This window comes from Pristiophorus japonicus, chromosome 2 (assembly GCF_044704955.1).
Source record: "Pristiophorus japonicus isolate sPriJap1 chromosome 2, sPriJap1.hap1, whole genome shotgun sequence".
In the NCBI taxonomy this organism is placed as follows: domain Eukaryota; kingdom Metazoa; phylum Chordata; class Chondrichthyes; family Pristiophoridae; genus Pristiophorus; species Pristiophorus japonicus.
Window position 1 is genome coordinate 337,941,730 of NC_091978.1, and position 288,358 is coordinate 338,230,087.

The window sequence follows — 288,358 nt, forward strand, 5'->3', positions numbered from 1 at the left end:
AACAATTGGCGACGAGTAACAGATCACGAACTTTCATGCGGTTATGGCTGCCGTTGGTATTCTTGAGCGATTTGTAGTGGGTGATGATTGGGAAACATTCGTTGAATGTCCTGACCAGTACTTCGTGGCCAACGAGCTGGATGCGGACGATAAAGCGATCAAGCGCAGGGCGATTCTCCTCACCGTTTGTGGGTCTACAACATACGGCCTCATCAAGCATCTACTAGCATCGACAAAACCAACGGAAAAGACATATGCAGAGTTGTGTATGTTGGTTCAGGAACACCTCAAGCCGAAGGAGAGCATCTTAATGGCCAGGTATCGCTTCCAGACGCACCATCACTACAAGGGCCAGGACGTGGCGAGTTATGTCGCTGACCTAAGATGCCATGCGGGACTTTGCGATTTTGTTGGATATTTGGGGGAAATGCTGCGGGACTTTTTCGTGCTTGGAATCGGCCACGAGGTCATTCTTCGCAAGCTGCTGTCTGCCGAATCCCCAGACCTGAACAAGGCCATCACGATAGCCCAGGCTTTCATGTCCATGACCGAAAATACTAAACTGATATATTCTCAGCATTGAGGCTCACTGTGCATAAAATAACACCGTTAGCAGACAGAACTGTACATGGCAGCGCTTACACGTCTGCAGCTGCAAGAACTAGGATGACTCAGAGTCCGCCGTGGGGTGTGAATGCGAATCCATTAACACCATGTTGGCGCTGCGGCAGCAATCATAGAGCCCATCAATGTCGATTCAAGCACTACCTGTGCAAAGGCTGCGAAACAATGGGGCACCTCCAGTGAATGTGCAGACGTGCTGTGACTCACCATGTGGCAGAGTTGGCAGAAGATGGTCGATCCGAAGCGGATCATGCAGAACGAGGAAGAGAGGCAACTCAACCCAAGGCCAAGGAAGAAGTGTATGGGATACACACCTTCACCACCAAGAGCCCTCCTATAATTCTGAAAGTCAAATTAAATGGCATTCCAGTTTCCATGGAGTTGGACACAGGGGCGAGTCAGTCAATTATGAGCCAGAAGGCTTTTGAGAAACTGTGGGGCAACAAGGCACAAAGGCCCAAACTTAACCTAATTTATACAAAGCTGCACACTTACACCAAAGAGCTCATACCAGTCATTGGCAGTGCAGCAGTGAAGGTATCATACGATGGAGCTATGCATAACTTATCACTGTGGATTATATCAGGCGATGGCCCAATGCTGTTCGGCAGAAGCTGGCTAGAAAAGATTCGATGGAACTATCTTTGGTGGATGACGTCTCGTGCGTTCAAGTGCTGAGCAAATATTCGTCGCTATTTGAACCAGGCATCGGCAACTTCAAAGGTGCCAAGGTGCAGATCCATCTAGTCCCTGAAGCATGGCCTGTCTATCACAAGGCTCAAGCGGTTCCATATATGATGAGGGAGAAAGTCGAGATCGAACTGGACAGACTTCAACGAGAGGGAATCATATCGCTAGTTGAGTTCAACGAGTGGGCCAGTCCGATTGTTCTGGTGTTGAAAAGCGATTGCACGGTCATTTTCGGCTGTACAGCTGTTTTTGTGAGAGAAACCGCCCGGCGAAAGTTTCCTCCTTACTTTTTGAATGGTATTGCCCAAATCTCGAACCGACCGCCAGGAGCAAACCGCCGACATGCACCACCGAGAAAATCACCAGGGTGAAACTTTTGGTCCCAATGGAATCCCATCCAGATTGCTGACTGAACCGTCGTGTGAAAGCTGTTTAAACAGGGCAGTAAGTGAGTATACTCTGCAAAGAAAGATAAATTAAAGGTTCTTTATTTATTTTTAATTGTAAAATGGCGATTAACTGTAAAACTATCTTGGGAGTTTTTAAACATTTTTTTTAAGTGAAATTTTTTTAAAAGTTTTCCCCGCTTCCTTGACCCGACTATCGCCTCGGACTAAATTTTTAACAAAATTTTAAGAACCGCCCGTTTCACATACTTTCGCCTTTAACTGCCAAGAAGCCACCGAGAATACTGGTGCAAGATCCATTTTCTCGCCGCCGCTATTTTTTACCTTAATTATGGAAATTCTCACCGTCGTTAGTTGCAAAACATTAGCGGCTTTTCTAGGCAGCAATCAGGCATTGATGGGCTCTAGGATTCCCTCAGTGATCTGGACGGGCTTCCGTTGAGGACAAACTTACGCCCTGGTGATTTTCTCGCCGGTGCACGTCGGCGGTTCGCTCCTGGCAGTCGTTGCAAGATGTGGCCGGTACTATTCAAAAAGTAAGGGGGAAACTTTCCCCAGGCGGTTTCTCCCACAAAAACAGCTATACCACCGAAAATGAAGGCTAAAGTCTCCCCCAGAGACTCAGCTTTTCTAACATGAAGATTGCATAGTAATTTGGAAAAGCCCTGATTCCATTGGTGCCCACTAACCATCCCCCTCCTCCCTCGCCTTCATGGTGACAACACTGGAAGAAGCAGGACCAGTGAGATGACATCAGGGTTTCTAAATCCAGACAAGAAGGTGTACTTGCTGCACAGAAGCATAAGTGGGGCTCACAATGTAATTTCCTGGTGGCAATCAATCTCAGCATTCTTGACTGTCGCGACAAAAAACAGCGTCAGATCACTCAACTAAATACAAAAGTACTTCCTCTTTTGGCTCGGCCAACCAATGAAGTGGCAAGGTGAAATAGGAATTGGGCCTGCTATTAAATTCAGATATGTTTTAGAATGTCAATTTGTGAGCAAGTTTTGCACACAAGCTGAACAAAAACAATTATAAGAAAGTACCAATTAGCTACAAGATGTAGCCCAACTGCTAGAAACCATAAACTAGGCGACCTGAGTATTGTTAGACTAGTAGACAGTGATGGCAACTGCAGGTCAAGATGAATATACATCTTTATAGATAAGTGTGTCTACCTTGGTCAAGAAATACAGACTACAGAGCTAAGAAAGGTAACACAACTTGTAGCCTGCAAGGTAGGCACAACTGGGAAATGTCAATTACGTGCTGTGGAAACATTTTCAAACGTCAAATTATGGTGTAAGCCAGATATGGTATATCCTGACCATAAAGGTCATGTAGATGGACAATGAATGTACACGCCTACTTGCTTTTTGTATAACTGTCACAGATCAAGAGCGATCCTTTGAGATCGAGTCGGGATGGCTTAGTGAGGGGCTAACTAGTGACACTTGATCTCCCTTGCAAGTAAATAAACGACTCTTTGACTTTCAACGTACTTTGTGTGTTGGTACACTACATCAAATGGTGTCACAAACAGGATTCCTTGGACGGCAAACAGATGACCATCGTCCAATCATCACTGAGTGAGTATTTTAAATTACCACTCTAAAAATCCGATGTAATTGTAATGGGATGTGTCGGTCGACCAGAGAATCCGAACTTGGAGAGGTCTGTGAAGGAATAAATATTCATAGTAGAAGTAAGATGTCATAAATTTTTAGTTAAAGTAATTGGACAGAAAATTGTCGTTGCAATATTGTCAGCAAGTTGGAAGATAGATAAGAATATATATATATATACCCGGTAGAGTATATATGTGACCGAGACGCTGCTGAAGCCTAATAGAGCAGCGTCCATGGGTCAGTCTATTCAGGGCGCCTGAGTCGGGAACGAAAGAACGCTGTGAGAGGCTAAGTATACAGACGTTGAATCGACATCAGAATACTCATTATACAAAATGACTATGCGGGAAGATTTGAATTGGGGATTCAAAGGGTCTCTAACTTAATTTTACACTGATGACCACCAGGGACTAATAGACAAAATGATAAAAGACGGATGGGATCCGTCACAACCGCCCCCTATTCAAAGGCTGTGGGGCTAGATTTTCCATTATTTTTGCATGCATAACGGCCACTTAACGTCCATTTTAATGTTGAAATGACGTGTAACACCCAGATATCGCCCATTTAGCCACAAAATGGAAACTGATGCCCATTTCTCGGTCACTTATCACCGAGCGTTACTTTCCGCAAGAGCGTAACGCCGAGAAAAAATAATGCCGCCCGCCCACTTATTTTGGGTGGAATCGTCAGAATGGGCAATCTCAATGCCCATAATATCACCCAGCGTTACTTTCGGCACGTAATTAATGCTGAGATTTAATAATATCACCCAGCCACTGTTTTTTGGCTAAAGATCACATTTGCAAAAACTAACGCCTAGTATATCACCCATCCGTACTTTCAGCACCTCGCACACATCTCACCCACAATATCGCTCGCTGAAAATACTGCTGGGAAAAAGTGGAACGAACCAGAAATACTCACAGCGGTATGGACGCATGTTCTAAATCACATGTCGCAACATTATAAAGGCTGCTCTGCTTCAACCTCGGGGGAGTTTGGATGTACTCTGGAGGTCTGTGGAGGTGATGTAAACATCTGAACAAACATCTTATCATACTGTGGATGATTGGAATTTACTAGGTGTCTTAGTGGGGACATTAATTCTTTGTGAACAATCGGTGGAAAAAAGATAGCTATTGGAATGGGGCCTGTCCTTTCTCACCCTCTCTTGATAACCAGTTACATGCTGCAGGCTCGAGATGGCAGAAGGTACACTCGACAGCATCATGTGCCCAATGTAAGACGTGACAGATTGATGAGGAGGACCAGGCATTACACCCCCGGCAAGTACAGGGAGAAGCAGTCTTACCTCAACTTGTCCGATATCACCTGCCTTCGGAGACTGCGCTTTCACAAAGTGGTTATCAATGAGATATGCCAGCTCATCAGGAGAGATTTGAAGCCTGCCAGTACCATCAGGACTGCACTGTCCGTCGATGTCAAAGTCACTGCAGCACTGTCGTTCTATGTGTTGGGCTCTTTTCAGGCCTCAGCTGGCGACATTTGCAGTATGTCTCAGCATGCCACACATTGCTGCATTAGACAGGTCACTGAAGCCCTGTACGCACGCAGAATGGACTTTATCAGCTTCCCTATGGCCAGGGAGGCTCAGATTGAGAGGGCTCTAGGATTCCACCTAATTGCTAACTTCCCCAAGGTGCAGAGAGCAATAGACTGTACGCACATCATGATGCGGGCACCTTTTCAGGATGCAGAGGATTTCAGGAACCACAAGGGATTCCACTCCTTGAATGTTCAAGTCATTGTTGACCACCAGCAAATTATTATGGCAGTGAATGCTAAATTTCTGGGCAGCATCCATGATGCTCACATCCTGCGTGAGAGCACTGTATCTGGCTTGTTTAACAATCAACAATTGCCACAAGGTCAATGCTGGATACTTGGTGACAAAGGATATGGCCTTGCCATCTGGCTGATGACCCCGCTGCGTGACACCCATACAGAAGCCGAGAGGCAACACGACAAGAGCCGCAGAGCCACTCGCAATATCGTCGAGAAAAGCATTGGAGTGTTTAAGCAGCGCTTTAGATGCCTGGACCACTCAGGAGGCAAGCTCCAATACCACTCTGAGCAGGTAGATCAATTCGTGGTGATGTGCTCCATGCTGCACAACTTGGCTATCAGGCGGAGACAAGAATTGCCAGAAGGATGTGACGGTCCACCTCAGGAGAGAGAGGAAGAGGAGGACGAGGAGGTGGATGCTGACCTTGGGCCAGACAATCAGGCTGATGATGAAGCCATGCCCCCACCCCCCTGTAGACCACAGGAAATGGCCCGTGGTGGCATGATAGCTGCAAGAGCCTTACATCAGGTGCTCATCAATGATCGCTTTGACTGAAAGAACATTGGTGTTATTTACAAGGCTGACACACTGCTACGTGTGCAGGTCATACATCAATGGTGTGCATCACCTTGGCGACAATTAAATTTTAAGTTGATTGAATTTAAGTGTAATTATGCCCTTTGATGTTAAGGAATCACCAGTGTGTAAAGGTGCAGATATCTGAGCCAATGTGCAACAAGGTTATGTGAAATAAAAAACATTTAAACTGACCATTTGTTTAAAATCATAAGCAAATTTGTAAAAATCAACCTTTCCCCCCCACCCCCACTTCTCATTCCCACCTCTACCCTTTCTACTTCCACTCCTGACTCCAAGCCGCCTGGATGAGGAGTTCCTCAGGTGCTACTTCATTGCGGGGGGGTGACGGCAGAACTGCTGCTTGGATGGATACGGGAGAGGATGATGACGAGTGGGAACGTGCGCTGAGTCAGAAGCAAGATGTTGCTACTGGCTCTCATGTGTCTTTGGCAATGGGGGTGCAGCACCTTGGGATGCAGTGCCGTGCTCCGGGACCACTGGGAGCCCCCTGGCAGCAGTGTTCCTGGCTAACAGCTGCAGGGCCTCCTCCGTCCCTTCCATGTTATATATTATTTGTTGGACAAAAACTTAGTGTCAACTATGTTCTTGGTGCTTAATAGGCTTTTTGCTGCTGGTGAACCTCCCTCGTGCCTCCCACAACAGCCAAACAAGCACACACCACACCCACATACGCTTTCAGTCCCTCTCTGCTCCCTCTCTCTATTTCCTCTTCTGCGCATGTAATGATGACCCCTGATCTCCTGAATCGCGGGAAACAAGTGTTGCCATGCCGTTGCTAAGGACGGCGACACTTTATGGCAGAAGGTCAGAGAGATTTAAACCTAACGCCCATTTCATATCGCTCGTGGTAATGCCCAATTTTTAAAATGGAGACTAGGGACTTTGAAAATGGGCGATAAGCTGGCGATCTGAAAATCCATTTTTACCACCCACGCCGGAAATAACGCCCATTTTTGGGCGATCTGCACAAAAGTGTAAAATCTAGCCCAAGGTGGGGTAAGGAAGAACATAAAAGGGCAACTAAAGCTGGCATAATCATAACAAGACAATTTCTGAAATACATAGAATTGAACAAGCCAAAATTAGAAGAACTAAAAGAATTGAAGTGGGACATTGCGTCCTTCAGGAATTAAGGGGTTAACAATGCAACCTGCAAACTAGCTGCAATGGCTGAGATGGCACTTACACATAAACCGCAGACAGGCTTAAGCTAAAAAGTATTCCCCCTATGTAGTCGACAGGATCTCAAGCAGGCGGCGGACACCGGCAAATCAAAGCCATGTCAAAGGCGTGAGTCCATTTTAATTACCATGCACAGTTAGGACAAGGGCAGAAATCTGTCTGGTGTCAGTTGCCTGAAAGATCTGAATCTGCAGGTCTGGCCGAGACTTCAAGTAGTCAGCGGACGACCCCAGGTAAAACAATTGCGATCGGTTATATAGAAGTGTGCCTGTGTAACGTTGCAATTGATAATTGGTATATGTTGCAAGTATCGGTCTCACTCAGGACGAGTAATTAAAGGATGTACCGCTGACAACATATAGCCATGGGAAGTGAAAAACTTGAGTTGGGACCAGAGGTGTCTCTGACACGGTACTTAGCAGATAAAAAATCAAAAACTAATTGAAATAATGATTAAACAAAATTGGAAACCAGGCGATCCACCCGCGGCACAAAGGAAGTGGTGGGAGTCGGAAAAGAAACAAAAAGAGGAGAAAGGTCTCATTTTAATGATTCGCGCATATTGTGAATTAAGTAGATGGACTAGACTATTGACTGAGAAAGCGACGAAATAAACCGGCAGTAGGTGTGATGGTGACAGCACCCATCAGGATGACAATATAGAAGCGGGGGAGGTTTAGAGATGATCTCTTCACCCAGTGGGTGGTGGGCGTCTGGAACGCACTGCCTGAAAGGGTAGTAGAGGCAGCAACCCCCACCACATTTAAAAAGTAATTGGAGGTGCAATTGGGATGTATGGGGATCAGAAATTAAAACTGGTTTAAGGAATAATGGATAGTTATGACTCAATGAAAAGGAGAAGAGGGAAGATTATGTTTTTCTTTAAGTGTAAAAGCACAGAGAGGTTAACCTGAAAAGGCTGCAAGCTGTGGGACGAAAGTTGACATTGATTGATGGCATCAGTGTTTGTCGGCTTTCGAAACAAAGGAAGTTAACTCTTTCACAGGCAGCTGTGAACTCTGTTTTAATTTAGTGGGCAATACCTTTTGAATATTGGAGATTTTCTGAATTTGAAGAGAATATTTGTTCCTGGGGTAGAAAGAATTTTAGGATCATATTACAAATTAACCCCTCGAGCTCTTAAGCAGAATCACCAGAGATTCTCTGTTTCTTTTGTTTTAAGTAGGTGACCATCGGGAAGAAACGATGTTGTTTAAAGGAGTTAGTGGATTGTGCCTGAGGGATCAGGAGGGCACACTCCTGACTACACATGGCCTCAAGTAAATCTCAGGAGTGGGAGGTGAGGGGCCAGGTAATAGAACAAAACTATGTCAGGACGTGAGCGCGGTTGTACAAGCAGTAGAGTTAATTAAAAACCTCATCCAAAGGCTCCTTCTCCAATGAATAAACAGATTTGTGGGAAAAGTGAATTGGTTGTCATAAACACATCCCAGGGCCAACAAATGGGCTAATGGTAATCCCCACTCAGATGATATTGTACCATGATGTGCATCACAAAGTGTTACCTGTAATATTGAATCTGACCAAAGTGGGACTACCTGGGTGGTGCAAGCCTAAAACAGCGTGGCTACATGGGAGAATGATCAAGGGATTTTGGCATAGAGCCAGTACAACCTGCACTGAATTTAGGGAGACTGATGGGCTTGATCATACCTTAATAAGAATGGTGTCGAGACTATTGGGAAGAATCATAACAGAAGGGAGGAGTGCCTGGCCCGGACTCCGTATGGAGAAAGGACGGAAAGGTGTTAGCCCCCTTCTGCATAAAGAGGATGGTTGTGGAATTGCACCATGGCATTAATCACGCCGGGCGTGACATTATGATAACAAATACCTCCCGAGATTGGTGGTGGCCAGGAATGGGATGCGACATTGCTAAGTATTGCCAGCAATGAATTATGTGCACCCAACATTTTCCAGGAAATGCTGTGAAATAAAAATGGCCCATCAACCATGCCCACGGGGACCGTGGGAGAATATACAAATTGATTTTACAGGGCCACTGCCAAACTCTCGAGGAAGAAATTACTGTCTAGTGATCATAGATCTATTTACACAGTGGGTGGAAGCATTTGCTACCCGAAACTGCACAGCGACGACTGTAGCAAGAATACTTGCAGAAGAGGTAATTCCCCGCTGGGGAAAACCCACACAAATTGACTCTGATCAAGGAACCCACTTCACAGGGCAGGTAGTAAAGTAATTGTGCACCACATTAGGCATCAAACAGAAATTTCACATCCCTTACCACCCCCAGAGTTCGGGGATGGTGAAACGGATGATCAGCACTATAAAGACAGCCCTGGTCAAGGCCATCCAAGAGACTGGACCTGCCTAGCCTGAACTGTTACCTGCCATATTAATGAGGCTGAGAGCAACTCAGAACCATACAACAGATCTAACCCCATACGAACTCATGACAGGTAGGACCATGAGACTACCTGAGGGATAAATTACAGGGGGATTGGACTTAGGTCCATTAAGGGACCACATTCGTAGATATGTAATGGAACTGAGCAGGTCAAGATGAACATACATCTTTATAGATAAGAGCATTTACCTTGCTCAAGAAATACAGACCACAGAGTTAAGAAAGGTAACACGACTTCTAGCCCGCTAGGTAGGCGCAACTTGGAAATGTCAAATGCGTGCTGTGGAAACATTTTCAAATGCCATAAGCTTATTGATGCAATTATGGTATAAGCCAGATGGCCATGTCCTGACCATAAAGGTCATGTAGATGGACAATGAATGTATACGCCTACTTGCTTATTGTATAACTGTCACAGACCAAGAGCGATTCTTTGAGATCGAGTCGGGATGGCTTAGTGAGGGGCTAACTAGTGACACTCGATCTCCCTTGCAAGTAAATAAAAGACTCTTTGACTTTCAACAGACTTCGTGTGGTGTATTCATTTAGTACACTACATCACAAGGTGTCGCTCCAATGTTTCTGCATCTCCCCCCCCACAAGGTGAACGGTTAGGATGTACCTGCTATCTTTATGCGAATGATCCCATCCCTGCTATTTAGGATTGGATCAATGCTGGGATTAACTACTGAGCAGGATTCTCATCCCGCTGCACATCCAGTGGCATCACAGCCTGCCAAGAATTTGAAGGAAAAATGAGATTGACAAAAATATCAGATCGCATGGAACCTTGAATATTCATTCCCATTAGTCACAATCTCAATCATCTGTCAGAATTGAATGAAATAAAGTCGATAAAGTTGATTTAAAACACCAATTGAAAGGAGATGTGGGGACTTTCGATAATTCAGTCATTTCCATTATCCACTGGGTGCCCCTTTTTCGGTTCCATTGCAATAAATTACAACATTACAACAGTGACTACAATCCAAAAATACTTAATTGGCTGTGAACTGCTTTGAGACGTCCTGTGGTCGTGAAAGGCGCTGTATAAATGTAAGTCTTTCTTTAAATAATGTAAAGAAGTTGTGATTGCAATTTATTTCCTTCTTCCTTTTGCCAATTTAAAATATCTCAGTAATGGTATTTTAATAAAAAGGTGGCTGACTAGAGTCCTCAAACAGTCAGTTGATTTTTACTTCCCTGTTGGAACTCTATTGGCTGCAGCCTGAGGCATGGAGACAGGGGTCATCTGTTTTATGCCAATAAAGATATCATAAAGCAATAACCGATGAGTGTGTGCATTGTGCTGCTTGACGGAGGATAGCCTGGATGATTGAAGGCCGAGGTTGAAGATTGAGTCCATCAGTCTCCCAGCCTATCTTCTGCTTAGTAAGACAGTATGCAGGAAGTATATTATTGCTATTCAATCACACTTTAGAATAGGAGCTATCTCCTATTTTTAAAAAGATGATAAATTGTAACATCCTGTTCCTCGGGGTGTTTTATTCTTGAGAAATAAACTTGCAACACTGCAGCTTTTCACCATAAGAGTCAAAAATATTTGCGTTGCAATGTTTGTGACTTACTAATTAACAGGCTTCTAAAAACTGGTCGTGAGCATTTTATTCTGTATATTTGCATGTAGAATAGTGTCCTATAATCCGTGAGTTAGTTGAATCAGTATTTTGCAATTCACTGCTTGGAATAAACTATTGTATCTTGGATCTCCTTAATGGGGAAATCTGACTGCCACCATGTCAGAAGTATTGTAAGAATAAATAGAAATGTCATCTGTATGGTGAAAATCTATAATATTACCAATTGAATTCCTCTAGAAAAAAGCCACATGCTGAAATAGAGAGAGAATTCTGTCTATGCATAAACTAGAATTTGGGGATTTTCAGAATATATTTATTTATATTAATTTTTTTAAATGATCTTTGGAATGAAATCACTGCTGATATGATTTTCTCTTGGGTGATTGAAACCATTTAGACTTTATGCCATTGTTATGGCACTGTCGAGCTGTTTTCAATTGTTTTCAAAGAATTTTACTGAGAGCGCCTTCTCATATTTGAGAGAGATATGATCACAATTTTATTTTTTAGTTTACTAAGAAGATAATCAACTTAAGACCTCAAAAGAGATATTGCACTGTGAAGCCTAATTTATGTGGTTCACTATAGTATAGTAGAGATTGTTGTTGTTTGCTGTCAAACAACGTAGATTGATGAACGGCAGCAAGCAAATAGCGCTAGAGCTAGGAGATAATCTATCACCACTTTCTCAACCAGACAACTGCATGAAAGTATTTATATGCAAAAGGGTATGGGAGTCACATAGTTTAATCCAAAAATAATGAAAATTCAGCAGGAACTGATATGAGTCACCAAACTATTTCTGGTTACTTGGCCTGTTAGCAGGGTTAATGTTAATATTATGGGCTATGACATGGCACATAGACAGCTTTCCAACCAGCAACACTCACTCAGAGGATTTGTGAGATTCAGTTTCCAGAGCCAGAATATGATTCAGACTGACCAACAATTACAAACTGGAACTCAGGAGAGACATACTGAGCACTGCCTCTCAAACTCATTTGGAATAAATCATAAGTATCAGCGGGCTTGCTGTTGGATTCTGCTCTCAGGAAACTGGCTCTGGCTAGTAAAGTGGAACAAAGAGGAAAAGCCAGGTTAGCTTTTTGCTGCAAATTGGAAACAAGGTCAGACACCTGGGTGCAGCAATATGAGACTTTAGCAGACAGGGAAGGCTGCCAGAGTCAGGAAATATTTATTCGCACGGAGCGTGATCAATAGCTGGAATTTAAAAAAAAATGTGTTCATGGGATGTGGGCGTCGCTGGCAAGACCAGCATTTATTGTCCATCTCTAATTGCCATTGAGAAGGTGATGGTGAGCCGCCTTATTGAACCACTGCAGTCCGTGTGGTGAAGATACTTTCACAGTGCTGTTAGTGAGGGAGTTCCAGGATTTTGACCCAGCGGCGATGAAGGAACGGCGATATACTTCCAAGTCAGGATGGTGTGTGACTTGGAGGGGTACTTGGAGGTGGTGGTGTTCCCATGCACCTACAAATTATTGAGGGCAGGATATTGGCCCCATTTTTTAAAAAAGCTATATGCAATAAAGGGAAAACAGTAGGGTTGGTTTTCTGGAAGGATGTCAGGGCTGGTTTTACTCTTGTTCCTGCTGCCAAGTGGACTGTAAGTAGATTACACTTCTAGTGCTCCTGCTGAGGTGTCCCAGTACCTGCTCTGATTTCTGGGTTTATGTAATTTAAATGCAGTGGATGTGCGCTGGGCACACCTCGAAACTTACCATAAAGTGCCCCTCCACTCACTGGAGGAAGTAGGTGTGTTAAAGGTACAGTGTTGTGTTGGATGCATGGGCAATTTTGGATTCTTTGCTGTACTGTTGTCTGTATTTTGAATTCTTCTTTTTTGTCATTGGTCTGCCTGGCTTGGCAAGTGTTTGTTTCCTCAGGGAAGCACACCATACAGTATTGGAGAATGAAATGGAGCTTCCTGCTTTGAGGCAGATTCTGTCATGGCCCTGCTGCAGGAGGTGAAGTGCAGGAGAAAAGTATCATTCCACCGACATGGCCGCAGGGTCAGTTGGACAATGAACGTGGTTGGCATGATCAATGCCAACAGCATTGGCATACAGTAAAGGCTGCAGTGCCCCAAGATATTCCACGATCTCACCAAGAGGGCTAAGTAGGGAGGTGCAACATCCTCTTTGCTTTGTACTATGCTCCATCTAGTAGTTGCATGATGTTACCTCATACATTTGCATTCTTGTGCTTCTCTGCAGTTTCCCATGAGTTCCCATGATGCCATCACCTCCCTTGTACAGTCTCACACCCTTCAGCACAAGTATGTCCAGGACAAAATTTTCTCAACTCTTTCCATGCCCTACCTCTGCAGGTTGCTTCCTCTTGCCTGCACTTACGAACTTGTCACCTGAGTATGATGGGCACCGAAGCCATGCAAAAGCTTTGGAGCAAGTGTTAGCATGAGGCGAATCTATAGCACAGCCCTTCACAACAGAGGCCCTTATTCCAGTGTTTGCATTGCTCATAAAGTGCTGTCATATATATTTGGGCTCCAATCTTACCTTCTCATTGAGCAGGATGCTGATGAGCTAGGACTAAAAAGACAAGAGATGGGTAAGGGCTTCTGCAATGTCATTGCTGCAATGGGATTTGTTCACACACAAATAACATGAAGGCAGTGGTTGGCTGGTGCTGTTAATTGATGATGATACCGTTTCTCCTGATAGACTTCAAAGGAGCCAAAGATCTGCCACCATTGCAGCAAAGAGGAAATTTGGAGTCACCATTTCTATTTTTAAAATGAGCTCTTAGACAAGACATAATAGGGTAAATTTCCAATATTAGTGCAGCTTACTCCCAGATGATTGGAAATAAGCGTCAAATACACCCAAAATGCCTGCTTCAGATGGGCATTCCAATACTTGCATTCCCTGCCCCATGATATTTGCTCATGACATGAAGTGATTGGAGATTTGACTCTGGGTCTCAAACCACCCCTGTTGATGAACCCTCGTTCCCTATGACCCGAAGTGCGCTTTTATGCACCCAATATTGAGTTAGTTTGTAGTAAGCTTCATAAAACCCATAATTGCCTCTTTAGAATTCTGGAAAGGGGCAAAACTGTGTGCCTCACAACAGAAAGCTCAAAGGTAGATGTTGCAGCAATTGTCGGAGAGAAAACCAAATAAAATCGAAGCAAAACACTTCAAGGATAACGCCTGTTTCATAAAGCCTGTTCTTAAAGCCCAGCGTAAATGAGACAGTAATAATAGGAAATACAATGTATTATGTTACATTGTTATTTTGCCTCATTTAGATATGCCCTACTGGTGGGGTGGGGGTGGAGAATGCTCCACTCGTCTGCAAGAAGTCATGACAAACAATATGACAGTCACAAAGATGGGTTCAGGAAAGGTTCAATTTTCCAACCATGACACATGATTGTAGGCAGTAAAACAGAGGAAAATCTAGCCCTATCTAGCTCTGGCTGGCCTGGCTCCACCCCACCTCTGCCATTCCCCACCCAAAAGAAAGCCCCATAAATCCTGTGGCAAAGCAATACCACCAGAAATCTGGCAGAATGGGTCTTTGCCTCTTTTTATTGACCTTTTACACAGGAGAAGTGACCTGTTGCCTGAGAACAAGGGTCAGGAATATCAGACTTTATAAATAAGGATGTAGATTACAAAAGCAAAGAGGTAATGTTGCACCTCTATAAATCTTTTGGATAGCTCACAGCTGGAATATTTGCCTGTATTTTGTGGTGAGTGGAGAAGTGGCTCTATTCGCTGCTGATCTGATTGTAAGCTGCCCACACAGATCTAGCAATCTTTGTGGCGTTGATTTCACCTTTCGCATTGTTAATTTGATTCTGGTGTAAAGTCTAGGGGATCTCCAGCATCCAGCAACAGTCAGCAAGCAGACTAAGCAACCAATCACACTGAAAAATTCTCACAGACGGCAAACCAGGAAGTAAAATGTACAGATTTTAATTTACTTTTTATAAGTTTTAAAGAGAACAAGATAAAGATCGGGACATACACATATGATTAAGGTAAAAGGTGTAGTACCAAAAATAAACTTAAAAATAAATACCTTTTATTATATTAAAATATGGAATTTTTATCATAATGGAAAAATGTGATATTCCTCAAATATACAATTAGATTTTCAGGGCCAGAGAAGCTGTTCAGCAGTAATTATGACTTAGTACACCTTTAAAAACCCAGTTACACCTCATTGCATGAAGCTTAGCTTTTTCAGGATGTTTTAGCAGTAATATTACAGGGTTAAAGGTTAAATTCACATCAAATTACTGATTCTGTGCTGATTGCCGTCTGCGGGGTCTTCAACCGTGCGCCCGGTAGAGGAGCAGAGAATCACTGACAGCAATTTCTGTATTTCGATGTTTAACTACGCATGTGCGGACAGGGTAATGACGGCGAATGCTGACAGTTTCACTGTCATTACAATCACAAAATCCGGGACATTGTGTTCAGTTTAGGCACTCTACCTTAGGTAATGTTTCAAGGCTATTGAAAAGTGTAGAAGAGATTCACTAAGATGACACCAGAAGTCGGAGGCTTTGGTTATGAGGAGAGACTGGAGAAACTGGGGCTCTTCTCATTAGAACACTCTTGCCTCAGTCAGAAGGCCAAGATCTGGATTTTCGAGTCTTCTGCACTCCGTTTTTTGCCCCGGAGTGTTGGCAATGGCAGCGGTGAGGTTTTCTGGGTGGGCAGTCAGCCTCCAGTGTCCCACAGCAATCTTCGGGTCTGGTTTTGCGGCGGCACAGAGTAGCACTACCCGGAAGAGCTGCGCCCGTGTGTAATGCCCATTCCGGCGCGAGTTTGAGCTCCTGCCCGAACCGTATGCCCAGAAGTGCGCCTCGCATTGACTGCCTGGGAAATCAGGGCAGTCCAACCATCCTGTCGGCGAAGAGGTGAGTAAAAGTAAGTGTGATTGTTTTTTCTTTTAATTTTTTTTGCGATTTATGTTGTGGTGGTGAGGGCAATGTTTTGGGAATGTTTTAATGGTCTTTTTTTTAGTTTTCCCCCCCTCCCCTGGCATCTCTCAGAGCACTCCCAGGCCGGCTCTTTAGCTCGGGAGTTTCCCATCCTAGCGCCAAGAGAGGTGTACAATGCCTCCCTTAGTGACCCCTGACGCAGGACCCAGATGCGCAAACTATTCATAGCCGCTAACTTTCCTGCCCCGCTGCCATTATCACCCCAAAAACATCAAAGCCTAAAATCCAGCCCCATAGGTTCAAGTTCCACTCCAAGACTTGAGCACACACTCTAAGCTTGACATTTCAGTGACTTGCTGAGAGAGTGCGTCATTGTTGGAGATGGTGATTTTTGGATGAGTTGTTAAACCTGTTCAAGTGGATATGAAAAATCTCATGGCACTATTCAAAGAAAAGCAGAGATTTATCCCTCAAGGAGCATTTTCAAAACATATTTTCTGGTTAGTTATTTCATTTCTGTGCACAAATGTTCTGCCGTGTTTGCCTACCTAGCAACAGTCGCTACACTTCAAATATAATTCTTTGGCTGTAAAGAGGTTTGGGACATGTTAAAATTTGTATGGGGTTTGGTAAAGTAAATTAAAAAAATATATATTTTCACTAGTTGCTGAATCAGGAACTAAATTTAACATTATCACTAAAAGAGCAAAGGGAGAGTTTTGGAGAAGTTGTTTTATGCAGAGGGCATTAGTACATGGACTGCCCTACCAGAAACAGTGGTGGAAACATAATGCATAATAGCTGTTAAGATAGAAGTGGATAAATATTTGAAAAAGCAAACTATCAAAGGTATGGTGATTTGAGTGCGCTGGTACCATATTTGTACATATTGACCATTGTTTTGAACAAGGTTAACGGTATTACATGCATAATTAATTCATTGCATTTTACTTTGGTATATTAAGAACATAAGAATATAAGAACATAAGAAATAGGAGCAGGAGTAGACCATACAGCTCCTCAAACTTGCTCCCCCATTTAATATGATCATGGCTGGTCCGATCATGGACTCAGGTCCACTTGCCTGTCCTCCACCCATAACCCCTTAATCCCTTATCGGTGAAGAAGCTGTCTATCTCTGTCTTAAATTTATTCAATGTCCCGGCTTCCACAGCTCTCTGAGGCAGCAAATTCCAGAGATTTACAACCCTTTGAGAGAAGAAATTCCTCCTCATCTCAGTTCTAAATGGGTGGCCCCTTATTCTAAGTTTATGCTCTCTAGTTCTAGTCTCCGCAATCAGTGGAAACATCCTCTCTGCATCCACCTTGTCAAGTCCCCTCATAATCTTATATGTTTTGATAAGATCACCTCTCATTCTTCTGAATTATAATGAGTAGGGTCCCAACCTACTGAATCTTTTCTCATGTCAACCCTCTCATCACCGGAATCAACCTTGTGAACCTTCTCTGAACTGCCTCCAAAGCAAGTATATCCTTTCGTAAATATGGAAACCAAAACTGTATGCAGTATTCCAGGTGTGGCCTCATCAATATCCTGTATAACTGTAGCAAGACTTCCCTGCTTTTATACTCCATCCCCTTTGCAATAAAGGCCAAGATTCCATTGGCCTTCCTAATCACTTGCTGTACCTGCATACTATCCTTTTGTGTTTCATGCACAAGTACCCCCAGGTCCCACTACACTGCAGCACTTTGCAATTTTTCTCCATTTAAATAATAACTTGCTCTTTGATTTTTTTTCTGCTAAAGTGCATGACCTCACACTTTCTAACATTATATACTCCATCTGCCAAATTTTTGCCCACTCACTTAGCCTGTCTATGCCCTTTTGCAGATTTTTTGTGTCCTCCTCACACATTGCTTTTCCTCCCATCTTTGTATCGTCAGCAAACTTGGCTACATTACACTCGGTCCCTTCTTCCAAATCGTTAATATAGATTGTAAATAGTTGGGGTCCCAGCACTGAGCCCTGCGGCACCCCAGCACCCCAGTAGTTACTGATTGCCAACCCGAGAATGAACCATTTATCCCGACTCTCTGTTTTCTGTTAGTTAGCCAATGCTCTATCCATGCTAATATATTATCCTAACCCTGTGAACTTTTATCTTGTGCAGTAACCTTTTATGTGGCACCTTGTCAAATGCCTTCTGGAAGTCCAAATACACCACATCCACTGGTTCCCCTTTATCCACCCTGTTTGTTACATCCTCAAAGAATTCCAGCAAATTTGTCAAACATGACTTCCCCTTCATAAATCCATGCTGACTCTGCCTGACCAAATTTTGCTTTTCCAAATGTCCTGCTACTGCTTCTTTAATAATGGACTCCAACATTTTCCCAACCACAGATGTTAGGCTAACCGGTCTATCGTTTCCTGCTTTTTGTCTGCCTCCTTTTTTAAACAGGGGCATTACATTTGTAGTTTTTCAATCTGCTGAGACCCCCCCAGAATCTAGGGAATTTTGGTAAATTACAAGCAATGTATCCACTATCCCTGTCGCTACTTCTCTTAAGATCCTAGGATGCAAGCCATCAGGTCCAGGGGAGTTGTCCGCCTTTAGACCCATTATCTTACTGAGTACCACCTCCTTAGTGATTGTGATTGTGTTAAGTTCCTCTCCTTTATAGCCCCTTGACTATCCACTGTTGGGATATTGTTTATGTCCTCTGCTCTAAAGACTGATACAAAATATTTGTTCAGAGTTTCTGCCATCTCCATGTTCCCCATTACTAATTCCCCGGTCTTGTGCTCGAACGGACCAACATTTACTCTAGCCACTCTTTTCCTTTTTATATACCTGTAAAAACTCTTGCTATCTGTTGTCAAAAGCTTCCCAATCTTCTGTCCTCCCACTAGTTTTGGCCACTTTGTATGCACTTGTTTTTAATTGGATACCATCTTTTATTTCCTTAGTTAGCCACGGATGGTTATCTTTTCTTTTACACCCTTTTCTCCTCATTGGAATATATTTTTCTTGAGAGTTGTGAAATATCTCCTTAAATATACGCCACAGTTCATCAACCGTCCTACACTTTCATCTATTTTCCCAGTCCACTTTAGCCAACTCAGCCCTCATACCTTCATAGTCTCCTTTATTTAAGCTTAGTACGCTGGTTAGAGATCCAACTTTCTCACCCTCCATCTGAATTTGAAATTCAACCATACTATGATCGCTCATTCCAAGGGGATCCTTTACTAGGACATTGTTTATTAATCCTGTCTCATTACACAGGACCAGATCCAAGATAGCCTGCCCCCTGGTCGGTTCTGTTACATACTGCTCAAGGAACCTGTCCCTTTGAACTCCTCCTCAAGGCTACCCTGACCAATTTGATTTGTCCAATCAATATGGAGGTTAAAATCATCCATGTTTATTGCTGTTCCTTTTTACAAGCCCTCACTATTCCCTGATTTATACTCCGACCAACAGAGTTGCTACTGTTAGGGGGCCTTTAGACTATGCCCACCAGTGACTTTTTCCCTTCATTATTCCTTATCTCCACCCAAACGGTTTCAACATCCAGATCATTTGAGCCAATATCGTTTCTCACTATTGTAGTGATTCCATCCTTTATCAATAGAGCTACCCCACCTCCTTTTCCTTTCTGTCTGTCCTTCCAGATTGTCAAATATCCCTGAATATTTAATTCCCAGTTCTGGTCACCTTGCAACCACGTCTCTGTGATGGCTAACAGATCATACCCATTTGTATCTATTTGTGCCGTTAACTCATCTATTTTGTTACGAATGCTATATACATTTAGATAAAGTGCCTTTAAATTTGTTTTTTTACCCTTTTGTCCTATTTGTTTCCTCTCTCATTTAAACTCACTTTTTTTATTTTTGCTTTCTAATTCCAGTTTTACTCCCCTCCCTACTGAATCTATTTTCAGGTTCCCATCCCCCTGCCAAGCTAGTTTAAACCCTCCCCAACAACACCAGCAAACCCCCCCCACAAGGATATTGGTCCTGGCTATGTTGAGGTGACATATTAATAGGACAGAACTCTCAGTTCTCACAAAGGGGCAAGGAGATGGGACTAAGTGGATACTTCTTTAAGAGAACTGTCATCGGCACAATAGGCTGAGTGGCCTCCTTCTGTGCTGTGATTCTATGATTCTAAATCATGTACATTCCCACTAGTACACTGACCGGCAGCTGAATACATTCTCACTAGCCTGCCCAGGATGCAGATATATTCCCATCACTAAATTACATGGGGATACGATGTATACTCAGCTGGATATTTGACTTCACACATTGCTTTTCCTATACATGAAACTCTCATAGACAGTGCTATAACCTATATTTAGCCTACCTTTCTGCTGGCTGGATCAGCTTCTGGGCTGCCTGAAATGATACCAGCCAAGAGCTGGTGAGCTGCAACAAGACACTCGTTTGGTAGCCGCAGCCTGCCGTCGTCATGGAAATGAGGCCTGGGTTTCAAAACGAACCAGGCCCCCCCACCAGTAATATCAGGTAGCTGGTCAGTGCACTCAATAGTTAAAATCTATCCCTATAGAATCATAGAAGTTTTGATGCAGCAGGGAATGATTTGGCTGATTGTGCAGCGCGAGTTCCCTTACTGCAGATATATACTTTAATCTAATTTCTTCATCCTTTCCACACACCCTCTATTTCTTCGTGTTTACCTGATTCCCTCTTAAATGCTTCTTACAATGCTTTATGTGAAAAGTTCTTTCTCATCTCCCCTTTTATGGTGTTACTGTTAATATAAGTTTATGATTCACTGACCAATTTTCCCATTTAATAATGAGAGTTCTGCTCTATTAATATGCCATTTAATATACCAAAGTAAAATCCAATTAATTAATTATGCATATAATTCAGTTAACCTTGTTCAAAAAAATGGCCAATGTGAATAAATATGGTACCAGCGCACTCAAATTGTAACATCTTAAAGGGTTGTTTTGTGTCTTGAGGGGGAGTAAGAGCAGCAATTCAATTATAAAATAGCCTAAGCTTTTATTGTAAATATAGCATTGACATGATGTAGCCCAGAGTGCCAAACTCAGAGTACGCATATAAAATTAAAACTAACTGTAGAAAATGCAACTCTGCCATCCACTTGGCAATAAAATTATTTTCAGCACTATCAAAAATACAATCATTATATAATAGCCTTTCACTTGCACTTTGGATACTGAACAACATTACTGATAACAAAATGACAATATCATCAGCATCACAACACTGTTTACATAAAGAAGAGCTCCTGTTCATGCAATATATTTTGAATATTTAACAAAGCCAATTCAAAACATAATGGGCCCGAAATTCACCATCCCTGAAGGGACGGCTACCGTGGAGTTTGGGCGGTCGATCGAAAAAATCGATCGGCCGCCGCGGTTGGGTACTTTTCCTTCCCCGAAGCATATTCAGCTCGGGGAGGATTTCAGCAGTGTTCACGACCACCAGAAATGGCGCGGTGAAGCCCGCTGTAAAGGAAGGTTTCCAGTGGAGAGCCGCGTGCAGGCCACTGGAAAGGGACTACCACAGCGAAATTCACCGAGAAAACGGTAGGACTTATCCCGGCAGTGCCTCCGCGAGGTTTTTGATGCGGTGCTCGAATGCGACACTGCTGGGGCCCTTTGGTAGGTAAAAAGTTTTCTCACTTATTAGTGCTTTTGTTTCATTTTCCAGCATCCGCAGTGTTTATCTTTTGATATAGGTTTATTAATTATTAGTGTTTTTATTTCATTTTCCTTGGTCCGCAGTATTTATCTTTTGATATAATTTTATTAATTGTTTTGGCTGCTGAGTGCTGCTCAGAGGTTTGCACATACCCCTGCACTTTTGTACAACTTTCAGGTCTGACTCTTTAGTGGAGTTCTGTGGGCTGCAGATACCTGCTTGGCAGGGTTCACCCTGAGGATGGGAGGAGTGTTGGGAGGGCAACACCTGGTACACCTGCTCAGAAGCAGGGCAGCACGCAGGAGAAGGTGCCGCCATCAGACAGGCAGCGGGCAAGGGAGGCAGCAGCCATGATTTGTTGATTCTACGCCAGACCAGTGTGCCCGCCGTCTTCACTGGCCTGAATCAGGATTGTGGTTGGCTGCTTGGGGACAAGGGATATTCCCTGTCCACTTGGCTGCTCACTCCTCTGTGGAACCCCAGGACAGCGCCAGAGCATACATACAATGACACTCATTGTGCCACCAGGTGCATTATCGAGCAGTGCATAGACATCCTCATGCACAGGTTCCGGTGCCTGGACCGCTCTGGTAGCACCTTGCAGTACTCTCCTCAACGGCTTTCCATAATCATCATGCTCTGTTGCATGCTGCACAACCTGGCCTTCAGGAGGGGACATCCACTGGAGATTGAGCCAGTAGTACCATCTGAAGAGCAGGAGGCACAGGAAGAGGAGAAGGATCCCAATTGCCCCAGAGCTAGGAGGTGTCAACCCATTTCCACCCTGGAAGGGTTGGGTGCAGACTGGTCAGCACCCTCCTGAGAGGGTGCGTCCTTACAAATATGGAGGTGCCTGACACCTCCTTTGCAATCTCCCTCTATGCATTATGTATTGGCGTTCTGCCAGGTCTCCCCATGTCAGGAAACAGTATTCTTCATCTGTCCTCCACACCGTCCATCAGTGTCTCCAGATCCATATCAGTGAACCTGTTGGCTCTCCTTGTACCTCTTACACCAGCCATCCTTCCAACCTCTTTCCCCGCCCCCCCAGGGCCTTGCTGCAAACCCTGGCCTTTTAACCCTTATCTGTATGTTGAATTTCTCAGTGCTGATAACGCTCAATTTAAGACAGCCACAATGCTGAAAAATCTACTTTGGAAGGGTTCATTAGCGCTGGAACCCATTTGTTCACTTTTGGAGCTGAATATGGCGTGGCCCAGCCACTCAAAAATGTTGGCGCGAATGGCGATGAAAAAGTGGGGGATCATCAGCTTTCCAGCAGTACTGAATTTCAGGCTGAATAACTGTAAGAGAAGGGAAAACCATCCATGGCTAACTAAGGAAATAAGGGATAATGTCAAATTGAAAACATGGACAAACAATGTGGCCAAGACTAGTGGGAGACCAAAGGATTGGGAAACTTTTAAAAGCCAGCAAAGAATGACTAAAGGAATTGATAAATGACCTGCTAGTAAAGGATCCTCTAGGAATGAGTGACCATAACATGGTTGAATTTCAACTTCAGTTGTAGGGTGAGAAAGTTGGATCTCAAACCAGTGTCCTAAGCTTAAGTAAAGGAGATTACAAAGGTATGAGGGCAGAGTTGGCTAAAGTGGACTGGGAAAATAGATTAACGTATGGGATGATTGATGAGCAGTGGCAGCCATTTAAGGAGATACTTCATAACTCGTAACAAAAATGTATCCCAATGAGAAGGAAAGACTGTAAGAGAAGGGATAACCATCCGTGGCTAACTAAGGAAATAAGGGATGGTATCAAATTGAAAACAAGGGCATACAATGTGGCCAAGATTAGTGGGAGGCCAGAGGTTTGGGAAAATTTTAAAAATCAGCAAAGAACGACTAAAAAAATGACAAAGAGAGGGAAGATAGATTATGAATGTAAAGTCCTTACTCTACAGTATGGAACCACACGAGACACATTCTGGGGACAAGGTCACTCTATGACCTGCTCCTTATTCACAGGACTCCAAAAGTGATGAGCCTGTGTGGGACCTCCCTTTATATACCTGGATGATCAGGTATGGGCAGTCTCCCACAAGTTCACCCCTTGTGGTCAAGGTGTGCATCTCGGTTGAGTGTGTATAGTAATGCAGTGGTGTTACATTGTGGTTACATACATGACATCACCTCCCCCCGCAAAGTCTTATTAGGATCATAGGTTTAGTCTTTCAGGTGGTCTATGCTCCCTCGTGGAGTGCCGCAGTTGCGGCTCTGGTTGTTGGACACTGACGTGAGTGTCTGTCACCTGTGGTGATTCCGGCCTGTCCGGGCTGACCGCAGGGACTGTGCATTCTTCTGATTGCTCTTGTTGGTTGTTCACTGGCGGTGGTGTGAGCTCCATCTCATGGTCTTCTTCAGGTTCCTCCGTGTCATTGCTGAACCTTTTTTTTATTTGGTCCAGATGCTTACGGCATATCGGACCATTGTTGAGTTTTATCACGATGACCCTATTCCCCTCTTTATAAATTACAGTACCCTCAAGCCATTTGGGCCCCATGGCGTGACTGAGGAAGAATACAGGATCATTTATTTTTATATATCTCCCCCTAAAATTACAATAATGGTACTCATTTTGGGATTGGTGCTTGCCCTCAACTATGTCGGTCAGGACTGGGTGAATGAGGGACAACTGAGTTTTGAGTGTCCGTTTCATTAGTAGCTCTGCGGGCGGGACCCCCGTGAGCAGGTGTGGTCGAGATCTATGGACCAGAAGGAGGCGCGATAGGCGGCATTGTAGGGAGGGTCTTTGGATCCTGAGCATACCTTGCTTGATGATTTGGACTGCACGTTCCGCCTGGCCATTGGAGGCCGGCTTGAACGGCGCTGTCCTGACGTGGTTGATGCCATTGCTCGACATAAACTCCCGGAATTCGTAGCTTGTGAAACATGGGCCATTATCACTAACCAGGATGTCCGGCAAGCCATGGGTTGCAAAGATCGCACGTAGGCTCTCCACAGTGGTGGATGTCGTGCATGAATTCAGAATGATGCACTCGATCCATTTCGAGTACGCATCTACCACAATAAGGAACATCTTTCCCATGAACGGGCCCACGTAGTCTACATGAATGCGTGACCATGGCCTGGTGGGCCAGGGCCACGGGCTGAGCGGGGCCTCCCTGGGGGCATTACCCAGCTGGGCACACGTCATGCACCTGCGAACACAGTGTTCCAGGTCTGAATCAATTCCAGGCCACCAAATGTATGACCGGGCAGTGGCCTTCATCAGCACAATACCTGGGTGCTCGCTGTGGAGTTCCCTGATGAATGCCTCCCTGCCCTTCTGGGGCATAACTACCCGGCTGCCCCAATAGTAGGCAATCGGCTTGGATGGAGAGCTCATCCATCCGTCTGTGGAACGGTCTGACCTCCTCAGGGCATGCTCCGTGTGCGGGCGCCCAATCTCCAGTCAGGACACATTTCTTAATCAGGGATAGGAGGGGATCTCTGTTTGTCCAGATTTTGATCTGGCGGGCTGTGATGTGGGAGCCTGCGCTGTCAAAGACATCGGCAGCCATGACCATCTCAGCGCTTTGCTCCGCTGCCCCCTCAGTGGTGGCCAGTGGAAGCCTGCTGAGCACGTCTGCACAATTTTCAGTGCCGGGCCAGTGCCGGATGGAGTAGTCATAGGCAGCCAGCGTGAGAGCCCATCGCTGTAAGCGAGCTGATGCGTTAGCATTGACAGCCTTGCTGTCTGACAACAGGGATGTTAATGGCTTGTGGTCTGTCTCTAATTCAAACTTCCTACCAAAGAGGTACTGATGCATTTTTTTTACACCATAGACACATGCAAGCACTTCCTTCTCGACCATCCTATATCCCCGTTCTGCTTGAGAGAGTGACCTGGAGGCATAAGCCACAGGTTGCAGTTGACCCTCAGCATTGCCCTGCTGCAACACACACCCAACCCGATAGTACGATGCATCACATGTCAAAACCAATTTTTTACAGTGGTTGTACAGGGTCAACAACTTGTTTGAACAAAGTAGGTTTCACGTCCGATCGAAAGTCCGTTCCTGACAGTCCCCCCAAAACCAATCACAACCCTTACGCAGGAGCACATGTAGCGGCTCCAACAACGTGCTCAAGTTCGGCAGAAAGTTCCCGAAATAGTTCAACAGTCCCAGGAATGAACGCAACTCCGATGTGTTGCAGGGCCTGGGTGCTTGTCGAATCACCTCTGTTTTGGATTCGGTAGGCTGAATCCCATCTGCAGCAACCCTCCTGCCCAGAAACTCAACCTCAGGAGTTAAGAACACACATTTAGACTTCTTGAATCGCAGGCCTACCCGGTCCAGTCGGCATAGCACCTTCTCCAGGTTGTGGAGGTATTCCTCAGTGACTCTACCCATGATGAGGATGTCGTCCTGGAATACAATCGTTCCAGGAATGGATTTGAGCAGGCTTTCCATGTTTCGTTGAAAAATCGCAGCCGCTGATCGAATGCCAAACGGGCACCTGTTATAAACGAACAGTCTCTTGTGCGTGGTGATGGTGGTCAGTAGTTTAGATTGTCGGCCAGTTCCTGGGTCATATAGGCTGACGTGAGGTCCAACTTGGTGAACAGCTTGCCACCTGCCAGCATGGCGAAGAGGTCCTCCACTCTCGGGAGTGGGTATTGATCTTGTACGGACACCCGATTGATGGTGGCCTTGTAGTCGCCTCAGATCCTGACAGAGCCATCTGCTTTTAGGACGGGAACAATGGGGCTCACCCAGTCGCTGAATTCGACAGGCGAGATGATGCCCTCTCTCAACAGCCGGTCCAGTTCACTCTCGATCTTTTCCGCAGCACATATGGCACCGCTCTGGCTTTGTGGTGCACTGACCTGGCATTCGGAGTGATGTGTATCACTACCTTAGTGCCTTTAAAGTCCCGACGCCGGTTTGGAATAGTGAATCGAATTGTTGTAGGACTTGTGAGCACGAACTTCGCTCCACAGATGACATTGCGTGAACATCTCCCCATTTCCAGTTCATCTCGGCCAACCAGCTCCTCCCCAACAGTGCAGGACCATTGCCGATTCACTAACCCATTGTGTGTGACAGCCAACATTGCACTGCCTAGCACCGGAATGATTTCTTTAGTGTCAGTCCGTAATTGCGTCTCAATATGTGCTAATTTGGGTCTACTGGCTTTAAGCGGCCATAGCTTCTCAAATTGCTGAATGCCTATGAATGACTGGCTGGCCCCCGTGTCCAGCTCCATGCGTACTGAGATACCGTTTAATAAAACCCTCATCATCATTGGTGGCGTTTTGGTGTATGAACTATGAATGTTTGCCACATGGACCCGCTGAACCTCGGCGTCCATCGATTTGCCCCAAAAGTCATCCTGCCTCAAAGAACCATCTTCTGGCCCATTCGCCTCATATATTATTCTGGTTGCAGGCTTCCTACACATTCAAGCTAAGTGGCCACTGAGATTGCAATTCCTGCAGACAAAATTTTGAAATCTGCAAGATCTAGCTGAGTGTTTTCCCCCACACCTCCAGCATGTTAAAGTTTCCATTGTTGGGAACAAAGGGACTATGGTCAGGCATTCCGCGCTGACTGCCCCTTTGACTGATCTTGAGTACCCTATTAGTGGGTGTCAGTGGTCCCATCCCGGGCCGCATTGTCCACTGTGATGGTGTAAATGTCCGTTCAGCCTGCCATTGTCTCTGTTGAAGTCCTACTCTGGGGTCTATTGCTGCCTGGGGAGTGTCGGACTGCCCCTGCCTGCCTGCGGGGCTCTGAGTTTCCTTGATGATATTGACTCCCTAATCCATCGCCGCATTAGAGGCAGAATTGTGCACGTATATTAACTTCGTCTCTTCCTCCCCCACCATGAAAGTTTGAGCTAACAACGCTGCCGCTTCCAAGGTCAAATCCTTGGTCTCAATTAATTTGCGGAAAATTCCCGCATGACCGATGCCCTCGATAAAGAAGTCCCTTAGCATCTCCCCCCTGCAGGCGTCTGTGAACTTATTAGAGGCTGGCCAAATGCCGGAGGTCCGCTACAAAGTCCGGTATGCTCTGTCCTTCATGACGTTGGTGGGTGTAGAATCTGTGTCGGTCCATATGTATGCTACTCACCAGTTTGAGGTGCTCCCTGATCAATTTGCTAAGTTCCTCAAAAGTTTTGTCCACCGGCTTTTTGGGTGCTAGTAAGTCCTTCATGAGCGCGTAGGTCTTTGGTCCGCAGCTGGTCAAAAGATGAGCCCTTCGCTTGTTGGCCGCTGCATCCCCCAGCCATTCTTTCATAACAAAGCTTTGCTAAATCCTCTCGATAAAATCGTCCCAGTCTTCCCTAACACAGTACCGTTCCTCTGTGCTACCGGTGGCCATTCTCGTGGGTCATGAATTCCCGTTTCTCGTCGCCAATGTAAAGTCCTTATTCTACAGTATGAAACCACACGAGACACATTCTGGGGACAAGGTCACTCTATGACCTGCTCTTTATTCACAGGACTCCAAAAGGGATGACCCTGTGTGGGTCCTCCCTTTATATACCTGGATGATCAGGTATGGACAGTCTCCCACAAGTTCACCCCTTGTGGTCAAGGTGTGCATCTCAGTTGAGTATGTACGGTAATGCAGTGGTGTTACATTGTGGTTACATACATGACAATGAAAGTAAACTAGCATGGAATATAAAAATAGATAGTAAGAGTTTCTACAGGTACATAAAAAAGGAAAGAGTAAATGTTGGTCCCCTAGAGGATGAGACTGGGGAATTAATAATGGAGAACAGGGAAATGGCAGAGATGTTGAACAAATATTTTGTATCTGTTTTCATGGTAGAACACACTAAATACATCCCAATAGTGAATAATCAAAGGAGCTATAGGGAGGGAGGAACTTAATGCAATCACTACCATTAAAGAAGTAGTACTTGGTAAAATAGTGGGACTAAAGGCGGACAAGTTCCCTGGACCTGATGGCTTACATTCTAGGGTCTTAAAAGAAGTGGCTGCAGAGATAGTGGATGCATTGGTTGTGATCTACCAAAATATCCTGGATTCTGGGGCGGCCCCAGCAGATTGGAAAACCGGCAATGTAATGCCCCTATTTAAAAAAGGAGGCAGACAGAAAGCAGGAAACTATAGACAGTTAGCCTAACATTTGTCATTGGGAAAATGCTGGAGTCCATTATTAAGGAAGCAGCAACGGAACATTTGGAAAAGCATAAATAAATTAAGCAGAGTCAGCATGGTTTAATGAAAGGGAAATCATGTTTGACTAATTTGCTGGAGTTCTTTGAGGATGTAACGAGCAGGGTGGATAAGGGGGAACCAGTGGATGTGGTGTGTTTGTACTTCGAGAAGGCATTCGATAAGGTGCCACATAAAAGGTTACTGCACAAGATAAAAGTTCACAGGGTTGGGGTAATATATTAGCATGGATAGAGGATTGGCTAACTAACAGAAAACAGAAAGTCGGGATAAATGGGTCATTTTCCGGTTAGCAAACAGTAACTAGTGGGGTGTCGCAGGGATCGGTGCTGGGGCCTCAACTATTTACAATCTATATTAATGAATTGGATGAAGGGACTGAGTGTAATGTTGCCAAGTTTGCTGATGATACAAAGATGGGTGGGAAAGCAAATTGTGAGGAGGACACAAAAAATCTGCAAAGGGATATAGATAGGCTAAGTGAGTCGGCAAAAATTTGACAAATGGAGTATAATGTGGGAAAATGTGAGGTTATCCACTTTGGCAGAAAAAATAGAAAAGCAATCATAATTTAAATGGAGAAAAATTGTAAAGTGCTGCAGTGCAGAGGGATCTGGAGGTCCTTGTGCATGAAACACAAGAAGTTAGTATGCAGGTACAGCAAGTAATCAGGAAGGCAAATGGAATGTTGGCCTTTATTGCAAGGAGGATAGAGTATAAAAGCAGAGAAGTCCTGCTACAACTACACAGGGTATTGGTGAGGACACACCTGGAGTACTGCATACAGTTTTGGTCTCCGTAGTTAAGGAAGGATATACTTGCTTTGGAGGCTGTTCAGAGAAGGTTCACTAGTTTAATTCAGGAGATGAGGGGGCTGACTTATGAAGATAGGATGAGTAGGTTGGACCTATACTCATTGGAGTTCAGAAGAATGAGAGGTGATCTTAATGAAACATATATGATAATGAGGGTCTCGACAAGGTGGATGCAGAGAGGATATTTCCACTCATAGGGGAAACTAAAACTAGGGGACATAGGGCCCAAAATTGATAGCTTTACTGCCCACTGCTGCGACATTCGTCATCGGGTTCCACCCAGTGCCAGTTTTGATCTGGTCTGGAGCGGGCGGGAGGGGAGAGCTGCCTGGAACCACCCGTTGATGTCAGCGCATGGCCGAGTGGTGTAAGTGGACTACCACCCGCTGAGATGCCAGATTGGTGCGGCCGGGAGTTGGCGGGAGTCAGCGCCAGAACGGGGGTGGACCACTGTAAGGAGGCTGGTCTGTCTCCGACGGTAGTTACGAAGAGTTGAAAAAAAAGATGAGAAAACATTTTTTAATGTTTTTCTTTACAGGGACTTACCTGTATAGGGTCTCCTGAAGGTGGTCCAGTGTATTTTTTTAATGCTTTTTCTTTGCAGGTCTTTGACCCTCCGTGGGCCCGACTCCATCCTTGGTGGCACTTGGGCGACAAGCGCCTTTGCCGCCGAGATTGGGAGCTCCCGCCAGCTGCCGCCCAGATTGGCGGCGTAAGTCCCTCATTTGCCACCCGTCGCCCTTCGAAGGATCTTTTTGACCAAAGCCCCGCCCAAAGTACAGTCAGGTACATGTTAGTGACGAGGGAGATGAGGAAGAGGATCCAAGCACTGCGTCATTGCATATTTCACCCACAGGCACCAGCTCAGAGTCCTTCAAGGTTAGCTTAGCAGAGGGGTCTGCACTCGGTGATGCATCGAGGCCTAGCCGACTGCAGCAATGTCAAGGGGAAAGGGTAGCTCAGCAGCCAGCTCCCCGGAGGGAGAGTTTGCGCATAAGTTATGCTGTACAGAACTCAGATAAGGGCCTCGATGGGGAGGCTTTCACAAGAAAAGTGATGGCCATGCACTCTGACTTGAGCCTCTTGGCAATGGTAAGCAGCGCGGAGGAGTCTGCTTCCAACAGAGCTCTACGCACACTATGGAGTCCATCATTTCCAGTCTGCAGACAATAGTGCACTCCCATGCGGAACGTGCGGATCCAGACCTCATGACGCCTGTCATGGGCGATGCAGCAGCTTCCATTGCAGCACAGGCAGAAGCAACCAATGCCTTAGTGCTGTAATGCAGACAATGGTTGCTGGCTTGGAAGCTCAGACTACTCTCATGCAGTCTCAGCTGGATGCCACGCAACGTCTTAGTGTGTCATGCAGTCAACGGTTAGTGGCATCCAGTCTCAGACTGCTCTCATGCAGTCTCAGCTGGATGCTATGCGAGCTCTGACTGCTGCCATCGCCGGGGATCTCATGGTGTCGCAGCAGGCCACCAACCTGTGCTCCAGCAAATTGGTAGTGATGCTGAGGTGCTGCCCCGGGGGAGTGGCAGTGGGTCAGTGGAGCAGGAACCTACTGTCCTCTCTCAGGATGACAGCATTCCTGAGCCCACCACAGCCACTCCGCCAATGGACTTGTCGCTGCCTGTCATCCAGCCAGCCCAGACTGCCACCGCCCAGACTGAGGTGGTACAGTCTATAGCCAGGCCTTCTAGGCCCAGAGCTGGGTGTTCTATAAGGCCATCTGTAGTCTCTGGCCCTAACACTCAGCAGACTTCCACCAGCCATGCTGCAGCTACAGGGGACACACTGCGAAGGAGCTCTAGAATAGGTAAACTGAGTATTAAGAGAGGATATAAGGTATTGCACAAGGGTAATTCTTAAATATAATTGTTGTTTATGATAATGTTAAATGGTATGAAATATATTTTTATTGGAATATTGCATATTTGGTGGTGTCTCTCTTTTCAGTTTTGAGGCTGTGATATGGAAGGGGAAATTGATGTGTTGATAGGGACGTGTGGAGCAATCACGAAGTGGGCTGGAATTCACTGGAACCAAAGTCTGATGAAGCGGTCACGGACCGCCCTTGCAGCATGGTGATTGAGTGGCTGCCTCCTCCATTGCTGCTTTCATCCTCCTCCGCCTCCTCCTCCTCCTTGTCCTCCTCCTGCTTCTTCTCTTGCTCTTCCTCCTGCTTCTCCTCCTGAGATGGTGGAGCTATGCCTGGTGGCAATGGCGGCACCCTCATGAGGGTCAGCATGCAGCAGACAATGACAGAAAGGAATATCCACTCAGCTGAGTACTTGAGGACTCCTCCCGAGTGGTCAAGGCAGTTGAACCGTTGCTTGAGCATTCTGATGGTCTGCTCACTGATGTTCCTGATGGCAGCATGGCTCTCATTATATGAATGCTGGGTTGGAGTTTTTGGGTTGAGGAGGGGAGTCATGAGCCAGGTGGAGAGTGGATAGCCCTTGTCTCTGAGAAGCCAGCCTTGAGCTTGATGTGGTAGCTGGAACAGAGCTGGCACACTGGTCTGGTGCAGGATGAATGCATTGTAGCTGTTGCTTAGCAGGCGTTGACAGTGCGGATTTGGCATTTGTGGTTGCATACCAACTGCACATTCAGTGAGTGGTAGCCTTGGCGGTTACAGAATACCTCAAGATTGTGATGCGGTGCCCGCAAAGAGATGTGGGAGCAGTCAATGGCAGCCTGCACCATGGGGAGGCCCGCTATCCTGGCAAAGCCACATGCACGCTCCAGCTGCTTCTCTCTGGTCCTTCTGTACAGATCATCTTTGACCTCACGGATGCAGAATTGGACAGCAAACTGGGAGATGTTGGAGATGTTCCCTGTTGACACTGGAAGGATCCGCTCACATAGAAATTGAGCATGATGGTGACCGTGACTGCCACTGAGAGAGTCGTCCTCACCTGGTTTGAGGCTCGAGGTCTGGTTCCAGCAGATGACAGAGCTCTGTGACCACGTCCTTGTTGAAGTGCAGCCTTCGAACACACTGGTCCTCTGAAATTGATGTTGGAGCCCTGTTGCTGGAATAGCCTGGGAAGGTAAGGTCTCTTGTTGACAGCCTTGTTGGGCCTTTTCACACTGTCCACATTTTGCTGTCTTTCTCTCTGCCTAAGGCGTCTCCGAGGGTGACGTCGGAGCAGGAAGTCAAGTACCAACACAGCCCCCATGAAACGATAGAAATGTTGAACTTTCAAATCTGGCTTCAATGAAAGTCACGAATGTTTAGCAGCCAGAACACTCCTTCAACTGTAAATCGCTGAAACCTGTCAAAATGCCCATTTGCCTAATTGGAAGTAAGCAGCAACCATTAATGGCTGGCTAAACATTTTCCCAAAGATGACGTCTTTAAATAGTGCTCCTCCAGCCGACTCTCAACTGAAACATGACAGCTGAAGCTGTCTTTGTCAGTGCCAGGCGGGAACACAGGGGGCGAGAGCGAATTTAGCTTCCGGGGCCGTAACAAGGCACTGCGCACGTGATAATCTCATCATCGCCAGGCAAAGCCGATAGGGCATTACGTGTTAGCGATGCTGCAAAACCCCTGCCTAATTTAGCAGGAGGTGCTATTCTTGCCGCGCCAGACAAAAGCACCCCTGGGGGCACTAACGGGAGGTGCAAACTACCCCAATTTTGCCCCCACAGTGTCTGGCAGTACAGAGATAGTCATGAAATCAAGAATGTTGGTGGAAAGTTAGAATAAGTGTGGTCATATAGAAACTCACCCCATCATTCTGGATAATGTCTCCAGTGGGCAGCAGAGCAGCATTAAACATGGATAAATAATCTGTTTGAGTTGTCTACCAATATTGCACTGCCACTTATACATGTCTACTTTTTCACAAAAAAATAGCAAACACATTGGAAACTGTGGCCATCTGGGTTAACACTTGGACCTTTCCCCAATGTTTTTTGTAATGGGCCTATCTGTGAACCCAAGATTTTCCATCAGGTTAGTGCAAGCACCTGATCTGAATCCCGTGTGAATGTTAACCGTAAATAGAAAGTTAGCAGAAGCAGTGTGCTGATAATTTCATACCTTTCAACATTCAAATTAACTTGTAATTTTTTCTCTGTATGAACCATGGGGAATTGATTCAATTGGAGTTATTCCCACCCGAAGTAAATGTGATCTCAGTTAAAGGAGTATCGTGAGTTCATTTCAGGTGCTCTTCCAAGAAATCTCTGTATAATAATCCATTAAAAACAATAAGTAGCAGGGGGTGCTGAGAGGCTGAGCAGCAAAATATCCTGTTTGATCCTCTAACCTCAGAATATGATGGCAAGAAATATTTAAGAAAGAATATTTTTTCATAGTAACTCTAATAAATAAACTCACTGTGGAGTCTTAGCTTGGATTATTCCTTTCAGGCATCCGAAAGGGTTAATGGGATATAAATAGAGATGATATCAATCTGTACCTTGTTGATTCTGGGATAGCTTTTCACTTTCAGAGGTGGCAGAAAATTGGCTGTAAGGATTCGGCCATTGAAGTGAATGAAAAGTAAAATCAGTCAGTCTGTATAAAGGTGGCTGATCCATTACCATCAGTTTTCTGCCGAAGGTGAAAATCTATCCCTTTGAGTGTAATTGCATTACTTGGTGTGATACTGAGACTCACATACCACATACCTGGTGTATACCAAACTCACTCTTCTCAGTGGAAACATAGCGATTGGCCTCAGCATCCTGGGATAACAATGGGAAAGATCAATAAGGGCTTTCCACTCCTGATCATCCAGTCACCATTGTTGGAAGCGCAAGTGTACAGATATTGGATGAGGGCAGGACTGGGTTTGGCTGTGATGGCTCCCACGATGAAACAGCATAGGGACACTCCCCATCCAGACCCATACATGAAGAAAAACTACTCGGTCAAGGTATCAGGATGCTGCCAACTCTGGAACAATATCCACCAAATCTGATTGCCCGATCGGGCGCTCCTAGCGAGGAACGGAGTTCACAGACAGCATTGATCAGGAAATCGTGGGGTGGCAGGCCTCAGACTTTCCATCAGGCCTCAGACTTTCCATCCATTCAAATGAATGGAGGACAAATCGGGGTGTGCAGGCTTGCGATTTCCCAAGTGGTACTCCCTGAGACTCTGCTTCTCGCTGGGACTGCCCGTCGAGGAATGCGTCCTACTGCTTTCAGGAGAGGAGGATAAAGCTGGAAAATCAGAGGGAATATCAGAGGAGCAAAGAAAACAGATTCCAGTTTGAATGTTGTTAGACTGATCCTAAAACAATCCAAAGGCATTCTGAAGAGACTCCTATATGAATTTATCCAATATCATACATTTGTGCATTTTATGCCATTACCGGGCCTCTGTGAAATGCCAAAATAAGTTCTATACATCATTGGCTAGATGTCTCATATGCATATACTTTTGAAAGAATGATCAGTCTTGCCATCGCCGCTGTCTCTGAATGTTTCAGTAAGTTTTTTTTAAATCTCTCGCTTCATCAAGAACTATCCCCTGACCAAGATTGACCTTTGCACTGCAGATAATTTGGAGTTGCTGAGTCTCACATTGACAAATCTGCTCCCACGCTCAGTGATCCCCCACACTGTGGCTGACAGTATCTGCTCTCCATGACCTACCAGAGGAAGTCATCTTTAAAAAGACTAAAACCAGTGAGAATGGAGCAGGCATAATGAGCTATGAGGGAGAAACGACTGAAGGGTCCCAGAATTTGACTTCACATAGGTGAAAGGCAAGAAACAGTGGAAGAACAACAAAGAAATATACAAGCTTTACAGTTTGACAAAATGAGCTGGAAGAGGAACAGAGAAGCTGAGATAGGTATGAAATGTGATATTCCAATGATTTAATGTGTACAAGTCAGAAATGTATCATTAAGAAATGAGTGGAAATACACTAATAGTGGCAATGAAAGTCACATGTCTTTTTGTTGTTGTCCCACACATTTATACAATCGACCTCTGAGTTGATTGAAATGACCTCTTAAATTTGAACAGCAAGTCGCGTCTTTTTTAGCCTCATATGAAATTCTTGAACAAATTCCTGTGTTGAAAAAAACATCTGCCGTTCTTGTATCACAATGCAGTACAGCGCATCTTAGAAACCATTAGAATGACTAACATGCAGCAGTAATACACTGACAAGTAATTAGACTTATCCTATAGCCTCCCAATGTAGCATTAAACTATTTTTAATTCATCAGGAGTGCAATTCAGGGTTAACTTAATCAGGTTTTAATTACAAGCTGCCCTGACAGGCTGTTAAAGGGCCAATTTTCTTTTGTGGACATGAAAGGAAATATCAATAAAGAATCTGCACTCTTTCCATCAGAGGCATGGATTAGATTACTTCACAATAGGACTGCTTTGTTCTAATCATTAGGAAATGAACAGCACTATGACAACTAAAGGCCCTATTTTCAAAAATGCATTGACCCTCCATGCTGTATAACTTGTAGTGTGTGGCCACATTAGATTGGGAATGTAATGATGGATCCTAGTGAGAACTAACAATAACATGTACAGACAGTCCATTTATTGGCAACACCGTGATCATTTCCCTCTGAATACTGTGCAGCAAACAAGACAAAAATGCCACTCAGTATTTCTAATCCCAGATGACTCCTATGTAGCTACAAGCACCAGCACACCATGCACACCCTCAGTACACTCAAGCAATGAAATCTTGGACCTTGCAGTCCTCTTTCAGATTGATGTAGGTGGTTTGGTCGGAGAGTAAGAATTAGTTATTGAGCTGAGAGTACTCTCAGATCAGTGTCCTTTAGTCATTTTTGGTTTATAGTCATTTCTAAAGAAAGGAAGAAAGACTTGCATTTATATAGCACTTTTCACGATCACCGGATGTCTTAAAGCGCTTTACAGCCAATGAAGTACTTTTTTTGAGAGTAGTCACTGTTGTAATGTGGGACCATTTCTTGGCTGCAGTCTGGTTCTTTCCATGATCCGGTCAGGCCTTTAGATCAACTCAGGCACTTTAGCTTCCATTGGCGTGCCCATGTATCACAGAGCAGATCATTTGAGATTGTACTGAAATGCTCCTGATTAGTGACATTACCTGAAGCATCCTAACAGGAAAAGCAAACAGTTACAATTGTTTGATTTAAAAAACAAACACCAAAGGAGATTATTAAAAAGGGATTATTTCGAACAATAAATACTTGTACTAAGCTTTGTTTTTTCATTAAAAATTGTATAACATGCATTGCATTATATGCTGCACCCTTCTGTTGGTCTATAATAACTTACATTTGTATAAATTCAGCACAGACATTTTTTATGTTCAAAACTAATGAAGTGTTGTGATACATTTCTTCAGCTTATGTATAGTTTAACATGACTTGAACAAAACTCTTGTCCTTATATCTCAACATATATGGGAGAATTTTAACTCTTGGACAGGGATCAAACAGAATGGGAATTTCAGTGGGATGCCTGGTCCATTTTAACAGCCGAGCCTTGTTAACATCCTGCCATCCAGCTACCTATGTGAAATGGGCATCCAGAGGCATCTCAGTGGTTTTGGGCCGAAGCAGATCGGCAGCCCTTGGACCACAAATCCAGCAGCCAGGAAGTTGGGGGGGAGGTGGTGGGGCGGAATCAGATGGGATGGACGAGGGGCAATCATGGGTGGCAGCAGCTCAAACTTTCTTGATGAGCCTGGAGGAGAAAAGTATTCCTCTGGGCCCTACAAGGAACCTTTTATATGGTTTCCACTGGGTGTCTGCCAGGTATTACAGAGCAAAATGCATTTAAAAGGGAGTTACGTTGAATAAGTAACTAAAGTGACATTAGGATCCTATGTAAGTGATAGCATCTCCATTTGAATATATTTAAGACAGAAAGATTTTGAATTTATATAGCGCCTTTCATGACCACCAGATGTCTCAAAGCACTTTACAGCCAATTAAATATTTTTGGAGCATAGTCACTGTTGTAAAACGCAGCAGCCAATTTGCGCATAGTAAGCCCCCAAAAACAGCAATGTGATAATGACCAGATAATCTGTTTTTGTTATTTTGATTGAGGAATAAATATTGGCCAGGACACCGGCGATAACTCCCCTGCTCTTCTTCAAAATAGTACCATGGGATCTTTTACGTCCACTTGAGAGAGCAGACGGGGCCTCGGTTTAACGTCTCATCCGAATGATGGCACCTCCAACAAGTGCAGCACTCCCACAGCATTGCACTGAAGTGTCAGCCTAGATTTTTGTGCTTAAGACCCTGGAGTGGAACATGACTTGACTTGACATGTTATGAGGCCCCTTCTTAAGTCAGGGCCTATGTGATTACGAGTCACTCAGCCCAGGATACTTTTTGTTGTCCTGTCACCATCAGAGATGTGTGCAAAGATGCAGTAACTACGAATAAAACTCGATAATGGTTTCATTTGGTTGTTTGTTCATTGCAATGTAGTGTTCCTTGAACGTCATCCAGCATGGACGAGGTAGGGGAAAGATATCTATCAATAAAGCCTCACCATCTTCACTTTTCAGAGAATTTATTGATACCTAGAGGATTTGCACCTTCAGCAAATTTCACTAACAGAGAGAATACAAAACAGGTCTATGTTTCAAAAAAGAATTGAGCAAAAGAAATTAACATTTCATGTGGAAGAGTGATGGTTCTGAACACTATGTTCGGCGATTCTGCTATTCAATCCCATTTTGCTAAGTTTCCTGGACTACCAAAATGACAAAGTGATAATTTTTCTTCATGCTTTTGGTACAGAAATTGTACATACCCGCCTGGCAGAAAACATACGAGTGTGAAACAAATGCCTGATCTGATCCTGTCAGTTTCCTGCTGGGCGAGTTAAGTTAGAATGACCTCCTAGGTCCCTTTCGGCTTCACCTTTAGCAATTTCAACAGCATTCAAAGTGTGTGCAATTCATCTATTTTCTCCTTCCTACATGTAGTGCTTTCTGCTTGACTGCATTACAGTTCATCTGTGATTGTTCTGCTCACTCAAATATCTTGAACTTTCTTATTCTCTCATTTCTGAGCTGCTTCTTCCAAATTCCACTACCCCTTCTAGTTTGGTATCATCTGCAAATTTGAACAATTTGCATTGATTTTCTGAATCCATGTTATTGATGTAATTACAAGCAGTAGAGGTCCCAGCACCAAGTCCTGTGGTACCCACTCAGTACATCCTCCCTCTCTGATATTTTTTATCCGTTAACTTGAGGTGATCCAAAACTCGGCTGCCTGTGTCCTAACTCGCACCAAGTCCCGCTTATCCATCACCCCTGTGCTCGCTGATCTACATTGGCTACCGGTTAAGCATCGCTTCAATTTCAAAATTCTCATCCTTGTTTTCAAATCCCTCCATAGCCTTGCCTCTCCCTATCTCTGTAATCTCCTCCAGCCCCACAACCAGCCCCCCAAGATGTCTGCGCTCCTCTAATTCTGCCCTCTTGAGCATCCTTGACGATAATTGCTCAACCTTGGTGGCCGTGCCTTCTGTTGCCTAGGCCCTAAGCTCTTGAATTCCCTGCCTAAACCTCTCCGCCTCTCCACCTCTCTTTCCTCCTTCAAGATGCACCTTAAAACCTACTTCTTTGACCAAGGTTTTAGTCTTCTGCCCTAATTTCTCCTTATGCGATTCGTTGTCAAATGTTTTATCTCATTATACTCCAGTGAAGCGCCTTGGGGTGTTTCACTATGGTAAAGGCACTATATAAATACAAGTTGTTGTTGTTCTTGGATGTTGCTGACACTCTCAAGGGTGTACTTATTGGCCATTAAAAGTCAACCACAGAATGTGACACCAGCATTATATTTAAGTCAGTCTGGTCAAGGGTGGCAGATTTGCTTCCCTGAAGGACATTAATGAACCAGTTAGGTTTTTGAAGTATCAATTTGGAAACTTTCATGGTCAATTTCTTGATGCTCAGCAACAAATTGCCAGATTATTGAATTCAGTTTGACAACGTATCATTGTGTGATTTGAATCCATGACCTCTGGGGCACTAGTCCAGTACTATAACCACTAATCTACCGTACTTTCTGACGTAACTCTTCTGACATGTACTCAGCGTTTCCTATCCTTCAGCCTGTTTTTTTATCCATTCCCAGAATTTACCCTAAATCCTCACAGCTTTGAGTTTAATTAATAGCTTTTATGAGGAACTTTATCTAAAGCCTTTTGGAAGTTCAGGCACACCTTGTAATATGGTGTCCACAGTCCACTGCTGTTGTTTGCTCCTCAAAGAAGTTGGCGAGATTGGTCATGCAAGATTTTTCTCCTTTATGTCTATACTGACTGCTGTTAACTTTGCGAGTACTCGACCGATGACCCTTACATTTACCCCAACATTGGGATATGCTTTTTCCTTTTTAATTTTTACAAGAAAAAAGTAGATGGGAGCTCTTTCATAAAAGGAATTAGGTGACAAAGAACTCTACGTGTTCCACTAAAACAATGTAAAAATAGAAATCATGCTGTTAATTCCAAACAAATGCCCCTCTGCAACACTCCACCACAAGCTCTCTTTAATTTTATTTTCACAGTTCTGTTTGGGCTGATGGGAAAACAGCATTTGTGCCAAAAGTAGGTGGAAATAAATAGATATAAAGTTGGCCACATTGTTTATTTTGAATGAGAAACATTACCAAATATTGCGGCCTGCATCAATGGAGAGAGAGGATGTATATGTCTATCTTCATACTTTCTCACAATTGCATACACCACAACCCTGCCCCCCAAAAGTCAGGTATGGCTTATAAGTTGTCTGCCAGTTTGTTTAAAAAAGGGAGGATGCTGATTTAAGTGGTATCATACTGTTCTCTGTTAACTCGGGTTATAATAAGCGTGTTTATACAGTAATAATACATTAGGTATCAGCTTCACACTGTTTCTCTTTAAGGTGCAGATAATATTACAGGACAAAGTTCTCTTTTTCTATGCGACTAAGCACAGCAGATGACACCTGCAGGTAACTCTACCATCTGGTAAGGTATTAAAATAGGTATTTTTGTGTGAGGAGAGATGGCTGAAAGCTCAGCCCTTACTGAAGTGTGACTGTCTGCCAGACTGTTGAGTAGCTCATTCACCTGCTGTGTTTTCAGTAAAGTGACTACACTATTCGCCTGGCACATGCTGTGGGACCAGAAGCATTCCCCTAGCATTATATTTTTTTCACAATACTGGTCACGTCTGCTTAGACTTCGATCTTTCACTTAAACTCCTTAGTGAAAATAGAGCTGTAATGAAACCTTCTCAGCTGGCCTGTCAGCTGCTGCTGGTAATTTGTAAGTCTACATGCACATTGAGTAGCGAGATATGGGATAGTGACTGAAAAACCACAGCAGCATTCAGGCAAAATATAAACATGGCACCTGAGGCTACAGGGCCAGTATACGTTAATTGGTGTGGAGGTTGTTGTGTAGCTGTCTTTAAGGTTGAAAGGTTAAATACTCTGGGATGATATAAGCAAAGGCTTAGCCCAAGGGCAAATCCTATCCAGTATCCAGTTCCTTCCTCTCCCGACATCTTCAGATTAATGAGCTTAAACCTGGACTATATACAGTTATTATTTCAGATATCTAATGATCTGTCTTATAATCAGGAGAGGTCAACATTCTGTAGATGCACAGTATCTTCCTATTGTACTTCAGTACAGATAGAAACTTTTATTGAACCACTCTACTGTTACTTCTTCTGCACTTAAAGGCTTAATTTGCAAAATAACATGCGTTGATTGTTATTTTATTGATTGTTAGTCGATGAGGCACTTCAGTTATGTGGAGGGACTAGAGAAGCTGGGATCTCCTTAAAGTAGAGAAGGTTAAGGGGAGATTTAATAGAGGTGTTCCAAAATTATGCTGGGCTTTGATAAAGTAGAGAGGGAGAAACCTTTTCCACTGACAGGAGGATCAGTAACTGAAGGTCACAGATATAAGATAATTGGAAAAGAAATCAGAGGCTGATGCGCAGAATTTTTTTAACATAGCGAGTTGATGAGCTCTGAAATGTACTGCCTGGAAGGGTGGTGGAAGCAAATTCAATAGTAACTTTCAAATGGGAATTGGATTTATACTTGAAAAGGAAAGATTTACATGGCTATAGGTAAAGAACAGATGAGTATGACTAATTGGAAAGCACTTTCAAAGAAACATAGAAAATAGGTGCAGGAGTAGATCATTCGGTCCTTCGAGCCCACACCGCCATTCAATAAGATCATGGCTGATCATTCCCTCAGTTCCCCTTTCCTGCTTTCTCACCATACCCCTTGATCTCCTTAGCCATAAGGGCCATATCTAACTCACTCTTGAATATATCCAATGAACTGGTATCAACAACTCTCTGCGGCAAGGAATTCCATAGGTTAACAACTCTCTTGAGTGAAGAAGTTTCTCCTTATCTCAGTCCTAAATGGCCTACCCCTTATCCTAAGACTATGTCCTCTGGTTCTGGACTTCCCCAACATCGAGAATATTCTTCCCGCATCTAACCTGTCCAGTCCTGTCAGAATCTTATACGTTTCTATGAGATCCCCTCTCATCCTTCTAAACTCCAATGAATAAAGGGCGAGTTGATCCAGTCTCTCCTCATATGACAGCCCAGCCATCCCTGGAATCAGTCTGGTGAACCTTTGCTGCACTCCCTCAATAGCAAGAACATCCTTCCTCAGATTAGGAGACCAAAACTGAACACAATATTCCAGGTGAGGCCTCACTAAGGCCCTGTACAACTGCAGTAAGACCTCCCTGCTTCTATACTCAAATCCCCTAGCTATGAAGGCCAACATACCATTTGCCATCTTCACCGCCTGCTGTACCTGCATGCCCACTTTCAGTGACTGATGAACCATGACACCCAGGTTTCGTTGCACCTCCCCTTTACCTAATCTGCCGCCATCCAGATAATATTCTGCCTTCGTGTTTTTGCCCCCAAAATGGATAACCTCACATTTATCCACATTATACTGCATCTGCCATGCATTTGCCCACTCACCTAACCTGTCCAAGTCACCCTGCAGCCTCTTAGTGTCCTCCTCACAGCTCACACCGCCACCTAGTTTAGTGTAATCCGCAAACTTGGAGATATTACACTCAATTCCTTCATCTAAATCGTTAATGTATATTGTAAAGAGCTGAGGTCCCAGCACTGAGCCCTGCGGCACTCCAATAGTCACTGCCTGCCATTCTGAAAAGGACCCGTTTATCCCGACTCTCTGCTTCCTGTCTGCCAACTAGTTCTCTATCCACGTCAGTACATTACCCCCAATACCATGCGCTTTGATTTTGCACACCAATCTCTTGGGCGGGACCTTGTCAAAAGCCTTTTGAAAGTCCAAATACACTACATCCACTGGTTCTCCCTTGTCCACTCTGCTAGTTACATCCTCAAAACATTCCAGAAGATTCGACAAGCATGATTTTCCTTTCATAAATCCATGCTGACTTGGTCCAATCCTGTCACTGCTTTCCAAATGTGCTGCTATTTCATCCTTAATGATTGATTCCAATATTTTCCCCACTACTGATGTCAGACTGACCGGTCTATAATTACCCGTTTTCTCTCTCCCTCCTTTTTTAAAAAGTGGTGTTACATTAGCTACCTTCCAGTCCATAGGAACTGATCCAGAGTCAATAGACTGTTGGAAAATGATCACGAATGCATCCACTATTTCTAGGGCCACTTCCTTCAGTACTCTGGGATGCAGACTATCAGGCCCCAGGGATTTATCAGCCTTCAATACCATCAATTTCCCTAACACAATTTTCTGCCAAAGGATATTCTTCAGTTCCTCCTTCTCACTAGACCTACTGTCCCCTAGTACATTCGGAAGGTTATTTGTGTCTTCCTTCATGAGGACAGAACCAAAGTATTTGTTCAATTGGTCTGCCATTTCTTTGTTCCCCATTATAAATTCACCTGAATCTTACAGCAAGGGACCTACTTTTGTCTTCACTAATCTTTTTCTCTTCACATATTTATAGAAGCCTTTGCAGTCAGTTTTTATGTTCCCTGCAAGCTTTCTTTCGTACTCTAGTTTCCCCCTCTTAATTAAACCCTTAGTCCTCCTCTGTTGAATTCTAAATTTATCCCAGTCCTCAGGTTTGTTGCTTTTTCTAGCCAAATTATACGCCTCTTCCTTGGCTTTAACACTATCCTTAATTTACCTTGTTAGCCATGGTTGAGCCACCTTCCCCGTTTTATTTTTACTCCAGACAAGGATGTACAATTGCTGAAGTTCATCTATGTGATCTTTAAATGTTTGCCATTGCTTATCCACTGTCAACCCTTTAAGTATCCTTTGCCAGTCTATTCTAGCCAATTCACGCCTCATACCATCGAAGTTACCTTTCCTTAAGTTCAGAACCCTAGTTTCCGAATTAACTGTGTCACTCTCCATCTTAATAAAGAATTCTACCATATTTTTATAATCACTCTTCCCCAAGGGGTCTCGCACAACAAGATTGCTAATTAGTCCCTTCTCATTACACATCATCCAGTCTCGGATGGCCAGCTCTCTAGTTGGTTCCTTGACATATTGGTCAAGAAAACCATCCCTAATGCAATCCAGGAAATCCTCCTCCACCTCCAGAACCAGCACAGACATGATAGATGAATGGCTTTTGTATTTTATCGTCTCTTGAACACTCTTAGTTCAACTTAACTCTATTCATTTGTGAGATCTCAGACAGCCACGTGGAGCTTAAGATGGCGTTCCTTCACAGACCCTCTCTCTCAATACAACTCCCAATACCTCCTAGCTAGAGGGCACTATACATTATCTCGATACCTCCTAGCTAGAGGGCGCTATACATTGGCCCTGAAATTCCGGTCGGAGGCTTCTTTTGGACGAACGCCTCCGACTGGAGAATTTTTACGAAAGTACCTGATGGTCCCAGAGGAGGCTGCAATTCCATTCGGGAGGCCTTCTCTTCCCGCGCTGCAAAGCGCGCTCCCGTCCTCAAGTCATGGGCGTAGAAAGTGCAGTCACGTGTGCATTCCATAACTTTCTCATTAATCACATTGCTAATAATGAAGAAAAAAACAAACACACTAAACACGATATTAATGCAGTAGTTAGGAAGGACATTAGCTTGGATGATGTGGAATCTATATGGGTAGAGCTGCAGAACACCAAAGGGCAAAAAACGTTAGTGGGAGTTGTGTACAGACCTTCAAACAGTAGTAGTGATGTTGGGGAGGGCATCAAACAGGAAATTAGGGGTGCATGCAATAAAGGTGCAGCAGTTATCATGGGTGACTTTAATATGCATAGAGATTGGGCTTACCAAACTGGAAGCAATACGGTGGAGGAGGATTTCCTGGAGTGCATAAGGGATGGTTTTCTAGACCAATATGTCGAGGAACCAACGAGGGGGGAGGCCATCTTAGACTGGGTGTTGTGTAATGAGAGAGGATTAATTAGCAATCTCGTTGTGCAAGGCCCTTTGGGGAAGAGTGACCATAATACGGTGGAATTCTACATTAGGATAGAGAATGAAACAGTTCATTCAGAGAACAATGGTCCAGAACTTAAAGAAGGGTAACTTTGAAGGTATGAGGCGTGAATTGGCTAGGATAGATTGGCAAATGATACTTAAGGGGTTGACAGTGGATGGGCAATGGCAGACATTTAGAGACCGCATGGATGAATTACAACAATTGTACATCCCTGTCTGGCATAAAAATAAAAAAGGAAGGTGGCTCAACCGTGGCTATCAAGGGAAATCAGGGATAGTATTAAAGCCAAGGAAGTGGCATATAAATTGGCCAAAAATAGCAGCGAACCCGGGGACGAGGAGAAATTTAGAACTCAGCAGAGGAGGACAAAGGGTTTGATTAGGGCAGGGAAAATAGAGTACGAGAGGAAGCTTGCAGGAAACATTAAGACGGACTGCAAAAGTTTCTATAGATATGTAAAGAGAAAAAGGTTAGTAAAGACACACGTAGGTCCCCTGCAGTCAGAATCAGGGGAAGTCATAATGGGGAACAAAGAAATGGCAGACCAATTGAACAAGTACTTTGGTTCGGAATTCACTAAGGAGGACACAAACAACCTTCCGGATATAAAACGGGTCAGAGGGTCTAGTAAGAAGGAGGAACTGAGGGAAATCCTTATTAGTCGGGAAATTGTGTTGGGGAAATTGATGGGATTGAAGGCCGATAAATCCCCAGGGCCTGATGGACTGTATCCCAGAGTACTTAAGGAGGTGGCCTTGGAAATAGCAGATGCATTGACAGTCATTTTCCAACATTCCATAGTCTCTGGTTCAGTTCCTATCGAGTGGAGGGTAGCCAATGTAACCCCACTTTTTAAAAAAGCAGGGAGAAAACAGGGAATTATAGACCGGTCAGCCTGACATCAGTAGTGGGTAAAATGATGGAATCAATTATTAAGGATGTCATAGCAGCGCATTTGGAAAGAGGTGACATGATAGGTCCAAGTCAGCATGGATTTGTGAAAGGGAAATCATGCTTGACAAATCTTCTGGAATTTTTTGAGGATGTTTCCAGTAGAGTGGACAAGGGAGAACCAGTTGATGTGGTATATTTGGACTTTCAGAAGGCTTTCGACAAGGTCCCACACAAGAGATTAATGTGCAAAGTTAAAGCACATGGGATTGGGGGTAGTGTGCTGAACTGGATTGAGAACTGGTTGTCAGACAGGAAGCAAAGAGTAGGAGTAAATGGGTACTTTTCAGAATGGCAGGCAGTGACTAGTGGGGTACCGCAAGGTTCTGTGCTGGGGCCCCAGCTGTTTACATTGTACATTAATGATTTGGACGAGGGGATTAAATGTAGTATCTCCAAATTTGCAGATGACACTAAGTTGGGTGGCAGTGTGAGCTGCGAGGAGGATGCTATGAGGCTGCAGAGTGACTTGGATAGGTTAGGTGAGTGGGCAAATGCATGGCAGATGAAGTGTAATGTGGATAAATGTGAGGTTATCCACTTTGGTGGTAAAAACAGAGAGACAGACTATTATCTGAATGGTGACGGATTAGGAAAAGGGGAGGTGCAACGAGACCTGGGTGTCATGGTACATCAGTCATTGAAGGTTGGCATGCAGGTACAGCAGGCGGTTAAGAAAGCAAATGGCATGTTGGCCTTCATAGCGAGGGGATTTGATTACAGGGAGGTGTTGCTACAGTTGTACAGAGCCTTGGTGAGGCCACACCTGGAGTATTGTGTACAGTTTTGGTGTCCTAACTTGAGGAAGGACATTCTTGCTATTGAGGGAGTGCAGCGAAGGTTCACCAGACTGATTCCCGGGATGGCGGGACTGACATATCAAAAAAGACTGGATCAACTGGGCTTGTATTCACTGGAGTTTAGAAGAATGAGAGGGGATCTCATAGAAATGTTTAAAATTCTGATGGGTTCAGACAGGTTAGATGCAGGAAGAATGTTCTCAATGTTGGCGAAGTCCAGAACAAGGGGTCACAGTCTAAGGATAAGGGGTAAGCCATTTAGGACCGAGATGAGGAGAAACTTCTTCAACCAGAGAGTGGTGAACCTGTGGAATTCTCTACCACAGAAAGTTGTTGAGGCCAATTCACTAAATATATTCAAAAAGGAGTTAGATGTAGTCCTTACTACTAGGGTGATCAAGGGGTATGGCGAGAAAGCAGGAATGGGGTACTGAAGTTGCATGTTCAGCCATGAACTCATTGAATGGCGGTGCAGGCTCGAAGGGCCGAATGGCCTACTCCTGCACCTATTTTCTATGTTTCTATGTTTCTATAATAAAAAATAAGAAACACACCTCATATAATTAAAATTAATTGAAATTAAAGTTAATAAATGTCTTAGAAAAAAAAATTCCGATTTTTAAAAAAGTTTTTTAAATTATGGTTTAAATAAACTTACCTTAGTGGACAGGGTTTTCAACAATAAAATGTGTTTTTTTAATTTAACCTTATATTTTTGTGTGTTTTAACACTCTTACACCTGTAAAAGTAGGCTATGCGCCTGCTTTTATCAGGCACAAGAGATTTCAGGACATTTGCTGGGCAAGATATAGGTAAATACAGCAATCTTGCCCTTACAAATGTCCTTGCTCCCGAGATGCGGAGGATCCGTCAAGCTGGAACTTGACAGACCGGAAAAGTCGGTTTTTAGCACACGCGCATTGTGCACTGAAAACCGGCTTTTGCGATATCTTCCTGGGTCCGTAAACACTCCATACGGACCCGGGAAGGCCGGGACTTCTGGGCCATTAACTCGTTACACCTTTCCTTTCTTAAGAAACAAAAATGAATCAAAGTTAGCTTCAATATAAACGGGTCATCAACTTCTTATGAATACATGTATTAAACAACTACAAGTTCAACAAACAACAACAAAACATGTGTCTTATTAATTCTTTATCCAAGTGTCCAGTGTCCATGATTTCATATTTCTGTGCATAGTGTTCCAGGTATTTTGGTGTTGTGCGGATTCTGTTGCTTTGCCTCAAACTGGTTGTTTCAGTGGTGTTCTGTGCACTGATCGCTTTAGTCCCTTTATTAGTGTTCTGAGGGGAAATATCAGGCAACGTAGCTCTGTTTTCACATGTTGTTGTTGAAGTGCTGTTTAGTGTGTTAGTTGGCTGTGTTGGTAGCGGATCGTGTATAGGTGTCACTGAGATCTCTGGAATTTCAATGAATGTCTCAGCGCTCTTTCTCAGATGTTTCCTATTTCTGCGATACTCACAGCCATCTTCTATAATGACTTGATATGATTTAATGCCGACTTGTTTCTGAACCTGAGTTTTTTGCCACTCTTTGCTTTCTCGCATTTGTTTGAGTTCCACTGTTTCTCCTTCCTGCAGTGTAGGAAGTGCTATAGCACCTCTGTTGTAGTAGTGTGCTTGTTTGGCATGGTTCCTTTCTTTGTTGACAATGACATTGTGTATGATTCTTGGTTTGATTAGCTCCTTTGCGATTGGCATGTTTGTCTTTGTGTAGCGACCGAGGAAGCGTTGTGCAATCAATAAGAACATAAGAAATAGGAGCAGGAGTAGGCCATACGGCCCCTCGAGCCTGCTCCGCCATTTAATACCATCATGGCTGATCCGATCATGGACTCAAGTCCACTTCGAAACATAGAAACATAGAAAATAGGTGCAGGAGTAGGCCATTCGGCCCTTCGAGCCTGCACCACCATTCAATAATATTATGGCTGATCATTCCCTCAGTACCCCTTTCATGCTTTCTCTCCATACCCCTTGATCCCTTTAGCAGTAAGGGCCATATCTAACTCCCTCTTGAATATATCCAATGAACTGGCATCAACAACTCTCTGCGGTAGGGAATTCTACAGGTTAACAACTCTCTGAGTGAAGAAGTTTCTCCTCATCTCAGTCCTAAATGGCTTACCCCTTATCCTTAGACTGTGTCCGCTAGTTCTGGACTTCCCCAACATCGGGAACATTCTTCCTGCATCTAACCTGTCCAGTCCCGTCAGAATTTTGTATGTTTCTATGAGATCCCCTCTCATCCTTCAAAACTCCAGTGAATACAGGCAAAGTTGATCCAGCCTCTCCTCATAAGTCAGTCCTGTCATCCCGGGAATCAGTCTGGTGAACCTTCGCTGCACTCCCTCAACAGCAAGAATGTCCTTCCTCAGATTAGGAGAGCAAAACTGAACACAATATTCCAGGTGAGGCCTCACCAAGGCCCTATACAACTGCAGTAAGACCTCCCTGCTCGTATACTCAAATCCCCTAGCTATGAAGGCCAACATAGCAGTTGCCTTCTTCACCGCCTGCTGTACCTGCATGCCAACTTTCACTGACTGATGTACCATGACACCCAGGTCTCGTTGCACCTCCTCTTTTCCTAATCTGCCACCATTCAGATAATATTCTGCTTTCGTGTATTGCCACCAAAGTGGATAACCTCAGATTTATCCACATTATACTGCATCTGCCATGCATTTACCCATTCACCGAACCTGTCCAAGTCACCCTGCAGCGTCTTAGTATCCTCCTCACAGCTCACACTGCCACCCAGCTTAGTGTCATCTACAAACTTGGAGATATTACACTCAATTCCTTCATCTAAATCATTAATGTATATTGTAAATAACTGGGGTCCCAGCACTGAGCCCTGCGGCACTCCACTAGTCACTGCCTGCTATTCTGAAAAGGACCTGTTTATCCCAACTCTCTGCTTCCTGTCTGCCAACCACATCAGTACATTAACCCCAATACCATGTGTTTTAATTTTGCACACCAATCTCTTGTGTGGGACCTTTTGAAAGTCCAACTACACCATATCCACTGGTTCTCCCTTGTCCACTCTACTAGTTACATCCTCAAAAAATTCCAGAAGATTTGTCAAGCATAATTTCCCTTTCATAAATCCATGCTGACTTGGACCGATCCTGTCACTGCTTTCCAAATACACTGCTATTTCATCTTTAATAATTGATTCCAACATTTTCCCCACTACTGATGTCAGGCTGGCCGGTCTATAATTAAGTGTTTTCTCTCTCCCTCCATTTTTAAAAAGTGGTGTTACATTAGCTACCCTCCAGTCCATAGGAACTGATCCAGAGTCGACAGACTGATGGAAAATGATCATCAATGCATCCACTATTTCTAGGGCCACTTCCTTAAGTACTCTGGGATGCAGACTATCAGGCCCCGGGGATTTATCGGCCTTCAATTCCATCAATTTCCCCAACACAGTTTCACGCCTAATAAGGATTTCCTTCAGTTCCTCCTTCTCACTAGACCCTCGGTCCCCTAGAAAACCGGAAAGTTATTTGTGTCTTCCTTCGTGAAGACAGAACCAAAGTATTGGTTCAGTTGGTCTGCCATCTCTTTGTTCCCCATTATAAATTCACCTGAATCTGACTGCAAGGGACCTACATTTGTCTTCACTAATCTTTTTCTCTTCACATATCTATAGAAGCTTTTGCAGTCAGTTTTTAGGTTCCCAGCAAGCTTCCTCTCATGCTCTATTTTCCCCCTCCTAATTAAACCCTTTATCCTCCTCTGCTGAATTCTAAATTTCTCCCAGTCCTCAGGTTTGCTGCTTTTTCTGGCCAAGTTATATGCCTCTTCCTTGGATTTAACACTATCCTTAATTTCCCTTGTTAGCCACGGTTGAGCCACCTTCCCTGTTTTATTTTTACTCCAGACAGGGATGTACAATTGTTGAAGTTCATCGATGTGATCTTTAAATGTTTGCCATTGCCTATCCGCCGTCAACCCTTTAAGTATCATTCTCCAGTCTATTTTAGCTAATTCACGTCTCATACCATCGAAGTTCCCTTTCCTTAAGTTCAGCACCCTCGTCTCTGAATTAACTGCATCATTCTCCATCTTAATAAAGAATTCTACCATGTTATTGTCACTCTTCCCCAAGGGGCCTCGCACAACAAGATTGCTACTTAGTCCTTTCTCATTACACATCCCCCAGTTTAGGATGGCCAGCCCTCTAGTTGGTTCCTCGACATATTGGTCTCGAAAATCATCCCTAATACACTTCAGGAAATCCTCCATCGTATTGCTACCAGTTTGGTGAGCCAAATCTATATATAGATTAAAGTCGCCCATGATAACTGCTGTACCTTTATTGCACGCATCCCCAGTTTCTTGTTTGATGCTGTCCTCAACCTTACTACTACTGTTTGGAGGTCCGTAGCTCCACCCATACAGATTCCACATCATCCAAGCTAATGTCCTTCCTTAATATTGCGTTAATTTCCTCTTTAACCAGCAATGCTACCCCACCTCCTTTTCCTTTCTGTCTATCCTTCCTGAATGTTGAATTCCCCTGGATGTTGAGTTCTCAGCCTTGGTCACCCTGGAGCCATGTCTCCGTAATCCCACTGACATCATATCCATTAACAGCTATCTGTGCAGTTAATTCGTCCACTTTATTATGAATACGCCTCGCAGTGAGGCACAGAGCCTTCAGGCTTGTCTTTTTAACACACTTTGTCCCTTTAGAATTTTGCTGTAATGTGGCCCTTTTTGATTTTTGTCTTGTGTTTCTCTGCCCTCCACTTTTACTTTTCTTCTTTCTATCTTTTGTTTCTGCCCCCATTCTACTTCCCTCTGTCTTCCTGCATAGGTTCCCATCCCACTGCCATATTAGTTTAACCCCCCCCCCCCCCAACAGCACTAGCAAACACTCCCCCTTGGACATTGGTTCCGGTCCTGCCCAGGTGCAGACCGTCTGGTTTGTACTGGTCCCACCTCCCCCTGAACCGGCTCCAATGTCCCAGGAATTTGAATCCCTCCCTTCTGCACCACTCTTCAAGCCATGTATTCATCTGAGCTATCCTGCGATTCCTGCTCTGACTAGCACGTGGCACTGGTAGCAATCCTGAGATTACCATCTTTGAGGTCCTACTTTTTAATTGAACTCCTAGCTCCCTAAATTCAGCTTGTAGGACCTCATCCCATTTTTTACCTATATCGTTGGTGCCTATATGCACCATGACAACTGACTGTTCACCCCCGCCCCCCCCCGCCCTCCAAAATGTCCTACAGCCGCTGCAAGACATCCTTGACCCTTGCATCAGGGAGGCAACATAGTATCCTAGAGTCTCGATTGCGGCTGCAGAAACATTTATCTATTCCCCTTACAATAGAATCCCCTACCACTCTAGCTCTCCCGCTCTTTTTCCTGCCCTCCTATGCAGCAGAGCCACCCACGGTGCCATAAACTTGGCTGCTGTTGCCCTCCCCTGATGAGTCATCCCCGCCAACAGCACCCAAAACAGTATATCTGTTTCGGAGGGGGATGACCGCAGGGAACCCCTGCACTATCTTCATTCCACTGCTCTTCCTGTTGGTCACCCATCCCCTATCTGTCTGTGTAACCTTAACCTGCAGTGTGATCAACTCACTAAATATGCTATTCATGACATCCTCAGCATCGTGGATGCACCAGAGTGAATCCACCTGCAGCTCCAGTACCGCAATTCGGTCTGTCAGGAGATGCAGCAGGATACACTTCCCGCACATATCATCATCAGGGACACTGGAAGCATCCCTGAGTTCTCACATAGCACAGGAGGTGTCCCTTGCCCGCTCCGCATAACCCCTTATTCCCTTATCGTTGAAGAAACTGTCTATTTCTGTCTTAAATTTATTCAATGTCCCAGCTTCCACAGCTCTCCAAGACAGCAAATTCCACAGATTTACAACCCTCTGAGAGAACAAATTTCTCTTCATCTCATGTTTTAAATGGGCGGCCCCTTATTCTAAGATTATGCCCTCTAGTTCTAGTCTCCCCTATCAGTGGAAACATCCTCTCTGCATCCACCTCATCAAGCCCCCTCATAATCTTATATATTTTGATAAGATCACCTCTCATTCTTCTGAATTCCAATAAGTAGAGGCCCAACCTACTCAACCTTTCCTCATAAGTCAACCCTCTCATCTCCGGAATCAACCTAGTGAACCTTCTCTGAACTGCCTCCAAAGCAAGTTTATCCTTTGGTAAATATGGAAACCAAAACTGCACACAGTATTCCAGGTGTGGCCTCACCAATACCGTGTGTACTGTAACAAGACTTCCCTGCTTTTATACTCCATCCCCTTTGCAATAAAGGCCAAGATTCCATTGGCCTTCCTGATCACTTGCTGTACCTGCATACTAACCTTTTGAGTTTCATGCACAAGTACCCCCAGGTTCCGCTGTACTGCAACACTTTGCAATCTTTCTCCATTTAAATAATAACTTGTCCTTTGATTTTTTTTCTGCCAAAGTGCATGACCTCACACTTTCCAACATTATACTCCATCTGCCAAATTTTTGCCCATTCACTTAGCCTGCCTATGTCCTTTTGCAGATTTTTTGTGTTCTCCTCACACATTGCTTTTCCTCCCATCTTTGTATCATCAGCAAACTTAGCTACGTTGCATTCGGTCACTTCTTCCAAGTCGTTAATATAGATTGTAAATAATTGAGGTCCCAGCACTGATCCCTGCGGCACCCCACTAGTTACTGATTGCCAACTTGAGAATGAACCATTTATCCCAACTCTCTGTTTTATGTTCGTGAGCCAATCCGAAAGGGTGTCTGCTTGGGACATTTCTTTTCCTGGTTGATACTTTATTTTGACGTCATATCGGTTGAGGCGAATGAGCAGATGTTGTAGTCGCTTGGGTGCTGCAGATAACGGCTTGCGTCCTATAGCAACCAAAGGCTTATGGTCTGTCCATAGCGTGATCTTAAGACATAAGAAATAGGAGCAGTAGTAGGCCATTTGGCCCCCCGAGCCTGCTCTGCAATTCAATAAGATCATGGCTGATCTGCTCATGGACTCAGTTCCACTTCCCTGCTCGCTCCCCATAACCCTTATCGCTAAAAATCTGTCTATCTCTGCCTTAAATATATTGAATGATCCAGCCTCCACAACTCTCTGGAGCAGAGAATTCCACCAGTTTAGAACTCTCTGAGAGAAGAAATTCCTACTCATATCAGTTTTAAATGGGCAGCCCCTTATTCTGAGACTGTGTCCCTAGTTTCAGTTTCCCCTACAAGTGGAAATATCCTCTCTGCGTCCACCTTGTTGAGTCCCCTCATTATCTTATATGTTTCGATAAGATCACCGCTTATTCTTCTGAACTCCAATGAGTATAGGCCCAACCTACTCAACCTATGTTCATAAGTCAACCCCCTCATCTCCAGAATCAACCGAGTGAACCTTCTCTGAACAGCCTCCAAGCATATCCTTCCTCTCTCGTCGCTTCTTTGCCTGAATCTTTCGTCACACCTCCGCCACAATCTCTTGCCATTCATCTGCCCCGACCTTCCCGCTCCTCCGCTGTGCCTGTGTCCCACCGATCTTCCTGCCCATGCTCCAAACAGCGACCTGGACCTTGATGACGTCACCCAATCGCCTACTTTGAAGCCGTCGCACACTTGGAGCAGCTCACTCTGGAGGTTGCAGCTCTCTTATCCTCCAGACCTGCGGTGGTGTCCCCTCGCAGGTCGGGATGGCCCACAATGTTCCACCCCTGGGATTCAGGACTGGAATAGTGGGTCCTTCATTGAAACATCTGCAAACTCATTCCTTTTGATGTGGAAGCAAGTCATCCTCAATCAAGGGACCACCTATGATAATGATGAACCTTCCTTAAATATAGAGACCAAAACTGTACACAATATTCTAGCTGTGGCCTCACCAATACCCTGTACAGTTGTAGTGGGACTTCTCTGCTTTTATATTCCATCCCCCTTGCAATAAAGGTCACATTCCATTTGCCTTCCTGATTACTTGCTGTACCTGCTTACTAACATTTTGCGTTTCATGCACAAGGACCCCCAGTTCCCCCTGCACTGCAGCAATTTGCAATTTTTTTTCATTTAAAATTTTAATTTGCTTTTCTATTTTTCTGTCAAAGTGGATAACCTCACATTTTCCCACATTATACTCCATCTGCAAAATATTTGCCCACTCACTTAGCCTGTCTATATCCCTTTGCAGATTTCTTTTGTGCTCCTCACAATTTGCGCTCTCCTATCTGTGTATCATCTGTAAACTTGGCTACATTACACTCAGTCCCTTCATCCAAGTCATTAATATAGATTGTAAATAGTTGAGGCCCCAGCACCGATCCCTGCGGCACCGTATACAGATTGATGGTTTTGTTGCCTCCCAAAGACTAGAACAAGCAGCTCCTTTTCGATTTGAGAGTATCGCGTTTCTGCTGGAGTGAGCACTAGGCTCGCGTATGCAATTGGTTGTCTCTGTTGCAGAAGGATGAACCCAAGATCCTTGCTCGAAACACTGCCTTGACCTTCAGTTGCAAGTTTGTGGTCAAAGTACCCGAGCACCGGAGAATCTGTCACGCGTTGTTTGATAGCTTCAAATGCTTTGTCTTGTTCTTCAGTCCATTTTCAGACCTAGTCTTTATGAATAAACCGCTCGCTGAGGTCTGAAAGATCTGGCAAGAATTTTGCAAGGTACTTTGTCATGCCGACAAATCGTTGTACACTTGCGACATCCTACGGTTTCTGCAATTTGTTGATTGCAACCACTTTGCTTGGGTCAACTTCGAACTTACCGAAGTTTAGTTTGATGTTTTGCTCTCTGCATCTCTGCATGAATTTGCGTAAGTTTGTGTCGTGATTGGCCTCTTTAAGTGTCTCACTGCGTCCAGTGATCAAGATATCATCTGCAATCTTGTAGACTCCATCTAGACCCTCGAGGTACTGTTTAGCTTCTGCTGGAAGATTTCCGAGGCAGGACTGATGCCAACTGGCATTCTATTATATTGATATCGTTCCCATGGAGTCTGGAAGCTCGTGAGGTAGGAGGACTCTGTGTCACATTACAAAAAACCCTCCTTGCAGTCTGCTTTAGTGACATCTGTGGCAAGATATCATCGATCACAAGATGTGGATAGTGTCCACTTTTCAGGACATTGCTCAGATGTTTAAGGTCAATAGTACACGTATCTTTTCATTTGGTTTTTGTACAGTCAGTTCAACCACTTTCGTTATGATTTGTCATTTTTCCAAATAATCGAGTTGCGCTTTTAGTGTTTGTGTGATTGATATTGGCACCCGTCTTGGTGGTATTACAGCTGGGATCGCTGATTCATTAAGTTCAAGGTGAATTGTCCCTGACATGTGTCCAAGTCACTTAAACACATCCGGATACGCATTGCTGACATCAGTTTTTGATGCTAGCGAGACGTTTGCCTTGTTCGTAGTTTGCGATTCACATGGTTCATTTACCACCGCGATACTCTGAGACTGCACTTTTATCAGTTGTAGCTGTTGAGCAGTGTGTGAGCCAATCAGTGGTGTACTTTGGTCCTCAATGATCACAATGTACTTTTGCTTGTTCTTTGTATTTTCCAGTGGCACATTACAAGTCCCTACCACGGGAATGGTTGCATGGTTGGCATATGGTGAAAGTATTGTCTTAGATTCTTTTATCTTTCAGCCTTTAGGTAAGTATCTAAGGGTTAGCACATTGCATGTGGGCCCACAATCTATTTGCATTTTTACCATTTGACCTTTAATGGAGAAGGTAGCAATAATCTTGTTTGGATACTTTCTGTCAGCTTTGTCCTTGATTGTGCGATGAACTTTACTAAGCATCTTTACAGTCATGACTTCAAAATCAGAATCATAACTCTCTTCACATCGTGTGTGAACTTTTGGCTTTCCCTTATATTTAGGTTATGTGTAGACTTCTGCCTTGATCCACTCTGTCTGCACTTTTGAGAAAAGTGATTTAGTTTGCCGCAACTTGTGCATGTCTTCCCATATGCTGGGCATTTAGTTTTTTATCAGATATTGGGCCCGAACTTAGTGGAAGCTAAGTCCCATCCAAGTGCCACCCAAAGGACTGCTGAGAGACCTGACAGTACTTTGGACGGGAGTTTTATTAAAAAGTCCTGGAATGACTGCCCGGCGGCAAAAGAACAACATACGCCATGAATCTGAGCGGCAGTGGGCAGGACCTCCCAATCTCGGCGCCAAATGCAATCCTTGGCAAAGTACCGTCGAAGATTGAGTGGGGCCCAGGGAGGTTGAACACATAAAAATAAAAATTTACACCAAAACAAAATACTGGAAAACCTTCACGGGACCCCATACACCTGAGTCGCTGTAAATAAAAAAATAAAATACATTTACTAACCTTTTTTTGCAGGTCCTCATACCTACCGTTGAGGATAGACCTGCCTCCATGTGGCGGTCCTTCCTCCTGCTGCCGCCAACTCCCGCCTGGAGCAAACTGGCAACTCGGCGGGCGGGAGGACACTTTCGTCAGTTGCGCGCTAGCGGACGCCAGCTGGCGGTTCCCAGCGGTCTTCCCTCCCCGCCGGCGGGAGGCCTCCACGAAACCAGCACCAAGGGGAGACCACCCAGAAAACTTGGCGGCAGTCGGCAGCAGCGGGCGGTGAGTCCACCAAGTTTGCGCCCATGTCTTTTGCCACAATATCTGCAATTGTTCTTGAACTCTTCGTCTGTGATTTCTTTCTTTGTGGGTCGGGGTTTCTGTCTGACAGCTTTGGCATCTTCAGAGTCTGTTTTAGTGAGTTTCATGGATTTCATTTGTGCAACTGTGGCCTCTGTAGCTTTACAGTGCATCACACATTTATCGAGTGTTCGGCTTGATTCTTGCAACAGCCTCTTATGCAGAGCGTTATCAGATATTCCGCAGACTATGCGGTCACTGACAAAATCATCCCACAAATTGCTGAAATCACATGCCGATGCTAGTTCTCTCACTTTCATGAAATATCTGTTAAACCGCTCGTCCCCTTGTACACAATAATTAAACTGATACCGTTCATAGATGATGTTGGGGTTTTACCTTTACAGTGCTTTTCCCAGAGCTTCAAAATAATCTCAATTTCCTGCTTGGCTTCCTCTGATTTGTAGGGAAGATTATTGTGGATATCTAGGGCATTGCTGCCAATGGCAGTGATAAACGTTGCACCCTAACTCTAACTGGTTTTTCCACAATATTTGTGATAATTTTATAGCTGTTCCACAACTGTTTGAATCTTTTCCAGTTGGCTTTCAAATCGCCAGTCACCCTGTAATGGAGGTGGGAGAGGATTGTGCGTGGGAGTTGGCACCATGGTGGCTATGATAGTTCGCTACAGTTTAGAACTTTGAGTTTGTCAAATACATGTATACAGTTCAAATACCCAGAGGGCTAGAACAAGTCTAATAGTACAATATCATGGTCATGTAATTGTCGAAATACTTTTTCAATCGAGGCTCTGCAATAATTTATGCCACTTTAAGTTTACTTTACTAATGCCTCTTGATTATTTTACAAGCTTATGACTATTTATCGCCCTTCACGGATCCACGCACGATGTGTAGGAAGCACACTCTGCACTGCATTGCTTAACGTCGATTCCGATCGGCTCGAAAATGTCTTACAGTTCCAATATGTCGGTCATAAATGCGTTCAATGAAAGTCTCCGCTTCTGACACCATGTATTTTATGTCTCTTGAACACTTTTAGTTCAACTTAACTTTATTTATTTGGGTGATCTCAGACAGCCATTTGGAGCTTAAGATGGCATTACTTCACAAACTTTCTCTCTGAAAACAGCTCCCTATACCTCATAGTTAGCGGGCACTATACATTATCTCGATACCTCCTAGCTCTAGGGTGCCATGCATTATCTCATTACAGCCTCCTTCTGTGCTGTATGATTCTATGATTCTATTTTATGATTTAGTTTTGATTAATTACAGACTAGAACTGTCAAGAGTGGAATAAACAGCTTTGTCACTGCAAAAGAAAATGGCCCCCTGATGGTGCAGTGCATTGGTGTAATCATATATTATGCCACAGTAGTAAAGGGTAGGCCCCCTACATTTTATCTCAAACGAAAACAAAGTTCCACTCTTAGATCAGAATCTTACCAACCCTGCGAATGCGAGTTTGGAGGTGGGCCCGTTATGTCAAAATGGCCGTGATTGACAGCGTGGCGGGATCCTGCTCTGAACCCGCCTCCTTGTAAGTTTCCAAAGTGTCGGATCTAGCTGCAGGTCACAGTCCCAACACCAAGCGACGGACCAGACAATTATCATCATTAAAAGGTAGTTTAGAGGTACTTAAAAATAAATTTGCTAAATTTTTCAGCAGCTTCCCTTTGCTTCGGCATCACATCAGGTAAGTGTGTCAGATTGTTATGTCATCACCGAGCACATTGCCCTGGCCCCTAAATTGGGTTTTTCCCCCTGAAGCAGCACCGGGCGATAACAGCGACTGGGGACGCGTAACGGGTGGCTGGACGTTACCGAGGCGAAAATTAAAAGCGAGGTGGCCAGCTGAAAAGAAATTGGACCTTTTTGTTGCTCCTCTGGTTGCAGTTTCTTCGTGGGCTGGTGCTGCGATCGCTCAGTCCAGCACTCCGCTCCCTGGTGGGCCAGGTAGATAGATTCTTCTTTGGCAGAGTATGCAGCTTGGGCCCTTTCCTTTAATTGAGGCAAGTGCCCCTCAGATGCGGGGTTGCTACGTGGCCTAGTGCATAGCACTGCTGAGGCATGCGCCCTATTACCACTCCAGAAAGGAAGTGGAGCTCCAACTCCTTCTGGGGGTGGTAACGCAAATTTATCGAGATGCGCGAGACTTCTGTGCCTGGCACAAACTTTTACCGCCCCCAGACGGGACGATACCCAATTTCTAGGCCTCTGCCTCTATTTTAAAAGCCCAGGATCCAATATGCTTTATTAACTGTTTTGTTAATCTATCCTGCCACCTTCTAAGATTTGTGCATAAACACCTCCATGTCTCTCTCTTCTTGCATCCCATTTAAAATTGTATTCTTTGGCCTGTATAATCTCTCCTCATTCTTCCTACTAAAGTACATCACCTCATACATTTCTGCATTGAATTTCATCTGGCATTTGTCCATCCATTCCACCAGCTATCAATGTCCTCTTTAAAGGCTCAATTTTCCCCGTTTATTTGCACCGTTTTTTGGCATGCACCGTTTTTTTGGGCGTATTTATTTTTTCCAAAGTTTCCCCCTGCGATCTGCGCCGATGTAACTGATTAAGTTACGATTTTTCTAGGTCAATTTTTTTTTACGTCATCGGGGGCATTCCCTCATGTCTGCACTGTTTTTTTTTCAATTGTTCGCAGTTTGGCCAACATTTTTTTGTCTTAGGTTGGCGTATCTGCCCACTCCTGAGAAACCTACTGGTGAGTTAAGAAAACCAGCACACGTTCACAAATCTGTGCTGAAAGAAGCCATTGTTTTTAAATCGAAGATTTTGGAGGGAGTCAAGAACACTGTCAACATCAAAAATAAAGTTCAACTTTTTTGTACTTGTCAACGTAGAAATGTAAATTTGTTGGATTTCAGAAGTTCTCTCATTTTTTAACTCACTCACATGCCACCAGCGAACATCTTGAAGCAGAGCTGGAGGGTCATAGGTTTAGCCGGCAGAATCAGCCCCGCGCCTGGACACAGGAGCTCGGGGCTTGGCTACAAAACAAGCTGTGGCAGGGGTGGGGTGCGGGGAGGAGAGAGAGAGAGAGCAAGGTGCTGATTGGAAGGCTTGGAGCCCATTGAGTGAGAGAGAGAACTCACAAGACACCAATTAGTAAAGGCGGGGGGGGGGGGGGGGTGGGGTGAAGGTGATGCGGGTGGGGAGGAGAGGAGAGGAGAGGTGCCAATCAGAAGGCTTGGAGCCTGGAGAGGGGGAGAGAGAGAGAGAAGTCACAAAACTCCAATTAGTAAAGGCGGGGGGGGGGGGGGGCGGGGGGTGAAGGTGATGCGGGTGGGGAGGAGAGAAGAGGTGCCAATTGGAAGGCTTGGAGCCCGGGGAGGGGGAAAGAGCAGCAGTCACAAGACCTTTGCGTGTGGTCCATCCCCACAGACCTGGAAAGATACATAAGTGCAGCCTGCTTTTCTGCCATTTTGAGCTTCTTTCAACGGTTAAGTTTAAGTATGGGGGAAATACTAACAATGCCATACCTTGTGCGAGCCTTCTGTATTATGGTGCTATGGAGGAGACAATTGATTCGACTTCATCGCATCAGGAACATCATAGCCCATAGGGTGCTGGGCAGGAGGGTAATTGAGACAGGCGTTCGTACCTCGACCAAAGTGATGCAGACTGTGTCAGAGGCTGCATGTCTGCAAAGAAGTTGCAAGTGAGATCTGTGAATTGGTCAAAGCAAACCTGCAACCTAGAAGTATCAGGAGGACTGCTTTGTCAGTTGAAGTTAAGATTACAGCTGCACTTTCATTAATAAACATAAGAAAATAAGAAATAGGAGCAGGAATAGGCCATACGGCCCCTCGAGCCTGCTCCGCCATTTAATACCATCGTGGCTGATCCAATCATGGACTCAGGTCCACTTACCTGCCCGGTCCCCATAACCCCTTAATCCCTTATTGGTTAAGAAACTGTCTTAAATTTTTCAATGTCCCGGCTTCCACAGCTTTCTGAGGCAGCAAATTTCACAAATTTACAACCCTTGTTTCTATGCCTCTGGATCGTTTCAAGCTACAACTGGGGGTGTGTGTGCCATCTCTCAACATGCAACACATGTCTCCATTTGGCAGGTCACGGCTGCACTTACACGCATAGGAATGACTTCATAAAGTTCCCCATGACCGCCGAAGCAATCCATGACAGGGCTGTGGGCTTCTCCAGGATTGCTGGCTTCCCAAAGGTACAGGGCTGCATTGATAGTACCCACGTCGCCTTGCGAGCACCGTTGAAGGATTCTGAGATGTACAGGAACAGAAAAGGATTCCACTCTATAATGTGTAGCACGCATGTGACAACATGCATCACATCATGTCAGTTGATGCAAGATACCCTGGGAGCACTCATGTTGCATTCATCCTATGCGACACCGTTATATCAGCCATGTTTTAGCAGCAGCCAGAAGGGCAGAGCTGGCTACTGGGAGACAAAGGGTATGGCCTCGCCACCTGGCTCATGATGTCCCTACGCGTAACCCGGACGGAAGCTGACCGTCAATACAACATGTCGCACATTGCGACGCGCAGCATCATTGAGAGGACCATTGGCATATTGAAACAGCGTTTCCGATGCCTGGACCATTCCAGAGGCTACTAGCAATACTCCCCTGAGATTGTCGGTAAGTTCAATGTTGTGTGCTGCATGCTGCATAACTTAGTCATCATGAGGCAGCAGCACCTGGTAGTGGAAGACCCACTTGCGGTGAGAGTGGCTGATGATAATGATGTGGAAGATGCAGGTGGCGAGCAGGAGGAATAGGAGGAGGAGGACGACGAGGATGAGGAAGCCATGCAAGTGTCTCAGGCCAGGGCACGATGGCGGAGGAGGGCAGGCCATCATGCCCCTTTAACGATTGCTCGAGCCTTGCGCCAGCAGCTTATCCGTGAACGCTTTACTGAGGGCTCAGTGACAACTATTCCACATGGACATGTTTACTGTTTGGAGCTGTTCCGTAATGTTGTGTTGTGTTAATGGAACATGATTCAGTTGTAATATAAAATATATTTTATTCAAAAGTTGACAATATACTTAACTTAACTTTAAGAAAATTATTCTTGTATCAAACTTTACTTTAATATGACTCTTTAAGATCACTGAAAAACTTTAAGATCACTTATAAACTTGTAAATTTACATAATTACACAACACTTTTAATTTGAGAACAGTTACAACAGTAACAATAATAATAACAACAACAAAAACAACAGCAGCAAAGAAAGGCTGCACTCATCTTTCATTCCCCTTATTCTAAGACCACCTGCTGTGCTTTGTCTTGGACACTCCACCCGTACCCGCAGACCGTGGTGCAATGTTTTTGGGCTTGGTACCAAGCTTATTCTTTCTAACATCTCGGGTTCTGCGCATCTCTTGAGGTTGGGGGATGTCGGTGTCAGGCAGCAAGTTGGAGGGCCCAGGCGGCAAGTTGAAGGGCCCCGCTTTGGGCTCTTCAGAGGCTGGTGTGGGGATTGGAGTGGGAGTGACAGTTCATTCAGTCAATGGACTCGGGGTCTGGACATGTTCCCTTATTGCAGCAGCTAACCCCAAACATGCCGTCCCTCATGCGCCCTGACAGTGTCTCAACAACCTGCAACATGCCGTCCCTCATGTTGAGCAAAACAGTCTGAACTACCTGTAACATTACCTCCCTCATGGTCAGTGACATGGTTTGCACTACCTCTGACATTCCCTCCCTCATGGCCACTATTTGCTCACTGATGGTCCCAGATATCATTCCCATTTCTCGTGTCATTGCTGTTACTTCTCCCGACAATTCTGCTACCTCATCACTCACCCCACTGATGGCGTCTAGGTGTGATCGGGTAAGATCAAATGCTCTCCACACTCAATGACATCATCTGAACCACATCTCTTAGATCCTGCACTTCAGGAGAGCATGGTCGAGCTGCAGCACATCACTGGGACCCGCAACCTCGTAAAGTGGGGCCCTGGGTGTGCCTCGTTGCACCCCACCACAGGGACCCGCAACCTCGGAAGGTATAAAACCATGGAATGTCCCACCAACACTCAAACCACTAGTCACGGAAGGGGCTGTCACCTCCATGAGCGGCACCTCCTCCAAAGTCAGTACAATAGTGGGAGCTTCATCCAGCTCCATCCCCGGTCCCTCCCCCTCATCCCCATGTTCTTGGTCTGGAGCATTAGATTGGAAGATGTTCTCCTCTGCAGGCTCAGACTCGTCTGAACCTTCTGCATTGTCAGGGTTGACCTCAAGTTCTGCAAAATATAACAGAACAGTCAAATGGTTAGCAGCAGGGGAGGGGGTAGGGTGGGTGACATGAGTAGTCTCACACATCGCAGACCAGGCAGCAGGCTGATTTGAAGGACCATGATGAATTTGCAGGACTTACTCTCTCCCTCGAACGTGGGCCAAGCTTGTGCAGTGGTGGTTGCTTTTTTCCAGGCAGGACCCATCAAAGCAGCGAACCTCTCTTCAAAGTGTGTCAGTTGGTGCAGATTTGCCGGGCCTCCTCCTGTTCGAGTTCTTTCCCTTTTATTATGTGCCACCTTCCTCTGCAAAGAGGAAAATGCAACTTTTTAGAGAGGGTGTCTTTCTGCTGGGAGGGACATATACAGCTGATCACATTTACAATTGCAATTGCAATTCCATTGAATAAATGAAAATATTACTTACACTAACTACTTGACCAAGGTCCTGCCATTTCTTTTTACACTGGCCTCCAGATCTCGTGGTGGTCACCACTGCGCAGTAATCTTCTGCAACTTGGTTCCAGCATTTCTTCATTTCTTTGGGTGGAACTTTTATGTGACCTCTGCTGGTGTCCAGCTCCTGCCATCTGTTCTCAAGCACAGTAACTAGTGCCTCCACTTCTTCCAGCAAGAAATTCTTGGTCCTTGCACTGCGTTGCATCTTGTATTGCTCCAGCTGCGATTTTCCCAATGCTCTCACAGAACTCCTTCTCTCACACATAACTGGCTGTTTAAAAATGACCGATTGCCAAATCCGAGCTGTACTGAGCATGCGTGTCCATTGGGACGACGTAAAAAACGTAACTTTTTTGCCGCACATGCGCAGAAGGTGCGGCTTTGTTTCTCGGCGCAGACAGCAGGTTCCACCCCCCAAGGTGACTGGACACGCTGCACGGCGCCAAATTCGAATTATACATCGGGGAAACTTTGGCAAAATATTTCTGCCGCATTTCTGGCCTTGAAAAACGGGCGTAACTCTGGCAATATACCAGAAAACGGGCATGGGGAAAATTGAGCCATAAGTCTATTACTATCTTCAGCAGTGTTTACTACACTTCCAAGTTTTGTGTCATCTTCAAATCTTAAATTTGAGCCCTGTACCCCCAAGCCAATTCATTAATGTATATCCTCTGGACCTGATGGCTTACATCTTAGGGTCTTAAAAAAGGTGGGTGCAGAGATAGTGGATGCATTGCTTGTAATTTACCAAAATTCCCTGGATTCTGGGGCGGTCCCAATAGATTGGAAAACCGCAAATGTAATGCCCTTATTTAAAAATGGAGGCAGACAAAAAGCAGGAAACTATAGACCAGTTAGCCTAACATCTGTCATTGGGAAAATGCTAGAGTCCATTATTAAGGAAGCAGTAGCAGGACATTTGGAAAAGCATAATTCAATCATGCAGAATCAGCATGGTTTTATGAAAGGGAAATCATGTTTGACAAATTTGCTGGAGTTCTTTAAGGATGTAATGAGCAGTGTGAATAAGGGGGGGAACCAGTGGATGTGGTGTATTTGGATTTCCAGAAGGCAGTTGATAAGGTGCCACATAAAAGGTTACTGCACAAGATAAAGGTTCACGGGATTGGGGTAATATATTAGCCTGGATAGAGGATTGGCTAACTAACAGAAAACAGAGAGTCGGGATAAATGGTAATTTTCCGGTTAGCAAACAGTAACTGGTGGGGTGCTGCAGGGATCGGTGCTGGATCCTCAACTATTTACAATCTATATTAATGACTTGAATGAAGAGACCGAGTGGAATGTTGCCAAGTTTGCTGATGATACAAAGATGCATGGGAAAGCAAACTGTGAGGAGGACAGAACAAATCTGCAGAGGGATATAGACAGGCTAAGTGAGTGGGCAAAAATTTGACAAATGGAGTATAATGTGGGAAAATGTGAGGTTACCCTCACATTTGGCAAAAAAAATAGAAAAGCAAATTTCAATTTAAATGGAGAAAAATTGCAAAGTGTTGCAGTGCAGAGGGACCTGGGGGTCCTTGTGCATGAAACACAAAAAAGTTAGTATGCAGGTACAGCAAGTAATCAGGAAGGTAAATGGAATGTTGGCCTTTATTGCAAAGGGAATAAAGGCCCTGCTACAGCTGTACAGGTTATTGGTAAGGCCACACCTAGAGTACTGCATGCAGTTTTGGTCTCTGTATTTAAGGAAGGATATACTTGAATTGGAGGCTGTCCAGAGAAGGTTCACAGGTTGATTACGGAGATAAGAAGGTTGACTTAAAAAGATAGGTTGAGTAGGTTGGGCCTATACTCATTGGAGTTCAGAAGAATGAGAGGTGATCTTATCAAAACATATAAGATAATGAGGGGGCTCGACAGGGTGGATGCAGAATGATAGTTCCACTCAAAGGGGAAAATAAAACTAGGGGACATAGGGTTAGATTTTACACTTTTGTGCAGATCACCCAAAAATGGGCATTATTTCTGGCGTGGGCGGTAAAAATGGGTTTTCAGATCGCCAGTTTGTCGCCCATTCTCAAAGCCCCCAGTTTCCATTTTTGAAATTGGGCGTTACCACGAGCGTTATGAAATGGGTGGTAGTGTTAAATCTCTCTGACCTTCTGCCATAAAGTGTCGCCGTCCTTACCAATGACATGGCAACGCTCGATTCCCGCGATTCAGGAGGTCAAGTGTCATCATGACATGCGCAGAAGAGGAGACAGAGAGAGAGGGAGCTGAGAGGGACTGTGGCTGTGGTGTGGCTGCTTTGGGAGGAAGGAGGGAGAGTTTAGAGCTTTACAGCTCAAAATTAGCTGTTACCAACCACATATTTGCTCGAATTTGACCTATAATAGAGGGAGAGGAGGAGGTGTCACAGCACGCTGTGGAGACTGACGCTGGAGAGAGCAGTGAGCGAGGAGAGGAGCACATTGGAGGGCGCAAAAGAGCGAGGAGGTTCTCGGATGAGGCAAATGCCCCCCTCCTGCAGGAGGTCGAGTCACGCTGGGGTGATTTAACACACGGAGGGCGTGGGAAGCCCACCCCAAAGGCCTACAAGAGGATATGGGCCGAGATAGCAGAGGTGGTCTCGTCGGCGACCAACGAGGGTAACCAATGTCGCAAATGATGGAACGACCTTGTAGGATCCACAAGAGTATTATATTTATTTACATGTACTTATGTATTTATATAATTTGATTTGTAAAAGTCATGAGTGGCTATCAGCAGATGTGAGGTCTTTCACTTTTACCAGGAATGTTGTAGTCAAGGCCTGCGGTCATGGTGCATGTCTTTAGGTAAAGAATGATAATTATCATAATAATCATGATTACTTCTATCCGTTATGTGTTGTATCAGTCTCTGTGACAGTACCTAGCAATGATCTCATGCAATATCGTCCTGTCACCTTTAACAGAAGAAGCTCTTGATGATGAGGACCATGCAGAGGCGAACGAGTGGAGGGCCACCAGTCCCCACGATGTCAGAGACGGAGGAGTGGGTGCTCGCACTCGTGGGGAAGCACACGTGACAGCCATGCAAGCATCTGCAGACCCTGAAGTGATTCGATGTGAGTAAAGTTTACACAATTGCGTGATGTAAAGTCAATAGATGCCACACCCACTCATATCCGAATAATCATATATGATAGATGATTTCTAAAATTGTCCTAGAAATAATGCTGGCCTAATGAAAATCATTGCAATGCACCATGTGTTGATGGTCATGAAATGTGATATCTGTGATTATCTTGATAGTGGTGGTGCTTTTGTCGTGCATATGCTGTGTGTAGCACAGGAATCACCTTGTGACCCTAGCACCCCCTTCTCCTCTAATAACCTTATTTCCAGCTCAGCCAGCAGCGCTGCCCCAGGCAAGTCCACAGAGGCCAGAAGGTGGGGACTTGGTGGACGATCCTACATATGCTGAGGAGGTCAGATTCTTGCCTGTCAATCCACTGGATCTGTTCTCTACGGATGAGAGAACGGACTTCGAGGAACGTGCATCGCCACGCTCCAGAAGCCATTCCACCCCAAGGCCATCTAGTGCTCGTCCGGTCATTCCCAGTCTGGGGTCTGGAGGTACCTGCCCCAAGCAGCTCACCACAGGGCACCCCATTTGTCTCCAGGACGGCCCCAACCCCGCAGAAGTTTCATGGACGCGCCAGGTCTGGTCCACGACGGCAACATATGAGCGGAGAGATGGTAGACTTGTCCAGCAGGACTGTAGACATTGGCGACCAGCTCCTCAATGCATTGGGAGGTATATCCCAACAGCTGGCCACCACGACTGAGTACGTTCCGCTGATGGCGGAAGCCCTGGAGGCGATAGCCAGGAATACTACAGGCCTCCCAGTGGTCCCTAGGTTCCGCACCACCACTGCAAACGACAGATGAGAGGCAGGACCAAGATCCTGCTTCTGGATCAGAGAATGCTTCCCCCTCGGCACCACCCCCCGCCCCCCCTGCTCCTGTACCCATGCAACCACTGCCTCTGCCTTCATCCCCCGCAATGAGGCACCGCCTGAGGAGCTCTTCAGCCAGGCGACATTGAGCAAGGAGGGGAAGGGGTAGAGGTGGGGAGGGGGGGGAAGGAAAGTGAGGTGCATGTCCGCAGGTGATGGTTGTGTTATATCTCCATCTGGGTGTATGCAATTTGTCGTAATGTATGAAGGGAGGTGGCCACCCTCCTGCTTGGCATTTGTATTCTGTGTTGCTGGACATGTTGACCACGTGATTGATGTCAATGGTGGAAAAAGTGGGGTGTGGACGGGGTTTGGGTGTTATTGACTGTGACACTTATGATTTCAGACCAATGTTGGTATAATTTTTTTTTATTGAACATAACCTTGTGCATTGTCTCAGATAGCTGGACCATTACACACTGTTGATTCCTTAACATGAAAGGGTTAAATAAATCTTAACTTCAATCAACATAAACTTTAACTGGCACCAAGATTGTTATGTATGCAACCCTATGTAACCAGCATTCTACCATCACCAGAGGGCGTATCTGTTGGAGTCCCAAGGGATCTCAGTATCCCTTGGGAGCACTGTATATAAGCAGGCCTCCCATGCTGTACCAATACTCTGGAGTTAGAATAAAGAGACTAAGATCACACTTACGTCTACAGTACTCCATCACATTAGTTTATTCTGGACTTAACAAAGATGATGGGCACCATTGATGTCTGAGCTGCACACACACAGCAGTGTGTCAGCGTTGTCACTCACAGCAATGTTATTTCAGGCAAATCGTTCAGATATCAGCTCCTCATGAAAGAGTTTTGCTACGATGTAGCCAACACGGGCCCTTTCTTGCGGTCTGGAGGAAGGCGTGGGCATGGTTGCACAGCCAGCCTGATTGTCTGGCTCTAGGTCAGCATCCAGCCCCTCATCCTCTCTCTCCTGAGGTGGAGCATCAGGCAATTCTTGGCCCCTCCCGATAGCCACGTTGTGCAGCATGGAGCACACAACCACAAATTTAGCTACTTGCTCAGGGTTGCATTGTAGCTCTCCTCCTGACTGGTCCAGGCATCTGAAGCGCTGTTTAAGCACAGTTATTGTTTGCTGCACCACATTGCGTGTGTCTCGGCCTTGGTATGGGTATCATGCAGGGGTTCATCTGCCAGGTGGCTAGGCCATATTGGTTACCACCAAATATCCAGCATTGTCCTTGTGGCTGACTCTTAAACATGTCAGAGACAGCGCTCTCACGCAGGATGTGAGCCTCATCAAAGCTGCCCGGACATTTGGCATTCACTGCCATTATGATCTGATTGTGGTCGACAACTAGTTGGACCTTCAGGGAGTGAAATCCTTTTCTGTTACTATTGTGTTCCTAACACAGATGAGACTGCACACAGGGAGATTAAAGTAACAGTGACCTCAGTCTTTATTAAGACACTCCAGAGTGAGGAACAGGCCTTAGGGGCTGGCTTATATACAGTGCTCCCAAGGGATGCTGGGATCCCTTGGGACTTCAGGGGATGCACTCCCTGGTGGCAGAACATGGGGGTGCATGCTTTACAGATACACGACATCGCACCCCCACAAAGTCAAAGTGAAAACTATTTACAAGGTGAGGCGGTCGGGAGCCTGTCTTTCCCTGGTGAACCGCCTCGGTACAAATGTCTGTTCTGGTGTGTTGGCTGTGCCCTCGCTGGGCTGGCATGTTGTTGGCCCTGCAGGGCTGCTGGGTGAGCCTGGTCTTGCTGGGCTGTTGGGCATGATGGGTTCGATTTCCTGGTCCGGGGTGGTGTCGTTGATCCTTTGGGTGTGTGTTGTGCGCTCGAAAAAGGTGGTGTCTGCTGTGGGTTGTTCAGGGCAGTCTGTGAACCGCAGCCTCGTTTGGTCCAGGTGCTTTCTGCAAATTTGTCCATTGTCTAGTTTGACTACAAACACCCTACTTCCTTCTTTAGTTATCAACGCGCCCGCGATCCACTTGGAACCATGTCCATAATTTAGCACATATACAGGGTTATTCAGATCAATTTCCCGTGACACAGTGGCGCGACCATCATGTACATTTTGTTGCTGCCGCGTACTCTCTACCTGATCATGCAGGTTGGGGTGAACCAGCGAAAGTCTGGTTTTAAGTGTCCTTTTCATGAGTAGCTCAGCCGGGGGCACCCCTGTGAGCGAGTGGCGTCTCGTGCGGTAGCTGAGCAGTACTCGGGACAGGCGGGTTTGGAGTGAGCCTTCTGTGACTCGTTTGAGGCTCTGTTTGATTGTTTGTACAGCCCGCTCTGCCTGCTCATCGGAGGCTGGTTTAAACGGGGCCGAGGTGACATGTTTGATCCCATTGCGGGTCATGAATTCTTGAAATTCGGCACTGGTGAAACATGGCCCGTTGTCACTGACCAGTATGTCAGGCAGGCCGTGGGTGGCAAACAAGGCCCTCAGGCTTTCAATGGTGGCGGTGGCGGTGCTTCCCGACATTATTTCACATTCAATCCATTTTGAAAAAGTATCCACCACCACCAGGAACATTTTACCGAGAAACGGGCCCGCATCGTCAACATGGATCCTCGATTATGGTCTGGAGGGCCAGGACCACAAACTTAGTGGTGCCTCTCTGGGCACGTTGCTCAACTGAGCACACACGCTGTATTGCCGTACACAGGACTCTAAGTCAGAGTCGATACCGGGCCACCACACGTGGGATCTGGCTATCGCTTTCATCATTACTATACCCGGGTGTGTGCTGTGGAGATCCGAGATGAACGTCTCCCTGACCTTTTTGGGTAGCACTACGCGGTTACCCCACAACAGGCAGTCTGCCTGAATGGACAGTTCATCCTTTCGCCGCTGGAATGGCTTGATTAGCTCTTGTATTTCAACGGGAATGCTGGCCCAGCTCCCATGCAGTACACAGTGTTTTACTAGGGACAGCAGAGGAAATTTGTGGTGTATGTAGCACTCAAATCACTGACTCCACACAGTCTGGTGTTGTAGTAACTGCTGTGACCTTAGTCCTTTATTGTGTAACTCCAGAGTGCCTCTCAGGTGTGGTGGGCAGCCTTTTATACTCTGAATTGCAGGTACTTTTGGGTCTCCCACCATATTGCCCTCTGTGGTGCCCCATTGTAACTATACCTCTAATTTACCTGGACAATACATAACATCTCACTCCCCCCCCAGTTCCACAAGCACATTGCCGGTAACCTCGGCCTTGTTCGTCCTGGTTGATTTGTGAGTGTGAGTCCATGACCATCCACTTCCCTCTTCTGCCCCCCATGTAGAGATTATGCTTGCGATCCGGTGCAAGTTTGTGGTATTTGCAGTCCTTACATGGGTGATGAAGTACAAAGCATAATCTCCAACAGAAAGCAGGTATATATAGACAGTACATTTGTGCAGTACATATGGATTCATTGAAGAGTTATATCAAAAGGTTGCAGGTACACTGAACAGTTATTTAATCCCCGCTCCACTGGGTGAGGTATGGTGGTGGCATACTGCCCCTTTTTGCCTGAGGTAGTAGGCTGCGCTGAGACAGGGTATCGCAACTAGTGCGTTGCCTCTGTTCTCAGAAAATAGTCACCTTTGTGGCTCATCTGCAGCCGCTGAACCATTGCATGAATCATATAAAATCGGAAATCGCATAAATCCATTAGTCATGTTAGTCACAGATCCATTAACCCTTTTACTTGTGTGTTGTGATTCTAACTCTTTTCGTAAATCATATCAATCATTTTAAACACAGTAGTCATTTCAGCATCAAACTATTAACTCTTGTCATAATCACGTCATCGTACAAATCACATTAATCATTTTGACTCACTCTTGCCCTTACAAAAGTCTCTTTGTGGGGACCGCCAACGGTGTAAGGCCCTTTTAAGGCTCCTGGGTACATTTCCCTTTTAAGACGCCATCTTGTTTTTCCACGAGGTTTCCACGGAGGGGCCGCCATTTTCGGTGCTCTGCTGGTCCTGCCTCTCTCCCTGCACAACTCTGCTGCCACGAGGCTCGCCGCCATCTTAACTCCTTCAGCAAGGTCATTACTTTATTATCACCAGTTCCAGGTTGCTCGTCCAGTACTCTGTGACGGGCTCGGCACAGTGAGTCTTTATCTTCCTGACGAAATCCAGCACACACTTGTTTACAGAGCAAGCACCAAGTATGGCCCGTGTCACCTTTTGTCTGGACCGGCTCAGAACATTCCACAGCGCCGACACCCTGCAACCATTCCGCAGCACCGACATCCTGCACCTTCTCCCGGGCTGCTGAACAGGAGACCCTGCAGGCCGCGGCCACGGAGCGGCGCCACTCGAAGGCCCCGGGTCCGGGTCCTTTCCCCGGTTTCCCCGGTTCCCACGGCCCTGCGGGGAGCAGGAGAGCGAACTATCAGCCGGTGATGTGACGGCCGGCCCGGTGCCGGGAGACCCCGCTGTCCGCCGGCAGCATGAGCAGGGCAGAGGTCGGTCGCGAGTTCCTTTGGAGGAGGCCTGCTTTGCCTGTGAACACGGGGGACAGCGGTCTGTGAAGGAATGAAGTCTTCCCAGCTCCCACGGACCATCCCCATCCATCTTCTGCCAAGTAGCGTCGGCCCATCGCCTGCAATGATCCACAAAGGTAAACCGTGCGTCTCACCACCGTGAGATACCTGCATATCCGCTCTGCCAAGAACAGGTATCAGCTCCTTGGTGTAGGTGCGTAGCTTCGCCGTGACCGGGACCAGCTTGGGTCGTGCAGCTGGGTTGAACCAGTTTCTCAAAAGTTTCCCGACTCATCAGTGACTGACCCGACCCAGTGTCCACTTCCATACTCACTGGGACTCCGTTAATCTTGAGTTCCATAATCACTGGGGCCGAATCGTCGGTGCAAGTATACAGTCCAAACGCCTCATCTTCTTCTCCCTGCTCCTCGCTGGATAGTGGATCATCTACCATCTCCTCAGCCACACGGTGAGTCATGGTTCTTTTGTACATATGCTGAAGGTGGCCTTTCGTGTGGCAGGTATTGCACGTATACTCCGCAAACCTGCACCGGTGAGCCCCATGGCTTCCTCCACAGCGCCAGCATGGTGCTACTCAATTAGCCCCCCTCAGCGGACTCTGAGTTCCAGGACCCTGAGGTCCATGCTCTCTGCCCTGGGCAGAGCCACGTTCTGCAGTTTTGTCCGTGACGGGCGCTATCCTGTGGATAGTACCTGCCTGGTTCGAGACCGTGTGGATCACCTGCTTGGTGCTGCAAGTTGAGGTCATAACTGCCCTGCTGATGTTGATGGCTTGCTGCAGGCTGACTGTAGGTTCAGTGGCTAGCAGCTTGTGAAGGAGACCCTCATGGCCAATCCCCACAACAAAAATGTCTCGCAACGCCTCGTGAAGGTGTGTGCCAAAATCACACGGCACCGCGAGTCTCCTGAAGTCTGCAGCATATTTAGTGACATCCTGGCCCTCAGGTCTGCAGTGATGGTAGAATTTGTGCCAGGCCATGAGGATGCTCTCCTTCCATTTCAGTTGGTCATGAATGAGTTCAATCAGCTGCTCATATGACCTGTCCTTGGCGCTCGTGGGTGCCAGCAAATCCCTGACATGACAGTAAACCTCATCGCCACAACTGGACAGCAATATCGCCTTACGCTTCTCTCTCAGTGCATCCATGTCCCCCATCAGGTCATTTGCTATAAAGTAGTACTCGAGCCTTTCCGTAAAGGCCTTCCAGTCATTACCCACTGTAAAATCCTTTAGCGAGCCCAGAGTAGCCATGGTTGCGTGAAGCTCGTCCGTGTCCTCGTCGCCAATTTGTGGTGTATGTAGCACTCAAATCACTGACTCCACACAGTGTGGTGTTGTAGTAACTGCTGTGAGCTTAGTCCTTCATTGTGTAACTCCAGAGTGCCTCTCAAGTGTGGTGGGCAGCCTTTTATACTCTGTCTTGCAAGTACTTTCGGGTCTCTGTGGTGCACCATTGTAATTATACATTTAATGTACCTGGACAATACATAACAATCTTGGCTGGTCCAAGTTCTAATCTGGCGGGCCGTGACAGGTGATTTATCATTTTCAAATGCTTCCATGGTCATCAACAAGTTTGCAGGCTGTGCCATTTCCACCCTTGGTGGGCAATGGTAGCCAACTGAGAGCATCCGCACAGGTCTCGGTGCCTGGCCTGTGGCGGATGGTATAGTTATATGCTGATAGCGTGAGTGCCCACCTTTGTATGCAGGCTGAGGCATTAGTATTTATCCCCTTGTTTACAGCAAACAGGGATATGAGGGGCTTGTGATCGGTTTCCAGCTCAAATTTGAGACCAAACAGGTACTGATGCATTTTCTTTACCCCAAACACACACTCTAATGCCTCTTTCTCAATCATGCTGAAGGCCCTCTCGGCCTTAGACAAGTTCCCGGAGGCATAGGCGACAGGTTGCAACTTCCCCGCTACGTTAGCTTGTTGTAATACACACCCTACTCCGTACGACGAGGCGTCACATGCTAGCACAAGTCTTTTACACGGGTTATACAATACAAGCAGCTTGTTGGAGCATAAAATGTATCTGGCTTTCTCAAAAGCAATTACTTGTTTTTTTCCCCATACCCAGTTCTCACCTTTACACAATAACACATGTAGGGGCTCTAAGAGGGTGCTTAACCCCGGTAGGAAGTTACCAAAATAGCTGACGACTCCCAGGAACGACCGCAGCTCCGTGACGTTCTGTGGCCTGGGCACGTTCTTGATAACCTCTGTCTTGGTGTCTGTGGGCCGAATGCCGTCCACCACGATCTTTCTCCCCAAAAACTCCACTTCTGTTGCCATAAAGACGCATTTCGACCTCTTCAGCCGCAGCCCTACGTGATCCAGTCGCTGGAGGACCTCCTCCAGGTTTTGTAGGTGCTCGACGGTGTCCTGACCCGTGACCATTATGTCATCCTGAAAAATCACCGTGCGTGGTACCAACTTGAGTAGGCTCTCCATGTTTCTATGGAAGATCGCTGCAGCCGATCGAATTCCAGACAGGCATCTGTTGTCGATGAACAGTCCCTTGCGCGTGTTGATGCAGGTGAGGCCCTTCGAAGACTCCTCCAGCTCCTGCGTCATGTAGGCTGAAGTCAGGTCGAGCTTGGTGAACGTCCTGCCTCCTGCCAGCGTCGCAAATAGGTCGTCTGCCTTGGGTAGCGGGTATTACTATTGTAGCGAGAAATAATTAATAGTTACTTTATAATCCCCGCAAATCCTGACCGTGCCATCACTTTAGAGTACTGGAACAATCGGGCTGGCCCACTCGCTGAATTCCACTGGGGAGATGATGCCCTCGCATTGCATCCTGTCCAGCTCGATTTCCACTCTCTCCCTCATCATGTGAGGTATCGCTCGCGCCTTGTGGTGAATGGGTCGTGCCTCCGGGACCAAGTGGATCCTCACCTTCTCCCCGGAAAAGTTTCCAATGCCTGGCTCAAAAAGGGAAGGAAATTTGTTTAGAACCTGGGTACATGAGGCCTCATCAACATGTGATAGCGCTTGGATGTCATCCCAGTTCGAACGGATTTTGCCCAGCCTGCTCCTTCCAAGCGGTGTGGGGCCATCTCCCGGGACAATCCAGAGTGGCAGTTCATGCACCGTGCCCTCGTAGGTGACCTTGACAATGGTGCTGCCCAGGACAGTGATAAGCTCTTTGATGTATATTCTCAGTTTCGTGTGGATGGGGCTCAGGGCTGGTCTGAGTGCCTTGTTTCACCACAGTCTCTCAAACATCTTTTTACTCATGATGAATTGGCTAGCGCCAGTGTCCAGTTCCATGGCTACGGGTAAGCCATTCAATTTTACATTTAGCATTATAGGTGGACATTTCATCAAAAATGTGTGCTTCAGCATCTGCCTCCTCTCTCTGAGGCTCATAATTGCTTTGACCCACCATGGACTGATCTTCCTCTGCCATGTGGTAGTTAGCAGGTTCTGCAGAGCTTGAGAGCTTGCAGCTCATCTGCAAGCTCGTTGGAGGTGCCCCATTGTTCCAAAGCTCTTGCAAACATATCCTTTGAAGCAGCATGAATAGGCTGAATGGAAGACTCCACAACGCCAACAAGGTGTGAATTGTCTTGCATTCATCCTTTATTGCAGACTCTGAGTCATCTGGGTCACCTGAGACCTGCTGGCAGTTGCAGACTCGTGGTTTCTGCCCTGTACATTTCTGCTCGCAAACACAGTTCCAGTTAATTTATGAACATTGCTAGCAATGTGTGGTGATTTGTGTGGTGTTATCACTGGTGGACATAAACGCCTGTGCTATCGCAATGGCCTTACTGAGGGTCGGTGTCTCTACAGTCAAAAGTTTTCGTAGATGGTCTCATGGCCAATGCCCAGTACAAAAAAGTCTCTGAGCATTTGCTCCAGGGAGCCATCAAACTCACATTGTCCTGCAAGTTGCCTTAGCTCGGTGACGTAGCTCGCCACTTCCTGACCTTCAGATCACTGGCACATGTAGAACCGATACCTCACCATCAGCACGCTCTCCCTCGGGTTAAGATGCTCCAGAACCAGTGTACACAGCTCCTCATATGACTTATCTGTGGGTTTCACTGGAGCCAGAAGATGCTTCATGAGGCTGTAAGTCGGTGCCCCGCAGACCGTGAGGAGGACCGCTCTCCTTTTTGCAGCGCTTCCTTCTCCATCCAGTTCGTTGGCTACAAAGTACTGGTCTAGCCATTTGACATAGGCTTCCCAGTCCTCACCCTCCGAGAACTTCTCCAGGAGGCCCACAGTTTGCTGCATCTTTGCGTTGGATTCGTATACTCGTTGCCAGTTATTGTGTTCCTAACACAGATGAGACTGCACACAGGGAGGTTAAAGTAACAGTGACCTCAGTCTTTATTAAGACACTTCAGAGTGAAGAACAGGCCTTAGGGGCCGGCTTATATACAGTGCTCCCAAGGGATGCTGGGATCCCTTGGGACTTCAGGGGATGCACTCCCTGGTGGCGGAACATGGGAGTGCATGCTTTACAGATACACAACAGTTACGAAAAAGTTCTGGGTCCTGAGAAGGTGCCCGCATGGCAATGAGTGCACTGTATTGCTCCCTGCATGCTGGGGACCTTAGCAACGCGGTAGAATGCTACAGCCCTGTCAGTCTGAGCCTCCCTGGTCATGGGGAAGCTGATAAAGTCCATCCTTCACGCGTGCAGAGCCTCTGTGACCTGTCTAATGCAGCGATGGGTGGCATGGTGAGACAGAGGGGAAATCTCGACCGCGGAGGCCCGAAAGGAACTGAATGCGTAGAAAGACAGTGCCACGGTGACCTTGACCGACACTGATGTCCTGATGGCAGGCTGCATATGTGGCCTGATGAGCTTGCATATTTCATTGATCACCACCTTGTGGAAGTACTGTCTCCGAAGGCAGGTGTGCTCGGACACGTCGAGATAAGACCTCTTTTCCTGTAAGTGCGGGGTGTGTATGGTCTGGACCTCCTCCTCATTCTTGCATGTCTTAAATTGAGCACATAATGATGTGCGTCACACTTTGAGCCATTTGCACTCTGCAGCATCTGCGTATTAATCGATGCAGGCTGAGAAATGGCTGGCCCCATTGCAATGAAATTATAATCGTGATTGATCAGAAGCAATAATTTCCTCACTAAAATACACCTAGAGTAAACCCCCAATAGTCCAGAGTCTGAAAATATGTCTGTTGAGATGGTCACTTCACCTGAGAAAAAACTCCAGAGTCAATCCACGCTCCCCCGATGTTGAAATAGCCTTTTGAATGAAGCGACCTGCGATTTAAATGGCATCACACCACTGTGATTCGTTCAGAACAGTTCCATTTTTTCTGAGTGGTGCTTTGGGCGAGTGATATTGTGGGTGAGATGTGTGCGAGGTGGTGAAAGTGATGCTGGGCGATCTCCTGGGCGTTAATTTCGGCAAAAAAAGTGGGCCGGTGGTATTATTGAATCTCGGCGTTAATTACGTGTGGAAACTAATGCTGGGCAATATTATGGGCGTTGATTTCATCCATTCTGATGATTCTGCCCCCAAAAAGTGGGCAGGCTTTTCCCGGCGGTACGCACATGAGAAAAGTAATGCTTGGCGATAAGTGTCTGAAAAATGGGCATCAGTTTCCATTTTGTGGCTAAATGGGCGATATATTGCCATCATACGTCATTTCGGCGATCAAATGGGCATTAAGTGGGTGTTTTGCATGCAAAGAAAGTGGAAAATCTAGCCCATAGTCTTAGATTAAGGTGTCGCCTATTTAAAACTGAGATGAGGAGGAATTTCTTCTCACAGTGAGTTGTAAATCTATGGAATTTTCAATCCCAGAGAGCTGTGGAGACTGGGTCTTTGAGTATATTTAAGGCGGTGATCGACAGATTTTTGAGCGATAAGGGAGTCAAGGTTTATGGGGAGTGGGCCATGATCAGATGAGCCATGATCTTATTGAATGACGGAGCAGACTCAATGGGCCAAATGGCCTAATCCTGCTCCTATTTCTTATGTTCTTATGTTATCAAAAACGGCAGTGGTCCTAGTACTAAACCTTGCAGAACTCCACTGTATACGTCCTTCCAGTCCGAAAGAAAGCCATCACTATAACTCTCTGTTTCCTATCCCTGGACCAATTTGTATCCATGCTGCTACTCTCCCTTTAATCCAATGGGATTCAATTTTGATAACAAGCCTAATATGTGGTACTTTATCAAATGCCTTTTAAAAGTCCATATACTCAACATTAACTGCATTGCCCTCAACCACCCTCTCTGTTACCTCATGAAAAAACTCAGTCAAGTTAGTTAAACATGACTTTTCCTTAACAAATCCATGTTGGCTCTCTTTTATGAGTCCATGCTTGTCCAAGTGGCTGTTAAATTTTTTCCCGGATTATTGTTTCGAAAAGCTTTTCCTGCCACCAAAGTTAAACTGACTGGCCTGTAATTGCAAGGTTTATACTTCAGCCCTTTTTTGAACAAACGTGTACCATTTTGAATCCTCCAGTCCTTTGGCACCATCCCTGTATATAAGGAGGATTGGAAGACTGTGGTCAGCACCTGTGCAATTTCTACCCTTTCTTCCCTCAGCAACTGAGGATACGTCCCGTTTGGACCAGGTGACTTATCCATTTTAAATACTGCCAGCCTTTTCAGTACCTCCTCTTTATCTATTTTTATCTCATCCAGTATCCTGGCAATCTCCTCGTTTACCAAAGCTTTGGTAAATTCCTCTTCCTTGGTAAACACCAATGCAAAGTATTCATATTGCACCTCGACCATGCCTTCTGCCTCCACCAATCGATCTCAATTTTGGTCCCTAACCGGTTCAACTGCTCCTCTGACACCCCTTTTACTGTTAATATGCCTTCAGAAGAACTTTGGATTCCCTTTTATATTAGCGGCCAATCTATTCTTGTACTGTCTCTTTGCCTTTCTTATTTCCTTTTTCACCTCTTCTGTACTTTTTATATTCAGCCTGATTCATCCTCATATTATCAAGCTGACATCTGTCACACGGCTCCTCTTTCTGCTCTCGAACTCTCTAACTCTTTCGTCATCCAGGGAGTTCTGGCTTTGGTTGCCCTCCTTTTTTCACCTGTGGGAATATACCCGAACCATCTCCTCTTTAAAGGCCACCCATTGCTCCATTACATTTCTGCCTGTTAGTCTTTCACTCCAATTTATCCTCCTCAATTCGCTGAAATCAGCCCTCCTCCAGTTAAGTATTTTTATTCTGGATTGCTCCTTGTCCTTCTCCATAACTAATCTAAACCTTATGATACTATGATCACTATTCCCAAGATGCTCACTCAGAGTGACATTCTCCACCTGACCCAATTCTTTCCCAGGAATAGATCCAGTGGAAGAAAATAGACTGCAAAATGGAGGGAGAGAATAAAGGGACAACACACATTTGGTTGATTTTTAAATAGTTATTTGTACTCGGGATGTGGGCAATGCTGCTTTAACTGCTCATTCCTAGTTGGCCTGATGGTGATGGGCTGCCTTCTTAGCAATTGTTTATACAGCTGAATGGCTTGCAAGGCCAGTTCAGGGAATATTAAGAGTCAACTATGTAGTGTAGGGCTAGAATCACATATAGACCAAACAAGGTTGGGATCGTGGCTTCTGTTGGAAACATAGAAACATAGAAAATAGGTGCAGGAGTAGGCCATTCGGCCCTTCGAGCCTGCACCACCATTCAATAACATCATGGCTGATCATTCACCTCAGTACCTTTTTCCTGTTTTCTCTCCATATCCTTTGATTCCTTTAGCCGTAAGGGCCATATCTAACTCCCTCTTGAATATATCCAACGAACTGGCATCAACAACTCTCTGCGGTAGAGAATTCCACAGGTTAACAACTCTCTGAGTGAAGAAGTTTCTCCTCATCTCAGTCCTAAATGGCTTACTCCTTATCCTTAGACTATGTTCCCTGGTTCTGGACTTCCCCAACATCGGGAACATGCTTGCTGTATCTAATCTGTCCAGTCCCGTCCGAATTTTATATGTTTACAAGAGATCCCCTCTCATCCTTCTAAACTCCAGTAAATACAGGCCCAGTCGATCCAGTCTCTCCTCATATGTCAGTCCTGCCATCCCGGAAAACAGTCTGGTGAACCTTTGCTGCACTCCCTCAATAACAAGAACGTCCTTCCTCAGATTAGGAGACCAAAACTGAACACAATATTCCAGGTGAGGCCTCACCAAGGCCCTGTACAACTGCAGCAAGACCTTCCTACTCCTATACTCAAATTCCCTAGCTATGAAGGCCAACATAACATTTGTCTTCTTCACCCCCTGCTGTACTTGCATGCCAACTTTCAATGACTGATGTACCATGACACCCAGGTCTCGTTGCACCTCCCCTTTTCCGAATCTGCCGCCATTCAGATAATATTCTGCCTTCCTGTTTTTGCCCCAAAAGTGGATAACCTCAGATTTATCCACATTATACTGCATCTGCCATGCATTTGCCCACTCACCTAACCTGTCCAAGTCACCCTGCAGCCTCTTAGCATCCTCCTCACAGCTCACACCGCCACCCAGCTTAGTGTCATCTGCAAACTTGGAGATATTACACTCAATTCCTTCATCTAAATCATTGATGTATATTGTAAAGAGCTGGGGTCCCAGCACTGAGCCCTGCGGCACCCCACTAGACACTGCCTGCCATTCTGAAAAAGACCCGTTTAGCCCAACTCTCTGCTTCCTGTTTGCCAACCAATTCTCCATCCACATCAGTACATTACCCCCAATACCATGTGCTTTAATTTTGCACACCAATCTCTTGTGTGGGACCTTGTCAAAAGCCTTTTGAAAGTCCAAATACACCACATCCACTGGTTCGCCCTTGTCCACTCTACTAGTTACATCCTCAAAAAATTCTAGAAGATGTTCAAGCATGATTTCTCTTTCATAAATCCATGCTGACTTGGATCGATCCTGTCACTGCTTTCCAAATGCGCTGCTATTTCATCTTTAATAATTGATTCCAACATTTTCCCCACTACTGATGTCAGGCTAACCGTTCTATAATTACCCGTTTTCTCTCTCCCTCCTTTTTTAAAAAGTGGTGTTACATTAGCTACCCTCCAGTCCAAAGGAACTGATCCAGAGTCGACAGACTATTGGAAAATGATCACCAATGCATCCACTTCTAGGGCCACTTCCTTAAGTACTCGGGATGCAGACTATCAGGCCCTGGGGATTTATCAGCCTTCAATCCCATCAATTTCCCTAAAATAATTTCCCGACTAATAAGGATTTCCTTCAGTTCCTCCTTCTCACTAGACCCTCGGTCCCCTCGTATTTCCGAAAGGTTATTTGTGTCTTCCTTCGTGAAGATAGAACCAAAGTATTTGTTCAACTGGTCTGCCATTTTTTTGTTCCCCATCATAAATTCACCTGAATCTTACAGCAAGGAACCTACTTTTGTCTTCACTAATCTTTTTCTCTTCACATATTTATAGAAGCTTTTGCAGTCAGTTTTTATGTCCCCTGCAAGCTTTCTTTCGGACTCTATTTCCCCCCTCTTAATTAAACCCTTAGTCCTCCTCTGTTGAATTCTAAATTTATCCCAGTCCTCAGGTTTGTTGCTTTTTCTAGCCAAATTATATGCCTCTTCCTTGGCTTTAACACTATCCTTAATTTCCCTTGTTAGCCATGGTTGAGCCACCTTCCCTGTTTTATTTTTACTCCAGACAAGGATGTACAATTGCTGAAGTTCATCCATGTGATCTTTAAATGTTTGCCATTGCTTATCCACTGTCAACCCTTTAAGTATCCTTTGCCAGTCTATCCTAGCCAATTCACGCCTCATACCATCGAAGTTACCTTTCCTTAAGTTCAGAACCCTAGTTTCCGAATTAACTGTGTCACTCTCCATCTTAATAGAGAATTCTACCATATTATGGTCACTCTTCCCCAAGTGGCCTCGCACAACAAGTTTGTTAATTAGTCCTTTCTCATTACACATCACCCAGTCTAGAATGGCCAGCCCTTTAGTTGGTTCCTCGACATATTGGTCTAGAAAACCATCCCTAATACACTCCAGGAAATCTTCCTCCATCGTATTGCTACCAGTTTGGTTAGCCCAATCTATTTGTAGATTAAAGTCGCCCATGATAACTGCTGTACATTTACTGCACGAATCCCTAATTTCTTGTTTGATGCTGTTTGGTGGTCTGTACACAACTCCCACTAGCATTTTCTGCCCTTTGGTATTCCACAGCTCCACCCATACAGATTCCACATCCTCCAACCTAATGTACTTCCTTACTATTGCGTTAATTTCCACTTTAACCAGCAATGCTACTCCACCTCCTTTTCCTTTCTGTCTATCTTTCCTGAATGATGAATACCCCTGGATGTTGAGTTCCCAGTTTAGGTCACCCTGGAGCCATGTCTCCATGATGCCAATTATGTCATATTCATTAATTGCTGCCTGCGCAGTTAATTCCTCCATCGTATTACGAATACTCCTCGCATTGAGGCACAGAACCTTCAGGCTTGCCTTTTTAACACACTTTGCCTCTTTAGAATTTTCAGTAATGTGTCCCTTTTTGATTTTTGCCTTAGGTTTCTCTGCCCTCCACTTTTAATTTTCTTCTTTCTATCTTTTACTTCTGCCCCCATTCTACTTCCCTCTGTCTTCCTGCATAGGTTCCCATCTCCCTGCCATATTAGTTGAACCCCTCCCCAACAGCACTAGCAAACACTCCCCCTAGGACATTGGTTCCGGTCCTGCCCAGGTGCAGACCATCCAGTTTTACTGGTCCCACCTCCCCCAGAACCGGTTCCAATGTCCCAGGAATTTGAATCCCTCCCTTCTGCACCACTCCTCAAGCCATGTATTCATCTTAGCTATCCTGCAATTCCTACTCTGACTAGCACGTAGCACTGGTAGCAATCCTGAGATTACTACCTTTGAGGTCCTGCTTTTTAATTTATCTCCTAGCTCCCTAAATTCAGCTTGTAGGACCTCATCCCATTTTTTACCTATATCGTTGGTAGCTGTATGCACCACGACAACTGGCTGTTCACCATCCCCCTCCAAAATGTCCTGCAGCCGCTCCAAGACATCCTTGACCCTTGCACCAGGGAGGCAACATACCATTCTGGAGTCTCGATTACGGCTGCAGAAACATCTATCTATTCCCCTTACAATAGAATCCCCTATCACTGCAGCTCTCCCACTCTTTTTCCTGCTGTCCTGTGCAGCAGCGCCACCCATGGTGCCATGATCTTGGCTGCTGCTGCCCTCCCCTGATGAGTCATCCCCCCGCAACAGTACCCAAAATGGTGTATCTGTTTTGGAGGGGTTGACCACAGGGGAGCCCTGCACTACCTTCCTTCCACTGCTCTTCATGCTGGTCACCCATTCCTTATCTGGCTGTGTAACCTTTAGCTGCGCTGTGTCCAACTCATTAAATGTGCTATTTACGACATCCTCAGCATCATGGATGCTCCAGAGTGAATCCATGCACAGCTTCAGTGCCGCAATAAGGTCTGTCAGGTGCTGCAGCAGGATACACTTCCTGCACATCATGTCCCTGAGTTCTCACATAGCACATGAGGAGCATGACATGTGTCTGAGCTTTCCTGCCGTGACTTAACCCTTCGATTAACTTAATTTAATCTGGCAACAATAATAAAGGTTACCTACTGATAAAGGAAAAGAAAAAGAAGAAAAACTACTCACCAATCTCCAGCCAATCACTTACCCCCTTGGCTGTGACGTCACCCTTCGATTTCTTTCTACTTCTTTTCTGCCTTCTCACCCTGCTGCAGCTGCACCAGCTGGCCTCCTTGACGAACTCCCACCGCTCCGACTGATGAGCCTTTTATAGGCCTCCCTCCGACTGATAGGCTTTTTATAGGCCTCCCTCCGATCTCCCACCCCTCCTCGACGAACTCCTGCCGCTCCAACTGATGGGCCTTTCATAGGCCTCCCTCCGATCTCCTGCTCCTTACCTTGAGGATAATAGTGAAGTAGCTTTCATGTCATTTTGTGTGGCATTAGTTACCAGATTTATTGGCTCTGATAATTACGGATAGGTGGGGAGGGATCTGGGGGAGGTGGTGCGGTGCAGTCTAGTGGCTGGGAAACCTGGAAGAATGGGTTTCCCTCAGGTCCTGCCAAATTTACCATTTTTTAAATCTGTTTCAGATTGAGAGAGTGGCTGGCTGTCAGATGAGTATGCCTGCAACACCAGGCTGCAGCCAGGGAGTGTAGAGGAGAGAGTGAGAGTTAACATTACCCCCATTGAATTCAATTGCTCAACTTACCATTGTGGGATTTGATCAGGTGTGCCGGGGGGAGACGGGGTGAAATTCCATACCACTGAAAACGGTTGCGTGTACCGCAGTGGGCAATATGCCCACGCTTATTCAATGAGCGGAGGCAGCACATCAACTTCATGCTGCCTGCTAATTATAATGATTGCAGCACACAGCCTAGCACTGAATGTCTGCTGACAGGCTGTGCGCTTAGCAGGCGTCTGAAGTCCCCAAGGTTCGAACAAGGCTAGCTTTACTTGAAGCTAACCTGTGCCTCTTAAAGGTAGCCTGCAACTCTTCAAGGTGAGCTGCCTTCTGCTGATCAAAAAATAGTAAAAGTGCTAATCCAAATGTTTCAACAAGCTGGGGAAAGAGCACCCAAGGTCTCAGATACCGCTCTCGAGCTTTGTGCAGGGAGTTGGACACTGGAAGAGAGATCCTCTACCCACAGGGGGCCAGGAGGCCCTTCATAAAAAAGGATGTGGAACCAGATCACCGAGACAGTCACACCCGGGACCTGGCTCCAACACACAAAGAAGTTTCATGACCTCAGACCAGTGGTCAAGGCCAGTGAATGCATCTTCAAAAGCCATCTCTTACTAACTACACCACTGGCCTCACACACTGCTCAATGCACAACAACCCCCTGCCCCATCACTCACCTCTCAATAATCTCTACCAAACACGAGGCGCATCTCACATTCCTAGCTTCACCTTATTACCTTGGTGGAGACGGTGCTGGCCATTCTTGGCACGGACATGGGTGAGCCCTTGGCCAGCAATGGGGCTTGAAGAATAGAAGATGCCAGTAACCTCATACATTAGCCTCCTTTTCACATCCCACTTCCCCCTCATCCCACAATATCTTCTGATTTACAAGCTTCACATGGTGTAAGCACACACCTCTTGCTTTTCCCCTCTGCCCTCACCACAGCCCTACCCATGTGCCTTCATCATTTCACACACCCAAAAAATCCAGCCTGCCCAGCCAGTGGTTCACCAAGAGGAGGGTGAGGAGAGTGAAGAAGAAGAAACACTGTCACTTGATTTCATGCTCCCAGCCGCCAGCTCCTCGAGGTCGTCCTGCAAGACCATCTGTCGTCCCCCCACTGAAAGTCAGCAACCTTCCACCAGCCATGCAGCAGCCACTGGGGTAGCACTACATAGGAGCACTAGGATAGGCAAAGGCTCATGCAAGACACTCACTGAGGGAATGCACAAGGGTGATTAGTGAATTCTTTGATGTAATATTGGCTGAATTATATGGATAAAGTTAGATTGGAAAGTTTCTTTGTGGTGGCTTTTATTTCAGCATTGTGGCCAAGAGTGATGGTCAGTAACAGAGGGAAGGTAAAATGTGGGACAAATGTTGAAAGGGAAATTGGAGTTGTATTTAGAGGTCTTCCTTGAAGAGCGAAAGCCTTGCAAATGTCCAGCAACACTCCCTGCACACTTTAGCAACTTTTTTAATGTATTACACCACGCCACTACTCCAATAACATGTAAAAAACCAGTCCAAAAGCTAAAACCTAAACTTACCTGAAAGTTGCGCATGTCCCTTTAAGAAACCGTGATAGGGTGTCGGTCGTACAGCTGCACGCATGTTCTGCCGTGCATGCTTTGGAGATGGTGTTAAAAGAAGCAGCAACATACAAAATACCAGACGGTGTGTCAATTCAACGTTGCACACTGATTGACATCACAATCTGACTCATTTCTATATCTGGAGCGAGGACAGGGAACAGAGGTGTTGCTGAGCTGCCCAAAATGGCAGCCGCCGCATTCCACGCCGGAATTGGGTGAAAGCAAGGTCGCTGCCATTTTTTCATCCAAACCGGACTTAAGGCCAGCGAAAATGGGCTGAATTTCATGACCATGATCAATGGGCTGTTAGTCCAGTATCATAATCACCAGACATGCATAAAGGTTCCTTCTCAAACTGTTAAAATTCTAAACTATATATAGTCCCTTTCATTAGCACAAATATCTGTACAAGTTGGAACCTGTATTTCCAGGGGAAAGCGTGGCTTTATGTGAGTGCAGATCAGACATCTAGCTATAACACTGTAGCTTCGATTCTTTAACTTGTATTCCTGTCAATCAAGGCTCTCCACTGGGAGTGCCAGAGTGCGGAATCACCCCAAGATGCCTTCAGCAGAATACTTGAATTGGATACCTTGAGAAGGACGTTAACCTTTGCCACCTTTTGTGTAGCTACCTGTCTTAATATGTGAATCATTTCAGATCTGTTAAATAATGGAATGGAGTGCACTGGAGAGTAGGTTAACGCAGCTTAGATGTTAAACAGAGAATCTCACTATCAGGATCCTTTTTAAAGAGTATTTTGCCATCAGAAAATCTTTTAAAAAGGGCATTTCACCATCAAGATCTTTTAAAAAGCCATAATATCACGATTCTGTTAAAGAAGGATTCTCACCATTCTGACCCCTTTTACGAACATAAGAAATAGGAGCAGGAGTCGGCCATATGGCCCCTCGAGCCTGCTCTGCCATTCAATAAGAGCATGGCTGATCATCTACCTCAACTATATTTTCCCACCTGAGTCTTCTTGAAAGGGGCTTGACTCAAGGAAAAGCAAACAATTAAAATAATTAAAAGCAACATATTAGCCTCAGTTTTACTTTTGTAGCATGGAACTTTGCTGGAAGGTGAGTGGAGGTTGAGAAATCAAACATGTAGGCCTGTGTATTGAATTGGTGAAGAAATGGACAGTCGATGTGATGACATCAAATTCAAAGCACACCCAGGGAATCTGGCATCCAAGGTCACGAGATAAACCTTCAATTTGTGCTCTTCCTGCTTGTACTGAAGACTTTCGTTAGTCTTATTTATTATTTTTTTTACCCTCAATATCTTTTTCCTGACAGCAAGCTGATATGTTGATATGTTTGGAAGAAGAAGAGGACCTATGGAAGAATGCCAGGCAGGTTAGGCTGCCAAAAAGGTGCTCCGCGCCCTCCTCTCAGTACCTGCATCGGCAGAGAAAGGTGAAATTATCGTCCTTTGGCAAAGCAAGAGCCAGCATGGCCTGATTGGTTGCACCTGCCAAGACGCTACCAGTCATTTCTGCATGCCCTAGCACACCTGCCTGATGGTAACTATGGGAGCCTGCCTTCTCAGGGCTGAGGTCAGCAAAGAGGCAGATGCTGAGCAGTGCCATCTGCTGTAAGGTTACCTCCAGCTACCACGCAACATAGGGCTAAGCCCATAAGAGGAGCAGGAGTAAGCCATACGGCACCTCGAGTCTGTTCCGCTATTCAATAAATTCATGGTTGATCTTCTACCTTGACTCCACTTTCCCGCACTGTCCTCATATTCCCTTGTCCAAAAATATATAGATCTCCATCTTGAATATAATCAGTGACTGAGCATCCACAGTCCTCCATGGTAGAGAATTCCAAAGATTCACAGTCCGCTGAGCAAAGGAATTTCTCCTCATCTCAGTTCTAAATGGCTGACCCCTTATCCTGAAATTATGACCCCTAGTTCTAGACTCTTCCACCAGGGAAAACACCCTTCAGCATCTACCCTGTCAAGCCCTCTAAGAATTCTATACGTTCAATGCGATCACCTCTCATTCTTCTAAATTCCAGAGAATGTAGGCCCATTCTGCACAATCTCTCCTCATAGGACAACTCTCCTCATAGGACAACCTTTGTTGCACCTCCTCTAAGGTAAGTATATCCTTCCTTAGGTAAGGAGACCAAAACTGTACCCAGTAGTCCAGGTGTGGTCTCATCAAAGCTCGATATAATTGTCTGCAGTGGCGGCAGACCACTGCAGGGAGCAGCACGTGCTGCTGCAGGAGGACAACGGCTGCAAAGTCGGTCACTGATTGCAGTGCGGGCAGGCACAACAGGAGGGCCGAAGGAGCGGCAAGAGTTTGTAGAAGGAAGTGACCGGGGCCCAGAAGAGGTGAGGGCCCAGGGGCAGCACGAGCCAGCCCACACTACGATATGTGTGCGCGCTCGGTCCGTGCAGCAGAGCAGGTCTCCAGTCACCTTGGTTAATCCTTGCCACTGGACCAAGACCTAGCTCTGTCAAGCCCGTGTGGTGGCTGGTGTGCAACGGCCACCACACATTAAAAAAATCCAAGCACAGGCATTTTCCACCCTCCAAGATAGAGTTTGGGACCTGGAATATCAGGTCCTTCATTGAAACACCTGTGAACTCATTCCTTTTTGGCATGGAAGCAAGTCATCCTCGCTTCGAGGGACTACCTATCATAATGATATAATTGCAGCAAACTTCTTTACTCTTATAATCCAACCCCTTTGTAATAAAGGCTAACATACTATATGAGGAGGATGCAAAGAGGCTGCAAAGGGATGTAGGGCCCTACTTTCGCCATGATTGTGCGTTGTTTTTTGGCATCCAAATGTTTTTTGTCAGGAAATATTCACTTTCCAACTTTTGCCAACATTTGGATGCTGGCGCTGACCATGTGCGCCAGTATAAAATTGGTGATGCAGACATGAGTCAAAACAGGATCGAGCGCCATTTTTCTGGACTTAATCGATTTTGGCTGACCATGATTTTTTTCAGCATGGCACACACTGCCCAAAAGCCCCGCAAAACAAACCCCATACTGTAATGTCTGTAAGCTTGTAATGTTGTAGCTCCACACTGTGGATGTGGACGTATTGTGTTACTGCAACTAAAGGTTGAATAAAGGAGTCAGCTGACCAGAAGCTTCTGGAACTTCTGAGATGCTGCCTGTAATTTTTGAAAGCTGTTTGTGCTGTGCTCTGTGAATATATCATATTTGGCGATGAGATGGAATTTTTCGGATGATTAAAGCTGAAATTTTGTTGTTGAAGGATTCAACTAGCCGACAGAGTGACTTTGGAAGCTTCTCTGTCTTTGGAAATAGCTACAAAATCCGAGGTTAAAAAAAAACGAGCACACTGTCTGCACTGCAGAGACAACATGGCGGGACCCATAGCAGTAATGGGACACTTAGGTGACTATAAATGTGACCAGGAAAGGTTTAAGGCTTTTGTGGACCGGCTAGAAATGTATTTCACTGCAAATAATATAATCGAAGTTCCAGAGAATACAGATCAGAACCGGGCTGTGTTGGAACGGAAGAGAGCTATCTTCTTATCAGAAGCGTGTGCTGAGTTGTATGAAACCCTGGAAAATCTGCTTGTGCCTGACGAGCCAAAGGACACAACGCTTAAGGAGATTTTGATGAAACTGGAGCAGCACATCAACCCGGTACCATTAGAAATGGCTGAAAGCTATCATTTCTGTTATGTATGGAGAAAGAGTCAGTCTGATCACTGTGAGCACAAAGTAAAGTGTGACCTTAGTCTTTTAATGCAGGTCTCCAGAGTGCCTCTCCGACCTGTGAGGCCTCCTTAAATACTTGTGCTCCCCAGGGATTATGGGATCCGTTGGAAGTCCAGAGGTTGAGCCCTCTGGTGGCTGTACAGAGTAAATACAAGTTTACATATATAATAACACTGCCCCCAAAGTCAACAGTGTAACTATTTACAATATGAGTCGATCTGGGGCCCTTGCCCTAGTTGATCGTCGCGGTGTGAAAGCTGGTAGTGTTGAATTATTTGTTGGGCCCTCGCTGGGCTGCTGTGCAGCTGGTCTTGCTGGGCTGCCTGGTGTGTTGGGCCCTGCTGGGCTTCTGTGGACGATGGGTTCTGCTTTGTGGTCAACCGTGATGCCGGTTGCCACTTGTGTGTATGTTGGGGGATCAAAAAAGGTAGGGTCCAAGGTGGGTTGCTCAGGATAGTCCATGAATCTGAGTTTGATTTGGTCCAAGTGTTTCCGGTGAATGAGTCCATTTGAAAGTTTGACCCGAAACACCCTGCTCCCTCTTTGGTCACGACAGTGCCGGGAAGCCACTTGGGACCTTGTCCATAATTTAATACAAATACAGGATCATTGATTTCAATCTCGCGTGACACATTTGCACTATCATGGTATGCACTTTGTTGAAGCCGCCTGCTCTCTACCTGTTCATGTAGATCAGGGTAAACTAACGAGAGCCTTGTCTTAAGTGCTCTTTTCATGAGCTGTTTAGCAGATGGGATCCCAGTGAGTGAGTGGGGTCTCATGCGGTAGCTAAGTAGGACTCGGGATAGGCGAGTCTGCAGTGAGCCTTCAGTTACCCTTTCAAGTCTTGCTTGATGGTTTGCACTGTTCTCTCTGCCTGACCATTGGACGCTGATTTAAACGGAGCAGATGTGACATGTTTAATCCTGTTACGGGTCATGAATTCTTTGAATTCAGCACTGGTAAAACATGGCCCGTTGTCGCTCACCAAGACATCGGGTAAGCCGTGAGGCTTTCAGTAGTGGCAACGGACATGCTAGCTGACATTATCTCACATTCAATCTACTTAGAATATACGTCTACAACCACAAGGAACATTTTACCCAAGAACAGGCCTGCATAGTCGACGTGTACCCTAGACCATGGTTTGGAGGGCCAAGACCATAAACTTAGAGGCGCCTCCCTGGGTACATTGCTTAACTGCGAGCATGCATTACATCTGTGAACGCAGGACTCTAAGTCCGCATCGATACCGGGCCACCACACATGGGATCTGGCTATCACTTTCATCATTACGATGCCTGGATGGATACTGTTGAGGTCATTGATGAAGGTGTCTCTGCCCTTCTTAGGGACCACTATTCGATTGCCCCACAGAAGGCAGTCTGCTTGTATAGACTTTTCATTTTTGCGCCGCTGGAACAGCTTTATCTCTTTCTGCATTTCCACTGGGACACTGGACCAGCTCCCGTGAAGCACACACAGCTTTTGATGAGAGATAATGGCCCCAAGTTTCGTGCCGCGGCGAAAACGGCGCACCTCCGAACTGGGCGCCTGTTTTTTGCGCCGAAAACTGCGCCTAAAAAAAAGTCCGATATTCTCGAGCTCCTTGGAGCTCGATGTCTGCTTGGCGCGGCGTGCTCTTCGTAGCAGGGGGCGGAGCCTAACACTCGCGCCGATTTTCTAAGTAGCAGGGGGCGGGTACAATTTAAATTAGCCTTCGTGGTGCCGGCAACCCTGTGCGTGTGCGTTGGAGCGTGCGCGCACGCGCAGTCTCACACAAACATTGGCACTCGGCCATTTTTAAAAATACTGCAGAAAAAGTGAAGATTTGTTTCTTGGACCCCTGCAAAGGCTTGTAATTTAATTTTTTTTTATATTTCTGTGCGTGAGGGAGTGCTTTTAGCAGCACTGCTGAATAAATCACCTGCTGAAACCAGTGAGTTCAGCTTTTCACTGCTAAACTTGCAGAACCGGTGCTGCATTGGTGCATGCAAATTAAGGACTGTGTGTTTGGAGAAATAAGAGTGCCAATTCAACTTTGCAATAATACGTGGTGTTGACAATGCAGCACCCACTCTGCAAATTTAAATATAAAACTGTCGATGTGGCTGCCTCTCCCTGTCCAAATGGCCTCAGTCCCCCTCACAGCTCGAAGGCTGCTGCTGTATCTTCGGCTGCCGGCCAGCCACTGACGCTGCCCCTAAAGCGTGGCCGAATGGCCTCAAGAACCTTAATGAGCTGCGTGTGTCCTGTGTTGATTCTTCGGCTGCCGGCCAGCCACTGACGCCGCTGCTATCTCATGGCCGAATGGCCTCACATCGGTCCGCTGATTCTTCGGCTGCCGGCCAGCCACTGACGCCGCTGATATCTCATGGCTGAATGGCCTCGGGTCCGTCCGGTGCTGCTTCTTCGCGGCCAGCCACGAAGAGAATGAAGGCCTGCCTCAAGCACTGCAGCTCAGCTCGAAGCTTGCTGCCGCTGCCATCGAGACACTGACGCCACACCGCTGCCTGTCTCCAACATGAAAGGCCTGCCTGAAGCACTTTCACACAGGTAGGTACATGGTTTATTTAATCTTTTCTTTGCTTATAAATTTTTATTCAGGTTGGATTTATTTGTATAATATTTGTATAAGTATAACTAAGGATTGATTGTAGAATTTAATGACTTCCCTTCCCCCCACTCCCCCCCACCTCGTTCCCTACGCCTAATTTGTAACCTACGCCTGATTTTCTAAAGTGTAGACAAGGTTTTTTCGAGCGTACAAAAATCTTCACTTACTCCATTCTAAGTTAGTTTGGAGTAAGTTTTCACTCACGAAACTTTGAAATCAGGTGTAAGTGGCCGGACATGCCCCCTTTTGAAAAAAACATTCTGTTCCAAAGTGAAACTGCGCTAACTGACTAGAACTGGAGCAAATTAAATGTGGAGAATTCCGATTTCTAAGATACTCCGTTCGACACCAGTTGCTCCTAAAATTCAGGAGCAAATCATGTGGAAACTTGGGGCCAATAAGGGGTCCTGGCTTGTACAGGTTTTGATCTGTCAGGCAGTGAAGGGTGTTTGCTCACTCTCATATGCTTCCGTAACTATGGCTAGATCTGCGGGCTGCACCATTTCCACCCCCGTTGTGGGCAATGGCAGCCTACTGAAAGCATCGGCGCAGTTTTCTGTGCATGGCCTGTGGCGGATAGCATTGTTGTATGCGGACAACGTGAGCGCCCATCTCTCAATGCGGGCCGATGCGTTAGTATTTAACCCTTTACTCTTGGAAAACAGGGATATAAGTGGCTTATGGTCAGTTTCCAATTCGAATTTTAGCCCAAACAAGTATTGATGCATTTTCTTTACTCCGTAGACACATGCTAACGCTTCTTTCTCAATCATGCTGTAGACTCTCTCAGCCTTAGACAGACTCCTGGATACATAAGCAACCGGTTGCAGTTTCCCGAAATCATTGGCTTGTTGCGATACACACCCGGCGCCATATGACGACGCATCACATGCTAGTACCAAACGCTTACATGGATCATACAATACAAGCAATTTGTTTGAGCATAACAATTTTCTTGCTTTTACAAGGGCATTTTCTTAGCTTTTGCCCCAAATCCATTCGCCCCCTTTTCGTAGTAAGACATTCAGTGGTTCGAGCAGTGTGCTGAGACCCGGTAAGAAGTAACCAAAGTAGTTCAGGAGTCCCAGAAATGACCGCAGCTCTGTCACGTTCTGTGGCCTCGGTGCATTCTCGACTGTCTCCATCTTCGCGTTGGTGGGCCTGATGTCGTCCGCCGCAATCCTCTTTCCCAAGAACTCCACTTCAGGCACCAGGAAACCTGTGCCCTACGCGGTTGAGTCAACTAAGAACCTCCTCCAGGTTCTGCAGATGCTCGGCTGTGTTCCGACCTGTGACCAAGATGTTGTCCTGGAAGACCACGGTGTGGGAGACCGATTTTAGTAAGCTATCCATATTTCTCTGGAATATGGCCGCCGCTGATCGGATTCCAAACGGGCGTCTGTTATAAACAAAAAGACCTTTGTGCATGTTGATGCAGGTGAGTGCCTTCGATAATTCCTCCAGTTCCTGCATCACGTAGGCTGAAGTCAGATCCAGCTTCGTGAACGTCTTTCCTCCCGCCAGCGTTGCAAAGACATCGTCGGCCTTTGGTAGTGGTTATTGGTCCTGCAGGGAGAAACGATTGTTAGTTACTTTGTAATCGCCATAGATTCTGATGGTGCCCTCTCCTTTGAGGACTGGGACGGTAGGACTGGCCCACTCGTTGAACTTGATCGGTGAAATGATGCCCTCTCTTTGCAGCCGGTCTAGCTCGATCTCTACCCTTTCTCTCATCATGTATGGTACTGCTCTCGCCTTGTGATGGATGGGTCACGCCCCCGGAATTAGCTGGATCTGCACTTTTGCTCCTTGGAATTTCCTGATGCCTGGTTCGAACAGCGAAGGAAATTTGTTTAAGACCTGGGTACATGAAGAGTCGTCAGCGGGCGATAGCACTCGGACGTCGTCCCAATTTCAGCGTATCTTTCCCAGCCAGCTCCTGCTGAGAAGCGTGGGACCATCGTCTGGTACCACCCAGAGTGGTAGCTTGTGCACCGCTCCATCGTAGGAGACCTTTGTGGTAGCACTGCCGATTACAGGAATCAGTTCTTTTGTGTAAGTTCTTAGCTTCATGTGAACTGGAGTTAAGATTGTCCTTGAGGCCTTGTTGCACCACATTCTTTCAAAAGTCTTTTTGCCCATGATGGACTGGCTCACTCCCATGATCAGCTCCATTGACACCGGGAGTCCATTTACTTCAACATTCAGCATTATCAAGGGACAATTTGTGGTGAATGTGTGCACCCCATGTACCTCTGCCTCCTCGGTCTGAGGTTCTGGTTCGTCATGATCCTCTGTGGATCTGTCCTCCTCTGCAACATGGTGGTTTGCAGGTTTAACAGGCTTTTCAGCTTGCCTGCACACTCATTGGAGGTGTCCCATTGTTACACAGCCCTTGCAAATGTACCCTTTGAATTGGCATGAATGAAAACAATGATCACCCCTGCAGCGCCAACAAAGTGTTAATGGCCTTGCATTCATCACCCTTGATGGTGGACTCTGAGACATCTGCGGACATGCAGCTGCAGGTATGTGTGACCTGCCCTGTATGTTACGATTCAAAAACAACATCACTTTGTTCACAGTACTTGTAGCAGCACTTGTGTGCTGAGAGATTTGCTTTGTATTGTCACTGGTGGCAATGAATGCCTGGGCTATCGCTGTGGCCTTACTCAAGGTTGGGGTCTCTACAGTCAAAAATTTGCGAAGTATGGTTTCGTGGCCAATGCCAAGTACGAAAAAGTCTCTGAGCATATGCTCCAAATGTCTTTTAAATTCACAATGTCCTGCAAGGCGTCTTAGCGCGGTGACATAACTCGCCACTTCCTGGCTTTCAGACCTTTTGTAGGTGTAGAACCGGTATCTCGCCATCAGAACGCTTTCCTTCGGGTTCAAATGCTCTCGAACCAGTGTGCACAAATCGTCGTACGATTTCTCCGTGGGTTTCGCTGAACTGAGCAGATTCTTCATGAGGCCATATGTTGGTGCTCCACAGACGGTGAGGAGGATCGCCCTTTGTTTGGCAGCGTTCTCTTCCCCATCTAGCTCATTGGCCACGAAGTATTGGTCGAGTCGCTCCACAAAAGTTTCCCAATCATCCCCCTCCGAGAATTTCTCCAGGATGCCCACTGTTCTCTGCATCTTTGGGTTTGCTATCTATGTCCCTGGTCACCAGTTGTTATGTATGGAGAAAGAGTCAGACTGAACACTGTGAGCTCAAAGTAATGTGTGACCTTAGTCTTTTATTGCAGGTCTCCAGAGTGCCTCTTCAACCTGTGAGGCCTCCTTAAATACCTATTCTTCCCAGGGATTATGGGATCGCTTCAGACTCCAAGGGATGAGCCCTCTGGTGGCTGTACAGAGTAAATACAAGTATACATATATAACTGTTTCGGTATACGAAATCAAAAGACTGATGAAGATATCAGTGAGTACTTTGTAGCATTAGAAAAGCTGTCTATTCAGTGTAATTTCGGAACTTTTCATAACCGAGCATTGTGGGACCATTTTGTTTGTGGGATGAAAAATGATGCGATCAGAAGAAAGTTATTGGCAACGCCTGACATGACTTTTGAGATTGCTTGTCAGATAGCGAGGTCGATGGGCTTGGCCGACCAATATTCCCGAGAATTTCATAATAATTACGGTCGGCAGACAACCGAGGTGAATCGCCTGCAGGTCCAAAGTAAAAGGTGGTAGGGGCCCAAAGTCTCAGAAATTGGAAATTGTAACAAAGCATTGAAGTCGTGCTTTCGGTGCCTGGGATAACACGTTGCTCAAAGTTGTCCATATGTGAAGGCAGAGTGTTTCTTCTGCAGAAAGACGGGGCATCTTGTGAAGGCATGCCGACTGAAGGGTAAACCAGCTTTCAAAGCTATGAGTCCAGTTTTTAAAGCTATGAGTAGAAATCCCCAGAGACTACATAGCATGGAAGAACAACAACAGGACGAGGAGATGTTACAGTTAAACATCATCAGGAGCACGAGGTTAACGGACAGCGATTCGAAAAGTATCAACATCCACATAGATGTTGCGGGATTCAAGTTACCAATGGAAATCGACACTGGTGCATCCGTGAGTGTAGTACCGGAGTCGCTATATCTCGACAAATTGCGTGATTTCCTATTCGAGAAATCTAAGCTAGAGTTGCGAGGTTACTCGGGAGAGAACATTGCTGTGATAGGTCGTATCAAAGTACTGGTGAAATACAAGGATCAATTTCGGAACTTGCCTCGAATAGTAGTGAAAAGAGATTGGTTAAGATCACTGAAGCTGGATTGGAATGAAATTTTCCGTGTTGAAACGAGATTTTCATCAACGGATGAGGTTATCAAGAGTTATCTGAAGGTGATCTGCGAAACAGGCAGTCCGATCTAAGGCTTCAAGGCGATTGTCAGGGTACAGAAGGACGCTAGGTCGGTTTACTGCAAGCCACGTTCCGTACCATATGGACTCAAGGAGAAAGTTGAGCAAGAACTCAAAAGGCGAGAGACTGAGAACATTATTTCAAAGATAGATCGATGTAATTGGGCTACACCCAGTGTTGTTGTACCTAAGTCCGATGGTAAGGTAAGATTGTGTGGTGATTATAAAGTAACCGTAAACCAGGTTCTAGAGGGTAATGTCCCCAATACATTGCCGAATATAGAAGATTTGTTCACAACAATGGCTGGTGGTCAGATTTTCTCAAAACTGGATTTTACAAATGCCTACTTACAGCTTGAACTAGATGAGGAATCCAAGTCATGTTTGACTATAAATACTCATCTCGGCCTATATCAATTTAATAGACTACCGTTTGGAGTGTCTTCCGCCCCTGCCATATTCCAAGGGGTGATGAACCAGATTTTGCAAGGTATTGAAGAGGTAGTATGTAATTTGGATGACATACTAATTTCAGCATCAAATAGGCAAATTCATAATCACATATTGAATGAAGTCCTCAAACAGCTAGAGAAGCACAGAGTACGAGTGTCTGCTTGTAAGTGTGAGTTATTTCAAAACTCAGTGGAGTACTTAGAGTACAGAGTAGACAAAGATGGTTTACAGCCAACCATGGGAAAGCTGGATGCAATCAGAAATGCACCCACTCCCAGGAATGTCACTGAACTTCGATCATTTTTGGGTCTTTTGAACTATTATGAGATGTTCCTACCAAATTTGGCTACAGTATTACATCCACTGAATGAACTATTGAAAAAACAGGTCCATTGGAAGTGGTCAAAAGAATGTGATACAGCATTCAAGGAGTGTAAAAGCAAATTGGTAGAGAGCACCATGTTAGTTCACTTTGACATATCTAAGGAGATTAAGCTAGCATGTGATGCCTCTCCATGTGGCGTTGGGGCAGTAATCTCTCATGTATTACTTAGTGGGGAGGAGAGACCAATTGCTTTTGCTTCACACACTCTCAGTGCCAGTGAGAGTAATTATGCGCAAATCGAAAGGGAAGCTTTGGCATTAATTTTTGGGGTCAAGAAGTTTCATAAATACTTGTATGGTTGCAAGTTTACCATCGTTTCGGACCATAAGCCCCTAACAGCAATCCTCCATCCAAAGTCCCCAGTTCCAACATTAGCTGCAGCCCGAATGCAGAGATGGGCTTTGATTTTGTCAGCATATGTATATGATATTGAATACAGACGATCAGCTGATCACAGTAATGCTGATGCTATCTCTAAATTGTCTTCCCCATCACAAGTTACACCTGATAGGGAAGAAGTGTTCTATTTTTCATACACTGATGAACTGCCAGTCACAGCTGAAGAGATTGGAAGAGCAACCAAACGTGACCCAGTGATGTCAAAGGTGTGTGATTATACTGCAAATGGATGGCCAAACCAGGTAATAAACAAAGATATTCATCCACTCTTCATTCGTAGGAATGAATTATCAGTCGATAAAGATTGTATCATGTGGGGTGCAAGAGTGGTTATACCAAATAAATTCAGGTCCAAATTATTAGCAGACCTCCATGACCAGCACCTGGTAAAGTGCTTGACCAAGAGTTTTGCACGCAGTTACTTATGGTGGCCCAGTCTTGATAATGAGATAGAGTACATCGTGAGTCAGTGTACGACATGTCAATCGGTAAGCAAGCAACCACCATCAGTACCATTACAGCCATGGAAATGACCTCCCAGGGTGTGGCAAAGACTACATATTGATTTTTCTGAGCGAGAAGGACAACAATTGTGATTGATAGCCATTTGAAGTGGGTCGAGGTGTTTTCAATGTGGAAAATAACAAGTTAAACATTCGACATTTTGCGAAGTTTATTTTCTTCATTTGGCCTCCCAGAAGAAATTGTTTCGGATAATGGATCACAATTCAGTTCAGAAGAATTTGCACAGTTCACGAGCAAAAATGGTGTGAAACATTCCAAGGTTCCACTGTATCACCCTGCTTCGAGTGGTGCAGCAGAGCGCACTATACAAATTGTAAAACGTGTCCTCATAAAACAAATGTTAGATCCAAATCCAAGGAAACGTCAGTTGTCACTGATTCACAAATTGGCTAATTTTCTAATTACGTATCGTAATACTCCTTATACAACTACTGGTAGAACACCAACAGAGTTGTTTCTCAAATAAACCAGATTCTCGTTGTTAAAACCAAATTTGGCACAGTCCGTAGAGGAGACACAATTAAGACAGAAAGAGAATCATGATAGAGGTAGAGTAAAAGAGAGAAGTGTGAAATTAAATCAGAAGTTGAGAGTGAAGAACCACCACCATAAATGGGTAAAGTGGTTACCAGGAAGAGTGGTGACGATAATTGGTCCTTGAACATATTTGGTCAAGATGTTTGATAATGAACAGGTTAGGTTTGTTCACATTGATCATATTTTACCTACAGACATGGAAGGAGTTGAAGGTGGGAATGATTCAAGTATTTCTGACTCATCAGATAGTTTTGATACACCAGTAGCAAATCCTACATCTAATATACTGGAAACAAATCCAAGAGAAAAGCAGAATGTAAGTCTGAGTCCGGGTCAGGAAACAAACAGTCTGAAGTTAGAGTGAGTTCAAATGAAAATCAAAGAAATCCCTTGGAGAAAAACGTTTCTCAGGATCAGCCTCAAATGAGTTTAAATTAAACACCATGTTTCGAAGGTTCTGTTCGAGAGCGAAGGTATCCTCTTCGAAACAGAAAACAGGTGATTAAGTTAAGTTTGTAAATATGGCGAAATAAGTCCATATCCTTTGTTGCGTATAAACATGCAAGTTATGAATGATGTTTGTTATAATAATTTCTTCATTAAGGAGGGAGAAGTGTAATGTCTGTAAGCTTGTAATGTTGTAGCGCCACACTATGGATGTGGACGTATTGTGTTACTGCAACTAAAAGTTGAATAAAGGAGTCAGCTGACCAGAAGCTTCCGGAACTTCTGAGATGCTGACTGCCATTCTAGAAAGCTGTGTGTGCTGTGCTCTGTGAATATATCACACATACATTAACTTAAGGAATCAGCATGGGGCACAAGAGGACAGGAGCGCGGCAAGAAGAATACATGATAAAATACCTTTTTTCCACAGGGAACTGTTTTTAGAACAAGGGAAGAAGATTTCTGGGCCAAAAGGTCTGCTCCCCCAACTGCATTCCCCGGCCGAAAGGACTGCTCCCCAATGGCTGGACCTGCTGTGGTCCCGGGCCGAATGGCCCTCCACTCAGTCCCGTTCCCCCTGCGAGTTGAAGTTCGGGAGCGGGAGGGCCAGAAAATCCAGCCGGGGGGGTGTTGTGGCCATGGGTCCAGCAAGGGGGTGGAGAGGTCCTTTGTCGCCCTTTCGACAAAGGTGGGGTAGCAGTCCTATTGGGGGAGTGGGCTTCAGCTTGCTTCAGCGTCTCTGGATGACCTGGTAACTTCAGCTTTTCGCGCATGCCCAGAGAGTTTTTAGCGCAGACTTGAAGCTCGGCCTCCTAGACTAACTTTGGAGAGCACCGCGCCAAATACAAATGTTTCTTTGGAGAAAGTCCCAAGTTTTTTTTCTTGCTTAAACGTACAAAAAAATCGTACGTTAACATGTGTGGGCAGCAAAAATCTAGCAAGTGGAAAATAGGGGTCGTAGACATGTCAACTGAGTGGGCAAGAAGGTGGCAGATGGAGTATAATGTGAGGAATTATGATTGGGAACAATAAAAGAATAGAAATACCTTTTGGTTTCCTAATTGCTTGCTGTACCTGCATGTTGACTTTCTGTGTTGACTTTCTGTGATTTGTGTGCAAGAATACCCAAATCCTTCTGCATACCAACATTTACCAGTCTCTCAACTTTTAAGAAATATTCTGCTTTTCTATTCTTCCCACCAAAGTGGATAATTTCACATTTCCCCACATTATACTCCATCTGCCACCTTGTTGCCCATTCACCAAATCTGTAAGCATGGGCCTACTCTAAACATCAGTAAGACAAAGGTCCTCTACCAGCCTGTCCTCATCGTACGGCACTGTCCCCTAGACATCAAGATCCATGACGTGGCCCTGGACAACGTGGACCACTTCCCATATCTCAGGAACCACCTATCAACAAGAGCAGGCATTGATGACGAGACCCAACACCGCCTCCAGTACGCCAGTGCAGCCTTAGGCCACTTGAGGAAAAGAGTGTTTGAAAACCAGGCCTTCAAAATTGTCACTATGGTCTGCAGGCCATAGTAATACCCGCTCTCCTGTATGGCTCAGAGACGTGGACCATGTAGTAGACACCTCAAGTCGCTGGAGAAATATCACCAACGATGTCTCCGCAAGATCCTACAAATCCCCTGGGAGGACAGATGCACCAACATCAGTGTCCTCGTCCAAGCCAACATCCCCAGCATTGAAGCACTGACCACACTTGATCAGCTCCGCTGGGCAGGTCACATAGTTTGCGTGCCAGACACAAGACTCCCACAGCAAGCGCTCTACTCGGAAATCGTCCACAGCAAACGAGCCAAAGGTGGGAAGAGAAAACATTACAAGAACACCCCCAAAGCCTTCCCTGATAAAGTGAGACATCCTCACTGACACCTGGTAGTCCCTGGCCAAAGACGCCCTAAGTGGAGAAAGTGCATCCGGGAGGGCACTGAGCTCCTCGAGTATCATCTTCGTGAGCATGCAGAAATCAAGCGCAGACAGCGGAAGGAGCGTGTGGCAAACCAGGCTCCCCGCCTACCCTTCTTCAACCACTGTCTGTTCCACCTGTGACAGAGACTGTGGTTCTCGCATTGGACTGTACAGCCACCTAAGAACATGTTAATAGTGGAAGCAAGTCTTCCTCGATTCCGAGGGACTGAACATAAGAACATAAGAACATAAGAATTAGGAACAGGAGTAGGCCATCTAGCCCCTCGAGCCTGCTCCGCCACTCAACAAGATCATGGCTGATCTGGCCGTGGACTCAGCTCCACTTACCCGCCCTCTTCCCATAACCCTTAATTCCCTTATTGGTTAAAAATCTATCTATTTGTGATTTAAATACATTCAATGAGCTAGCCTCAACTGCTTCCCTGGGCAGAGAATTCCACAGATTCACAACTCTCTGGGAGAAGAAATTCCTTCTCAACTCGGTTTTAAATTGGCTCCCCCATATTTTGAGGCTGTGCCCCCTAGTTCTAGTCTCCCCGACCAGTGGAAACAACCTCTCTGCCTCTATCTTGTCTATCCCTTTCATTATTTTAAATGTTTCTATAAGATCACCCCTCATCCTTCTGAACTCCAACGAGTAAAGACCCAGTCTACTCAATCTATCATCATAAGGTAACCCCCTCCTCTCCGTAATCAGCCTAGTGAATTGTCTCTGTACCCCCTCCAAAGCTAGTATATCCTTCCTTAAGTAAGGTGACCAAAACTGCATGCAGTACTCCAGGTGCGGCCTCACCAATACCCTGTACAGTTGCAGCAGGACCTCCCTGCTTTTGTACTCCATCCCTCTCGCAATGAAGGACTGCCTATAATGATGATGACTATATCCCATTGCAGCCCCTTTGCATCCTCACTTTTCAACCTTGCTTTGCACTGCCAGGAAACTTGGATAGATTACACTCAGTCCCCTCATCTAAGCCATTGGTATAGATTGTAAATAGCTGAGGCCCAACCACTGATCTTTGGGCCACCAGTTACAACCTGCCAACTCAAAAATGACCATTTTATTCCTACTCTCCGTTTTCTATCCATTAACCAATCCTCAATCCAAGCTAATATATTATCCCTAGGGCTAATATATGAGTCCTAGATACAGGACAGTAATGGTCAGCAATGTCCTGAAATTTGGCTGCACATTTTTGCAGATGTGCTACAAAGCTGACCTATCGGCATGGTACAGTGGAATGCCACAAAGGGCAGCCTTCCTTACAAATACTTTATGCAGCACAATTTCAATGTCAGGAGCTATTAAACAGAAGGTCGGGGGCTGGTCTGCTCTGCCAATGCCTCTGGACTCATGCATGCATCTCGAATTCCCTTTCCCTTCAATCCTGTCACTGCTCAATGCCCTGCCCCTTAAGCCTTGATAAAGACTACTAATGGGCTGTTGCATTTTGAGGCTCTCCAAAGGAATCCTTAATTTTTTCCCCCCACTGGCAATCTCCTTTAATTGTTTCCAACACTTTAAATTTGACATAGATGCAATTGTTTTCTTCCATCACTTGTGTGCTCCCTAGACCTGTCTGAGTCGGCATCTGGTGCTGTGAATCATTATGCAAATGAGCTGACACTGGGGAATTGGGTTCTATTTGTACTTAATCTTTTGTGCAAAATTTGCACCAGTTGTTAACCATGAGAGGCCTGAAGACAAAAATCAGCCCAGTGGTCTTCAGGGGAGAAATTTGAAAAATCATATCTCTCAAAATATACACTGATTTACTTCTGTAAGCTTTTTCCAAAACGTACAGTGTGTTTAGAAACCAGTAAATAAAAATCACAGCTCACACTTTATAAATATTTTAGTCATATTTTGAAATTAAATGTTAATATTCAGACTGGGTCTTCCGATCAATACTGAATCAGTTATAAAGCAGTATTGAATAAATGAAATCTTGGGCACAACCTATATAGTCTCTATCGAGGGATGGTGAGTGTTTGTGAACTCTGTGTAATATCTTCAAAGAAGATAGACGTTAGAGTTATTAGAAATACTTTGAAGTGTACAGGTATGACACACAGGTATAAATCAATAAACTTAACTGAAAAGAGCATCCTGCAGAACAGAGTGGAGTCTCAAGATTTTCTCCCTTATAAGCAAACCTATATGCAATGACTTACTGTTGCTTGAAGCGACTTCTAAATTATTCAGTCCTCCTAACTCATAAGAAACTGTACATTTGGCTCCATGCTGTTAGAAATTTTCCACTGAATTTTTCATTTGCATTTTTCCATGTTCCCTCTCCCCTTTCTCTATTGCATCCCTACAGCTACAGTCTGCTAGATGCACTTACTCAGAGTTGGAAGATGGAGGAAGTTGGGTACAGATTTCCGCACATAAATGTGCTGTATGTGATCATCTTACATCAAAGCTGTTTCTGCAGGTTCAACTGGTCATGCAGCTCATCCTCTTCTTGGGGATGGAATAAAAACAGATTTAAATGACTGATGAACCTAAATGTAGCCAATAATATTATCACCTAGCTGCTCATGGTCTACAGGGCTGTAGTAATACCCGCCCTCCTGTATGGCTCAGATACATGGACCATGTACATTAGGCACCTCAAGTCGCTGGAGAAATATCACCAACGATGTCTCCACAAGATCCTACAAATCTCCTGAGAGGACAGGCGCACCAACATTAGCGTCCTCGACCAGGCCAAAATTCCCAGCATTGAAGCACTGACCACACTTGATCAGCTCTGTTGGGCATGCCACATTGTTCGCATGCCAGACACGAGACTCCCAAAGCAAGCGCTCTACTCGGAACTCCTTCATGGCAAACGAGCCAAAGGTGGGCAGAGGAAACATTACACGAACACCCTCAAAGCCTCCCTGATAAAGTGCAACCTCCCCACTGACACCTGGGAGTCCCTGGCCAAAGACCGCCCTAAGTGGAGGAAGTGCATCCGGGAGGGCGCTGAGCTCCTCGAGTTTCATCGGCGAGAGCATGCAGAAATCAAGTGCAGGCAGCGGAAAGAGCGTGCGGCAAACCAGTCCCACCCACCCTTTCCCTCAACGACGGTCTGTCCCACCTGTGACAGGGACTGTGGTTCTCGTATTTGACTGTTCAGCCACCTAAGGACTCATTTTAAAAGTGGAAGCAAGTCTTCCTCGATTCCGAGGGACTGCCTATAATGATGATGATACAAGGCATATAAGAGTAGCCCAATGATAAATCGACCGTATAGCCCCTATCCCCCATGGGGTGGTGCTTGATATCTTTGCAACAAATACTGATAATATTGATAATAGTACAGCAGAGACTGGGAATCAAGAAGTGTGAATGGATTGATACTGCCTCTTGCTTCTTCCTGGCCTTGTACTTTGGTACTCTAATACACTGTTATTCTTGTGTTGCTTCAACAGCATTGTTACGCCAAACAGCGCCTGCAGCACCAAAAATTGTCATCTGAAACTAACTCTAAACATGTTCCGACCCAGAAATTTGATGGTGCCACACAAGTTTTGCAGGCACTAAGTGGGCATCTAAGCATCCAATATGGCTGGCAGGAAGTATACACTCATTATGTGCCAGTAAAGTGCCACCCATCATATTGGATCTGGCTGCTCTAGTGGTTGTCGTGATACCCACCCTCCTGTATGGCTCAGATATGTTGACCATATACAGTAGACAGCTCAAATCGCTGGAGAAATACCACCAATGATGTCTCCGTAAGATCCTGCAAATCCCCTGGGAGGACAGATGCACCGTTAGCGTCCTCAATCAGGCCAACATCCCCAGCATCGAAGCACTGACCACACTCGACCAGCTCTGTTGGGCAGGCCACATTGTTTGCATGCCTGACACAAGACTCCCAAAGCAAGCGCTCTACTTGGAACTCCTACACAGCAAGCCAGCCCAAGGTGGGCAGAGGAAATGTTTCAAGGACATTCTCAAAGCCTCCTTGATAAAATGCAACATACCCACTGACACTTGGGAGTCCCTGGCCAAAGACCACCCTAAGTGGAGGAAGTGCATCTGGGAGGGTGCTGAGCAGCTCGAGTCTCATCACCGAGAGCATGCAGAAACCAAACGCAGGCAGCGGAAAGAGCGTGCGGCAAACCAGTCCCACCCAACCTTTCCTCCAACAACTGTCTGTCGTACCTGTGACAGAGACTGTCATTCCCATATAGGACAGTTCAGTCACCTAAGAATTCACTTTTAGAGTGGAAGCAAGTCTTCCTCGATTTCGAGGGACGGCCTATGATGATGATGGCTGCTCTGTAGGCACGCCAGAACTGTGGGAAACACTGAATAATATGAATCATTATGATGAAGGACCCTTTTCTGATATTGGTAAGTCCAAGAACTGGATTTGTCATATGTTAAACTTGCCCAGCAACATATGACATTAATGGACAAGGAGAATCCTTTAGCAGTGTTACTTAAAGGGATCATGCAGTACTTGCTAGCTAGTTGCTTGTTAACTTCTGGGTCATTTTTGGTGTATTTTCTGACTGTTAAAAATTGATTCTGACAGCTGAGAAGAACATCTTGCTGGCATAGCCCTATTTTTCACTGTCTTACAAACAGTTGTACTGCAGCCATGGGTGGTCTGGTAGGGCTGTCTTTGAGGCAGGAGAAGGAGGACAAGCAGAATGAAGGAAGGAGAGAGCAAGAGCAGCTCACAGAAGAGGGAGCAGGAGGAGGGCATTGCACAGCAGGCCATATCCAAGTGGATCTTCAGGGACCGCTACTCCGAGCTGAACTCCTCTGAGGAGCAGTGTCTCAGGCACCTCCAATTTAGCAAGTCAGCTGTTACTGAGCTTTATCACCTACTGCAGCCACAATCCGAGCCTGGAACTATGGCAAGGACAGCACTCCCTGTGGCTGTCAAGGTCACCGTGGCCAGTGACATCAGCTATATCTTATAGTTTGCATTCTACCACTGTATCATGAAGATCACCGAGGCTGTCTACACCAGAAGAAACACCCACCTCGTTCTCCATTGACTTGGCCTGTAATGCAGGCCACCAAGCATCAGTGATGCCATAGATTGCACCTAAATTGCCTTGTGTGTTCCCTACCACCAGCTGACATCTTTGTCAACAGAAAGGGATTTCACAGACAGCATGCCATGCAGGTCTATGCCCAATTTTCTGGCAGCAGTCATGATGCATTTAACCTGCACTGTCCTCCGTGCCACCTTTGTTCAAACCAGCCCATCAGGGTGGCTACTGGGTGACAAGCACTTCAGAAATGGCTCATGACTCCTGTCAGGGATCTGGACACAAATGCACAACAAGGGCACTGGGGGAGAGGGTTGCAGGACATGCTATCGCCCTGAGAGAGAGCTGCAGATTCCTCTCCCATGGTGCAAAGGCCATTCTCCTGAGACTTGCCTCAGCAATCCTATGGCTCTGTGCGAGAACAGCGTGCAGGACTGATGTGAACGTTTAGAGGACCCTGTCAACATTGACCCCCAGATAGCAGCCATTTGAGCTTCCAAGGCAGCAGTGCGAACTGCCATGGTAGCCATCAATGCAAAGGTTCTATCATCATGTGCGTCACTGTCATGTTCATGGAGCTGACCACTTCAACCATGTTGGGTACAATGGTCCATGCTTTGCAGTTGTCGTGATACATATAGATACCAACGATATAGGTAAAAAAATGGGATGACGTCCTACGAGATGAATTTAAGGAGCTCGGAGTTAAATTAAAAAGTAGGACCTCAAAGGTAGTAATCTCAGGATTGCTACCAGTGCCACGTGCTAGTCAGAGTAAGAATTGCAGGATAGCTCAGATGATTACGTGGCTTGAGCAGTAGTGCAGAAGGGAGGGATTCAAATTCCTGGGGCATTGGAACCGGTTCTGGGGGAGGTGGGACCAGTACAAACTGGACGGTCTGCACTTGGGCAGGACCAGAACCAATGTCCTAGGCGGAGTATTTGCTAGTGCTGTTGGGGAGGAGTTAACCTAATATGGCAGGGGGATGGGAACTTATGCAGGGAGACAGAGGGAAATAAAATGGAGTCAGAAGCAAAAGATAGAAAGGAGAATAGTAAAAGTGGAGGGCAGAGAAACCCAAGGCAAAAAACAAAAAGGGCCACATTTCACAAAAAATTCTAAAGGGGCAAAGTGTGTTAGAAAGACAAGCCTGAAGGCTCCGTGCCTCAATGCGAGGAGTATTCGGAATAAGGTGGATGAATTAACTGCGCAGACAGCAGTTAACGCGTATGATGTCATTGGCATCACGGAGACATGGCTCCAGGGTGACCAAGGCTGGGAACTCAACATCCAAGGGTATTCAGCATTTAGGAAGGATAGACAGAAGGGAAAAGGAGGCGGGGTGGTGTTGCTGGTTAAAGAGGAAATTAATGCAATACTAAGGAGGGACATTAGCCTGGATGATGTGGAATCTGTATGGGTGGAGCTGTGGACTACCAAAGGGCTGAAACGCTAGTGAGAGTTGTGTACAGACCACCAAACAGTAGTAGTGAGGTTGGGGACAGCATCAAACAAGAAATAAGGGATGTGTGCAATAAAGGTACAGCAGTTAACATGGGCGACTTTAATCTACATGTTGATTGGGTGAACCAAATTAGTAGCAATGCGGTGGAGGAGGATTTCCTGGAGTGTATTAGGGATGGTTTTCCAGACCAATATGTCGAGGAACCAACTAGAGAGCTGGCCATCCTCGACTGGGTGATGTGTAATGAGAAGGGACTAATTAGCAATCTTGTTGTGCAAGGCCCCTTGGGGAAGAGTAACCATAATATGGTAGAATTCTTTATTAAGATGGAGAGTGACACAGTTAATTCGGAAACTAGGGTCCTGAACTTAAGGAAAGGTAACTTCGACGGTATGAGGCGTGAATTGGCTAGAATAGACTGGCAAAGGATACTTAAAGGGTTGACGGTGGATAAGCAATGGCAAACATTTAAAGATCACATGGATGAACTTCAGCAATTGTACATCCTTGTCTGGAGTAAAAATAAAACGGGGAAGGTGGCTCAACCATGGCTAACAAGGGAAATTAAGGATAGTGTTAAAGCCAAGGAAGAGGCATATAATTTGGCTAGAAAAAGCAACAAACCTGAGGACTGGGAGAAATTTAGAATTCAACAGAGGAAGACTAAGGGTTTAATTAAGAGGGGGAAAATAAGTACGAAAGGAAGCTTGCAGGGAACATAAAAACTGACTGCAAAAGCTTCTATAAATATGTGAAGAGAAAAAGATTAGTGAAGACAAACGTAGGTCCCTTGCAGTCGGATTCAGGTGAATTTATAATGGGGGAATAAAGAAATGGCAGACCAATTGAACAAATACTTTGGTTCTGTCTTCACAAAGGAAGACACAAATAACCTTCCGATTGTACTAGGGGACAGTAGGTCTAGTGAGAAGGAGGTACTGAAGGATATCCTTATTAGGCGGGAAATTGTGTTAGGGAAATTGATGGGATTGAAGGCCGATAAATCCCCAGGGCTTGATAGTCTGCATCCCAGAGTACTTAAGGAAGTAGCCCTAGAAATAGTGGATGCATTGGTGATCATTTTCCAACAGTCTATTGACTCTGGATCAATTCCTATGGATTGGCGGGTAGCTAATGTAACACCACTTTTTAAAAAAGGAGGGAGAGAGAAAACGGGTAATTATAGACCGGTTAGCCTGACATCAGTAGTGGGGAAAATGTTGGAATCAATCATTAAGGATGAAATAGCAGCGCATTTGGAAAGCAGTGACAGGATTGGACCAAGTCAACATGGATTTATGAAAGGGAAATCATGCTTGACGAATCTTCTGGAATTTTTTGAGGATATAGCTAGCAGAGTGGACAAGGGAGGACCAGTGGATGTGGTGTATTTGGACTTTCAAAAGGCTTTTGACAAGGTCCCGCACAAGAGATTGGTGTGCAAAATCAAAGCGCATGGTATTGGGGGTAATGTACTGACGTGGATAGAGAACTGGTTGGCAGACAGGAAGCAGAGAGTCGGGATAAACGGGTCCTTTTCATAATGGGAGGCAGTGACTATTAGAGTGCCGCAGGGCTCAGTGCTGGGACCCCAGCTCTTTACAATATACATTAACGATTTAGATGAAGAAATTGAGTGTAATAGCTCCAAGTTTGCGGATGACACTAAACTGGGTGACGGTGTGAGCTGTAAGGAGGATGCTAAGAGGCTGCAGGGTGACTTGGACAGGTTAAGTGAATGGGCAAATGCATGGCAGATGCAATATAATGTGGATAAATGTGAGGTTATCCATTTTGAGGGCAAAAACACTGAAGGCAGACTATTATCTGAATAGCGACAGGTTAGGAAAAGGGGAGGTGCAATGAGACCTGGGTGTCATGGTTCATCAGTCACTGAAAGTGGGCATGCAGGTACAGCAGGCGGTGAAGAAGGCAAATGGTATGTTGGCCGTCATAGCTAGGGGATTTGAGTATAGGAGCAGGGAGGTCTTACTGCAGTTGTACAGGGCCTTAGTGAGGCCTCACCTGGAATATTGTGTTCAGTTTTGGTCTCCTAATCTGAGGAAGGAAATTCTTGCTATTGCAGGAGTGCAGCGAAGGTTCACCAAACTGATTCCAGGGATGGCTGGACTGTCATATGAGGAGAGATTGGATCAACTGGGCCTTTATTCACTGGAGTTTAGAAGGATGAGAGGGGATCTCATAGAAACGTATAAGATTCTGACGGGACTGGACAGGTTAGATGCGGGAAGAATGTTCCCGATGTTGGGGAAGTCCAGAACCAGGGGACATAGTCTTAGGATAAGGGGTAGGTCATTTAGGACTGAGATGAGGAGAGACTTCTTCACTCAGAGAGCTGTTAACCTGTGGAATTACCTGCTGCAGAGAGTTGTTGATGCCAGTTCATTGGATATATTCAAGAGGGAGTTAGATATGACTCTTACGGCTAAGGGGATCAAGGGGTATGGAGAGAAAGCAGAAAAGGGGTACTGAGGGAATGATCAGCCATGATCTTATTGAATGGCGGTGCAGGCTCGAAGGGTCAAATGGCCTACTCCTGCACCTATTTTCTATGTTTCTATGTTTCTATGAACCTGGACACAAGTTGAAGTGGGCCACCTCCATGCTCACATCTGTCGCGCCAGCTCGCTGGCAGCATGCTCATTGTACCTAATATTTCCTGGTGTTATGCCCATCAACATTCTGCAGTAGCCTGGAGCCTTGGAGTCAACACTTGAGTCCTCTGCATCAGAGCGAGTATGCAACCTCACCCTTTGGCGAATTGGCACCTGTGGTGTCCTATCCCCCTGCACTATCTCCTGTACACTTGTGCCCATTGATTCACCCCGTGAAGATACTTCCTTTAGCTTAGCCTTTAATGTACCTGTGGTTCCAGTCGCTGAACTGGTGCTTGCTATCATCAGATCAACTGATGGTGCACCTTCCTGAAGGCTGGTTTCCTCTTCCTCCACCGTATTTTCAGCTCCTGAAATTAAAAAGAGGGACAAGAGATAGCTTTTATGGTGGTTGCAGAGCAGAGGAAAAGTAGCTGGTGAAATCAACTGCAGTTTGCCATGCACAGTGTATAGGATGAGGAGGTAGAAGTGAATAATTTTTGAAGAAACCCTGTCTGATGTATCCTCCAGTGCTGCAAGTTGCCATGATCATGACTCTCCTCCTGCCCGTAATTGTTAACATATTCTCATCAACAGGAGAGGGGATGTGCATGAGGGCTCGACCTCCTCTGGTGCCAACCTGCTGTCTCAGGTTGTGGGCGACCTTCCCTTGCAAGAAAAAAAGTATTGCATTAATGACAATCTTGTGAGAAGTTTGTAAAATGTGCCTTTCATGGTAGAATAGCTTGTATGCAGTTTGTGCAAGATGTGAGGTGTGGGCACTGAGGATTGCAATAGTGTTGAGAGTATGAATATGAGGAGAAGGAGGTGTAGTGACATGTGGTGCAGTGATTGTTGGAGGGAAGCAAGGAGAGAGTACTGTGAATAGTGAAGCAGGAGGTGTTGGAAGTGTGAGCAGAGAGTAAGAGAGCAGCATTCTTATATTGATAACTCTGGTGAGGTCATTGAACTTTTTGTGGCATTGCAGCCATGTCCTGGATACTAGGTTCTTTGCAATCAGTGCCTCTGCCATCCCTTGCCACTAACAGTGGAGCAGTTGCTTGGAGGGCTAACTACCCCCTGGGGAAAACAGGATCTCTTTCCTCCCATCCATTGCCTGTACGAGGCAGCATCGGAATATCTTGGTGCCCTCTCAGTACTTACTGCAGCCATTTCTGCGCTCAGAAGTGTTATGTATCCTACATGGCTTACTGTTGGTACTATCACAAGGTGTGTCACCAGAGAGCACAGCAGTGGGAGACTCATAGGTTACCTGTACAGTTGTGCCTGGCCTAGTATAAAAGGCAGGCCAGCAGGTGTGATCCTCACTCTGGAGTTAACAAATAAAGGACTAAGGTCACTACAGTTCAAGTACAACACATTGCCTCGTGGAATCATTACTAGAGCATCTAAGAACACTACAAAAAGTGTTTCCTCGTTGTCCGCAGTCAGAGTGTTCCTCCTCTTCTCGAGGTTCTAGCTGCCCTTAACTGGCTTCACAGAAGCCCGATTTCTAGCTCCCCCCCAAAAAAACAGATATGCCGCCAATGAATAGTGTGGGTAGTGCTGGCTGCACACCTGACTGATTATAATGAGCTTGCAGGACAAATATTGCGTGCTGCCTCGGACAACACTAACAGGCATGTGCAGTGCATGCCCCCCGCTATGCATTTTCCAACATGATCAAATTTCTAAGCTGTTTTTTCCTTTGTTGAGGGTGTGCCAATTTCAGCTCTTATTCGCTATAAGTAAAAGTGATTATGATGAAAAGAAAGAACTTGCATTTATGTAGTACCTTTCACGACCTCAGGATGTCCCAAAACACTTTACAGCCAATGAAGAACATTTGAAGTGTTGTCACTGTTGTAATGTAGGAAATGTGACAGCAAATTTATGTTTAGCAAATTCCCATGGATGTCAATGAAATAAATGACTGAGGGATAAATGCTGGCCAGGACACCGAGAGAACTTCACGACTCTTCTTCGAGTAGGGGTGTGGGATCTTTTATGTCCATCTGAGATGACAAAAGGGGTTTTTATTTGTCATCTCTTCTAAAAGGCAGCACTTCTGTATAATCCTAAATTATGTACACAGGATTTTGGAGGAGGGCTTGAACCCACAACCTTCTGGTTCAGAGGTAAGTGTACTAACACTGAGCTAAGACTAGCACCTTTCCAAAAGCAAACCTCATATTATGGTTACATCTTGACTTGTGACTTTTCTCTGACTCAACAGCTTGAGTTTGAGTTGCAAACTTCCAACATGGAAAGTACTGGAAACCTCTTTAATTTAATTTAATTTCACAGTGGCAAATAGCTCACTATAACTGATTGAACGCCATTTCATTTATTAGAAACGCTCCAAACGTTTGGAAAAAGTATCACTGACATCAAAGTCTTTTAGGCTTGTGAAGTTATTAGATTTACGTCATATTTATAAATCTTTCTGTTGCATTTTGCAGATTTCCACAACATTTGATATAGAACCCATGTATTAATATTTCAGCATAAATTCCTGTGCCGTGGATGCTTCTGATGGGTGAGTAAAATGTCATGGCAAACAGATTATACTGCTGAAAGGACCTGACGAAATTGTAATTTCTACATGCCAAACTGACTGATGTGCTCCATCATCGAATACCTTAAGCTCTGGAATCATATGGGCAGCCAGCACTCAATGATCTCCCTAGTACTCGAGTTGTTCATTCAAGGTCTAATTTTTCTGAATCTAGCATACTCTCCTACTTTATCCAGCACACTGCACAGGTATAACTTTAGACAGATGCTGAATATTTTCTTTAAATTTTAAAATGAATATATTAGCGCATTGAACAATTAATGTAATTATATAATATCCCCCCTGTGCTATTATAACTGAGTGTTTTAAAACAAATGGACCGTTGCATTTGTTAAAATAATTAGTTGAGAAGGAATATCATACAATCACATTGAGTATTTGTGCACTGATATCTCAAGTGGTCATTTACCAGGCTTATGTCATTTGGTATCAGTATCGGTGTTCATAATCTCTGGATGTCACAGCCAATGAAGTATTTTTTATCTTTTGAAGTGTAATCACTGTTGTAAGATAGGAAAATGTGGCGCCCAATTTACATACACACAGCTAGGTCCCCCAAATAGCAATAAGATAAATGACAAAATATTTTGCATTGGTGATGTTGGTTGGGAGATAAATGTTGGCCAGGGCAGCAGGAAAACTCCCCTGCTCTTCTTCAAACAGTACCATGGGAATTGTTATATCCACCTAGGAGGGCAGACAGGACCTTAGGTAGCACTCCCACAGTATTAACACTGTCATGGGCTTGAACCCACATCCTACTGAGTGAGAGGCCTAGGATGTGACCACTGAGCTAAAGCTGTCATCTTAGAATAGTCCATCATTGTCTTTGAAATTCTTGGTGCTGAAATGATCAATACACAAAACAAGCTTTTGATGATTTTCCCTAATTCTTCAATGCAATATTTCAATTAACTGATTTTGCATAATTGGGTGAGATTAGCTGGTTACCCACATTTTTGGATCCAGCTACTTATGTAAAGATTTGCCCAGTTTATTTTGTTGTTTTTAAAACTTCCATTCTATATGATGGGCCAAAAATTGCGGTCGGAGGCTTCCCGTGAGCGGATGCCTCCGACCCAAATTTTTTAACGAAAGTACCTGGTGGGGGGTCCCGGAGGAACGAACCTTTGTGCTTTGAGGCCGAGATGCGCAGCCCAGGAGCATATGCGCATCCTGGGATCACATAGGCCTGGACCACCAATCACAATGTGGTATTCTCATTCATAGTACTGGGAGCTCCGAGCTCCCATTACTATCAGTGAGAATACCCCTAAAATCAAATAAAACACAAGCATAAATAAAAAAACACAACTTTAAAAAAATTAATAGAAATTGCATTAAATTAAATGTTTAAAAAATATTTTTTTGAAATTAAAACAAATGTTTTAATAGTGTTAAAAATAAACGTACCTTTACAGACAGGGTTTTTAATATAAAAATAAGTAATAACATTTATTTTTTTCTATCTATTAAAAGTCTTACACTGGTAAAAGCAGGCCTTAACCCAGAACTCTTCCGGTGCATGCACACATCGTACTCTCTCGGAGAGGCCACAATTTCAGGGCCAGCATGTTGCTAGTTGGTAGAGTGTTAAAGAGGATACTATAAAGTGTACTTCTCCCTCTTTCCTCCACCACCTAATTGCCAGTGGGTAACACACTGCATGACGTGTGATTGAGACATTCTGTTGAGGAAAGGCCCAGGTTTAATTCCTGTGCTGAATTTGCCAATAGAAGTGGAGTGGTGGAGGAGACGTGAGGTACTAAGACTGACCTTATAGGAAGAAATTAACCAAGATTGATAACCTCATTGCTATCCATTGACCCCTGAAAGAAATATGTTGTTTTTTGCCTCTGTGGAAAAGAAAGTTATTTGAATGAATTGAGCAGCTCATTGCCAGCAGTCCATCCTGTGAATCTACTGATTGTCGATGCATTCTGATTAACATCCTTAATGATATGGAGGAAAATAATGGGCAAATTCTACTCTGAAAATTGATCGGAAATTTGTCTGCACAGCATCTCTGTGAAGCAACAGGGATGGGCACTGAACTGAGAGTCTGAAATGACCTGGGTTTTACCAGTTTAGATTAATTTAAAGCAAAAAGAATTCCTTTAATTTAATGAATAAGACTTACTTGGCCTGTATGCCTCAGTTCTACACAAGGTGGGAAATTTTGCAATGGAGCCATAGCACAGAGCTTTATTTTAATGAAGCAACTCATTGCCCTGTTACCCAAACTTTTACATCTTACCATATCTGTTGTGTATGCAATAACTATTAGACTGAGTACTGTTTAACTCCAAGAGGTATGACCTTGGCTCTGCTTTATTAAGGCCCAAAGTGACGAATATACAAAATGGGTGGCCTTTTATATTTGGGCTGCACACACGTGTGTGTGCAGCCCAATAGCCTCCAACAGTGACGCCATCTAGCGGTTAGTGATCCCAAAAGTACATACATGACAATACCCCCCTCCCTCTGTGATATCAACAGTCTTTTACAAATTGAGACGGTCCGGTGTTTTACGCTCCCGGGTTGACCGTCTCAGTTCAACTCCAGCCTTGGGTGAGTGTTCAGAGTCTATTGTGACTGGTGGCTGGGTGGCTGACCTGATGGGAGCGGCAATGGCCATGTCAGGGATTGAAAGTCCATCTTCATTGAACATGTCAGTGATTGAAAGTCCCGATTCACTGATGACCAATGAGTCCTCTGATCACTGGGGTTAGGTTGGTTGGTCGTCGATTGTCCCTGCCTCCGACTGTTCCGGTTCGTCTGTGTCCCACAGCTTTGTCTGATCCATATGTTTCCTGCATGTTTGCCCATTTTTGAGTTTGGCAATAAATATTCTGTTGCCCTCCTTGGCCATGACAGTACCAGTGATCCACTTAGGACCCTGACTATAATTCAGAACATATACAGGATCATTTACAGAAATATCGCGTGACACAGCTGCGCGATCGTGATACCCTTGCTGACTTTGTTGTCTATATTCAACATGATTACTCAAGTCAGGGTGTACAAGAGATAGCTTGGTCTTAAGATCTCTCTTCATCATTAGTTCAGCAGGCAAGACCCCGGTAAGCATGTGTGGTCTTGTCCTGTAACTAAGCAATATGCATGACAGGCGGGTCTACAGTGACCCTTGGGTTAATCGCTTCATACTCTGCTTTATGATTTGGACAACATGTTCTACTTCCCCATTGGATGCAGGTTTGAATGGTGCTGACCTTACAAGTTTGATACCATTGAGTTTCATGAACTCTTGAAACTCCTGACTGGTGAAGCACGATCCATTGTGCTAACAATGATGTCAGGCAGACCACGTGTCGTGAACATGACACTGAGATTCTCAATGGTAGCTGTGGATGTACTGGATGACATGATTATACGCTCTATCCAATTCGAATATTCGAATATGCATCCACCACAACTAAAAACATCTTCCCCAGGAAGGGACCTGCAAAGTCTAAGTGGATCCTGGACTATGATTTGGACGGCCACGACCACAGACTCAGTGGCGATTCCGCTGGTGCTTTGCTGAGCTGCATGCAAGTGTTGCACTGATGCACACATGATTCCAGCTCAGAGTCAATTCCCGACCACCATACATGAGATCTGGCGATAGCTTTCATCATTACAATGCCGGGTTGTGTGCTATGTAGCTCACATACAAATTTCTCTCTCCCTTTCTTAGGCATAACAACAAGATTGCCCCACAGTATACAATCCGACTGAATAGACAGTTCGTCTTTGCGACGAATGTAAGGTTTGGTCTCCTCGCACATTTGCTTGGGTATGGCAGACCAATCAACTTTGAGGATGCAACTCATCACCACTGATAAAATCATGTCCTGGCTGGTCCAGGTCTTAACTTGTTGAGCCGTGACAGGGGTTCCTTCACTCTCAAAAGCATCCACACCTAATAATAGGTCTGCCGGTTGTGGCATTTCCACCTTCGGTGTGGGCAACGGAAGACGGCTCAAAGCATCAGCATAATTCTCAGTGCCAGGTCTGTGGCGAATGACATAATCATAAGCGGATAATGTCAGCGCCCACCTCTGGATGTGGGATGAAGCATTGATATTGATAACTTTGTTTTCAGAGAACAGTGAAATGAACAGCTTGTAATCTGTCTCCAGTTCAAACCAAAGACCAAACAGGTACCGATGCATCTTTTTAACCCCATACACACAGGCTAATGCTTCTTTCTCTACCATGCTGTAGGCTCCTCCCACTTTCGGCAAACTTTTTGGAGCATACGCGACTGGCTGAAGTTTACCCGACACATTAGCTTGTTGGAATATGCTACGAATTCCATATGATGAAGCATCACAGGCCAATACTAAATGTTTACATGGGTCATAATGTACCAGGAGCTTGTTAGAGCAAAGCAGATGAGTGGCTTTCTCAAAAGCTGTCTTGAGATGCACCCCCCACCCAGTTGTCGCCTTTTCTTAGCAGCATGTGCAGTGGTTCTAATAAGGTGCTCAATTTAGATAATTAGTTACCGGAGTAGTTGAGTAGGCCCAGGAACGAACGCAGCTCTGTCACATTCTGCGGCTTGGGTGCATTCTTGATGGCCTTGGTTTTCGCGTCCGTGGGCCTGATGGCGTCAGCAGCAATTTTCTTCACCAGGAATTCGAACTCTGGTGCCATGAAGATGCACTTTGAGCGTTTCAGTCTGAGTCCCACTTTGTCCAGATGATGTAGAACCTCTTCCAGGTTGTTCAGATGTTCCTCGGAGTCACAACCTATGATCAAGGTGTCATCTTGGAACACGACGGTTCATGGAACGGACTTCAGTAGACTCTCCATGTTCCTCTGAAACATTGCTGCAGCCGAGCGAATTCCAAAAGGACACCTGTGGTATAGAAACATAAACATAGAAACATAGAAAATAGGTGCAGGAGCAGGCCATTCAGCCCTTCTAGCCTGCACCGCCATTCAATGAGTTCATGGCTGAACATGCAACTTCAGTACCCCCTTCCTGCTTTCACGCCATACCCCTTGATCCCCCGAGTTGTAAGGACTTCATCTAACTCCCTTTTGAATATATTTAGTGAATTGGCCTCAACTACTTTCTGTGGTAGAGAATTCCACAGGTTCACCACTCTCTGGGTGAAGAAGTTTCTCCTTATCTCGGTCCTAAATGGCTTACCCCTTATCCTTAGACTGTGACCTCTGGTTCTGGACTTCCCCAACATTGGGAACATTCTTCCTGCATCCAACCTGTCCAAACCCGTCAGAATTTTAAACGTTTCTATGAGGTCCCCTCTCACTCTTCTGAACTCCAGTGAATACAAGACCAGTTGATCCAGTCTTTCTTGATAGGTCAGTCCCACCATCCCGGGAATCAGTCTGGTGAATCTTCGCTGCACTCCCTCAATAGCAAGAATGTCCTTCCTCAAGTTAGGAGACCAAAACTGTACACAATACTCCAGGTGTGGCCTCACCAAGGCCCTGTACAACTGTAGCAAACCTCCCTGCCCCTGTACTCAAATCCCCTCGCTATGAAGGCCAACATGCCATTTGCTTTCTTAACCGCCTGCTGTACCTGCATGCCAACCTTCAATGACTGATGTACCATGACACCCAGGTCTCGTTGCACCTTCCCTTTTCCTAATCTGTCACCATTCAGATAATAGTCTGTCTCTCTGTTTTTACCACCAAAGTGGATAACCTCACATTTATCCACATTATACTTCATCTGCCACGCATTTGCCCACTCACCTAACCTATCCAAGTCACTCTGCAGCCTCATAGCATCCTCCTCGCAGCTCACACTGCCACCCAACTTAGTGTCATCCACAAATTTGGAGATACTACATTTAATCCCCTCGTCTAAATCATTAATGTACAATGTAAACAACTGGGGCCCCAGCACAGAACCCTGCGGTACCCCACTAGTCACTGCCTGCCAATCCGAAAAGTACCCATTTACTCCTACTCTTTGCTTCCTGTCTGACAACCAGTTCTCAATCCACGTCAGCACACTACCCCCAATCCCATGTGCTTTAACTTTGCACATTAATCTCCTGTGTGGGACCTTGTCGAAAGCCTTCTGAAAGTCCAAATATACCACATCAACTGGTACTCCTTTGTCCACTTTATTGGAAACATCCTCAAAAAATTCCAGAAGATTTGTCAAGCATGATCTCCCTTTCACAAATCCATTTTTTTTTTTTTTTTAAATTCGTAGCCAATCGTTTCCAATTCTTTGTCAAATCGCAAACGCCAGAGGTCACCTTGCACCTGTCAAGGATCACTCTGCGCCAATGCTCTTAGCCAAAAGGCCTAGAGCCACTGCACCGTTCCTGGAAGTACTGCAATACCAGGTTCGTGCCATGGAGGTGGATGGGTCAGGTCCCCCACACACCTCCGTGGAGGTGGATGGGTCAACCCTCCCCACCCACCTCCTGTTTCCAAAAATGCAAGCATATACCTTCCTGACCAGGGAGAAACCACCCGGAGGTCATGGTGGCTGGTCAGAAACGGTACTACACTTGATCTTAGCCAAAAGGCCGAGAAGCGAATCCATGCTGACTTGGACCTATCATGTCACCATTTTCCAAATGCGCTGCTATGACATCCTTAATAATTGATTCCATCATTTTACCCACTACTGAGGTCAGGCTGACCGGTCTATAATTCCCTGCTTTCTCTCTCCCTCCTTTTTTAAAAAGTGGGGTTACATTGGCTACCCTCCACTCGATAGGAACTGATCCAGAGTCAATGGAATGTTGGAAAATGACTGTCAATGCATCCGCTATTTCCAAGGCCACCTCCTTAAGTACTCTGGGATGCAGTCCATCAGGCCCTGGGGATTTATCGGCCTTCAATCCCATCAATTTCCCCAACACAATTTCCCGACTAATAAAGATTTCCCTCAGTTCCTCCTCCTTACTAGACCCTCTGACCACTTTTATATCCGGAAGGTTGTTTGTGTCCTCCTTAGTGAATACTGAACCAAAGTACTTGTTCAATTGGTCTGCCATTTCTTTGTTCCCCGTTATGACTTCCCCTGATTCTGACTGCAGGGGACCTACGTTTGTCTTTACTAACCTTTTTCTCTTTACATACCTATAGAAACTTTTGCAATCCGCTTTAATGTTCCCTGCAAACTTCTTCTCGTACTCCATTTTCCCTGCCCTAATCAAACCCTTTGTCCTCCTCTGCTGAGTTCTAAATTTCTCCCAGTCCCCAGGTTCGCTGCTATTTCTGGCCAATTTGTATGCCACTTCCTTGGCTTTAATACTATCCCTGATTTCCCTTGATAGCCACGGTTGAGCCACCTTCCCTTTTTTATTTTTACGCCAGACAGGAATGTACAATTGTTGTAATTCATCCATGCGGTCTCTAAATGTCTGCCATTGCCCATCCACAGTCAACCCCTTAAGTATCATTAGCCAATCTATCTTAGCCAATTCATGCCTCATACCTTCAAAGTTACCCTTCTTTAAGTTCTGGACCATGGTCTCTGAATTAACTGTTTCATTCTCCATCCTAATGCAGAATTCCACCATATTATGGTCACTCTTCCCCAAGGGGCCTCGCACAATGAGATTGCTAATTAATCCTCTCTCATTACACAACACCCAGTCTAAGATGGCCTCCCCCCTAGTTGGTTCCTCGACATATTGGTCTAGAAAACCATCCCTTATGCACTCCAGGAAATCCTCCTCCATCGTATTGCTTCCAGTTTGGCTGGCCCAATCTATGTGCATATTAAAGTCACCCATTATAACTGCTGCACCTTTATTGCATGCACTCCTAATTTCCTGTTTGATGCCCTCCCCAACATCACTACTACTGTTTGGAGGTCTGTACACAACTCCCACTAACGATTTTTGCCCTTTAGTGTTCTGCAGCTCTACCCATATAGATTCCACATCATCCAAGCTAATGTCTTTCCTAACTATTGCATTAATCTCCTCCTTAACCAGCAATGCTACCCCACCTCCTTTTCCTTTTATTCTATCCTTCCTGAATGTTGAATACCCCTGGATGTTGAGTTCCCAGCCCTGATCATCCTGGAGCCACGTCTCCGTAATCCCAATCACATCATATTTGTTAACATCTATTTGCACAGTTAATTCATCCACCTTATTGCGGATACTCCTTGCATTAAGACACACAGCCTTCAGGCTTGCTTTTTTAACACCCTTTGTCCTTTTAGAATTTTGCTGTACAGTGGCCCTTTTTGTTCTTTGCCTTGAGTTTCTCTGCCCTCCACTTTTCCTCATCTCCTTTCTGTCTTTTGCTTTTGCCTCATTTTTGTCTCCCTCTGTCTCCCTGCATAGGTTCCCATCCCCCTGCAATATTAGTTTAACTCCTCCTCAACAGCACTCGCAAGCACTCCCCCTAGGACATTGGTTCCGGTCCTTCCCAGGTGCAGACCGTCCGGTTTGTACTGGTCCCACCTCCCCCAGAACCGGTTCCAATGTATCTCGGATTGCGTGTTGATGCACGTGAGTCTCTTCGACGTCTCGACCAGCTTCTGTGTCATATAGGCCAACGTCAAATCCAGTTTGCTGAACGACTTCCCCCCTGATACCGTTGCAAACAAGTCATCGGCCTTCGGTAACGGGTACTGACTCTGTTTCGCAACCCTTTTAATCGTAGCCTTGTAGTCTCCACAGATTCTGACTGTGCCATCATTTTTCAGCACAGGAACAATTGGGCTGGCCCATTCATTAAATTCAACCGGTGATATGATCCCTTCACGCTGGAGTCCGTCCAGTTCAATTTTGACCTTCTCCCTCATCATATATGGAACTGCCCGAGCTTTATGATGGACGGGTCTTGCATCCGAATCCATGTGGTTCCCGTGAAGTTGCCTCGAACAGCGAGGGGAACTTGCTCAGCAATTGGGCACATGTATCTTTCTCCGGCGACAAAGCCTTGATGTCGTTCCAATCGCATCTGATTTTTTTCAAGCCAGTTCCTGCCAAACAGTGTTGAGCCATTGCCTGGGACAATCCAAAGCGGTAACTCATGAACCGCACCGTCATACGACACTTAGTTGTGGCACTGCCAATCACCGTTATGAGTTCTTTGGTGTACGTGCGCAACTTGGCATTGACTGGACTCAGCCTGCGCCTCACAGCCTTAGTATCCCACAGCTTGTCAAATGTCTTCTGGCTCATTATCGATTGACTCGCCCCCCGTGTCCAGTTCCATCGATACCGGCACCGCATTAAATTTCACATTGATCATTATCGGTTTGCTCTTAGTTAGGAATGAGCACAGTCTATACACTTCCTTCTCTGGTATCTTGGATTGAGTATCCGGATCCGCGCTAGTCTGACCATCATCCTCCACGTGGTGTGTCACAGCTCGCTTGCTCATCTGCGGACACTTGTGCTGGAGATGCCCCACTCTCAGACAGCCTTTGCAACTATATTGCTTAAATCGGCACTTCTGGTGTCGGTAAGTTCCGCCAGAGCTCCAACACAGAGAAATCGGATGCATTCCCGCTGGTGGACTTTGGGCAGCCACAGGTTTCACCTACGCAGTCGGGTATGCTCCGCCATGTGCCGCTCTGCCAAACGCCGAATCAATCATAGTTACAGTACTTGCCAAGTTTCGATTTTTCATTGATATCTGCTTTAGTCTTCTATCTGTCATCATGCATGACTGAGCGATCATGATGGCCCTGTTCAAGTCCAACGTCTCCACCACCAGTAGTTTACGCAGGATCACCTCGTGGTTGATGCCCATTACAAAGAAGTCCCGCAGCATGTCTGCCAACACAGCCCCGAACTTACACAGTCCCGCTAGACGTCTCATATCGGCAACGAATTTTGCCGCATTCTGGCCCTCTGAGTGAATGTGCATGTAAAATCTGTATCTCGAGATGATGATGCCTTCATCTGGCTTAAGGTGGCCCTGTACCAGTGTACACAATTCTTCATACGTGTTCTCTGTTGGATTCAGAGGCAGGAGTAGATTTTTTATCAGACCATAAGTTTTTGGACCGCAAACCGTGAGGAACACCACCCGGTGTCGATCTGCGTCGCCGACCTCCTCCATTTTGTTGGCCATGAAGTACTGGCTCAAACGGCTCACAAAGTCTGCCCAATCTTCTCCTTCCACAAATCGCTCCAACGATCCAATTGTGTTCATTTTTGCATGCAAAGGTTCTTGTTGCCTCATCGCCAAATGTTGTGTATGCAATAACTGTTGGATTGAGTACTGTGTAACTCCAAGAGGTATAACCTTTGCTCTGCTTTATTAAGGCCCAAAGTGACTAATATACATAATGGCTGTCCTTTTATACCTGGGTTGCACACACGTGCGTGCAGCCCAATGGTCTCCAACAGTGACGCCATCTAGTGGCTAGTGATCCCAAAGATACATACAAGACAATAACACTCTCAAGTCTCAAGGTCACCTCAAGCTACCGAATTAGCACAAGTAAATATAAACTATTATTAGAAGCGATCTGTGCTCATTGACATTAAAAAGCAATCTTGAATCAATAAGCCAACTTCAAGTAATTGAATTGAAAGATACTTGAGACACATTTTAGAGAATTTTTTGTTGTGCCTCTGAGTTAGAAATACAGAATGATCCAGCAAGTCTGCTGTTAGCAACTCTGAAATGTTCTTTGACGATGTACATTTTAGCAAATACTGCTACTTTTATGAGCTCAAATGAACCCATATAGTATTTTGTTTAATTCCCCCAAAATGTTTTCCTCCTTTCTTGAATACACAGACTGACACTGGCATACAGCTCCACGGATGCTGACTGCTCTTAATTATCTTACCCAAGTGGCCATTCTTCATGTATAAGCATGGATAGAAATCTCAAGATCCTCCAGTATCTTTTAATAGCTCAGTCCTCTGATGCCAAGGATCAGTCCTGAGGTTCTTCTCTGCACTGCTCCCAGGAATCAAATAGGAGTAGAATGAAATAACTTGCATTTTTTAGAATCTTTCACGTGCTCAGGAAATTCCAAAGTCCAAAAGCGCTTCACAGTCAATTAAGTATTTTTGAAGTTGTAAGATAGGGAAACATGGCACCCAATTTGTGCACAGCAAGGTCTCACAAACAGCAATGAAATGAATGACCAGTTAATCTGGTTTTGGAGGTGTCAGTTGCATGATAAATGTTAGCCAGGTCACCTCACCTGCTCTTCTTTGAATAGTGCCATGGGATCTTTTACACTTCCTGAGAGGGGAGACAGTCCTTGGAGTAAAGTCTAAATCCACAACCTCTGGTTCACATCAAGAGTGCTATCACTGAGCCAAGAGCAATGTGTTGTCTCTACTATCTCAACATCCAAAATTCTGCATAGCACTCAAGGTAAGGTCTAGCCAGAGCACTGTGCAGCTTAAACATCAATTTTTCCAACATATACTGTTCAATTTTGGTTATATACTTCAGTATTGTTTTTGCTTTTGCTGAATGCCACTCCACAATATTTGGACTTTTTAAGCATAATAGGCTGGATTTTTGGTCTTCTGCCGCCTCTGTTAGAACCTGGAGGAGCGGCAATGGCGGTGGTAAGCACTTCTGGGGGGCCAGCTTCCAGCGCCCCGCCAGTGTTTTCGGGGCGGGTTTCGGCGAGACGTGGAGCATAACTGCCTGGCAGTGGCGGGTCGCTGTGCAATGCCCCTGGTTGCGATACCAGCTCGATATTTAGCTGCCACCCGACCCATAGAGCACTCGAGCATGCGCTGGGGGGAAGGCCTAAGGAAGCTGCTGTTCCAAGCTGTAGCAATCATAATGAGGTAAGTAATGTTGACCTCAGGTAAGTGTGATTGTTTTTTTTTTAGATTCATGTTCTGGTGGCGTGAGCTATGTATTGGGAATGTTTTTGGTGAGATTTTTTCAGGTTTTTTTTCTCCCCAGGGCCTCGCTTATGGCGCTTCAAGGCCGGCTGTTTAATGCAGGACTTTCTCTTGCTCAGCACCCTAAAAGAGGGCTGCAATGCCTCCCTTAGTGCTCCGCTCCAAACTCAGGGCACAGCTGATGAATTTTATATAACAACATAAGAAATAGGAGCAGGAGTAGGCCATACGGCCCTTTGAGCCTGCTCAGCCATTCAATAAGATCATGGCTGAGCTGATCATGGACTCCCCATAACCCCTTAACCCCTTATAGATGAAGAAACCATCTATTTCTGTCTTAAATTTATTCAATGTCCCAACTTCCAAAGCTCTCTGAGGCAGCGTATTCCACAGATTCACAACCCTCTGAGAGAAGAAATTTCTCCTCATCTCTGTTTTGAATGGGTGGCCCCTCATTCTAAGATCATGCCCTCTAGTTCAAGTCTCCCCCATCAGTGGAAACATCCTCTCTGCATCCACCTTGTCAAGCCCCCTCATAATCTTATAAGTCACGATAAGATCACCTCTCATTCTTCTGAATTCCAATGAGTAGAGGCCCAACCTACTCAACCTTTCCTCATAAGTCAACCCCCTCATCCCCGGAATCAACCCAGTGAACCTTCTCTGAACTGCCTCCAAAGCAAGTATATCCTTTCGTAAATATGGAAAACTAAAACTGCACGACGTATTCCAGGTGTGGCCTCACCAATACCTTGTATAACTGTAGCAAGACATCCCTGTTTTTATACTCCATCCCCTTTGTAATAAAGGCCAACATACCATTGGCCTTCCTGGTCACTTGCTGTACCTGCATACTATCCTTTTGTGTTTCATGCACAAGTACGCCCAGGTCCCGCTGTACTGCGGCACTTTGCAATCTTTCTCCATTTAAATAATAACTTGCTCTTTGATTTTTTTCTGCCAAAGTGTATGACCTCACACTTTCCAACATTTTACTCCATCTGCCAAATTTTTTGCCCACTCACTTAGCCTGTCTATACCCTTTTGCAGATTTTTTGTGTCCTCCTCACTCATTGCTTTTTCTCCCATCTTTGTATCGTCAGCAAACTTGGCTACGTTACACTCAGTTCCTTCTTCCAAGTCGTTAATATAGATTGTAAATTGATCCCTGCGGCACCCCACTAGTTACTGGTTGCCAACCAGAGAATGAACCATTTATCCCGACTCTCTGTTCTCTGTTAGTTAGCCAATCCTCTATCCATGCTAATATATTACCCCCAACCCTGTGAACTTTTATCTTGTGCAGTAACCTTTTATGTGGCACCTTGTCAAATGCCTTCTGGAAGTCCAAATACACCACATCCATGGGTTCCTCTTTATCCACCCAGTTCGTTACATCCTCAAAGAACTCCAGCAAATTTGTCAAACATGACTTTCCCTTCATAAATCCATGATGACTCTGCCTGACCGAATTTTGCTTTTCCAAATGTCCTGCTACTGCTTCTTTAATAATGGACTCCAACTTTTTCCCAACCACAGATGTTAGGCTAACTGATCTATAGTTTCCTACTTTTTGTCTGCCTCCTTTTTTAAATAGGGGCGTTACATTTGCATTTTTCCAATCTGCTGGGACCTCCCCAAAATCCAGGGAATTTTGGTAAATTACACCCAATGCATCCACAATCCCTGCTGCTACTTCTCTTAAGATCCTAGCATGTAAGCCATCAGGTCCAGGGGATTTATCTGCCTTTAGTCCCATTATCTTACTGAGTACCATCTCCTTAGTGATTGTGATTGTGTTAAGTTCCTCCCCACCTCATAGCCCCTAAGACTATCCACTGTCGGAATATTGTTTTGTGGCGGCAGATGTAATCCATTTGCCGGTGCAAAATGTATCGCTCCGCCCGGGACAACACCGCAACAGAGGCGCGACCGAATTTCTCCCCCCAAGTCTATTAATATCCTTAGATCTCATTCAACATCATCACTGGCTGTTTCAACACTATTCATGGACTCCAAATGACAACCATTTTATCTTCCACTGTGCAATATCATAATGAATTTCATCTGCCACTACTCCATCCGTTATATATTTTATCTCCATCCTCACATTCAATTACCTCACTCCCAGTTTGATATTCCCCAACTTGTACTGAGCTTATTAATCCAATTTGTTAAGGTAAATTAGAAACATTGGGCCCAAAAAGTCATGGGGTTTCACAGAATTTTAATGCCTTTTACTCTGAATATGGACTAACACTTCATTAAAAAAAATCACGGATAAATTTCCCTTCTTCATCACCAAACCACATCCTGGTATAAATGCTGAGATGTATCCATCCATGTCCTCTGGTGCTTACTCGACTAAACTTTGTCAGGACAAGAGGAGGTCACTTCATTTAAAGAAGCAGAAATGTAATGCCTTTCATGACCTCAGGATGTCCCAAAGTGCTTTTCAGCCAATGATGTAGTTTTGAAGTGTAGTCACTGTTGTAAAGTAGGAAACGCGGCAGCCAATTTGCTCACAGCAAGTTCCCATAAATAACAATGATATAATGACAAGATAATCTGTTTTAGTGATGTTGGTTTAGGGATAAATATTGGCCAGGACACCAGGGAGAATTCCCCTGCTCTTCTTCGAAGTAGTGCAATGGGATGTTTTATCACTGAGTGCGACCACTGAGCCATGGCTGACACATATGGTAGGTGGTGCTAGGGGTGCCTCTTGTGCACCCATCTATTTCAGGATTCCACAAAATGTGAGCAATAATGCTGGCTCAGTGGGGGAAAAGGGGTGTGGGGGCTCCTTTGTCAAAAAGTAAATACAATTAACCCCTACATCACTTTTGTAAGCGGCAGAAAATTACTTTGACAATTCTTCTTTCTTTGCAGGTCCAGGTCACGTTCCAAGCCTCTGTTGGACAGACAGTAACACCTGCTTTCATTCAGCGAACTGCTCCAGGGATATCCTTTCAGGCCAGGTACATGGGAACTTCCAGCCTGGACCTTACCCCTAGACACACTGCTTCTATGCAGCTTGCCTTGTTGGTGGCGATGGGAACACACAGACACAGAGAGGTTCCTGCCTCCCTTGCTTCGCGGGACATCAGCGTGCCCCATTTTTGGCCCCAAATCTTTAGGGTACCAATCTCCATTCAGCACCTTCTCCCCACCCTGACATCAGTCCCCTAATAATTACGGTGTTTTTAATTCTTCAGACATTCCTTACCAAATGAAGAAATACATAGAGGTTCCAACATGGAAACAGGCTGTTGGGTCTACTCAGTCCCTTTCGACGAAATTTGTATTTCATCATACTAGGCAGTATCCGAGTGAGTCTGTATTCTGCCCTTTCTAAAGTCTAAACATCCTGGTTGGATATATTTCTGGTAGTTTCATCACATGATCCCCCACCTCCAACCGTTCCTCCCAGTCAAACAGCCTTTTCCCCCCATCTCCAATAGTTTTATAACTAATAAATGAAAGTGTTCACATCAAATTTTAAAAGCCCACATATTTTAATGCCCCTATGATATTTCTCCTGGGTTGCACACAGCAAAATCCAGGAGAGTTAATTTTAATTCCTGGAAACTCCAGGACAATCCACAAGAGTTTGCATCCCTAAGCCCAATACTGCACACAGTACTCAAACTGAGGTTTTATATAATTTCATCATTACCTTTTAATTTTTATATTCTATACCTCTTGTAATAAAACTTTTGTAGTGTAGTTGCTTCATGGGTTCTTTGCTTAAGAATTCACAGCTACACATTTGCTGTAAAGAACAAACTGGTTTATCAGAAAAGATTTATCAAACTGAACACTACCTGTTCATCCACCAGGTTCACAACTGCACACCTCATCGTGGAGAACCTGGACTCAATTAACTGGGGTTTTATTGAGTCTTGTGAACATCACGTGACTGGTTAAGCCACTCACAGTGCAACGGCTCCACATACCTGTGAGCATGCTCATAGGTGCATGCATTACAACCTAGAATTCCATTAGCTTTTTTTTATGGCCTTATCAACTGGAGGTGCTGCCTTCAATGTTTTATGAACCTGTACCCCCAGATCCCTCTGCTCATCCTTTACCTTGAATCCCCAACATATTTAAGCTTCAGTAGCAGCCTTGCGTGTGGAACATTTTAAAATGTTTCTTGGAGGTCGTAGGGCATTTTACTGACCATGTGTATAGTCACTTCCTTAAAAAAAGTTAATCACTTAGATTTCCCTGCTGAATCTGTCTTTACTGAATCTGAGCCCAAACAAATTCTAATAAATGTACATTTCTATGTAAGAAAATTAAACTTACTTGTGCGAGGTTTGAACCATGGGTAGATTAACTTGTGAAGAACAAAATTGGGACCCAATGAAGGCCTAATTACCAAATAGCTTGCCTAAAAGGGAACATCAATGAGTAATCCCAAAGCAATCCAAACACAAATGAGTCACAATAAATTGAAATAGGTGAAACGTAAAATCAATTTAAAATCAACGTTGAATAAATGAAGGAGGTATTGAAGAATAAGCTAAATTAACACAAGATAGTACTGATCCACTAAGTGGAGCATCTTTAGCCTAACTATTTGCATTTTCTATTATCATTTTGATTAGATGATCTGTGGGAATACTCAAGGAGCTAGAAATTCCATTTTTGGTCATAGCAGTATTTTTCACCAAAAATACCGCTATGACTCCGCTAATGCTACGAGGCCTAACATTCACGATAAAATGCGGTAAAAATTGGCGTTGCGCAATGATTCGTGGCGCAAACCATGAATTTTCTACACTTTTTTCCGAGGCTGATACTGCTGCGAGTTGGGCCGAGGGAGGGAGGAAAACACCAAAACAAAATCCAAAAAAACAAAAAATTTTAAAAATCACAAAACATTCACAAGATGCTTAACTATTGAATCACTGCAAAAGAATTTTAAAAAGAAACTTTAACTTACCTTTTTTGCAGGTCTTCATACCTACTGCTGTTCCAAGGGCTATAATGCAGGTTTTTCTTTGGCGTTATTTTTTGGCCTAACTACAGGTGCGCTGTGAACCAAATTTTTGGCGAAAGTGCTATTTCGAGTCTTGCACGCCAGCGGTCTGCTCCCCAGTGGTACTGAAAAACCATCGGCGCAAGACTTCTCCGAATTTCCCGGTTCACCGTTTTTCGCCAAAAACGGCCCCAAAAAACTGGGCGCAAGGTTAGTGAATTTTTAGCCCGAGGTATCTAAAACAAGAATAGAAAACCTTGATCTAACAGCCAATGTTGTTCAGTAACCAAGTTGCCAATCAGATAGCTTCTAGGTTTGAATGCACTATTTGATCCCGCAATTGCACTGGAATCCTATGTCTGCTCAATATCATGATGTCTGAAAACCATGGTCTATAGGTAACAAGGGATAAAGAATGTGACAAAAAGAGGATCTGACACAATTCAAATAATTAGGAAGTTGATGGGTGCGAAATTGCCCGCCACCCCTATTGGGAGTGGTAACTTTCCAGTGAGGGTACTTTTAGCACCCAGTGCGGAAGTCCTGCCCCCCCCGACGCGAAATTGCCCTTACCACCTCTCAAAGGAAACAGAGCACAATCTCCCATGCTCCGCATCCTTTAGGGGCGGGTCTCGGGGCACCACTGAGGCGAAATGTTCAGTGCAAAGCGGATGCTCCATGTAGCACTGACGTGCTTCAATGCCCCTCCACTTCGCTTAAATGGAAGGGCCACTGCACCCTCTGCACGGCCTCTGATGGCCTCCACTTGGCCACCAAGGTAGCATGCAACTGGGCCAGCAGCCCGGCACCCAATTCAGAGTGCTGAGCTGCACGATGGCGGCCTGGACAAGACTAGGGCCGCCATCATCGAGCCGATCCCGGAGTCGGCCGACAAAAAAAGATGGCGGCCCGGGGCACTGGTGCCCTCCCCTTTAATCATCGCCCCGAGACCGGATGTTGGCCAGCTTTGTGACCCGCAAAACTGGCGTTGACATCCGCCCACGTCAGCCTCGCGGCCTGCGGGGCAAGTTCCACCGCAGGGCGTTAAGGGGTCGGCGCGGGGCAGTGAGGGGTCGGTGCAGGGTCGTGAGGGGTCACCGTGCATAGCGATCATGTCATTGCCGGTTGTGCAGTGGCCAGTAGCGCTAACTGTGGGACTCGGCGCTGCCATGGCAGCACCTCTGCAAACTCCTGGGCAATTTCCTGGGAGATAGTAGCGCCCCCACCTCCCCCAGGTGAAAACTGCCTTGTGCCCCATTAGCGCCCCCCCGGAGGCATTAATGGGGTTACAAAAAGGAGCAATTTCACCCCCTATGTCTTTTTTAAATCTATCTATGAGACGTGTCTAATCACTTTAAATTTGGTTATTGCTAACTTGCTTGCCCTTGACCAGAGAGGGTACACATTTCAATTTGGTGTGCAAATATCACTTCAAATGTATTATTCCTATGCAAATACATTTTGATTGCAAAGCATTAGCAATCACTTACCACAGACTGCTTGTTTTGTACGGAAATCTTCAAATTAATGTAATGTGCTTAATAGCACGATCAAATGGGCTAGGGTAATTCAGGAAAAAATTGTGTTACTTGATAAATTTGATTCAATGATGAAAGGCACCTTTTTACTGTGCCATATCTCCGTTTTCAACTTGAGGATATATGAGAAACATGTCACAGACAGTTGTTCTCAGTCCACCAGTTCTTCTCCAACCATCGGACTGCAACTTTTGAGGAGGTGACATATTAGGAGCATAGAAACAGGAGTAGGCCATTCAACCCCTCAAGCCTATTCCATCCTTCAATGAGATCATGGCTGATCTGTATTCTAATTTCATCAACCCACCTTGACACCATAATCCCTTAATACCCTTGGCTAGCAAAAACCTATCGATCTCAGATTTAAAATTATTAATTGAGCTAGTAACTACTGCTTTATGTAGGAGAGAGTTCCACACTTCTACCACCCTTTGCATGTAGAAGTGTTTCCTTATTTCTTTCCTGAATGGCCTGGTTCTGATTTTATCGTTATGACCCCTTGTGCTAGACTCTCCCACCAGTGGAAAAAGTCTACTTTAGCAACTTCTTTCAAAATCTTAAAAACCTCAAACATTCCTTAATCTTCTATATTCCAGGGAATACAAACCTAGTATATATAATTTCTCTTCATAATTTAACTTGTGGAGGCTCCAGTGTGGCCAGATAAGACTCTGGGAGAGAAATTGGGTGGCGCCCCGTTTGGGGATGCTAACAGCCACGAGGCAGGAGTTCCTGCTCCAGGCACGGAATAGTAAGGTTATCGCCCCTGAGAGCAAGTGGAGCGCAAAATAACATGGTTCCACTTGTTCTGTGGGACGCCAGTGGGGCAGAAACAAACGGAGAGGGGCGCAGTGCTACACGCTGGGACATGTAGCGCTACCGCGTAGAAGGGGCCCTCTCCTTCATTAAAGGGGAGGGCCAAGACGCTGACTCTGCTGGTCTCTACCTGGACCACTGGGGAGCGGGGTGCCGTGGCATCAGCCTGACACTAAAGCAGAGTGCAGGGCTGCAAGATTGCGGCACGGACCCCACGTTCCATGATGTAACGGGCCGGCAATAAGTCAGCTGATTTATTTTTTGCGCGTGCCACCTCCCCTTTAAATAGCGCCCCGCGATTGCCAACATCTCGTTATGCGTCCCTTGAAGCCGCCGCTGTCATCACCCGCCACAGCTTCAGAGGGCGCACCGGAATTTTCACTCCGGGCTGAAACAGATCGCTGCACATGGTGATGGCGTTGTCATCGCTGGCACAGCACAGCGGGATGCTACCGTGTACCGGCGCCACTAAGCTCCCGCGGAATTTAGCGCAAGTCGTTAGCGGCATCACGCCGGGCGATACGTCATTTACGCTCCGTTAACTAGAGGCGCAAATGACCTCAATTTCTCCCCTTCTGTGTATAATTTCAATGTTATGGGAATTGGTCCAAGTTTAGAATTTTGTGTTAAGTTCACAGGTGTTGAAAGTTCTTTTTAAAAAAAACAGCATAGACTGTTTTATTGCCTATTGCTACTGCTTATCTGCTAGTTTTAATAAACATAATTTATAACCTTATCCACGGTCCAATTGGAAGTTTACTCATCCGCACTTTGAACTCCAGCAAGAATGTCATATCCTGTCGCCCAAATTCAATAACAAGGATTGCTAGTCAACTCCTGGGGGATGCTGCATTACCACATATTGTATGGTTACATTCTTGCTCATAAGGAGCAGGGCCTCTTTGGCACAGAGAAATATCTTGTTAACGGCTAAAAATTTAACATTTGGCGAGAATTTCCACAGGGTTCTACTGATCTCCGGCCGTAACTTCCGCCATGATTGCTGGTAACCCTGGCGAAATTGCGTATAATTTTTGTTCTGCTTGTACCTGTTCAATTGGAGAAAACAGGAAACACATATAGAAACCTCATGTCCAGGTAAAGGAGGGACTATCTAACCTCATGGCTGATATATATATGTCCACAAGCAGAACAATAGTTGTCCTAAAAGGCAAAATGTTCTACCCCTGGATGTTTCAACTCTTGAAAACATCCTAAACTATCTCTAAGTGAATTTTCCACTCGTGAGGATTAGCTGTGAGATGAATGTAAGCATCAACCACTATGTTGTTTATTGCAGTCAGTTGGCTGAGTTGAGAAAAGTACCTCATGTCCCAAACACCAGCATAGCAGTAGGATCACAGTGGGCAAAGGGAGCGAGTGTGAATCACTCTGCTTGTTGATGTAGCAGGCCACTGTCGCATTATCCAATCATTCATACTGGGTTGTCCTCAGGGGTGGCTTAGAAGTGTTCCAGTACTAGTCTTAATTCCAACTGATTGATGTGTCAGGTAGGTCAGGGGATAGGGAGGCTCTGGGAATGATCAATGGCTGAACAGATTCAGCTGAAATACAAAGTCGTATTGTCTGAGACAGTGGCCTTAAGAATATTAGCTCCTGTTTAGATTATGGTTGGTATTTCTCATTCTTCACTGTGAATCCAGCTCTTAATTATAATAAGTATCTGCCACAAGGCTATGCTTACAGGCCCAGCCATGGGGCACTGGTGGGGTCAATCTCCCAAAACACACAAGTTTCCTTTTAAAGGACTCTGACGATGTATTGAAATTCATTCAACTATTTTCATTGGCAGTTTCACAATTAAAACGTCTGTCAGTCTTCACGGATAATTAACTTCGCTCACTCCTCCGGCCAAACTGCAACCCAAATCTATCTTCCTGGGTCAGAGTTCATTGTCCATACAGGGTAGGAGCCTTGTAGGATTCCCACCAGGAGGAGGGTAATTCAGCAGGGCTGCTGCTGCAGCACCAGAAGAGGTGGTGAGGGACCTTCAAGGGACAGACAAGGGGAGCTGCAGTTTTTCTAGTCCTTGGCAGAGATCAAAATCTACAAAGGTATGGGGAACGGAGCGGAAGTGGGGAGGGGGGGTGGCACGGAAGCAAATTGGAGGGAGAGAAGGCATTTACTAGGCCCTTGCTTTCCATTAGCTGACATTGCTACCCCAGACCTCTGTCACCTGGGAGCAGCAGCAAGAGGGGCAGACCTGAGGAAAATAGAATGCGAAGTTGGCACTTATGTGCTGCGGGTAGGGAAGGGGTGACCAGAGGCAGTGACTTTGGCAGAAGTGGGGGGTAAGGAAATCCAGGTTAGGACAGGGGGAAAGTGGTACTCCTCACCACCTAATTTTCCCATCTTTTTCACTGCTATTCTGCCCAATGTGGAGTAGCAGAAGAAAATCAAGTCCAAAGCGTTAAAATCAAAGTGATCTTGAGATGTCCCCAAGCCCCTCGAGAAAATAAATTCATGGCTTCAACGCTCACATCTCCCTTCAGCAAGTTCCAAAGCCACCAGTTCTGTTAACTGTGCTTGGGATATGGTTTGATTGTTTTCTCCTGCATTAAAAGTGATTGGAATGTTGAGTATGTCTTCAGTCTCAGTTATTGACAAGCTTGCATTACACAGCATTCTCATTCTAACTCCGTGTCCACACGTGTCCCAGGTTTATATTTTGGGCTGCTTTTGGTCTGTTAGTTTTTTGGGGGCTGTGCAAACTTTCTGTGAAAAAATAAAGAAAGTGAGTTTGAAGGAGAGAGGAAACTAGCAGGAAAAAAGGGTAAAAAAACAAATTTAAATGCATGTAGCATTTGTAACAAAATAGATGAGTTGATGGCACAAATTGAGACAAATGAGTATGATCTGATAGCCATTACAGAGATGTGGTTGCAAGGTGACCAGGACTGGGAATTAAATATTCAGGGGTATTTGACAATCCAGAAGGACAGACAGAAAGGAAAAGGAGGTGGGGTAGCTCTATTGATAAAGGATGGAATCACTGCAATAGTGAGAAACGATATTCACTCAAATGATCAGGATGTTGAAAGAACTTGGGTGGAGATAAGGAATAATAAAGGGAAAAAGTCACTGGTGGGTGTAGTCTATAGGCCCCCTAACAGTAGCAATTCTGCTGGTTGGAGCATAAACCAGGAAATAGTGGGGGCTTGTAAAAATGGAACAGCAATAATCATGGGTAATTTTAACCTCCATATTGATTGGACAAATCAAATTGGTCAGGGTAGCCTTGAGGAAGAGTTCATAGAGTGCATAAGGGACGGGTTCCTTGTGCAGTATGTAATGGAACCAACCAGGGGGCAGGCTAACTTAGATCTGGTCCTGTGTAATGAGCCAGGATTAATAAACAATCTCCTAGTAAAGGATCCCCTTGGAATGAGTGATCATAGCATGATTGAATTTCAAATTCAGATGGAGGGTGAGAAAGTTGGATCTCTAACCAGTGTACTGAGCTTAAATAAAGGAGACTATGAAGGTATGAGGGCTGAGTTGGCTAAAGTGAACTGGGAAAATAGATTAAAGTGTAGGATGGTTGATGATCAGTGGTGTACATTTAAGGAGATATTTCACAACTCTCGAGAAAAATATATTCCAGTGAGGAGAAAAGGGTGTAAAAGAAAAGAGAGCCATCCGTGGCTAACTAAAGAAATAAAGGATGGTATCCAATTAAAAACAAGGGCATACAATGTGGCCAAAACTAGTGGGAGGACAGAAGATTGGGAAGCTTTTAAAAGCCAGCAAAGAATGACTAAAAAAATGATTAAGAAAGGGAAGATAGACTATGGGAGTAAACTAGCACAAAATATAAAAACAGATAGCAAGAGTTTCTATGGGTATATGAAAAGGAAAAGGGTGGCTTAGAGGACAAGACTGGGGAATTAGTAATGGAGAACATGGAGATGGCGGAAACTCTGAACAAATATTTTGTATCAGTATTTACGGTAGAGGACACAAACAATATTCCAACAGTGGATAGTCAAGGGGCTATAGGGGGGAGGAACTTAACACAATCACAATCACTAAGGAGCTGGTACTCAGTAAGATAATGGGACTAAAGGCAGATAAATCCCCTGGACTTGATGACTTGCATTCTAGGGTCTTAAGAGAAATAGTGGCAGGAATTGTGGATGCATTGGCTGTAATTTACCAAAATTCCCTGGATTCTGGGGAGGTCCCAGAAGATTGAAAAACAGCAAATGTAACGCCCCTATTTAAAAAAGGAGGCAGACAAAAAGCAGGAAACTATAGGCCAGTTAGCCTAACATCTGCGGTTGGAGTCCATTATTAAAGAAGCTGTAGCAGGACATTTGGAAAAGCAAAATTCGGTCAGGCAGAGTCAACATGGATTTATGAAGGGGATGTCATGTTTGACAAATTTGCTGGAGTTCTTTGAGGATGTAACGAATAGGGTGGATAAAGAGGAACCAGTGGATGTGGGGTATTTGGACTGCTAGAAGGCATTTAACAAGGTGCCACATAAAAGGTTACTGCACAAGATAAAAGTTCACAGGGTTGGGGGTAATATGTTAGCATGGATAGAGGATTGGCTAACTAACAGAAAACAGAGAGTCGGGATAAATGGTTCATTCTCGGGTTGGCAATCAGTAATTAGTGGGGTACCACAGGGATCAGTGCTGGGACCCCAACTATTTACAATCTATATTAACGACTTGGAGGAAGGGACCAAGTGTAACGTAGCCAAATTTGCTGACGCTACAAAGATGGGAGGAAAAGCAATTTGTGAGGAGGACACAAAAAATCTGCAAAGACAGGCTACGTGAGTGGACAAAAATTTGGCAGATGGAGTAATATGTTGGAAAGTGTGAGATCATGCACTTTGGCAGAAAAAAATCAAAGAGCAAGTTATTATTTAAATTGAGAAAGATTTACAAAGTGCTGCAGCACAGCGGGATCTGTGGGTACATGAAACACAAAAGGATAGTATGCAGGTACAGCAATGGTATCTTGGCCTTTATTGTAAAGGGGATAGAGTATAAAAGCAGGGAAGTTTTGCTACAGTTGTACAGGGTATTGGTGAGGCCACAACTGGAATAGTGCGTGCAGTTTTGGTTTCCATATTTACAAAAGGATATACTTGTTTTGGAGGCAGTTCAGAGAAGGTTCACTAGGTTGATTCCGGAGATGAGGGGGTTGACTTAAAAGGAAAAGTTGAGTAGGTTGGGCCTCTACTCGGTGGAATTCAGAAGAATGAGAGGTGATCTTATAGAAACATATAAGATTATGAGGGAGCTTGACAAGGTGGATGCAGAGAGGATGTTTCCACTGAAAAGGGAGACTAGAACTAGAGGGCATGATCTTAGAATAAGGGGCCGCCCATTTAAAACTGAGATGAGGAGAAATTTGTTCTCTCAGAGGGTTGTGGATCTGTGGAATTTGCTGCCTCAGAGAGCTGTGGAAGCTGGGACATTGAACAAATTTAAGACAGAAATAGACAGACAGTTTCTTAAACAATAAGGGAATAAGGGATTATGGAGAGCAGGCAGGGAAGTGGACCTGAGTCCATGATTGGATCAGCAATGATCGTATTAAACGGCGGTGCAGGCTCGCGGGGCTGTATGGCCTACTCCTGCTCCTATTTCTTATGTTCTTATGTTCTTATGTTCATGAATCGATCAGTTAGCTTTTTTTTGCCAGGGTTTTAGGTTGGCATGCATGTGCAAGGGAAATAACGATTTAAAAGACCCATACTTAAGCCATGAATTTGCTTTCTTGTGCGTGATAATGGATCAGCTTGGCCGTATATTTTGTTCTGGCTTTTACTTATTAAGTTATGATTAATATAACTTCATTGAAAAAGGACTTGTTCATGAGTATATAGAAAAACAGGAAGGAAGATTTAGAATTTCAACTTCAATTCAAGTAATTCTTAATTAAATCTGAAAAAATGTTGCTGTCTCTCTCTTTATACAGAGCTCAGCTGCGTGTAAACAATGCTGGGAATTTCCTCAGGGGCTCTCCCAATTGGCCGCTCTAACTTTGGTGGAAGATCGGCGCAAACCCCATTTATACATCTATCCTGGGTTTTAGCCGATCTTCTGCCAAAGTTACGATGGCCGATGGGGAGAATCCCCGAGGAAATTACCGCGTAAATCTCGAAGCTTTGATTTTAAATAATCTCATGATAAATGGCCAGATTGTGGAGCGGACTGCATGCTACAACATTGTGGTAGACCTGAGCATTTTTGTACAGTGCATCACTACACAATAAATGCACCTTCAAAAGATTATTTCCATTAAACTTAAAGAGGAGTTATGAGGCTGAATGCATATGGAAACTTGGTGTCACTCCAGTTTCCTAGGGGCTCAAGTTTACCCAGGAGTTGCTCCTTTTTTTTGAAGCAACTAGATTTTTCTGGACTATCTTTTTATTTGCAATTCTGGCCAATTAATTTGCTGCAATGTAAGTGAGTTAGTTAGGTTTTTTTTTAGTTCAGTTTTTTTTTTCCAAAAGGGGGCGTTCCCAGCCACTTACCCCTGTTTTAGGCATTTGACCAGCAAATAGTTGCTCCAAACTATCTTAGACCAGCGTATGTTGCCACTTCTGTCCGCACAGAAAAACCTTACCTAGAGTTAAGGAATCGCCGCAAGTAACTACATTTAAAGCACCACCAAGCGCCAAACAAAGCACAAGAAGTAATAAGCAATTAATTAACAAATAAAATAGAAGGAACCCTGCACCTAAAGCACCAAGACCAAAGTAATAAGCAATCAATCAATCAATAAATAACAAATAAAAAAATAGAAGGAACCCTGCACCTAAAGCACCAATATCAATCAGTAAATGATAAATAAAAAATCGAAGTCCTACCTTAGGGAACGCAACGGGCCGCCGATGTGTTTCAGGTCCCTCCCACACAGCCTGCAGCACAATTTTTCAGAAACGGCTTGCCAGGAACTACTGCACATGCGCGCAGACTCTAGCGCGCATGTGCAGAGGTCCCGGCACTGTTTTTCAGCAGTGGGACCTGGCTCCACCCCCAATCCATTGGGCCATGCTGTGTCACCACCGAGGAGAGGCTGGGGAGCGGCCAGAATACTAATGTCTTTTTTCGGTGCACTTGGAGGCGGACAAAAACGGCGCAGCTCGGGTGACGGTGCCAGAAAAACAGGTTAGAGAAACTCTAGCCACTAGTTTCTGGGGTTTTGTTGGAAGGTGGGGGGCAGAGCTTGCACTCACCACAAACAAGGTCAACAGCATAACTGAGGTATGGTCAGAGATAGAGACTACCAGGTCATGAGTTAACTTGCCCTGGTGAAGCATCGGTTTGTTGGTAACACCAGATGGGAGCAGGTGTACTGGCCCATCCAAAGCCTCAAGAATGGCCCACTTAGGGTCCAGGTCTGTCCTGGACTACAGAAGAGCTAAACAGATTTGTCACTTTCTTGATAAAGAGGACTGCAAGCTTCTTTTTGAGATTGGGGAAGCCCCGACACCCAACCACCGCCACCCTCCCTCCCCATTCCCAAACCTGGATCCTTCGACTGCAACTTTTAGCCTCTTCTCTATGGCAGGCACCCGAGTTTTATCCTAGTGACGTGAGCACCTTCTGCCATTATTTACGTGACCCCCACACCTGATGAACTTTATTGCATCAACAGAGAGGTCATAGGTGGGCACATCCCAGCACTTATGCCTGCCCTTTTCAAGTGACATTGGATCACTTCATGTATTTAACTCACAATAGATAACTCAGAATAATTCACAAAGGATTGTGAATCTTTGGAATTCTCTACCCCAGAGAGCTGTGGATGTTAAGTCATTGCTTATATTCAAGAGAGTGGTTGATAAATGTTTGGGAACTAAGGGAATTAAGGGATATGGAGATAGCGGGGTTAGGTGGAGTTGAGATCGAAGATCAGCCATGATCTTGTTGAATGGCAGAGCAGGCTCAAAGGGCCAAATGGCCCACTCCGGCTCCTATTTCTTATGTTCTTATCATTTTTTTTAGTTAAAAAAACAACTTTTTTATCTCCTCCAAATGACAGCACCTCCGACAGTGTTGATACAATAATAGCAAAATCCATATCAAACTGTTACTCTGTGTCATGTATGTACCTTTGGGATCACTAGCCACTGGATAGTGTCACTGTTGGAGACCACTGGGCTGCATGCACGTGTATGCAGCTCAAGTATAAAAGGCCAGCCATTTTGTATATTAGTCACTTTGGGCCTTAATAAAGCAGAGCCAAGGTCATACCTCTTGGAGTTAAACAGTACTCAGTCTAAAAGTTGTTCCATACACAACATTTGGCGACGAGGCAACAAGAACCTTTGCATGCAAAAATGAGCACAATTGGATTGCTGGAGTGCTTTGTGGAAGGGGAAGATTGGGCAGACTTTGCAGCCGTTTGAGCCAGTTCTTCGTAACCAACAAAATGGAGGAGGAAACCGATGCAGATCGGCGCTGGGCGATGTTCCTCACGGTTTGCGGTCCAAAGATTTATGGGCTGATAAAGAATCTACCCCTGCCTGTGAGTCCAACAGAAAAGACATATGAAGAATGGTGTACACTGGTACAGGGCCACCTTAAGCTAGAGTAAGGCATCATCATCTCGTACAGATTTTATACGCACGTTTTCTCAGGCCAGAATGCGGCGGAATCCGTTGGCGACCTGAGACGTCTAGCGGGACCGTGTATGTTCGGGGCTGTGTTGGCAGACATGCTGCGGGACTTCTTTGTAATCGGCATCAACCACGAGGTGATCCTGCGTAAACTACTGGCGGTGGAGACATTGGACTTGAACAGGGCCATCACGATCGCTCAGTCATGCATGACGACGAATAGAAGTCTAAAGCAGATATCAGTGAAAAATCAAACTCATCAAGTACTGTAAATATGATTGATTCGGCGTTTGGCAGAGCAGCACATGGCAGGGCCTAACCGATTGTGTACGTGAAACCTGTGGTTGCCCAAAGTCCACCAGCGGAAATGCATCCGATTTCTCCATGTTGACGTTGTGGGGGAAATTACTGGTACCAGCAGTGCCGATTTAAGCAATATAGTTGCAAAGGCTGTCTGAGAGTGGGGCATCTGCAAGTGTCTGCAGATGAGCAAGCGTGCTGCAACACACCACATGGAGGATGATGGTCAGACTAGCGCGGATCTGGATTCGCAATCTGAAATACCAAAGGAGGAAGTGTATGGACTGTACTCGTTCCTAACTAAGAGCAAACTGATAATGATCAATGTGAAATTTAATGGGGTGCCGGTATCGATGGAATGGGACACGGGGGTGAGTTAATCGATAATGAGCCAGAGAGCATTCGACAAGCTGTGGGATACTAAGGCTGTGAGGCCCAGGCTGAGTCCAGTCAATGCAAGTTGCGCACGTACACCAAAGAACTCAGAACGGTGATCGTCAGTGCCACAATTAAAGTGTCGTATGACGGTGCGGTTCATGAGTTACAGCTCTGGATTGTACCACATAATGGCCCAATACTGTTCGGCAGGAACTGGCTTGAAAAAAATCAGATACGATTGGAACGACTTCAAGGCTTTGTCGGTGGAAAAAGATACATGTGCTCAAGTACTGAGCAAGTTCCCCTCGCTGTTCAAAGCAGGCATTTGCAACTTCACGGGAGCCAAGGTTCAGATCCATATGGACTCGGATGCAAGACCCATCCATCATAAAGCTCGGGCAGTTCCGTATATGATGAGGGAGAAGTTCGAAATCGAACTGGACAGACTCCAGTATGAAGGGCTCATATCGGCGGTTGAATTTAATGAATGGGCCAGCCCCATTGTTCCTGTGCTGAAAAATGATGGCACAGTCAGAATCTGTGGAGACTGCAAGGCTATTGATAGAGAATTGAAGCTCTGCAGCCTGGCTGCAGTTTTGTGAAAATTCACAGCCCCCAAGTCAAAGCTGCTACATGCAACTCAGCATGTTGCATTAAGTCATCAATTAACTTGACATTTTAGGACCTTAATTAAAGGTTAAAATACTATCAATTGAGCCAATAAGGTCAAAGAAGGTGAGTTCTTTTCTGTAAATTGAACCAGGTATAAGTACAGCTATTTTGGTCATGTGGTCTCAGAAGGACAAAGGCCTGGCTTTAAGCCTGAAGCTTGTTGCTGCTGCCAGAATAAAGTTACATTAAAACTACAATCGGAGTTCGTATTTCATTGGAAATTAGGAGATCTAACAATTTTGGCGTCACGAACAAGATCGCTGAGGGAAAAAACAGAATTTTGGACATCGGACCTACATACTGAGGTAAGGACTCCTCTTTATAAAAGTCCTCAGTCAAAAGTCTAAATTTGCCTCTCCTACGCGATTCCGAAAGCCTCCAGTTTGCGAACCCTCCGGTTGGTAGTCGGCTCGAGGTCCTATAGACATCTAACTTCGGCGGTGTGTTAGTTAATTAATCACCGACCCACTGATCGGCTAGAAAGCCTATGACTTGAGACCCCAGTAAAGAAATCAGTATTATGGCAGCAGGAGATAAGAGCAAAGAATTGCCTACAACTGTTAAAGGCGGGCGGGCACCACCTGAGGTTTCGATAGATGAAATCCTCCAACAGTTGAAAGAATACATAGAGCAACAATTCAACTTATCTAAAACCTGTATTAAGATCGAACAAAAATACGGTACCTCCAAAGGACAATGGTCCTTGGACGAGATTAAAAGGGTCTGGGGAAAAACGACCTGTATGAAAAATAAAGAGCGAACTAGATGGTCCCTAGCCGTTACGGGACAGATCCGAAAGCGGAATGAAATTATAATGCGTTCCCAACATGATCGAGAACTGACCAGTACAAAGGACCAATTGCAATTGCACAGCTGCAACAGAAAACACTTGAATTTGAAAAATCGGAAGCGGAAGTTAAAGATCTTAAAGGTGAAATTAAAGAATGGAAAAAATCATTAGGTCAAGAGGCAGTAATAGGAAAAGGAAAATTCATCGGTCAATTCCCAGGGTACCCATGTTTGGATAAATTAAAAGCGCAAACCCGAAGACATGACCGAGGAATAGATACGGATTCTGAATCCTCTGACGATACAGGGTCGGAGGATGAAGAATTAGGGGTGCGCTTTGCCCCATTTAAAAAAAGACGAGTTGTAGTCAAATCAGAAGAGACTGCGGATGAGGGCGGAACCAAAAAAATGAGGAAAAGGGTGTATGCAGAATACTTATTTCATAATCCGGCAGACCCAGAGAAAATTGATAAATGGTCCAAGGAATTGCCCAATCCAAAGAAAGGAGGAGTGAAAACGTGGGACCAATTGGACCACTTAAGAAATATATATCAACTTCATCCCTGGGACGGAGTGCAAATTTTGACCATAATGGTGCCAAAAACACAGGGAAGAAAATTGCACGACAAGGTAGAACAAGCTTTGGGGCAGGATGAGCAAGAATTCGATGCAGGGTGGGAGGCGATTAAACACTGGCTGTAAGCCTTCAGTCCAGCTAAGACAGACTGGGGAAAAATTGCAGCCTGCCAACAGAAAGGAACAGAGGAGGTCCTGGAGTATGACGAGCGGTTTAGATGCACGTGGCTAGAACATTCGGGTATGAATAATACGGATGAGGAAATGGATGAACAAGTGTTTGGACCCCTGAAAGCAGCTTTCGTGGCAGGTCTAAAGCCAGAACTGTCCAAAATGCTTAAGGGAGTGTTACCGGACTGGGAAGGTAGAGGAACTACCTTTGTAGCATTGGTGGATCGATGTAACCAATTAGATCGGGATATGGGAGCTAAAGTCCGAGCTGTACGGCTATGGGATGGAAATCCCAGGATTCCGATAAACAGTCATTCGGAAAATTACCCGGAAAATGTCGTTATTGTGGGAAAGAAGGTCACTGGGCCAAGACGTGCAGGGCAAAACAGCAAGGTCATGGCCGGGGAAGAGGACGCAGCCAGGGATACAATTCAGCCAACAAACCAGACTTGTCACAAGATAACGACCTCATAGAAGCATTTAAGCGACTGACAATACAACAACAGAAGGAGTTACTTGGGATAGCAAAAAATGATTAGAGTCCACCATGGCCCCCCTCCTCACACTAATACAACAAAGGGGAGATGGGCTATATATAACTGTGAGGGTGGGCGATAAGGATGTGGACTGTCTTTTAGACACAGGGGCAGAATTAACATGCTTACCCCTACAATATGGAGACTTTTTGTTGTTGGATGGTAGGGCACGCACAGCCTATGGATTTGGGGGCCATAAAATGGAAATTAAAAGGACAACACCGGTACTTATAGGGTTGGGTCCATATGAACTAACCACGCCGGTCTGGATAGGCCCAGTAGATCAACCCCTTTTGGGAATGGACGTTCTAATCCAAATAGATTCATCGTTGCATTTCGAGAATGGTCGGGTGACATGGTCAATTAGAACTTTGAAGAAAGAAGAATTGAAGGAACACCCGATATGGGCTAAAGATAAGAATGATTGTGGCCTACTTCAGATGGAGCCTGCGTCATTTACCAGGACCAAGCCTCCATACACTAAACAGTATCCCATCAGTCCAACTGCCATCGCGGGAATCTTACCGGTTATTCAGCAATTGGAGAAACAAGGGGTGCTTATTAAAACGCATAGCTCTTCCAATAGCCCCATGTGGCCGGTACAGAAATCTAATAAGACTTGGCGTTTGACTGTCGATTATAGGAAAGCTAACCATTGTATTGATCAAAAAGCTCCTTTGGTCGCAGATCCCGCCACCATTTTTAATGCCCTCAAACCGGAACATAAATATTTCTCGGTTATAGATATGGCCAACGGATTTTGGTCGGTGCCTCTGGCACCGGAGGTTCGACAGTGGTTTGCTTTCACGGTCCAAGGACAACAGTATACTTGGACCCGGTTACCGCAGGGTTTCCACAACAGCCCTACGGTATTCCACATGGCTTTACAAAGCCATTTGCGAGAATTACCTCCCCTGTCATCCACAGTCATCCAATATGTAGACGATATCCTGCTAGCTTCAAACACGGAAGAATAGCATGAACAAGATTTACGAGCTTTGCTGGACCACCTTTGGCTGAAAGGACATAGAGCAAGCATCGACAAAGCACAAATATCCCAAGAAGAGGTTGTATACCTGGGACAAAAGATTTCACAAGGAAAGAGAGAACTTACCCAGGATAGAACTGCAGCCATTCGGGCTGCTAAAAAACCCACCACTATTCAGGAACTAAGGTCTTTTTTGGGATTGTGTAACTTTAACAGAAATTGGATTGACTCCTTCACACAGCTTGCTCAGCCATTGAATGATATCTTAAGGGGGAAGCGTGCCTCTAAAGAAGCCATCACCCTCACTAAGGAACAGCAAGAGGCCTTCCTGAGTTTGAAAAAGGCTTTGTGTTCGGCACTGGTACTGGGAATCCCCGACAGTGGTAAGCCATTTACCCTGTTTGTCCATGAGAAAGAAGGATACATGACAGCTATACTGACACAAGAACATGGGGATCGACAAAGACCTATTGGCTATTATTCGGCAAAACTGGATGCGGTAGCCCTCGGATGGGGAAGTTGCCTAAGGGCCATGGAAGCTACATATCGAGCGGTAATGATCACTGCGGGTCTAGTCCTCGACCAAAAGCTGATTGTCAAGTGTCCCCACACCGTACATGCTTTGCTGTCTATGAATAGAATGTCTCAGGTGACGGCAGCTAGATGGACCCGCTGGACAGCAATTTTGGAAGCTCCTAATCTCCATATCGTCCGGGCCAGCCCGGTTAATCCCGCAACTATGCTCCCGATGTCAGAATCGAGGGAGCAAGAGGGGGGAGAATGTGAAGAGCATGACTGCGTGGAGATTTTAAAAGAAACAGAAGAAGCAGCCTTAGCAGCAGAGGAGCCTCTGCACAACCCAGACCTCATCCTGTTTACAGATGGTTCCTCCTTTGTTGACAATGGTCCCAGAAAAGCAGGATGGGCAGTTACAAACTTATATGAGGTAGTGGCAAAAGGATGTTTACCCTCAGGAATGTCAGCACAACAGGCCGAGTTACGGGCCCTGTCAGAAGCATGTCGAATAGCAGAAGGACAGACAGCTAATGTCTACACAGATTCACGGCATGGTTTTGGAGTCGCTCACGACTTTGGTCTGTTGTGGCGGAAAAGAGGATTCCTCACTGCTGCTGGTACACCTATCCGAAATGGAAAAGAAGTCCAAGAGGCCATACAATTACCTCAGGAAGTGTCCATCCTGAAGTGTATGGCCCATACCAAGGAAAATACCACAGAAGCTCAGGGAAATGCCCTAGCCGACCAGGCAGCTAAAGATGCCGCCTCACAGGGCATTCCCCCGGAAGAACCAACACAGATGTACAGATTGAAAGCACTCAGGACTCTGACACGAGACCTTCAAACAATGCAAGGCGAGTGCTCCCGAGAGGAAAAATGGACATGGATTGAGGCAGGAATTAAGCTATGTGAAGATGGTGTCTGGAGACAAAGAGTTACCGACAAGCCAGTCGCGCCACAAGCGCTTATGCCTTTTTTAGCCCAACAGATCCACTCGTGGGGACACTTGGCCTCACAACAGATGATGGCACGGTTCCAGAAAAGCTGGTGGGGTCGTGGATTTAAAAAACACGCCCAGCTGGTAGCAGACCGCTGTGTGGTCTGCCAGAAAAATAATTCTGGACCCATCACGGTAATGCCCCAACTGAGGTCCCCTGCCCCTGTCGGACCATTCCAGCATCTGCAGGTTGATTATATATCTCTTCCTTCATGCCAAGGATACACTAACATTCTTGTCATGGTCGACAGATTCTCTAGATGGGTAGAAGCTGTCCCAACTAAAAGAGCCACAGCCAATCACACTGCAAAGGTCTTGTGTAAGGATTACATTCCCCGATGGGGAGTCCCGAGTAGCATTTTCTCAGATCAGGGAACACACTTCACAGGTGCTGTCTGCCAAGAAGTCTGTAGGTTACTGAACATTACGTGGGATTTACACTGTCCTTATCATCCACAATCATCAGGACAAGTAGAGAGCATGAATCGAACTCTGAAACATCAGCTTGCCAAATATCACCAAGAAGGAACACCATGGCCCCAGGCACTACCAATCGTGCTATGTAGCATTAGGGCAACCCCGAACAGAACTACAGGTCAAAGCCCATTTGAAATTATAACAGGAAGACCCATGTCGCTGCCAGGAACTATTGATTTACGGAAAGCTGATGTTCACTTCATGAATGACACTTTGTTATCATACTGTCAGAACCTAACCAATGCTATTAGTTCTGTTTCCCGACAGGTATCGGCAACTTGGGGTAATCCACCCGAAGGAGGACACAACATCATCCCGGGAGTCTGGGTGTATGTGAAAAAGTTGCATAAAGAACCTTTGGGTGCCAAGTGGGAGGGACCTTATCAAGTGTTATTGACCACCCAGGCAGCTGTTAAAGTCCAAGGAAAGAAAGCCTGGATCCACGCTTCACACGTTAAACCAGCACCTGTAACTGAAGCTGAAATCTAATAAGAACAATTACTTTTTGCCAAATTGTATAAATTTACTGTATTACTGATTGTAGTTATTCTAGGCATAGGCCTACTTCTTACTAGCCGACCCTCTGCACCAAAGGGAAATAGTAGGATAGCAAGGGGTATAGTAACTGCTCCCGGAATTATAATATAATCAAGCCACGGAACCGTCCAAACTGGGCCGATGTGGGAATTCTTAACGTAACGGGGATTCTGAATAAAACAGATGGAAAAGACTGGACAGGCCCCGGAGTGTTGCTGACAAAGAAACAGCTAACCTTCATTGCCTATGATGGCACCTATTGGGTGTGTGGCCACAAGGCCTACCCTTGGCTGCCCCAGAATTGGACGGGATCCTGCTATTTCTCCTACATTGTGCCATATATGTATCATATAGAGTCACTGTTGGAACATTCACACCATCCTAAGAGAGCTATCACAGAAACAGAGAGGTTCTTTGCCATTCTGATCCCCAGGTATTGGACCACCAGACTGGCAAGGGAATCCATTAACATGGCATCTGTTGTGGAACGGGAAGCCAATGATACCTCAGAGGCCCTAGTTAAAATCAATGCAGAAATGGTCGCAATCCGCACAGTAGCCCTACAGAATAGACTGGCCCTTGATTACATCCTGGCTGAAAAGGGAGGTACTTGCGCCTTACTCGGAACTGAGTGTTGCACGTATATCCCAGATAGCTCCGAAGAAATTACCCACTTAGCGGAGCATATCCAAAAGGAGGTAGAAAAACTTAAGCAACCCCCATCATTCACTTTGTGGAGCGGAGCCACTGAATGGCTAAGTTCAATCGGAACTTCATTGGTGGAAGGTTTAATTCTATTTGTTGTAATTATTTTACTTTTATATTGTTTGTTTATGTTGATTAAATGTTGTTGCGACCAGGCGGCTGTAGCTGCTGTCCCGCAGGTGAGACACCTTGCAGGTTCCAGCAGACCGTCTGTACGTGGCACAGGGGTATGTTATGCTTAAGGGAAGGTTGTTTACTGGTTGAATTAAGATGTTGATTTGGATTAACTTGGAATAAGATTAATTAACCTACTAAAACCAGACTTCCATTGTGGCCACAATGGAACTCGGGTTGGTGTAAATTTGTGTGGAAGCTACTAGTCCGGACATGTGGCAAAACACCTCAACAAATTTTAGAAGAAAACTCTAGTAACATGTATGAAATTATTCTGTAGAATGTTTAACCAGTGATAGCTGATGTTTTATGATTCAGTTTGTGAAAGAATCAAAGGGGGGATTGATAGAGAATTCAAGCTCTGCAGCCTGGCTGCAGTTTTGTGAAAATTCACAGACCCCAAGTCAAAGCTGCTACGTGCAACTCAGCATGTTGCATCAAGTCATCAATCAACTTGACATTTTAGGACCTTGGGTAACGAGCCAATTAAAGGTTAAAAGACTATCAATTGAGCCAGGTATAAGTACAGCCATTTTGGCCATGTGGTCTCAGAAGGACAAAGGCCTGGCTTAAAGCCAGAAGCTTGTTGCTGCTGCCAGAATAAAGTTACATTAAAACTACAATCGGAGTTCGTATTTCATTGGAAATTAAGAGATCTAACAGCTATGATCAGCCGGGTTTCGAAACAGGCTCAGTACCCGTTACCGAAAGGCTGATGACTTGTTTTCAACGCTAGCCTGGAGGAAGTCGTTCACCAAACTGAACTTGACGTCAGCCTACATGACACAGGAGCTGGTCGAGACGTCGAAGAGACTTACGTGCATTAACACGCATAAAGGACTGTTTATTTATCAGAGCAACCCTTTTGGAATTTGCTTGGCTGCAGCAATATTTCAGAGGAACATGGAGAGTCTACTGAAGTCCGTTCCGCGAACCATCGTGTTCCAAGATGACATCCTGATCACAGGTCATGACTCCGAGAAACATCTGAACAACCTGGAAGAGGTTCTATATCGTCTGGACAAAGTGGGACTCAGACTGAAATGCTCGAAGTGCGTCTTCATGGCACTAAAGGTCGAATTCCTGGGGAGGAAAATTGCTGCTGACGGCATCAGGCCTACGGACGCGAAAACCAAGGCCATCAAGAATGCACCCAAGCTGCAGAATGTGACGGAGCTGCGTTCATTTCTGGTCTACTCAACTACTTCGGTAACTTCCTACCTAAATTGAGCACCTTATTAAAACCACTGCGAATGTTGCTAAGAAAAGGCGACAACTGGGTGTGGGGTGCGTCTCAAGACAGCTTTTGAGAAAGCCACTAATCTGCTTTGCTCTAACAAGCTGCTGGTACATTATGACCCATGTAAATGTTTAGTATTAGCCTGTGATGCTTCGTCATATGAAATTGGTTGCGTACTCCAACAAGCTAATGTGTCGGGTAAACATCAACCAGTCGCGTATGCTTCAAAAAGTTTGTCTAAAACGGAAAGAGCCTACAGCGTGGGAGAGAAAGAAGCACTAGCCTGTGTGTATGGGGTTAAAAAGATGCATCAGTACTTGTCTGGTCTTCGTTTTGAACTGGAGATCATAAGCCACTCATTTAATTGTTCTCTGAAAACAAAGGTATCAAGACCAATGCTTCATCCCGCATCCAGAGGTGAGCGCTGACATTATTCGCTTATGATTATGTCATTCACCATAGACCTGGCACCGAGAATTGTGCCGACGCTTTGAGCTGTCTGCCGTTGCCCACACCGGAGTTGGAAACGCCACAACCGGCGGACCTATTGTTAGTTATGGATGCTTATGAGAGTGAAGGAGCCCCTGTCACGGCTCAACAAATTAAGTCCTGACCAGCCAGGACACGATTTTATTGGTGGTGAAGAGTTGCATCCTGAAAGGTGATTGGTCGGCCATACCCATGCAAATGTGCGAGGAGACCAAACCTTACATTCGTCGCAAAGATGAAATGTCTATTCAGTCGAATTGTATACTGTGGGGCAATCGTGTTGTTATGCCCAAGAAAGGGAGAGAGAAATTTGTACGTGAGCTAAACAGCACACATCCCGGGGTGAAAGACATCGCCAGGTCTCATGTATGGTGGCTGGGAATTGACTCTGAGCTGGAATCATTTGTGCATCAGTGCAACACTTGCATGCAGCTCAGCAAAGCACCAGCGGAATCACTGCTGAGTCTGTGGTCGTGGCCGTCCAAACCATGGTCCAGGATCCATATAGACTCTTTGCAGGTCCCTTCCTGGGGAAGATGTTTTTAGTTGTGGTGGATGCATATTCAAAGTGGATAAAGTGTATAATCATGTCATCCAGCACATCCACTGCTCCCATTGAGAATCTCAGTGTCATGTTTGCGACACATGGTCTGCCTTACATCGTTGTTAGCGACAACGGATCGTGCTTCACCAGTCAGGAGTTTCAAGAGTTCATGAAATTCAATGGTATCAAACATGTAAGGTCAGCACCATTCAAACCTGCACCCAATGGGCAAGCAGAATGTGCTGTCCAAATCATAAAGCAGAGTATGAAGCAATTAACCCAAGGGCCACTGCAGACCCGCCTATCATGCATGCTGCTTAGTTACAGGACAAGACCACACATGCTTACCGGGGTCTCACCTGCTGAACTAATGATGAAGAGAGATCTTAAGACCAAGCTATCTCTTGTACACCCTGACTTGAGTAATCATGTTGAATATAGAAGACAAAGTCAGCAAGGGTATTACGATCGCACAGCTGTGTCACATGATATTTCTGTAAATGATCCTGTATATGTTCTGAATTATGGTCAGGGTCCCAAGTGGATTGCTAGTACTGTCATGGCCAAGGAGGGCAACAGGGTATTTATTGTCAAGCTCAAAAATGGGCAAACATGCAGGAAACATATGGATCAGACAAAGCTGCGGCACACAGACGAACCGGAACAGTTAGAGGAAGAAACAATCGACAACCAACCAACCTACCCCTAGTCAACAGAGGACTCAGTGGTCATCAGTGAATCGGGACTTTCAATCATGAACATGTTCAATGAAAATGGACTTTCAATCCCTGACATGGCCATTGCCACACCCACCAGGTCAACCACCCAGCCACCGGTCACAACAGACTCTGAACACTCACCCAAGGCGGGAGTTGAACTGAGACAGTCAACGCGGGAGCGCAAAACACCAGACCGGCTCAAGTTGTAAAAGACTGTGTTAATATTTCAGAGGGGGGTATTGTCATGTATGTACTTTTGGGATCACTAGCCACTAGATGGCGTCACTATTGGAAGCCATTGGGTTGCACGCACGTGTGTGCAGCCCAAGTATAAAAGGCCGGCCATGTTGCATATTAGTCACTTTGGGCCTTAATAAAGCAGAGCCAAAGTCATACCTCTTAAAGAGTTAAACAGTACTCAGTCTAACAGTTATTGCATACACAACACTCTGCTAACCAGTGTTTCTGCTCTATCATTGAATAAATCCCCGCTGAACAAGTAAACAAATTCCCAGCTGGTCACTTTTATTCTTTACAGTGGAAAACTATAACTTACTTCTCTAAAAGTACTTTAACAAGGTGTTAATCAACCTTAACAAGCAACAGCAGATTAGCAAATTAAAACAATTACCCTGAATTTCACTCTCCATTTTGCTGGCACAAACAAGGAACAGTGCGACAATGCTCATTCCCCAGTTTTCTGTCAGTTTTAACAGTCGTCTCTTTGATTATTGCTGTTCAGCAACGATGGAAAATGGACCTTGTAAAAACAGTTATAAAAGGATGAGATAAAAGAATGGTGAATTGAAGAGAAACAAGATTTGCAGGATTGAGCCTGATTTTTAATGGTGAGAATAATTCTCATGCAAAAATAAATTAATTGTAAATAAAATATCACCTCTCAGATGACATATATGCTATCAGGCTAAAACTATTTAAATTACTTTTCAACATTGAAAAAAATGAACACTGAAGTGTTTACTCTAGAGTTAGTAGCTTGCACACCAAATGTACATAAGGAGAAAATTTGTCACTTTAGGCATAATCCAGCAGGGCACCACACTAAGGAGTCTAGGCTGGAGGATTGGGGTTACAATAAAGCCCTTTCTCTGACCCATGCCTATTTTGCATTAAAGTACCATGCATTAACTTCAGTGCACATTCAAAAATTACTCCTGGGAGTAAAACAGTGCAGCACTTAACAATGGGCAGACCCTGAGTAAAGGCTGTGTCTCCATATTAACTGTTTGTTAAGCAGCAATTAATGAGAAAGATTGTCCAACAGAGTGGAGCTGCACTTAGCTTATTTTTAATGGCACAAGGGAGCTTTAAGCAGCGTGACAGCATCAAGTCGTCTATTAGCAGAGGAGAAGTAGGAGCAGCAGGAGACCATGGCCAATGAAATCCAAAGGCATAGGAAGGAGTCCTTCAGGACTCAGCACAACCTGAGCTACTGACAATGACTTTAGCAGAGACCAGTGTGTGAGTAGCTGTACCTCAGCAGAGATGTTGTTTCTGATTTGTGTCAGCAACAGCCAAGGAATCATTGCCAGATGGCACAGTCAGTGGAAGCTATGTGACCACTGCATAAATGCAAATGGTTCCTTCCAGGCATCTGTTGGAAACATCATTTTCAACTGTGCACAGGTCTCCTTACCTAAGGAAGGATACACTTGCCTTAGAAAGAGTGCAATGTAGGTTTATTCGACAGATTACTGGGATGAGAAAATTGTCCTATGAGGAGAGATTGAATAGACTAGGCCTACAGAACTACTGGGAAAGGGCGATGGTGTGGGACTAACTGAAGTGCTCTTGCCGAGGGCTGGCACGGGCTTGACGGGCCAAATGGCCTCCTTCTTTGCTGTAACCATTTTATGATTCTATGATTCTATGATATGCTCTAGAATTTAGAAGAATGAGAAGTGATCTAATTGAAAAATATAAAATTCTTAAAGGGCTTGACAGGTTAATTAAAAGCTGGAAGAATGTTTACTAGTTGGTGAATCTAGAACTAGGGGTCACAGGGCCTGAGCTCGGTTGAAGCCAAGACCCGCCCAAATGCCGCCCAAAAGACCGCAGATGACTGCCGAGAGACCGGGCAGACTTTGCCTGGGAGACTCTAAAAGAGGTGGCAGTACTACCCGATGGCCAAATAACGGTTTACACCGTCAATCTGGGTGGCTGCAGTCGGGAGCTCTCAATCTCGGCGGCAAAGGCTCTTGCACCCCAAGTGCCGCCAAGAATGGAGTTGGACCCAGGGAGGGTGGAAAACCTGCAAATAAAAATCATAGCAAAAAAAAAACACTGCAACACCTTCAGGGAACCCCATCCAGATAAATTGCTGTAAATGGAATGTTAATATGTTCACAAATCTTTTTTTCCATTCTTCATACTTACTGTCGGGGTTAGAACAGTCTCCGCAAAGGTCCTTCCCCCTGCTGGCGCCGACTCCCGCTCTGGCAGCTCAGTGGGTGGGAGGCCACTTACGCTACTTGGCCACCAGAGGACGTCAGCGGGCGATTTCTGGCAGTACTCCCCTCCCGCTGGCTGCAGCCCAAGTGGAAAATGGCAAAGAGGGGAGCCCGGCAGCAAATCTCGGCGGCAGCAGGCGGTAGTGGGCGATAAAGCCACCAATATCGGGGTCATAGTCTCAGAATAAGGGGTTGGCCATTTAGAACTGAGATGAGAATAAATTTCTTCACTCAAAGGGTTGCGAATCTTTGGAATTCACTACCCAAGAGAGCTGTGGTTGCTCAGTAATTGAGTATATTCAAGACAGAGGTCGATAGATTTTTGGATATTAAAGGAATTAAGGGATATGGGGATAATGCAGGAAGGTGGAATTGAGGTAAAAGATCAGCCATAAGCTTAGTGAAGGCTCGAAGGGCCGAATGGCCTACTCCTGCTCTTATGTTCTTATGTTCTTGTGTTCTTACATCACTAGGATAAGTCAATATGCAGTTCACCACTGCATCACAGAGGTAACAGAAGCCCTATTTCAGCACTATACAATTTAATAGCACCATACAACTGCAATTGAACAGGTAGACATATTGAGCAGAACTTTCAACTTCGGCAGGGTAGTAAAACAGGAGCAAAATCGGTTAGCATGTATAATGATGTGGGCTATCAATCTGCAACCACCCATTTTAGTTGAAAACTGCTCATTTTTTCCTGATACGTGGCATTCATTTAATACAAGGCAGTATTCATAGCACACAAATCTTGTAAATAGAAGTAAATTCTATTTATTTTTATCGTATGCTGTGCAATTTTCACTAGTTAAGCTTCAGCTGTAGCCCTGTGTACACTTGAGGGTCCCTAAACCTCAGCTCTGCCAACCTGTACCTATGCTCTCGAGACGTAGGTAAGTGTGATGTGTCTATAGGGAAACAGTGTGCACTTCCTATTGAACAAATGCAGACCTTATGGGTTGGATTTTCAGCTCATTTGTATCTCTGTTTGTGCCCCAGAGGGGCGGTAAATGGTGTTTCCAGGCGTAACGCCAGGCATCCAACTTTTACTGTCAGGCTGGCAAATTCGGCTCATGGTTTGTCGTGGCACAAAAACCTACCGCCCCACCTTCTAGTTTCACTAAGATCAATGCTCCGCTAGCGCCCCGGATGCAAAATTCGGCCCTAACTCCTCATTTAATGGTCGCCACAGGAAACATCTGATAAACCATGCATTCCCAGGGTGCAGCAGGCAGTATTGGCAGCGTTTTTAAATGGAAGGATGAGGATCCTACATCGCAGGTGACATTGACTGCAACGGTTGCACACATCATGCTGTATGAAGCTCCGACTTGCAAACAGCACTTTTATCTGCCATTACAGTTCCCTTACAATGTCAGTGAGAAAATTTAATGGGGGCATTACTAGTTCGTCAGCGTATCATGCTCCATGCTATTGCCAGGCGGCATCAAGCTAAAAGAAGGACTCTTGGCCATGTCGGCCCACGGATGAGGAGATGCCGAAGGTGACTGGAGAGGAGGGCTTACCCCCCCCCACGGGGTTACAGGCACCAACGCTCATACCTCTAGCTCTCTGATGAGCAGTGTGTGAGAAGGCTGTGCTTCTGAAAGGAAGTGTTGACAGAGATATGCCAACTCCTACAGGCAGACCGATGCCTGGTCTGCTCTCGAGGCAGCCTTTAATACTCACTTCAACAGGTATCGGAATTTATGGAGGTGTGCTGCATGTTGCACAACTTGGCCAGGCATTGCCAGTGGGGATTGCAGGCCCACCTCAGGTGGAGGAGGACGATGAAGAGGAGCCTGGTGAGGTCCCTATTGGATAGCCACACCATCCACGGGGGAGACAGCGTGGAGATGCTGCCAGACCAAGAGTCGCATGTCGCCAGCTCGTAATGGACTGGCTCTCTTAAATGGAGGAAACTGAGGGATGGAGCTAATACTGGACATGCTATGTGCCCCCATAAAGGCACATCTCCGGCGAACATTGGAATGATGCACAAGACACCAATGGCAAAGGATGAATCATAAATTTTACTGCAACAAAGTCACAAAAACTCACCCCACCAAAATAAAAACATACAATATATAACATTATGTTGCAGGGCACTAAACAACAATGAAGTTCCTTAAATCAACAATACTTTTTTAACGCCATGATTTTCTGCTCGGGCGCAAAAACATCCTTGTGTAATGTCTGATTTTGCGCCTCCAATCATGGAACTTCATATTTTGCAGAATTTTGCAGACAAGGGTGCAAATGTTTTCCAGGCGGTATCAGGACCGTCCCGCCACCATTACTGCCCCGAAATCTCAAAAGCCGAAAATCCAGCCCTATGTGTGCATTTTGCTTTCCCAGCAGCTTAAATTGGACTCTTAAACATGGTCGTGGTTTTCCGTGTGTCAGTCATCTGGCTGACAAAAAAAATCAACTAAATTGATTTAAGTACTTGTAAGGATCACTGTTTTACAAAGTAAAGAAAGATTAATGTAAAATCATTATTAATTTACAGGCAAATCTCACAATGGAGAATTGTCTTATTTGTATATTTGGGCATAGTTTTATGATGTATCACATTTTGAAAAACACTTGCTCATTGAGTATTTTTGTTTTGAGAATTGATGTATGTACTATCTGAATTTTTCTTGCCAATCTTATTTTAAAGGAGCATGAACACAACCTTTGGCTGTATGGTATGAGGCTCAATCATGCCCTTATCAGTTTGTATCGAGCCATGCTGCAATCCGCAGCTTCCACCATGGGGATGGTAGGTTTAATAGATCAACAGATTTGTGTGTCATTCCAAACAAAGCAAACCTATTCTCTGCTGTCTAAATCCCCAAAAAGCCTAACTACATCCCCACATACTGGAGGGTATTATTACCTTTCAAGTGATCAGTGGGGAACCCATAAAACTGTGGATAGTCAGGAACTCATCCTGTGGGAATACTCCATTACTACAGAAAGAACAGCTAGCACTCCTATCTAATACAGATTTATGTACAACTGAAAACTCATGAAAGTTAATAACTATGGGGGGGAGACTTTCTGCGGAGTTCTCCCGATTCTCGCCGTAGCTTCGGGGGAAATCCTGCAGACACGTAAGTAGGCATTTATGCCATTTTCCCTGGGTTTCTGTCAATCTTCCACTAAAGTGACGACCGGAGATCGGCAGAATCCCACGGAAATTACAGTTGTATTGGCCTAATTTGTGCCAATTATACTTTAAAAACCTCTGCACCGTTGGGGTCTAGTGTTCGAAGCAGGCAATTGAATTAGTTAGCAAAAGCAACAGATATCATAAAATAATACCTATTCCATGATTATTATGCGCACAGTTCTAACTTTTTACTCCTCATTTCTCACCAATTTGTTCTATGCTAATTCTCTCCAAGGAGCTTTGCCTGGAGTATGGTTCGCTAGTACAGGCTGCCTTCCTGTACGTCATCCAAGTGAGCATTATGCCAACATGAGATTATTTGGAGCAGGTCAGTAGGCTGTTCATCCGCTGGGTGTCGCAGCTTTGCTCAATCCCGCTCTCATCTGAAACCCACAGAAAGGATGGCGGCAATCTTGCATGATATTTGTCTCCGTTGCCCAGTGATGCAGACACCTATTGCGGTGCCCTTACTACTGGCTCAAAGGAGATCAGCTAAGTCAGCACAGACGACAGACCATACCAGGGACCTTGCTGCACTGTGTGGCTCACCAACTCATTGAAACATTGGAAGAACTTTGCGCTTTCAATTAAACTGTATGGGGTAAAAGTTCCATAAGGGTTCGCCAATCTTTCACTGACGCTGCGGTAGGGGATCAAGAGAACCTCTGCGGAAATCATTGGTGCAAATAAATAAATGGACAGTTATATCTCACTAAAATCCAAGGCATGTGACAACAAAGAAAGAAAGACTTGGATTTATAGAGCGCCTTTCATGTCCACCGGCTGTCTCAAAGCGCTTTATAGCCAATGAAGTACTTTTGGAGTGTAGTCACTGTTGTAATGTGGGATACGCGGCAGCCAATTTGCGCACAAGCCAGCTCCCACAAACAGCAATGTGATAATGATCAGATAATCTGTTTTTTGTTATGTTGATTGAGGGATAAATATTGGCTAGGATATTTCCCCTACTCTTCTTAGAAATAGTATCATGGGATCTTTTACATCACTTGAGAGAGCAGACGGGGCCTCCGACAGTGCAGCACTCCCTCAGCACTGCACTGGAGTGTCAGCCGAGATTTTTTTTGTGCTTAAGTCCGACAACCTTCTGACTTAGAGGTGAGAGAGTTATCCACTGAGCAACAGCTGACATTAGCTCAAGGAGTAACTTTTGACACTGCTTTTTTGTGGCTCCACTTATTTCATTTATCCTACAAATTTGGTTGATATTTCAGTCATCCACTAGCTGACATTCAAATTAGCTACATTTAGCCATTCAGCCGAGCAACTCAACTGATGGAAATGAGGAGATAAATATTAGTCTTGACCGCCAAGTGGAACAGAACAACCACCTATTGTAGAATCTGCCCGATTTTCATCCCGTTGATATTAGCACAACATGGGGGTTCTTCTAAGCTGAAAGTAAGGAACACTGGGCTAGAAATTCGGTCTTCAGTAAAAATGGTAATTTTTCGCCAAAGTTACCGTTTTCTCTTTGCTATCACTATCAGGCCATAAATTCAACCTTTAATTTGCGCAGCAGTAAAAATCAGCATTGCACGAGGGTGCAAACTGTGAATTTTGGCAACTTTATTCCGAGGCCGATACCGCTGCGAGAGAGGCCTTGGGAGGGCGGAAAAACACCCCAAAAAAATTGGGAAAAAAATATTTCACAAAACATTTACAAGACACTTATCTATCAAATCGCTGCAAAAAAATGAAAAAATATAAACTTTAACTTGGCTTTTTAAAGGTCTTCCTACTTACCGCTGCTGGCAGGCCTGCTACGACAGGTTTTTCCCTGTCAGTATTCTGAGCGCAGAATACGGGTGCGGAGAGAGCCAAATTTTTGGCAAAAACACTATTTTGACTGTTGCATGACAGCGCTCCTCTCCCAGCGGTACGTGGAAAGTGCTGTTGCACAAAGGTCACTGAATTTTCCGTCGACCAGGTTTTCGCCAAAAAAAGTGAAATAACAACAAAAACCCGGTGCAAAATCGACGAATTTCTAGCTCATTAATGTATGGTAAATTGGTCTTGACCAGAAAATTGGCATCCGATGTGCACTTTTTGGGGCTGGATTTTGCGTAGATGTGCGCTTCTGTTTTTGCCCCGGAGAGGCGGCAATGGCAGCGGTCAGCTCTTCTGGGCGGGCGGGAAGCTTCCAGCGCCCCGTGAGGGTTTTCAGTGCTGGTTTTGCGGGGGCACGGAGCAGTACCGCCAAAAGAGTTGAGCTGCTGTGCAACGCCCCTGGTTGTGACACCGGCTCCCTTTTAGACTCCCGTCCGACCCACACGCCCCGCAGCGCGCCCTGCTAAGACTGCCTGTGAAAACGGGCGGTCTGACCTATACCAGCTGCAATGAGATAAGTAATGTCCACCTCAGGTAAGTGTGATTGTTTTTTCTTTTATTCTTTATTGTGATTTATGTTGTGGCGGCATGGGTTATGTATTGGTTTTTTTTCAAGGTTTTTTTTCTCCCCAGGCCTCTCTCAGAGTATTCCCAGGCTGGCGCAGGATTCTCGCTTGCTCAGCCAGCCTAGCACTCTGAGGGAGGTGTACAACGCCACCCTCAGTGCTCCACCCAACACTCAGGGCCCAGCTACCTAATTTTGACGACTGAGGCGCAAACTATTCCCGGGCGCAAATTTTACCGCCCCGAAATCAGCGAAGCCAAAAATCCAGCCCTAAAAGTTTGAGTCAAATTTCTGCACTGTACTGCCCATACCACATTAAATAAGCAGAAAGAAAACATTTTGTATAGTCTCCTCAATGGGTGCATATTCATCGAGGATTGTGACTCTGATAAACCCGCTGCAAAACTGTCCCAGCTGAGGATTTATGTTAACAGGCAAAAGTTCAAAAACTGGATTGTGAACAATGGACACAGCAGTAGCACAAGAGCGTTCGCCAAACATGGAGGGAGTAAAATCTCAGCTGGGGGAAGATGATCTTAAAGTGGGTAATGACAGGTGATAGACATTCTAGATTTGAGGTCCAAACAGGGGAACTCATATGGAGAGAGATCACTAGACCCATTTTGAAATGACAGAGCATCAGCACTAAATTCTGGCCACTATGCACATTATGATAGATGAAGGGCTGGGCTGGATAGAAATATTCATTGCAGGGATGAGTGCTTCAATCTTGATTAAGCATGATGTGCTCAATAAATCACTTGGTGGATTGCAATCCGTCAAGAAGGGAGTGTCAGTTTAGATGGTGCTGCAATAGAAACCTTCTTGACATATGATTCCTGATTTTAACTCAGAGCGAGAATCGAGTCGGTGAGGGCCGAATTGAGAATCAAAACACGCTGACCTCGACAGCGTGAGGCCTGGGAAGTTTTAATGCCTGGGCATGCCCCCAGTCAGTGCTTACAGGAAACTGGCAGGAAGCAGCAGCTGGATGGTAGGCATGAGTGTAATTTGGAGAGGCAGGGTTTTTGGCAAGGTCTCGCGATCGGGAAGGGAGGAAGTTTGGGGCAGGCGAGGTCTAAACTTTTCTTGTGAGATACAGAGAAGGACCCCTTCTCATCCTGGCCCCACAGGAAAGTGAAAAAAAAGTTATAAAATGACCTCTGTGGGTCTCTTCTCGGCCTCTTCCCGCTACCGCCACCTAGTGGGAAAGCTACAAAGTCCTCCCCATTCAGACCACCAGTTAAAATAACAGTTGGGGCCCAATGTTGCCTTTGCACTCTGATTTGTATACTTCAAGTCCCCGCCGGTTTCAGGTGGGTGTCCTTGCCCTTTGCTCAGAAGAGCATGTTAAACTAGAAAGGAGCGAGATGTTGGAGGGTAATCGTGCCCAATTTTAACCGCCGGCCCGCCAGGTGAGCAGTTTTAAAATCACCCCCATGGACCATGGAACACTGGAGCATACTCCAGAATTTTCTGATCAATACTATATTTGCCATAAGGTTTAATATGTTAACAAATAATCTTGGAGAAAGAATACAGTCAAGTATAAAGTTGGGTTTTGCTAACTTTATAGATGCACTTTGTTCTGCCCTCAGACAGAATAGTTGTGGCCATGAGGAGATGCCCACCACCACAGAAATTCATGGTAGCTGGCTTTCTGATGTAGCGCAGCCTGGCCACATTTATTTTGCTGTTGCTATGGAGAGCATGGAGCCTTCTGACAATTCTTTGATGTGTAGTTCTGGCCTAATACTCCACCATGGTGTGCTGCTGATTCCTGCGCTATTTCCTCTGAATAATTTGAAGATCCACATTAGATAAGTCAGCAGTATGGCCAGAAGGAGAGAACATAGTCACATAGTGAGAAAAAGTGAATGTGTTTCATGAAAGCAGACCACATAATAAACACAACACTATCAGCACGTTTCCCACTAATTTAAGTAATACATCCTCACCTTTGAGCACACTTTTATATGTACCTCTGACTAAACATGGAGAAACAGCAAATTCAACTACTGATCTGACAATCAAGAAAGACAACCTTTATCAAATGACAGATTATTTATTGGAGTTGAAATCCCGGCCTCCCGGGTCCTTACGGAGTATGTACGAACCCAGGAGGGCATCACAAAAGCCAGTTTTCAGCACACAATGAGCATGCACTGAAAATCCGGCTTTTCTGATCTGTCAAGCTGGAGCTTGACAGAACTTCTGTATCTCGGCAGCCAGAACATATGCATAGCCAAGATTGTGGTATTTACCCAAATCTTGCCCAGCAAATGTCCTGAAAACTCTTGCATCTGATAAAAGCAGGCGCATAGACTACTTTTACAGGCGTAAGAGTTTTGAAACACACTTAAAACATACAGAATAAAATTTAACAAACACATTTTATTTTTAAAAACCCTGTCCACTGTGTTAAATTTATTTTAAAGTATAATCTAAAAAACTTCTTTAAAAATGGGAAAAATATATATTTTAAATACATAAATAACTTTAATTTAAATTAATGTTAAATATGTAGTGTATTTTTTCTATTTTTATTAATGTTTTGTATGTTTGGAAGGGGTTTCTCATCCATAATAATGGGAACTCTAACTTATGGAGTTCCCATTATTATGAATGAGTACATACTTTATCTGATTGGCTGCCCAGAGCCACGTGACTCCAGCTGCAGCCCTGCGCACGTCCTGAGGTGCACGCGCTGCAATGCGCAGTCATTGGAGGCCTCAGGACCGGGAACTCGTGTGGGCGCAGCAGCTTCAGATAAGTGCGCTTCTTTTTTAAGCTTTTTTACCCGATCGCCTGCGGGAAGCAGCTGACCAGGATTTCTGGGCCATTGTTTCAAGCGGTTAATACAAATGAGTATGTGCGTAACCTGGTAGGACATTTTTCTGCCTTGGCACAAGATATTCTCTTAACTGAAATCAGATTTTGCAAATATTCCATTCATCCTCTCCAGATCTGAAAGCCCAATAACAGCTAATGAAAGATGTAAACGATTCAGTCGTACTACCTCAGGGTGTCATTCTATAGTCATCAATATTTCTTGTCTGAAAACTCATCCACATGTAATACACATTATTATATCAGTACATGTTTATGCATGTATAGGTCTTTTATAATATATATGATGTAGATAGATGTACCTGTGTGATTTCATGTAATTTTAAATTTGCTATTTATATATTGCATTAAAAAATACACCTTATCAAATAAATTAAATGACTTTTTCTGCCACACATTGTTTGACAGATTCCACTAATTGAACATCCAAACTATACCAATTGCTGGAAAAGGTTTTTTCATTCATATAACCTAACTAACTCTTGAGAAGTGTAGATGGACTTAATTTTCTGTGGAATCAATGGAACAAACAATCTTTGTATTAATTTAAAATACTTACTTATATCTTTTTTTAATTCAAATCCTAACTGGTCAGATTGGTATCTCCTCCTCTTTACCTTGCCTAGTTTTGCACCTGATTTGCGTTTTGCTTCAGTTGAAACCTTTCCTCATGAATTCCTTAATTCAGCAACACAACACTACAGAGTTTCATGAGCAATTTTCATCTCCAAAGAGCTAGAGCAATTAAAACCAGATTTTATCTGTACTTAATGAAGAGCAAACTACATACAAGTTGTTGAGGTAAAATGCAGCTCAGAATGCTTACAGTTTGTTCCAGACGATTGAAGAATGATATTTTTCTACATGCCTTCTATCTGCAATACACATAAAAGGTTATTGCACAAGATAAAAGTTCACGGGGTTGGGAGTAATATATTAGCATGGATAGTGTTGTGTATAGAAGAACTCCACGAGGCTGAGTACTGTGAGCTAAACTTAGTGTGAACTTAGTCTTCTTTATTACAACTCCAGAGTGCCTAAACAACATGGCAGCCAACCTTTTATACTGGCCCTGCATGTATGTGCAGGTGACCATTAGGACTCCAACAGTCGCGCCCTCTGATGGTAAATATTACATAGTTACATACATAACATCACTCCCCTGCCCCCCAAAAGTCTTCGGTACAAGTTATTTACAAGTTGAGGCAATCCGGAACCCTTTGCTCCCTGGTTGATCGCCTAAGTTCAAACCCTGGCGTGTGTGATTTGGCCGGACCATTGCTGGTCTGACTGGACTGTCAGGAATGGTGGGGTCATCCTCGTGAGTGACAGCGAGGGCGATTGCTAGTTGGGTGTGTGTTGGTGGATCGTCGATGGTGATGTCCTCTTCAAGTCGTTCCTGGTTGTCAGTAAATCGCAACTTGGTCTGATCTAAATGCTTTCTTCACGTTTGGCCATTTAACAGTTTGATTATAAACACCCTATTCCCTTCCTTGGCCAAAACAGTGCCAGCAACCCACTTGGGACCATGACCGTAATTCAGGACAAACACAGGGTTGTTAACATCAATGTCAAGTGAAACAGCCATTCGATCGTGGTACATGTTCTGCCGGTGTCACCGGGTTTCCACGTGATCATTAAGATCCGGGTGGACTAGGGAGAGCCTGGTTTTGAGAGCTCTCTTCATTAACAATTCTGCCGGGGGAACCCCGGTGAGTGAGTGGGGTCACATCCAGTAACTGAGCAGAATACGAGACAAGCGGGTCTGCAGGGAGCCATCCGTCACACGTTTCATGCTCTGCTTGATTGTTTGGACAGCCCGCTCCACTTGATCGTTAGTTGCGGGCTTAAATGGAGCAGACCTGACATGCTTGATGCCATTGTGGGTCATAAACTTGTTGAATTCCGAACTGGTGAAACACGGTCCATTGTCACTGACAAGGACGCCGGGCAAGCCATGGGTGGCGAACATGGCCCGAAGACATTCAATGGTGGCTGTGGACATGTGGATGACATGATTATGCATTCAATCTACTTGGAGTATGCGTCCACAACTACTAAAAACATCTTTCCTCGAAAGGGACCGGCAAAATCTACGTGGGTCCTGGACCATGGTTTGGAGGGCCATGACTACAGACTCAGTGGAGCCTCCCTTGGTGCATTGCTCAATTGCGAGCAAGTGTTGCACTGATGCACACATGACTCCAAGTCCGAGTCAATGCCGGGCCACCAAACATGCGACCTGGCAATTGCCTTCATCATGACAATGCCTGGGTGGGTACTGTAGAGGTCCCGTATAAACGTTTCCCTGCCTTTTTTTGGCAAAATTACTCAATTACCCCAGAAGAGACAATCCGACTGGGTGGACATTTCATCTTTGCATCAGTGAAATGGCTTAATTTCATCTTTCATTTCCCCAGGAACGACCGACCAATTCCCATTTAGGATGTAACTCTTGACTAATGGTAGCACAGGATCCTGGCTGGTCCAGATCCTGATCTGGTGAGCTGTGACGGGTGACCCCTAGCTCTCAAAAGCATCCATGACCAGTAGCAAGTCTGCGGGCTGCGCCATTTCAACCCCAGTGGTGGGTAATGGTAGCCGACTGAGTGCATCGGCACAGTTTTCAGTGCCTGGTCTGTGGCGGATAACACAGTCATAAGCGGATAATGTTAGTGCCCATCTTTGGATGCGGGACGAAGCATTGGTATTTATACCTTTACTCTCTGAAAATAGCGAAATAGGTGACTTGTGGTCAGTTTCAAGCTCAAACCGATCCAAATAGGTATTGGTGCATTTTCTTAATCTCATATACACATGCTAACGCCTTTTTCTTGACCATACTATAGGCTCTCTCAGCCGTAGACAGACTTCTCGACACGTATGCAACCAGTTGGAGGTTGCCCGATACATTGGCTTGCTGTAACACACAGCCGACCCCGTACGATGAGGCTTCACAAGCTATCACTAAAAGTTTACATGGGTCATAGTGTACAAGTAACTTATTTGAACATAGCAGGTTCCTGGCCTTCTCGAAGGCTGTGTCTTGAGATTTGCCCCAAACCCAGTCGTCACCCTTACGTAGCATCATGTGCAAAGGCTCTAACAACATGCTCAACCTAGGTAGAAAGTTACCAAAATAGTTGAGGAGTCCCAGGAACGAACGCAGCTGCGTCACATTCTGTGGTCTGGGTGCATTCTTGATGGCCTCTGTCTTTGAGTCCGTGGGCCTGATTCCATCTGCTGCAATCTTTCACCCCAAAAATTAGACTTCTGGCACCAGGAAAACAGACTTGGAACATTTCAGCCTGAGTCCCACTCTATCAAGGTGACTTAGAACCTCTTCCAGGTTGTGTAGATGTTCGATGGTGTCACGATCAGTGATCAGGATGTTGTCTTGAAACACAATAGTGCATGGAACAGATTTCAGCAAACTCTCCATGTTTCTCTGGAAAGTGGCTGCAGCCAAGCGACCCCCGAAAGGGCACCTGTGGTATATAAACAGCCCTTTGTGTGTGTTGATGCACGTCAGTCTTTTCGAAGATTCAGCCAGCTCCTGTGTCATGTAGGTGGAGGTTAGGTCCAACTTGGTGAACGACTTCACCCCTGCTAACGTTGTGAACAGGTCATCCACCTTGGGAGCGGGTACTGGTCCTGTAGTGAGACTCGGTTCATTGTTACCTTGTAATCTCCGCAGATTCTGACCGCGCCATCGCTTTTCAACACCGGAATAATTGGACTGACCCACTCGTTGAACTCGACTGCCGATATGATTCCTTCGCGTTGGAGTCTGTCCAGTTCGATCTCGAGTTTCTCCCTCATTATGTACGGAACCGCCCGAGCCTTGTGATGGACGGGCCATGCATCGGGGCCTAGATGGATCTGTACCATGGCGCCTGTGAAGTTGCCAATGCCTGGTTCAAATAGCGAGGGAAACTTGCTCAGCACTTGAGCACACGAGGCGTCATCCACTGAAGATAGTGCTTTGATTCGTTCCAATTCCATCTAATCTTTTCTAGCCAGCTTCTGCCAAACAGCGTTGGGCCCTTGCCTGGAACAATCCACAATGATAGGTCATGCACAGCTCCATCATACGATACCTTTACTGCCGCACTTCCAATGACTGGTATGAGCTCTTTGGTGTTGGTACGCAGTTTTGCATTAATCGGGCTCAGTTTGTGCTTTTGTGCTTTATTGCCCCACAGTTTCTCGAAAGCCTTCTGGCTCATTATTGACTGACTCGCACCTGTGTCCAACTCCATGGATACTGGAACTCCATTTAATTTGACTTTCAGCATTATAAGAGGGCTCTTGGTGGTGAAGGTATGTACTCCCATACACTTCTTCCTTGGGTTGAGTTGCCTGTGCTGCATGATCCATGCCGGATTGATCATCCTCTGCCACGTGGTATGTTGCAGCACGTTTGTACATTCGCTGGAGGTGCCCCATTGTTGCGCAGCTTTTGCACACGTACTGCTTGAATCGACATTGATGGGCCCGATGATTACCCCCGCAGCGCCAACACGATGCTAATGGATTCACATTCACCCCCGATGGCAGACTCTGAGTCATCACAGATCTTGTATCCGCAGATGTATAGGCCCTGCCATATGCAGTTCAGCCTGCTAGCAATGTCATTTTATGCATGGTACTTGCTGGTGAGCTTTGATATTGAGAAGATATCTGTTTTGTTTTATCGTCCGTGGCCAATGCATGTCTGGGCAATCACGATGGCCCTGCTCAGGTCTAGGCTTTTGGGCAGCCAGCAGCTTTCGAAGAATGACCTCGTGGCTGATGCCCAGCATGAAAAAGTCCTGCAGCATTTGCCTCCACGCAGCTCCAAAATCACAAGGTCCCACGAGGCGTCTCAGTTCGGCGACATAATCCGCCACGTCCTGGCGCCCGGAGTGATGGTGCGTGTAAAAATGAAACCTGGCCATGAGGATACTTTCCTTCGCCTTGAGGTAGTCCTGAACCAGCGTGCACAATTCTGTATGTTCTTTCTCCATTGGATTTGTCTGTGAAAGCAGATTCTTGATGAGGCCGCATATTTTAGGCCCACAGACGGTGAGGAGAACCGCCCTGTGCTTGGCCACGTTAGTATCTCCTTCCAGCTCGAAGTACTGGTCAAGACGCTTGACGAAGGCTTCCCAATCATCACCCTCTACGAATCTCTCGAATATTCCAATGGCAGCCATGGTTGCGTGAAGGTTCGTATTCTGTTACACGTCGCCAATTGTTGTGTATAGAACTCCACGAGGCTGAGTACTGTGAGCTAAACTTAGTGTGATCTTAGTCTTCTTTATTACAACTCAGAGTGCCTAAACAACATGGCAGCCAACCTTTTATACTGGCCCTGCACATGTGTGCAGGTGACCATTAGGACTCCAACAGTCGTGCCCTATGGTGGCAAGTATTACATAGTTACATACATAACAGATAGAGGATTGGCTAACTAACAGAAAACAGAGAGTCGGAATAAATGGTTCATTCTCTGGCTGGCAACTAGTAACTAGTGGGGTGCTACATGGATCAGTGCTGGGACCCCAACTATTTACAATCTATATTAACGACTTGGAAGAAGGGACTGAGTGTAACGTAGCCAAGTTTGCTGACGATACAAAGATGGGAGGAAAAGAAATGTGTGAGGAGGACACAACAAATCTGCAAAAGGACATAGACAGGCTAAGTGAGTGGGCAAAAATTTGGCAGATGGAATATAATGTTAGAAAGTGTGAGGTCATGCACTTTGGTAGAAAAAAATCAAAGAGCAAGTTGTTATTTAAATGGAGAAAGATTGCAAAGTGCTGCAGTACAGCGGGACCTGGGGGTACTTGTGCATGAAGCACAAAGAATAATATGCAGATACAACAAGTGATCAGGAAAGTCAAAGGAATCTTGGCCTTAATTGCAAAGGGTATAAAAGAGTATAAAATCAGAGAAGTCTTGCTGCAGCTATACAAGTTATTGGTGAGGCCACAGCTGGAATACTGCGTGCAGTTTTGGTTTCAATACTTACGAAAGATATACTTGCTTTGGAGGCAGTTCAGAGAAGGTTCACAAGGTTGATTCCGGAGATGAGGGGGTTGATTTATGAGGAAGGGTTTAGTAGGTTGGGCCTCATTGGAATTCAGAAGAATGAGAGGTGATCTTATCGAAATGTATAAGATTATGAGGGGGCTTGACAAGGTGGATGCAGAGAGGATGTTTCCACTGATGGGGGAGACTAGAACTAGAGGGCATGATCTTAGAATAAGGGGCCGTCCATTTAAAACTGAGATGAGGAGAAATTTCTTCTCTCAGAGGGTTGTAAATTTATGGAATTCACAGCCTTGGAGAGCTGTGGAAGGTGGGACATTGAATAAATTTAAGACAGAAATAGACAGTTTCTTAAACGATAATGGGATAAGGGGTTATGGGGAGCGGGCAGGGAAGTGGAGCTGAGTCCATGATCAGATCAGCCGTGATCATATTGAATGGTGGAGCAGGCTCGAGGGACCGTGTGGCCTACTCCTGTTCCTATTTTTTATGTTCTTATGTTCTTATCTTGCTTCTGTCTCATAAATAATTTGATTGCTGCTGTAGAATGACGAGACAGTTATGCGCTGTGGGTAGAGACATGCAGATCGGTTGTAATGTTCACTGTATCACTCAAGATCACATCATAACTCATGTATTCCATGGCAGTCTTCCCTCAAGGTTGGCTTGAGATAGACCTAAATCTTCAAAAGGTCTAGTGAGCAATAATGATCATGAAATGGCTGATGGTTCCAATTTTACACTTGATAACGATAGATATAATTGGATGCATCATTATGGTTGTAATTTAATTAAAAGAACCTTTATGATGTTGAAGCTGCCTTTCTCAGTGCCCTGATACACTGTACAAAAGCCCTTCAAATGTTTGCCAGAATCTGATTGCATGCTGTTTACTTCACAACTCGGCCCCCATTGCCATGGGATTCTGCTGAATTACATGAGATGAAAAATTGGAGAACTCTTCTTAAAAGTACAACTAAGCTCTACGTACTTGCTGGATCACATGTAAAACTATTCATAGCCAGGAGCATTCAGTCTGATTTAATCAAGCCATTTTTTAATTGAATGTAAAATCTGTCTTCCTGTTTTTTCCTATATACTCATTTCATGAACAAGAACTATTTTTAGCTAGCTAGTTATATTATTCATAACTTAATTAATAAAAAGAACTGAAGAAGTACAGTCAAACTGATCTTTCATTGTGCACAAAAATGCAATCTTATGATTTAATTATCATTATTTGCTCATTCTTTTGCATCCATAATCTCTGATCCTCGGGTGGTTGGTATTGGGAGTACGTAGTTACTGATGGCTGATGCAAATATCTCAGAATTCTTTTGCTAGTTATTAGGTGGTTGCCTATACTGTACTTATAAGGAATTAGAAGATTTTCAAGAGATTTTCATGGTTCACATCAGCCATCAGTAACTACGTAACTTCGTACTCCCAATACCAACCACCCGAGGATCAGAGATTATGGATGCAAAAGAGTGAGCAAATAATGATAATTAAATCATAAGATTGCATTTTTGTGCACAATGAAAGATCAATTTGACTGTACTTCTTCAGTTTTTATTTATTGTTGGATGTAGGCTATGAAGGTGGGAAGGAGGCCAATCACTCTGTAGCATCATATTGGCAGATGAAGCAGTTTGGCAATTGAGGTTCGATACATGGCAGGTCAGTAAAACCGGACCTTGATGGTGTACTGCAATACTAGATTGCATAGGTTCTATTAATCCCCCCTTCCTGCGCTCTTGATCTGGGAAGTATTTCTAGAAGCTCAGTTCCATGATAAAGCATGACCTTCTTGGTCATTCCTCAGATGAATGATCAAAAAGACTCAGTTAGTTAGAAAACTATGTGGTCTGAAAGAAAGGAATATGCATTTATAAAGCTCCTTTCGTGAGCTCAGGATATCCCAAAGTACTTTACAGTGGAGTGTACTGTTGTAATGTAAAGAAACATGCACAGCCAGCAATGAGATCAATGCCCAATCTAATTTTTTTGGTGGTATTGGTTGAAGGATACGAGTTGGCCAGAACCACGGAAGAAATCCCCTGCTCTTCTTTGAATAGTGTCATGGGATCTTCTATACCCACTTCAAAGAGAAGACACGACGTCACTTTAACATTTCACCTGAAAGGCAACACCTCCAATAGTGCAACACTCCCCTAGTACTGTGCTGAAGTGTCAGTCTAGAATATGTGCTGAAATCTCTAGAGTAGGGTTTGAACTTATGATCTTCTGACTTAGAGATAAGAATGTTACCACCAAGCCAAGGCTAACACCTTTTAAAAGTGATTTTTCAGGAATTTTAACCAAATGGATACAATTTCCCAATAAAAGATTATTCCATTAACAAGGTAGAGATTTGAACTGGGGCTTTCTGCGCACTCTATACCAGCAACTGAACAGGTCGAACAGAAGGTTCAAACTATAGAACTAGTGGGAACCTGTTCGAACTTCGTAGCTCTCCAGGACAGATCCAAAACGGTTCCATCCTCTGTCATTGAACTACAGTTTGCGGACGACGCTTGCGTCTGCGTACATTCAGAGGCTGAACTCCAAGTCATCATCAACATCTTCACCGAGACGTATGAAAACATGGGCCTTACACTAAACATCTGTAAGACAAAAGTCCTCCACCAACCTGACCCTGCCACACAGCACTGCCCCCCCCCCGCCCCCCCGTCATCAAGATCCATGGCGTGGCCTTGGACAACATGGACCACTTTCCATACCAAGGGAGCCTATTGCCAGCAAGGGCAGACATCGACGACGAGGTTCAACACCGCCTCTAGTGGGCCAGCGCAGCCTTCGGCTGCCTGAGGAAGAGAGTGTTCAAAGATCAGGCCCTCAAATCTAGCACCAAGCTCATGGTCTACAGGGCTGTAATAGTACCCGCCCTCCTGTATAGCTCAAAGACATGGACCATATACAGTAGACACCTCAAATTGCTGGAGAAATACCACCAACGATGTCTCTGCAAGATCTTGCAAATCCCTTGGGAGGACAGAGCAACAATATCAGTGTTCTCGATCAGGCCAACATCCCCAGCATCGAAGCACTGACCCTGCTCAATCAGCTCCGTTGGGTGGGCCACATTGTTCGCATGCCCGACATAAGACTTCCAAAACACGCGCTCTACTCGGAACTCCTACACAGCAAGCGAGCCCCAGGTGGAAAGAGGAAACGTTTCAAGGACACCCTCAAAGCCTCCTTGATTAAGTGTAATATCCCCACCAACACCTGGGAGACCCTGGCCAAAGACGGCCTAGGTGGAGGAAGAGCATCCGGGAGGGTGCTGAGCACCTCGAGTCTCATCACCCTCCTGGGTGCATGCAGAAAACAAGGGCAGACAGCGGAACGAGCGTGAGGCAAACCAGGCTCCCCACCCACTCTTTCCTCCAACCTGTCCTACCTGTGACAGAGACTGTAATTTCCGTATTGAACTGTGCAGCCACCTGAGAACTCACTTTTAGAATGGAAGCAAGTCTTCCTCGATTTCAAGGGACTGCCTATGATGATGACACCAGCAACCCAGCACTTTCTTTGGCCACCTCACCATAATAAACCAGCAGCCTATTGCTTTAACCACCTCAGCCTCCTCACCTAAAGCAGACCTGATGCACTTAGGCAAGTAATATTAGACCAACCATTTCCAGAAGTTTGTTTCCCCATAACTTGGGACGTGATGTCCACTGCAGTAAATAGAAAATAAGGGGATGAAATTGGGTGCCTCTGCGCCTCCCATTAGCGACTGCCGCTAAACTCGGCAGGGGTTTTGCAGCGATGATATGGCATTATGTCCCAATCTCCTGCGGAAATTGTGACATCATTGCCGTGCGCAGAGCGCCAGTAATGCCTCGGATGCTAAATTGTATCACGCCCCCTGCTTGTGCACCTGCCATCAACAACAACAGGTAGAGGAGGCAACTTTCAGTTCGATGTTGGCTGGAGGAGCGCTATTTAAAGGTGCCAACATCTGGTTTCGTTTTAATTGGCCAATAGAGCTTCCTTGTTATTTTCACATAAGCAAACAGGCCTTTTGACCAATTTGAGCGATTTGGAGTGCAAGGAGTGTTCTGGCTCAAAAAGATTCCTGAGTTTAATTGAGGGGAGATTTGCAAGTCCAATATTTGAATCCTTTCATGGGGGCTGTGCTGGCACTGGACCTCACCATCCAGCGTCAACGTTGCAGGCAACTGAGGCACAGAGAAAGTGTGCAAAATTTGGCCAGAGGTATGAGGGTCAACAGGACTCTCAACAGGAGGGCTTACCCTCCCAGGGCATTCCAGCAGCAGTTCTCCTCCATCAATGTTACTGAGGAATGGTGAGTTCGAAGACTCTGCTTCAGCAAGGACGTGGACACAGAGCTCTGCCACCTCCTGCAATCAGACCTTGAGCCTCAGTTCAGGAGCAGCACGGCTCTCGCAGTCAAGGATATCATCTCGCTCAATTCCTATGTCAATGGAACCTTCCAGTGTGCAACAGGTGACATCTCCAACATCTCCCAGTTCGCTGTTCATTATTCCATCCGCCAAGTCACAGATGATCTGTACAGAAGGAAAAGGGACTACATTTCCTTCCCCATGACCAGAGAGAAGCAGCACAAGCATGCATGTGGCTTTGCCAGGAAAGAGGGCGTCCCCATGGTGCAGGGCACCATTAATTGCACCCACATTGCTTTGCAGACACCGCATAACAATCCTGAGGTATTCCGTAACCACAAAGGCTACCACTCACTTAATGTGCAGTTGGTGTGTGACAACACGCGCTGAATCCTCACCATCAATGCCCGCAATCCTGGCAGCTGCCACGATGCCTACATCCTGTGCCAGACTAGTGTGCCAATTCTGTTCCAGCCACCACAGGAAGCTCGCAGTTAGCTGCTGGGAGACAAGGACTATCCGCTCTCCACCTGGCTCATGATTTCCCTCTGTAGAAACATAGAAACATAGAAAATAGGTGCAGGAGTAGGCCATTCGGCCCTTCGAGCCTGCACCACCATTCAATAAGATCATGGCTGATCATTCACCTCAGTACCCCTTTCCTGCTTTCTCTCCATACCCCTAGATCCCTTTAGCAGTAAGGGCCACATCTAACTCCCTCTTGAATATATCCAACGAACTGGCATCAACGACTCTCTGCGGCAGGGAATTCCACAGGTTAACAACTCTCTGAGTGAAGTTTCTCCTCATCTCAGTCCTAAATGGCCTACTCTTTATCCTAAGACTGTGTCCCCTAGTTCTGGACTTCCCCAACATCGGGAACATTCTTCCCGCATCTAACCTGTCCCGTCCCATCAGAATCTTATATGTTTCTATGAGATCTCCTCTCATTCTTCTAAACTCCAGTGTATAAAGGCCCAGTTGATCCAGTCTCTCTTCATATATCAGTCCAGCCATCCCTGGAATCAGTCTGGTGAATCTTCGCTGCACTCCCTCAATAGCAAGAACGTCCTTCCTCAGATTAGGAGACCAAAACTGAACACAATATTCCAGCTGAGGCATCATCAAGGCCCTGTACAATTGCAGTAAGACCTCCCTGCTCCTATACTAAAATCCCCTAGCTATGAAGGCCAACATGCCATTGGCCTTCTTCACCACCTGCTGTACCTGCATGCCAACTTTCAATGACTGATGTACCATGACACCCAGGTCTCGTTGCACCTCCCCTTTTCCTAATCTGCCACCATTCAGATAATATTCTGCCTTCGTGTTTTTGCCACCAAAGTGGATAACCTCACATTTATCCACATTATACTGCATCTGCCATGCATTTGCCCACTCTCCTAACCTGTCCAAATCACCCTGCAGCCTCTTAGCATCCTCCTCACAGCTCACACTGCCACCCAACTTAGTGTCATCCGCAAACTTGGAGATATTACCCTCAATTCCTTCATCCAAATCATTAATGTATATTGTGAAGAGCTGGGGTCCCAGTACTGAGCCCTGCGGCACTCCACTAGTTACTGCCTCCCATTCTGAAAAGGACCCGTTTATCCCGACTCTCTGCTTCCTGCCTGCCAACCAATTCTCTATCCACGCCAGTACATTACTCCCAATACCATGTGCCTTGATCTTGTACATCAATCTCTTATGTGGTACCTTGTCAAAGACCTTTTGAAAGTCCAAATACACATCCACTGGTTCTCCCTTGTCCACTCTACTAGTTACATCCTCAAAAAATTCCAGAAGATTGGTCAAGCATGATTTCCCTTTCATAAATCCATGCTGACTTGGACCGATCCTGTCACTGCTTTCCAAATGCGCTGCTATTTCATCCTTAATAATGGATTCCAACATTTTTCCCACTACTGATGTCAGGCTAACCGGTCTATAATTACCCATTTTCTATTTCACTCCTTTTTTAAAAAGTGGTGTTACATTAGCTACCCTCCAGTCCATAGGAACTGATCCAGAGTCGATAGATTGTTGGAAAATGATTACCAATGCATCCACTATTTCTAGGGCCACCTCCTTAAGTTCTCTGGGATGCAGACAATCAGGCCCCGGGGATTTATCGGCCTACAATCCCATCAATTTCCCCACCACAATTTCCCACCTAATAAGAATATCCTTCAGTTCCTCCTTCTCACTAGACCCTCAGTCCCCTAGTATAACTGGAAGGTCATCTGTGTCTTCCTTCATGAAGACAGAACCAAAGTATTTGTTCAATTGGTCTGCCATTTCTTTGTTCCCCATTATTAATTCACCTGAGTCCAACTGCAAGGGACCTACGTTTGTTTTCACCAATCTTTTTCTCTTCACATATCTATAGAAGCTTTTGCAGTTAGTTTTTATGTTCCCGGCAAGCTTCCTCTCATACTCTATTTTCCCCCTCCTAATTAAACCCTTTGTCCTCCTCTGTTGAATTCTAAATTTCTCCCAGTCCTCAGGTTTGCTACTTTTTCTGGCCAATTTATATGCCTCTTCCTTGGCTTTAACACTATCCTTAATTTCCCTTGTTAGCCATGGTTGAGCCACCTTCCCTGTTTTATTTTTACTCCAGACAGGGATGTACAACTGTTGAAGTTCATCCATGTGATCTATAAATGTTTGCCATTGCCTATCCACCGTCAACCCTTTAAGTATCATTTGCCAGTCTATTCTAGCCAATTCACGCCTCATGCATCGCAGTTAGCTTTCCTTAGGTTTAGGAACCTAGTTTCTGAATTAACTGTGTCATTCTTCATCTTAATAAAGAATTCTATCCCCAAGGGGCCTCGCACAACAAGATTGCTAATTAGTCCCTTCTCATTACACATTACTCAGTTTTGGATGGCCAGCTCTCTCATCGGTTCCTCCACATATTTGTCAAGAAAACCATCCCTAATACACTCCAGGAAATCCTCCTCTACCGCATTGCTACCAGTTTGGTTAACCCAATCTATATGTAAATTAAAGTCGCCCATGATAATTGCTGTACCTTTATTGCACACATCCCTTATTTCTTGTTTTATGCTTTCCCCAACCTCACTACTACTGTTTGGTGGCCTGTACCTAACTCCCACTAGTGTTTTCTGCCCTTTGGTATTCCATAGCTCCACCCATACCGATTCCACATCATCCAAACCAATGTCCTTCCTTATTATTGCATTAATGTCTTCTTTGACCAGCAACGCCACCCCGCCTCCTTTTCCTCTCTGTCTATCTTTCCTAAATGCTGAACACCCTTGGATGTTGAGTTCCCAGCCTTGGTCACCCTGGAGCCATGTCTCTGTGATGCCAATTATATCGTATCCATTCACTGCTATCTGCGCAGTTAATTCGTCCACCTTATTCCGAATACTCCTCGCATTGAGGCACAAAGCCTTCAGGCTTGTCTTTTTAACACACCTTGCCCCTTTAGAATTTTGCTGCAATGTGGCCCTTTTTGTTTTTCGCCTTGGGATTCTCTGCCCTCCACTGTTACTATTCTCCTTTCTATCTTTTATTTCCCTCTGCCTCCCTGCATAGGTTCCCATCCCCATCCCCCAACACTCGTGCCTAATACTCATATAATGACAGCCATTCTGCCACCAGGAACATCATTGAGCAGACCATTGAAGTGATCAAGCAACAGTTCTGCTGCCTTGACTGCTCGGGAGTAGTCCTCCAGTACTCGGCTGAGCGGGTCTCCCTTTTTGTTGTTGTCTGCTGCATGTTGTACAACTTGACCATCATGAGGGCACAGCCATTGCCACCAGGCATAGCTCCACCATCTCAGGATGAGCAGGAGGAAGAGGATGAGGAGGACGAGGACGAGGAGGTGCACAAGGAGGAACAGGATCAAGGACAGCAGTGATAGAGGAGACAGCCATTCAATCGGCCTTATGGAAGGGCAGTCCGTGACCCCCTCTTCAGACTTTGATTCCAATTAATTCCAGGCCACTTCCCGGTAGCTCAGCGTGTCCCCATCATGACATCAATTTGTCATTCCATAACACACCCCAAAACTGAAATGAGAGACAACATTAAATGTACAACATTTAACTAATAAATATATCCAAAAACATTAACCACATATATACACAACAACAATATTGACTAATCACCCTTGTGCCTCCCCTCTTAACAATGCCTTTTCCTACTTTACTGCTCCTACATAGTCATCATCATCATCATAGGCAGTGCCTCGGAATCGAGGAAGACTTGCTTCCACTCCTGACGTGAGTTCTTTGGTGGCTGAACAGTCCAATACGAGAGCCACAGACTGTCACAGGTGGGACAGATAGTCATTGAAGGAAGGGGTGGGTGGGACTGGTTTGCCGCACGCTCTTTCCGCTGTCTGCGCTTGATTTCTGCATGCTCTCAGCGATGAGACTCAAGGTGCTCAGCGCCCTCTCGGATGCACTTCCTCCACTTAGAGCGGTCTTGGGCCAGGGACTCCCAGGTGTCAGTGGGGTGTTGCATTTTATCAGGGAGGCTTTGAGGGTGTCTTAGTAGCGTTTCCACTGCCCACCTTTGGCTCGTTTGTCATGAAGGAGCTCCGAGTAGAGCACTTGCTTTGGGAGTCTTGTGTCTGGCATGCGGACTCTGTGGCCTGCCCAGCGGAGCTGATCGACTGTTGTCAGTGCTTCAATTCTGGGGATGTTAGCCTGAATGAAGACGCTGATGTTGGTGCGCCTGTCCTCCCAGGGGATATGTAGGATCTTGCGGAGACATCGTTGGTGATATTTCTCCAGCAACTTGAGGTGTCTACTGCAAGCCGTGATCCTTACCAACGGATCCATCACAGACCCAATCCATGTCTGGACCGGGGTCAAACAGGGCTGTGTCATCACCCCAACCCTCTTCTCAATCTTTCTTGCTGCCATGCTCCACCTCACAGTCAACAAGCTCCTCGCTGGAGTGGAACTAAACTACAGAACCAGTGGGAACCTGTTCAACCTGTGCCGTCTCCAGGCCAGATCCAAGACCACCTTTACCTCTGTCATCGAGCTACAGTACGCGGATGATGCCTGCGTCTGTGCACATACAGAGGCTGCACTCCAGGACATAGTCGACGTATTTACTGAGGCGTATGAAAGCATGGGCCTTACGCTAAACATCCATAAGACAAAGGTCCTCCACCAGCCTGTCCTCACCGCACAGCACTGCCCCTCAGTCATCAAGATCCAAGGCGCGGCCCTGGACAATGTGGATTATTCCCACATCTCGGGAGCCTCCTATCAACAACAGCAAGCATTGATGACGAGATCCAACACTGCCTCTAGTGCACCAGTGCAGCCTTTGGCCGTCTGAGGAAAAGAGTGTTTGAAGTCCAGGCCCTCAAAACTGCCACCAAGCTCATGGTCTACAGGGTTGTATTAATACCTGCCCTCCTGTTTGGCTCAGAGACATGGACCATGTACAGTAGACATCTCCTACATAGTGTCTCCCCAGAGGCTGCACCAGGGCTGGTGGAAGACTGCTGAGTGTCGGTGCCAGAGACTACAGATGGCCTTGCAGGACGCCCTCAATCAGATCTGCGCCTGGAAGGCTCAGCTGTACAATGCACCACCTCAGGCTGGGCGCCGGCAGTCTGTGATGCCTGGATGACAGGCAGTGACAAGTGCAATGGTGGAGTGGCAGTGATGGGATCAGAGATACTGTCATCCTGAGAAAAGACAGCCAATATCTTTTCCACTGACCCTCTGCTACTGCCCTGGGGCAGTACCTCAGCATCCCTACCAATCTGCTGGAGCACAGACTGGTGGCCTGCTGCGACACCGTGAGATCCCCAGCGGACTGTGGTGTAACATGTGATGATGGCAGCAGTCAGAACTTGTGTGGCATCCAGTTGAGACTGCATGAGAGCAGTCTGAGCTTCAATGCCAACAACCATTGTCTGCATTACAGCACTACGACATTGCACGGCTTCTGCCTGTGCTGCAACGGAAACTGCCACATCGCCCATGGCACACGTCATGAGGTCTGGGTCCGCGCGGTCTCTTTGGGATTCCATCATCCTCTGCAGAGTGGAAATGATGGACTCCATGGTTTGTGCAGAGCTCTGTGCAATGTTGGAGGTGGACTCCTTCATGCTCCTTACCATTGCCGAGAGGCTCTCGGGCACCCTTGCCATTGCACTTATCATTTCCGAGTGCATGGCCATCACCCTTCTTGTGAATGCATCCCCATCGAGGTCCTCATCTGAGTCATATGCAGCAGAAATGAGCGAACTCGCCCTCCAGGGAGCTGGCTCCTGAGGTACCCTTTCCCCTTGGTCTTCCTGTAGCCTGCTTGTCCCCGGTGCATCACCCAGTGCAGACCCCTCTACTATGAACCAAGGAATGAAGACAGTATCAGGAGCTAGAAAGTGATAAAGGCTTCTGATGAGGAAGTGGGATGAGAAAAGGAGAGGGGATGAAGATACCATTGTTGCCCCCAATGGGGTCAATGTCGCTGACAGCCATGGCACACACCACCTGTTGCCCAATGAGTCGCAGCACTCACTCCCTCCAGGTCTGAGAGCTGCTGGAGCTGCACATCATTCCCGTCTGTTCTCTGATGCTTCCTCCTATTGTGGGCAATCTTGCCCTGCAAAAGAAACAAACTCATGTGAGTCAGGGTCGAGCTATGTGTTTAGGAGATATGCCTGCCATCATTGAATAGCTGTGGTTTTGGGCAAGGCATGAGATATGAATATGAGCTTGAGTAGGAGCAGATGTTTGGTGGCTGAGTGGTGGGGGTGTGGTGCTTTGCAAAGTGTGCACAGACTGAGGTTCAGATGCTGGTATGTAGGAACAATTGAAGCATGTGAGGCTGCGTTGCTCCACGCTACTGGCCAAGACCTCCTGTACCACTTCTGTAAAGTCCTGTCCCTGCAGTACAGACTCACACAAGGCACATGCTGAAGTCAAGGTCACTCAGGACCTGCATCTTTATTTCACAGCTCTCGAATGCCACACTTGTCTGAGACCTGTCTTTATATACCTGTGTGGAACAGGTATGCAGTGTCTCCTGCAAGTGCACCCCTGGTGGTAAGGCACGCTTGTAGTTACAGGTCATTATTAGTTACAGTCATGTATAGCATGGTAAGATAGTTATGTACAGTAATGTGAGATAAATGACATTACCCTCCCCCAAGGTCTTATTGTCTTTATAGATTCAGTCTCTCAGGTGGTCTATGCTCTCGCGTGGAGCATCTTAGTTGTGGTTCAGTTGTTTTCCTTGGTGCCTGTTTTCTTTTCGGTGTGATTGTTGGTATCTCGCCTGGGCTTTCTGTATCGTTCAGTATGATTGCTGGTATCTCGCCTGGGCTGTCTGTTGAGATAGCCCTTTCCTCAGGTTGTTCCCTCTGTCTATCCACCAGATGTGGTGTGACTTCCACATTGTAGTCTGCCTCTGGTTCTGCAGTGTTGTTGGTGAATCTACTTTTTACTTGGTCTACATGCCTCCGGCAGGTTTGGCCATTGTCCATTTGTACCACCAGTGGCCTGTTTCCTTCCTTGCCTGTTACTGTCCCTGTAAGCCATTTGGGACCCCTCCCATAGTTTAGCACAAACACTTTGTCCCCTATCTCATTCCACCTCCCCCTCGAATTTGATCATGGTACTCAGTTAGCTTACGGCGCTTTGCCTCAATGATTTCATGCATGTCTGGGAGGATTAACGAGAGCCTTGTCTTTAAGGTCCGTTTCATCAATAGTTGCGCGGGGGGAACCCCAGTCAATGAATGCGGACGAGATCTGTATTCCAGCAGCAGTCGCGACAGGCGGCCCTGCAGCGTGGGATCTTCGATTTTAAGCATGCCTTGTTTAATGATTTGCACTGCTCGCTCCACCTGGCCATTGGAGGCCGGCTTGAACGGTGCTGTCTAACGTGATTTATGCCGTGGTCAACTATAAAATCTTGGAAGCACGGACCATTATGATTGACCAATATGTCAGGAGTTCCGTGCGTTGCAAACATAGTTCCAAGGCTCTCCACAGTGGTGGAGGTGGTGCTCGAGTTTAAAATGGTGCATTCAATCCACTTTGAAAACGCATCGACGACTACGAGGAACATTTTGCCCATGAATGGGCCCGCATAGTCTACGTGCACCCTCGACCACGGTTTGGTGGGCCAGGGCCAGGGGCTCAGGGGCCTCCCTGGGGGCATTACTGAGTTGGGCACAAATGGTGCACCGTCGGACGCAGAGCTCCAAGTCCGCGTCAATGCCAGGCCACCAGACGTGGGATCTGGCTGTGAACTTCATGAGAACGATCCACAGGTGCTCGCGGTGGAGCTCCCGGACAAATGCCTCTCTGCCTCGCAGAGGCATAACTACTCGGCTGCCCCACATCAGGCAGTCTGCTTGTAGTGACAGCTCATGCATGCACCCATGGAAAGGTTTGATCTCCTTGGGGCAGGCATCACAAGCCTCTGTCCAGTCACCAGTTAAGACACATCGTTTGACTAAGGATAATGTGGGGTCGCTGGTCGTCCAGGCTCTGATTTAGCGAGCCGTCATGGGCAAACCTGTGGACTCAAAGGCATTGATTGCCATGACTATCTCACAGTCCGATTCGTCAGACCCTTCCATGGTCACCAGGGGTAGCCTGCTAAGCGCATCAGCACAGTTGTCTGTGCCTGGTCTGTGCCTTATTGAGTAGTCGTAAGACGCCAGCATGAGTGCCCACCGTTGAATGTGCGCCGAGGCGTTGGCGTTTATTGCCTTGCTCTCGGATAACAGGGACGTGAGGGGCTTGTGGTCGGTTTCTAACGCGAACTTGGCCCCAAAAAGGTATCGGTGCATCATTTTGACACCGTACACGCACGCGAGCGCCTCCTTCTCCACCATACCGTACCCGTGCTCCGCCCGCGAAAGTGACCTGGAGGCATAAGCTATGGGTTGTAATTTACCCGCACCATTGACATGCTGTAAAACGCACCCGACCCCATATGCTGACGCATCACATGTGAGAACTAGCTTTTTACCTGGATCAAAAAAAGCCAAAACACTGTTCGAGCATAGAAGGGTAAGTGCCTTATTGAAGGCGCGTTCCTGGGCGTCCCCCCAAAACCAATCGCACCCCTTTCTGAGTAGCACATGGAGAGGCTCCAGTAGCGTGCTTAAGTTCTGCATAAAGTTCCCAAAGTAATTGAGTAGCCCGAGAAAGGCGTGCAGTTCCGAGACATTCCGGGGCCTGGGTGCCAGACGAATTGCTTCGGTTTTGGATTCTGTTGGGCGGATTCCATCAGCAGCAACCTTCTGCCCAAAATTTAAACCTCGGGCGTGAGAAATAGACACTTGGATTTCTTAACTCTTAGGCCTACCCGATCCAACCGCTTTAGTACTTCCTCCAAATTGCAGAGATGGGAGTCGGTCTCCCTGCCCGTGATAAGTATGTCATCTTGAAACACAACCGTCCCCGGAATGGACTTGAGCAGACTCTCCATGTTGCGCTGGAATATAGCAGCTGCTGACCTGATGCCGAAGGGCATCGATTGTACATGAAAAGGCCTCGATGTGTGTTGATGGTGGTGAGTAGCTTTGACTCTTCGGTCAGTTCTTGCGTCGTGTACGCAGATGTGAGATCTACTTTCGAGAAAAGTTTTCCTCCAGCCAATGTGGCAAATAGGTCCTCCGCTCTGGGCAGCGGGTATTGGTCCTGTCGGGAGACTCTATTTATGGTAAATTTGTAATCCCCACAGATTCGTACGGATCCATCAGGCTTCATGACTGGGACGATGGGATTTGCCCAGTCGCTAAATTCCACGGGTGAGATAATGCCTTCCCGCAGAAGCCTGTACAGTTCATGTTCAATCTTTTCCCTCATCACATAGGACACAGCTCTAGCTTTATGATGGACCAGTCTAGCATCCTGTGTGATGCAGATTTTGACTTTAGCCCCTTTGAAGGTGCCCACACCTGGCTGAAAGAGATGTTCAAATCGACTTAGAATTGTTGAGCAGGAGGTCCGTTCCTCTGACGACATGGCATGAACATCATCCCATTTCCAATTTAGTTTTGTCAGCCAGCTTCTCCCCAGCAGTGCTGGGAGATCTCCGGGGACAATCCACAGGGGAAGTCGGTTCACTGTCCCTTTGTGTGTGACTGAGAGAATGGCGCTGCCAAGGACTGGGGCGATTTCTTTGGTATAGGTCCTTAGTTTGGTGTCGACCCTTGTGAGTTTTGGTCTGTTGCTTTTGTGCGGCCACAGCTGTTCAAATTGTTGAGCGCTCATGAGAGATTGACTCGCTCCCGTATCCAGTTCCATGTTGGCGGGTATCCCGTTGAGTAGGACCCTCATCATTATTGGAGGCATCTTGTTGTAAGAGCAGTGTCCATTGATCATGTTGACCCGCTGTACCTCGGTGTCCCGGGCACTGTCCCTACCGTCTTCTGGTGTGCTTTCCGACCTTTCCGATTCGTATACCAGCCGAGCTGCTGTTTTTCTGCACATGCAGGCCAGATGCCCTGTATAGTTGCAATTTCTGCAAACGGCATGCTGAAATTGATACCCCCTTGATAAGTGCCTTCCCCCACATCTCTAGCACAGACCGCTTCCATTGTTTCCGAAGGATGAGCCGCATCTGGCTGATCTCTCTTGAGCTTCTCTCAGTTTGTAGTTGATTGCTCGCATTGTGGGTTGATGAAATGTGAACGGCTTCTGGCGCCACTGCCTGCTGTTGAGGGCCTGCTCTCCTGCCTTTGTCTGTGTGTGGGGGTAGCAGCTTGTTTCATGCTGTGGACCCCTTGTTCCGATGTTTCGTTAGTTGTCGTACCCGCAGTGTAGATCAACCTCGTTTCTTCTTCTCCTGCCAAGAATGTCTGTGCAACCAGTGCTGCTGCTTCTAGGGTCAAGTTCTTGGTCTCTGTGAGCTTTCGGAATATGCCTGCGTGGCCTATTTCTTTAATAAAAAAGTCTCAGTACTTCTCTCCTTAGTTCATCGGAGAACTCACATCAACTAGCCAGCCTCCGAAGTTCCGCCACAAAGTCGGGTATGCTCTGGCCCACACAGCGTCTGTAGTTGTAGAACCTGTGTCTGGCCATGTGTAGGCTGCTCGCTGGCTTCAGGTGGTCTCTTACCAATGTGCTCAACTCCTCAAACGACTTGCTTGCTGGTTTCTCGGGTGCCAGCAGGTCCTTCATTAAGGCGTATGTTTTCGAGCCACAGCTGGTCAAGAGATGGGCTCTTCTCTTGTCTGCCTTATCGTCGCCTAACTAGTCTTTGGTTACAAAGCTTTGCTGGAGCCTTTCTCTAAAGTTCTCCCAATTATCTCCAGCATTGTATTTTTCATCTGAGCCGTTGGTCACCATTCTGTGGATTCTGTGATCCCGTAATTCGTCGCCACTGTAAAGTCATGTCCCTGCAGTACAGACTCACACGAGGCACATGCTGAAGTCAAGGTCACTCAGGACCTGCATCTTTATTTCACACCTCTCGAATGCCACACTTGCCTGAGACCTGTCTTTATATACCTGTGTGGAACAGGTATGCAGTGTCTCCTGCAAGTGCATCCCTGGTGGTAAGGTATGCATGTGGTTACAGGTCATTATTAGTTACAGTCATGTATAGCATGGTAAGATATAAGATACAGTTATGTACAGTAATGTGAGATACATGACAACTTCCCTCCACATTGCCCTGAAAACTTGGGGCAACGGCTTCCTCCCAGTGGCCAGGAACAGTGCTTCCCTCCTTCGCTCCACTCCAGCCATCAATGCCTCCAATGCCACATCTGTGAAATAATGAGCTCTCCCTGGGATTAGGATCAGTCATTGCTTTCAGGGGATTCATTGCCTCGCAGGTCGCCTTCAGAGCTGAAAATGAGCAGCTGTACAATGATACAGCCTCCCCTTTAGGACCTGGAATGACCCAGTGTGAAGGATGGAAGGATCATTGCTGAATGCATTGTACCTGAAATTCATTATAGCTCTGCTGGTAGTGCCCCTGTAATGCCCTTTTGAGGCCATCAGTGCTTGATTTAGCGGTCCACATCCTTGCTGGGGTGCTAATACCCAATTTAGTCGAAGTTCAGCATCATTAGTATCTGCCGCTAAAATTTCACAATTCCAAAAGGTAACGCCACAAACTTTGTGATACCGATTTTCTCCCCCAAAGAAAGTACTTGTATTTATCGAGTTCATTTCACAACATAAGAAGGTCCAAAATGACTTCACAGCCAATGACATATTATCAAAATGTAGACACTGTTGTAACATAGTGAAACCTGGCAGCCAATTTATGCACAGCAAGATCTCACAGACAATAATGAGATAAATGCCCAGAAATTCTGTTTTAATGATGTTGGGTGTGATAAATATTGGCTAGGACACCAACCCCCCACTGGCAGTCCCAATCTAACTCTCACTGAAAGCCCTGATCTGACTCAACTTGACTCCTGCAGAAACTGAATTACATCTAACATATAATTATCAGTCCACCTCATGTGTGCAATTGTTGCCTTTGTGTCCAGCTACATTTGCATAGTTTAACAAATAACCTTAATCTCTGGAAATATTGTGGCTTACAGTTTAATTATATATGATTTGTAAACATCAGTTTTTTATTAAATATCGAACACTGTTACTTCTTCAAAGCTACGAAACGTTCACAGAGTTAGTTTATAGAGTGTGTTCATCTTCGGCCACACAGATTTCAAATTGTTTGAGTCCAAGGGCTAAAAATTCGATAAAGCACAAAAACGGGTGCGGGGATCGCGATGTGCAATCTGCCCGCGCCCGTTGAAAGTAATGCAGACAGCACGTGACATTCATGCTTCTGCTAATTAACATGATTAATGCTTTCAGCCTAGCACAGGACCCATTTTCATGGGAGGTGATCGCTATTAAAAGCTAGCCTCCATTTTGAAACGCAGTCTGCACTTTGTAAAGAAGAGGTGCTTTCTGAATTTAGCACCTCATTGTAATTGTTGTCAAGGCAACTGTAAGGTAGCTATGCCTCAACAGGGCAGAGAAAGGGCACCTAGGTTGTCAGATGCAGCACTGGAGGCCTTGGTGCAGGGGGTCAAAAGGAGGAGGCAGGACCTCTACCTGCAGGAGGCCCGGAGGCTCTCCAGACTCACTGTAAAAAGGCAGTGGGAGCAGATAGCTGAAGCGATCACTGCCAGCAGTCTTTCCCTGAGGAACTGGATCCAGTGCTGAAAGAAGTTTAATGACGTCATAGAGTGGTCAAGGCCAGCGAATGCATCTTCAATCGCATATCTTACCAACTGCACCATTAGTTTCACACACTGCTCAATGTACCACACCCCCATCACTCACCTACCAACAATCTCTATCAATCACCACTCTTATCTCACAATCATAGCGTCACCTCACCCTCACACACTTACCACTGCTGCAAGCCTCACACCCACATCTCACACCTTGCACATACTGCCAGCTATTCAACCATGACAGGCACATCACCCATCATGCTCACTGACACACTTCCCTTTCCCTCCAGATGGCACATAACAGGAGACAGCGACAGCTCACCCGCTGCATATCCTGACCCAGCTGGAGGAGGCTGTGTTAGACATCATTGGAGGGGCCGCCATTGAGGTCGTGGCGATCGACGAGGCTGAAACCATTGAAGGTGATGGTATGCTCATACCTAATCCTTCTTCTCACATCCCACTACCTCCTCATCCCACAATTTCTTCTCACTTACAAGCTGCTGATGGTGTAAGCACGCACATCTTTCTATACACCCGCACCCCGACCCCCCACTTCCCTCACCACAACCCTACCCTTGTGCCTTTGTCCTTTCAGATACCCAAGAACTTCAAACTTCCCAGCCAGTGCAGAAAGAAAAAGAGATTGACGGAGAAGAGACACCGTCACTCGATTTGACACCAGCTCAGAAACTGACACTGCACGTACTTTAAGGGGGTAGTAGAGGCAGGATCTGCACGTGGTGAGTCACTGAGCATGAGGGGCCTGCTGCCAGGACAGGGGGAAAAGGCAGCTGAGGCACCAGATCCCCAGAGGGCACGGTCGCACGTGAGTTCTGCTGCAGAGGACTCAAATGAAGACTTCGATGGGGCGGCCTTCAGAAGATGGGTGATGGGCATGCACACAAAAATGCTTGGTGCATTCGCAGGCCTGCCGGAGAGTCTTTGTCACGGTCAAGGAGCTATTATCCATTATTCAGGAGAACATGGAAGCCATGGATTCTGTTGGTCTTGGAGCACAATGTACAACTGTGATTCAGATATTCTATAATTTGCATCATATATTCTATGAATATGTCTTCACAAAGTGATTCTACCCAAATGCATAATAGAACATGTAATATCAATGCAGTCCCCAGATAAATGTGTACTTATTTATTCATAATGTACCACTCCACACAGCAAATATGGTTGTTCCTCAGTGAAAACTGAATCATATAATTGATAACTTATAATTTGCATGATATGTTGCATGAATATATCTACACACAGTGATTGTACCCAAGTGCATAATACAGCATGCAATGACAGTTTAGTATGCAGATGAATGTGTATTTATAACATACCATTCCTCTTCATGGACCGAAGTGAATGTCGTTGCCTTAGAGCAAGAAACACAGCGGCAACCTTTATCACCCAAACTTGAAGCATTTACCAACACAGAAACACCACGAGAAGGAAAATTAAATATCGAATATGAAGCTTGGGATGAAGCATAAACCACTGGTGATGAAGGGAAAGCAGTGATGCGGTTGATGGGAGCCGAACTGATGCGAGTGTGCTAAGTGCTCCCACTGAGCATTATGGCGATAGAGACCTCAGTGAGCTTACTTTCAAACAGAGGTTAACAGCAAAACAGTATTGAGGAATTGCTTCCTCACTATACTAGAATAAGATTTTGTGTGTAGTGTGCAAGCAACACTCAGATATGCTTTGACTATTTTATCATAGAAGGATTTGGGTGCAATTTATATTAAAGTGATGTTATTAAGTTGAGGTCAGCTCACCAGAATTTAAATCCAAAAGACACAGCATCTAAGAATATGGATTGGAATGTAGCGTCTATCTAGATTGCTTGAGACAATGGAGATTCATTAAAATATCACAGTAAATGTTCATATCTCTTATGTTAGGAAGGCCCATTCATTTGGGGGCAGCTGTCAGGGATCTCAAATCCAAGAGAATGCTTCACCTCCTTTAAGATCCTCTTTAAAACCCACCCCTTTGACCAAGCTGTTAGCCACCCATCCTAACATCATCTTCTTTGGCTTGGTTTCAATTATTGTCTGTTCACACATTTGTGAAGCAGCTTGGGATGTTTTCCTATACTGAAGGTGCTATATAAATGCAAGTTTTTGTTGTTGATAGCCAGAATAATTGCTGGCTCAGCTGGACAATCGCCAAACAAGGTAAGCTAAAAGAAAGTCAGAGGTCAAGTCCTCTAGCTAAGAAATAAGAACAAAAGAAATACACAATCAAGAACAGTCTGTGATATCTGGCAAGGAAACCAGACATAAAGAGAGAAATCTCTATCATTAAGGTCAAAGCCAATCAGTTTAATTTTATGGTCAGAAGAATGCATTTAGCCCACTAGAAGTGTGTGGTGCACTTTGCAATTTATAAATAGGTTGAAGCTCCCCTGGCCATCCTCCTAATTTGCATCCTTCATAAACTTGAGCTCATCCAAATCTCTGCTGCCCCAAACTCATACCAAGTCCGTTCACCTATCACCCCTGTGCCTGCTGGCCTACATTGGCTCCCAGTGCAGAAGTGCCTTGATTTTAATAATCTTCTTCTTGTTTTCAAATAATTTCATGGCCTCCCCTTCCTATCTCTATAACCTGCTCCAGCCCCAGAATTCTCCAAGATCTCTACATTCCTCCAATCCTGGCTTCTTGCAAATCCCTATTTCCTTCACCCCATTGTGCCTTCAGCTGCCTCGGCCCTAAGCTCTGGAATTTTCTCCATGAACCTCTCTGTCTCTCGACCTTTCTCACAACCTTTAAGGCACTCTTTCAAACCCACGGGCTGGATTTTCGGTTGTCGAACGCCTAAGTTAGTGACCAGAGGGGTAAGAGGTTACCAAACGGGAGCGCAGTTTTTAGCGCCCCGATGGAAAATTCATTAGAGCCTCACCGGGGGTATAAACCATTGGTGCCTGGCTGCTGATGATCACTCTGATCAGGACATATTCCTGGTGCAACGCATACACTTGTGCCCTGGTTGGTAAATTCGGTGCATGTGCCTCATTGAGTGCCCGCCAATAACAATGTCTGTAAAAAGCAGTGGGTACAGACTTGCAGAGTCATTAACTGGAAGCTGCTTAGAGGGATAAGGAAGTGCTTCCCTCGGAGGTCACAGTCAGTGCAACATTTACATAGAGCACGATGCGTGAGCCTCCGAGTTTGCAGTGGCAGACAGACATAAGAGTACAGGTTGAAAACAAGTGATTTTGAAAACTTTAATGGGGGCATTACTATGCCGTGCCTTTAAGACTCGGCTTCCCCCGGGAGCTGATTCAGCGTTCCACGCATACGCCATGAGTCTGCAAAATGTACCGATCAAACTTTCATTATCACTCCCCCAGCTCTGGTCTACAACGACTGATTTATTGCCCTTGTCAGCTCCTCGACTGATTCTGACGAATTTCTGGGCGGGAGGTGCAAATGTTTTCAAGGCGCTAAAAGTACCGCTCCGCCTGAATTAACACCGCAACAGAGGTGCTACCGAATTTCTCCCCCACGTTTTTGACCGAACTTTTGGTCATTTTTCCCAATATCTGCTTATCTGGCTCGGTGTTAAATTTTGTTTGATAACGTTCCTGTGAAGCACCTTGAGATGTTCTATTATGTTCTAGGCGCTATATAAATGGAGGTTGTTGCTGTTGTAATGTGAGATTTCCGAGAAAATGTTTCTCTTGTTCGCTCACCTGTTCTTTCAATATGTTGATTTATAGTAGACTTTGTCTCAGAAAGTGTTCCAGAGATTGTGGTCGGAATTTTCCTCTTTAAAAAAAAACGGGTGGTTTGGGAACATGGGGACAGTTAAATTATTAAAAATATGATTCCGGTTTTAACAGAGGCAGGACGTTAGGGGATGGGGCAGGTGACCAATCCACTCCCAGGGGGCGGTATGTCAATTTAATTATTATAATGAAGTTGGAAGCCTCTTTTTCCCCCTCCATTTTGAATTGAACTGCCTGTGGATGCTTTTCACGCAATACATGAAACCCGACAGTTAAAGTGCAGCGGAGACTGCTGCAACTAGGAGTTAAGTGTCTTTATACCGACCACCTGGATCCAGGGTCACTGCCTAACCCACCTCTCGCGATCAGCGACCCCACCACGAGGCCTCCCATTGCCTTCACAGGCCTCCGACCTCCACCATAACGTCTCCACCCACCTCCACCCCACCGATGATGCTGAGGCCGGCCACAATCCTCCTGCCCCACCCATACTGATCCCCCCCCTCGCTAATTCCGATCCTACATGCCCCAGCGCTAATCCCTGATCCTTACCCCCGCCCTGATCCCCGACCTCCTCACGATCCCCGACCGAGCCCCTGCCAATCCCTCATCACCCCCTCCCCCATTCTTCCCCCGGACCGTGCGCTCGCGCTCCCTCTCTGCATCTGCAGGCTTACCCACCCACAGCCAGCCAACCTCTCTCCTAGCTGGGCGTGGATGGCAAACTGAGGCCTCACATGCAAATCGGCAGGGCCCGTAGGAAACCCGACCTCCTAAGTTTCTGCCCGCCTCAGAGGCCCCCCGTCCCCAACCCACCTACCTGCAGAAAATTCCGGCCTGTGATTTGAAAGATTGGAAAAGCTTGTACATGTAAGATTACAGTATCCAGTTTATGCTATCATATGGGCTAGATATTGAGCAGTAATGATAAACTCCTGAATGTAAGGAACAGAGAATCCACGTACATGGAAGAACTACAGAACATGTGGTGTTAGCCCTAAAAATTTTTAACATGCTACCCTTCCCTCCCTGAGCCATAAAGGGACAGTTATCAACACTACTAGCTGGTTTCATTCAGCAGTGGGGACCTTATTTACAAAAGACAGGCTCAGTAGCAATACTGCTTAAGAATGCTCTCACTAATAATGCAGAAGCTTTGGAGTCCAAAGTCTCATCAGCTGGATGACCCAAAACCTGTATGAGCAAGGGAATGCTTGATGCAACATGTGATGAAGTACCTGGTCCTGTGGTATCTTTTCCTTTGGCCTTCTCATCTTGGGAAGAACATAAAGGAAGAGAAAAGGAGTGAGATTTACAATGCATTCTGCAGGCAATGGTTTCTAAGACATGTAAGATCATAAGACTTTTGGTACATTATGCAACTGTTGAACAGATGTTACCACGACTGTTAGGATTTAGACTGTAATGTATGCATCTATGAGTATGCTCACAGGTTTGTAGAGCTGTTGGAGGCATGGCCTAATCAGTTGAAGCAGTGAGCTTGTGGGGAGAGGAGCTCTTGCTTTTGCTCCTGCCTTTGGAGACCTGTATACACCCCAGGAAGAGGAGGAAGAGGCTTACTACATTCAACCATCCAGAGGGAGAGGAGGAGAGCAGAAACTGTTATTACTACACTTCCACAGAGAGTTGGAGGGGGAAAAAAGAACACCAAATACTATCAACTTCTGGAAAACACCATCATCTTGTGTGGAAAGAGGGAGTGCCATTTACTTCAACAACATACAGGTGGGTGTATTGGTGCACTCCCTAAAAATACTTTGTTTTATCGGTGGGGGGAGGAAGAAGATAAATTCGAAAGGCCGGAACATCGCCGGGGGGGGGGGGGGGGGCGGGGGGGTGTGTGTGTGTGTGTGGCTCTTGCTCACAACTGGGCCCCACACACCACTAAAGCACCCCTCCCCCATTGCCTGGCCTGGGTTAGCTGGAGCTACCTGGGTGAAGAATCGTTACCACACTAACTAACATCGTTGGGAGTGCTGTGCCTGGGTAGCTCCAGCTATCCCGGGTGAAGACAACTTCTCCCCCCACCCAAAGACTACCATTAAGACTGTGATGTTGCTTACCATCTGGGGAGTGCACCCCAGCAAAACACCCACCCAAAACTGTGAGGGGAGACCTGCCCTCACAGCTTCCCTCTACGCCCCCCCCCCTTTCTCTGTCGCTCTGTCTCTCCCCTCTCTCTTTGAGAGCCCCTTTCTCCTTTAATTAAGAGAAATTACTAATAATAAGCAGAGGGAGCAAGGCCTCTCCCCAATTGTTAAGTAGGGGAGAGGTCTGCCTCTTTAAGAGCTCTCTCTGCTCATATATTTAACGAGACCTATTTAAAGACCATTCAGGCCTGTGACTTTGCGGTGAGTGTAGCCCTTAAAGGGACCCCATAATAGCGTCCCCATCTACGCCAGTGGCGGGGCCAGCAAGGACGTATGCGCAGGCGGTGTCCACAGCCACGGTGCCTCCTGCGCCTCCTGCTGCCCTGCTACCATTCAAATTGATTACAACGAAACATGGGGTCAGGAGCTACACTCACCCCAACTTGAGCATCGAGGAGTGCGTGCGGGGGATGGCTGGGGTAGTCGGCCCCTCGGCCATTGTCGCAGCCTCCAAGATGTCCGGGAAGGCTGTCTTCTTCCTGGGGTCAGAGCGGGCAGTGTCCCTGGACCTTGAAAAGGGGCTCACGCTGGGCGGGGCGTTCCTGCCGGTGGACCCTCTCGAGGCCATCGCGCAGAGGGTCATTCTTTCCAATGTCCCGCCCTTTGTTCCCGCTGAGCTCTTGCTCCCCCACCTACATCAACTGGGGGAGGTGAGGTCGGGGATTAACCCAATACCGCTCGGCCTCAGGGAGACCAGCCTGCGTCACGTGTTCTCCTTCCACTGCCGGCTTTTTGTCCGGCTGGCGCGGGAGGAGACGACGGAGGGCACCTTCAACGTGGTGCACGAGGGGACTGCCTACCGCGTCTTCTGGACGTCGGACGGCATGCGGTGCCATGCCTGTAGGGAGGTGGGGCACGTTCGTAAGAACTGCCCCACCTCCAAGGCCGCCAAATCACCAAAGGCGGCCAAGGCTGGTGCCGCTGCCACCCCTCCCCCTATCAGCGTCCACGTACCGGGAACCGTAGGTGCGCGGGCAACGTCAGAGGCCTTTGCTTTCACGGCCACCGGCGGGGGGGAGGGAGAGCGTCCGGCCGGAAGGAAGGCGCGGAGGAAGGCGAAGCACCTTGAGGCGGGTCCCATCAGTGCGCTGGACAGTCCCATCACCGCGCTCGGCCCACCCCTGTCAGCGGCGAGCGCGGGGTGCCCTGAGCCCGTGCCCGAGCCCTCGACCAATTACGCAGAGGGGCTCGGGCGTGGGCAAGAAAAACAAAAGGGGAGAGCGGAACGGGAGGCCTCGGCAGACATGGAGGTCTCCCTGCCTCCGCTCATCGCCAGATAAAAAAGGAGGCGCCGCTCCAATGAGGCGGAGGAGGAACAACATCCCTCCGCGGAGGAGTCGGTGCCCGCCGCGTGTCCCGCGTCCCCCACCAGCGCACCCAAACCACGCCGTGGGCGGGGGGAATTTGTCCCCGGGGAGGGTCAGACAGTCGAGGCTGCCCAACCTCTGCCTCCCGGGGAAAGGCAAGAAGATCTGCCTGCTGCGGGGGGCGTGGGGCCGCCGGAAGATTGCGTCGCCGCCGGGTCGAGCGTCCCGGGGACTGAGGCAGGCGAACCTGAGCCCGCCCAGCCATTATCCAACTCCCCCCGGGATTTGCTCGATCCGGCAGAAATAGAACATTTTAATTTTAAAGAACCTGCACACGCTGGGCCGGGGGGTGGTGTCGGGGAGGGGGAAGAATACCAACCTTCACCTCTACCTTTGGAGCCGGGGGAGTTGGAGGACCTGGAAGGGTTCTTCGACCAGGTTTCTCCGTGTTCCCCGGTGCCTGGAGCGGAGGGGGAATCCCCTTCCACTGCCGCTTCCTGACCCGGCAACACAATTAAAAGAACCCAGTGGGGACTCCTCTGCCGACAATCCTGGGGGTGGGATCGGGGCAGAGCCAGGGCCGGGTGGAGCGGTACCTCGTGTGGTCGACGGGCCGGCTGCTGGCGGCGACCTCCCGGAGGGGGACGGGGACTCGGTGGAGGGCGCCGGAGAAGATCTGGAGTCCATCGCCAGTGAGGCGGTGGATCTCCTCGTGCCCACCGCTGAGACCCCCTCATTCCTGTAAAGGAGCTCCGGGACTTTATGGTCCAGAGCCAGGGTCACCGCAACCGAGTCCATCTGGCCCTGGAAAAATGGTCCGAGTCGGCGCTGCTCATCACGTCCGTCCGCGCCGCCGCTAAAACCATTGCCGCGGGTGCACCCTTATCAAAGGCGCAAAGCCTTGAGCCGCGCCGGCTCAAAAGGTTCCTCGCTGGGCTGCTGAGGGAGTGGAGGTCAACAAACGACTCCACTCCCCCCTCACAATAAGTTAAGGTAGACGTTGCACTATGCTTTTGTCATGAAGATAACCATAGCCAGCCTCAACATCAACGGCGGCAGAGGGGCACGCCGTAGATTTAACAATTTTTCGGTCCTGCGGGAGGGGAAATATGCAGTGTGTTTCCCGCAAGAAACCCACACCGTTCCTGGAGACGAAGCCACGTGGCTCCTGGAATGACAAGGAGAAGTCCGCATGAGCCACCTCACCGCCACTTCTTGTGGGGTGGCTATCTTGCTGGCCCCGCATTTTCAGCCGGAGATCTTGGGGGTCGAGGAGCCCATGCCAGGCTGCTTGCTGCACGTCACGGTTCGCCTGGGGGACGTGCCGCTCCATCTCGTGAACGTGTATGCCCCTCAGCCCGGCCCGCAGCAATCGCGCTTCTTCGAAGAAGTGTCTGCTCTTCTTGGCTCCGTCGACGTCGGCGACTGAATTGTCCTCGGAGGGGATTTTAACTGCACACTCGAGGTGAGGGACCGCTCCGGTGCCCCGCAGAGCATGACGGCGATGGAGAAGTTGAGGGACCTGGTCGGGTCCTTCGACTTGGTGGACGTCTGGCAAAATCTCCATCCCGACTCCAGCGCCTTTACTTGGGTGAGGCCTGGAAGAGGATGGTCCAGAATCGACCGCCTTTACGTGTCTCGGGCGTACGTTTCCTGCGTCCCGGTGGCCTCCATGCAGCCAGCACCGTGCTCGGACCACCACCTGGTATGGGCGTAGCTCGCTTCGCTCCGCGGGAGGACGGGATCCGCGTACTGGCATTTTAACAACCGGCTCCTGGAGGACGAGTGTTTCCAGGACTCGTTCCGTCGTTTCTGGGCCGACTGGAGAAGGAAGCAGGGGGGCTTCCCCTCCTTGAGGCTATGGTGGGACGTGGGCAAGGCTCACGTCCGTGTTTTCTGTCAAGAGTATGCGAGGGGGTCGACCAAGAGGCGGGCGGCCAGGGTCGGGCGCCTAGAAAAAGAGGTGCTCGACCTGGAATCCCGTCTCGGTCAAGTCGTCGAGGACCCGGCCCTGCGGACGGTGTACGAAGCGAAGAGGGCCGCGCTGAAGGACCTGCAGTTCGTCGGGTCCCGAGGCGCGTTCGTGAGGTCGTGGATCCGGTTCCGGCGGGATCTGGACCGCGGCTCCCTGGAAAAAAGACAGGGTGTCCGTAAGCAGCTCTTGACGCGCTGGCCGACGACGGCTCCCTCGTCTCGGATTCGGAGGGCGTCAGCAACAGGGCCTGAGAATATTACGGGGCTCTGTTCTCTCCGGAGCCGTCCAGCGAGGAAGCGCGTAGAGTTTTGTGGGAGGACCTGCCGAAGGTCAGCCCGGAGGGCGCCGAAAATCTGGAAGCTCCGCTAAGCCTGGCGGAGCTGACCGGCGCTCTCGACCGGCTCTCGAGGGGAAAAGCCCCGGGGCTGGACGGGCTGACCGTGGAGTTCCACAGGGCATTCTGGGACATCCTGGGGGGCGACTACACGCGGATCCTGGGGGAAAGTCTGGCGACCGGGGAGATGCCCCTCTCTTGGCAGAGGGTCATCCTTTCAAATGTCCCGCCCTTTGTTCCCGCTGAGCTCCTCCTTCCCCACCTACATCAACTGGGGGAGGTAAGGTCTGGAATTAACCCCATACCACTCGGCCTCAGGGAGGCCAGCCTCCATCACGTGTTCTCCTTCCGCCGCCAGCCTTTTGTCCGGCCGGCGTGGGAGGAGACGACGGAGGGTGCTTTTAATGTGGTGCACGAGGGGACTGCCTACCGCATCTTCTGGACGTCGGACGGCGTGCGGTGCCACGCCTGTAGGGAGTTGGGGCACGGTCGCAAGAACTGCCCCGCCTCCAAGACCACCAAAACACCAAAGGCGGCCAAGGCTGGTGCCGCCGCCACTCCACCCCCTAGGAGCATCCACGTGCCGGGAGCCGTAGGTGCGCGGACATTGTTGGAGGTCTTTGTCTTCACGGCCTCAGGCAGGGGGGAGGGAGTGCGGCCGGATGGAAAGAAGGCACAGAGTTTTGTGGGAGGACCTGCTGAAGGTCGGCCCGGAGGGCGCCGAAAATCTGGAAGCTCCGCTAAGCCTGGCGGAGCTGACCGGTGCCCTCGACCGGCTCTCGAGGGGAAAAGCCCTGGGGCTGGACGGGCTGACCATGGCATTCCACAGGGCGTTCTGGGACGTCCTGGGGGGCGACTACGCACGGTTTCTGGGGGAAAGTCTGGCGACCGGGGAGATGCCCCTCTCTTGGTGCAGGGCAGTCATCGTCCTGCTGCCTAAGAAGGGCGATCTCCGCCTACTTAAGAACTGGCGCCCGGTCTCCCTCCTCAGCACGGACTACAAAATCTTCGCCAGGGTGATGTCTGCTCGCCTTGGCGGCGTGGTGGACCACATGATCCATCCCGACCAGTCCTACATGATCCCGGGCCGGACAATCCACGATAACATCCATCTGGTCCGGGACCTGATCCATCATTCCCAGGAGGCTGGTCTGTCGGTTGCCTTCCTATCTCTAGATCAAGAGAAGGCGTTCGACAGGGTGGACCATGAATATCTGTTCCGAACTCTGCGCGCTTTCAGGTTCGGGACGCATTTCGTCGCCCGCATCCGACTTTTGTATGCCGCCGCAGAGTGTCCGATTAAGATTAACGCGTCTTTGATGGCGCCCCTTCGCTTTAGGAGAGGGGTGCGCCAGGAATGCCCCATGTCCAAGCAGTTATACGCCATCTGTGTGGAGCCTTTCCTGCGGACGAGGTTGACGAGACTGGCTCTGCAAGGGCTGAGTGTGGAGGTCATCCTCTCGGCTTTCGCCGATGGCATGCTCCTCATGGTAGTGGATCCCGTTGACCTGTGGAGGATGTGCGAGTGCCAGAAGATTTACTCGGCCGCATCCTCCGCCAGGATCAACTGGGCGAAATGTTCCGGACTCCTGGTGGGTCAGTGGCGATGGACTCCCTACAGAGGAGTTCAGGCCTTTTGCCTGGAGCACAACCCATCTCCTCTATCTGGAAGTCTACCTTAGCCCCGATGAGGAAGCCTGGCCAGTGAACTGGCAAGAGCTGGAGGCCAAGGTCGCCGCTCGCCTAGGGTGCTGGACAGGACTGCTCCGAGTGCTGTCCTGCAGGGGTCGAGCACTAGTCATAAACCAGCTGGTGGCCGCTATGCTGTGGTACCGGCTGGTCACTTTGACCCCTCCCCCTGCGTTTGTCGCCAAGATACAGAAAAAGCTGGTGGACTTCTTCTGGAACAACAGGAAGCACTGGGACCAACAGGAACCACCTCCAAGGTGGCGTGCACTGGCGACATATTTCTTCCCCCAGCAGTACAGCCTCAACTACGACACGCAGCTCCTGTTTGTGAGCCTGGGGGGCATCAGGGCCGCCGTGCAGGGGCTGCCTGTCTTTTACCAGGAACTCATCAGGGTCTGGAATAAAGTCACCACCAAGCGCAGCTCTCCACCATCTGGACTGGTGGCTGTCCTGCAGGAGCCACTGCTCATGAATCCGTACCTCCACAACCGCGGTTTTAGGTGGCTGGCGGACCAGAGGGCTGTGGCTGGCAAAGTGACCAGGGTCAGGGACCTGCTCGATGGCGGAGGAGCGGGCTGGATGGCGCCAAACGTGCTGGCACCGTGCTTAAACTGGGTCGATGTCCGCCGCGCAGTCGATGCCATCGAGTCGCTAAAAACAGCTCTGGGCCCTGACTCCGTTAGGTGTGTCGAGGAGGCTCAAGCACGTGGGGAGATCCCGTCCGAACTGACCCCCCTCCGGACGGAATTCCTCATCAGCGCCAAACCCCGAAACCTCCCTTGGGAACAGGCACCTCACAACTTGAGACGCCTCAGGGACAACCCCTCCGTGCCTTTCAGTTCTGCACGGAGGGGTTTCCTGTACGGGCTGCTCCTGCACACTCTCAACCTTGCCATCCTCGCCTGCCGTCCAGACACGCCATGGTGCACCATCTTGCCATCCGGAGGAGGCGGAGGTCCCCGATGGAGTGCTCTCTACGCGGGAGTCCTCCCACTATTTATCGGGGACTTGGCCTGGAGGGTGGTGCATGGAGCAGTCCCGTGCAACAAATTTTTAAGTCGGTTCAAGGGCTCCCAGGCCGCCTACAATTTCTGTGGTCTGGAAGAGGCCGTGTTCGAAGTTTTTATAAAATATGTGAGGTTTCAGCCCCTGTTCCAATATTTAAAGGGGCTGCTCCTCAAATTTTGTTTGCACTTCAGTCCCACACTCTTGATCTTTGGGCACCCTGTGCGGAGGGGAGCGGGTAGGTCCGAGGGCCTCCTCGTAGGACTGCTCCTGGGCATGGCCAAGGGTGCCATCAGCCGGTCTAGGCAGCGGACGGTCGAGGGGGTCACTCAGCCCGACTGCCTGCCTCTCTTCCGCGCTTACATCCGAGCCAGGGTGTCATGGAGATGGAGCACGCGGTGTCCACCGGTACGCTCGTGGCCTTCCACGAGAGGTGGGCGCCGGAGGGACTGGAGTGCATCATCACCCCCGGCAACCAAATTTTAATTTGATTTTATATGTTTTAAAGTTTAATTTGTTTTTGTTGACGGTTTTAGTGTCCCCCTCCCCTTTTATAGGGGACACTTGTAAAATTTATGTTTTAGTGCCCCCCAAAAAAAAAATTTAAATTTAAAGAAAAAAAATGGGCCTTGAAAAATGTTTGGAGTGTCCCCCAGATCAGGGGGCACTTGATTTAACTGTTTAATTTTGATTTCGAACCAAAAGAGTTGTAGAGCTGTTGATTTGGGAGTGGCTTAGCCAGTCACGTGATATTCACAAGACTCAATTAAAACCCCAGCCAATTGGGTTCGGGGGATCCACGATGAAGCAGGTGGTTGTGAGCCTGCTGGATAAACCGGTAATGTGTAGTGTGATTGTTAAACCTTTTGCTACTAAACCAATTAGTTCTTAATAGCACTGTGTTGTTATGAATTCTTAAGCAAAGAACCCTTGAAGCAAATACATTACATAGACAGGGAGTCAATTTGTGAAGAATTATAATCAATGAAGGATACTTGCTGGCTGGTTGCACTATAGCTCCAAACTCAGCTTTTCCAATGCCCTCTATAAATTTGCATCCTAAAATGACAAGTGCCATAATCCTCAAATTCCGATAGCTGCTTCAGCACAGCTAACTTGTTCTGGTTTTCTCCTGATGGTAGTAAGCCACCTTGGCCTTTAAGCAGAACCCATCAATGAAAATGCCGTCCAAAGCCTGAACAACCAAAACAGCACCAGTGGGGCTAAAATTCAACTTCGCAAGGGGCGCTAGATGGATGCTAGCCAATCGGCCACCTATTGTACACACCATGATTTTCTTTCCATTGACTTCAATTGACTTCCATTGTACCCCTGCCCAAGTTGAATTTTTACCTCCAATGTATCATGATCCCTTCCCTCCTTGTGCCAGGCTTGCTTAGTTTGTATAGTGCCTTTTCTGACATGACTTTACTGTAGGATACCTGCGAAGTGGCACGTTCATGGTATGATTGTCCTCTACTTCAAATGTAGCATGCAGCTTCCATTGTAAGTAGGAAGATTACAAAGAAAAAGGTCAGTGCTATATGCATTCTTAATTGCTTATCTCCCTGAGGGGCCAGGTTTTAAAATGTGTAGTGGCACCATGCTTTGCAAGAATGAAGAATATACATTTGCGCAAAGGTCCGTACACTTACCTTAGTCCTTCTCCTGAAACAATTGAACGTCTTCATTATTTGTTCCCTGATAAGGTGGATCTGGGTGACTACAATCACCTCCATCTATGTAGATTGCACCTCTGCTTTTATAGGTAGGAGCCTTTTAGCACCAAACAGGGCCACCCTTCGGCATTCTGCTTCCTGCACCAACTCCTCCCAGGAGCTGTTGCCCCAGGCAGGAGCCTTTGGCATTGCCCTCATTGTACACGTGATTTGTTGTAACCTTCCAGCAGAACAATTGAGGCAATTTCCCTATAAAGGTGAGCAGCAGCCCTTTAAGAGCAAACGGTGGAGCGGCGTAACTCGACTCGCAAGTTCGAGAGATTCGCAATTCATGGCTTCAGTCATAATCCCCTGAATTTTCTGGCTGAAATGTAAATTAACAACAGCATGTGTCATTAACATGTCGTTATTTTTACAGCAAAGATATTGAGGGAGAAATTCATGTAGTTTCCATTTCCCATTAGCTCGCCCGGAAGCGCAAACTGGTAGTGCTCCGTTCCTGCTGGTAGCGTCCCGGGCCACTGCTCTGGTGATGACAACATCATCAACATGCGCAGCGACCCGTTTTCAGCCCGGACCGATAATTCTGTATTGCCCCGTGAGGTCGCCATGGGCAATGCCCACGCCAGCTTCGCGGATCAGGGACCAGGTGTCACTCTGCTCGCGGGGCGAAAAGTAAAGGGGAGCTGCGGCATGAACTGTTTCTAAAATGGTCGACTTACCGGTCGCGCCTTGCCTTTTCCGATTCGCAGGGTCCGTGCCACAATGTTGCAGCCCAACACCCCGCTTTTTGTGCCAGGCTTGCAGAGTTTGCAGCATGCCTTCCCCTTTAACGGAAGGGGAGGTCCCTGTGCTTCCACCAGTGCTACGCGCCTCTCCGTGTAGCACTAGAAAATTCCCACCGATAACGCCCCAGTCCCTCTGCCCGAGAGGAAGTGGAGCCCGTGACATTGCACTCCACTTCCTCTTGGGGGCGGTAAGCCCAATTTCACTGCCAGGGCAGGACTTGCACGTCTGGCGCAGTTAGTCCCACCTCGCCTCGGTTACGGGGCGGTAGAGAGTTTTGAACCCATTGTCTTTTTCATAAACCTCTACAAATATCTAAAACCTTCCAATATACAATTTAATTTCAATTCTATATTTCTATATTTTACATTATTTTCTTTATTTTTAACCAGCATTACTTATATTCACAACTCCTAAACTATACCACGACAACAATAGATTTTCCCTTATCCAATATAATCCTCTCTTTATTGAGCAATACACTGGGCCTGCTCTCTAAATTCTACAATTCTCCATAACCTTCATGCATCGGCTCTCCTGATGCACAGCACTGCAGAAACCACCCACTGAGAACATCGGCATTTTACAGTATTGGGAAAAATAAAAGAGAGCGAGTTCACTTCAGATGGGTAGAGTAAGAAATCACTAATGGAATAGATTGGTGGTGATTGTATTTTATCGGGCACATTTAGATATCTGTGGTTATTCATTGGATGAAACAGGCACTGAAATGAAGATCCTGTTGATTAGAGATTATTTTAGGGCTCTTCTGGGCCAATTGTAAATACAGAATTACACAGTATGTATAGCACAGAAACAGGTCAATCGGCTCAACTGGTTTATGCTGGTGTTTATGCTCCACATGAGCCTCCTCCCATCCTACTTCATCTAACCTTATTAGCATAGCCTTCTATTCCTTTCTCCCTCATGTATTTAACTAGATTCCCCTTAAAATTGAATTAAAGATTATTTTAGGACTCTTTGATGCCGATTGATTAACGATTACTTTAGGAAGCTTTGCGGCCGATTGATTAATGATTACTTTATAACTCTACGAGGTTAATTTTAGCTTGCTGAAATTAATGTTAATGGAGCGCGACTGGCCTCAAAATGGGGTCAGTAGTATTACGCCGCCGGTCTGCCATTTTTACAGCAGCCTACCATTGGGAGGCCAAAGCACCAATCTGTTTCAAGCAGTAGTCTCATTTTAGAATGGAAAAGGCTCCAAAATGGTAAGTTCTACGTTAATTTTGCGGGGCCAGGAGGAGCAGGAGTGTGTGTGCACAAAGTATGTTTACACAATGTGCTGGGCTGAGTACATCTTAACTCAGTTTAACTTACTTTTGCTTGTTTGGAACCGATCTTCCATGAAGATGTCTTGCCCCAGTAATAATCAGTTAATAATGATTGAGTGCACATTATATAAGTAGGACTATGATAATTGGCTTTTGATGGCTGTATATTATATTGATGTGCATCAACTGGTCCAGTACGTACAACTGACAAGCGTAAAGCAACCAAAAGCATTTAAATGTTAAAAGTTATGAATTATATATGATCAGAGCTACAAATTGATCCAACACAATTCTGAGAAGCGTTAAATATTTTAAACCATCTTTACTCACTAAACCTTTTGGAGGTGTGCTGCATCTCCAGGGCCTTCATTAGCCCACTCTGACACAGCTTTATATATAAAGGTTAGACTGGGTAACAATATCTGAATGCCAACATGGCTCTGTTCTCCACATTGTTGTTGTGATAACTGGCACCTCAATTCTCAGATTTGGTCCCAAATCCCATTAATATTCTTTAAGAAGCTAATTGCATCCTGAGAAAATGAAAATGTACATTGATAACATCACCAGCCTATCTTAAGAATAGCCCAAGGCAAATAAAAACAGGACATAATGAAATGTATAGCTAGACAAAAGAAAAGCTGAGTCCAATCTAAAACTACTCATATATATCTATTGTTGCTTATGACCTACGAACAAAATACACAATATTTTTTATAAACCACATTTTCATGATGTACCCATAATCAGAGTCCTATCTATAGATAATAGGCTATATTTAATGTGGGCCTTTAAAGATCTAGCTTTCAATGTTAATACACTAACAACTTAACTGATAATGTAGTGAAATAAAACATTCTTGCTTTAGATTGTATTCATATATAAAAAAATCTCTCCTCCCCTGACTATAAATGCACATTAAACTATGACATCCTTCTATGGGAGCATTAGTTCTTGTCTGCTTTCCATAATAGTATGTTTGACACAACTGGAATTGCTCTTAAAATTGCTGAAGGATGAAAATTCATCCTTTACATGACTAAAGAGATTGTCAGTTCATCATTGGCTGCTGTGCCTTGTGCATTCAAATGTCTCACCATTGAGACACAGGCAATGAAGTCCTGAGCATTATGTGCACATGGCGGTTGTGATGCAGGCAAACTCCTCTTCTCCAGCTATGTCAGCCCTCTTCAAGGCTGATTACTTTTTATAAAGACATGAACGTACCGGACTATTCACTATCTCTCCTCCTTCTTGAATTCTTAACTTAGAAACATAGAAACATAGAAAATAGGTGCAGGATTAGGCCATTCGGTCCTTCGAGCCGGCACCACCATTCAATAAGATCATGGCTGATCATTCACCTCAGTATCCCTTTCCTGCTTTCTCTCCATACCCTTGATCCCTTTAGCCATAAGGGCCATATCTAACTCCGTCTTCAATATATCCAATGAACTGGCATCAACAACTCTCTGTGGTAGAGAATTCCACAGGTTAACAACTCTCTGAGTGAAGAAGTTTCTCCTCATCTCAGTCCTTAATGGCTTACTCTTTATCCTTAGACTGCGTCTCCTGGTTCATAAATATTGTTCAAGCATATAATTTGAGGTGGTATGATGCAAATGAAATCACTGTATGCAACAAATTGTTTACATCATACAAAACACAGCAACGAGCTGAGCTAAATGTGCCAGCCATGGCTCAGTTGGTTGCATTTTTGTTGCTGAGTCAGAAGTTTGTGGATTCGAGTCAGAAGGTTGTGGGTTCAAGTCCCACTCCGGAGACTTGTGCACAAAACCCAGGTTGTCACTCCAGTGCAATGCTGAGGTACAACATCCTTCTATGGGATCAGGTTTAGCACTCAAGTGCTGATTAAAGGCAATTTTCGTGGAGCAGTATATGTGGACACCTCGCTCACACTTCCACTGGCTAGAACACAGTAAATAGCCCTTATCCCCATTTAGGTTACTCAACTCCCTTCTTCCTTTCGTACACACTGAGCAACATTCTAGACCTTCCACCTCCAAATACTGACAAACTTCTGAGTCTTGGCCCTTTGCATGAGCAGAATTATGGCCTCACACCCACCAAGCAGTACTTTGCCCACCTCACTCAAAGAGCAGGTGCTAGGGTCAAGGATGTCACTGAGCGGCTGCAGGGCATTCTGGGGGGAGAGGGTGAACAGTCAGAGGTCATAGTCCACATCGGTACCAATGACATAGGTAGGAAGAGGGATGAGGTCCTGCAGGCAGAGTTTAGGGAGCAAGGAGATTAAAAAAGCAGGATCTCAAATTCTCCAGATTACCCTCAGTGCCACGAGCTAGTGAGTACAGAAATAAGAGGAGAGAGCAGATGAATACGTGGCTGGAGAGATGGTGCAGGCGGGAGGGCTTTAGTATTCTGAGGCATTGGGACCGCTTCTGGGGGAGGTGGGAGTTGTACAAGCTAGACGGGTTGCACCTCAACAGCCAGGACCAATATCCTCGTGGGGGGGGAGGGGGGGTTAAACTAGTTTGGCAGGGAGATGGGAACTAGAAAATAGATTCAGTAGGGAGGGGAGTAAAGCTGGAATTAGAAAGCAAAAATATAGAAAATGAGTTTGAAGGAGAGAAGAAACAAGGAGGAAAAAAAGGTAAAAAAAATAAATTTAAAGGCACTTTGCCTACATCAGGTAGCATTTGTAACAAAATAGATGAGTTAACGGCACAAATTGAGACAAATGGGTATGATCTGATAGCCATTACAGAGACGTGCTTGCAAGGTGACCAGGACTGGGAATTAAATATACAGGGGTCTTTGACAATCCAGAAGGACAGACAGAAAGGAAAAGGAGGTTACCTCTATTGATAAAGGATGGAATCACTGCAATAGTGAGAAACGATATTGGCTCAAATGATCAGGATGTTGAAACAGTTTGGGTGGAGATAAGGAATAATAAAGGGAAAAAAATAACTGGTGGGTGTAGTCTATAGGCCCCCTAACAGTAGCAACTCTGTTGGTCAGAGCATAAACCAGAACATAGTGGGGACTTGTAAAAAGGGAACAGCAATAATCATGGGTGATTTTAACTTCCATATTGATTGGACAAATCAAATTGGTCAGGGTAGCCTTGAGGAAGAGTTCATACAGTGCATAAGGGAAGGTTCCTTGAGCAGTATGTAACGGAACCAACCAGGGGGCAGGCTATCTTAGATCTGGTCCTATGTAATGAGATAGGATTAATAAACAATCCCCTAGTAAAGGATCCCCTTGGAATGAGTGATCATAGCATGATTGAATTTAAAATTCAGATGGAGGGTGAGAAAGTTGGATCTCTAACCAGCGTACTAAGCTTAAATAAAGGAGACTATGAAGGTATGAGGGCTGAGTTGGCTCAAGTGAACTGGGAAAATAGATTAAAGTGTAGGACAGTTGATGAACAATGGTGGACAGTTAAGGAGATATTTCACAACTCTCAAGAAAAATATATTCCAGTGAGGAGGAAAGGGCATCAGAGAAAAGATAGCCATCCGTGGCTAACTATAGAAATAAAGGACGGTATCCAATTAAAAACAAGGGCATGCAATGTGGCCAAAACTAGTGGGAGGACTAGATTGGGAAGTGTTTAAAAGCCAACAAAGAATGACTAAAAAAAATGATTAAGAAAGGGAAGATAGACTATGAAAGTAAACTAGCACAAAATATAAAAACAGATAGCAAGAGTTTCTATAGGTATATAAAAAGGAAAAGAGTGGCTCGAGTAAATGTTGGTCCCTTAGAGGACGAGAATGGGGAATTAGTAATGGGGAACATGGAGATGGCAGAAACTCTGAACAAATATTTTGTATCAGTCTTTGCGGTAGAGGACACTAATAATATGACAACAGTGGATAGTCAAGGGGCTATGGGGGGGGCGGGCAGGAACTTGACACAATCACAATCACCTAAGGAGGTGGTACTCAGTAAGATAATGGGACGAAAGGCGGATAAATCCCTTGGACCTGATGGCTTGCATCCTAGAGTCTTAAGAGAAGTAGCGACAGGGATAGTTGATGCATTGGTTGTAATTTACCAAAATTCCCGAATCTGGGGAGGTCCCAGCAGATCGGAAAACTGCAAATGTAACATCCCTATTTAAAAAAGGAGGCAGACAAAAAGCAGGAAGCCAAAAACCAGTTTCCCTAATATCTGTGGTTGGGAAGATGTTGGAGTCCATTATTAAAGAAGCAGTAGCAGGACATTTGGAAAAGCAAAATTCGGTCAGGCAGAGTCAGCATGGATTTATGAAGGGGCAGTCACGTTTGACAAATTTGCTAGAATTCTTTGAGGATATAACGAATAGGGTGGATAAAGGGGAACCAGTGGATGTGGTGTATTTGGACTTTCAGAAGACATTTGACAAGGTGCCACATAAAAGGTTACTGCACAAGAAATAATGTTCATGGGGTTGGGGTAATATATTAGCATGGATAGAGGATTGGCTAACGAACAGAAAATAGAGAGTAAGGATAAATGGTTCATTTTCGGGTTGGCAATCAGTAACCAGTGGGGTGCCGCAGGGATCAGTGCTGGGACCCCAACTATTTACAATCTATATTAACTACTTGGAGGAAGGGACTGAGTGTAATATAGCCAAGTTTGCTGATGATACAAAGATGGGAGGAAAAGCAATGTGTGAGGAGGACACAAAAAATCTGCAAAAGGACATAGACAGGCTGAGTGAGTGGGCAAAATTTTAGCAGATGGAGTATAATGTTGGAAAGTGTGAGGTCATGCATGCACTTTGGCAGAAAAAAATCAAAGAGCAAGTTATTATTTAAATGGAGAAAGATTGCAAAGTGCTGCAGTACAGCGGGACCTGGGGATACTTGTGCATGAAACACAAAAGGTTAGAATGCAGGTACAGCAAGTGATCAGGAAGACCAATGGAATCTTGGCCTTTATTGCAAAGGGGATGGAGTATAAAAGCAGGGAAGTCTTGCTACATTTGTACAGGGGGTATTTGTGCGGCCACACCTGGAATACTGCGTGCAGTTTTGATTTCCATATTTACGAAAGGATATACTTGCTTTGGAGGTAGTTCAGAGAAGGTTCACAAGGCTGATTCCAGAGATGAGCGGGTTGACTTATGAGGAAAGGCTGAGTAGGTTGGCCCTCTACTCATTGGAATTCAGAAGAATGAGAGGTGATCTTATCAAAACATATAAGATTATTAGGGGGCTTGACAAGGTGGATGCAGAGAGGATGTTTCCACTGATGGGGGAGACTAGAACTAGAGGCCATAATCTTAGAATAAGGGGCCGCCCATTTAAAACTGAGATGAGGAGAAATTTCTTCTCTCAAAGGGTTGTGGGATCTGGGAATTCGATGCCTCAGAGAGCTGTGGAAGTTGGGACATTGAATAAATTTAAGACAGAAATACCTAGTTTCTTAAACAATAAGGGAATAAGGGGTTATGAAGAGCGGGTAGGGAAGTGGACCTGAGTTCATGATCGGATCAGCCATAATCGTATTAAATGGCGGAGCAGGCTCGAGGGACCATATGGCCTACTCCTGCTCCTATTTCTTATGTTCTTATGTTATGTTCTTATTTCAGTCAGCTGCAACCCTCCCCCCACCTCCCTACTGAGCAGTGTCTTGGCCCCTGTTATGCAGCAAGGCCCATTAAGCAGTATTTCAATAATTCCCCTCCCCAAACAACACTGCATTGCCCCATTAAGCAGTATTTCAATAATTCCCCTCCCCAAACAACACTTCCACACTGATTTCCCCCTTATTTCCCCACAGCAGGTCTTCATTCTCCTGCTTTGACCCTGGATTCGCCCACTGACTACGTTTGTTGCCTCAACTGCCTCCATCCCTGCACCCCTTCCCCCACTGAGTGCAGCAGTTAATTTATCTAGGCCCCGCTACCAGGACTCCTCACTCAGTAGGAATTTCATGGACTCTCCTTCTCCGCAGAACATCACAATGGGCCCTGGAAAGCTTCCACTCCCAAAACTAATCATTCAAGCATCCTCCTCCTGCCCTGCTATTTCTCCGTCCAATCTCTCCCTTTCCCCCAATCTACCTCCTCCGATTCCCCCCTCACCCATCATCCTCCTCTCTCCATTCACCTCGCCCTCCCCTTTCCACCTCTCATTACCTTCCCTATCTCGCCTCTATCCATTCCTCAGCCACATTACCACCCTTCTTCTCTCCTTCCTCCCTGTCCCATGTCCACACCCCTTTCCCCACAGTGTGAAGCTGCAAAAGTTGTGAAAATTAAATAACAAATGACATAGAACCATATAAAAAATGCCAGTGACTGTAAATGAATCAGAGGAAGAATGTAATGCATCAATGAATGAGATCTTCAGTGTGACTAAAATAAAATGAAATACCACTAACAGTAATAAAGTAGAATTCTGTAAGATGACAGAGTGAGGCGAAGCATGATAAATGCCCAGAGTGTGGTATAATTACACAGATAGAATACAAGGGCTAGAATTTCCAATGGTTCATTGTCTGGTTTCTCGGCAGTATTGGCCATTTTGGGCGAGAACCAGGTTGACGAAAAATTCCCCAGCTGAGTTCCACTGGCGGTTTCGAAGTACTGCTGGGGAACGGACTGCCGGCATGCACCATCCATAGATCGCCATGGTGCGATTTTTGGCTCAGCGATGACCCGTAGGTAAGTTGGAAAAAAAAACGGCCACGAGAATCAGCGGAGCTGGGCAGTAGGTAAGTAGCCCTGCAAGAAAAAGGTAAGTAATTGTTTTTTTACTAATTATTTTAAAATTCTCTTGTAGTGATTTAAGTGAAAAGGGCCCTGAGGATGTTTTTATGATTTTTTTTATTTTATGTTTTTTGAAAAAATATTTTTTGTGTTTTCCTCCTCCTGGACTCAACCTGCAACCTCTATGTAAATTTTTAGTAATTTTAGTAATTTAAGTAATTATTGGCCATTTTGTTTGAAGAACCGCTTAATCGGCCCAAGATTCCATTTTTTTGCCGAGAGTCGGGTGCAATGCCCATTTTTTACGCTGGGCGGGTTTTTTTCTTTTTTGGGGGGAATTTTTCGCTGCCAATAATTTGGGGAATCCTAGCGGTATTTTGGGCGGCAATCGGGCACTAGCGGATTGTTTGGAAATTCTAGCCCTAAGAAGTTAAATAATCTACTACAGCAATGAACAGACTGTAATATAACTGCACAAATTCTTATAGTACAATATAAGTGACATTATATAAATAGTGTAACTCTATAGTCTAGAAATTGTTCTTTGCAATATTATTGTTGCATGTTTAATGGATTTATGACATTTTCTATTTAGTATTTTAAGGAAGTTGTTAATCCAGTAAAATAAAATGCCTCTTTTACAATACTGAATGGAAGAATGAACACATTAAAGATTTATCTGCCAATATGGCCACTATATAGCTTATAATATTTTTGCAACAATTTGTAATAATATTTTAAATATCTGGTATATAAAATTGCTAATTAACAGGAACAATTGAGGATTAACTGTATAAAATGGCAGTCAAGATGGCTGAGAAATTTCCTTGGAGCTATTCCCACTCTGCTGCTGTAACTTTGCCAGAAGAATGAATGGGCTTTCCGTTGCACTTCCGACAAAGCTGCGGCAGCGGAATGGGCAGAGCTCCGAAGACATTTGCGGCCATGGTTTCAGAAGAGAGAGATCCTCCTGAACGAACGTCTGACTGGGTGTGCAGGTACACAAATCACTGACACCTAATGCACAAAGTGAAAAATGTAATCAAAAAGGCTAATGGAATGTTGGCCTTTAGCTCAAAGGGGGCTGGAATACAAAGGGGAGGAAGTTAAGCCTCAGCCGTACAGAGCCTTGATCAGATCCGTACTGGATTACTGCGTTCAGTTTTGGGCACCGCACCTCAGGAAAGATATATTAGCCTTGGAGGGCTACAGCACAGATTCACCAGACTGTTACTGGGATTTAAAGGGTTAATTTATGAGGACACAAGTTGCATAAATTTGGCTTGTATTCCCTTGAGCTTAGAGGGCGATCTAATCGAGGTGTTTAAAATGATAAAGGGATTTGAGAGGGTAAATATAGCAAAACTAGTTCCTCTGGTGGCAAAATCCAGAACAAGGAGGCACAATCTTAAAATTAGAGCTCGAATTGAAATCAGGTAGCACAGTTTCACACAAAGGATAGTGGAAATCTGAAACATACTCCCCCAAAAGTCTTTGGATGATGGGTCAATTGAAATTTTAAAGACTGAACGATAGATTTTTGTTAATTAAGGGCATCAAGGGATATGGACCAAAGATGGATAAAGGGTATTGCAGTACAAATCTGATTGAATAGTGGAACAGGCTCGAGCGGCCTACTCCTGTCCTTGTATTCCTATGATGACAGATTTACTCAATGATTGCTGTTGAACTGGTTAGGTGCGAGGCTGAAAGAAATATGGATGTAATAGCAGATTCACATTATTAGACTGTGAGTAATAGACTACTCACAGCCTAGATTTTTCTCTGTGGCAGAATTTCCATCAGAATTGTGCCATGGTGGGACTCCTGCCCACTGTGATCCACTCAAACCCTGGCAAATTTCCCAGACTCTGGCTCATTAAAATACACATGACAGGCTTTCAGCACTATTATCTATCTCTGTTATGAACTTGCCTTGAGAAGAGGAAGGGATTGAGGAAAAATAGTCCATCTCCTGCCATAACGTAGTCTAGCTTGTGGTGCCAGTTGAAGAACATGTTTCAATATTCTTTTTAAGTTTCCCACATCCCCTAGCATGAATGATTGTATTAGGTATGGAGGGGCCGAAATTGCCCCTTTTTATAACCCCTTTAACGCCTCCGGGAGGCGCTAATGGGGCGTAATGGCATTTTCGCCTGTAAGAGGGCGTCTGCAGGTAAATTGTCCTGGGGGTCCCTGCAGCACCGTGCCCTGCCATTAGCGCCCCGGACTGGTGCGCAACCAGCGATAATGTCATCACCGTGCGCGTTAACCCCTCACCGTCCCACACCGACCCCTTTGCACCCTGTGGGGGAAATTGCCCCGCGGGACATGAGGCTGGCGTGGGCGGATGTGTACCCCAGCTTCATGGGTTGCGAAGCTGGCGGACATCCGCCACTGGGGTTCCCCTCAAAGAGGAGGCCATTAGTGCCCTGGTTCACCATTTTAATTTGTCGGCCAGCTCTTGCGTCAGCCCAACAATGGCAGCCGTCGCGTCGACCATGCCGCCATCATGCAACTCAGCTCTCCGCTGTGACTGCCAGGCTGCTGGCCCAGTCGATCGCGGTCCTGGTGGACCAGTGCGCATCGGGCCTTCCCTTTAATTGAAGGGGAGGGGTGTTGTACCGCATCAGTGCTACGCGGATGCTCCACATAGCGCTGGCCTCCTCAGCGCCGCTCTGCCGTCCTGGGAGTGCCCCTCCAAGGAAGTGGAGTACTGGAGTCAGCGCTCCACTACCTTGGAGGGGCACATGGCCCAATTCCGCTTCGGGGGTGCAATTTCTGGTCCGGGCGCAGGAGGTTCCGGCCCCTGGTAGCTTACCGCCCCCAATCGGAGCGAAGGGCAATTTCGGCCCCGGAGTCTTTTCATTTTGTACCACCTCCTTCACTTTTTTTTAAGCAATGCTGGATGCCAGAAACCTCACTCCAGGATTGCTGAGATTTTGATGGCGAGAAATATGTTGGTGGGGTACGTTTTCTCAGCGTTAACCCATAATTAGCATACACCCAACCGAAGTTCTGCAGGTATATTCAAGATCTGCTATCATTTCTGGCAGAAAATCCCCAAAGTTGTGGCAAATATCAGAGAGCTGATAGAATAGCTCCCCACCACAGTTCTCACTCCCATCCACCACTAAACCACTAAAAATGGGAATACATATACATAAGAATCTAGGCCTGCATAGTATATTCACTGCAAAGCAGCAATCAATCAAAGCTAACCAAATGCTGAGCTTTACCGCAAATCAAGTACAAAGCTGAGGCCATTCTGCTAAAACTTGCACAGTCCTATGGCCAAGGGAATGGTAGCATAGTGATTATGTTACTGGACTATTGGCACTCACGGGGTGACAGTGCAGTGCAGAGGAGGCCAGTGCTACGTGGAGCAATTAAAGGGGAGGGCCGCTGTGCCCTTTGCAGGCCTTTGTTGGCCAGCCACTGGACTAGTAATCCAGAGACCTCGAGTAATGATCCAGGGACATGAGTTAAAATCCCACCACAGCAGCTGGGGAATTTAAGTTCAGTTAATGAAATAAACCTGGAATAAACAGCTAGTGTCAATAATGGTGGTCATGAAACTACTGGATTGTCGTAAAAACCCATCTGGTTCACCAATGTCCTTTAGGGAGGGGAAATCTGCCATCCTTACCCAGTCTGGCCTATATGTGACTCCAGAAACACAGCAATGTTGTTCAGTTTTACCAAACCGCTACAAAGAAGTATACTGCAGCGGTTCAAGTAGGCTCATCACCACCTCCTCAAGGGCAATTCAGGATGGACAATAAATGCTGGTCTTGCCAGCGATGCCCACATCCCGTGAACAAATAAAAAGAAAGTTACAACCTAAGTACTGAATTCAGTCCTGGTCACTAAGATATAGGCCCAGAAATTGCGGTCGGAGGCTAACAGTGGGCAGATGCCTCTGATCGGAAATATTTCTACGAAAGTACCTGGTGGCCTGCTTTTTTCAGTTGTAGAATTTGAAGGACATTCGCTGGGCAGGAGATGGGCAAATAGTTTCGGATGCAGTGGATCTGTCAAGAAATTCGCAAGTTTCGGGTTTAGGCGCATGCGCTTCACATACCTAAACCCAGAACTTGCAAGGACCCATGGGCACGTGCGCAGCTCATAAGTGCCTGTGGAGAGCGTGATTTGAGGCCCATAATGAAAATACTCAAGCCCGGGAGGCAGTGCAGAGAAGGGCCATGGACGGATAGACAAAGCAGTAAAAGGGAGATTCAGGACTGATGTCAGGTAGCACCTCTTCATGTACACAGTGGTCAGTTCCTGGAATGGTCTTTTGGTGAGGATGGTGGAAGAAAAAATAACACTGAAATCTGTCATGTATGTAACCTTCATGTAACTGTAACCTTCATGTAATAACACTGCATACACCCAAGAAATGCACATCTTGACCACGGGGTGAACTTGTGGGAGTCCCATGCACGGTCATCACTTCTTGGTCCTGTGAATAAAGGTTCGGGTCACGGAGTGACCTTGTCTGCAGAATGTGCCTCGTGTGAATTTATAGTAGTGTGTAAGGACACTACATTTGGCGACAAGAAACGGGAATCAATGACTCATGAGAATGGCCACTGATAGCACAGAGGAACGGTACTGTGTTGGTGAGGACTGGGATGATTTCGTTGAGAGGCTCCAGCAGAGCTTTGTCACGAAGGACTGGCTGGGAGATGCAGTGGCTGGCAAGCGAAGGGCGCATCTACTGACTAGCTGTGGACCTAAGATGTGCGCGCTGATGAAAGACCTGCTCACACCCGAGAAGCCGGCGGACAAAACCTTTGAAGAGCTCAGCAAACTGATTGGTGAGCACCTCAAACTGGTGAGCAGTATACACATGGTCCGACACCGATTCTATACACACCGGACCGGACCTTCGGCGCTTGACCAGCCTCTAAGTTCACAGATGCCTGCAGGGGGGAGATGTAAAGAGATTTCTTCATTGAGGGCATTGGTCATGCCGGGATTTTCAGAAAGCTAATTGAGACCAAGGACTTGACCTTGGAAGCAGCGGCATTGATGGCTCAGACCTTCATGGTGGGGGAGGAGGAAACCAAGATAATATACGCGCACAACTCTGCTTCCAACGTGGTGATGGATCAGGGAGTTAACATTGGAAACACGACTCAGAAATCCGAGGCAGGCAATGGCAATTCGACACCACCCAGGCAGCAACAGACTCTAGAGTGGGTCTTCAACAGAGACAATGGCAGGTTGAACGGACATTTACACCATCAAGTGGACAATACGTCCTGGGATGGGGCCATTGACACCCACTAACAGAGTGCTCAAGAGTAATCAAAGAGACAATCAGAGAGAAATGCCTGGTAACAGCTCTTTTGTTCACAACAATCTCGGCTCATGCTGGAGGTGCAGGGGCAGACATGCTTCAAAAACCTGTAGGTTTCAACAATTTATCTGTAGAAATTGTAACTTCAGTGGACATTTAGCCAGAATGTGCAGGAAGCCTGCAGCGAGGCTAATTTACGAGGCAGATGAACCACAAGAGGGGTCTGTAAGGCAGGTTGATGCTTGGGACAAAGCAATGGACGCTGAAGTTCAGCGGGTTCATGTGGCAAACATCCACAGCTCATATACAAAAACGCCACCTATGATGATGAAAGTCCTATTAAATGGCATCCCGGTGTCAGCCAGTCACTTATGAGTATCCAACAATTCGAGAAACTATGGCCACTCAGAGCTAGCAGACCCAAATTAGAACGCATTGACATGCAATTATGGACAGACACCAAAGAGATCATCCCAGTGCTAGGCAGTGCAATATTGGTGGTCACACATAATGGATCAGAGAACCGGCTGCCACTCTGGATTGTCCCGGGAAATGGTCCCGCGCTTTTGGGAAGGAGCTGGCTAGCTGAGATGAACTGGAAATGGGGGAATCTGCACGCCATTTCATCTGTGGAGCGAAGTTCATGCTCACAGGTCCTACAGAAATTTGAGTCACTATTTCAACCTGGTGTCGGGACTTTCAAAGGTACAAAAGTAGTGATACGCATCACCCGGACGCCAGACCAGTGCACCACAAAGCTAGAGCTGTGCCGTATGTGATGCGAGAGAAAATTGAGAGTGAGTTGGACAGGTTGCTAAGAGAGGGCATAATTTCGCCCGTTGAATTCAGTGATTGGGCAAGCCCCATCGTCCCTGTCCTAAAAACGGATGGCTCGGTCAGGATCTGTGGCGACTACAAGGCCACTATCAACTGAGTGTCACTACAAGACCAATACCCGCTTCCGAGAGCGGAGGATCTTTTTGCCATGCTGGCAGGCGGCAAGCTGTTCGCCAAGTTGAACCTCACTTCAGCCTACATGACCCAGGAACTGGCCGAAGAATCCAAGCTACTGACCACCATCACCACGCACAAGGGGCTGTTTGTCTACAACAGGTGTCCGGTTGGCATTCGATCAGTGGCCACTATCTTTCAAAGGAACATGGAAAGTCTGCTCAAATCTATCCCTGCAACAATCGTATTTCAGGACGACATCCTTATCATGGGTCGAGACACCAAGGAACACTTCCACAACCTGGAGGAGGTGCAACGCCAACTGGACCGGGTAGGCCTGCGACTAAAGAAGTCCAAGTGTGTGTTTTTGGCCCCAGAGGTCGAGTTTTTGGGCAGGAGGATTGCTGCAGACGGGATTCGGCCTACCGAATCCAAAACGGAGGCAATTCGTCGTGCGCCCAGGCCCGGCAACACATCGGAGTTGCGTTCATTTCTGGGACTATTGAACTATTTCGGGAACTTTCTGCCGAACTTAAGCACATTATTGGAGCTGCTACACGTGCTCCTGTATAAGGGTTGTGATTGGTTTTGGGGGGACTGTCAGGAACGGGCTTTCAATCGGGCGCGGAACCTGCTTTGTTCTAATAAGCTGTTGATTCTGTACAACCCCTGTAAGAAATTGGTTTTGACATGTGATGCATCATCCTATGGGGTTGGGTGCGTGTTGCAGCAGAGTAATGATGAGGGCCAACTCCAACCTGTGGCTTATCCCTCCGGGTCGCTCTCCCAAGCCAAATGGGGAAATGGGATGGTTGAAAAGGAAGCACTCGCATGTGTCTATGGGGTGAAAAAGATGCACCAGTACCTTTTTGACAGAAGGATCGAGTTAGAAATGGACCACAAGCCGTTAACATCCCTGTTGTCAGACAGCAAAGCTGTCAATGCCAATGCGTCAGCTCGCATACAGCAATGGGCTCTCACGCTGGCTGCGTATGACTACACCATACGGCACCAGCCAGGCACCGAAAATTGCGCTGATGCGCTCAGCAGGCTTCCCCTGGCCACCACTGAGGGGGCAGCGGAGCAAAGCGCTGAGATGGTCATGGCTGTTCCTGCCTTTGACAGAGCAGGCTCCCCCATCACAGCCCGCCAGATCAAAATCTGGACCAACAGAGATCCCCTCCTATCCTTGATTAAGAAATGTGTCCTGACTTGGGGAATGGGTGCCCGCACACGGAGCATGCCCCGAGGAATTCAGACCATTTCACAGATGGCTGAATGAGCTCTCCATCCAAGCCAACTGCCTACTATGGGGCAGCCGGGTAGTCATGCCCCAGAAGAGAAGGGAAGCATTCATCAGGGAACTCCAAAGCGAGCACCCAGGCATGAAGGCCATTGCCCAGTCACATGTATGGCCGGGCAATGGCCAGGCGGAACGTGCGGTCCAAATCATAAAACAAGACATGCTCCAGATTCAAGGACCCTCCCTTCAATGCCGCCTATCGCGCCTCCTGCTGGTCTATAGGTCCCGACCGCATTCGCTCACGGGAATCCCGCCCGCGGAACTACTCATGAAACGTACACTTAAAAATCGTCTGTCCCTCATTCATCCAGTCCTGTCAGACATTGTTGAGGGCAAGCGCCAGTCCCAAAATGAGTGCCATGACCGTAACTCAAAGGGGAGATGTATAGAAATCGATGACCCTGTATTTGTTCTTAATCATGCTTTGGGGCCCAAGTGGCTTGAGGGTACTGTAATTGGCAAAGAGAGGAATAGGGTCATAGTGGTCAGACTAAACAATGGACAGATATGCCGCAAGCATCTGGACCAAGTTTAAAAAAAAAGGTTCAGCATGGACACTGAGGAACCTGAGGAAAATCATGAGATGTTGCCCACACCACTGCCAGTGAACAAGCAACAAGAACTTTCAGCAGCATGCACAGTCCCTGCGGCCAGCCCGGACAATCCGGAATCACCACAGGTGACAGAGACGCATGCCAAGGCTCAACAACCAGAGCCCCAACTGCGGCGCTCCACGAGAGTGCATCAAACACCTGAAAGACTTAATCTTTGACCCCATAAGACGTTGGGGGGGAGGTGATGTCGTGTATGTAACCTTCATGTAACTGTAACCTTCATGTAACAACACTGTATACTGTATACACCAAAGAAATGCACATCTTGACCACAGGGGGTGAACTTGTGGGAGACACTCCTCGCTTGGTCATCCAGGTATATAAAGGGCGGTCCCACGCAGTGTCATCACCTCTTGGTCCTGTGAATAAAGGTTCGGGTCACAGAGTGACCTTGTCTGCAGAATGTGCCTCGTGTTAATTTATAGTAGTGTGTAAGGACACTACAAAATCATTAATGCTTGCTGTGGACAGCTAAGCTAGATGGGCCGAATGGTCTCCCTTATTTTTAGGATATTTCTGATTGTTTTGGAAGAATGGGACAGAGTATAAGATGGCATAATCACTCTGAAATCATGAAACTAACTTCCACTTGATGCCTTTTAATATATTGGGTCCAGCTTTGCGAGCCATGCTCTAGGAACAGTCCGGCAGTGGCAGTGCATTAGGCTCACGGACTCGGACCAGGAGGCCTCAGCACTGAGCTCTTGATTCTATGGGGGGGACAAAGTTTTTTCAGTTATGCAGACACTAATGAGGTCAATGAATGCCGTGCCACACACATGCACTGACCTCATTAATGCCTCCAAACGTATTCAAATTCATTACAATGGGCTGCATGACGAAATCCCCACAGTCTTTGGCAGCACAGCTGCTGATGCACCGAGCAGACGTATCAAATGGGCACTAGGAGGCCTCCAAGCTGTTCAGTCCAGAACTCCGTGGCTTAAAGCTTGATTACCTGATTTTGGACACTTGAAATTTTCCTGCTGTCCGTGACTTGCCAACGTGAACTCTGTGAATTATAGCCGGTGCATTTATTTTTCTCAGCTGCTCGCTGCTGTTTCTTCTGCAATTCAGCACTCCTTTGGTGAAACACTTTCAACAGCAACAGTCTCGGCACACCATTCATCCCCAGCAGCTGCAACCACAATATTAAGCCTGGGAATTTAATGGGGCCACTAATACAAGCCCTGAAATTCCACCAGGCTAATGCGGGGGCCTCACCATAACTCCAGCAAAAGACCAGCAGAAATGTCCCCCTCGCCCCACACCACTGCCGCCCCTCCCGCCCCCCGCCCACAAAAATATATATATCTCCCCCCCCCCCACAAAAATATATCAGGTGCCCACTCACACCTGGTAGGCCTGGTTCTTTGCCAATTTTATGGGTGGGGGAAGATTTTGCTGCTCTCCTGCTGAATTTTCAATGGAGAATCAGGGGAACACCCCTGGAATTTCAAGGCAGGAATGTTACGGCACAGAAGGAGGCCATTTGACCTATTGCACCTGTCCCTGCTCTCTGAAAGGACGATCCACCTGGTCCCATTTTTCTGTCCTTTCCCCCTAGCCTTTTAAATTCTAATTTTTCAAATCGTTTTACTCTTCCCTCTATTAAGCTATTAAAAGCTTGCTTCCACTATTATTTCTGGTAGGTCATTTCATGTCCTAATGTTCTGCATGGTAAAAGGAAACTTCTCCTAACCCCTCCCTTCGTGGTGATGATATAAAATGTATGTCTTTTCGTAGGATGTACTAAAGTAGGAGTTTTTAGCAAACCTGCTGAGCTTTAGCAAATCAAAAAGCGTTAACAACTGCACCTTTTTCAGAAAGAAAGTTTAAAGGGCTGGATTTTTGGTTCTGCTCATTTCGAGGCAGTAATGGCGGTAAAGTGTGCACCCGAGAACAGTTAGCGCCTCAGTCAGCAAAATTTATCAGCTGGGCCCTGAGTGTGGGCTGCAGCGCTAAGGAAGCATTACACATCTTAGAGCGCTAGGCCAGCTGTGGAAGCAAAAATCTCGAGCTAGACAGCCGGCCTGAGGGAGGGAGGGCAGGGGGAAACTTGGAAAAAACCCACCAAAAACATTCCCAATAAATAACTTACACCACCACAACATAAATCGCAAAAAGAAGCAATCACACCTGAGGTCGACATTACTTACCTCACTGCGGCCGTTACAATTTGGACCGCCCGCTTTCACAGGCAGTCCCATCAGGACGCTCTACGGAGCGCTATGTATCAGGCAGCAGCCACTTCCAGACGGTAATGTTCGGCGCTCCGTCGAAACAAGGCACGGAAAGTCCCTGCAGGAAGCTGGCCGTCTGCCCGGAAGTGCTTACCGCCGCCATTGCTGCCCCTCCAGGGCACTGATAGAAGTAGCAGAAGACCGAAAATACAGCCCAAAGACTCGACACCAGATGTCACAACTGGATGTCTCAAAGCGCTTTACGGCCAATGAAGTACTTTTAGAGTGTCGTCACTGTTGGAATGTGGGTAACGTGGCAGCCAATTTGCACACAGCAAGCTCTCACAAACAGCAATGTGATGATCTGTTTTAGTGATGTTCATTGAGGGATAAATATTGGCCAAGACACCAGGGATAACGCCCCCTACTCTTCTTCAAAATAGTGAGATGGGATCTTTTACATCCAATGAGAGAATAGACGGGGTTTAATGTCTCATCCGAAAGACAGCACCTCTGACAGTGCAGCACTCCCTCAGTACTGCACTGGAGTATCAACCTAGATTTATGTTCTCAAGTTGCGCTTGAACCCACAACTGCCTGACTGAGGCAAGAGTGCTACCCACTGAGCCACAGCTGAGTATAGCAATATACTGCAAGAACAAAAGATTTTTCAGTTAGCAGTCAAATTCAAACAAGTAGTCAGAGTTAGCCATACTCGGGCTTGAATGAGATGAAATGTTTGTTGAACAGGTAAATGCATGAGATGACCTAAAGAGACAGCCATGTTAGTTTGTGCTGCCTTGAGATGTGATTTAAGCTTTAAAAAAAATGAAAGGAGTCTCCACAAATAACCTTGGAGACTTGCTTCTTTTTTAGGGTCTTACTATTGATATTTATGGCCCAGCAAAGCCTCTTCACAGAGAAATTAAGAATTTAGTCATAATAAATGATTGCTATGTCACCAAGAAAGGGATCAGAAGAGGCACCAAGGCCCACATCCTGAAACAAGCAATATGCAAATAAGGGGCCTAACATCTATTTTGAAAGCTCCTTTACCTAATTGTTTGTCCTGAATGCAGCAAGTGCTGGGCAGGCTGCATATAGGAAAACTAGGTCTACATACACCCTAATCAATGGTCCTTAAAGGTCAGTACCAAAGAGGTAAATTATAAAAGTTGTTTTTATTACTTGCCTGAATGTGGAGCCAAGACGTTCAGGAGTGGTCCTCACATATCCATATTAAAACCATGGGCTGTTGCTAACCACCACTCATGCCCCCACCCGATCGCTGCCTCCTCACATCTCTCAATCGCTGCTTCAACCCTCCGATTGCTACCTCAACCCTGGTTAATTGCTATCCTAACAGCCCCACCCCCCCCCCCAACAACCTGCTTCCAACCACTACCTCAATCCCACTGCCGATCGCCACTGTCTCCAGGTCACACCCTCTCCTAGTCACCCCCTCACCCACTCTTCTGATCGGCTCCTCTCCCGATCACCCCCCTTTAGCAAATGTCCCTATCCTGGCTGCCCCCAACTTGCAAGACCTAACTGTCTTGCTGACAATGGCTTGAAATTCAAATGTTCTTCTCTGGTGAGCTGCCTGGGAATGTCTGCAGCTCACTGGTCTGATGTAATTGAGACCCGGGGGCCAATATCGGGTGTGCCTTGGGTCTACCTGATTTGGTGCAAGGTTTGATCCTTGCACCCAGGTTGTGCCAGCAGGCCGATGTTTTTTTAAAAGCAAAGTCAGTTAAGTCACAGTTAGCAAAGTCAAAAGAAAAAAAGAGAGAGATCACAGGAGTTCAGAGAAACCTGAAGGGCTAGAAATTCGGGTATTAGCGAGTTCTCCTGTTTTTGGGTGATAATCGTGGGGTTTTTTTTTTGCACCGGTGTATTGTTATCACTGGACATCACAAAATTCACCAAATGGTGACCAGCGATAGCGATAGCGCTAAATCCAGCCTTGCAGGAGTGAATTTGTGCGCCGGAGCTGAAATTTGCAGGAAAAAAACGGACCTTCTGCGCATGCGGCAATTTTTTTCCCACGATATTTCTTTTCTGCATTTTTTTTTTCTTCTTCCCGCGATTCTGGTCAACTGTCAGGGTGTGCCCGTGCATGCGCGGTACATCCGGTGCTGAATCAGCTATTTTTCACAGATCAAGCAGCCACAATGGAAGGGGACAAAGCAGGCAGAGAGCACAAAGGTTTAGCTATGAAGCAAACAAGGCCCTGACTGCACCTGTGCAAAGCAGATGGGGGGAATTTAATAGGAGGGTTGCTGGTAAACCCCTCCCAACTGTGCGAAGGCGTCTGTGGAGCAACGTGGCTGAGGAGGTTTCCTCAGTCGATAATACCAAGAGGGACCATCAACAAAGTAGGAAAAAGTTCAATGACCATTGCAGGGTCGTGAGAGTAAGTCATATTTTTATTAATACACTCGTTCATTACTTAAATTGTAAATCTGACACATGATAGTATAGGTAGGCTTAGTGTTTCACTTTATTTGCCATGAATGATCGTTAAACATTCGTAAGACTGCTTTTTGACATCTTAAAAGATGTTTCTGCACTTCGATGTCTTCCTCATGAACTATGTGAAACTACCAGGGCCATTAATCAGAGGACTGCATTAAATGAACACTGTGTGGTATAAATGCTTTGATGGTTATCTGTGTGTACCACAAGAGCAGATGGGCCCTCTGGTAACCATTCCAATTGTTATCTTTGCAGGGAAATTTGTTGCACAATCGCTGGGAGCAGTGGCACACAGGCAGCGGTCCATCCAGATACTGCCACTAGCGGACCTGGATGAGAGAGTGGCAGCTATGATCGGTGCTTCAGGGAGGTCAACTACCCGTGGGGGTGCTGTTCCCATGTGCGAAACTGAGAGTAAGTCCTGCAAAATCTCCGGGCTGTGTTGGGGCAATGTGATGCAGTGTCTGTGGGCTCGGGTTGGGGCAATGTGAAACAGTGTCTGTGAAGCTACATATAATGCAGTAGTGCCAGTCCTTCAAATGTAACCTTCCTCATGTCACCCTATCCCCTCCCCTGCTGCTAACCATTCATCTGTTGTTTTCTATTTCCAGATGAGGGGATGCCCGATCCGCCAATGGAAGCCTCCACCCCAGCCCAGTGGGGGTGGAGGAGGGGCACCACGAAGACACCGAGGACGAGGAATCTCCAGGGGAGGAGGAAACTCAGGAAGCTATGCCGGGTGGGGGGGTGGCCGATGCAACACCTCTTTTAGCTGCGGCTAGTAGCTCTGATCAGGAAGACACATTCTTGGGCTTTGGCCAATCTGAGGCCCCATGTCCAAGTGGCTTGCAACCATGCACTCCCAGGGTTGAATCCCGTATGCCGTCTCTCCGTAGGGCGAGTCGGCAAAGCCGGTCTGCTGACAGACAGGCAGACGCACACCTGGACATGGTGGGGCATCCAGGGAGAGCGTCCAGCTCACCCAACAGCTCCTGGAGGTCTTGGATGCTTTTCCTGCAAGGATTGCGGCACTTTCAGCAGACACGAGGGAGGTCATGTCTCAGATTGTCGCGGCTGTCAATGACCATGCCCAATTGATGGTCTCGACCTTTGGCACTGCAGTCCCCAGTGTCACAGCACCCAGACCCACTCAGAAGCCAGGCCTTCCATACTCCGAGCTTCTCCAGGGGATCCACACATTCCATTGTCTATCCCCTTTAGAGCAGGACTCTGGCCGTATTGCTGCACGACGTCTTGGGTATGGTCATGGCGCGAGGGAGGGGGGTTAGGATGAGGAGGGGGAGGGAGGGTAGGAGGAGGGGCCGCAGGTAAAAGTAATTCGGTGCAGGAGTTGTTCTTTCATTGTTTTGTTGCTGTTTTGTTGTTGTTGCTATTTTATAGAAGTTTTCAAAGTTTCCCAATTCTGTTAAGTTATTAAAAGTTCACAATATTAAGGTAGAAATTCCGATGTCCCGGGCCGTATGAAGTTTCTATGGACCTGGGAAGGCATCGGAAAAGCCAGTTTTCAGCGCACAATGCGCATGCGCTGAAAAACCGTCTTTTCCGATCTGTCGGGAGCGAGGACAAAATTGCGGTATTTATGCATATCTTGTCTGGCAAATGTCCTCAAAAATCTTGCGCCTGAAAAAACAGGCGCATAGCCTACTTTTACAGGTGTAAAAGTTTAAAAATCTATAAAAAACATGATTAAAATAAAAGTTAAAAGAACATATTTATGTTAAAACTCTGCCCACTCAGGTAATGTTATTTTAAACCTTAACCCTAACTTTTTTCAAAAATCAGCAATTTCTTTTTCTTAAAAAAACATGTATAACTACTTTAATTTCTATTAGTGTATTGTGTCAGGTGTTTTTTAAATGTTTTATGTAGTGTTTTGTGCTTTTTGGGGGTTTTCTCATTCATAGTAATCGGATATTTGTAACTTACGAAACTCCTATTACAATGAATGAGAAAATACTTACCTGTGATTGGGTGTCCAGGCACACGAGACTCCTGCGCACGTCCCTAGGAGCAAGTGCTGCGACGCGCAGGGAGAGGAGGCCTGTGGATCGTGATTTCGAGCGGGCACAGCAGCTTCAGGTAAGTGCACATTTTATGTCTATTATTTAGTGCTTTGCCCGCGGGAAGTCCTCGAGCGGAATTTCTGCCCCAATGTTTAATATATTTTATTCCAGTTTCCAAATTAGGGGAAGTTCCATTAATTTAAATTAAATTAGTGGGTGTTCACATCGTCAGGGGTGCTAGAGAGAAATAAATTGCATTTATATATTTTTTTTATGTCCTAAGGACATTCCAAAATGCTTCACAGCCAATGAAGTGCTTTCTTGGAAGTGTAATCACTGTAGTTCTGTAACCAAATTCGGCAGCCAATTTGTGCACACAAACAGCAGTGAAATAAATGGCCAGTTGATCCATTTTTGGAGGTGTTGATTGAGGAATAAATGTTCGCCAGGACATCACTTCGCTCTTCTTTAAATAGGAGCATGGGATGTTTATTATCCATGTGAATAGAAAGACAAGGCCACAGTTTAACATCTCATCTGAAAGATGGCATCTCCCACAACCCAACAATCCCTCAGTACTGCACTGAGTTTTCAGCCAACATTATATGCTTAACAACAACTTGCATTTATGTAGCACCTTTAACATGGTAAAACATCCCAAGGTGCTTCAAGGATGTGTTATCAAACAAAATGTCTTTACATCAGAGGGCTGCTGATGCTCAGTTGTTGAGCATATTCAAGACTCAGATCAATAGATTCTTGGGCATTAAGGGAGTAAAGGGATATTGGAATAGGGTGGGAAAGTGGAGTTGAGGTAGAAACTCAGCCATAATCCTATTGAATGGCAGAGCAAGCTCAAGGGGCTATACACCATATTCCTGCTCCTGTTTCTTATGTTCATAAAAATTGAAACTGAGCTACATGAGATATTAGGACAGGCAAGGTTTTAAGGAGTGTCATAAAGGAGGAGAGAGTGGAAGAGAGATTTAGGGAGGGAATTCCAGAGCTTAGGGCTTAAGCAGTCTGAAGGCACAGCTGCCAATGGTGGAGCGATGAAGCTCAGGGAAGCGCAAGAGTCCTTCAGTGGGACTTGAACTCATGATCTTCTGGCTCAGGAAATAGTTCTACCATTAGAACAATCTTATACTTGTAGGGGACCCATCTTGCTTCCTCACCCATACTATAATTTACAGCAGATGTTGCCAGTTCCAGGGGAAGGCTGCTAGATCTCTTTTGGAAAGAAATTTAAGGTGCTCCAGGCGCATCTTTTGTAAGGGAGCTGCTTGAAAATAATTTAGAAGAAATAGATTTTCTTTTCTACAGGGATCCAGACTGTGACCCCAAGTGAGCCCCATTACCGCTATTTGATGACATGATTTGCCTCACCAGGTGGACTACTACCAGCCCTATGTCGGGTCCCTGTGAAGGTCAGAGATGTGGGAATTCTTGACCCTGGTCCACTCTAGCTTACATTGGTGACCTTGCTTGGGGCAGATGGGTGGGAACTCCCATGGAAGGCCAGGGACCCATTGTATCTAGCCAGCCTAAATTCCAGCCCTTCAGGCTTTCCATGTCCAAAATGATGGCAGGGTGGGTCGTTCATTTTCTGCCTCAATCTCATCAACAAAATAACAAAGGGAATGGTTAAGAATTAAAACATATATATATGTATAGACTTGTTAGGACATGGAATTCCCCATCAGAAACAGTGGCACCAGAATCTATAATAGATTTTAAAAGGTAAGTGGATAAATATTCAAAAAACAAAAATTCTAAAGGTTTTGGAGAAGGGGCAGAGGAATTGATGAAGGTAATGTTTAATTTCACCGCCTGGGTAATAAGCTGGTGGAGCTGATCACTCGCCCAGTGTTGAACCCACTCGAATTTCATTCCCCCAGGCGGCAAAATGACTCTCGAAATTATCATTGGCCACTGTGCCTTCAGCTGTCCAGGCCCTAAGCCCTTGAATTCTCTAAACCTCTTTCCCTCTCTCTCATCCCTTAAAGCCTACCTCTTTGACAAAACTTTTGGTCGCTTGTCCTAATATCTCCTTATCTGGCATGTTTTCAAATTTTGCTTGATAATCGCTCCTGTGAAATGCCTTGAAATATTTTACTATATTAAAGGCGCTATGGAAATGCAAGTTGTTGTTGTTGATGATGATATCTCCTTCAGAGGACGAAATGGCCTCTGACTGTGTTGTAAAATTCAGTGATGTCACAAACACAATCCTGAATGTCCTGACAGATATGATCACATTTTGCAAGTCGATGCTGTACATACAGAAATCCAGGGGACAAACAAGTTCTTTCATATCAAAGAAAATAATCCGCTGTTAATTAAATCAAGAAAATAATCCGCTGTGATATTTTCTGCAATAAAACCAACAATTCAATTGCTGTTATATTGGCCCTGAAATTCTGGTCGGAGGCTTCTTTCAAACGAACGCCTCTGACCGGAGAATTTTTACGAATTTACCTCGTGGTCCTGGAGGTGCCTGGGATTCCGGTGGGGAGGCCTTCACTTCCCGTGCTGCAGACTGCGGTTGTGACTGCACAACCAATCAGGTAAAGTATTCCACAGCATTCTCATTAATAGCAATGAGAACTCCATATATTAGCGTAGATAGAGGATTGCCTAACTAACAGAAAACAGAGCGTCGGGATAAATGGGTAATTTTCTGGTTGGCAAACAGTGACTAGTGGGGTGCCGCAGGGATCGGTGCTGGGTCTTCAACTATTTACAATCTATATTAATGACTTGGATGAAGGGACTGAGTGTAATGTAGCCAAGTTTGCTGACGCTACAAAGATGGATGGGAAAGCAAATTGTGAGGAGGACACAAATAATCTGCAAAGGCATATCGACAGGCTAAGTGAGTGGGCAAAAATTTGGCAGATGAAGAATAATGTGGGAAAATGTGAGGTTATCCACTTTGGTAGAAATAATAGAAAAACAAATTATATTTTAAATGGAGAAAAATTGCAAAGTGCTGCAGTACAGAGGTACCTGGGGGTCCTTGTGCATGAAAGACAGAACGTTAGTATGCAGGTGTAGCTAGTAATCAGGAAGGCAAATGGCATGTTGGCCTTTATTGCAAGGGGGTAGAGTATAAAAGCAGAGAAGTCCTGTTACAACTGTACAGGGTATTGGTAAGGCCACACCTGGAGTACTGCGTACAGTTTTGGTCTCCATATTTAAGGAAGGATATACTTGCATTGGAGGCTTTTCAGAGGAGGTTCACTCGGTTGATTCTGGAGGTGAGGGGGTTGACTTATGAAGATAGGTTGAGTAGGTTGGGCCTATACTCATTGGAGTTCAGAAGAATGAGAGGTGATCTTATTTGAAACATATAAGATAATGAGGGGGCTCAACAAGGTGGATGCAGAGAGGATATTTCCACTCATAGGGGAAACAAAAACTAGGGGACATAATCTCAGAATAAAGGGCCGCCCATTTAAAACTGAGATGAGAAGAAATTTCTTCTCTCAGAGGGTTGTAAATCTATGGAATTCTCTGCCCCAGAGAGCTGGGGAGGCTGGGTCATTGAATATATTTAAGACAGAGATAGACATATCTTTGAGCGATAAAGGAGTAGAGGGTTATGGGAAGCGGGCAGGGAAGTGGAGCTGAGTCCATGATCAGATCAGCCATGATCTTATAGAATGGCGGAGCAGGCTTGAGGGGCAAAATGGCCTACTCCTGCTCCTATTTCCTATGTTCTTATGTATCTATGAGTTCTTATTGCTATTAATGAGAAAAAAACAAACACACTAAACACCATAATAAAAAATAAAAATCACACCTCACATAATTAGAATTAATTGAAATTAAAATTGATAAATGTCTTAGAAAAAAATATATTTTTACGATTTTTTTTAAAGTTTTGTAATTCGGTGAAAAATAAACTTACCTTAGTGGGAAGGGTTTTTAACATTAAAATATGTTTTTTACATTTTATTTATATGTTTTTGTATGTGTTTTGTATGTTTTAATATTCTTATGCTGGTAAAAGTAGACTATGTGCCTGCTTTACCAGGTGCAAGAGTTTTCAGGACATTCACTGGGCAAGAGATGGGTAAATACCGCAATCTTGCCCATGCGAATGTCCTGGCTGTGGGGATACGGAGGATCTGTCAAGCCAGAACTTGACAGATCGGAAAAGCCAGTTTTCACCGCATGCGCATTGTGCGCCAAAAACGGCTTTTGCGATGCCTTCCTGGGTCCGTACACACTCCGAGGTTGGGATTTCTACCCTATTAGTCCTGAGCAACTCCTAATAATTTAAGATATATTCTTCAGATTTTATACAGCAAAAATACTAACAAAAAACAAGTCTTATTAGAATGTATCAGTTCCATATTATGATTGCCAAACATTAGGAAGTGAAGAGGGCAATATAAGTACATTGCCAGGATTAAAAGGAATGCATTTTTGCATTCTCATTGTGTTTAATGGAGGAAGAAAGCACCAACAGGAGTCATTTTTGCAAGGAATAGATTCAATGTCATAAAAACCTGTTGAAAATATAATGCAGATTTTTCCAACAATATTACTACTCTCTTGAAACCTCAAGCAGGCATTCGAGGAGCATTCAAAGGGCTTTCTTGCTTGCATTCCTAAAGCCACAATCTGCTTTCAATCTGAAGCCATTATGCTTACAATGCAATTAATTAGTTAATATTATAGAAGGCCTCTATTTCTGATTGAAACAAATAGGAAACAGCTCCGCTTCCCTGCAGTGTGTATTGTGATACCTTGTAAAAACTCTGGAATTGGTATCTTAATAAACCTTGTAAGGGATATTCATTAAAGCAAGCAAGGTGAATTCTTTAACCCCTTCACCTGAACTCCTCATCAAAGAACTATTTGGAAATTCATTGCTCCCTATCCAAGGAAGTAAGATGGCTGAGTTGGGCTTGCTCGAACCATTTTACAGCAACCAGTTTGATTATATTGACGTCTACCCTACTAACCTCCAATTGGTATACATGTAAGCTACTAAGTGCATGCGTTAACCTCCCCTCACCAAAGTCATCAAAGAGGAAGTCAGACCATGAACTAATACTTCTTTACAATAAAATGATGCAAGGTACTGAGCTAGCTATTATTAACTGATGGAATTACAACCTGCGGGTACAAAAACAGTTAAAGTATATCATAGTAATTCAACATCTCTGGCCTCTACTTACCATATTATGCTCAATGTCCAAGATTGCCTTAAAGTCAACATGATTAATTTTGATTAGTCCCTGTGTATAGCCTTCAATAACGAGTCCATTTGATAAATTAAGACTTCAATTTTAACTCCCACCACCCAACAGAAACCAGGTGAGGGGGCAGCTACAATGGAGTGGGGTTCTTATCCATTCCTTTCCCATCCCGATCTGACCGACTTCAATTTTAAATTGTAGGCAGCTAGGGCACCCACCTCAAGTCGGCAGGGACCACATTAAATATGCAGATAGGGTTCTGATGACATCATCAGGGCCCCGATCTGTGATTTCAATCTGAGGCCTGAGCGAGCAGTGGTGGTTTCACAGCCAGGCCAAACCTGCTGGGAGGGGTCAAAGTGAGCCAGAAGAGGCCCAGTAAGGTAAATTATTTTTTTTTTTTTGTTTGTTTCCTTGTGAGCCAAGAGAAGCAGGGCCCCTCAAATAAAACTTCAGGCCTCTCCTGCTCTGGGATATCCATTCCCCACCCAGGATTCCACCACCCCCACCCCTGCCTATCCATTTACCTTAGTGCCAGGGACCGTTTGCTTTGATTCCCCATGGCTGCCTCTGACAAGTGCAATTTTAACTGGCGGGCAGCTACATTCCTGCCCAGAAGTAAAATATCATGGCGTAAGATTCTACTTTGTTCATCTTATTGCTGGTAAGCTCACAGCTTTAGCAATGATATCAGGACCATATACAATCATGCCCTGCTGAGTTGGCACACTAGAGTTGGCTGACTTCTAGGAGACTTGAACTTCTTTCCGGAACATGGATGTGATGAATCTAAGTCTGCCATCGTAGATTTCCTTCCTCTCTTTGACATCTGTTCTCTCAATATAATTAACCCTGCTGCTGTCCTCAGAAACTTAAGTCTTACATTGACGACATAAATTTGAATCACTTGCCTGTCTCTGACTAGCAGAACTCTTGGGGTTAGAAATTCGGCAGGTTTGCACCCATTCAACGCCATGGCAAAGCTGAAAAAGTAATTATTTTTTGGATGCTGAACAAGTCGCGCAAAATTTAGTGCTCAGCCGGAAATTCGGCATCGGTTTTGCGCCGGCAGTAAAAATGATCACCGGCCCATTTTTTTTAGCCGTTTTTATGACGTCAATCGACGTGCAATGCTGCGCTATCGCCGGGGGTGGAAAATTTGCCGATATCGGCATTTTTATCGCCAGCCCAAAAACGCCCGAAAAAATCAAGTCTTATCAGATCGTATCCAGGAAGCACTTGGCGTTAACGGCACCATCTTGAAAAATGTAGCAGAAGTTCATTGCATAAAAAGAGTAGAGGGAAGGCTGCGTGTTACACAGTGAGCTTTATGTTAGTTCATACTTCATTTTTAAGGATATTTAAGGACATTTAAAAGAATGGGGGCTATAATATCTCTGCCATTATTCCTGGCTGCTTTTTCTATGCAGCATCAAGCTGGAAGAAGGCTTATTCACGAGCATTTTGAGTGTAATCAAAGAGCTTGCAGACATATGGGGAGGAGGCCTTACCCCCCATGAGTTTACAGGGAACAGCGCTCATACCTGCAGCTGTCTGAGGCACAGTGCGCTCGAAGGCTGCACTTCCAAAAAAATGTGGTCACAGAGATATGCCAGCTCATAAAGGCAGACCTACAGCCTGCCAGCGTCAACAGGACTGCACTGCCCGTTGAGGTGAAGGTGACTGCAGCACTTGCTTTCTATGCCTCCGGCTCCTTTCAGGCATCAGCAGGGGACATATGCTCCATCTCACAGTACGCTGCACACTGCTGCATTCGCCAGGTGTACTGTATGCATGCAGGATGGACTTTATAAAGTTCCCAATGACCAAGGAGGCACAGACTGAGAGGGCTGTAGGTTTTGCACGAATTGATGGCTTCCCCAAGGTGCAGGCTGCCATTGATTGTACGCATATCGCCCTGTGATCATCTTTGGAGGATCCAGAGTTTTACCAAAACCGAAAGAGATTCCACTCCCTGAACATACAGATCGTCTGCAACCATATTCAGCACATCATGGCAGTAAATGTACAATTTCCAGTGAGCATCCATGATGCTTTCATCTTGTGTGAGAGCACCATCTCCTCCCTGTTCGAGCATCAGCCACAAGGCCAGAGCTGACTGTTGGGGGACAAAGGTTACACCCTCACCACCTGGCTCATGATTCCCCTCCGGAACCCTCAGACACAAGTGGGTTTTTTTGCTTCTTACCCCTGAGATTATCTTAGTCAACATCATCTGCACACACTCCATCTTCATTGTAATCCTTACAAAGTAACGTGCCCAAAACTGGACACAATATTTGAATTGCGGCCTAAAATTGATTTGTATAGATTTTGCATTACCTTTAAATTCATTTATTTAAACTAGGACTCCTATATTCTTTTTTGCAGCTTTATCAACTGCTTCCAGTTTTAAAGGTTTCCATATCTGAAACCCTAATTTTATTTTCTCCTCTACTCCATTTAACTTGTTACCATTTAGTGCATATTTCTTCTTTGTCTTCTTCAGCTAAGCCACAGTGTCAGCTGTGGCTCAGTGGGTAGCACAGTTGTCTCTGTCAGAACATTGTGGGTTCAAGTCTCACTCCAGGAACTTGAGCACATAAATAAGAATATAAGAACATAAGAAATAGGAACAGGAGTAGGCCATACGGCCCCTCGAGCCTGCTCCGCCATTCAATAAGATCATGGCTGATCTGATCATGGACTCAGTTCCACTTTCCTGCCCGCTCCACATAACCCCTTATCCCTTTATTGTTTAAGAACCTGTCTATTTCTGTCTTAACTTTATTCAATGTCTCAGCTTCCACAGCTCTCTGAGGCAGTGAATTCCACAGATTTACAACCCTCTGAGAGAAAAAGTTTCTCCTCATCTCTGTTTTAAATGGGCGGCCCCTTATTCTAAGATCATGCCCTCTAGTTCTAGTCTCCCCCATCAATGGAAACATCCTCTCTGCATCCACCTTGTCAAGCTCCCTCATTATCTTATACGTTTCGATAAGAGTATCTCCCATTCTTCTGAATTCCAATGAGTAGAGGCCCAACCTACTCAACCTTTCCTCATAAGTCAACCCCCTCATCCCTGGAATCAACCTATTGAATCTTCTCTGAACTGCCTCCAAAGCAAGTATATCCTTTCGTAAATATGGAAACCAAACTGTATGCAGTATTCCAGGTGTGGCCTCACCAATACCTTATATAGCTGTAGCAAGACTTCCTTGCTTTTATACTCCATCCCTTTTGCAATAAAGGCCAAGATACCATTGGCCTTCCTGATCACTTGCTGTACCTGCATGTGGAGTATGACAAAGATACTCAACAGAGGCCTGTTGTGGAGAAAATAATTCTTTAATTGCTTGATCAAGGGAGACACGGTCGACACCAGTTCCTTAACTGGATACCTTCCCAACCGTTCTCATCGAACACTTTAGGAGCTGCTTCTTTTATACAGAATTCTTTGCAAAGTCATCATTTACATTATCATTGGTCAGTCTTTCTATCGCATTACAGATTGTTTAATTTCAACTTTGTTAATTGTTTTGCATCCTCCTTGGGTATGAACACATGTATCCTGCATCCTGCCCCCTGCCACTAACAGGAATTTATTTCTAAGTTCTGAATACAACAGGAAGCCACTTCCTAGGCCTACAACCTTAGCTCTGAATAACAGGAACTGTACCATTGTCCTACATTTGCACCTGCTAACTCTGCTACATCAACAAAGTGTGGTTTTGCCTTCCTAATCTAAAACGTGTTTAACTCTTTAATTCCCACTTCAATCCCCACTTTGGTCACATGGTTATTCTATTTACCCACCATGACCAATTCTTTGACCTTACTAGACTCGTGTGTCTCCCGCCCTGATTTTGTTCATCAGGTGATGGGATTGGGACACTCACGACTCATATCAGGTATTCGTGTTGGTTTGGTTTGTCTCCCCTGTTACCTATTTTCAGTGAAGGCTTCCTTTCGTATTTCTGAGCGGCTTTTACCAGCGCTTTCATCCTTCTCCTCCTACATCTAAAGCACCATTCAAACAGTAACATAAGTATAACCAACATCTGCACTATCACTAATACATGTGACGTAATTCTTATCCAAGAGTGTACATGAACATTAAGTCCAAAATCCCATAGTCGTGTATACCAGGGTTGATTGGCCAGCACTTTTGTGTTCTTTTGCACTCAATAATCTCTTTCATCAGGATGATGTATTTTTGTCATTGCTCACGGACACTCTTCTCCAACGCTGTCTGTTTCTCACTTAGTTTGGGAATAGGTTTTCCCTGAGGTTCTTCGAAGCCCTCGTACCCTGTCTTTATAGTGTCTATCACCATTCCAGTGATAGTTTCTTCTTTTAATTCTGGGTATATAATATATCCCTGAATATTAACCTCTTCTCTGGTCGTAAAGCAAAAGTCGGTGGTAGTGATGGAGCAGTGTGTTACTCCTTCCACAGTCATGTTAGTGGCTGTGGTGCTGACACACCATTGCCCGTTACTTCGTGGTGCTGCTGTTGTCTCGATATCCAGCATCAGCGGGGTTATGCTCAGGACGCATCCTTCTGTACAGCTGTATCCACAGTCATGATCAAATTTGGGATGTTCTTGGCACAAAACAACCTGGTTATTCTTATAACAATCTTTAATGCACACACCCTTGGTATCATCTCCCTTCTTAATAACATATTGGTGCAGTTTGTGGTATCTGACCCGTGTTTAGTTTATTTCTCCTATATTGTGAACTTTATATATAGGTTTCCCTTGGTCACATCATATTGTGGCATTGACAGTACAAATCCAATTATATTCTGATGACCAGTTACACATTTAGTTTTAGGAACCCATGCATGGCTGTTTTGCCTGATTTCACAGGTGTCTGTTTCCCTTTTTCTCAAAGTCCATTCCCTGAAAACATCATTGGTTATCCAATCTGGGACCTCCCCATTTTGTCGCTGTTCTAAGTTATGTTCTATTGTACTTATCATCCATGCTCCATACGCGGTGCATACCGTGGCGTTTCGTCCGCTTTCGCTATTGTATTTTTGGTTCGCGTTTATCAAGTTAATTGTCTTGGCATGATCCCTTAGTGTGTGGGTCACTTGTAACAATTCACATTTGGCCCCATCTCTCAATTGGACCTGCATTTTCTCATTATCATTTCCCCTTTCCAGCAGCCCTCTTAGGGTTTGGATGAGTGTGTCAACCTGCTCTTCTACCATCTGGAGATCTATAGCGTTTACCGTGGCTACGCCCGCTGCATTTCCCGCGCCTATCATTTCTAATATCCCCCCTTTTCGACTAACCTTCCATTTTAATGTGATAAACCTCAGGGACTTAGACTCGGGTCCATCTAAGGCCCGCAGTGTCAGATTTTTATACATGCTTATTGTTTTTGAACCGCAGGAACTGGGGATCGTTAGATCGGTCAGATTTAGAAATATCATGATTATCTTCTGGCGTATTCCAAAGTATATTTTTCTCCTTCGTGTGTTTCATTACTAACCCCCGCTTTGATCCCCTTTGTTATATGAGGGCATCTTGGAGTTCTCCTCATACACAGGAACATTGTTCCCCCTCCTGTATGATTGTCACAACTTGTACTTCCCTCTGGGGCGGGTGATGGGCTACTAGTTTCTTCCTTGTCCTCGTAGAATTATGATGGCGGTGGTGATCAAGTTTGCATGCATTCTGTTGATAAAACACATCCTGGATATTCCAGACTTTTAGTTAGATTCTTACCATCTCTACTTCTACCGGATTGCTTGCACCATTTCTCCTGGCATGTGACCTTTCCCAGGTCCATTTTATTATGTCAAGTACTCCTAGTATTGCAAATAATAATCCTAGTCCCCCGAAAAGTCCATCTATCAATGCATCCCTACACTCCTTATATTCTTTCAGCTGGGACCAATATTTCCATTGGCCCCCACCTTTCATATTTACGCATGCACACGTGTCTCCGCTAATCAGTACCTCATAGGGTCCGCTCTGTCGGGGGACGAATCCAGATTTTTCTGGTAATACCCTAACCATTACACTTGCCCCCACCTCGGGTACTACGGCCGGGGGTTTTTGTTCCTTTATACTCGTCTTCCTCTTCCTGCTTATCTCACGCTTCCTGTCGCACACCTTTCAACTGCTGACTCAGTTCCATCACATACTATCTAATGCTATCACATACAGGTCCAAACTCTACTCCTCCTGTAACACAGAAACATAGAAAATAGGTGCAGGAGTAGGCCATTCAGCCCTTCGCGCCTGCACCGCCATTCAATAAGATCAGGGCTGATCATTCCCACAGTACCCCTTTCTTGCTTTTTCTCCATACCCCTTGATGCCCTTAGCCGTAAGGGCCGTATCTAACTCCCTCTCGAATATATCCAATGAACTGGCATCAACAATTCTCTGAGGCAGGGAATTCCACAGGTTAACAACTCTCTGAATGAAGAAGTTTCTCCTCATCTCAGTCCTAAATGGCCTACCCCTTATCCTAAGACTATGTTCCCTGGTTCTGGACTTTCCCAACATCGGGAACATTCTTCCCGCATCTAACCTGTCCAGTCCCAGCAGAATCTTATATGTTTCTATGAGATCCCCGCTCATCCTTCTAAACTCCGGTGAATAAAGGCCCAGTTGATCCAATCTCTCCTCATATGTCAGTCCAGCCATCCCTGGAATCAGTCTGGTGAACCTTTGCTGCACTCCCTCTATAGCAAGAACGTCCTTCCTCAGATTAGGAGACCAAAACTGAATATTCCAGGCCTCACTAAGACCCTGTACAACTGCAGTAAGACCTCCCTGCTCCTATACTCAAATCCCCTCGCTATGAAGGCCAACATACCATTTGCCTTCTTCACCGCCTGTTGTACCTGCATGCCAACCTTCAATGACTGATGAACCATGACACCGGTCTCGTTGCACCTCCCCTTTTCCTAATCTGCCGCCATTCAGATAATATTGTCCCTTTGTGTTTTTGCCCCCAAAATGGAAAATCTCGCATTTATCCACATTATACTGCATCTGCCATGCATTTGCCCACTCATCTAACCTGTCCAAGTCACCCTGCAGCCTCTTAGTGTCCCCCTCACAGCTCATACCGCCACCCAGTTTAGTGTCATCTGCAAACTTGGAGATAGTACATTCAGTTCCTTCATCCAAATCGTTAATGTATATTGTAAAGAGCTGTGGCCCAGCACTGAGCCCTGTGGCACTCCACTAGTCACTGCCTGCCATTCTGAAAAGGACCTTTTTATCCCAACTCTCTGCTTCCTGTCTGCCAACCAGTTCTCTATCCTCGTCAGTGCATTACCCTCAATACCATGCGCTTTGATTTTGCACACCAATCTCTTGTGCGGGACCTTGTCAAAAGCTTTTTGGAAGTCCAAATACACCACATCCACTGGTTCTCCCTTGTCCATTCTGCTAGTTATATCCTTAAAAAATTCCAGAAGATTCGTCAAGCATGATTTCCCTTTCATAAATCCATGCTGACTTGGACCGTTCCCGTCACTGCTTTCCAAATGTGCTGCTATTTCATCCTTAATGATTGATTCCAACATTTTCCCCACTACTGATGTCAGGCTAACTGGTGTATAATTACCCGTTTTCTCTCTCCATCCTTTTTTAAAAAGTGGTGTTACATTAGCTATCCTCCAGTCCATAGGAACTGATCCAGAGTCGATAGACTGTTGGAACATGATCACCAATGCATCCACTATTTCTAGGGCCACTTCCTTAAGTACTCTGGGATGCAGACTATCAGGCCCCGGGGATTTATCAGCCTTCAATCCCATCAATTGCCCTAACACAATTTCCCACCTAATAAGGATATCCTTCAGTTCCTCCTTCTCACTAGATCCACTGTCCTCTAGTACATTCGGAAGGTTATTCGTGTCTTCGTTTGTGAAGACAGAATCGAAGTATTTGTCCAATTGGTCTGCCATTACTTTGTTCCCCATTATAAAGTCACCTGAATCCGACTGCAAGGGACCTAGATTTGTCTTCACTAATCTTTTTCTCTTTATATATTTATAGAAACTTTTGCAGTCAGTTTTTATGTTCCCTGCAAGCTTCCTCTCGTACTCTATTTTCCCCCTCTTAATTAAACCCTTAGTCCTCCTCTGTTGAATTCTAAATTTCTCCCAGTCCACAGGATTGTTACTTTTTCTAGCCAATTTATATGTCTCTTCCTTGGTTTTAACACTATCCTTAACTTCCCTTGTTGGCCACGGTTGAGCCACCTTCCGTTTTATTTTTACTCCAGACAGGGATATACAATTGCTGAAGTTCATCCATGTGATCTTTAAATGTTTGCCGTTGCTTACCCATCGTCAACCCTTTAAGTATCCTTTGTAGGTCTATTCTAGCCAATTCACGCCTCATACCATCGAAGTTACCTTTCCTTAAGTTCAGGACCCTAGTTTCCGAAATAACTGTGTCATCTCCATCTTAATAAAGAATTCTACCATATTATGGTCACTCTTCCCCAAGGGGCCTTGCACAACAAGATTGCTAATTCGTCCCTTCTCATTACACATCACCCAGTCTAGGATGGCCAGCTGTCTTGTTGGTTCCTCGACATATTGGTCGAGAAAACCATCCCTAATACATTTGAGGAAATCCTCCTCCACTGCATTACTACCAGTTTGGTTAGCCCAATCAATATGTAGATTAAAGTCACCCATGATAACTGCTGTACCTTTATTGCATACATCCCTTATTTCTTGTTTGATGCTATTCCCTCAGGGAGTTTCATTGCTTGTCCAGTCATTAATTCATAAGGGGTGAGTCCTGTTGTGTGGTTCGCTGTAGAACGCAGTCTCATCCCGATGGTGAGCAGCAGTTCCAGCCATGCCTGTCCAGTTCCCTGGATTGCTTTACTCAGGGAGGTTTTGAGGGTTCTATTCATTCTTTCTACCATTCCCGAACTCTGGGGTTGGTAGGGGATGTGGAATTTCTGCTTAATGTTCAGTATTTTACAAGTTTCCTTCATTACCTTTCCTGTGAAATGAGTCCCTTGGTCCGAAACTATCTGAATGGGAATCCCCCATCTAGGAATTACCTCTTCCACTACTGTGGTTGCGGTGCAATTGCAGGTGGCGAATGCTTCCATCCAACTTGTAAATTGGCCAATAATCACCAAGCTGTACTTCCTTCTCCTGGAGTTTATTAGGGGCCCCGTAAAATCAATCTGTATGTTTTCCCATGGTTCCCATGGGCAGGGTTGGTGTGCCATCCTTATTTTTATTGCTTTTCCAAGATTATGTTGGCCGCACGTGACACAGTGCTGACAATGTTTAGCAACGTCGCGCCCAATTCCCAGCCACCACCAATCCCGTGAGATATTGGATATCATGGCACTGCGCCCGGCATGGTTAATGCCACGGTGTAACTCCATGATCATTTGCCAAATGCAGGAAGGGGCCAACATCTTTCCTTCCTTTCTCCACACAGAGTCTATACGAGGTGATCCTTCTTTCCTCTCACATTCTGCTCTTTCTTCCTCATTCGTATCTGCGTGCAGTTTAACTATGTTTATGTCCACCTCTGTGGTAATGCTACAGACTGACTCTGTCTTTATGTCTGCGGATGTGGCCACTTCTCAGGCGGCTTTGTCCGCAGTCTCATTTCCACGCTGTATTTCGGCCACTACTCATTGATGGGCCTTTACCTTTATCACTGCTACTTTAGCTGATTTGCTGGCTGCTTCGAATAGTAATTTTATACGTTCATCGTGTTTGATGTCCTCACTGCCAGAGATAACAAACCCTCTCCTTCCCCATGCTACCATGTAGTCATGTACTACCCCAAAGGCATACCTGCTATCTGTATATAGATTCACTGTCTTTTCCTCTGCCAGTAATAAAGCTTCCGTCAGTGCGGTTAATTCTGCTACTTCGGCCAAAAGGCTGGTTTAATACCGCCCATCTCGTATGTGGGTGGCCGTCAACATACTGTCGGGATCCGTCCACATACAATGTGAGGTCTGGGTTTTCGAGAGCTACCTCACTTACATTCCCTGGGGAATCTTTCCCATTTTAATGCTTTACACTCGTGGGGCTCCCCCCAAGTGAGGATTCCTTCTGGTGGGTTTTCCCCGGTGTCTCTGACTATCTTTACTGATGCGTCATGGGGCAGTAAAATGGCTTCCCACTTTTCTCAGCGGACATTGGAGATGGCCCGGAGCTTTCGAGTATTCAACATTTCTACCAAAGTGTGTTTGGTGTGTTGGACAATTCCGCCTGTCATCACGACAGGTCCGCTGACTTTGACTGCCCATGTGACGCAGTCTAGTGCAGCCACGCATCTGGACAAGCTCGCGGCTACTGGTTATTGTTGGGTTGAATAGTAAGCTATGGGTTTCATTCTGTCCCCGTGCATTTCTGTCTCTCCTCAGAGAAAATGGCATTTTTAGATTGTTTCCAAACTTTTAGTATTTTTTTTTTAAAAACTGTTTCGTATTATTTCTTTTACAAAGGTTTCCAAATCCAAGATTTTCCAATACAAAATGTTTATCAAGAAGAATATGTCAAAATCCAAATTCAAATACTGTACTGCAAATCTTTTTATTTAAAGCTCTTTTACTAAACTAGAAGCTTTCACGTCGTTTAAAATAAGATCCTACACAAAGCAAACGAGGGCGGAGCTTCCCCAGCCTGTAGCCTCAAGAAACCCACGCAGGCTTTTAAAAAAAAAGACATTACATTCTTCCCTTCTTCTTTCTTTATCTCACTCAGAGACTAAATTTATTATCTTTCAACCCAATGTAATCAATGATTACGTGTTTTTTTTACACAAGTAATTGGGCGTCTCGGCCTGCAATAACCAAATTGAAAAGACAACACTTTATTTACGATTCTAATTGGTTTAAAATGAGCCACACATTTTTAATTGAAGTTCTATCTTTTGTTAAACAAACCCATCCTTTGTGCATTTCCTAGCTCCATAATTTATCATCTAAATAAATCCATGTCTGTGTTTCTAACTTCGTGTCATTCAATTCTAGGTACGTAATTCAACTTGATCACATTTTCTTAAACTTTCCACATCTAGAACAACACTACAAAGGTTAAAAACTTTCAGCTTACTGCCCGGAAAAGTGGGTGGAGCTAAAACACAGATACAGATGCATTATTTCTCTTTTAAAAGACTGGCTTTCAGACAACTGGAAAATTCATTAACTTACACCGCAAATAATCTACAGTCAAGAAAACTTCTACGCAACCACTTTCATTCAACAAAGCTTATCTTTCTCTTCCTCGGCACAAAAGCTGAAGTTTCTGTGTTGGTGTTATATTCTTCTTAGATCTACCCACTCCATCTCCTACTCTTAATTTGCGCAATTCCTCTAATTGCGACCTGGCCATGGCCTTATATTGCAAACATTGACTGACCACCATCAAACCTGCTTTGGCCATCTGTTTATTTGCCTTTCTCCCACCATAATTTTTGTTTTGCGGGGTCTTATTTGGGATCCCATCCGTCACTTAACATAGCAATTAACAATTTTTATGGTCGTCGGCAAAATACGTACTCAGTGAACCTCCCGGCCCCTAATCTAGCATAGCTTTGCACGCCATCTATTTTTGGTGTGCCTACTCCTCTATCAGTTCATTGTCCCCTTCAACCTGGTTTCATCGAACCTAGAGTCTGCAGTTACAAACCTATGAAGCCGATCCTACTTTGATTATTACTATTGTGACCTCTTAATTATCCTCAAGTCTTTTAAACCATTACAGACCTTTCTCACAAGTTCGGACACCCCAGGCAACTGACATGTTTTGCGGCAGATTACATTGGATTTATGAGTGGTATTTAAAATATACTCACTCTTGATTGTCTGCAAATGTCTGTCTTTCGTCTGGGTGCATCCTAACAGACTACGCCATTTGATGCGGAGTATGACAAAGACACTCAACACAGGACTGTTGTGGAGAAAAGAATTGTTTAATTGCTTGATCAAGGGAGATCGGGAGGCCAGTATCGCGAGAGTGGAGTGGAGCGGGAGGATAAAGGGCGGCAGCAGCAACTTGGAGTGGCGGCAGATCGGGAGACCACTATCGGGAGAGCAGAGCGGCATGGGAGGAAAAAGGGTGGCGGCAGCAACTTGGAGCAGCGGCAGATCAGGAGACCACTATCACGAGAGCGGAGTGGAGCGGGAGGAAAAAGGGCGGCGGCAGCAACTTGGAGCAGCGGCAGATCGGGAGGCCAGCTACAGCAGGGGCAGAAAGTAAACAAAGAAGTAAAAAGAAATCCAAGTGTGACATCACAGCCAAGCGGGTAAGTGATTGGCTGGTGGATTGGTGAGTCTTTTATCTTTTTCTTTTGGTAGGAAACATTTAGCATTGATGTAAGTAAGTAAGTAAGTAAGTAAGAACTGATTGGTAAGTAGTTTTTCTTTTTTCTTTATCTTTTTTCTTTTTCTTATCAGTCAGAAACCTTTGGCATTGTTGCCAAATTAAGTTGATTTAAGGGTTAAGTCATGGCAGGAGAGCCCAGACCCATGTCATGTTCCTCCTGTGCTATGTGGGAAATCAGGGACACGTCCAGTGTCCCTGACTACTATGTGTGCAGGAAGTGTGTCCAGCTACAGTTCCTGTCAAACAGCACTGGAGCTGCGCATGGATTCACTCAAGCATCTGCGATGCTGAGGATGTCGTGAATAGCACGTTGAGTGAGTTGGTTACACCGCAGGTAAAGGTTACAAAGGCTGATTAGGGAATGGGCAACCGTCAGGCAGAGCAGGAGTAGGAAGGTAGTGCAGGAGCCCCCTGCGGTCATCTCCCTCTAAAACAGACATACCACCTTGGATACTGATGGGGGAGATGGCTCATCAGGGGAAGGCAGCAGCAGACAAGTTCATGGCACCATGGGTGGCTCTGCTGCACAGGAGGGCAGGAAAAATAGTGGGAGAGCTATAGTAGTAGGGATTCGATTGTAAGGGGAATAGATAGGCATTTCTGCGGACGCAATCGAGATTCCAGGATGGTATGTTGCCTCCCTGGTGCAAGGGTCAAGGATGTTTCAGAGCAGCTGCAGGGCATTCTGGAGGGGCAGAGTGAGCAGCCAGTTGTCGTGGTGCATATAGGTACCAACAATATTGGTAAAAAAATGGGATGAGGTCCTACTGGCTGAATTTAGGGAAGTGGGAGTTAAATTAAAAAGTAGGACCTCAAAGGTAGTAATCTCAGGATTGCTACCAGTGCCACGTGCTAGTCAGAGTAGAAATTGCAGGATAGTTAAGATGAATACTTGGCTTGAGGAATGGTGCAAGAGTGAGGGATTCAAATTCCTGGGATATTGGAACCAGTTCTGGGGGAGGTGGGACCAGTACAAAACGGATGGTCAGCACCTGGGCAGGACCAGAACCAATGTCCAAGGGGGAGTGTTTGCTCGTGCTGTTAGGGAGGGTTTAAACTAATATGGCAGGGGAATGGGAATCTATGCAGGGAGACAGAGGGAAGTAAAATGGGGGCAGAAGCAAAAGGTAGACAGGAGATAAGTAAAAGTGGAGGGCAGAGAAATCAAGGGCAAAAATCAAAAAGGGCCGCATTACAATATAATTCTAAAAGGACAAAGAGTGTGAAAAAAACAAGCCTGAAAGCTCTGTGTCTCAATACGAGGAGCATTCTTTATAAGGTGGATGAATTAACTGTGCAGACAGCTGTTAACAGATATGATGTAATTGGGATTATGGAGACATGGCTCCAGGGTGACCAAGACTGGCAATTCAACATCCAGGGGTATTCAATATTCAGGAAGGATAGACAGAAAAGAAAAGGAGGTGAAGACAAATGTAGGTCCCTTGCAGTCAGAATCAGGTGAATTTATAATGGGAAATAAAGAAATGGCAGACCAATTGAACAAATACTTTGGTTCTGTCTTCACTAAGGAAGACACAAATAAGCTTCCAGAAATACTAGGGGACTGAGGGTCCAGCGAGAAGGAGGAACTGAAAGAAATCCTTATTAATCAGGAAATTGTGTTAGGGAAATTGATGGGATTGAAGGCCAGTAAAACCCCAGGGCATGATAGTCTGCATCCAAGAGTATTTAAGGAAGTGGCCCGAGAAATAGTGGATGCATTAGTGGTCATTTTCCAACGTTCTTTCGAATCTGGATTGGTTCCTATGGATTGGAGGGTAGCTAATGTAACCCCACTTTTTAGCCTGACATCGTTAGTGGGGAAAATGTGTTGGAATCAATTATTAAAGATGTAATAGCAGCGCATTTGGAAAGCAGTGACAGGATCGGCCCAAGTCAGCATGGATTTATGAAAGGGGAATCATGCTTGACAAATCTTCTAGAATTTTTTGAGGATGTAACTAGTGGAGTGGACAAGGTAGAACCAGTGGATGTGGTGTATTTGGATATATAAAAGGCTTTTGACAAGGTCCCACACAAGAGATTAGTGTGCAAAATTAAAGCACATTGTATTGGGTGTAATATATTGACGTAGATAGAGAACTGGTTGGCAGACAGGAAGCAAAGAGTAGAAATAAACAGGTCCTTTTCAAATGGCAGGCAGTGACTAGTGGGGTACCGCAAGTTTCAGTGCTGGGACCCCAGTTATTTACAATATACATTAATGATTTAGACAAAGGAATTGAATGTAATATCTCCAAGTTTGCAGATGACATTAAGCTGGGTGGCAGTGTGAGCTGTGAGGAAGATGCTATGAGGCTGCAGGATGACTTGGACAGTTTAGGTGAGTGGGTAAATGCATGGCAGATGCAGTGTAATGTAGATAAATGTGAGGTTCTCCACTTTGGTGGCAAAAACAGGAAGGCAGATTATTATCTGAATGGTGACAGATTAGGAAAAGGGGAGGTGCAACGAGACCTGGGTGTCATGGTACATCAGTCATTGAAAGTTGGCATGCAGGTACAGCAGGCGGTGAAGAAGGCAAATGGCATGTTGGCCTTCATAGCGAGAGGATTTGACTATCGGAGCAATGAGGTCTTACTGTAGTGGTACAGGGCCTTGGTGAGGCCACACCTTGAATATTGTGTATAGTTTTGGTCTCCTAATCTGAGGAAGGACATTCTTGCTATTGAGGGAGTGCAGCAAAGGTTCACCAGACTGATTCCCAGGATGGCAGGACTGACATATGAAGAAAGACTGGATCGACTAGGCTTATATTCACTGGAATTTAGAAGAATGAGAGGGGATCCCACAGAAACATATACAATCCTGACGGGATTGGACAGGTTAGATGCAGGAAGACTGTTCCCGATGTTGGGGAAGTCCAGAACCAGGGGTCACAGTCTAAGGATAAGGGGTAAGCCATTTGGGACCGAGATGAGGAGAAACTTCTTCACTCAGAAGAAGTTTCTCCTCATCTCGGTCCCAAATGGCTTACCCTTTTAGAGAATTATGAACCTGTGGAATTCTCTACCACAGAAAGTTGTTGAGGCCAGTTCATTAGATATATTCAAAAGGGAGTTAGATGTGACCCTTATTGCTAAAGGGATCAAGGGGTATGGAGACAAAGCAGGAATGGGGTACTGAAATTGCATGATCAGCCATGATCATATTGAATGGTGGTGCAGGGTCGAAGGGCCGAATGGCCTACTCCTGCACCTATTTTCTATGTTTCTATCAGACACGGTCTACACCAGCTCCTTAACTGGATGCCTTCCCAAACGTTCTCGTCGAACACTTTAGGAGTTGCTTCTTTTATACAGAATTCTTTGCAAATTCATCATTTATATTGTCATTGGTCAGTCTTTCTACTGCGTGACGACTTTTTCCGCTTTGTTACAGATTGTTTAATTTCAACCTTGTTAATTGTTTCACATCCTCCTTGGGTATGAACATTCAACCGTGTCCGTCTAGATGGTGGAGGTTGCAGGTTTTAGAGAATAGCTGTTAAAGAAGCCTTGCTGGAATGTATCCTGTGGATAGTACACACTGCAGCCATGGTGCACCCATGGTGGAGGGAGTTGATGTTTAAGGTGGTGGATGGGTTACCAATCAAGCGGACTACTTAGTCCTGGATGGTGTTGAGCTTCTTGAGTGTTGTTGCAACTGTACCCATCCAGGCAAGTGGAAGGTCTTCTGTCATATTCCTGACTTGTGTGCTGATGTTGGTGGTGGAGGGGCTTGCTCTTTCCAAATGTCTGCTCTTTTACATTTTGTTTCAGTATCTGATTTTCTATCTCCAACCTACAAGTACCCAATCACACACATTTTCCATGCCTGAAGCTTGCTCATCATATTTAAATTAGACATATCATGGAAACATATGGGGTCAGAGGTTGGACAGATGCGATTCACGAATTGCCTCAGTGAATTAAATGCAATGTTGTAACTGAGAAATGTGCTGACAAGCAATAGAATATTCTGATTATAAACATGACAAAAATACAAAAACAGAAATTATTAGGTTGACTGTGCAATTAGCTTCCATTAAAAAGGGATCCCTTGACTTGCATTAATAGCTCTTTCATGCATTTGAAAAGATCAAACCTATCAGCCTCGTGAGCTGCACAATAATGGGTGATTGGAGGGGGATTATATTGTGTATACATTCAGCCGACTCACATTGCACCACCTCTGAAGAAACAAGAGAGAAAATGATGACAAAAGTTTGAAAAAGTACAATAAAGAAAGATAAGAAAGATGCGAGAGAGAGAAAAAAAACGGAGGGGAAAAATTAGTATGATGAGCTTCCCTCCCATTAAATGATCATAGATCTTAAACGAGCATTGATAATGGTTATATTATGATTTATGGGACAGATAGTCGCAGCTGGAAGAAGTGCTGTTCATGGGAGCAAGCAAAAAAGCTATAATCAAAATAGTATAACAGTTTCTTTAGCTCTGACTTTAACTACCCTGCCTGGAGGAAACCAGACTGGGACCGGAGGGGTAGGGTGGGGGAGGTGCAGTGAAAATGTAGGCAGCGACTTACACTCTCTGATCACATCACATCACATCATGTCCCGATGTTAACCCACTCTTTTGAACAGGCGAGCGGGACACCCACCAGGAATGCAATGAGCTTCTTCTTTAAATATACTGATCGGGGCCTGACTACAATTTTTGAGTTGGAAGCCTGAGTGAGGGAGCAATGACATTTTTCTCCTTCTGGCCCAGGCAGGTAAGTTTTAACACTTTATTTTAGGTTTTCTTCAGCCTTGGGCCTCCCTTGCACTGGGCTCCCTCCAATCTTTCCCTGATCACGTCCAGAGCACCACCCCCGCCCCCCACCCCCGCCACCACCCTCCCTCATTTATTGCCTGTCGGGACTATTCACACTGGTCCCCGGCTTCGGCCTTCTGCTGCTGATTTCCCACTTCTGTCCACTGGCCAGGTAGTGGACCTGGCCAGGTTTGGGTGGGGCACTGAAAAAATGAACGGAAATGAGGCCTAGCCTTTAAGATTGGCCGGACCTCCACGTTCCCAGAGTCACCAGGTGCACTGTCTGCTTTGGAGCTCATGCACACCGTACCTGCCCTCTGTCAGGATTGCACACTTTTACAGAGGGCACAGGAAGAAGCCACAAACTAAAAATTATTTAATACAAGCTTTTGGGATTGACTGGACAAAGGGAGAAAAAGGGCGCCAGCTTGGGGCAGAAGATGACTCATCACCAATCTCTGCGGTCGAGAGCCAGACCTGTTTATGCATAGAAACAAAGGGATTGATACAATTCATAAAATCCCACAGAAGAGCCCCTGGATTGATTGGCCGAAGGGGGTGGCGGGGCTGGGGGAAACAATTCCCTCTCGAGACTACAAGTCTGCAAGAAACCAGGACAACTAAAGGACCCCACAAGGCGTGCATTTTTGGAGAATGGGGTACTTAAGATAAGGAGTTATCTTTGGGGACATCTAGGCCCATCATAGTTAGTCAAACGGATCACCACAAATAGCAAATTGATCCAGACATATTAACAGAAACCTCAGCTCAGCGGGTGATTTATTGATAAAATGGATATATATGCATGAGCTGGAAGCAGCTCGGATCGAACGAAAAGGAACGGAACGAACACGGAAGAACGGAAGAGAAGAGAATGACCAGAAGAGGGAACATCAAAGAGGAACAATCGGTCACGGGACCAACGACCACGAACCTACAATCTACGGTTACAGCAACTAACTGGATGGATGATTGTATGTCTTCGGTCAATTCTCTCAGAAGTCTTGTTCTGTAGTTTTTAGTTAGTTTTTTCATAATAAAACTGGAAATTGGGTTAAGCCTAAATTTTGCGTCACGTGTAGTCTTTCCTGTAATTCTCGAGGTCTACGAATCGAGGTAGAGTGTAAAACGAACACCCTGCACCTCCCCCCTTAAAATCAGTGCCCTTGTTTCTTGTTGATAGAAAAATACACAGGAAACATATGAAGGAAACTGAGGAAAAATTAATAGTGTGTCGAAAATAATCTGATATGGGACAAGTGGATAATAATTACCTCTTGTTAACTTTTCTAATTGTAATCATTTGCACACAACTGGTGGCAGAGTCAGGTGGAATTGTGTGGGAAGCTAATACCCTTTGCCGTGATATATCAGCACAAAATGCTTAATGTAAGAGAAATTTGGCATTAGGGGTACCAGCGGGACAAGGGTTAAAGTGCTGGTTCCTGCATAAGGAGGTAAAGGCTTTTCTTTTCAAGCCTTGTATCTCTTCTCACGCCTTGTATCTCTTCTCACGCCTTGTACATTCCAGCTCCAAGGCTCCAGAAGGTACTGTTATGGGTTGGGATACCAGATAGTATTCCAACATGGAATGTCAATAGGAGAGAACCTAAACAGACCGCTGATAAGGCGGTGAGAAGAGACCAGAGAGAGACTTCATGGCACCAAAGGAAATGTATAACAAATCCCAACGTAATGATACCATTCTGGGAACGGTCTAAGATGGTCACGAGATCATGGCCTGTCAGTCAGAGCTCATGACCTGTCAATCCGGAGTAGTACTGATAACGTAGTCCAATTAGGGAAGTAGCGCTGATAAGGTAGTCCAATTAGAGATCTAGGGAGGTCTTGTCCGGGAACAGAGGGGTTTTTGAAATGTATAAAAGTTGTATGATTGTGCTGTTCGGGGAGCATCCCCACTCACAGGCGGCTGTGATGCGGGTTGTTCCCGGACGTTCGGAATAAAGATCGTTATACTTTGCCATCCGTCTCTGTCTGCTAACTTCGAGTATCGCTACGTGGGCTGGGGCGAGCGTCGACCCTCTATATCAGTGGGCCCGCTCGTGGGAAAAGAAGCCTTCCCTCTCTCCCCCAACATTTGGCGCTGCAAACAGGGTATGGACTTCCCGAACGGAACAATGACCCAGCTGTTGGGGTGAGTATGTTTTAATTTACCACCTTCAAGTTATAGCTGTGGCATTGTAAACCGCAAGGGAAGGACATCCATACAAAAGAACCATCTGTAGTGAGTCCCGGAGGGACGGAGACGGAGGACAAGAACGATCTAGGGGTGAAAGGGGGGTCAAAAGTTGCATCCTGAAATGCGCGCGTGGAGGTAGCACGGCAGTGTGATCAGGGTACGACGCATGGGAAGATATAGAGGGAGAGAGAGGTCTATTGACCCGAAGCGGTACGAGCGCACGGTGCTGGGACGAGAGAGAGGGGGAACAGAGACAACGTCCCTGAGCAGTGACGGGATATATTGACCCAAAGCGTGCAGTGGTACGAGTGTATGGCGCAAGGGAAGACACATAAATAGCGTCCTGCATACCTGACACGAATTTAAGGGAGTACCCACGACCCTCATAGCCCGAAGAAGATGGGTAACTCGGCAAGTAAAGGAACAAATGGAACTGGTGAAGGAATGGGGACCAAGGCCATTAAACAAGGGAAAAGGGGAGAGGGTAACCAGGGACCCGAAGGGTCTCTATTAGAATTACTAAGTAACAAATATGCAACCTTAATGGAAGGGATGAAGCGGAGAGGGTGGCAGCCCACGGATGCCCCTGATAGGCAGAAAAAATGGTGGGATAGTCAGACCAAAAACAAGGTTAGAATGGCCCAGGCAATTATCCTCACCTGCTACCGGGAACTAGTAAAGGAAATAGATACCCATGTTGAGCTGATTCAGAAATTAAACACGAAAATAGCAACCTTAGAAAGGGGCATAAAGGAGAACGGTAAACCTCTACTGTGTGCACCAGCAATATCCAACCCAAAGGCAGCCCCGATATCCGCTCCACTGTACCCCTCCCTGGAGGAAATATCAGTAGGAAAGCCTCCTGATGGTGGAACACAGAGAGAGCCCCCGGCATATAATGAATACATACAGGCAGCTCCCGTACGCACGACTACCACCCCTGCGCACATACAGCAACCCGCTCACGTCACGAGACAAGAAATTCCCCTTACTCTGCATGAGAGACAGACACTATTAAAGGATCTACCCACACCCAAACCCAATAGCAGAAATACAGACTTCTGGCAAAAGGTTGAGGAAATGTTCGATGCGCAAAACTTAACCTTAGGTGACAGACACAGTTTGGTAAAGGCCAAAACCGGTAGTGTAAATTGGCAAAGGGCTACCCTATACGTGCCATCAGGGCGGACACACTAGCAAAGAATGCCCACGAAAGGATGCCAGAAAGGGGACGTTTAAGTGCTATAATTCCAATAAACAGGGACACATGGCAAGAAACTGCCGAACACAGAAAGGGGGGGGGAGGCGGGGAAGGGCCCCGAGCAAACCGGGAAACAAACTGGGACGCCCATTACCCGTGAGGAACTGGTGGAGATCCTCCAGCAAAAGGTATTGCCCCTGCCGGAGCCACCCTCTAATGAAGAGCTCCTTAACCTGCTCAAATTGGCTAGTGGTGGCCGCTAGGGGTTACTGGCCCCCGAAGGACGGTTGGAACGGCCAACGCTAGATTCCCGTATGTTCATTAGTGCAGTGTTAGGGGGCCGGCAGTGCAACATGCTAGTAGACACGGGAGGGTCGGTATCCATAACCAACCTCGACCTCCCCCTTACCCAGACCACGGTCAATATTCAGGGTATAGGGGGGGATTTAAAAAAGCAACATTGAGTGAAGTAGTACCTCTGGAGATACAGGGCATAATGATTTCCCACCCAATTCTGGTGCTGCCCTAACCCAGAAGGCACCATACTAGGGATAGACACTTTGAGGGAAGTAGGGGCACTTATAGACCCCCAGCAGAATCGGATTATATGGGGAGGGAAACATTAAACCAAACAGAAGTTCGATTGCCCAGGACATCCGCAGCAGCGAGTGGCATGGATAGTCCCAATACAGCCCGAATGGAAAACGAAGGGAGTGTGGGGCAGTGTCTGCCGACTATACCCGACACTGTGGGCACGGCACAAACAGGATTGTGGGCTGGCCCGGATGAACCCGGTCAATGTTCCCGGGCCAGAGCATAAGGCCCATAAACAATACCCCTTAAAACCCGAGGCTGATGCAGCAGTCCACCAAATAGTCCAAGAGTTAGAAGCGCAAGGGGTGGTGAAGCCAGTAACAGCCACCACTAATTCACCGGTGTGGCCTGTGAAGAAACCCGATGCGACTTATAGGTTCACCGTTGATTATACCGCCCTGAACAAAGTCACCCCAAGGGAATACCCGATTGTGGCGAGCCCTTCGACTGTGTTCAACGGCCTGAACCCAGAACATAAAATCTTCACGGTACTTGACATAGAAAACGGGTTCTGGGCCATATCTCTCGAGGAGGAGTCACAGAAGAAGTTTGCCTTCACTATAAAGGGGAGACAATATACGTGGACAAGGGTGCCCCAGGGGTTTCACAACAGCCCGGGAATATTTCACCAGACATTGTCAGGGATCTTGGAACCCCTGGATGTAGGGGAAGGAAGCACTGTACGACAGTACGTGGACGATATTCTTATCGCCTCAGGTACTGAGGCACAACACCTGGTGGCCCTAACTACAGTACTAGGGGCCTTACAGCGCTCGGGGTTGAAGGCTAACCCTAGGAAAGCCCAGGTTGGAAGAAGGGAGGTTACATACTTGGGATACGTAGTATCCCAAGGGAACAGGCAGATGCCCGCTGATAGGAAGGAGGCTATTAGAACTATGCCTAGACCAGGGACAGTGAGAGGGGTTCGACAGATATTGGGGCTATTTAATTATTGCCAGAACTTTATCACAGAATATGCAGAAATGGCCCAGCCAATACAAGATCTAGTGAAAGGAGGTAAACCCTCCCAGGAGCCTGTAGACTGGGGCTGCCCCCAAGAGGCGGCATTCACACAGCTTAAACATGCCCTTATGAGCGCACCCGCCTTGGGGTTGTCGGATCAGAATAGGCCCTTCCACCTGTATATGTACAATAGTGAGACCCACTACAATGCAATGGTAACCCAGGAACACGGGGATAGACAAAGACCTGTCGCATACTACTCCACGAAACAAGGAGCAGTGGCCGCGGGCCTATCTCGATGTGTCGCAGCCCTTGATTGTGCAGCATGGGCCGAAAGGGTTAGCGAGCCTATCATAATGACCGGGCAGATTATCCTGCATACACCACATACCCTTGTGGAACTGCTTAACACTGGGAGACTAAGGACGATATCAGATGCACGACGCGCCAATTGGGAAGCAATGCTTTTGCCCCCAAATGGCGCCTTGACTATCATAAAGGATAGCGGGAATAATCCTGCAGGCTGGATAATCACCAAAGGCAAGGAGCACCAGTGTGACCCCACGGGGAGCGAGGAAGAAGGGAGCCAGATTAGGAAAACCCCGCTCGAAAGGGCAGATATGGATCTTTATGTAGATGGATCCCGTCGATACGTAAACGGAACCCCCCGGACAGGGTGGGCAGTCGTGGACAACAATGGGCAAGACAGGGGAAAGGGTGCCCTGGAGGGAAATCTATCAGCTCAGGTAGCGGAATTGGTAGCCCTTACCAAGGCACTGAAACTAGCAGCAGGAAAAAGGGTCAACATATACACTGACAGCCGGTACGCCTTCGGAGTGGTGCACGACTACATGACTGCTTGGAGGAGGCGGGGATACATGACTTCGGGAGGGGGACCCATTAGGCATGAAGAGATAGTTAAGGGATTGGTAGAAGCTTCCCTCCTCCCTCAGGAATGTGCAGTAATAAAAATTAAAGCGGACTCAAAAATCACAGACAGGCACCAGCAGGGAAATGCCTGGGCAGACGAAGCTACCAGACAGGCAGCTGAAGCAGACAGGACCCCGATTGGCTCATGTGTCACCCAAACAGAAGAAATAAACATATTCAAGGTACAGGGAGAATCCACCCTGCAAGAAATAAAAGGATGGGAACATAACGGAGCAAGAAAGGGGGCAGATGGAGTGTGGAGGAGAGATGACAACGTGGTGGCCCCAGAATGTCTCCGACAGAATCTATTGGGTCTCTACCATGGGTACACCCACACTGGTAGGACTGGCATGATAAACTCCATGTCACGATGTTGGTGGTGGGAAGGAATGGGGAGAGACATAGAAAACTATTGTAGGAGGTGTATAACCTGCGCAAAATACAACCCGGGAAAAAGGATAAAGGTCCGACTGGGACACCAACCTCGCCCAAAGGGACACTGGGAAGCCCTACAAATAGATGTTACCGGGCCACTGCCCAGCCAGAGGGGAAAAATGTACTGCCTGGTAGTAATAGATCAATTTACAAAGTGGGTAGAAGCCTTTGCCACCAGGAATTGCACCGCCGATACAGTGGCTAAAATCCTGGCTGGGGAAATAATACCCAGGTGGGGGATGCCACTGCAGTTGGACTCAGATCAAGGTACACATTTTACAGGGAAAGTCATGAAACAAGCCTGTGCCCTGCTAGGGATTAAACAAAAATTCCACATCCCATACCATCCGGAATCGTCCGGATTAGTAGAGCAGATGAATAGGACCCTAAAAACTGCAATGGCCAAGGCAATCGAGGAGACCGGGAAGGGGTGGGTGGAGTTACTTCCACGAATCCGAATGAAATTAAGAGCCACCCCTAACCGAACCACTGGACTGACCCCCTTTGAGCTAATGACAGACAGAGCTATGAGATTGCCAGAAGTATTAGTATCTGGGAGTGAGGACGTGGGAACCTACAAGTACAAGATACGGAGGTTCGTTATGGAGCTATGTAAACAGCTGCATGGATTACGAGCGCAAGCTAGGGACCAACAAGCCATTAAAGATTTAGAAAGGGATGCGAAGGAACAAAGGGTTCAGGTACCCACCATAGGGAGCCAGGTCATGGTGAGGTTGAATCCCGAGAGACTCGGACTCTCACCAAAATGGACCGGTCCCCACCAAGTGATCATGATCAGCGACATATGCGCTTGCATAGATATGGGGGGTATTGGTAGATGGAAGCACTGGACCCAGTTGAAACGATTTGGATCTTAACCGGCCGGTGAACACCGGAAATGTTGTGTTTTACAGGATCCTATTCCTCCTTGGAGCCGGGTCATCATCTGACGAAGGAAGCTACAGACCCCAAGGCCTATACTATAGAACATCTGAAACTATTAACTGTGATTTGAGAGCCTTAGTGGTGGTAGCCGGTACAACAGTAGATTTAAATTGTCGCATTGGACTAACGGGCATAACTCAATTCAACCCGGATGACAATCGACATTGGGGGTGGACCAATAACCAGGGCATAACAGTAATAGTAAACGAGACCGCAGTGTGCTTCGTGCTAGAGAAGAAACGGGGAAGTTGTACTCACAGGGAGGCGGCACAAATAAGGTGCACGCCTGTCTTTGCCCAATTCTCAGGGAGACCTTAACCAGGGAATACCAGTTGGAGAATATGCCCGGCCTCCCCTTGTGTGGGTACAGATCAGTGGTGTTGGGACATTCGAGTCCGGAATAGATCCACCACCGTTTCTCCAATAACCACTCTGGGAACTACAACTCTTTATAGTACCACCACACATCCCCCTCCCACATGCCCGTCCATAAAGACGGGAGTCACAGGGGGATTAGTAATAAGGAAATCTAAGAAGAAGATACATTTTGGGGTGCGGCAACGGCTACTTACGGTGGTCTTAAACCTCACGGATATCATCCTTCCTAACTTCTGTGGGAATGAGACTATAGGTCTGTACCAGAATCTAACTCAGAGAATCCTTGAAGGCCCGGAATCCACAACCATGAGATTCAATACCAGAAAAGGGATAGAACGAGGTCGAATGAAGAGGGATATACTGGAAATGCTGGGCACGGGTTACGCTGCGGGACTTGCAACAGTGAATGCCATAGACCTGTATACAATAGACGAGAGGGTCAATACCTTGACGCAAATCTTGAGGGGTGTGCTGGGGAGGGACATGGATAACCAAGTCCTACAAGCGCGGTTGGGAGATGGCACGGAAGGGGAACTGTTACAGGTGGCCCATACCTTGCAGAAACATGCCAAGACAATAAATTTAATCCAGGCAATGGGAAACGCTATAAGTAAACGATTACAAGCTGAGATAGTTTGCTCCGGGTATGGGGCCTGGATATTAAGTGAGGTCCAACATAACTTGGAGCAACTCCAAAATGGGGACATACCAGATTGGATCCCAAACAGTATACTTAACAATTGGATTCTAGATAAAAAGGCAAATAACACATGCGAGGTACGAAGGAATAGCCACGCATGGGTGCCAAAATTCAGATGTATTACTGGGCAAGTGAATATGATTGGATTTGTGTTGTCCATACCACAGTATGATGTAACAAAGGGAGACCCCTTATACCAGATTGATAATATTGGTGAAGTGAGAAACCAAAGTCGGTTGCGTTACCATCAGCCTGCCAGATGGGCGATTAAAGTTAACAATAGTACCTGAGGCATTGCCATAATCGACTGCTATAAAAATAACCAAGTGGTTTTATGTCGAGGTACGCCACGAATGACGAATGATGAGTGCGGATTCCACCAGACAAACGGATGTATGCTGAGTATTACTCCTCTTAAACACGACCTGGAGACCATCGCTGCCCCGCAAGGGAACGGAGAGTGGTGCGTGAGCATGGGGGCAGCCAACCTAACCATTAAGACCAGGGGAGGAGTCACCCCCTGTGTCCTCATTAGTCCTAACTTCTGCTTCAGACCGAAGGGTGAAATAGACATAGACGGATATCATATTCATCCCGAGGCAACGGAAATCATCCACGGAACAATCACGGATACCCCCCGAGAAGGGTACGAAGAGGCGGTATGGGAACCGCAAGGCAAACAGATACCGGAATTAAATGAAGAACAATTATGTCTGGTGCAAGGAATCCAAAATCAAAGACGACAGTATATCCGGCTGATGGAAGAAATAGACAATTTACAGAGAGACACTAACGCAATGCTGACTGATCAGCCCTGGTACTCAAAGCTGTGGGACATTGGACTTAATATTCAAATTCACCCATGGATAAGAATAATATCACACGTACTTGAAGTAATACAGGGCCTTGTTCTGTTGGTCATGATTGGATTAACATGTGCAAGAATAAAACAGGCCAAACGACACGTCAGGGCACGCACTATGATTAAGGCCATAAGGGAAGAAATTTAAGCAGTCTGACTGGAAGGACTTACCTTATATAACTTTGTGGGAAGGTTTCAGGGGGTCCTGAAGCTTGGGAGATGGCCACCCAGGTGAACGAACCTATCTGGAACTCGCCTACAGAGAGATAGTTGTCGGGAATTATGGCCAGCTTGGCGTATCGCCAAGGGCCAAAAGGGGGGGAATTGTAAGAGAAATTTGGCATTAGGGGTACCAGCGGGACAAGGGTTAAAGTGCTGGTTCCTGCATAAGGAGGTAAAGGCTTTTCTTCTCACGCCTTGTATCTCTTCTCACGCCTTGTATCTCTTCTCACGCCTTGTACATTCCAGCTCCAAAGCTCCAGAAGGTACTGTTATGGGTTGGGATACCAGATAGTATTCCAACATGGAATGTCAATAGGAGAGAACCTAAACAGACCGCTGATAAGACGGTGAGAAGAGACCAGAGAGAGACTTCATGGCACCAAAGGAAATGTATAACAAATCCCAACGTAATGATACCATTCTGGGAACGGTCTAAGATGGTCACGAGATCATGGCCTGTCAGTCAGAGCTCATGACCTGTCAATCCGGAGTAGTACTGATAAAGTAGTCCAATTAGGGAAGTAGCGCTGATAAGGTAGTCCAATTAGAGATCTAGGGAGGTCTTGTCCGGGAACAGAGGGGTTTTTGAAATATATAAAAGTTGTATGATTGTGCTGTTCGGGGAGCATCCCCACTCACAGGCAGCTATGATGCGGGTTGTTCCCGGACGTTCGTAATAAAGATCGTTATACTTTGCCATCCGTCTCTGTCTGCTAACTTCGAGAATTGCTACGTGGGCTGGGGTGAGCGTCGGCCCTCTATATCAGCCTTCCCTCTCTCCCCCAACACTTAACACAGTAATCTGAAATTTCTTTGCCATTTTAATGGAGGTGCTAACCCTTTTTTATTAAATAAGTTTGAAATTCTTTAGCTATTCCAGTGATACCAAAAGGTTTATTTTAAATGGGTTAAGGTCTCTGCTAAAATAGCAGACAAAAACATTTCCGACAAATATATTGCACTTATGCAACACTTGTTATGCCACATTATGATTTGAAGGCCTCTTTAGTATTACTAGTAGCTTCTTTGAAAAGACTCCAATCCATCATTCGCAAATCTGCTGCCTTTCTATATATATTGGGCTAGAAATTCAACACATTTGCGCCTCCTGTTAGCGCCCCCAGGAACACTACCTGAGCGCAAATGAGTTACCGACCGGATGCGGTCATGTTAATGACTCCCGCCATATTGGGCCGGAGTTTAGCGGCGGCACTACAGTTTGGCGCCCTGTGCCCAGAGGTTGTGATGTCATTGCTGTGCGCGTCGCCCCGTTAATGCCCCGGCCCCGAAATTCACTTTTGCCCCCTGCAGCAGCGTCAGGTGAAAACATGGGCAGCTGCAGGAGGCGCGGGCGGCTGGCCACTACTGGGGCAAAATCAAAGACAAGGTGGCCAAGGGAAAGTACAATAAAACTTACCTTGGGTTTCCCGCTGCTGCTCCATATTCTTTGCGGAGTCCTGGCCGCTCCATGGTGGTCCAGGTAGATCCATTTTTCATTTGCAGAGCCAGCAGCGTGGAGGGCCACTCGGATGCGGCAACGCTGTGCGGCCCAGAGCGCAGCGCTGCTGAGGCCCAGCAAGGTAGTGGAGCGCTTGATTTAGCACTCCACTTCCTTCCCGGGTCGGTAACCTGAATTTTTGGAGAGGGGCGAGACTTCAGCGCCTGCCGCTAAGTCTCGCGCCCCCCAACTTGTTAGGGGCGATACTGAATTTCTACCCGATTATGTTTTATGTTTGCAGGTAGCTCATAGAAATGGATTTAATTATATACTGGCCCAGTATTTGTGGTGGTAATAATGGCAAACTGTCTGCGTTCACCATCATTACCCCTCTGAAACTGACCGCAAATTTAAGGATTTAGCACATGCGCATCTAAACTTGGAAATCCTGAAGTTGCAGTCAGTCATTCACTGCTCCGACATTGGCTGTGCTGTGACTCCCACCCCATAGCCAGCAATCAGTTTAATCAGTGAAATCATGAAACTGACAAATACTTTCTGCTAATATCGCTGTTAAATATCCATTAAATGTTAAACTATATTGGAATAGTTGTAACTGGGATTTTAGCAGGTTATTGACTGCTAAACAAGTGACTGGTCCAGAAAACTAACTTTTAGTGTCAACTGTAGTTCAGTGGGTAGCATTCTCGCCTCTGAATCAGAAGGTTGTGGGTTCAAGTCCCACTCCAGGAACTTGCGCACAAAATATCTAGACTGACACTCCAGTGTAGTGCTGAGGGAGCACAGCACTGTCGAAGCTGCCATCTTTCGGATGGGACGTTAAACCATGGCCCCATCTGCTCTCTCAGTTGGACGTAAAAGATCCCATGGCATTATTTCAAAGAAGAGCAGGGGAGTTATCCACAGTGTCCTGGCCAATATTTATCCCTCAATTAACATAACAAACAAAAACAGATTATCTGGTCATTAACACATTGCTGTTTGTGGGAGTTTGCTCTGCGCAAATTGTCTGCCGCATTTCCTACATTACAACAGTGACTACTATTCAAAAGTATTTCATTGGCTGTAAAGTACTTTGAGACGTCCGGTGGTCGTGAAAGATGCTATATACATCCAAGTCTTTCTTTTATATTGGTGGAGTGTCAAATTTCTCTGTTATGAAAAAAAATTACAATTTTTTAAAACTTTTATTTTATTTAATTTAAGTTTCTTCATCATATTTCTGCTTCTATCTTATCCCTATATGAAAGTCCCAATCTTTATTGTGCTCACTGTAACATTTTTTGAAACTTTTGGATAAAAGCAACTTCTTATTTCCAGGTTTCTTGTCGGCGAGAATTCTACAATGTGATTGGCTGCTTAGACAGCTTGTTGATGTCACAGCAGCTTTTTTTTTGCTGGAAATTCCCATGACAGAGCACTGCAATCAATTGAATGTTGAAAAGGGCAAACTTCTCACAACAGAGAGCTCTGTGGGCAGTTTTCTTTGGGGCCAGCGGTGAGCACCGTTGCTCCATCGCTGACTACCAATTACAGGTCATGTATAATCACATTGTTAAAATGTCTTTATCCACTTCAGCTTCATATCACAAATTACTATTTGTTGTTATGAGGGTAAAACATATTGGGCTGGATTTTAGGCATTTCTGTTTTCAGGGTGAAAACAGAGGTGGGGCGGGAAAGTTACCAGCCGGTAATAGTCTGCACTTTAGTAAGGAATTTTCGGCATCTGGGTCCTGCGTCAGGGGGAGCAGTGCGAAGAGAGGCATTGTACACTTTTCGAGGGAAACTCGTGAACTAAAGTGCCAGGCCGTGGGGGTGGTGGGAAACCTTAAAAAAAACACAAAAACATTCCCAAAACATTGCCCACGCCACCACAACACAAATCGTAAAAAAAAAATAAAAGAACAAACACTCGCACTTACTTGTACAGCGCTTTACCTTCATCACCGCTGCCGGCATAGCTAGATCATCATGGTTTCCCAGGCGATCATTGAGGAGGCACGATTCCAGGCGCACGGGTCAGGTTCGAATCAAAAACTTGCAACGAGAGGCATTGCACAACCGGCGCCGCCGCAAAAATGCACTGGAGGATCACGAAGGGGCACAGGAGACCTGAACGCCGCCTGTCATGCCGCTCCGGGATTAATCCTGGAGCGGAAAGGACCGGAAAACCCAGGCCATTGAGAAAATATGTTTTTTTTAATGCCTGTGTGATGGTATAGCGATACAGGACAACAGGTTCAGATTGGGTTATCTCTCAAGGACTGTTTGCACCAAAATGAGAAATAAAGGAAGCTATAACTGAATAAATCTTCTGTGCCATTATCAATTTCCCCAATACTACATTTGAACATTATTGGAAATATGTAGACATTATTTTTGGAACACTGTGTGACAGAAATACAAATACTGCACTTTGATAGCTGCAGGGGGGGAAAGGGGGGATTCAGAATGGTTAATTTAAAGCCTGGACCTAGTTCCATGAAATAAGGTAAATGTGACTCAGTCTGTGCATAGATTTCAGTTTAAATTTCTCAAAGCCAACTGCTGTGATAATAGTCTGGTACAGCAGCTTTAAAACAGATGAATAGAATTAATTTGTTTAGTTCAGATATATTTTTTTGAAAGCTGACCTGAGTGAGCACAGGGACTCACTTCCTTTCATAATGGACTTTGATGAGATAGCAGAGAATGAAATACCTCCTCCTTTGAAACTGTAATGAATTACAATAGTTAATAGATAGACGAAGAAGCCATTAGAAGCTTGTCAGGAGTGCTGTATATAGTCACATTAATCTCTGCACTGTAGAAAGGTGCTTGAAGGATGTAAAGCCTTGTGTAAACATAGTCTTGGAATGAACTTGCCACAGTGGAAACATGACATTATTCAAAACTACTCAAGATGATCTGCTAGATTATCCCACCAGCACTAAAATAGAGTGAGACAGGCTTCAGGCAGTAAAGTATTATACAGGATGTTTATCAAAATTCCTATGTTAGAAATTGTGTCAAAAAGACATTTAATTAAATCTGTGCAGTGTTTAAATGTTATTAATTTACTTCGAGGAAGTCCACCTTCCATCAGCCTGATAGATTGTGAGACAGTTTAACATCATTGTTCAAGGGTTGATTAAGCTTTCAGTGTCAAGCTTGTGTCAAGACTTTCAAGATACAATTAAAGGCTCTTAGCTGTGAATTGCAAATTGTAGACCAGCTAATTCCAGCTAGGCATAATTATTTTATCAGTAACAAGTTACAATAATTAGTCCCTTCCTTTATTTGTGTGTGACAACTCTGAACGAGATACCCAATTTAGAAATAATGTTTTTTTTTTATTCGTTGCCAATCTTTCCAATTCTTTGTCAAATCACAAACGCCAGAGGTCACTCTGCACCTGTCAAGGATCACTCTGCGCCAATGCTCTTAGCCAAAAGGCCGAGAGCCACTGCACCGTTCCTGGAAGTACTGCAATACCAGATTTGTGCCATGGAGGTGGGTGTGTGCCCCCCACACACCTCCATGGAGGTGGATGGGTCAAGCCACCCCACCCACCTCCTATTAATTTAGAAATAATTTTTTTATTTTATTTTTTTATTTATTCGTTGCCAATCTTTCCAATTCTTTGTCAGATCATCTTGTCAGATTACAAATGCCAGAGGTCACCTTGCACACATCAAGGATCACTCTGCGCCAATGCTCTTAGCCAAAAGGCCTAGAGCCACTGCACCGTTCCTGGAAGTACTGCAATACCAGGTTCGTGCCATGGAGGTGGGTGTGTGCCCCCCACCCACCTCCGTGGAGGTGGGTGTGTGCCCCCCACCCACCTCCTATTAATTTAGAAATAATTAATGCAGAATTATAGGCACAATTTTTTTTGAACTTTGGACCCACACCCGGGGATCTGGGTTGAGACTGAGACTTGGGATGGTGCTAGTCAGAAAATAGAGAAGACTTCCATTTTATAAGCTGAGACCGGATTTCAATTTGCGGTGCGGAGGATATCCATTCTCCCCAACCTTTTTTTTTCTAACACAAAAGTGAAAAGCAAAGCAGCACCATTTTTATTCATGAAGGTTTGGCCAAGCTTTGTGTCTCTCCTGCACTCTCCTCCCCTTCTCCATCACATGACCTCCAGGGAGCACAGGGACTGATGGGAATCACATTCAAATTGACACAAAATGGGAACAAACTTTAATTTCATAAACATGCAGTGTTGATAGTTGATTGCTCCTTTTACTTAATGCTTCCCTCATAGGTTGTGGAGTGTGTTTCAACAGTTCTATTACATTGTGACAATCTAGCTGTGATACCACACAGTACAAGGTTAGAAATGTTCTGGGGAGGGGTGAATTGCTGCACGGGTTCTCCCGATCACTCTGTGTGACTGCCAAAAGAGCCGCAGAAACCCCAGAAAAGTGGCCATCAATGGCGTTTATCTGCGGTTTTACGCAGCTCTTCCATTGAAGATGAACAGGAGAACCCCGACAGACATTCAACCCTCATACATGTAAACTATTAGCATAGCTCTTCGACTTCATGGCCTGGGTAATAATCTCAGGCAGAGGTTGATCATCGACCTGTCATAGAATCCATCTGATTTGTATTCCATTGATTTCAGGCGGCGAAGGCAAAAATCTACGCCACCATCTCCAGTCCATTTTTTCAAAATAAAATGCAAAAAAGTTTTTGGTTCTTATTTGAGGATTTTTTTAAACTACCTCTCCTTCCACAGTAGTTAGCTGCAGTCGCTTATCCTATTGCTTACATGAGTATATTTTGTATGTTGTAAAGTAGACTGCGTCGCTTAGACACAATGGCACCCAGCCTAACTATTCTGAAACACTCTTTAAGAGCGAAAAACAAAACATTGGCAAATTCTACAACGTTTTAAAAGTCACCGCTTAGTGACTTAGCAAATAAATGCAGGTAATGCTATTCCCTCAGCTGAAGCAGCGAAGCAACCTTCTTCCAGCCCATTATTATAACCGTTCTAATAGGAAGTGAATGAAAGTGATCTAGGGAGCGGAGTTTCCCAGCATCCCGATTGAGGGCAGGAACCGACTCGGAGCAGGATTTCCTGCACTTGGCCAGAGGAAGGGGAGTGCAATCGCGCGTGTTCCACTTCCACTTGGTTAAAGGGGAGGGCCGCTGCGCACTTTGCACGGTTTCTGATGGCACCCAAAATGGAGTGCCAGACTGCAGGATGGCGGCCCGGACCATGCAAGGGAGGCAGAAGTTGGGCCGTATGATGAGTTAGCCAAACAGGTAAGATGGCGGCGCAGGTTGCTCCACACCTCCCCTTTAACTTCTGCCCCGTGAGCGGAGACATAGGGCAATATCTGCCGTGGGGCGGAAAGGGATCAGCGCGCGGTGCTAAGTGGTCGGTACGCACGACGATGATGTCATCGCCGGTTGTGCAGCGGCCCGGGGCACTGCGCTACCATGGCAATGCCTCCACTAACTCCCGCACAATTTCACGGGAGCCGATAGCATCCGTACCCCCACTTCCGCTGGTCGAAAACTGTTTCGTGCCCCGTTCGAACATAACATAAGGATTAGGATCAGGAATAGGTCATTCGGCCCTTCGAGCCTGCTCCGCCATTCATAAGATCATGGCTGATCTTCTACCTCAACTCCACTTTCCTGCACTGTCCCCATATCCCTTGATTCCAATAATATCCAAAAATCTTTCGATCTCTGTCTTGAATATACTCAAAGACTGAGGGGTCGAAATTCGGTGTCGCCGATTTTGCAGCGTTGACACCGGCTAAGTGCAGATTTTAACGGTAGGCACCACTTGCCGTTTGGAATTGCAAAATTCAGTTTTGTCGTCTGAAAAGTGGATTGTAGTGTTAAATTAAGGCATTGCACACTACTCTGGAGGCCGAAAACAGCGTTAAGTGGGGCGACAACAGCGGCATTTTGACAAAACTGGTTAAGTATTTGTCACGTTTTTCGGTTAATGATTTGTCACTTTTGACCAATGCATTTGGAGCTGCGCCACTGACATATTGGTCCCACCTGCATACAATTGAGGCAGTTATTGGACGCCTCACCGCCTCATGGGTATATTCTCTTCCTATGCACTCAGTCAGACGGTGAAGATGGCAGATGCAGCAACAGCACGCCAGCACTCTCACTGCTTCTCAGACACAGCCCTCGATGCACTCCTTCATGCCCAGGAGGGGCATCGGGAACTACTGAGGACAGAGGCTGGGAGGAGGCCACAATCACAGGTCCTTCGACGTCTATGGAAGGATGTGGCTAAAAGAATGTCAGCGAGTGACACGGTGCACAGGACAGCCACTCAGTGCCGCAAGAAGTGGAACGACATGATGCGGCTACTGAGGGTGAGTATCTTTAACATTAACCTGACCATGCCATGCCGTCAGCTCAATGTGAAGTCTGTCTCCAATGTGAATGTGTCGGACCCCATACTCTACGTGGGTGAGGCGAGGTGCAACGTTCGCATTTGCAGCCTCACTCACTCCAAGGGCCTGCAAGCGTTGGTAACCTTCCTCATCTGTTCTTCACACCCACCCTCATCTTGTTACCTCTTCACTCTTCATATACGTGTGGAAGACAGTAGCCTCACCATTAATGTTAGGCCCTCATTCAAGCATTGGCAAACTAAGGACACACAGCTAATCTAAGTTTCCTCGACCTGTGAAGACTCTTATACAGTAACATGTACTTAACTATGTAAGGCACTTGGGACAGACTGATAGAAGGACACTGACGTTTTCTTTAATCTTGCAAGCCAAGCTCGCCCACAATCGAGGGGAGACGATAAGGACTGAAGGAGGGGACCCTGACCTCCAGCCCATTATTGCGTTGGAGGAACGCATTTCGGCCCTAATGGGCGCTCAAGTTGGTGCGATGGCAGAGGGCGAGGCTGAACCCCCTCGTGACAGTGACGGTATGTTGAGTTCCTTTGCAGCGTCTAGCAGGCCATTTAGCCTTGACACCACAATCCTTCAGCTCTTTCCATGAGACTGACAGTTCCAAATGCCTTTCCTGGTTCTGGCCCCCGCCCCTGCAGGTAACCACTCTTCTCTGGCTTTGTGCTTTCAGATGATCAACCAGATGGACCGCAGCCTGCACGTCAACCTTCGACTGTGGGTGATGTTGTACAGGAGCAGGAGGACACCATTATGGACATCACACTGGGGACAGCGGCCTCAGAGAGAGGGGCCACCAGCTTACGGGAAGAAGGCGTGGTCGGGGAGGTGGAGGTGGAGGTGGGTGATGCTCGGGACCCAGTGGCCTGCAGCAATGCCACAGGGGGAGGGGAAGCCCAGGGGCCAGTTCCTGGAGGGTGAGTGCGCACCTGAGTGATGATCAGCAGCACTCTGATGATGAGGCCGAATTATAGGTTGTTGCAAGACAATCATTGCGGTTGCACAGCGATTTGCTGCGTGCATTGGCAAGGATGCTGGAGAATCTCGGAGCACTAGCTGTAAGGATGAAGGAGTCCATCTAACGGTTTGCACCTGCCTCTCAGCAGCACACTGAGCCCATCCTTGGTAGAGACCAACAGATGTTGCATGCAACAAGTGACCATGGGGTATCAGACATGGGCTATGGCTGACGTTGCAGTTGCCATTGAGCACCAGGCCGATGCTATTGTAGGCCTGCATAATGTAATGTCATCAGTGGGTGGTGGCATCAATCAGCTCTGTGGGAGAGCGGACCTTGATGAAATGCTCTTATAGAGAGACGGCATGGGCTCAAGGGCCAAATGGCCTCCTTCTGTGCTGTAACACAGAAAGATAGAAAATAGGTGCAGGAGTAGGCCATTCGGCCCTTCGAGCCTGCACCACCATTCAATATGATCATGACTGATCATGCAACTTCAGTACCCCATTCCTGCTTTCTCTCCATATCCCTTGATCTCTTTAGCCATAAGGGCCACATCTAATTCCCTTTTGAATATATCTAATGAACTGGCCTCAACAACTTTCTGTGGTAGAGAATTCCACAGGTTCATAATTCTCTCAGAGAAGAAGTTTCTCCTCATCTCGGTCCTAAATGGCTTACAACTTATCCTTAGACTGTGACCCCTGGTCTGGACTTCCCCAACATTGGGAACAGTCTTCCTGCATCTAACCTGTCCAATTCCGTCAGAATTGTATATGTTTCTATGGGATCCCCTCTCATTCTTCTAAATTCCAGTGAATATAAACCTAGTCGATCCAGACTTTCTTCATATGTCAGTCTAGCCATCCCGGGAATCAGTCTGGTGAACCTTTGCTGCACTCCCTCAATAGCAAGAATGTCCTTCCTCAGATTAGGAGACGAAAACTGTACACAATATTCAAGGTGTGGCCTCACCAAGGCCCTGTACATCTGCAGTAAGACCTCCCTGCTCCTATACTCAAATCCTCTCGCTATGAAGGCCAACGTGCCATTTGCCTTCTTCACCGCCTGCTGTACCTGCATGTCAACCTTCAATGACTGATGTACCATGACACCCAGGTCTCATTGCACCTCCCCTTTTCCTAATCTGTCACCATTCAGATACTATTCTGCCTTCCTGTTTTTCCCACCAAAATGGACAACCTCACATTTATCTACATTATACTGCATCTGCCATGCATTTGCCCACTCACCTAACCTGTCCAAGTCAACCTGCAGCCTCTTAGCATCTTCCTCACCAGTTTACACTGCCACCCAGCTTAGTGTCATCTGCAAACTTGGAGATATTACATTCAATTCTTTTGTCTAAATCATTAATGTATATTTTAAATAACTTTGGTCCCAGCACTGAACCTTGCGGTACCCCACTAGTCATTGCCTGCCATTCTGAAAAGGACCTGTTTATTCCTACTCTTTGCTTCCTGTCTGCCAACCAGTTCTCTATCCATATCAATACATTACCCTCAATACCATGTGCTTTAATTTTGCACACTAATCTCTTGTGTGGGACCTAGTCAAAAGCCTTTTGAAAGTCCAAATACACCACATCCACTGGTTCTTCCTTGTCCACTCTACGAGTTACATCCTCAAAAATTCTAGAAGATTTGTCAAGCATGATTTCCCTTTCATAAATCCATGCTGACTTGGACCGATCCTGTCACTGCTTTCCAAATGCGCTGCTATTACATCTTTAATAATTGATTCCAACATTTTCCCCACTACTGATGTCTATAATTCCATTTTCTCTCTTCCTCCTTTTTTAAAAAGTGGGGTTACATTAGCTACCCTCCAATCCATAGGAACTGATCCAGAGTCTGTGGAATGTTGGACAATGACCATCAATGCATCCATTATTTCTAGGGCCACTTCCTTAAGTACTTTGGGATGCAGACTATCAGGCCCTGGGGATTTATCATACTTCAATCCCATCAATTTCTCTAACACAATTTCCTGACTAATAAGGATTTCCTTCAGTTTCTCCTTCTCGCTAGACCCTCGGTCCCCCAGTATTTCCGGAAGGTTTTCCATAATGAAGACAGAACCAAAGTATTTGTTCAATTGGTCTGCCATTTCTTTGTTCCCCATTATAAATTCACCTGATTCTGACTGCAAGGGACCTACATTTTTCTTCACTAATCTTTTTCTCTTCACATATCTATAGAAGCTTTTGCAGTCAGTTTTTACATTCCCTGCAAGCTAACTCTCATACTCTATTTTCCCCCTCCTAATTAAATCCTCCTCTGCTGAATTCTAAATTTCTCCCAGTCCTCGGGTTTGCTGCTTTTCCTGGCCAATTTATATGTCTCTTCCTTGGATTTAACACTATCCCTAATTTCCCTTGTTAGACACAGTTAAGCCACCTTCCCCGTTTTATTTTTAGTCCAGACAGGGATGTACAATTGTTGAAGTTCATCCATGTGATCTTTAAATGTCTGCCATTGCTCATCCACTTTATGATTCTATGATTCTATGTGTAGCCGACTCTTAGCTCCAAAAGGTTGGACATCCCTGCATAAAGCCCCCAGGTGAGCTCTGAATTTGTGTAGCATTGCAAAGATTCCCTGGTCATTCATTTTACTTTTAAAGATTGTTTCTGAACCTTTGAGCTGAGTGCTGTTGTTTCTGAGCAATAATTACACGGCCTCAGTTCAGTTCAATATGGAACTCAGCCAAACTCAGTTCTGAAATGAAAAGCAGCATGCTTCTTGTATGTCCACAGATCTTCTAGTTCTCGCGCATCCGATGTACCTCATATGTCTTTGTCTTGTCATTCCTACTTTCGAGGAATTTTCCCCCATTGAGACCCTTGCCAGGCACAAACACTTGCTCCAAGCTTGGCAGGCTTGATGCTTCAGTGCTCAGTTCCAAGATTTCCAGCTTAGTATAAAAGATGGTAAATCCGGGCTCAGACCAACTGTATTCAGCCCAGGGCCTCTGAAGCAGTCATGTTCAGATTCTAGCTCACTGTTCAATTCTATCTGCATCCTTAGCCATTATAGATTAGTTTGATAGAAATTACACTCGGTTTCATTAACCTCGCCACGTAAGGCAACAAAGCATTAAATGAACTCACCATATGGACCACGATACAATAAAAGTATGAAAGATTTAAGAATTCTACCAGATACCTGGCATCCTTCCTGTAAGAAAATACAATGCTGGTGGTCGAACCTTCTGTGTTGCACTCATTAAGAAATGGTTTGTTTAATTAGGCAGTTAAGTCCTTTGGTGAAGCACCAGTGTGTTACATTTGAGAGATTGCTTTTTGTATTCAATAGACTATAGATAATTTTTTTTTCACAATAGGGAGAAATGCTGGTTTGAGAAAAGATCAGTCAGCACAGTACTCTTTTGTTCCTACTTGCAATTATCCTTCAACAATTGACAACATATAATAAAATGGAGGTTGTGTCAGTTATACCATAGAACTGGAGGTAGGTTTCAATTGTTAGAGGGTTGGCAGGTATAATAGACCAGAGGGAAAGAGAGGTGGAGGAGAGATGGAGGAACATGCTGTCAACATTGGAAGTATTGAATAACATTATTCCTTTAAAAGATATTCTTATGGCAATGAAATCAATCTCCTTGTAACATACTCAGTCTTGTTCTGCAGTCTGTTTCACACAGCACTGCTCGTGCGGTTACACCCTTTCCTTGGTTGTTTTAGTGGATTCGCATTTCATTCTCACAGTCCGCTTTCAAACAAGGTAGTTAAGTGAATTTAAACCTCTTTGATCTAGTCTCTCTCATCCCTTGGTAGACTGGAAGGACATTTTAAATAGTGACAGGTTATCATCTGCACAATAAAGTAATTACACCTCAATAGCTATAGAAGGCTTTGGTTAGGCCTGGTATTAAATTGCTTTCAACGTATTGCCTTCCCAGAAAATCTTGCTTATTATACATTAAAAAAAATACATTTGCTGCAAGGCATCAATAGAATAGAGGGACAATATGTCACAATTTGAATGATTATAATGTTCCGATGCTGCCTAGAGCTTTTCAAATAAACATTTTTATGCTGCAGCAAATGGAAACAAAATGCTGAAAATGCACAGTGGGTCCATCCATGAAAGGAGAAAACACAGGTTAATTTTTTGGAGCAGAGACACCCTGAACCTTTCTTATTTTTCAAACATTAACACAGCTGCTATATATTTCCAGCATTTTCTGTCTCCAGTTCAGATTTCTGGTATTTTCAACTATTTCTTATTTCTTTTTGCTACAACAGTCCTTAAAATTATTAAAATGAGCTCTTCCTAACATTGCCAAACCAGCATTTGTGAAGCAGCTCAAAAACAGCTAGGTTTTCCAATCCTATATGTATAATGGCAGCATCCATCTTATTTCAAACAATAAACACAAAACCTTCAAAGTTAGTTTAAAATGGATCCTACTAGTGATTGGGCATGAATTCCAGAAATTCCTTCCGTTAGAAAGAACTTAATTAGGCTGCAGACGGGGAGAAAGCTGGTTTAATGGAAATGTTTCTTCCCCACCCGCTGTGCAGTTTCATTTAAATGAATGCTGCCATTAATCAGGTCATTATTAATTGCTCTCTATGTGTTTGTAGTCATTTAGCTAGGATTAGTAGATACATTAAATGAAATACATTTGCCCATTAGCTAAACAATGAAATAATGAATGTTTTCAGCATATTTCGTGCTGAAAATAGGGGCTCTGAGCTGATTAAATACGTCAGCCTGTAATTTGCGACCTTAGAGGCCGCACAAGTTCTGGGTTTTCATGCGTGAAGCGCATGCGCGATAACCCAGAACTTGTGATGGATCCAACGCATCCCCGGAAAAAGGGCATCCACGGGGGGAGAGTTGGGCTATTTGACCAACTTCTGCCCAGCGAATGCCCGTGAATTTCTTACGCCTGGTAAAAGCAGGCCTGATAATTTTTATCAATTATTTATACATTAAAAAACCTGTACAATAAGGTAATTTATTTTTAGCCCTTTTAAAACATTTTCAAAAAATTAAGTCTTTGTTTTAAATATTTAATTAAATGGCATATTAATTAATTTTAAATATGTAATGGTTTTTAAAAATTTATTTGTTGCGTAGATGTATTTTTTGGGGGTATTGCCATTCGTGCTTATGGGGTTTCCGTACATACGGATGCCTTTCTTTTATTGGTTGGGCCAGCCCACATGATCCCAGGAGCGCTTCTGAACCACCTGCGCCCCTGAGATATGTGGGTACCCGGAGAGGCCCAGGACCACGTAACTCCAAGACCACCTGATACGCGGGCATTTTATTTGCGGATCGGAGGCATTTCACCGCGGGAAGCCTCGGACCACAAATTCAGGGCCATCATATTGCATTAAAACAAATACTGGCGGTAGAAAAGTCTTGACTGAATTGATAACTCATTCAGCTCATTTGAAATATTTGCCAACCCACGAATTTCCTTTTTGCAACATTTAGATTCTGCCAGTTTCAATTTAGTGTAGAAACACAGATTTTAATTTGTTTTTTTAATTCCATCTAGAAAAATAATTAAAATAGAAACATTTTATCAGTCATTGATTTTACGTATTTTTTCATTGTGCCTTTTCAATGTTTTCCATGTTACAGAGCCCACAGTTTGCGACAATTGTTGGTCGCAGGAGTTCTGCATATAACACAAAGATGACTAAATTATGCCTTCTGTCTCATTTTCCTGTCTTCACTCTGAAAGAACACCAAGGTGATGCATTTTGGGAGGAAGAATGAGAGCTAATATAAACTAAATGGTACAATTTTAAAGGAGGTGTAGGAACAGAGAGTCCTAAGAATTCACATGTACACATCTTTGAAGGTGGTAGGACAAGTTAATAAAGCTGTTGACAAAGCTTGTGGGATCCTTGGCTTTATGAATAGAGGCATAGAGTACAAAAGCAAGGAGCCTTTATAAATCACTGGTTAGACCTCAGACAGGGTATTGTGTCCAATTCTGCGCACCACACCTTCGGAAGGATGTCAAAGCCCTGGAGAGAGTGCAGAGGAGCTTTAGCGGAATTATAGCAGGGATGAGGGGCTTCAGTTATGAGAAGAGACTGGAGAAGGTGGGATTATTCTCTTTAGAATAGAGAAAATTAAGGGGAGATTTAGCAGAGGTGTTCAAAATTATGACGGGTTTTGATAGAGTAAATAAGGAGAAACTGCTTCCACTGGCGGGTAGAACGGTAACACAGAGGACACAGATTTAAGACAATGGCTAAGAGAATCAGAGGGGAGATGAGAAGAATTTTTTTCTACACAGTGAGTTGTTATGATCTGGAATGCCCTGCTGGTAAGTGTGGTGGAAGCAGATTCATTAGCAACTTTGAAAATGGAATTGGATATATATTTGAAAAGGAAAAATTTGCAGCACTATGGGGAAAGAGCGGGAGAGAGAGGGTCTAATTGTATACTTCTTTCAAAGAGCCGGCACAGACACGATAGGCAGAATGACTTCCTTCTGTGCCATAAGAAACTATGATTCCATGTACAATGGTGATACTGAGTTGGCTAGGCTTCTCCTTTAGGTCGAAAGGTCTTTAACGGAGCAACCAATATTAGCGTTTTCGAGTTTTAAGTTCCATTTGGAAATGTATTTAATGGATCTCAAGCGTGTTGGTGCATTTCTGCTATAATGAATGGGTTCAGAGCATTTTCATAACAGCTTTGCAGCTCCCACCAAAATTGTCTGCACAATGGGTGTTTTCTTTGGAATACCATTGTATATGTTTCACTTGGAGGAAAGGGAGAATGAGGAGGAAATTTTGAATGCCAAGGAAATCCTGATCTAAACCTCTCCACCTCTCTGTCTCTCCTTCCTGCTTTAAGACACTCCTTAAAACCTACCTCTTTGACCAAGCTTTTGGTCATCTGTCCTAACATCTCCTTATGTGGCTCGGAGTCAAATTTTGTTTGATAATGCTCCTGTGAAGCACCTTGGGATGTTTTGCTATGTTAAAGGCGCTATTTAAATGAAAGCTGTTGTTGTTGAAGTCTCCTAAGCATTATTGCTCAGGAAACCAAACTAAACATATTGGCTGTGTTAGAATGATCCTGACCTGATGGAACAGTGCGTGCAGAAGCTCAGATTCAACAGGATGGCAGTAATAAAGTTGTGCAAAATGCTCCAGGAGGATCTCCAAGAAGTTCAAGGCAGTCACGGCACTGCCAATGGCAATAAAAGCCACAATAACCGTGAACATTTTTTTTGCCTCTGGCTCTTTCCAGGCTGGCAGCCTGGACATCAATAACATCAGTCAGTTTGCAGTGCATCAATGCATAAAGCAAATAACTGTTGCCTTATTTGTGAGAGCAAGCAATCTCACAATTTTCCCATGGGCACGAGAACAACAGGAGAGAGCGCTCAGCTTTTTCCAAATGGTAGGATTTCCTAAAGGCCAAGTTTAATTGATGGCATTCATATAGTGTTACATGGTGTTGCACAGCCTTGTAGAGGGTATAGTGGAGGTTTAGCAGGATGATACCAGGGATGAGGGACTTCAGTTATATGGCGAGTGTAAAGAAGCTGTAATTGTTCTCCTTAGAGCGGAGAAGCTTAAAGGGAGACCTTATAGAGGTATTCAAAATAATGAGGAGTTTTGATAGAGCAAAGAGTGAGAAATTGTTTCCTGTAGATTTAAAATAATTGGCAAAAGAACTTGTGGGGAAATGAGGGGAATTTGTTTTTCACACAGAGGGGTGTTAAGATCTGGAATGCACTCCCTGAAGGGGTAGAGGGAGCAGATTCCATAGGAACTTTCAAAAGACAATAGGACAATAGAACTTGAGGAGGACTCATTTGCAGGATTATGGGGAAAAAGCTGAGGTGTGGGTCTAAATTGGACAGCTCTTGCAAAGAGCCGGCACAGGCATAACAGGCCAAATGGCCTTCTGAGCTGTAGGATGCTATGATTCTATGTTCCACACACAAGAATGCTACATACAGCTTGAGTGTGACTATCTGTACAGAATAACGCAGGAGAATGATCGCTTTCGCGTTAGCAGTCATGATGCTTTTATTTTATTGTGGCCCACTCTGTCCCACTTATTTTCTAATAACCAGAAAGTCTCATTGAAAGTGTCAGCTTTCTGTGCTTTGCAAGACCCTTACACTCAGCTATTATTTCTTCAAGAGGAAATGTCACTGTGTGCGCACTTAAACAAGTTCAACTGTGTTTCACATCATAGTGTACTGATCAATATTTATCTCTCAACCAGCATCACTAAAACAGATGATTTGGTCATTATCACATTGCTGTTTGTGGAAGCTCGCTGCGCAGAAATTGGCTGCCGCGTTTCCTACATTGCAACAGAGATGGCACTTCAAAAGTACTTAATTGGCTGTAAAGTGCTATGGGACATCCTGAGGCGCTATATAAATGCAAGTTTCTCTTTATTTATCATAAAGAGTATATTGGAGGAACAGGCCAGTCAGTCCCATGACCAGCTGGGTACATCCTGAACCAGAACTCCTGCCATGTTCTTCCCATCTCCATCACAGCATCTTACCCACCCAAGCTCTAGCCCAGAGATACACACTCATAAGGAAATGGTGAGTAAGAAGTGTTTTCACTGGATGAAACACCAAGCACTGGTGAGCATGAGTCCAGTAGCAGGAACACCAGTCAATCTTACTGCTCTGTCCTGGATGGTGTCGAGTTTGGTGAGTGCTGTTGCGACTGCACCCATCCAGGCGAGCAGTAAGATACGAGCCTCGTAAATGGTGGAGAGGATTTGAGGGGGCAGATGGTGGTCCACTCACCATCGCGCTTTGCTGTTGTAAGCATGAGTAAGAAACCTGAATTGTAACATAATCCTTGTTGCTTTCTTTGGTGCCGATTTTAGAGCAAGGTAAAGTGGTCCTGAAGATATACGTCTGTGAATGTCAGGTGATGACTGACGAGGCTAGGCTGTGATTTCTTCATGATCCATTATTTGAATATTGCACAAACTCTTATGTCCAGGCTTATATATGAAGGAACGTTACTTGAGTGATGCACCATCGGGCTAACACCCTAAGACAGTGTTACTCAACCTTTTGTAGCTGAGGGTTGGATACACATGTCACTAGTGGGTGGGCTGCACATGATTGTGCAGAAATGACAGCTTCCGTATGCAAATAAGTGAGTTTCCCCATAAGCAGAAAAACCAAACATCCCCTATTACACATCCAAACTACACAAATAAAAAATACACACAGGCTAGAATTGTTACCTTGGAGTCAGGTTTGTTGTGTGTTGGCCGCGTAGCATGTCGGGAACCCGAAGATGTGAATAGCGCATTCTGCACTGCGACTTTTACTTAATGGCCTCAATTTCCCAGCCCAATTAAATGGAGCGGGTCTGATGGTGTCATCGATGACTCGTTTCCAGTGCAGATATTTAAAGCAGCCTTGCACACAACTCATTTGATGGTTGATGTAGGAGTAGTCAGTGTGATTTCAAGAGGTATAAATTGCTGCATAACTTTGACAATTCTGTGGGTCATGGAGCCACAAGGGCAGAGGGCAGCCCCAAGATTCTCAGATGCCTTCCTGGAATGGGGTATGAGCATGCAGGGAGGTCCTCTTCCCTGTGGATGGCAGAAAAAAGAGCAATGAAAGACACAAAGAGGGCATGACTTGACATCGCTGAGGAGGTCAGCAGCAGGGATGTGGTGAGGAGAATGTGGATCCAGTGCCGGAAGTGATTCAATGATCTCATGAGGTCAGAAAAGATGAGTGCAGTGCCGCATTCGACTACATCTTGATGTGCTTGTCACCCCAACCCCATCACTCTGCCTTTCCAAGCTTACTCCCACACATCACTCCTCACACCAACATACCTTGCAGGTCCACCCATCCCGCTCTGTCTATTCAGGGTGACTTGGACAGGTAGGTGAGTGGGCAAATGCATGGCAGATGCAGTATAATGTGGATAAATGTGCGGTTATCCACTTTGGTGGCAAAAACAGGAAGGCAGAATATTATCTGAACGGTGACAGATTAGGAAAAAGGGAAGTGCAACGAGACCTGGGTGTCATGGTACATCAGTCATTGAAAGTCACTGTCTAAGGATAAGGGGTAAGCCATTTAGGACCGAGATGAGGAGAAACTTCTTCACTCAGAGAGTTGTTAACCTGTGGAATTCTCTACCAAAAAGAGTTGTTGAGGCCATTTTGTTAGATATATTCAAGAGGGAGTTAGATATGGCCCTTACGGCTAAAGGGATCAAGGGGTATGGAGAGAAAGTAGGAAAGGGGTACTGAGGTTGAATGATCTGCTATGATCTTATTGAATGGTGGTGCAGGCTTGAAAGACCGAATGGCCTACTCCTGCACCTAGTTTCTATGTTTCTATGTTTCTATGCACCTACTCACATCCCCATCTGACTATCTATCAGGGACACTCACCCTTATCCTCATGCAATCATAGCAAGTAACAGCACAGAAGGATGCCATTTGGTAATGTCACACCACTCCACCATAGTCACCTCTGCAGATGTAGCCCATCCATTCCTTCTTTGCCTCCTTGCAGAAGAAGAGAGCCTACAATAGGGAGAGGCAGAGAACCGGAGGTGGCCCTCCAGTCTTCACTCAATTGATTCCAACAGAGGAAGTCACTCTGGAGATCTCTGGAGTTGCAGAGTTGCTGGCAGTGGGAGATGGAGAGAGGGGGACCTCTCAGCAACCTGGTGACAGAATTACATCTCATACAGCCACATGGCATACAGCAGCCACTCATATGCTGACTGATCTCATCAGCCAGTGAAATGTCATAATGGTAACGTTATCCTTTCTTATTATAACACTTTCCAATTCATCTCTTTACTTTATCAAAGGTTCATCAAGTGGCCCGACCCACTGTCCATCCGGAGGAGGATGGCTCCTCAGAGGAAGCTCCAGCCTCTGAGAGTGCACTGTCAGCAGATCTAAGCGCATCAGCACCAGTGCAGTTATGCACATCTCAGTGGGTCCTGTGTGAGGTAGAGTAATATTGTCTCCTGGTGTCTCACAATTTACAAGTGAGCAAGAGGAGATGGTGTTGAGAGGGACAGCAGTGGAGACTCCTCAGCAGAGGGCGCAAGACGCTCCAAGCACTTCTGAGCTGCATGCAGATGTTGAACGTCGGAGGCCATCGAGAAAGAGGGTGATCTTGGAGGGGAAGCAACAATTGCATGAGGCTCCGGCAGCTTTTGCAGCCACGATGTCTGGAAATGTGCAGAGAATGGTGGAGTCCATTTCCAACATGAGCACCACCATGTTGCAGGTGATAGCAACGATGTGCTCTTCCCATGGAAAGGATGGCCACCTGCATGGAGCAGCTAATGTGCCATTCACATGAAAACATGCTGTCTGTGGACAACATATGGCAGATGCTCATAGACTTCATCTCTAGGAGAGATATAAAGGTAGACTTAGGCCTTCATCGCCTCACTGCTGCGCAGCAAGGTGAACTCCAGATCCTTGCTAGCAGGGAAGTGCGGGTGTCTCATGAGAGGGATGATGGTGAGAGGGGACATGGAAGTGGAGGCTCTTGTTAAAGCACTTCCACTTTTCCCCCATTGCTTCCCCCATGAGTCAGAGCCCTACTTGCTTCCTTGGATCCCGACGGTTGAGTCTGACTCTGCACCGTCTCAGGAGGAGCCGTCTTTTCCGGGGTCCTCACAGGCTCCAAAACCAGAGAACGTCTGCCAAAAGTGTTGAAGCAGTCGGAGCAGGGAAGTGAGCAGCCTGCCTCTACCTCTGCTAAAGCCATAGGGGTTGCACATTGTAAAAGCACTCTGAAAAGTAAGATGACACAATCCTAGACGCAGAAGGGTATACCCATGGGTATGCACAAATGTTAGTGATAAGTTTTAGTCATATTTATGTCACAGATAAATTTATCTGCCTGCACCATTTTTGCCTGTTACCTTTCTCTTGGAGTGAATGGTGAGACGTTACTTAACCTCTCGCAATGGGGGTTTGGGTGAGAGGAATGGCTTGATCATTGCAGAGCTGCTTTATGGTGTTGTTGTGGGGACAGAGAGGATCTTAGTACAACATGTTGCAATCACATGGGTACATTGGAGCAAGTTAAATAAATCAGGCCATTATAAGGCCACCCCAGACCTCCGGGGCTGCAATATGAGCCATTTCTGGTGCCACTCCCACCTCAGGTTTGTCTTCCTCCCCCTCATCTTCCACCTGTTCCATCTCTTCCTCCTCCTCCTCTGAAGTGGCTGTGCGTTCTGCGCCTTGCTCCTCCTGCAGGTCCAATCCTCGCTGTTACGCTATGTTGTGCAACGCGCAGCAAACCACGATGATTCTGGAGACCCTGGCTGATATGTACTGAAGGGTTCCTCCAGATCTATTAAGGCATCTGAAGTGCATCTTCAGCATGCCTATTGCTTGCTCTATGACACATCTGATGGAAATATGGCTCTCATTATAACACTCCTGAGCCTCAGTACTTGGCCTCCTCAAGAGTGTAATCAGCCAGGTCTTCAGTGGATAGCCCTTGGGGCCGAAATTGCTTCCCCCCTCCGATAAGGCGTCTGGCTGCCGAAAAGCGGTGTTCATGGGGCGGCGTGGAATGGCAGCTGACTCACCGTCGGTGCACTCTCTGTGTCATGGCGGCCCAACCGCCCTTAAAGGGGAGGGTGCACTGCCGCGGCCGCCATGTTTTTTTGTTTTGTCAGTCGACTGTCAGTTCGCCCGACAATTATGCCCCCGGGTACGGCCGGGCTGCCGACAGAGAGCCTGCCATGCCCTCTTGGTTGCCAGGCCGCTGGCCCGTAACTCTCCCTGGTGGCTAGTGTTTGCCCCTGAAGTGGCTGCAAAGCTCGGAGTGGCTCTTCCCTTTAACTGAAGGGGAGAGACATTGTGATGTGCTAGTGCAATGCGGCATGTCCGGGTGATGCTGATAACTGGTCGGGGTGGCGGACCCACTGCAAGGACACTTCCGCCCCGCAGCCTCCTCACCTTCACAGGCGAGGTGCATCAATCCCGTGCTCCAGTAGTTAAAGCCAAAACCTGCTGTTAAAAAGCCTCTTAAAGGTCTCTCAAAAAGCGTTTAAGTAGTTCAATGAAGTCGCCCACCTCTCCCGAGCAGGTCCGTGGCACGCTGGGAAACGCGCCAGAGTTAAGGTCAGAGGTCGGAGGGATGACAGCGGGTTCCCGATGCGTTGACTTTTTCAGCGATTTTTACTGCTCACCTGCCCCCAAACCCGCACGCTCGGAGAAAACTTCGGCCATAAATTCCACATTCCTCATATAGAAAACATCCAAGCTCTTCAGGCACATAAAATGGAGATCCTTTGTATAAAATATGGACGGGAAGCCACACACAAACCCACGAATACTCACAAATTCCAAACACTATCCATACAAAAGATTCAAGCTTTTCCTTTTCTCCCCCATCCAGCCCCATTGTTTCACCCTCCCCACTCCCCACTCCCCGCTGCCTTGAAATTGGAAAACTTGGAAGTTTCTGCCTAGTTTCGGTAAAATTCCTGGCCCCAGAGAACTGATAAAGGGTGTATTATGTCTGTAATGTACCTATGAATGATTCCACGAGGCAATGTGTTGTACTCAAACTGTAGTGAACTTAGTCCTTTATTCGTAACTCCAGAGTGAGGCAGCCGCACGGTGGCTGCCCTTTTATTCAGCCCCTGCCACCAGGGCAGGAAACCCCGATCTCCACCAGTTGCACCCCCTAGTGGTGCCAGCATAGTATATACACGGTGTAAACCTTATTGATAGCACACCAGGTAAACAAGTCTTCATCTTATGCAACTATACAGTGACTACACAGAGAGTATATCTATATTCTGCAAATATAACATAGTCCCAAGTCCTTTGTGCCAATTACCTTTGCACTATGTGCTTTTGCTTAGCTATCCCCAGACTTAAGTGCCAATCGCCCTTGTACCTTGGCTGTTATTTGGCTTGGTTCTCTCCCTGTTAATCCCAAAGTCCTTTTACCACAACGTTGGGTAGTGGTTACCAGTTTGGATGGTTTGATGATGCAGAGGATGTTCCAGTGGGTTTTTGGTGTCATCCATGTGTGTGTCCATGTCTACATACATCCATTTCCTCCCCGCCTCCCCTCCCACCACACAGCGAGATCATGCAGCTGGCCTGTTACATTAACATACAGGATCAGACACAGTGCAAGTACAAAGAAAGGAAGAACATTTTTTTTTTTACGGTTTGTATCATGACACCTTGGTTCAGTGACTTACATTCGTTACATTTTATGGTCATGCGCCAGGATTGGGTAGATTGCATTCATGGTTCAGTCAGATGTGTGTGGTGTCCCTGTTCTCCTTTGAGGGCTGCAGAAACTTCTGCCTGCTCTCTAATGGTGTTGAGAACCTGGCAGTTCCAGGTGCGGTTTGGGGAAATATAGAAACATAGAAAATAGGTGCAGGAGAAGGCCATTCGGCCATTCGGCCCTTCGAGCCTGCATCGCCATTCAATAAGATCATGGCTGAGCATTCCCTCAGTACCCCTTTCCTGCTTTCTCTCCATACCCCTTGATCCCCTTAGCCATAAGAGCCATATCTAACTCTCTCTTGAATATATCCAATGAACTGGCATCAACAACTCTCTGCAGCAGAAAATTCCACAGGTTAACAACTCTCTGAGTAAAGAAGTTTCTCCTCATCTCAGTCCTAAATGGCCTACCCATTATCCTAAGACTATGTCCCCTGGTTCTGGACTTCCCCAACATCGGGAACATTCTTCCTGCATCTAACCTGTCCAGTCCCATCAGAATCTTATACGTTTCTATGAGATCCCCTCTCATCCTTCTAAACTCCAGTGAATAAAGGCCCAGTTGATCCAATCTCTCCTCATATGTCAGTCCAGCCATCCCTGGAATCAGTCTGGTGAACCTTTGCTGCACTCCCTCTATAGCAAGAACGTCCTTCCTCAGATTAGAAGACCCAAACTGTATACAATATTCCAGGTGAGGCCTCACTAAGGCCCTGCACAACTGCAGTAAGACCTCCCTGCTCCTATACTCAAATCCCCTCGCTATGAAGGCCAACATACCATTTGCCTTCTTCACCGCCTGCTGTACCTGCATGTCAACTTTCAGTGACTGATGAACCATGATACCCAGATCTCGTTGCAGCTCCTCTCTTCCTAATCTGCCGCCATTCAGATAATATTCTGCCTTCGTGTTTTTGTCCCCAAAATGGATAACCTCACATTTATCCACATTATACTGCATCTGCCATGCATTTGCCCACTCACCTAACCTGTCCAAGTCACCCTGCAGCCTCTTAGCGTCCTCCTCACAGCTCACCGCCACCTAGTTTAGTGGCAAACTTGGAGATCTTACACTCAATTCCTTCATCTAAATCGTTAATGTATATTGTAAAGAGCTGGGTTCCCAGCACTGAGCCCTGCGGCACTCCACTAGTCACTGCCTGCCATTCGGAAAAGGACCCGTTTATCCCGACTCTCTGCTTCCTGTCTGCCAACGAGTTCTCTATCCACATCAGTACATTACCCCCAATACCATGCGCTTTGATTTTGCACAACAATATCTTGTGTGGGACCTTGTCAAAAGCTTTTTGAAAGTCCAAATACACCACATCCACTGGTTCTCCCTTGCCCACTCTGCTAGTTACATCCTCAAAAAATTCCAGAAAATTCATCAAGCATGATTTGCCTTTCATAAATTCATGCTGACTTGGTCCGATCCTGTCACTGCTTTCCAAATGCGTTGCTATTTCATCCTTCATGATTGATTCCAACATTTTCCCCACTACTGATGTCAGGCTAACCGATCTATAATTACCTGTTTTCTCTCTCCCTCCTTTTTTAAAAAGTGGTGTTACATTAGCTACCCTCCAGTCCATAGGAACTGATCCAGAGTCAATAGACTGTTGGAAAATGATCACCAATGCATCCACTATTTCTAGGGCCACTTCCTTAAGTGCTCTGGGATGCAGACTATCAGGCCCCGGGGATTTATCGGCCTTCAATCCCATCACTTTTCCTAACACAATTTCCCACCTAATAAGGATATCCTTCAGTCCCTCCTTCTCACTCGACCTACTGTCCCCTAGTACAATCGGAAGGTTAATTGTGTCTTCCTTCGTGAAGACAAACCAAAGTATTTGTTCAATTGGTCTGCCATTACTTTGTTCCCCATTATAAATTCACCTGAATCCGACTGCAAGGGACCTATGTTTGTCTTCACTAATCTTTTTCTTTTCACATATTTATAGAAGCTTTTGCAGTCAGTTTTTATGTTCCCTGCAAGCTTCCTCTCGTATTCTATTTTCCCCCTCTTAATTGAACCCTTAGTCTTCTTCTGTTGAATTCTAAATTTCTCCCAGTCCTCAGGTTTGTTGCTTTTTCTAGCCAAATTATATGCCTCTTCCTTGGCTTTACCACTATCCTTAGTTTCCCTTGTTAGCCATGGTTGAGCCACCTTCCCCGTTTAATTTTACTCCAGACAGTGATGTACAATTGCCGAAGTTCATCCAAGTGATCTTTAAATGTTTGCCATTGCTTATCTACCGTCAACCCTTTAAGTATCCTTTGCCAGTCTATTCTAGCCAATTCACGCCTCATACTGTCGAAGTTACCTTTCCTTAAGTTCAGGACCCTAGTTTCTGAATTAACTGTGTCATCTCCATCTTAATAAAGAATTCTTCCATATTATGGTCACTCTTCCCCAAGGGGCCTCGTACAACAAGATTGCTAATTAGTCCCTTCTCATTACACATCATCCAGTCTAGGATGGCCAGCTCTCTAGTTGGTTCCTTGACATATTGGTCGAGAAAGCCATCCCTAATACTCTCCAGGAAATCATTCTCCACCGCATTGCTACCAGTTTGGTTAGCCCAATCAATGTGTAGATTAAAGTCACCCATGATAACTGCTATACCTTTATTGCACACATCCCTTATTTCTTGTTTGATGCTGTCCCCAACCTCACTACTACTATTTGGTGGTCTATCCACAACTCCCACTAGTGTTTTCTGCCCTTTGGAGTTCCGCAGCTCCACCCATACCGATTCTATATCATCCAGGCTAATGTCCCTCCTTACTATTGTATTAATTTCCTCTTTAACCAGCAACGCCACCCCACCTCCTTTTCCTTTCTGTCTATCCTTCCTAAATGCTGAATACCCTTGGATGTTAAGTTCCCAGCCTTGGTCACCCTGGAGCCATGTCTCCATGATGCCAATTACATCATACCCGTTAACTGCTATCTGCGCAATTAATTTGTCCACCTTATTCCGAATACTCCTCGCATTGAGGCACAGAACCTTCAGGCTTGTCTTTTTAACACACTTTGCCCCTTTTGCTGTAATGTGGCCCTTTTTGTTTTTTGCCTTGGGTTTCTCAGCCCTCCACTTTTACTATTCTCCTTTCTATCTTTTGCTTCTGACTCCATATTATTTCCCTCTGTTTCCCTGCATAGGTTGCCAGCCCCCAGCCTTATTAGTTTAACTCCTCCCCAACAGCACTCGCAAACACTCCCCCTCGGACATTGGTTCCGATCCTAACCAGGTGCAGACCGTCAGATTTGTACTGGTCCCACCTCCCCCAGAACCGGTTCCAATGTCCCAGGAATTTGAATCCCTCCCTTCTGCGCCACTGCTCAAGCCATGTATTCATCTGAGCTATCCTGCAATTCCTACTCTGACTAGCACGTGGCACTGGTAGCAATCCTGAGATTACTACTTTTGAGGTCCTACTTTTTAATTTAACTCCTCGCTCCCTAAATTCGGCTCGTAGGACTTCATCCCGTTTGTTACCTATATCGTTGGTACCTATATGCACCACAACAACTGGCTGTTCACCCTCCATTTTCAGAATGTCCTGCACCCGCTCCGAGACATCCTTGACGCTTGCACCAAGGAGGCAACAAACCATCCTGGAGTCTCGGTTACGGCCGCAGAAATGCCTATCTATTCCCCTTACAATTGAATCCCCTATCACTATCGCTCTCTCACTCTTTTTCCTGCCCTTTTGTGCAGCAGAGCCAGCCACGGTGTCACGGCTGCTGCTGCTCTCCCCTGATGAGTCATCCCCCTCAACAGTACCCAAAACGGTACATCTGTTTTGCAGGGGGATGACCCTTGCACTGCTCTTCCTGTTGGTCTTCCATTCCCTATCTGGCTGTGGACCCTTTACCTGCAGTAAGACCAACTCACTCAATGTGCTATTCACATCATTCTCAGCATCGTGCATTCTCCAGAGTGAATCCACCCGCAGCTCCAATTCCACAATGCGGTCCATCAGGAGCTGGAGGCGGATACATTTGCTGCACACGTAGTCGTCAGGGACACCGGCAGCGTCCCTGACTTCCCACATAATACAGGAGGAGCATAACACGTGTCCGAGCTGTCCTGTCATGTCTTAACCCTTAGATTAACTTAAATTGGCAAAAACAATGCTAAATGTTACTTGCTGATATAGAAAAGAAAAAAGAAAAGGTACTCACCAATTACCAGCCAATCACTTATCCCCTTGGCTGTGACATCACCTTTCAATTTCTTTCTACTTTTTTTTTGCCTTCTCACCCTGCTGCAGCTGCACAAGCACGCCTCTCTGACTCACCAACACTGGGCCTTTTTATAGGCCTCCCCACACTGCCTCTCGCCGACTCACAAACTCCCGCTGCCTCTCCGACTCACCAACACTGGGCCATTTTATAGCCCTCCCCACGCTGCCTCTCGCTGACTCACGAACTCTCGCTGCCTCTCCAACTCACCAACACTGGGCCATTTTATAGGCCTCCCCACACTGCCTCTCGCCGACTCACAAACTCCCGCTGCCTCCTCGTTGGTTCTGACCTTTCGCTGGAACTCGTTGGTTCTGACCATTCGCTCCCGGACATGGCCAAGATAGCAACTGGGGGGCTGTGCCGTCTTCACCCAGGTGGTGGGCAAAAGCGGCCGACTGTGCATATTGGTGATGTTTTCATTTCCAGGTCCGTGACGAATAGTGCCATTGGGTGCCTGCGCCATGGGATAGACCTGGGCCAGGGCATCAGGATCAGCTCCTTTACCCTCCCAGATTCGTTCGCTTGCTAATTTTGGGGACACTCTATTCCCAACATCTCGCAACATTTTGATCTTTACATTCTTAATCGGTTCATTACATTGATTGCCTTGCAGACAATGTCTCTTTAAGTTCAGTTGATTGCAGGTCTCTTTTAAGAGAACCCTGTCACGCCGCGCTGCACCTCGCTGCAGCAGGGACGCCATCCTGCCTGTGCTCGAGGTCGACTGCCTTGATCCTGCTCTCCCATGATTCTGCCACAAAAGCTGGAAGAGTGCCTGTGAATTCGATCTACCTCCCCAGGAGTCCAGCCACTGGAGCCGGGAAGGTACTTTTTAGGCCATTCGTGTTGGATCATTGCCACGCAGTCATGATGGACGGTCTGTTCTCTGGTGCCTGGCCCAAGCGAAGGTGAGGTTTTGCTCTGCCTCTGAGCACTGGGGACATCGATTGCTGTAGTGAAGAGTTCTTCCCATTTCCACTGGATCTTCCCCATCCATCTTCTTCTGAGTAGCTTTGGACCATCACCTGCAACAATCCACAGAGGTAACTTGTGCACCACGCCATTATAGATTACACTTACATCCGCACTACCAAGGACTGGGATCAGCTCCTTGGAGTAGGTGCGCAACTTTTCCTGTACTGGAATCAGCTCATAGAAACATAGAAACATAGAAAATAGGTGCAGGAGCAGGCCATTCAGCCCTTCTAGCCTGCACCGCCATTCAATGAGTTCATGGCTCGGGTCGTTTTTCATTCCATAGTCTCTCAAAGGCACCCTGGCTCATCACTGATTGGCTCGCTGCCGTGTCCACTTCTAGGAAGACTGTAACGCCATTTATCTCGACTTCCATCTTCACTGGAGGACAATCGGTGGTGCAGGTATACACTCCATACATTTCTTCTTGGGGCTGTGCTGCCTCTCTGGCCAAATCATCATACACCTGCTGGATTAAAAGTCATCTACCGACTCCTCTGCTAGACGGTGAGTCATATTTCTTTTACACATATGCTGGACGTGGCCCTTCGTGTTACAGGCTTTGCATGCGTATTCAACACTGGTGAGCCCTATGGTTTCCTCCGCAACGCCAGCATAGTGCTACTCGATTAGCACCCCTCAGTGGGCTCTGAGTTCTGGAACCCTGAGATTTGTGCTCTCTGCCCTGGGCAGAGCCACGTTCCACAGTCTTGCCTGTGAAAGGCACCATTCTGTGTACAGTACTTACCAGGTTTGAGTCCACAAGATGAATAATTTGCTTGGTGCTGCAGGTCGAGGTCATGAACGCCTGACTGATGCTGATGGCCTTCTACAGGTTTGTCTGTGGTGTCGGCAGATAATAGCTTGTGAAGGAGGCCCTCGTGGCCAATTTCTACAATGAAGATGTCTTGCAATGCTTCATTGAGGTGTGTGCCAAAATCACATGGTGCCCCAAGTTTCCCGAGGTTGCCAGTATATTTTGCAATCTCCTGGCCCTCAGGTCTGCAGTGAGTGTAGAACCTGTGCTTGGCCGCGAGGATGCTCTCTTTTGGTTTTAGTTGGTCGCGAATTAGTTCAGTCAGCTCATCGTATGTCTTATACTTGGCCTTCGTGGGTGCCAGCAAGTCCCTGATGGGGTGGTAGACCTCGGGCCCACAACTGGTCAGCAGTATAGCCTTGCACTTCTCCGCCAATGTGTCCGTCTCACCTGCCAGAACGTTTGCCACGAAATATAGCTCAAGCCGTTCTGTGATATCATCCCAATCATCATCCTCTGCGAAATCTTTTAGTGTGCTAAAGGTAGCCATAATCGCGTGAAAGTCCGTATTCTCATTGCCAGTTATTATGTAATGTACCTATGAATGATTCCACGAGGCAATGTGTTGTACTCAAACTGTAGTGACCTTGGTCCTTTATTCATAACTCCAGAGTGAGGCAGCCGCATAGTGGCTGCCCTTTTATACAGCCCCTGCCACCAGGGCAGGAAACCCCGGTCTCCACCAGTTGCACCCTCTAGTGGTGCCAGCATGTATATACACAGTGTGAACCTTATTGATAGTACATCAGGTAAACAAGTCTCCATCTTATGCAACTATACAATGACTACTCAGAGAGCATATCTATAGTCTGCATATATAACAGGGTGATTACTGAATGATGCAAAAAATATCGAAATCTGCCAGTCAGGGGCATTCTTTCCCAATCCTCCAGGCTCAGTGAATTTAAAGAGCTGAAGCAGAGCTGGAGTCTAAATTGACTTTTTGTGCAATTACGCAATGATGGTAGGAACTGGCAGGGTATTTCTAGGCCAGATAAAATGAACTTGTGGGCCAAATTTGTTGCATGTGCTATATATTAACCACCCCTCTTTTGAAGGATAGAGGCAAATACCAAATGATAAAGATTTTCTCCATATGTTATTTGTAGCAAAATCAAAAACATGTTCATTACAAATGGCACCCAGAGTAAATTTCCCCTAAAGTGCTGCATTCAGAAAGCAAATCCCTTTGGTGTTGTTACTCCAGTCACAGGTGCTAGCATGAGACCATTGATGACTATTTTGTTGGAAACATAAATAGTCAAATAGACAATATGATAATTTTGCCCCTCTATTGATTTGTGCTACCATTTTATTTTTAAAAGTTGCAGGCACAGCCCAAACTGGGAATTATGAATTCACCCAAAATGGCCAAATTTAGGTTATTTCAAGTGTGAAATTTGATTGAGTGATCATCACTGATAAATGTCATGGTACATTGCCAACATGATACTTTAATGAGGTACTATCTTCACAAAACAGTATTTGGCAATCTCTTCTTGACTGCAGAATTTATAAGAATCAAAAAAGTCAGGCATCATTTTCAGTACATTACCACAGAATGAAACATTAACCTGACACATGGCACAAATACAGTAATTTAGTAAGATGGTAATACCATTGACAGCTGTTCAATCACTGACTGAAGTCACAGGACAGAAGGAAACAAAACTATTATTTTCAGTCACTGTCATAACCCTCGGCTGTTGTTTGTGTAAAGAATAGGGCACCATATTGGTGTCATTAATTAGCTTCTTTAATGTATGGATTGATTGTTCCAGCTTCTTGAAACAGTTCTCCATAAGACACTGAGTAATTACATTTTAGCAGAGAGTCATCATATATTCTAAATAGGGAGGCAGTAAAGTCCTGAAATACATGTTTTTGAATAGATTTGTGTTTCATTCAAGGTTTCTTTAGTTGTTCCCAAACATCAGACTTGGCAAGCATATTCTAAACACGGCCTCTGACTCAATTCAGCCAACCACGAGAGGCATAGCTGGCAGCAGCCAGGTGTTCGTGTCTGGTTGAGTGTCTCAAGTGACTGCTGTTTTTGACAGGTGAACAAGATCTGATATTTTGCTCCCATTGGACAGCACAGCAGTAACAGCAGGTCAAACATGCTTTCTACCAGGTAGCAGATATTCCTAATGTCCCGGGGACAATCAATCGAACACATTGTGGCTTCCATCCCACTGTAATGAGGACATTGTTCACAATTGAAAATGGATCTATGCCATGTTTAAGTAACTGGACTGTGAAAGCAAGTGTAAAATTAGCTCCCGGCTCCATTTCGAGGTTGCTGTGCTTCTTGTCCCTTTGACTTCAACTGAGCGGGTAATTCTGCTCCAGATGGACACACCATCTTTTCCTTCATGTAAGCTTTTGGGTTACTTCAAATTTACGATTGGACCTTTTGTCATGAGAAACTTTAACAATTTCTTTGGCAGATTTTGGCCACAATGGGAAAAGAGTATTTTGCTTTTTGCTGTACTATTTATACTCACTAATCTACACTCAATAGCAGGAGCAATATTGCAGATTTCAGCAGAGTAATTGCCCCCTCCCAACTTTAATGCCCACCAACACAATTTTACTGGATGTCTTAGACTAAGCATTTTCCTAACTATGGAGGAGCTATTATAAATATATACTGTCCTCCCCTTTCGCCATACACTTGCATATGCATTGCCAATCCTCCCTTACTGGTATGTTTATTTTATGGACAACCCCTTATCGAATAGTGAAATTTAGTAAATTCAAACTGCTTGTAGAAAAGATTAAACACGTAATTTAGAACTTGCATGGTGACTCAGTGGGAAAATGCACCACCTTATGCGGGAAGGTATCAGCCGTGGCTCAGTGGTAGCACTCTCGCCTCTGAGTTAGAAAGGTTGTGGGTTCAAGTCCCTTTCCAGAGATTTAGGAGGAAATTTTACCCCCCAAAAATGGGTGGGTTGGGGTCGGGTGGGAGGTTGAAGAGTTAGAAATCTGAATCCCGCCTCCAACCCGCGCACTTTCGGTTTTAGCGGAGGTGAGATGAGACGATGGAGGATGGGGGTGCGGGCAGCCAACCTGCTCCCAGGAGGTGCGCTGGCACTTTAAATATTATAATGAGGCTGCATGCCTCACAGCGATCCACTATTTTAAATTTAACTGTGGGCAGGCAGGTGTTGCAGACATTGGGGAACCTGCCAGCTAAGAAGAGGCAAGGATTGC

General features: G+C 45.7%; 1 long non-coding RNA gene and 1 pseudogene across 4 annotated transcripts; one reads left to right on the top strand and one right to left on the bottom strand.

Moving 5' to 3' along the window:
* Nucleotides 1-15,770: 15,770 nt before the first annotated feature.
* Nucleotides 15,771-134,753, top strand: LOC139248705 (uncharacterized). Of its 4 annotated transcripts, none has more exons than XR_011591060.1 (6): nucleotides 15,771-15,868; nucleotides 40,447-40,515; nucleotides 67,095-67,247; nucleotides 113,446-113,522; nucleotides 124,720-124,877; nucleotides 128,258-134,753. It is a non-coding gene; the product is annotated as an uncharacterized lncRNA (long non-coding RNA). The 4 variants fall into 4 exon arrangements; XR_011591059.1 differs by having other exon boundaries at nucleotides 15,771-15,858; XR_011591061.1 differs by lacking the exon at nucleotides 40,447-40,515 and having other exon boundaries at nucleotides 15,771-15,858.
* Nucleotides 119,866-120,100, bottom strand: LOC139251497 (U2 spliceosomal RNA; annotated as a pseudogene).
* Nucleotides 134,754-288,358: the final 153,605 nt, after the last annotated feature.